At 40.5% G+C, this 245,812-nt stretch overlaps 7 protein-coding genes across 8 annotated transcripts; 4 read left to right on the forward strand and 3 right to left on the reverse strand.

Annotated features, from left to right (window-relative positions):
- Nucleotides 1–9,280: 9,280 nt before the first annotated feature.
- Nucleotides 9,281–16,111, forward strand: TTR (transthyretin). Its single transcript, XM_063130676.1, has 4 exons — nt 9,281–9,552; nt 10,827–10,966; nt 14,297–14,432; nt 15,833–16,111. The coding sequence occupies exons 1-4, from the start codon at nt 9,484–9,486 to the stop codon at nt 15,938–15,940; spliced, it is 453 nt and encodes a 150-aa protein (XP_062986746.1). The 5' UTR covers nt 9,281–9,483; the 3' UTR covers nt 15,941–16,111.
- A 1,113-nt stretch (nt 16,112–17,224) lies between these two features.
- On the reverse strand, nt 17,225–36,772 carry B4GALT6 (beta-1,4-galactosyltransferase 6). The gene is made up of 9 exons (XM_063130678.1): nt 36,058–36,772; nt 31,043–31,159; nt 30,731–30,844; nt 29,162–29,286; nt 27,125–27,241; nt 26,029–26,216; nt 23,623–23,745; nt 22,032–22,133; nt 17,225–20,014 (listed from the first exon to the last, which is right to left on the reverse strand). The coding sequence occupies exons 1-9, from the start codon at nt 36,170–36,172 to the stop codon at nt 19,867–19,869; spliced, it is 1,149 nt and encodes a 382-aa protein (XP_062986748.1). The 5' UTR covers nt 36,173–36,772; the 3' UTR covers nt 17,225–19,866.
- Nucleotides 36,773–77,940: 41,168 nt separating this feature from the next.
- LOC134401108 (opsin-5-like) lies at nt 77,941–98,854 on the reverse strand. The gene is made up of 5 exons (XM_063129830.1): nt 98,767–98,854; nt 97,357–97,519; nt 94,265–94,392; nt 90,529–90,863; nt 77,941–78,683 (listed from the first exon to the last, which is right to left on the reverse strand). Exons 1-5 carry the CDS (start codon nt 98,852–98,854, stop codon nt 78,072–78,074), a joined length of 1,326 nt encoding a protein of 441 aa, XP_062985900.1. The 3' UTR covers nt 77,941–78,071.
- A 13,883-nt stretch (nt 98,855–112,737) lies between these two features.
- Nucleotides 112,738–115,116, forward strand: LOC134401939 (cation channel sperm-associated auxiliary subunit delta-like). The gene has a single exon (XM_063131301.1). It carries the CDS (start codon nt 112,738–112,740, stop codon nt 115,114–115,116), a length of 2,379 nt encoding a protein of 792 aa, XP_062987371.1.
- An 8,334-nt stretch (nt 115,117–123,450) lies between these two features.
- LOC134401109 (cation channel sperm-associated auxiliary subunit delta-like) lies at nt 123,451–125,811 on the forward strand. Its single transcript, XM_063129832.1, has one exon. It carries the CDS (start codon nt 123,451–123,453, stop codon nt 125,809–125,811), a length of 2,361 nt encoding a protein of 786 aa, XP_062985902.1.
- Nucleotides 125,812–136,687: 10,876 nt separating this feature from the next.
- On the reverse strand, nt 136,688–199,972 carry TRAPPC8 (trafficking protein particle complex subunit 8). 2 transcript variants are annotated; one of them, XM_063130679.1, is made up of 31 exons: nt 199,609–199,972; nt 195,181–195,375; nt 193,622–193,705; nt 186,518–186,607; nt 184,969–185,143; nt 182,725–182,878; nt 181,513–181,603; nt 179,089–179,339; nt 173,836–173,951; nt 172,484–172,634; nt 169,900–170,000; nt 169,327–169,432; nt 167,085–167,216; nt 164,740–164,964; nt 163,222–163,330; nt 161,159–161,353; nt 160,850–160,980; nt 159,769–159,843; nt 159,098–159,224; nt 157,326–157,483; nt 156,392–156,831; nt 154,243–154,390; nt 152,828–152,924; nt 151,133–151,201; nt 150,998–151,038; nt 150,147–150,332; nt 145,965–146,066; nt 144,084–144,131; nt 142,285–142,430; nt 139,341–139,430; nt 136,688–137,697 (listed from the first exon to the last, which is right to left on the reverse strand). In XM_063130679.1, exons 1-31 carry the CDS (start codon nt 199,763–199,765, stop codon nt 137,463–137,465), a joined length of 4,425 nt encoding a protein of 1,474 aa, XP_062986749.1. In that variant the 5' UTR covers nt 199,766–199,972; the 3' UTR covers nt 136,688–137,462. The 2 variants fall into 2 exon arrangements, with proteins under 2 accessions (XP_062986749.1, XP_062986750.1); XM_063130680.1 differs by lacking the exon at nt 193,622–193,705.
- A 9,502-nt stretch (nt 199,973–209,474) lies between these two features.
- Nucleotides 209,475–228,175, forward strand: RNF125 (ring finger protein 125). The gene is made up of 5 exons (XM_063130681.1): nt 209,475–209,916; nt 216,821–216,974; nt 219,549–219,643; nt 220,895–220,985; nt 224,420–228,175. The coding sequence occupies exons 1-5, from the start codon at nt 209,738–209,740 to the stop codon at nt 224,510–224,512; spliced, it is 612 nt and encodes a 203-aa protein (XP_062986751.1). The 5' UTR covers nt 209,475–209,737; the 3' UTR covers nt 224,513–228,175.
- Nucleotides 228,176–245,812: the final 17,637 nt, after the last annotated feature.

Genomic DNA, 245,812 nt, shown 5'->3' on the forward strand with positions numbered 1-245,812 from the left:
AATCTCCCATCAATCCAGTTCATGAGATGACCGCATGTTCTAGTATTTTGAGAAAGGGAGAAAAATGTCTCCCTATTCACATTCTCCGCACCATGCATAAATTTGTACACCTCTATCATGTCTCCCCTTAGTCTCCTTTTTTCCAAGCTAAACAATCTCAGCTATTGTAACCTTCCCTCATAGAGAAGGTGCTCCAGCCCCTTAATTATTTTAGTTGCCCTTTTCTGCACTTTTTCCAGCTCTATAACCCTTTTTTAGGTGTAGTGACCAGAACTCTACACAGTATTCTAAGTGTGGTCACACCATTGATTTGTATAAAGGCAATATGATACTGGCAGTTTTATTCTCAATTCCTTTTCTTATAATGCCTAACACGGAGTTTGCCTTCTTTACAGCAGCTGCACACTGGGCTAACATTTTCATCGAGCTGTCCACCACAATCCCAAGATCTCTTTCTTGTTTGGTCACTGCCAGCTCAGATCAGGTTATACTTAAAGTAGTGTGTGTTTTTTGTCCCAACGTGCATCACCTTACACTTGCTTACATTGAACCGCATCTTCCTTTTGGATACCCGCTCTCCCACTTGCAGAAATCCCTTTGGAACTCTTCACAATCCCTTTAACAACATTAAATAATTTGGAGTCATCGGCAAACTTGGCCACTGTTCACTCCTAATTCCAGATCATTTATGAACAAGATGAAAAGAATTGGCCCCAATACCAATCCCTGTGGAACCCCACTATTTACTTCCCTCCATTAAGAGAATTGACCATTTATTCCTACTCTCTACTTTCTATTCTTTAACCAGTTACTGATCCATAAGAGGACCTCTCCTCTTATTCCGTGACTGCTAAGTTTGTTCAGGAGTCTTTGGTGAGGGACTTTATCAAAAGCCTTTTGGAAGTCCCTGGGCCCACACATGCAGGTTCTTGCTCTGAAGCCAGTTTTGTATGCCTGACCTGCCCAAGCAAACAGCTGTAAAGGTTTCCTTGCTTTGGTGAAGCGGCCAGTTAATGAACAGGTTGAGGAAGTCTGATCTATGGACATCCAATGTGTTCACAGCTGAGCAGAGACTCAAACCCATATCAGCTTGGGCATTCTTTGTGGATTCCACCACAAACAGTGAAGAACTCCAGGGGGAAGATGATGCTCCATCTCACACTCCTTGGGTTGGATGCAGATTTATGCTGGGTCAACTGTGCTGGTTAACATGGACTTTCCTGCCCCCTCCTTCCCACAGTGGTTCCTCAAGCTCCCTGAAAACGTTGTGCAAAGAGTCAGAAGATGCAGCTGTATGGGGTGGGCTGTGATGTGGAGGGAGGGGGGAGATTCCCCAAAACCAGGCAGAGAGACCTTCTGCAAGCAGAACTCTTCCTCTTGTGGAAGGCAAGTCATGGATCCAACCCAACATGCGTGACATCTGTGTTACAGAAATAAGTGTAGAAATAAGGCCCAAGGATGGCTCCTATGGAAATATATGAATAGCAACTGAGTAACAGGGATGGCTGTTGGGGTTTTAATGCAGTTGTTCCATATAACTCTTTCCATTCCTACTTTTTTATGCCATAAGGTTTACATCTCCCTGGGTTCTAAAACAAAAACACCAATCTCTTGCCTCCACCAATAGCTGTAATCCTTTTTTAATATCCGCAGGTTTGTTGCCTTCTGCAGCTGAGCTGGTTTGATCGCTTCTCAGAGGCTTAGTGTTTTCAAGCCAAATAAAAAGCGTTTAAGAAAAACAAGAAAGTACATGTGGAACCTGGCACAGGGGAAAAAACAGTAAGAAATGACATCCAGTCCAGGAGAGAGAGGGAAACCTGAAGTACAAAAGCAAGGAAGGGAGGATTTGAAATCCTCAAAAAAAAAAAACTTTCATGAATGAAGCATTGTTTTCCCATCTGGAAACATGGAAAGAGAAGAACATAAAAGGCAGGGTGTAGCCTCAGCAATAAATGAGCCATAGAAAGGGTAAATTAAGGCCAAACTAGGCCCTGGTCTTGACATCGCTGATGCTGTGTCGGGTGGCACAAGCTGCAGTGCAGCCGCATTGATGCTCCTTCCAACCCTCTACATCGGAAGAAGTGCAGCTGCGGGCCTTCCCACCACCGCTGCTACACCCACCCACTCGAACACTCATGCGGCTGGTCCCAGAGTGCCCGGGAGCATCGGTGGCCCCTCTTCTAAGTGTAGAGCTGTTGTTTGTTCCCTCTCTGGCGGGATTTCCAACCCTCCCTTTAAAAAATTCTTAACAAGGCTCCACAGAGGCACGGAGCCTGGCTCCAAGCTAAAAAAGTCAGGGTAAGTAACTAACTTTTTTTAGTGCGGAGCTTTGGGGCTTTGCCTCTGGATTGCTTCAGAGTGGCTGCTGCATCATGTAGATCACCTGCCGCCACTCCAAATCAATCCAGAGGCAAAGAACCCATGTAGACGAGCCCCTGATGAGATATTGGAGACCTGTAATTTGATATCCCAAGTCTTTAAAATGTGGGGAGGAATAAAGGGCCTTTTTGGTGGTGGCCCCCCCGACTGTGGAATGATCTCCCTGATGAGGCTCGCCTGGCACCAACACTGTTATCTTTCAGGTGCCAGGTCAAGACTTTTCTCTTCTCCCAGGCATTTAACAGCATTTAACAACGCTAAGTTTGCTTTTTAACAGACCCCAGAACTGTTGTTTTATAAATGGATACTGTTGTTTTCATGTTTCTGATGATTTTTAAATTTTGTATACTTTTTTTAATGTTTACCAACTTACTGCAGACGCTGACTACAGCCAGGAAATCAGAAGACGTTTACTTCTTGGGAGGAGAGCAATGACAAATCTTGATAAAATAGTTAAGAGCAGAGACACCACACTGACAACAAAGGTCCGCATAGTTAAAGCAATGGTATTCCCCGTAGTAACCTATGGCTGTGAGAGCTGGACCATGAAGAAAGTAGAGCGAAGGAAGATAGATGCTTTTGAACTGTGGTGTTGGAGGAAAATTCTGAGAATGCCTTGGACTGCAAGAAGATCAAACCAGTCCATACTCCAGGAAGTAAAGCCAGACTGCTCACTTGAGGGAATGGTATTAAAGGCAAAACTGAAGTACTTTGGCCACATAATGAGAAGACAGGATACCCTGGAGAAGAGGCTGATGCTAGGGAAAGTGGAAGGCAAAAGGAAGAGGGGCCAACCAAGGGCAAGATGGATGGATGATATTCTGGAGGTGACAGACTTGACCTTGGGGGAGCTAGGGGTGGAGACGGCCGACAGAAAGCTCTGGTGTGGGCTGGTCCATGAAGTCACGAAGAGTCGGAAACGACTGAACGAATAAACAACAACAAAACTTTTGTAAACCGCCCAGAGAGCTTCGGCTATGGGGCAGTATCTAAATGTAATAAATAAATAAACAAACAAACAAACATCAGGGAGGAGGGAGACAGATTCGGACAGACATGATGCTGGGGGTGAGGAAGGGCTGACACTTCGCCTCCAGGCCATTTTCCCAATGAAAATTATCCCCCTCTCTGCTATTTGTTCCATTACAGCATATAGCAGGGAGAGGTGATCTTCACTGGAAAATTAGCATGTGGGGAGGTTTAAGCGTCCCCTTCCTCCACACCACTCCCCCCCCCCGCCAGCAATTGCCTCCCCAATTTCTGTTTTTATTTTAAATTAAGAGATGGGAGGTGGGATGGCTCACCTCAGCTGTCTTATCTAGCTCGGTAGACTCAAATAACTAGGGGTAAACTAGGGGTAGATTCAGACCAACTCATCACATGAAAAAGAGCCACAGGCCTATTTTTGTATTTTATTGTTGTTATGTCATTAACCTTCTCTGAATGCTACACAAAGCAGGAATTTAGGAAGCTGCTTTATACTGAAGCAAACAATTGGTCCATATTGTCTACACCAGGGCAACCCAGGGGGGATCTACACTACTGCTTTAAAGCACTTTATAACAGTTTTGACAACTGTTGGGGCCCAGGACACACTGCATATACAGGTTTCAAAACGTTTTCAAAGCACTTTAAAAGCAGTAGTGTAGATCCCCCCCCCCCCCCGGAAGAGGCTCATAAACATCCTAACCTATGGGGAGGGGGGCTTCTTGTCCTCCAGATGTTATTTATTTATTTATTTATTTAACTTTTATACCGCCCAATAGCTGGAGCTCCCTGGGCGGTTCACAAAAATTAAAACCATTCAAAGTATAAAACAAACAGTATAAAAACATGATATAAAATACAATATAAAAGCACCACCAGGATAAAATCAGCAGCAGTGCAGAAATACGAATTTAAATTTAAAATACAAATTTAAAACAGAAAAGTTTAAATTAAATTAATAGACTGTTAAAATGCTGAGTGAATAAAAAGGTCTTTACCTGGTGTCTGAAAGAATATAGTGTAGATGCCAGGCGAACCTCCTTAGAGAGCTCATTTCACAGCCAGGGTGCCACAGCAGAGAAGGCCCTCCTCCTGGTAGCCACCTGCCTCACTTCCTTTGGCAAGACTCACAGAGAAGGACCAATCCTGGTCATTGGCCATGCTGGCTGGGACTGATGGGAGTTGCAGTCCAAACACCTGGAGTTTGCCTACAGCTGGTCTACACTGAATGGCAGCACCTCTCCGGGATTTCAGAGACGAGTCTCTTGTCGTCTGAATCAGCTCCTTGTGAGTCGCCACGCGTGTCAACAAAAGAAACACTCCAGAGGTGGTTTGAAAGAAACTTTACTTTAGGAATAAGTAACTTTCCATCCTAGGGTAAGCTGGCTCAGTTCAGCCATGTGGACAGCAACCCATGAGGCAGGGAACAACAAGAAGAAGGAAGTAGAGGGGAGGAGACAGGAAAGGGAAAAACAAACATCCCAGCAATCCCCTCCCACCTTGTTCAGGTACACATTAACCCTTTAGCTCCAGCTTCAGTGACCTGCAGCCTAAGTTCTGCTAACAGCCCAAGTTCTGCAAAGGTGCATTTTTGGAAAGTACTTTTCCCCTTAAACGTGTCTCCTGAATAGATCAGCTGCAGTGTGCCCCATGCCCCCGAATTAATTTCTGCATACTGGATATGCTTAGGGGCTTGTCTGTGACCTGGCCAAGGGATGAGGTTCTCCCTTTGTTTCCCCCCATTCCTCCCCCAGCCCCACCATTGGCAGTAGTGTGCTTTTTGGACACCAGGCTTCATTTTGCACTATTTCGCAGTTGCACTATTTCACAGTAGCACAATAGCCCAGCTCACCCGCCCCTTATTATTTATTTATTTATTTATTTATTTATTTATTTATTTATATAGCACCATCAATGTACATGGTGCTGTACAGAGTAAAACAGTAAATCGCAAGACCCTGCCGCATAGGCTTACAATCTAATTACACCCCTAAGGCCACCCACCCTGCACATTGAATCCAATGGAGCTGACTCCCAAATATGTGGAGATAGAATTGCAGCCTAAGCCTATTAGTCGGATTTTGCAGTACTCTTTGTGCCATCAAAAAAGACCTATATATAGAACACAGTCCTTATTGCCCATTCTAAACAAATCAAGCCAGTAGGATTTTAACAATAAGGTATGCAGGTAACAGAAATACAGGGATCTAAGATGAGGGCTGAGATAATTCGACTGACATAGCAAATTGATTTACATTTCCAGGTCATTTGTCTAGACAGAGTGAGCTAGCAGCCTGAATAATTATTAAAGTATGTTTGGCTTAATAGAATTATTGGGACTAGATAGGCAACAGGAGGAAAAGCAGTGTAACATCTCAAAAACAATCAATGATCATTTGCCACCAGTGACCTTCGAAGTGAAATTGTTCCTTTTCTTTGCATGAGAGTATGAGAGTGTAAAATCTATAGATTTGAACATCTCAGAGGCAAAACACATTCTGAAGGTCTTTTTTCTGAGCTGGAGTTCTGCTCAAGTATTCATTTACTTAAATGCATTGCCTGCTGTATCCACAGTCCCAGGGAGAGAGCAACAGCTATTGTTACTACTACAACATTGATTTATAAATATTATTTTTTTTGGATATTGTTTTTCAGTGTTTTTATCTTATGTGAACTGCCCAGAGAGCTTTGGCTATGGGGCGGTATACAAATGCAATAAATAAATTAAATAAATAGACTCATCATATACTTTCATATTGTATAAATATGAACAGAACATATTGGAGATGGTGCATTTCAATTTGCTTTCCTTCATTCTGATCCTAAACACACTTTGGCTGCAATCCTAAACCTGCTTACTAAACACACTTCCCATTGGACACAATGGGAATGACTTCTGATTAAATTTGCATAAGATTTACTCATGAGTCAATATTATGCTCAGCCGAGTCTACTTACATTACAGTGCAAACCTATGTATGTCTACTTAGAAGTACGTCCAACTGGTTTCAATGGAACTAACTCTCGATAACTGGATGTTGGATTGTTACCTTCTTCGTTTTTTGCCTTGAGGTCGAGTTAAATTGGTTTTTTAAACCACTATTTATGTGTAATAATGGAACAAAAGGTGATGATTGCTTCAGTTCCAAAAAGAGTTTCTTACAATCCAATCACATATAGGTCTATTGAAAAGTAAGTTTCACTACGTTCAGTGAACCTTGCTCCCAGGTAAATATGTATGACTGCAGTCGTAATGAAAGGAAATATTTTCTGATGTATATGTCAGATTCAAAATTGGTCATAGATACTCATCAACATACAAATTGCCTTCTTAGTAGATACACCTTATACAACTTTTAGGATATATTTGTGAATAGATCGATATCTTTCAGGATATATTTCTGTATATATATATTCATAATGTCATATAATCTGTTCCACATGTATGTGATGAGAGACCCAATCCCTGTTTATTACTGGAGCCGTACTATCGTGCATCTAGAAATTACTCAAACAAAATATCAACTTCAGAAACTAAATGCAGCAAGAAAGTAGCTGACAGGATTATATATGTTGCACTTGGAGATGAGTAAGAGAAGTGCATAGCAACTGGAAAACAACTTTGATGTTAAACCCAAAAGAATTCATTTCAAGAACAATACTGACTCCCAGGGAGGTGCTGTTATTAGAAATTGGTATTCTAACTAGCAGCGGGTGGACTTCAAATGCTTTGGAATCCAGATAATCCACTAGGTGTTTGAATATTTGTGGATTAGCCTATATTTCCATGAACATGCCTCCTGTCCTCTGTGACTCCCCACACACTAATCCTTAGCTCTCATCTGACTCCCAGCACACCACTATTTCCACCACAGTCATTAAGTGCACCAATTCTAACCACCTTTAAATCATGTGTTGCCTTAAATAATGAATGCCACCAAAGGACCATGAACTGATACTTCATTGGTGATCATCTAAGGCAGGATTGGACATAAAGTAGATCTCCAGATGTTTGGGACAGACCTAGCTTTGTATCATTGGGCTTACCTGTTGCCTTGTACTAAGTTTTGGTCTCCCTCTGCTCCCTCAGAACTGCCATCATGGTCAATTCTGGAAGCTTTGCATCTCTTCCCAAATGGATAGCACTCAGTTCTCGCCATATCAGAATAAGCAACCCCCCTCTTACAATTTTGGCTGCTAGAGAGACATGGCGTATAATATCACATCAATTACAGTTTGATCCATTCTCTCATGCAAAATTGACTATATGGGGAAACCCAGATTTAAGAACTGGAAAGAAAGCATTTTTGTGGAGGACATGGACGGATAAGATTATTTTTACTCTTGCATCAGCACCAAAGCAGCAAATAAAACCTATACATGGAAGCCCCAATCCAGATTGTGCTAATTTCATCTAGCTCCTGTTGAGATCAATGGGGTTTAAATTCATTACAACTAATTTGTTCCACTGTTTTCAACAGGATGTAGGTACAATCAACGTCCTCTGTGTCAGGTCCAATATATTATTCAGCCAGAAGTATGTTTCCAACTGAATATGTGTTACAAAAAGAGAGAGAGAAAGAGAGTTCTATTACCTGATTTTTAGAAAGGTATTTTAAAAATAAAAGAACTGAAGAATCAGTCTTAAGACATATATACATAGGGTGACCATATGAAAAGGAGGACAGGGCTCCTGTATCTTTAACAGTTGCATAGAAAAGGGAATTTCAATAGGTGTCATTTGTATATATGGAGAACCTGGTGAAATTCCCTCTTCATCACAGCAGTTAAAGCTGCAGGAGCTATACTAGAGTGACCAGATTTTATTACATGACATTGGAGAGGGATAGGAAAAGGAAAGGGAAAGGGTAAAATAATACCTTTTTCTCTATAGAGTCTTGCATCACTTCTGCAAGGGAAAGAATGTTGGTTGTCTAATGCTATAACCACAAATACATGTAGGTTATCTCTGATTCCAGTACAGGAGATTATGGGAGGATGTAGAACGAAGGCCTGTGACATAATTACGATATGCCTCCTCAGTCAGAAAGAGCAGTCTGGGGATGCTGGGAACAGTAGTCCAATATATCTGGAGGACAGGGTGAGGAAGGCTGATCTACAGATTCAACAGCTTGTGTTTTTATGGCAGGGAAATAACCATGATTACTTGCTTTAAAAAGGCACAGGAGCAAGGGGGAGTCTTAAAAGTTTCTAATTATATGGCAAGGGGGAGTCAGTTACTCATTGGGTGGAGATTCCCCTGAGCTATCACAATCAGTGGTACCACACCGAACCCCCAGTTGATAATTGCTTTTGCGGGGGTAACTCCCAGCTTCTGTAATGTAGACTATTTCCAATTATGAATTGGAAGGTACAAAACAGCCAAAATTAACCTTCCCCCAAGCACATGGTATGGATGGGCCCTGAAGAAAGTCCCAGAATGTTATTTATTTATTTATTATTACATTTCTATACCACCCAATAGCCAGAGCTCTCTGGGCTTTTATGTTTTGAAAGAATGTCAATCAAAAATCCTGATGGTCCACTGCAGTAAAGCCGGATCTGCCATGCCTGAAGTACCCATATCAGAGAATAGGGATAGAAGAATACAGGCAAGACTGATTCCAAATTGTTCGTTGCTACCCACAAGCAAGACAAGATTGTCTTTCAATATATGTCACTTCATATTCATATATATATATATATATATATATATATATATATATATATATATCAGCAAACACATTGTGGGCATTCCACGGCCAGTCAAATCGAAGCAAACAACAGTTGCTTAACATCTTCTTTTTCCACTTATGATGTCCTGACAGCCTAATCCCAATAGGCAAGGTTCATGTTTGTGTGAGTTACTGATTCTCTTACTCCCAGCACTTGTGTAGTCCTTCCTTCCACAGAGTATAATCCCATGGATTTCTGTGAGAGGCCAAGGGATGGAAGAACTGCACAGCTGGACGGCTTATTAAGTAAATAATCAGAATCAGCAGGTTTAGAGTCATATGGGCACCTGATAAGTAGCCTGTTTTGTTGAGCGATGGAGTATAAAAACCTGAACCCCACAGGCCTTTAGCTGCTGGCAGAGGCTCACCGACCACATACACAATGGCTTCCTCTTCTCTGCTTCTCATTTGCTTAGCTGCAACGGTGTATCTCACTGAAGCTGCACCACTGGTAAGTACTGCATTAGTGGTACAGTGGTTGATTAGGAGATGAAAGTGCAATATTTCCACAAATGTATTACAAAATCTGTACCATAGACAGATATGCTGATCCATAGTAAACATCCCGCCCCCCTCTTCAGATGGCTGCATTGTTAACCAAGGTCGTCTAGGTGAGGGTTCCTTTCCTGTTGCCAGTGCTTGGCTCGCTAGCAGACATGTTCCATTTGTGAAAATCACATGTATCAAACTTCCAACAACTGGTAATGAATCATGTTGGGAGAAAATTCAAAGTTTTAGTTTGAAATATTGGCATATGCCTGTCACAGTGTAACATGTTCTATCTGGTACGTAAAAGGATGCTGAGAGTTTCACCTCTCAAACAGATATCAGTTGTTTCAAAATTTTGCCCATAAATTTTAGTGTATAATGCAGAAAAATTATAATCTGAGAAATCTGACTTTTACAGATGGGCAAGTAGATACATTGCTTAAGTTTGTTTTCCGTTTTAAATTATAATAGCTCTGGTGTTTAATATATGCATATTTAAAGCACGTGTCACTGTGTACGTGTAATCATTACCCCTAAATCCTAAATCCTATTTTTTTGTAATAACTTTATTCAAAAGTTTTGAAGAAGTTAGCACTTAGGAAAATAGCTTATTTGCCTCTGATACATCAATGCAGTCTACCACAGTGCTGAATCTGTTCATTGTTTACAGATCATCTTCTAACTTGGACAATGAAAATGATTTTTTTACTTCTGCCTAAAAAGAGCAGTTTGGTTTTCTGTAATGTGTATCATTAACCAGATAATTGCAAATCTATAACACAATGCTCAAAAGTACTCTGTCGAAATCTAGAACATCGTTTGTGCCAAATGAATATTCATAGATAACTCAAGCCCCATTGAGGGACTGCCTTTAAATCAATGGACGAAGAGGAGAGGAACTGTGGAGAAGGCAGGGGGGAAGCTGGTGTTGTTTTGCGAGAAATATGAGTCAACAAAAACCTATTTATTAAGAGCAAAGCTTGAACTAACCTATCTTTTTCTTTTGTGACTGCTTTTAAATACCCTTAATAGGCAATTTCCGAGCTGCATACTGTGCCTATCTTTATCACTTGTACTAATCCCAAGCGGTAGCTAAATTCCACACCCCACATCCTCACAAATCTAGGAAGAATTCAGGCAGATGATTAATTTGCAACATGCTCCTTTGTGCCCATAAAGAAGGCTGTGGTCCACAGACACACATTGATAGATATTTTATTCTGCCTTATCATCAAGGTAACCCACGGCTCCATTGACTCCAAATGTCCTCTTATGGTGAAAGTCCTTGATGCTGTTCACGGAAGTGCAGCTACCAACCTAGTCGTAAGAGTGTCCAAACAGGCTGAAGATGGAACCTGGAAGGAGTTTGCTAATGGGTAAGTTGCACTGCATGCAAAGTGTCTTGAAGAGCAAGTTGGACATGTTGAGCCCAGTCTCTCAAATTGTACAAACTTGAACACAAGCCTGCCACCCACAAACCTTCACTTTCAAGCCTCATTATTATTTGTAAAGGCTTGCATAGATTATTGATATTTAGGGACAACTTTCCACCTTAGCACTGTGGGGACAGTGTATCAGTAAGTTGAAAATGGTAAAAATGTGATGGGGCTGTTTATCTATTGGTATGTGGCCAAGAGACTGACTTCTTAGCAATATTAAATTAAAAATAGTCACACATCTCTACTACTCGACATCTCCTAAGAATCTTGGGAACTGCATGTGGTCCAAGAAGGACTAGAAATTGCCCACATCCATTCCAGAACATACAGAGGTGTGTCAAGTTGCAGTGGGTGGGTAGGTAGTACAGTTGATTGTAAGTTATAGCTTCAGATAAGAAAGATTTTACTCAGTGTAATCTACAGAAAATATGTAAAATAGTCAAGGAATTTTAGACACAGAAGGAAAACGTTAGGGGAGGGTGTAGAGCTCATTTCCTATCCATAAATGTTATTGATGCTACATGTATTTTATTGCTCTCAGTTTAAAATCTTTCCATCACCTTTCTTTCCCTAACATACACATCTTTCCCTTATGTAAGCAATACCATACACATTTTTCACCAATTCAAACAAAACTCAGTCTTCATTATTTTAGAAGCAAATCTGCAAAAAATGCTTTGAATGCTAGTTTGAGAATGACACACAGAATTGCTTAATCCAGAAATATCTTAAAGCAGCTTTAAATGAGACATATTCTGCACATTTCTGAAAGGGAAAAATAGCTTTATTGAAAGGTAGACCCCTGGATTCATGTATAATATATATATATATATATATATATATATATATATATATATATTAATTACAGACCTTCAAACTGTGCATGCATCAATACGGGAAAACACCTGTCCTGATGAGCTATGAGGCTTTTGGTAGGCACTGAGGAATAAAGAAAGCCAAGCTCTGATGCTGTAAAACGATCTTTTTCTTTATTTTTTATTTAATGAGTTCTTCAATCTGCTCAACACGTTTTGGAAATTATCCTTCTTCAGGAGCTACATGTAAAACAAGTATATAACTACGAATTAGACAAGCAGCAATTTAAATATGAAACATTAAACAGTTTGATATTAAACGCTGAACAACACCCATATCAGATAATGACCTTTTCAAAATCCTTTGCTAACATAAAACACTATAACTAAACGTTTGCCCATTCACCTGAAAACACAACAAATGAATGCACAACAATTGGTAGGCACTACCTAATTTATCAACATCCCCTTTTCTATCAAGTCCTTTACATAACTTAGGTGAGTCACATTACTTTCAATTCAACAAATAGCCCATCTCCCAAGTCTTATCTAGCTGGGTGCCACAATTCATGGTACCAAAAGCCAACATAAGATCCCTGAGAATTAGTAGGGTTACATTTTCCAACTTCTCCCTTTCAGGCCCTCCAAGAAAGATTCTTTACTGAAACTAGAGTGAAATGGATTCAGATAATCAGTTTTGTCTTGGAGTTACATGGCAACCATCCATTCAAGCACCATGCCCAAGAAAGGGGTATTTGCCATCTGGGCGATAGTTATTTCAGGGTCCAAGGAGGGATTCCTCAGGAGTCGCCTTACAATTGCATCCTTCGGCTCTCTCTCATAGAGGCATTTATTACCTCCTGGACCCCCTTCTGTTAGATATAATAAAACAAGAAGGGAACAATCAAGTAAGCATGTGGTAGGGAGTTCTCCTCCAAACACCTTGCCCATATCCTGAGGCCTCACCTAAGTTCAGAAGCTTGTGCTCAATGCCATATATCTGGCCAATGGCAGGATCTACACTACTGCTTTAAAGCGCTTTATAACAGTTTTGACAACTGTTGGGGCCCAGGACACACTGCATATACAGGTTTCAAAACGTTTTCAAAGTGCTTTAAAGCGCTTTAAAAGCAGTAGTGTAGATCCCCTCAATGACAGCTGTTCAAACCAGCAACTAGCTCCTGCCTACTCCTGAGTGTTACAACTTAAGAAGATTTAAAAGAGCAGGCGGAATGTGATTCTGTTTACTTCCCTAAATGAAAGCAGCTAGTTCTGAAATAAATTAATTTCAGGGCAAACTTTGCATCCTCATTGAGTGCAATGGAATTTACTCCCAGGTACGAGGGTATGGATTGCAGCCTAAATCAACTTAAATCCAAGCATTGCTGCTTAATTAACATGTTGATTAAGATTTTTGATGATGATGATGATGAAAGATCAGCATTTCCCTATGTCTCTGATCCAGCACTTTATCAGCACTCCAGTAAGGACAAAGGACTAGTCCTCCATGCTTTGGTTTCACCATTCACTCCTACAGCGGGCAGCACTGCATGAAAGGATGTGCAATGAAATGCATGCAGGGAGAGAAAAAACTTCAGAGCTTCATGTATGAATCAAAAACCCCTACACATGGAATCCAAATCTAGAGTAGGCCCATTGAAATCAATGTGATTCAATCATAATTTAATTTGACTCCCTTAAGCATGACATTGGGCATGTTTAGACAGGCTTTTTTTTTCATGTGATCATCATGGTTTGGTTACTGGTTCCCACAGGCTTTACATGATGCTGTCACCATGCAGGTGTTCTCATATCTTCCCCCACTTTTCACATGTTATTTTGCTCAGGGGAAATGTATTTCTTGCAGTCATGTGATGAAACCCCATCATCTCCCCATGTAATCCTCCCATCATGCTATTTCCTGCTTTGTGTGGGCAGGTGTGGGCAGATGGACAATGAGGAGGGTGAGGGTGGTTGCAACGGCCGTGAGCACATGCAAACATTTCCATTTAATTCCCTCTCCCAGTGTATACTCAAATGAGAAAAGTATTACTGTTACTTTTACAGGGACAATACTGATTTGCATGTGGGGTTGGGGGAGGCGGACCTCTGAAGATGTGGACTTCTGAACTTGTGAGGAAGTGTTTCATTTCATGCCAAGAGAGGAGAGGGGCTACACCAGAGAGGTGGACAACCAATAAACATCCTGTCAGGCTCCATCCACCCTTGTAAATGGCTTATAGCATTATGCATTAAAAGAAAAACTGGCTGTATAAAGGCCCCATTTAAATCTCAAAGAATCTGGAATAGGAAAAAGTGGTAAATTGCAGGAGAAAGTGACCCATCTGAAGACGCCCTTACTTTGGATTCAACTGATGTATCAGAATAAATGTAAATACCATGTATTAAGAAAAGATATCATCCTTACTAATTTTATATATTTCTGTTATAGGAAAACAAATGAATTTGGGGAAATCCATGAGCTTACAACAGATGAACAATTTGTAGAAGGTCTGTACAAGGTGGAGTTTGACACCAGCACATACTGGAGGGCATTCGGTGTTTCCTCTTTTCATGAATATGCTGATGTAAGTATTTGGATATGGATGTATATAGTGTTATATAAACCAATAAAAGACGTTTTTATCCCTTATCACTAGTTCCCAAAGAAGCAGATATGACTGTGGAACAGCTTGCTATCAGCTATGCAAAAGTGTTGATGTAGGGAAAAGAGTGCAAGCTGAAGCACTCAGCATGTGTTGTGAGCATTGGCTATATTTCGGAAAGTGTCTGATCTCCTAAATAAATCTCATACTAATTTTCCCTTAAGTCTACTAGACGTTTACCATATTCAGAACCACTGAATCTATGCATCTGAATATACCCATTCAGCTGGACTACCTCTTGTAACCAAAAATGTCTTCACTAAATGAAAGGTGAAGACATGTTGTAAATTTGAAAGAAATAATGCACTTTATTTATTAAGGATGCAATCCTATGCAACTTTTGGCAGGAAAAAAGCATCCAACAACTTGCATTCCCCAGCTAGCATAACTGGCTGGTGAACGCAGGGAATTTTAAGACTTTTTTTCTGCCTAAATGTGTATATGATTGTGCCCTAAGCCAGCTTCTGTTGGTTAGTCATTACAAGCTTTCAAGTTTAACTTCTACATTTATTCAGACTTGCCAGTTCTTGGACTATGTAGGAAAAACAGGCCACGGTAGTGAATGGATTGTGCCAAAGAAATTTTGTTTTCCAAAGTGCAAAATGTTAGAAAATCCCCTGAGGCACACATTCACTTTATATTCTGCTTGATGGTTATCAAGCACTGTTATTTGTAATACCCCTTACATTTTGCATACAGCTTAAGACAGAAAGAAAAACGTTATAGTGGGACACTGCTGCATGCTTCTCAAAAATAATGTGGAGCCTTCCAATACGTTTTTATGTTGTGTAATAAGGAAAGTTGCTTTGATTTACTAACAGTGTGAAAACAAGGTATGTTTCTCACTGACCAATGACAATGGAGAGCACTACAGGACTTAATTCCTCAAAACGATATTTCTGCACTAAAAAGCCAATGGGAATTTTGCAACTGAATTTAGTTTACTTAAATAAATCCATAGTCTTCCTGTATTTTAAAGTTGTGTTAACTGAAATCTAAACATAGTTTCTCTATCAAACAATTTATTTTCCTGATAGAAATTCTGATGTGAACTCAATGTTTCCCCCACTTGCAAGAATATTTCTATTTATTGTAATGAAGAACCAATCTATATATTATTTTTGTGTATAAATAGATCTGTTTCTTCTATTGAAATTAATTTGGCAGTCCAACAATATAGACTTCCACATACAGATAGGACTAATTGGGTAATTTATAAGGCAACTGATTGTGGATCAATTTGTAATGTAAGAAAACTATCAAAATTCTTGTTTTACAATAAAAAAAGTACTGCATTCCAAAACTGTGTTTTCTTTTTACAGGTGGTTTTTACTGCTAACGATTCTGGTCATCGTCATTATACCATTGCTGCTCTTCTTAGTCCCTATTCTTATTCAACCACAGCTCTTGTCAGTGACCCAAAGGAATGAGACCATATGCTACTCCTACAAGGTTCTCTCTGCTGTTCCACTTGTGTAGAATTATTTTAAAGGAGGCAGTTAATTTGTATAACCAGTGGCTTGTTTACTATAGTAGCATCTAGCACTGACACCTTGGCTAAACTCTGTTTGAAATGCATCAATAAATATTTCTTCTCTAAACACTTTCTCTAAACACTTTTTGCATGTGCTATAAACAAGTCAATTCTATTCAAACAAACATGTGAAACACACAATACCCCTTCTCCATTATATCTCCTTCTCTAAGTTTGCTCTCATTTTCAACATTAAGAAGCCAACATACCCAATGCTAATCATTAAGATTCCATTGATCACAGGATCTCCTGTGACAGATCAAAAACAGGGTGTACTGAGGGCCTAGAGAGAAGCAATACACTGGAACAATGGGAGCCTTGCTGAAGAAAGAGGGAAAATCTATAGACACCATATGTATAGTGGAAGTTGGCAACATGTGGCTCACCAGATCTTTGGCCTGCAACTCTCAGAAGATGTAGCCAGCAAAGCTAAGGGGTGCTGGGAGTTGTAGGCCAAACCTCTGGAGGGCCACAACTCCCAGCAGCCTTCACCACTGGCTTTGCTGACTGAGACCGCTGGGAGTTGTAGGCCAAAACATCAGGAGGGCCAGAAGTTGCCCACCCTTGTCCTACAGGGATCTCCTCCATGCTATATTTATGCAAGAGAATGTCCTTAAAATCTTTCCTAAAGACCTGGAATATTACTTTGACCTGTCCCTTGTTAAATGTAGAACAATGAAATTCTTCCAATGCTAAAAATGCTACATACATTTCCTTGGACCCTATATTTTTGCTCCATGATTCAATGGAAAATTGTGCTCACAAACACACCTCTTTTGTGACCTCAACTCTCCTGTGAGCAGATCCAAACATAGGATACAAGTCATTATCTCCATTTGGTCTATGACCAATCTATCAACAGTAGTTGCAAAAAATCTGCAAAAATCTGTAGACATTTGAAGATAGTTAGGTATGTATATACAGAGGAACTTCATGTCTGATTAGCTGGGCTGTACCTTGAGTAATGAAGGGCAGGTTTCTAATACCAGGCAGCGTTAGTTACTGAACCAGAACTAAGACAATATTTTTAAAATTCTGAGGATTAAACCCTCTTATTTAAAATTTGCAGAATAAAATAATGTAGAACTTCCCTAAAACATTTTCCCTTTTTAAATAGAGAAATATACTGTGTATCAAAGTCCAACTCATTAACAAATGGTAGCTTACATTATATCAAAATAACTTCAGAACAAAATAGGCAGCTAAAAAGAACACTACACCATAGCCTTTAGAACACTGTATTTCAAAAGACAATGAATTAAAAAAGTACAAACATTGTAATGAGCAACATGATCAGTCATACATGATTCTATACAATTCCCAATATTTGTTTCAGTGCATTTAATAAGCATCTCAAACCTGGAAAAAGTAAAATAATGTTTAAGTACACTTCTTCTGATGTGCTGTAAGTACTTTTTATTCACAGTTTGCATAAAGAGAGCAATTTATTACAGATATTTTAACAGTATCTCATTTTAGCTTGGAATATAGAGAATGGATGATTGGGGAAAATCTAAAACAAATTATTATTATTCCAAATAGACTCCTTAATTACATGATTGCTATTGCTTCAGTTTAATTATACACTCTCTTTTTAAAGTTGAAAGCCTCATTCTAAGTTAGAGGGATTTTTAATTGCAAACTACAGGAAACTGGAGAGCAAATTCAGTTTGTCAATGGTTTCACAATGAAGTCCTGAACAAAAAATGGCTCCCAGCTTCATTTGTAAGCTACTTTAAAGGCACATGGCATGTTAAGATCTGCTATATTAAGATAAATTCAAGCAGAAAGGGGGTACATTATATTTTGGGCTTTTATTTTCTGGCAGGTTAAAAATAATTTTAAGCACAAAGGAGATTTTATATATATACACACACACACACCTTTATAAAAAGTTATGCATCAAATTGGCAATGTTTATTTACTCAAATAATATGACATATTAAATCAGGACAGTCCAAACATCTGTAAATGAATTGGGGAATGAGCGGAGAAGAGCACAAATCCATATTAAATTTAAATACTTTTTGCATGCTTGTGTCATGTCCTCTTAAATTGCAAGTTTATAGGCAGGATTTGTCCATTTTTATTTCTGTAAGATAACTGCTCTGTGTGTGTGTGTGAGAGAGAGAATGAGAATTATTTGGAATGCTAGATGTAGCTTTTTAACATCTAATAATGAGCAACCTGGAATAAAATATTATACTGAGGCTCTTAAAAGAAACAAGAACAGATGTAACATAATTGCTGAGGAACACTAAAAAAAGTTAGTGTTTTTATTTGGATTCTTTTAGTTCTTGATGCAAATGCTTATTGACACACTTTCCTTATTTTAAAGAGAAAAGAAGCAATTCTTTGGTTCTCCCATTGCTGAAACTTGGCAATATTCAGCAAAATAATAACATTCAGTATCTAAATGCCCATGTTTCAATCTACAACAGGAAGTGTGATTCATTTCACATGGTATTAACTGCACAAGAATTCAAAGATATTTATGAATAATGCTGATAAAAAGTATGCTGTAGGGCAATCTTCACCCATTACACAGAAACTGATGAACATACAAACCCCAGCTATATGAAAAACAGGAGATCAGAACAACTCCATGAAATGGTGAGAATGCTTCGCCCCTTCAAGCAGTCCTGAAGAGAAGAGTCTTAGCTTGTTGCAGAAAAAGCACAGAACTTTATTTTAAAAAGAGAGAAGGGATATTTTTGCACTAATGGCAAGTAGTGTGAGAGATACCTTCTAGACATCCCTCCTTGGGTTACACAGGTTCCATTGATTTTAATGAGAATGAAGCTCCACTAATGGAAAACGTTCCGAATATTCTACTCATATGTAATCTTTCCACCAACACTCCTTTCCCATTATCACTCATTAATCTTCTAATAAATATACTTTTTTTATTCTTTTTATTCTGGAAGAAATTCTGGTGTTTTGTTTCAGGGTGTTGTTGGGTGTTGTTATTTTTTAAAAAAGGCCTACAAAACAGCAAAACAAACTCTTAATTAATGGATTGATTACACATAAATCTGACACCAACATTATTGGAAAATGGTAAGGACCATAATGAAATGCAACATCCTTGATGGATTTGTATAATATACATGCAATATGCATAAATAATATTATTTCAAGCATTGCAGCATTGCTCTTATAATAAATAGGATAAAAATTAAAAGATTATTCCTAGAAAGATTAGTGGTATAGTCACATATATATTTGGAAGGCCTGCAGCTCAAAAGTAACTGTTTACAGTCTTCACTAGCAAACACTTATAAATTGGTTCCTCATTATAACCAATCAAAGAATTTTTTTTTGTTTAGAATCAATTGCTTATGTTTTACTCCATGTGTTATCTCATAAAGAAAATCTGGAGAAACCAAACACAAAAACTCTCAAGAACATGCAGAAGCCTTGAATGCTGCCCTATTCAAAAGCACATTAGTTTATAACTGATATTTACGTGGAAAATATTAAAACCTTAATTTTAATTACAGCTTGTTGAAAACACACTTACAGGGAGAAATATTTCTTCCTGGCTTCTAAACAAGCTACATATCTGTTTTCTACAGTTGAAATGTGTGGCTTCAGTTGAGAAAATGTGATCAAACAAGGCTTGAACACTGATTAGTTTCACGATGTAAACATTTTAAGTAGCAGCCACTGGGATTTATTTTCACCAAATGACACATACATCATTTGACCTCTTTTATTTCTTATGTCATCAGAAATACCTGATTTGAGGTCTTAAAAGTATCAAATTAGTATTTTCCAGTGTTACAAATTTTTGATCCAGTGCTTTATTCTGTTGTTTAATTAGTAGTCTTGAACAGGAGCTAGTTCTGGTACAAGGTTAACAGTTATATTTGTATACAATCCGCTGACAAGAACAGTTGGTGAATATAATAGATTATTCAACCCATCAATGTATTGACGCTCTCGGGAATATCTTAACAGTTTGTATCTGTGGGGGAAAGTATAGAGCATTGATAAATCAGGTTCAATTGGTTACAGAACAAGATACATTTCTAACCTCAAAAGGCACATAAATGATTATTCTGCAACAACTGTGAACATCTTTAACAAAAACCATTAGAGAAACACAAAAGTATATTTACAGCTTATACATTATACCAGCACAAGGACTTAACATTGCAATCCTAGATGTATCTAATCAGTAGAAAATCCCACTGAGTTCAGTTAAGGAAAGGGAAGTGGGGTACAGAACTGCATCCTAAGGCTGGGAATATGCCACCACAAAATGAGTCAATCTTAAGTGTTTGCAGAATCAAATGTAACCCCAAATCTGCCATTGTACTATTAGAGAAGCTACAACTTCACACCCCAGCATAGCTATGCCTCAACGCACCATTATAGTTTATTTTTTAATTACATTTTTATTAAGTGTTTCATTTAAATTACAAGCAGTATGTGAAATGCTCTTATGCACCTAAAAATTATAGCTGTTCACAAATAGCCTCTCAAAATTCTCCACCCTATTTGTGGGACCATTTCACCAAGAGGGAAAGAAATTCTCCAACAATTTCTCGGAGGTAGGTCTCACCCCTAGCATGGCTGTTGTGCGGCTTCTTTCTAAATAAGAGAGCTTCAGCTATTGGGCGGTATAAAAATGTAATAAATAAATAAATAAATAAATAAATATTTTAATTTTACATTTTAAAGGCTTCATACATTAAATAATGCTAAGTAGTTTTTGTTTTTCTTAAATGGCTCGCTTTGATAATATCCTGCAACAGAATGACCAATGTCTACATAGTAAGTCAGACTATTTTACAGATTGTGTACTAATCCACCCCCAAGATTCAAGCAATAGTTTCCAATATGACAGGCCCCAAGGGAGTTCTAAATAATGCTTACTCGTTTGGCAGAGCCTACAATACATGTGAAGCTTAAGAACAATATTAGAGCAATATTTTAATATTAGAGCCACAAATCCACTCAAGACTGTGTCTCCTTTCCCATAAAAAGAAAAAGCTTCTTGGAGGAGAAGCAGAGAAGGAGGAAATGTTACACTGCTCGTGCAGGTGGACCACTCACGTCAGCAGTTGTTTTGTTTTGGATGTTTTGCTGTTCAAGTGAAAACTTACTAATTCAAATCCAGAACAAAGCCATGGTTGACCATGAACATCAGTCAGTTCCAACTTAAAAACAACCACTCAGACAACTGTTCTACTTGCACAAGCAATGTAATGATGGTGTAGCAAAACGATGAGAGACTACCTCTTTAATGAAAAGAAATATCCTACACCTTGTGTGGTTCTGAGATTGCAATCCTCTTGCAAGTATATCAATTGCATGGATTTTTAAAACAAAACAAAACACACAAGGTGGGTGCTGCCATTATCAGAACCAATCAATTCAAACACTTGTTCAACCATTATTCTGACAATGTGTATAGAATTCAAGACACAGATTGGTTTTGGATTACATGCCATAGTTCAACATATATTATTTAACCCATGATGAGCTGCAGCACCCGTGGGTTCCAGGGTGCATTTACAATCCCTACTCAGGGGTTGTTGTGTCATGTGAACCCAGTGAGTGTGGGTTATTCGAGGGTTAAACAACACTCATGTAATCCTAAAAAAGGGAATGGATTAGGCAAAGGTTATTTACTCCTCACATAATCAATGCTCATTTGGTACGCAGGACAGTATAAACCCTGTGCAAGGGTTACATATGAAACTAGGCACCCACAAGTAACCCACATGTGCTGCAGCCTCACCACAGGTAGGATAATCCATGGTGGGCTGTCACATCATGTAGCCAGCTCCAGAGAGAGCGCTTCATCTGAAAACTGGGAATAACGGCATGGCCCAGAGGCCAAATATTAAGAAATATTTTGAATGTGAAAATCTTGCATATGAATAGATGCATCAGTTATGCCTTATTGCCAGGGGCACAATATATTAACAATGAGATCTTCTGTTAGGATTTTGATATTTAACCATTTTTCTTACCGTCCTAAGAACTGAACTTCTCCTCTGTGGTGATGAGGAATAGACTTATACTTCCCTAGCTCTCCTTCTGGTCTTGTTACATTGTAACCTACATTGTGAACCCTATAATTCAAATAATGAACATGTGAAAGAAGAAACCTTCAATTTAAAGTTTAATCCACATATAAACCCTATGGTTGCAGTCCTATAAAGCTACATGCACAAATTAGGAAAACCATGCACATGATGCAAGGTATCTTTGAAGATTTGGCCACAGCCACTTCCATGGCTGGACAGGCAAGATGCCTCATCTCTTCAGCTATGGAGGATGTGCAAGTTCCCTCCAGCATGGGCACTCAACTTTGTAGGATTGCAGCTGTATAGGATTGGGGTTTTATCAATATACCAGATGCATATAGTTATGTCTCAAGTTAGTTTGTTTTTTAAAAAAGCATTTTGCAGGGAGGATAAACGTTGGTTCATCTTTCCATCTGATGACAACAACATTCACTCTCAGACTACACTGGAATTCACATAAATATTTGTATCATATATCGAAGAAAGCAAAACAAAAACTCTGACAAGATTCTAAAAAGCTTCCTTTCATCACAGCAGTAGAGAAAAATGGGAAAACAATTAACTGGTCAGCAAGTATACTCAGAAGAATAAAGGAATTTCCCAACATGCTGGAACTGGTTACACTAGGTCAGGGGTGGGCAACTTTGGAGGCACTGGGGCCATTAATATCCCTAGACCTTCCCCCCCATGGGCTGCAGTTTGTGGGGCACCCCAAGCTAATAAAAAAAAACTTCAAGGAAAAAAAGAAGAAAATTTAGCACTACAGAGCCCATGGCACAAAGCACCAAAAAGAGTCAAATCTAGTTAATGTGCAAGCTAAATTTGGCCCTTTGGGCACTCTATAGTGCTATAGATCCCATTTTTCTCTAACATTTTAAAGCATTTTTTTTTCAGGATGCCCTGCAAATTTGGGAGGGCTGCATGTAGCCCCAGGCTGTATATTGTCCACCCTTGCATAAGAAGCACTTTTCAAAACAGGAGTAGGCAAGGATTTCTTTACATGTGTATAATCATTTATATACTACAGTTTAATAAAGGAAAAGTAATGTTTCTTCAAAATTTTCTAAAATACAAAATGGTCAATATCATTAACAGCACCATTTGCACTGCCTACTAGAACATTTTATATGCAGAGTGTTCAGAGATGCAAATGCTGTTAAAGTAAGAGGAATTAGCATTAGGCAGTTATCTTTAAGGATTGCTGGGTTCTAATACATTTGTCTTCAATAGACCCCTGCCCATCTAAGTAACCTTTTCAGACGACACGCAAAGCCACGGTGGTTATGCATTTTGAACTGAACATTATGGCTTAGAGTGTTGTGTGAACCATGACTTGGCATGTCATGTGAACCATTCCCAACCATGGTGGCTACATAACCACAGTTTAAACATGCTCACTAACCATTTAATGCAAAAGGCTTAGTGGCCTAACCACGGTTTAGCATGTTGTCTGAACTGGCCAAGAGCCAGGAATAGGAAACTTGCATGTCACTTCCATTTAGGAACAATTTCTACATATTCTTTGAACACTCACCTATTCCAGAGATCATCGTCTTCTCCACCCCATCCCCAGAAAGCATTTGGAAATCCATTGATTTTTTTGAATTGTTCAGCTGTTAATCCACTAACACCACCAAAGAATTCATTGTATGGAAGACTGAAAATGACAAACAGGCAAACTTCCTTCAGTACATTTAGGTTAGCATAACTATCACTTCCCGCAAGAGTTTCCACAACTAACTCAGCTGACTACACCATTTAAGATCAATGGTTTCAAAATGTTAACAGGCTATACAATAAATAGATGCCTAAAAGCCAAACATACTTTTGCAAGATGAAGTGTAGCTTTTGCTACAAACAAACCATTTCATATAGAAATATAATTGGAGAAAAGTGCTTACCATATGTTTGGATTTAAAAGGCTTAGAACTGTAAAAATAATGCTTTGGAAACATGCACTAGGATCCAAACAATGTCACAACTAATTCAATGTGCCCAAGAAGGTCTTTGAGTTGCATTTCCCAAACAGCTCCCATGCCACAAACTATTTTTGAAACTAAAGAGACTTTCAAAAGAAATTTGAGACATGGCATGGGAATCTACTGTTCATGGGTGGGGGAGCAAAAATCTCATTGGGCACATGCCTAAAGTTGGCTTTTTATTTTAAAAAATATGCATCCCTGCCAAAATATTTTAACAGTGGGTTTTTTTTCATAGATAAGAACAGTATATGGCTTCAAAAGGTAAAAGAAAACAAAGAAAAACGTGAAAACAAAGGGGTATGATTTAAAGAGGTAGAACAACAAGCATAAGCAAGTAGTAAGGGGAGACAATGACCTGGTTCCCATGACACAACAGCCTATCATGGGTTAATTTATCCCCAGGGGTTGTTGTGTCATTGCCTGGTGCCTCTGGGCACTATTTTTGAATAAGTCCCACAGGTGCCCAGCTTGCTGTGGATTGTCATATCGCGCAAACCCAGGCAGCAGGGGTTGTTTGAGGGTTAAACAAATAGCCCATTACTGAGGGCAGTAGGAATGCAAGACAACCATGGAGTAAATGAGTAGCTGAATGAGAAAGATTGGGAGCTTGAGAAGCTAAAAACCAAGCCTAAAGTAGTCATTGTAAGGTTAAACTTACGGTCATCAGGCAACAAAAATTGGAGACAACCAAGCTCGTTGAGAGAGGCATAGTGTGAAATTAGAGTATAGCAAATGTCATATGAGTGAACTTCTGCTTGCACAACAGGACTTCTCCATCCTCTTCCCCTCACTTCACACACTCATTTGCTCCCCAACTCTGTACCAGAAGTTGCCTCAACTTTTCAGAACAGATTTGGGAAGTGCAAGGGGAGAAGAAATATGCTCTGATAGCAGTATCCATTCTTCTGGAGGATGGACACTGTTTGATACAGTCCTGAGGGCCAACCTACATGTTCTACTAACTGCATCAGTATCCCTGACATTGCTATGGCAATGGTGATTCAGAGGAGTGTTTAAACTTTCCTCCCGCCCATTTCCTCCATTAAATTGTTATTCTTTCTTGTTTTTAAATCCCACCCACCCACCCCATGGCAGGGGAATTTGGGAGGAAGATGGATGGGTGGGGGAAGCTTTAACCTTTCTTTCCCAAGAAACCATGTCCCAATCCAGATTGGAAACTGACGAATTTACACAAAAGTAAAAAAAATAGCAGCATCTGCTTCACTGACATGATTAGTAGAATGTGGCCTGGTTCAGACAACACGCTAAACCATGCTGCTTAACCGCAAAATGGTTAAGGGAATACATTAAGGTTAATGCATTCCCTTAACCATCTTGTGGTTAAGCAGCATGGTTTAGCGTGCTGTCTGAACCAGGCCTGTTTGGCCCTCAATCTAGTAAGTATGTATTATTTATAAGGGTGCTCTGTTTGCCAAAGAATGCTTGGCATAGAATTTCCACCTATTTGCACAACTACATAACCAGCTATACCAATACAATAATATTAATAAAGGTTAACAAGGGAACTGCTTAGAAAGCCAAATTTTACAGAAATCGAACAGTCTTAGAAAAAGACTATAATGAATCTGTACATATATTTTCAGCCTTTAAATTTACAACCTAGTACTCAATTTTTATGATAAAAAAGAGATGTACCCCCAAAGCAGTGTACTACCCAGACAAAGCAGGTTCATTGCCCCATGTATACATACAATTATCTAATCTAATGTCAAGGATTAAAAGTTTTAGTTACATGGAATATGTATGCCTTTAAATTAGTAGTTTCATTCACACATTATTCCAAGGAATATCTCATAGTACCAATGAAGGGCTGATTTAAATGTTTATTTTCTAATATTATATACCTCCTAATTGCAAAACTTTGTCTAATTGTAAAAATATTAGACAATATTCAGAAATAACTTTCTACAAGTTAATGAACTGAATTTCTTACTTACATGTACATATATTTGTCCAGCTTTGTGGCAAAGTGACGCGGCATCTCACCACATCCATAATAATTTCGATCATTTTCAGGTAAGTGATCCACATCATGAAAAATTACACAGTCCCAATCATGATCCCTAATGGCTTCTTTGAAGCCAATGTTAAACAGCATTGCTCGGTTAAAAGGCTGTGTTCCAATCTTAAGAAAAAGGCAACAAGAGAATAAACTCGTGAATAGGAAGAACTAGCAGATAAAGATTAGAAACACACTAGCACAGTGTTAAAATGTTTTCCTGACAGGTATATAAATAGGGGAGGATCCATATTTTGTCAGACAGCACAGACCCACTGAAATCATTGGGACTTTACACATGGGTCACCTAAGTTGTATGGTTTTCAATGGGTCTACTCTGTATGACTAAAGACTTCTTCAGATGGGGTGGGGGAATTGCATTTCCTTCCCGACGATTTTCCTCATATTACTGTCCCACAATAAAGCAGCTTCCTCTTTCTTCACATGCTGAAGAGGAAGTAAACAAAGACCATGTGGCCCATTCAGTGAGCGTTTTTATTACACTGCTTTCCCTGCACACAGCAGGAAATGGCAGCACATTTCACTGAAGGGGGAAAAATGGATTTTCCAAGGTCTAAAGGGAAAATGACCAGAAGGAGCAGGAGGCACGTGGAAGGCAGAAGACATCGTGAAAAGGACCCGCAAAAAGAACCCACAAAAATCCATGAGTGCCCACTAACGAGCATGCTATAAAACACTCATCTGGTGATGCTCAAAGTCTAGATTCAACTAATAGTTTATTACATTCTTGCTGACAAAAGAGAAACAGAAATCTTCTTAAGATATCTGATGCAATCCACAAGTCCAGAATGACATAAGTATTAACAGTCTTCTAAACCAAAGGAATTAATTTTTATTATATCCAATTAAGGATTCAATACAAAGAAAGAGCCTTCTTAGGGATTTTTGTCCAGCACCACAAGAACAGTGGTTCTTGGAAACCATAATTTACAGTGATACACTACACACTAGTGAACTTTAATTATATGATACTACATCTGAATTTATGCTGAAACAAATATAAAGCCGCTCACCTGTTCAACAACATAAAAAGCAAATTCCAGCCTCTGTTTTTGTAACATCGGTATCAGGTGTCGGAAAAATATTGGAAGATGTTCATGGCGATTGCGAAAAGGGATGAGGATTGCAACCTTTAAAAACAGAAAGCCAACTGAAAACTATTATGCCAGCAGTACTGAATTACAAAAAATCCGCTCAAAATTTAAATTAACTGATTGGTTACTCTTTTATTGTACTATGTTACATTGTCCAGAAATGTCATGTATTGTGTTGATTGTTTTATTTTTGTATGCATGCTATATCTGAAGTTTCAGCTTGTTTTTAAAAAGAATCTCTCTCACTACCCATTTTTATATCAAAATAAGCAATGTAATAAGTAAAGAATTTGGACACTTATTTTTAATATTAAAACACCTCCAACTGACATCTGGATACAATTTTAAGTTATTACCTTTAAAAACCAAACAGATCATGACCAGCATACCTTAGGGAACACCTACTTCTGATCATATGATCTTCCTGGATTTTGAGATCCTCCTACTCTTGAGGAGTCTAGACATGCACTTTCTTGCCTAGTGGCACCCTTCTGGTGCCAGCACATTCTAGAGATAGGGAGATGCTCAGCCACCTCCTCAGATTTTATGGGGCATATACGGTCCAGGCTTCCTCAATGTTCACCAGTCCTGGAGGATCTGGTGTAGCTTCCCTAGAGTTACTAGGAGTACAGCATCAGGATGATGCACTGGGCTGTCAGACTCCATGGTCTCAGAATCATCATCCCAGCCTGAGTCAGGCATTGCACCAAGGAACCTGACAGATGGACTGGATGTGGGCAAAACAACTGAGACTCAATCGAGACAAAACGGAGGTCCTGCTGGTCAGCAGACATGCCAAGATAGGATTGGGAGTACAACTTGTTCTGGATGGGGTAGCACTTTCTCTAAAGGATCATGTACGCAGCTTAGGGGTGGATGGTCAGGTGGCGCAGTGACCAGGAGTGCCTTTCCCCAACTTCAATTGATGCACCAGGTGTGCCCCTTCCTAGGGAAGGTGCATCTGGCCACAGCAATCCATATCTTAATCAATTCATGCTTAGGTTATTGCAATGTGCTCTATGTGGGGCTGCCTTTGAAGAGTCTCTGGAAACTTCACCTAGTGCAAAACACAGCAGCCACACTTTGGTGTGCATTTTATAGACCACATAACAGCAGCCTTGAAACAGGTGCACTGGTTTTCAATTTGTTTCTGAGATCAATTCAAAGTACTGGTTATATCTATAAAGCCCTAAATTACTTGGGGGCCAAGCCTCCGCAAAATCTGAAGTCATCATCTGAGGCCCTGCTCCATGTCCCATAGAGATGAGATTGGTTGGTACTCATGACAGGGCTTTTGGTGTAGCAGCACTTCAGTTATGGAATATCCTGTGCAGTGAGGTTAGGTTAGCCTCCTCCTTAGAGTCCTTGAGATGGCTAGCAAAGACAATATTGTTCTGCTGAGCTTTTAATAATTAATCCTGCACTCTGTTTTTATCATTAATTCCCAATTTTAAAATATGTTTTAGGCTACTGTATTTTTGTCTTTGTATTTTTATTATACACCACCTCAAGCACTCATTGAGTAGAAGAGGCAATCCAAACATATTATAAATAAATAAATATCTAATTTGATCTAAAGTTAGAATTTTATTGCTGGCTGATTAATTGAAGAGAAGTACTGAGGTTGTTACTGAATTTTTAAAAAAGTTTTGTTGTTAATGTTGCTATTATCCTGTATCCATTATATGTATGACTTTGAAACTGTACTTAATTATGGGTCTCCTGTTTGGATGGAAAAGCAGAATACAAATGATGCATACATACATTCTAGTTATGTTCTATAATCTTTTGAAGATGTGTTCCAATATTACAAAGATAACCAGTTTTACACTTTGAGAAAATCATCTAACTTTATTAAATCACATGGCACATGGATTAAAATTTCAGAGAAGGATGATCACAATTTTTAAAATTAAGAAATTGCAAGCAGGTCAGCAGAAAACAAGTTCACCTCACCTTCCACCGTGGTTTGCAGTCTTTTGGCTTCCAATGACCACCTGGCTCAATGTCTAAATCTTTTGAAAACACCTCCTGAATTTCTTCCAAACTAATTTCACTCATATTGGCATTGATAAAGCCTCCTAGGTAGTGAGATGCATAAAAAATTAACTTTGATTCTGATTTTTTCACATAGTTAAAACTAATGGATATAAAATACATAAATACTCTTATTAGAGAGAAGCAATATTCTGCTGATAACTGATGCAGGGCTGAATCTAATCCTGCCTCTCTACTAGTGGAACAAAAACCACTGAAGGAATGGTTTTCTTTTCCCAGCTGTGTGACTCCCAAATCTGCTCTGGAAGGTTGGGAGATCTTCGGGAGCAGCTCTGGAAGATATGTGGGAGGTGCAGTGGTGAGGAGAGCAAGGGGAAGTCTGCCTGCATGATGCTGGATTCAAACCATTATCTTCCAACTGCTGCTTGCTGCAATACAGATTCAGAGAAGACACTGGCCCCGTTCAGAAGACACCTTAAACCACTGTGGGCTTTAACCACAGTGAAGGCTTTTTGCTTTATGCACCATGGTCAAAACCATGGTTTAAAGTGTCTTCTGAACACAGCCCAGCTTTCTGGCTTAACCACCGTAGTTAAAGCCATGGTTTAAGGTGTCTTCTGAATGGGGCCAATCTTCCACTTGTCAGATATAGAATTTCCAGTGTCTTATTTTTCTTTGGAAAAAAATTCCGTTTCATAAGTTCATTAGTAAAAATGAATGTATGCCAATTGTAAAAGCAATATTAGGCAAATCTGGCCATTTCAGAGTTGTAATTAATGTTTTTCAGGTGACATATGTAAGAAGATATACATCTGTCATTGAAATAGATGTCTCACTGTGAAATAGAACTAAGAAGTAGTGCCCCAACAATCATAGTGGAAGAGAGATGTACTCATTGAAATAGATGTGTGGTTATCGGTATATCATGCACAGTTCACCGAGTTGCTAAAATTAAATAGTGTGTCAACAGTTTTCAGTACCTTTGTTTTTTTTCTTAAATTTAAACAATGTAAGGGAAGTACATGCTATTATTGTTAATTTTTTACAAGTATCGCAATACATTTTTCTACATAATAAAACATTTAAATCACATTAAGTGTGCTTTAATGTTCCCCCACAAACATTTTAGGTCAAATACTTGTGTACTTCTTCTTTTTTTAGCTTTGTTGCTTACTTTATCCAAGTAAAATAAAAATACTAAATTAGATCTCTCTACACATCATACTATTTTCTGACCCAAACTGAACATTTTCTGATGTGAATGACCCTATGCAAATTAACACAGCCTCACTCCCTCTTTGCTGTCCTTTTGCCAGTAGCTTTATTCAAGAAGACCTTTTGACTGTAAGTGGGTCTGGTGGGTTGTGCTGTTTTCAATTCCCCCCCACCTGTAATTGTTTTGTTTTTATTGTATTTTAATTCTAGTTATATAAGTCATTATCACTGTTCATAAAGGAACTAATTTTAATAAGTGCAATAAGTCCTTTACTGAAGAACACTTTTATGTTAAAGTGAAGATAAACTTACTCATGTAAGGCAACTTTTCTGGACAAGGTTGGCAAGGAGAATAAGTGAAATTTTCTGGAAGATACATCACAGTTTGAGCAAGGTTATCACTTGTATTGTTGCTTTCTGGGTAATCTTAATGGGGGGAAAAACAAGAAGAAACCTTCAGCTATTCGACAATGTTTGCTAGGCAGTATTCCCAAATAATTCTAACATAACTGCATAAGATTTTCATGTACATCAACTCCTGCACATTACTTACCTGCTGCTGATCTTAAAATAATTTGTTGGGATAACATTACTACTTTAAAACTGAAAATGTTATGTTCTTACCTGTGCCATTTAATGTAGCATTTTTGTTAGTGTACAACCTGATCATATGTCCTATTGTTTTTACATTTTCTTTCAGCATTATACCTCGTGCTTGTACCATAAATAAATACGTGTTTGCTGTTGAAGAAAAAAAATCAAAATTAGTTTCCATTTCAAATGTAAAATTGAATATTTTAACTGTAATAAGAATGAATAATTTTAAGATGAACCATTACAGTTAAATCAAATTAAAGTACTGATAAAAATACAAAGTTGTGAGGTTCTCAAGAATAGTTTAGATGTGAAATTTACAACGATCAGTTTACAGTATAGAGCACCAGGCTTTTTCCTCAGTGCCCACGTTCAGACGTCACAATAATTCATGATGGATTAATAAGCTATGCACAGTAGCTTATTTTTGAAATAGCCCACAATCTCCTGCCACACAAATGGGCTAATAAGCTACTGCATATAATTTGACTAAACCCCCACACCACCCCCTGTCCTGCTGTAGTTCTCCCTCTTGAGCAAGAGTGCGGTTTCACCACTAAAGTACTGGATGTTTGCAGTCAGGAAGCACCTGATCCAACATCAAAACCCCGCAAACTACTCACCAAGGAGTGAAAATCCCAAGTGCACCAAAAAGGAGGTGATGGCTATAAAACCTTGGGGCTTTGTAGGATGGGGACAACACTTCACACACAGCCTCTACTAATTGGGAAGCACCTGATCCAACAATGGAACCTTGTGCAATTACAGCTAGAGGAGAAAAAATCCTGGGTGTACCAAAAAGGGGTGGCACTAATAAACCTTTGGAAGTTTGCAGGATTGGGACTATACTTCATAGGGTAGAGGCATCCAATCCACCTTCAAAATCCTGTGCAATTTCACTTGGGGGAAAGAATCCCAGGTGCAACAAATAGGGCACAAATAAATCTTTGGAAAATAAGCAAAGATAAAGAAAATGGCCAAAAAAATGTGCATTTCCCCCATAGCATAAAGTGCACAATTGCACAGGTACAGATTCACATAAATGCAGATTTGTGCAATTATGAATTTGTGCAAATTCGCATCCACAGGAAGTCGAATCTGTGCAATTGTGCAGTTTAGGCTATGGTGGGCAATGAACATATTTGGCTATTTTCATTAGTTTGCTTATTTTCCATAGGGCAAGAGTTCAGCACAAGTAAATATTAGGATCCTTACACAAAGGTTGATTTATTTTCCTAGTAAATGCTGAAAACCACCAAATTTGCTATTTTATTAAAATCCTTATATATCCTTGCCATTTTTATTCCCCTTTTTTGAGGAATGTTCATATAAAATCTATTTACAAATTTGCCACTTAGTTGTACCAAGAAGCATACGAAGCAAAACATTCTTGTTAAAGGCAGTTGTTCCAGAGTTTGATACAGTTCTCAAATACTAGAGGCTTACTAGCACTATGATGTCACCATGATGTCACAGCTGAGGTAATAATGACCATGCTCAGCAACCTCCTTTGGCAGAAAATAGTCATCTGAGGAAGATGGGAGCCCAAGTAATTCTGAACACAAAGAGAGGACTGCAAAGCAGCTCCAGCTCATATAAGAAGTTCTCTTCAGGTCAGCATCAACGCCCCCTCTGATTCTTCTCTCCCACCCCCTCTACTTGTCTATCCTAAGCCTCCTTCTCCTTTCAGTGATCTATACCAAGAGAATTTCTCTTTCTTCCTCCCACCTCCATCATCTAAGTCAAGTCTCATTAATTGCTTCTTTGTTCTGTTATATATTTTAAACCTTTCCCTCACACACACCTATTACCTTCCTGGGGCCTGCTTTCTATTCCTGCCCTGGCTTAAATTCAGCATCCTGCAAGCAGATTTCCCCTTGCTTGCCTCCTCCCTAGAGTCCTTCCAAACCTTCTCCAGAGGTGAGGGGACTGTTCAGAGCAGAACCAGAAAGCACGCAGTGGAGAAGGCAAAACAGCTCCACCAGTGATTTCTATTTTACTGGTGGATGGTAGGCATAGAACATAACCCCTCCACTTTCAACTGTCCAACTACTGTCACATACTTTCAGCTCCTTTTATGTGAAAATGGACTGTGCACATTGGTACGAGAATGAGAGAAAATAGGGTGAGGTGAGTGCTGTGTGTGTTTCTGAATCAGGTAAGCAATGTGGAGTAAGTGAACAGGTTCAGATGCAACATGCCTAAACCGTAACTGAGTCCTATGTGAATTAGGCTGGGCAAGCCTCAGGCTCACACATCAACTTCCAGTTTAAACTAACCATGGTTTGATGTTACATTCAACATTGACAAACTGTGGTTAGATGAATGCTCACACTATACTTTTCAATCTTGACTTTTTCAATAAACCATAGTTTAAACTAACTGCAGTTCTATGTTTAGGGAGTTTTTACATGAGACATATATCATGTGCTTGTGATTGTTCACTAACGGATGTTCACAGGTTCTTTGCATGACATCATGAGCCTCTCTTGTTTTTTAGGTTTATTCCACCATTTTTTAAATTTCTGAAAATGCAGTAACATTTAAAACCCACCAAAAATCACCATCAAAGAGATGGTGTAATTCAAGAATCACACAATATTTTAATTTTTTTGCAGCGCCATCTACTGGCTGTATAAATGAAACATATGGTACATGCCGACAAAGGGACTAAGAAAAACAAGAGGTGAATGTATGTATTGTGCCCATTATAAACCCCCAAAGGCTCCAGAAGATGAAGCCCTGGTAAGGCTGTGGGATTTTTCCTTAATGTGGAGAAGGCCCAAGTCATTAATGACAAACTGCACTTATTTTAAAACATGAAGTAAATGCTTCCAACCTTCTCCTTGTGGCGACAACAGAGGTAGAGAGAGGAGAGGAAGTACATGAGCTCAAGGTTCATCCAGGCTTGTTTACATAAAACTAAACACTAAACTTCAGTGTTATGTCCAAACCCAGTCAGTGCATATATGGGAAAAGAGAACGGGAGAATTGGATTCATTACCGAACAATGGAAGGCCTATCTGAAATATTCATATATTTCCACTTGCCTAATCTAAGACAATGTTACATATGATCATCAGACTCTTAGAAAAATATTGCTACTAGCTTAAATAAAACTGCAATACTAATTGCACTTATTTGCAGCAAGAACTGAGATCAATGTGACAGTCAAATTCTGCTGTAATATCTATTCTGCCCTTATTCTGCTCAGATAGTGGTTGAAACAAGTGCTGGGTAAAAATTTAGAGTGCTGGTTTTGGCCTTAAAAGACATAATTGTTTGGGACCAGATTATCTGAAGGATTATTTGCACTCATATGTGCCTAGCTAAGGTAGGATAACCATATGAAAAGGAGTCCCTGTTGTGATGAAGAGGGAATTTCACCAGGTGCTGTATGCATACAAATGACACTTGTTGAAATTCCCTTTTGTATATAATGTTAAAGATACAGGAGCCCTATTCTCCTTTCCATTTGGTCACCCTAAACTAAGCATTGAGATCAGTATGTGGGGCCTTTTCTCTGGCCTGCTGAGAACTTTTATAGCAGCAGTTACCAGGGCCTTTTCAGTGGTAGACCCACACCTCTGAAATTCCCTCCCCAGGGAATAAGTATGGCTTTGAAACTCCTGGTTTTTAAAACTCTGAATATTTTTATTCCCATCTGTTCAATCAATTAATGAGTTATACTTGAAGAATTTTAGCTGCTGATTTTAAATTAATGTTTTTAAATTAATGGTTTAATTGTAATTTTTATTATTGTTATGCATTTCCAAATTTTATGTAAGCTGCCTGGTGAGGGCAGTATGCCATAAAAGATAGGTTAGAAATTTTGGAATAAATAAATAGGCTATATTGAATAGTTTTCCTCATTGTATTAGACCAATCTCAAAAGAGCTAAAAACACATTCTCATTCCTGTGAATGTTCCAGTACACTGGGCAAACTTTTTCCTTTGGTGTGGCACCCAGAGATGTTACTAGAAACAGGCACATTTGTGTTTGCATCAAGGAAAACAAAAATGAGTTCTAGAGAGGGATAGTGACCATACTTCAAAGAGAAAAAATGTTGATTGATATGGTAAAGTGTAGCCACATTATTTTGGCAGGAAGAATTTGTTTCTAAACAACTATAGAACACTTCTGTGGAAAAACTTAAAAGCATTCACCAGTTAAATGAATGCATTTTAAAGCTGTCCAAATCAATGTTGGGGTGAGCTGTTCTAGTCAAAAATTATGTCACAGGTATTGTATTACACACTAACTTACAGAGTCATTTCACACATTCAAGTACCACCCCGCCCCGAAAAGTGGGTGTGATGTTGTCAGCAGCAACAATTTCCAATTGAAGTGCTGTTAAAACTGGTGTTTCCTCTTCCTTGAAGCCCCACTCCTACAGTAACGTTATAGACCAGTGTGCGTTTCTCACACCACAAGGTTATAACAATCCATGTTATAACCTACATATGCCTTCTGTATTTGGCTTACTCCTGGGCAAGCAGAGGTGTGGGGGGGGAGAGAGAGAGAGACAGATTATTATTATTATTATTATTATTATTATTATTATTATTATTATTATTATTATGCTTTGGCATATTGCAATGAAACGATGGCAATTTATGGGTTTATTTATTAACTTGTGATTTATTTATATAGCTAAATATAATAAAAATCTCTTCTTATGTAAGCCACCTTGGGTTCCTTGCAAGAGGAATAAAGGTGGGATATAAATGCAATAATAAATAAATATTTGTCACTTAATAGCTGCAACACCCGGTGATGACTTCCATGTATGAAAACAGCCACCACCACAAGGATCATATGCTACTCAGACTTTCATATCAACTCCCATAATTTTAAACTCAGTGTTTTCCAGTGGAGTACACAGATGCAGCTATAAATCATCGCATGAGGAGAAATCCATGACAACGTCTGCAAGGATGTATGAATCAGCCTCTAATGAATGTAGGGCTTGGGGTAAGTTTAGAGTAACATGTCTTTTAATCCCACCCACCGACCTTGAAAAAAGCGAAGAACCCCTTCTTACCTATTCCAGGAGCCACATATATGAAATAGAGGCAGGAGGAGGAGAAGGAAAAGAAGAAGATGAAGACGAAAATGGAGCGATTGGAGACTCGCAGCGCCTTCTTGAAGAGAGACATCCTCCTCTTCCCGGGCAGGGGCAACCCCTCCCTAACCCCAGTTGCTACTAGCGGCGGCGGGCGCTTCCCAGCCAGGAGGTGGCAAAAGCCGCCCACGGACTCGTTACTAAACCAAACCAGCTGTTAAGACAGCCGGAGCAGGCAAGGAAGGGGCCTCAGGACAGCAGGAAGCCTGAGCAGCAGGGATGGACGCGTAGACATGATCAGGGTGGCGAGGCCACCACAGGAGGGGACGGGAGGGGTGGGGTGGGGAATATCCCACGCAATACGGCACAACAAGGGAACGGGGAAGGCTTTGCGTTCAGATACTGGGGAGCAGGGCGGCTGTCGGCGGAGGGCTGAGCGGAAAGGGAAGAGCGCGCGGCGACGAGCGGGCAGAGAGGAGAGCCATGCTTCGCGACGCAGGTGAGAGTAGAGGGCCTGGACGGACTACGGACGGAGTTCGGGGTTTCAACGGAGCCCCGCCTCTCTCTGGCTCGAATTTGGTCCTCCAGAGGCGGCGGCGCTGCTCAGGGCCGAAGCGTGGGGTGGGGTCTAGCAGTGCCTGTTGAGGTGAGGCAGCTGCTGCCGATTGGCTCTGGGTCTCCTCCGTCCACCGGAGACCATCTCAGCCGCCCCTGCCGCCGCCGCCGCTGCCACCACCCTCATCCTCCTGGTGGCTGATAGCGTCAGCGGCGGCCGTAGCGACATCCCCACGGCACGCCGGCTCCTGCTCTTTCCACTCCCCAGGCCCTCCCTCGCGCCCACTTCTCGCAGGAGCCGGGTAGGCTCCAGTACTGCGGTGGCTGGGAAGTGGGGCGTGCGCGCGCGAGAGAGAGGGAGCTTCCCGGCATGACCGTGGACTGCAGAACTCCGCGCCGGGAAAGTACGCGCGGGCGCGCCGCTAACACAGGCTTTGGCTGCAAGTAGGCGCGCGAGCGGGTCGGTACTTCAAGAGACGAAGCGCGCGCCGGCCCGCGGGTTCTGGCGAACCAATGAGGTGCCGGCAAGAGAGAAATGCTGCTGTCTGCTGCATCTCTGGGATTTTCGCGGGGAAATCGAGGTGTGTAGGTCCTCTGCAGATGATGATTATATTTATATCCCTCCTTTTTCCTCTTGTAAGGAACCAAAGGCAGCTCAGATCGTACTTCTTTTCCCCGCCGCCCTGAGATCCCAGTGTTATGGAGCGGGATACAAATGTTCAAAGAAATAAATTTTATCCTCAACAATCCTGTGAGGTAGGTTCTCCTGAGAGTCAGTGAGTAGCCCAAACTCGTCCAGTGACCATTTGAAAAGGAGGGCAGGGATTCTGTGACTTTAACAGTTGTATAGAAAAGGGAATTTCAGCAGGGGTCATTTGTATGCATGCAGCACCTGGTAAAATCCCCTCTTCATCACAACAGTTAAAGATGCAGGAGCCCTGCCCTCTTGACCATACGACTGTCCTCCTTTTCATATGGTCACCCTATCCAGTGAGCTGGGACCAGAATCCACATCTCCCAAGGCCCAGTCCAACACTCTAACCACTAGACTTGCTCTCCTTGGTCCAATTAGTTTGGATGAAAACGCCCGGCAGTGGAATTGGCCAGGGAGATCAATGGTTTTAACATGGGGCTGTCTAAATGCTCAGAAAGCCTTGGGGTGGGTGCGCAGTGCCATGGTGTCAATGGTGCTACGATCATGCACCCATCCCAGGGCTTTCCGCCAAAGCTGTGGCGAAAAAAAGTCGGGGACTTATCCCGACTTTTTTTCTCCAGAGCAAGGCAAGCATCAAGACAACCTGGCAAGCATCACTCTGGAGTCGCAGCAGAGGTGTGGCCAGGTGGCACCTAGTGGAAGGCCATAGCCCCCACCCACCAGTCAGCCCATCCTCCACTCCGGTTTTCTTTCTGCCTGAATGGGAGCAGTGGCAGAGACTCCTGAGGCAGGCAGCCAGCTAAGCTTTCAGGCCTTAAACACAATTTTATTCTATTTTTTAAAATGTATATATCAATCAGTTGCTGCCTGGGGTGGAGAACTTGGCCAATGAGGGCACAGGAGTGCGCCATGTGCCTCCCAAAGTCAGTGCCTGATTGGTTCAGATTACAGCACTCAAAATGAAAGTTAAAAAAAAATCTTATAAAATGGGGCACTGTGGGGCCTGCAGGGTCAGCCATGGTACTTCCTTTCACCCAGAGAGGGCGAGGAGACAGCTGCGCCAAGTTCAGGGACAGGGAAGGGCTCTTCTGACCCTCTGGGCCCCCGGCAGCTGCCCGCCCATGCTGACCCTGCAAGTCTGGCCAATCTCCTTGATAGGTTATTGCTGGCACCCCTTGCTGATATATAGTACATTTATGTATAATAAGGATAAATGGTTAGAACATGACATATGGGATTTATTGTCCTTAGTTCTGCAATAGCAGTGACACATTTTCTCGCTGGCTGAGCAACATTTGCATGAAAAGGAATTGAACCCCTGGATTTTTGGTTCGGAGTGCATACCCCTAATGTACATCAGAAAATAATAAAGAGCTTTCCAATACAAAGTTTATCTATTTGATGACTTCCTCCCAAAAGGAGGCAACTATTGGGCATTTCCAAACATATGAATAAAAGAAGCACTAACTGTATGAAACCTCCAACAACTAGATGAGTTAGACAAACCATGGTTAAAGAGGCGTTGTGGTGTCCAATAGAACTGAACAAACAAAAAATTGCTAAATAAGATATAACTGGAGGTCCATAGACATATCGGATACCACTGCCAAAACAGCGGTCCATTGATGAGACAAAATAAGAGATCTGGGTTTTATCAAATATTGCAAATCCCAACCACATGTATGCTGATGGGACATGAGCTAGCAGTGACTGACCAAGAAAGAGTTATTTATTTATTTATTTATTACATTTTTATACCGCCCAATAGCCGAAGCTCTCTGGGCAGTTCACAAAAATTAAAACCACAATAAAACACCCAACAGGTTAAAAACACAATTACGAAATACAGTATAAAAAGCGCAACCAGGATAAAACCACACAGAAAAATTGATATAAGATTAAAATACAGAGTTAAAACAGTAAAATTTAAATTTAAGTTAAAATTAAGTGTTAAAATACTGAGTGAATAAAAAGGTCTTCAGCTGGCGACGAAAGCAGTACAGTGTAGGCGCCAGGCGGACCTCTCTGGGGAGCTCGTTCCACAACCGGGGTGCCACAGCGGAGAAAGCTCTATGGTGGACAGCTCAATCAAATGCCAACTCAATGCAGCTACTGTGAAAAAGGCAAATACCATACTAGGTATAATTAGAAAAGAAATTGAAAACAAAACTGTCAATACCATACTGCCCATATATAAATCTATGGTGTGACCACACTTGGAATACTGTATACAGTTCTGTTCAGCATACCTCAAACAGGATATTATAGAATTGGAAAGAGTGCAGAAAAGGACAACTAAAATGATTAAGGGGGTTGTAGCAACTCCTCTGCAAGGAAAGGTTACAACATCTAGGGCTGTTTAGCTTAGAAAAAAGGTGAGTAAGGGGAGATATGATAGAGGTGTACAAAAGTATGCATGGTGTGGAGAAAAGTGCAATTAGAACCCGTGTTCATCCTCTGGCAGTACTGTTCCTGTGCACTGTTATCTAATGGGATCTTAACATCCAATTTTACATTTTGCTGCCACTATACAATACAATGTATGATTGGGCTGTTTAGTATCTGGGTGGCAGAACCACATTGTAATTCTATTGGCCCTATATCAGTCATATCAGTTTCCCCCTTTACTAAAATAAGGAGTAAGATGTTTTAGTCATATTCCCAAAATACTGTATTTCCAGCACTTCAGGTAGTTGAATTTAGATAGCTGAACTTAGAAAGTACCTAGCCAAATGAATTCTGCATAGTCAAAAGAATTATATAATATACAATACCTTTGTATATCTGATTAGCTTAAGAACAATTCCAAGGTTGTTTAGATAACTGGCAAATAGAGGGAGAAAACGTGGAGGCAGTGACAGACTTTGTATTTCTGGGCGCAAAGATTACTGCAGACGCTGACTGCAGCCAGGAAATCAGAAGACGTTTACTACTTGGGAGGAGAGCAATGACAAATCTTTATAAAATAGTTAAGAGCAGAGACACCACACTGACAACAAAGGTCCGCATAGTTAAAGCAATGGCATTCCCCGTAGTAACCTATGGCTGCGAGAGCTGGACCATAAGGAAAGCTGAGCGAAGGAAGATAGATGCTTTTGAACTGTGGTGTTGGAGGAAAATTCTGAGAGTGCCTTGGACTGCAAGAAGATCAAACCAGTCCATACTCCAGGAAATCAAGCCAGACTGCTCATTTGAGGGAATGGTATTAAAGGCAAAACTGAAGTACTTTGGCCACATAATGAGAAGACAGGATACCCTGGAGAAGAGGCTGATGCTAGGGAAAGTGGAAGGCAAAAGGAAGAGGGGCCGACCAAGGGCAAGATGGATGGGTGATATTCTGGAGGTGACAGACTTGACCTTGGGGGAACTAGGGGTGGCGACAGCCGACAGAAAGCTCTGGCGTGGGCTGGTCCATGAAGTCACGAAGAGTCGGAAACGACTGAACGAATAAACAACAAAAAAGTGTAACAAAATATAATTAAATCTTTGTAGACGAACAAGCAAGTTGCACTTTATCTGCCAAGGACTAATTAAAATCCATTTATTTCTTAACAGCTGTTAGGGGTATAGTGCAGTTGATTTTGCCAAAGAAAGTCTTGACATGAAATTAATATGTGCATTATTATGGATCACTCATTCAATCATTATGGATCACTCATTCAATATTTTCAGATCTGTTAGAATATTTGTTACATTTACTATAAGAAATTCTGCTGTTTTCATTGTTTCAGTGTACATGTGACCTGTCTAGCCTCAGCTGCTCTTAAAATGATGGGATGGGAAATGACAGAACAGTGCTTCAGTTGTCATTGTGATCAATCTACCTTTTCTAATTAGAACTGGAGGGACAGGGAAGAACCAAGGCTATGATACCACAAAAACTCTGCAGCTACTAGTTTTAGGAGCATTGCTGTTACTTGCTACTTCCACTAGATGCCACCATTTTAATATCCAACTTTCCTCTGCAAATAACAACAGGTTTGTATTTAACATTTGAGGATATATCAAGTTTCCATTAATCCTTCTTGTACTTATCAATGCAGCACAATTCTCAGCACATACAAAAGAAGATAAGACCTTTAATATTTGTGAAAGATTTTAGGAACATACAGTCCTCCCTAAAAACGTAAGAAAAACCCATGCTGGATCAGACCCAAGGCCTATTTAGACCAGCATTCTGTTCCAATGTCCAACCAGATTCCTATTGGAAGGCCAAAAGTGAGACATGAGAGCAACAGCACCCCTCCTTATCAAGTTCCTCAGTAACTCATATTAAGAGTTATACCTCCTCTGATACTGGAATAATATTTATCCAACATGACTAGTAGCCATTGACAGCTTTATCCTCAAAGCATTTGTCTAATCTTTTTTTTAAAGCCCTCCAATTTAGTGGCCATCACTAAAACTTGTGGTACAGAATTCCATAGTGTAGAAGGAGCTGAAAGTATCAGATAGATACAGCAGGGGTGGGGGGTGGAGCAAGTTGCCGGGTAACGGAAAAAGAATGTTGACAGTTGATTTGATGGGAGGGGGAGTGAAAGAAGAGCATAGAATAGAAGGAGTCATGGCTGACAGAGAGACATTAAAGAAAGTCTTCAGAAATCGAGAATAAGCACAGGAGGCAGCAGAAGGCCAAGAGTAGCAGATATAACAAAAGAAAGAGAGCACTTACTGTGAACAAAAGGAGCATCTTCCTGAGAGAATGAAGGATCTCTGCTGTGCCAGGCCTGATTGAAGAATTAAACACGACTTTGGGGGTTATGTTTTCTGAAGGGACCTCTGGAGTTGGGGAAAGGTCGGACAGGACTGCAACAGATTTAATGTGTTACTGTTACTGTTTGTTGAAACTATTTGTTTAAATGCTGGAAGCGTTTCTTTATTCTCACACCACTGTTATAGGGTTTTGACTCCCCTTTCTTTATTACTTGAATTCTGTATTTGCCTTTCTTTTCTTTTATAAATTTGTGTTAATCTCACTCTGTTGTGGGATCTAATTATATATCTAGGTACCTGAGGTCTGTTACACTGAGTTGCAGAGTTCTCCTATGGGACACATCTCTAGCAGGGTCAGGTTAGATCAGGTTTCTCAAGGAAGCAAGTGAGGAAGAGAACATCATGGAAAAATGCAGGTTGCTTACCTGTAACTGTAGTTCTTCGAGTGGTCATCTATGCATTCACACATATGGGCTCTGCGCCTGCGCTGAGACCTAGATCGGAACCTCCAATAGCTAAGCGACACGCTTTTGGGCGGGAACCCCTCCCCCACGCCACTGCGCATGTACCGTGGGTTCCCGCCCTTATCTCAGTTCATAGGAGTCCGACATCGTGCTCCCATAAACATGAATATAATTAATCAGTTTCAGATGTATCATAACACATGTATACAGTGCTCTAATAAAGAATAACATATGCCACCAAGCGGGGTTGGTGGGTGGGTTGTGTGAATGCATAGATGACCACTCGAAGAACTACAGTTACAGGTAAGCAACCTGCATTTCTTCATCGTGGTCTCTATGCATCACACATATGGGCGAGTAGCAAGCTGACATACCTTTGGAGGTGGGTTGGTGCATCATGTCCCAGCCTCAGAGCTCTTTAGGTTAGCTGTCATCTCAGGACTTCCGAGAGCACTGCTCTCCCGAAGGTGCAGTCCTGACGGGCTCGAGTGTCCACGTTGTAGTGCCTGACAAACGTGGATGGAGTAGACCACGTTGCAGCCTTGCAGACATCTGTCAGGGAGACTCCCCTGCTGAATGCAACTGATGTTGCTACAGCTCTAGTGGAATGAGCCTTAACTGACTGTTGCAGTTCCAATTTTGACAGAGAGTAGGCAAGATTAATTGTCTCTACAATCCACCTTGATAGTCTCTGGCAAGAGACGGCCAAGCCCTTAGATGGCTCTCCATAACAAACAAATAACTGCTTAGTTTTCCTAAAACTTTCAGTCCTAGCTTTGTAGAAGGCTAGGGCTCTCCTTACATCGAGCGTATGGAGAGAAGTCTCGATTGCCGTCGTTGGGCTCGGGAAGAACGCTGGGAGAATAATGTCCTGGGAAGCATGAAAGTTCGACACCACCTTAGGTAGAAATGAAGGGTCAGTGCGTAAAACGACCTTGTCCCTATGAAACACTGTAAAAGGTGGGTCAATTCTGAGAGCTCTAAGCTCGCTTGCACGTCTCGCAGAGGTGATGGCTATCAGGAAAACTGTCTTAAATGATAAAAGTCTGAGGTCGGCTGTAGCCATGGGCTCGAAGGGTTTAGCAGTCAGTGACTGTAAGACCACAGATAAGCTCCATGAAGGTACGACGTTCTTGATGGTCGGTATCGTATTCTTTAACCCCTTCAAGAATGTTTTCGAGAGGGGGTGTGAGAAGGGCGAATACCCTTCGACACCGTCATGGAACGCTGCTATCGAAGCTAGGTGAACCCTGATCGAGGACAGTCTTAGACCTTGTCGGTAAAGCGACAGCAAATATTCTAGTATTGTAGAAATAGGACATGAAACTGCTGGCTGATTGCTCTTTGAAGCAAAAATTAGGAATCTTTGCCACTTCTTGGCGTAAGATTTCCTCGTTGACGGTTTCCTCGATGCCATCAATATTTGATCAACTGTTAAATTTACGGTACCGAGAGAGGCGTTGGGATTATCCTCCACGCCGTCATCCTCAGTGTGGATAAATTTGGATGCCGAACCTCGCCCTGGTGTCGAGACAAGAGGTTCGGTATCGACGGGAGCCTGATGTAAATTTGTCTCGATAGACGAAGAGCATGCGGAAACCAGGCCTGTCTTGGCCACCACGGTGTTACTAGGATGCAGTCCGAATTGTCCATCCTGATCTTCGCTAGGACCCTTGTTAGGAGAGGGAACGGAGGGAAGATGTATAGGAGATTTCCTTTCCACGTTCTTGTGAATGCGTCTCCTAGTGAATTTTCTCCTTTTCCAGCTCTGCTGCAGAACCTGGAGCAGGCTGCGTTTCCCTCGGTGGCGAAGACGTCGACGGCTGGATACCCCCAGCATCGAAAGAGGTGTTCCCTGGTATCGACGTCGAGCTCCCACTCGTGGTCGGTGTGGAAGGATCTGCTGAGTGAGTCTGCGATGACATTGTCCTTCCCTGCAACATGAACCGCCACAAGGTAAGTATCCCTCTTTATACACCAATTCCATATTCTGGTTGCAGATCGAGTCAACGGGTACGACCTGGTTCCACCCTGTCTGTTGATATAACAGACTACCGTGGTGTTGTCTGTGGCTATCAGGACATTTCTGCCCTCGATGATCCGGGCAAAAGTCTTTATCGCATACTCCACTGCCAAGAGTTCTAGGTGGTTGATATGCTCTTCCTTCAAGAAGGGGGGCCATCGCCCTTGTGCAGTAAGGTTGTTGCAATGGGCTCCCCAGCCTTCCATGGAGGCATCGGTAGCGATCGTTACCGAAGGCGATGGTCGTTGAAACGGAACGCCCTCCAACAAATTCCCCATCGAGCGCCACCATTTCAGCGATGCCCGTACTTGTTTCGGGATGGAGAGAAAAGTTCTGTGAGCGTTGAGGCGAAGGTCGAACGTTCTCAGGAACCATCCTTGTAAAACTCTCATGCGAAGCCTCGCAAACGTGATGACGGCCGTAGTGGCTGCCATCAAGCCCAGTAGCCTTTGAATTGTCCAGGCTGAGTGTCTTGTTCGCTTCTCGATATCGACGATGGAGTCGTGAAGCGTCTTTGCTCTGGCCAGAGGAAGGAAAGCTTTGCCATCCAGGGATGATAAGGTCACCCCTATAAAGTCTATCTTCCTTTGAGGCGTTAGAATGGACTTCTCTTCGTTGACCCAGAGGCCTAACGAGTTCAATAAATTGAGGGTCGTAGATATATTGTCTCGTAGCGTGGATTTGTTCTCCGCTACCAGCAGCCAGTCGTCCAGGTATGGATAGATGAAAATTTGTTTTTGTCTTAGGTGGGCGCAGACGACTGCCATCGTCTTCGTGAAGACCCTGGGCGCCGTCGAAAGTCCGAAAGGAAGAACGGAAAATTGGAATTGTTGAGTTCCAATGGCGAATCGCAGGTAAGGTTGATGTGATTCCCTGATCGCTATATGGAAATAAGCATCCCTCAAATCTACCACCGCGAACCAAAGGCCTGCGTGAAGGAGTTGGAGTACCGAAGAAACCGTTGTCATACGGAACTTCTTGGGGCTGATATAGTTGTTTAGATTTCTTAGGTCCATGATAGGTCGAAGACCGCCATCCTTCTTCGGGACCGTGAAGTAGCGGGAGAAGAATCCCTGGTTGATTTGATGTGGTGGCACCGGGGAGATAGCTCCCTTCGATAGTAGGGTTTGGACTTCTAGGAGAAGAGGTGCGGACGGTGCTGTTACTTTCGGTCCCGAAGGAGGAGGAAGGACATCGAATTCGATGGCGTAGCCCTGCTTGATGATAGTGAGCACCCAGGAGTCGGTTGTTATTAACTCCCACTGATGGAAATGGGGTGCTAGGCGGTTCAAAAATGGTGGTAGATTTGGGGCACAGGAGTCAAACCCGCTGTTTTTTGCTAAAGTCAGGTTGACGTTTATCCCCCTGGAATCGACTCTGGAAGGGCCTCTTCTTCTGCAACTGCTGTTGTTGTTGCCTAGGATGGGGCTGATAAAATGGCCTGTTTTGGTATTGTTGGGCAGGTGGTTTTGTCCAACGACGCGGTTTGTATTGTTGGGATGGTGCATTGAAACCCATCCTTCTAGCTGTCGTACGGGCCTTATAGATGGTATCTAGTGCCTCGTCCGTCTTGGAGTTGAAAAGTCCTTCCCCGTCAAAGGGTAGGCTTTCAATTCTGGTTTTAGTCTCCGTTGTTAAATTAGCAGATCTGAGCCAAGCGTGTCTTCTTAAGGCTACGGCGCCCATCATAGCCTTGGAATGGCAATCCGTCTGGTGTCTCGCTGTGGACAGTTGCTGCCTGGCTATGGCAGTAGCTTCAGATTGAAATACCCTGGCTAATTCCCTCTTATCTTCTGGAAGGTGATCACACAGTGACCCTATCTTCTGCCAAAGAAATAGTTGATACCGGGCCATTGTTGCCTCATAAGTGGCTGCTCTGATGCCAAGTGATGAGGAAGAATAGATTTTCCTCCCAGTTACATCGAGCTTCCTGCCCTCTTTGTCGGTAGGTGCCGAGTGGGTTCTTTGTGATCGGCCTTGTGCCGATTCCACAACTATGGAGTTGGGTTTTGGGTGTTGTAACAGAAAACCCGCGTCCTTGTCTTGAATTCTGTACATAGATTCTAATTTCCTAGAATTAGGCTGATTAGATGTAGGAGTCTTCCATGCTAGCTGGGCAGTTTGTATTAACGTTTGAGGCAATGGGATGGCTACCGGTGTATTATCTTCGGTATGGAAGACATCATAGATCTTGTCTTGCACCTGATCTTCTGGTTTTTGAATATCTAAACCTAGGGATTGAGCCATTCTTAGAACGTGTTCAGCAAATCTTCCAGAGTCATCAGACGGCGAAGCGGGGTCAGTTGAGTAGACCGCGTCTTCTGGTGATGGGATTGATGGAGCGATAGAGAGAGCAGATTCCGAATCCGAAGGGTAGTCATTGTCTGGTGAAGAGGGCGCCTCAATTTGCTGTTGAATAGGCTGCAGCGCTTGATCTTGTTGTGGTGCTGGTCGATGCGGAGACGCATTGGCTCGACGTCGAAGGGTTGATGCTGGCGATGAATGGTGAGACAACGGAGGAGCCACCGGCATTCGACAGACCCTTGTTGGAGGCGGCGGATAAGCAAAATATGCTTCCGGAGGGTATTGTAGCCTCCTTCCCTCGGGAAGGTAGTCGTGTGGCCGATAGCCTTCCCAGTCATAGTACCTATTTTCAGGTCTATAGTAAGCAACTTGGGAAGATCGATCCCAATCCGGCCTAGGAGACTGCTGCACTTCCACTGGAGCAGGTCTAGGGGTTCCAAGTCTAGGCACTTCGGCTGCCTCATCTGCTGTTGTGAGGCGTGCCGGGTCTCGTGTTGAGGCCGCTGAGGCCGAATCTCTGATTTCCCCCTCTGAAAGGCTCGGGGGCTCATGTTGTCTTTTCCTAGCGGGTGTCGATACCATAGACGGTATCGATGGCTGGTTCGGTACCGAAGAAGTTGCCGTCGCTGTCGGTAGCGAGGTCGGCACGGTACTGCTGGATTTTGATTTTCCAGAATGCCTCGGTGAGGACTTTTCCAGCCTTTTCTTCTTTTTCTTCTTCTTCTCCATTTCGGAGGATCTAGGAGTCCGGGCTTTTATTGAAAGTTTTTTAGCCGCGGAGCTCGCTAGCGACCGTCCTGGCGTGAGGGGTATCTCAGCCCTATAGTGCGCCACGGTCTCATCTCCTACTACGAACGAGGATATTTCAAGTTCAGTATCGGAGGTTTTTGTAGGTGGTTTGTCCATTTTGGCCTTCTTTGGCTCGGTAGCTCGAAGCGCCTTCTCCCACAAGATAGAGCGAAGTCTGTCTGCTCTATTTTTGCGCGTCTGCTTTGTGAACGCCATACAGTGGTGGCACGATTGAACTTTGTGGCTCTCTCCTAAGCAGAGTACACACAAAGAATGCCCGTCCGTAGGCGGGAGTTTAGCCCCACAGGACACGCATTTACGAAATGGGGCCTTCACTGCCATTCGCCTCAGCCGAAGCGTTGAAAGTTTGTACTATATCTACTAACTAAATTTTTTTTTTTTTTTTTTTAGGAGAAAAAGATAGAAGAAGAAAAGGTAAGTATAATAAAGTAATAAAGTATTAAGTAGAAGAGGTTGAAATAGTTCTTTTCTGGAGGTATAGAAACTAGCGTCTAGCACGATGGCGGACGGAAAAAAACTGAGATAAGGGCGGGAACCCACGGTACATGCGCAGTGGCGTGGGGGAGGGGTTCCCGCCCAAAAGCGTGTCGCTTAGCTATTGGAGGTTCCGATCTAGGTCTCAGCGCAGGCGCAGAGCCCATATGTGTGATGCATAGAGACCACGATGAAGAACTTCAAATGATGCTTGGACTGGAGGCCAGTCAGGATCCTCTGTATGTTCCTCCAACAAGGAGCAGATCAAGACTGAGCCTTAAGTTGCAGCACTACATTCTGAAATTGCCTCTCCTAGAAGGGCAGGGAACGCGGTAACAGTTGCCTCCAAGTCCTGTCCGTGCTGGGCAATTCAGGAAGATACCTTGGTTCGATGTTATTGAACCATGGTTCGATGTTATTGGAACCATGGTTCGATGTTATTGGAAGCCACACAAAGGTCCAGCACCCTCCCCCATCCTGTTCCTACTACTGATAATCCACCAAGGTTATCTCTGAGAAGTTTCTGAACCATAATCAGGGCAGAAGCCAGTTTGAAATGGACCCAGATAATTTGTCTCAACTAGAAACACCCTTATGAGTGTGTTTAGGTTCAAAGGCTTAATAAGCCAGACAGTGCTCACCGTAGCATCCTGTAATTGCCTGCATGTGAGTTGCCCCTGACAGAGAAGTGAGAGGCAGGGTAAAAATAACTTTTTCTACCAGGAACGCTGATAAATTATCCATGAGGGGGAAAGTAGGTCAAGGGTGCGCCTTGACGTAACAGGCTGTGAAGTCCATTCAGCAGCCACAGTCGCCACGTGCCTGCCTGAAACGTTCCTTCAGCAGGGTGCATGTTGCAAATAAAAATAACACAAAGCTTAGAAGACAGCCTGTTTATTCATGGGGTGATGGGACCACACAACCCTCCCTATCTTGAGAGAGACAAAGCCTTTCTTTGATGCAAAATTCATTCAGCTTTTCTGTTCTTCTGTTCGGAAGCAAGCTTTTTATTAATAACATGTTGAGCTGTTCAAAACATTAAAAGGCCGTGGTCTTGTTCAAACTACGTTAAATATCCAACACAGAAATTTCACCATTCACATGCTAATACTGCAAATTATGAAATAAATACGCATGCATTAGCCACACATGACAAATCTACACATGCAATTCAGATAATTACCTATGTAGAAGTACTTAATCTAGGGAATTAATCCCGTGACATGGCACAGAACACATTATTATTATTATTATTATTATTATTATTACTACTACTAGTAGTATTTATTTATTTATATATCACCATCAATGTACATGGTGCTGTACATAGTAAAACAATAAAACAGCAACACCCTGCCACATAGGCTTACATTCTAATAAAATCATAATAAAACAGGAGGGAAGGGAAGGGAATGCACCAAACAGGCACAGGGGACAATAAAATTAACAGTATAAAAGTAAGATCAAAATCAAGTTCTAAAAGCTTTAGAAAAAAAAGTTTAATTGAACTTGTGGTCCACAAATGCTCTGGAAGAAAATTCCAGGCATAAGGGGCAGCGAGAGAAAATGGACGAAGCCAAAAATGGACTTGTAGCTACCTCTTTGTCTCAACAAACAATAAGATAATCTTGCCAGGTTTAACGCCCAAATAATTACAAGTGTTTGTTCTTTTGGTTCCTTGCATCCAAATGGCACTGACTTAGCTTGATTTCACATCCTTTCTCACTGCATGAATAGTGGAACTGAAATAAATTTACATTTGTTTGTTTGTTTTCAGTTGCCCTCAAAACATATGTATGTTTTTATCTAAAGCGTTATAAATTGTTTTCCTATTTATCAGGGTCCTCAAAGCAATATACAGATATGGAGCGTCATCACATGGGCGAAAATGCATTTCCTTACCATTGCTTCTCTGCACTTCCTCATTCTTCCTCTAGAGGAAAGAGGAAGTAAACAAAGACCACGTGGCCCATTCAGAGGCTGTGTTTCCCACTGCTTTTCCTGCACATAGCAGGAGATCATGGCACATTCTGTTTGTTTGTTTTTAAGTCAGATTAAAGGGAGTCGATTTTGCAATGGAAAAGCAAGTGGAAGGAGCAGGAGGCATGCGGGAGGTGGACGTCATCTAAAAGACGCACAAACGTAAGTGGGCAGTAGCGAGCTTGTGATAAAACACTCATCTGATGAACGTCATGATGAATAATAAACACAATAACAAAAGAAAAACAGCAATGAAACCATCTCTGGCGTTACACCCCACAAGTCAGTTCCCAAATGTATATCTGCAGTTTGTAAGTCTGTGGGTTTTAGAATGTTGTCCTGAGTGGGTGGAGTTAGAATGTCTGGGGAGGGGGAGGAGTGATATATAAGGGAATGACTGAGGGGATTGTGAAGGGACTTGTTAGGTAGAGTCTTTAGCGCTCTCTGTGTTTAGGGTAGTTAAATTCTGAGAAATTTGAGGGTTAGTGTAAAGAGTAGTGTCTAGAGTGTAGTGTGCACATAGTTGATGTATATTAATCAATACTGATAATAAAGAAAGTTCAAGATTGATTGTAGAGAAAAAGGAAAGCGTGTATGTGTGTGAGTGAAAGGATTGTATGCCAGGTTTCAAAAAGGTTTTTAAATGGTTTATTTGAAACAAAGCTTGTGTACTTTTGAAAATAAATTTTGATTGTTTTGTTTTTAAACTACCACAAAAATCCCACATGTCTGTTTGGCATTTATCATTTGAAGTTTACACATTTAGCACCCACTCTGTCAATAATTCACCTCAGCACATATAACTCACAGTGTTTTATTTTATATCTTGAAATCCTTCTCCATTTTAACCCCTTCCTCCACATAGTTTGGAGGAAGGTGTGGCGTTACACCCCACAAGTCAGTTCCCAAATGTATGTCTGCAGTTTGTAAGTCTGTGGGTTTTAGAATGTTGGCCTGAGTGGGCGGAGTTAGAATGTCTTGGGAGAGGGGAGGAGTGATATATAAGGGAATGACTGAGGGGATTGAGGGGGACTTGTTAGGTACTCTTAGAGTCTTTAGTGCTCTCTGTGTTTAGAGTACTTAAGTTCTGGGAAATTTGAGGGTCAGTGTAGAGAGTGGTGTCTTTGGAGTGTGGTGTGCACGTAATTGATGTATATTAATCAATACTGATAATAAAGAAAGTTCAAGAGTGATTGTGTGAGAAAAAGGAAAGCACGTATGTGAATGAGTGAAAGGATTGTATGAAAGGTTTCAAAAAGGTTTTTAAATGGTTTATTTGAAACAAAGCTTGTGTACTTTTGAAAATAAATTTTGATTATTTTGTTTTTAAACTACCACAAAAATCCCACAAAAATCCCACGTGTCTGTTTGGCATTTATCATCTAAAGTTTACTCATTTAACACCCACTCTGACAATCATTCGCCTCAGCACATATAACTCACAGTGTTTTATTTTATATATTAAAATCCTTCTCCATTTAAACCCCTTTCTCCACATAGTTTGGAGGAAGGTGGTTTTTATCCCTTGCCTCAGGCGTATCAAGCGATGGTGCTTGGCTTGAGCAGGGAGTAGCTGCGGCCAGGTCTGTTGTTCAGAGCCTGTGTCGTGGCATAGTAAGTGGTGGCAGCATCGGGATCCGAAGTAGACTCTGTTCATTTATAGTGACAGAAGTCAAAAAGGATTTTATTTGTGAACAGGACAGAGGGTGGTTACTGTAAAGCACCTCTGAGGTCCTTAGCTGTGAAAGTTACATATTACCTAAGTCAGAGGTTGCGCTGATACAATTCTCTGACAGGATATTTTTGTCTGTGGTGAGATACATATTATATAATATCAAGTTTACCACTCCTGACCTCAAGTGAAAACTCCCAATACCATTTTATTTATTAAGGTTAAGTATCTGTCTAATAACGATGGAGATCTTAGGGTTGAAGAAAGATGTCCTGTCAGACAGATGTAAACATTTAAATTTGCCAACTGAAGGAAAGTCAGTTGATGAAATGAAATGGGCTCTTATAGAATATTACAGAGTTCATGCTGCAGTTGAAACTGAGGTAAATCCTCTGAGGCAAGTGCCTGTAGAAATGTCGCCTCAATACATGGACCTAGAAAGAGAGAAATTAAAACAGTATAGAGAACTTGAATTAGAAAAGATTAAACAACAGGAAAAACTTGAATTAGAAAGAATAAAACAAAGAGATAGAGAATTAAAACAGCAGGAGGCTGACAGAGAGTTGAAGAGAGCTGAGTTGGAACAACAAGAAAGGCTGAGGGGAAAAGATTGTGAGGCAGAAATAAGATTAAGAGAAAAAGATCGAGAGCTAGAGCTAGAATGAATTGCTTTGGAAAAGAGAAAATTTGAGCGGGAAGATCAGAGGAGAACTGAGGAAGGGGCTAGACCTCCCAAATTATCTCCTAAAGATTTTACCCCTTATGTTGAGGGGCAAGATCCCCAAATTTTCTTCAGTACCTTTGAAAAGGCAGTCATGATGTGGGAAGTAAAGCCACAAGATTACATGAAGTTTATCCCTAACTTGATCAAGGGAGACCTGGCTGAAATTTATAACAGTTTTCCTGTGGGGGAAGCTTTAGATTTTGCCTCATTTAAAACAGCAGTTTATAAAAGATTTTGCTATGGGCCTGAGTATTTCCAGAAGAAATTTAGAAGCCTTAATGCTGTGTCATCCAAATCTTTTGTGGAGTTGGGACACAAGTTAGCAGATCATTTTGAGAAATGGATCACTTGCGCTGAGGTGAAAACCAAACAAGATTTAGTTGATCTGATGATTAAAGATCAATTAATTTTTCAAATCCCTCCGGATATAAGATTGCTGGTGAGAGGTAGAGACCCAAAGACTTATAAAGATGCAGCTTCCCTAGCTGATCAATTTTCCTTAAATAGGGGCTATCATATGACCAGCAAGTCTACTAAAGAAAATAATATTAAACCAGGGTATAAAGCTAATGGGGGTAAAAAGGCAGCTGAGGTAAATAAAAATCAGTTGCCAACAGAAAAGGCGGGAAACACCAACAAACCTCTGTTTGGAAAAACAGACCTCACATGTCATCATTGTGGGTTGGTTGGGCATATTAGACCACAATGTCCCAGGCTGAGAGAAGAGAAAGAGAAAAGTACCTCAGTAAGGAGAGTAGATATAAATAAAGATGCTGAACATCTCCAAAGTTCCCAGTGTTACACATTGGTGTGGGGAGAAATGAAAAAATCAGATCAATCTTTGTGGGAAGATGTTCTCATAAATGGAAGGAGACATAAAGCTATTCTAGATACTGGAGCTCGTTTATCTCTAATTAGAGCAGATCTAGTAATGAGTGAGGAGATTATTCCTCACAGAAAAATTAACATCAAACCTGTGACTGGGCCCATAATTGAAATTCCTGTAGCCGAGATGGAAGTTACATGGAGGGGAGTCACAGGGAAATGTATTTTGGATGTTAATTCCTGTCAGGAAGAACCTCTAATCCTAGGTACTGATATCATGGGGTTAGAAGGTAGAAAAGTTTTTATTATTACACGCTCACAAGCAGCAGTGGAGGGCTTGTCAGACAATTGTAGCAAATCTGGAGATGCTGAAGGCATGCCTCTGCAGTTGCCTAGCAACCCAGCTGAAGGAACTGCTGAGCCAGGAAACGTCGTTGCAAAAACTGATATCATGTTTGCTTTACACACAGGAAATGATCCCTGCTTGGAAGTTTTAAGATCCAAAGCTGAAGCACAAAAAACCTCTTTTAGTGACACTCAGAAAGAGCAGGTTTTCTGGGATCAGGGACTCCTATACCGAAAGTGGTTGCCCAGGAAGAAACAAGGAAGTTGGGGGGCTGAAAAGCAGCTTGTGGTACCAATACCATATAGGGACCAGCTGCTGAAATTAGTTCACGACTCCTTTTTGGCAGGCCACATGGAGATAGGTAAAAACCCAGAAAAGGTTGATGGCTAATTATTACTGGACAAATATTTCTAGGGAAGTCACAGAGTTTTATAAGTCCTGTGAGAGTTGCCAGAGGGTGGGGAAAAGTAGGGACAAGGTCAAGGCTTTCCTAAATTCCCTACCACTTACCAACCAACCCTTTTTAAAAATAGGACTGGACCTGGTAGGACCTTTCCCTAGACCTACACAGATAAGAAAAATGTTTCAATTGACCATAATAGACTTTGCCTCAAGGTTCCCGAATGCTGAAGCCCTTCAAAATGTTGATGCCTTGTCAGTAGCAGAAGCCCTATTAAAAATCTTTTGTTGCTGGGTTTTTATCCATAAAATTTTGAGTGATCAAGGCTCAGTTTTTTTCTCTGATGAAATGAGAAGTTTGTGGAGGTGTTGCAGTGTCAAACATATAACATCTACTGCTTTCCATCCCCAAACAAATGGGCTAGTTGAAAAGTATAATGACACCATTAAGCCAATGATTGAGACCTATGTGGCAGACTATTTCTTTAATTGGGACAACAAATTACCCTACTTTCTTTTTGATTGTAATGAAGTTCCCCAGGACTCCACTGGATTCTATCCTTTAAAACTAATGCTGGGGAGAAATGTATGTGGTCCCCTAAGTATAATGAGGAAAAGCTGGGAGGAACCTGACATTATTCAAAATAAGACTGATCCCACTACTTATCAACTTGACGTGCCAGGGGTAGAAAAAATGTGCGTATTAAAAGGCTGAAACCTAATTATGAGTACACCATCCCAATTCATCAAATTTCATGCACCTCCCCAGATGAAACTTTAAATGAACCAGATTTATTGATGGAGAGTAGAGAGGAAGGTGGCCTTGAAAACATTAAGTGGGACAGCGACACCTCTCCAATGGTGAGGGAAGCCATTTGGGGAGTTTTAGAGCAATATTCCCACCTGTTCAGCTCCAAACCAGGGCGAACAGACATTATAAAACAAAAGATCAAGACTGGAGCCCATCCCCCTATTAAGTTGTCTACTTATAGAGTGAATGGAAGAGTACAAGAAGCAGTAAAAGAAGAGTTTATTCTGACCTCAGACACTTCGGGGGTCAGAATTGGAGCCATGCTGATGCAGACAGTAGACAATGTGAAACATCTCGTAGTCTGTTTCAGCATAAAATGGACAGAGAGAGAGAGAAGAACTGTTCTGCTGTCCAGAAAGATTGTCTGGCCATTGTTTGGGCTATGGACAGAGTCAAGGCATGCGTGGGGAGACGGCAGTTCATCATGTGAGCATATCATCGAGCGCTGTTGTGGCTGCAATCCATGGAAAGCCACAACCAACTTTTGCAGCAGTGGTCGTGGCGGATCCAGGACTTCAACGCGGGGATCCAGCATGTGGCAAGTCAAGAGAACATCAGCGCAGATGGATTGTCTCACCAGGAATCGTCCAATTCACCAATAATGTGAGACTCTGTTGTGGACATTGTGATGCTCCTGGACTTTAAAATTGGAGCCAAAAAGTGGACTAATAAAAATGTGGTTCATTTAACTTGTTTGATTTTCCAAGAGGTTTGTATGTATATATATTGTTAGTGTTATTGTTATGTATAAATGTTTAACCATTTTATTTCCCAAACCCTATGTACAGGTCCAGGTATTAAACCAGCCCCATACTCGGGTTTTTTTAAAAAGGGGGGGAATATGTGGCGTTACACCCCACAAGTCAGTTCCCAAATGTATGTCTGCAGTTTGTAAGTCTGTGGTTTTTAGAATGTTGGCCTGAGTGGGCGGAGTTAGAATGTCTTGGGAGGGGGAGGAGTGATATATAAGGGAATGACTGAGGGGATTGAGGGGGACTTGTTAGGTACTCTTAGAGTCTTTAGTGCTCTCTTTGTTTAGAGTACTTAAGTTCTGGGAAATTTGAGGGTCAGTGTAGAGAATGGTGTCTTTGGATTGTGGTGTGCACGTAGTTGATGTATATTAATCAATACTGATAATAAAGAAAGTTCAAGAGTGATTGTGTGAGAAAAAGGAAAGCGTGTATGTGAATGAGTGAAAGCTTGTGTCGTGGCAGAAGGTGGGTTTTTTTATCCCTTGCCTCAGGCGTATCAAGCAGTGGTGCTTGGCTTGAGCAGGGAGTAGCCTTGGCCAGGTCTGTTGTTCAGAGCCTGTGTCGTGGCACCATCTCTAAAAGAAACTAGAGAATATTAATATTCATCAAAATGTCAGTGAAACAGAGTGATTTTACTGCCCATCTTAAACCTCCTTGAGAGGCAGCTTCAAGGTTAGGGTACTGCTACAGAAAAGGCCCTGCCTTCTGTACATTCAACAGGGCCCCTGATAAAGTTCACAGGCTCAAATAGGAGGAGATGGTCTTTCAGATATCCTGGCCTCAAGTTGTTTAGGAATTTATAGGTCAAAACCAGCACCTTGAATTGGGCTCAGAAACAAATGGGAAACTAGTGTAGTTGGCACAACACTGGTATGTCTATAAAACATATGCCAGGCAATAGTCAGGCCACCACATTTGGCACTAGATGTCATTTCCAAACACTTTTCAAGACCAGCCTCACACAGTTACATTCAAAGTACTTTCCCAGGGCAGTTTACAATAAAGACACGTTACAAAAAACAGCAAGTGGTACCTGCAGCAAACTATTGCAGTGTGGAGTGCTTCTGTTTAGAATCCTAGTTTCTCCATCGTGCCCGCCTCCAAATTACTCCATTCCATTCCCCTGTGGCGTTACACCCCACAAGTCAATTCCAAATGTATGTCTGCGGTTTGTAAGTCTGTGGTTTTTAGAATGTTGGCCTGAGTGGGCGGAGTTAGAATGTCTTGGGAGGGGGGAGGAATGAGATATATAAGGGAATGACTGAGGGGATTGTGAGTTCTTGTTCTTGTTCTTTTCAGGAAAGCTTTTCAGGGAGACTTGTTAGGTACTCTTAGAGTCTGTAGTGCTCTCTGTATTTATGGTACTTAAGTTCTGGGAAATTTGAGAGTCAGTGTAGTGAGTGGTGTCTTTAGAGTGTGGTGTGCACGTAGTGGATGTATATTAATCAATACAGATAATAAAGAAAGTTCAAGAGTGATTGTGTGAGAGAAAGGAAAGCGCATATGTGAATGATTGACAGGATTGTATGAAAGGTTTCAAAAAGGTTTTTAAATGTTATTTGAAACAAAGCTTATGAACTTTCAAAAATAAATTTTGATTGTTTTGTTTTTATTCTATCACAAAAATCCCACGTGTCTGTTTGGCATTTATCATCTTAAGTTTACACATTTAACACCCACTCTGACAATCATTCACCTCAGCAGATATAACTCACAGCGCATTATTATATATATATTAAACTCCATTCTCCATTTTAAACCCCTTTCTCCACATAGTTTGGAGGAAGGTGGGCTTTATCCCTTGCCTCAGACGTACCAAGTGGTGGTGCTTGGCTTGAGCAGGGAGTAGCCTCGGCCGGGTCTGGTGTTCAGAGCCTGTGTCGCCCCATAATAAGTGGTGGCAGACGGGAGGTCTGGTGTTCAGAGCCTGTGTCGTGGCATCCCCCTCCCAGCAAGTGTTCCATTCTTTTCTCTATTAGTCAGTCAGTTTCCCATGGCCACTGAGCATGTTCAGTGTCATTGGGCTGTTTGAGGGGTTCCCCTCCCCAAGTTGGTTTTGTTTTTGTTTTTAATTAGGTTTTGTCCTGATCAACACACCCTGAACAACCCAAATACAAGCCATGAGTTCTTAAGGTGTCTCGTTCAAGAAAAATAAGTCACACTGCATGGTTAGCGATCCACCCTGCAGAAAATGTCCTTGAGTTCAAACAACACATTCATGGTTCAACAACAACCCACACTCAAGCACTGAATGTGGGTTCTCATGCTGTGTGAACCCAGTCAGAGACCACTACTCTGGGATGTATCTGTAACTCATGTTACTAATGTAATAGAAACATTGTTGCAATCCCAATGAGGTACCAAATTTCCAGTCCATTATTACAGCTTTGGGCTTCTTGTTATTATGGGGTTAGTGCATTCATCCATACTTCCCTGGGATTTGTATAGCTTCTTGTAATGTCATTTTACCAATATAAAGTATGGGGAAATTGCAGGTATTAAAAGTAATCACATGTTAGGAGCATATTATTTATTTATTTATTTATTTATTGCAATTTTTATACCGCCCAACAGCCAAAGCTCCCTGGGCGGTTCACATACAGTGTCCCTTTCCCACTAGGGATCTTGGGACTTGTATAAACAGTCCTCATTGGGAAAATATACTCCACCAGAGCCTTTCTCTTTGCCTGCACAAATATATGTTTCTTCACTTTCAGACAGGGGATGGCAGAGGCTTCAGTTTGCAGGATCGGGAAACATCACCATGGGATCTGGTGAAAAATCCTATTCTTTTCTGTATGAAGGGGAGGAGAAACACTAGATGCAAGACTGAGCAGCACTCACTTGAGTCCTTCATTAAATGGAATGAGACAGTGTGACAAGGACAACTTGCCAAATTTCCTTTTCATGCTATTAAAAAACTGCAAATTGACTGCTGATCTTCCCCCTTCAAACCTGCCTTCCTCAAGGAATTATGAAAATAGACAGATTCACATGGAGATGCTAGCAATTAAGGTATATATTTCAGTGATGTCCCAGAGTTTTCATGTTGTGCAGAACACCAGAGAAGTGATGTTATCATCTGGGACTGCCTTCACAGAACCAGTGGGGAAATGTCACCATATAATAGATGTACATCTCCAATATTATTCTCTGAATCAGCTCAAACACTCACATGCAAGGTGTTCAGAATGTGTAGTAACAGCCTGAACTTTGGTGAGTTACAAGCTGAAAACCTATTCTGCAAGTCATTCCAAGGCCACAGCTAGACCTAAGGTTTATCCTGGGACCATCCAGGGTTCGCCCCTGCCTGAGCACTGGATCCCCTGTGTGTCACCTAGATGAACAGGTTTGACCCCTGGACGATCCAGGGATAAACCTTAGGTCTAGCTATTGCCCAAAATTCTTCCCCCAAGTTAAAAGGCTACAAATAAACCTACAAATAAACCTATTCATCACCTGTCTTGAAGTTCTATCTTGATAGTGCTCAGACTTGGTCTTACTGTTAACTGTTTCTCTGCCAAGACTTTGAGCTTATCCTGTTTGTGACATCATACATTACATCAGAATGTCATGTTTGGATTCAATCTAAGTTGTCTCCATGCCAATGTCAGTGAACAGTAAATTACTGCAACTAAGTAATCATAAGGCTGACTGGCCAGTAATATAGATTGGGGTGGGGGGTTGTTGTCGCATAACCTCAGTCTGAAGAAGAGTTGTGTGTAGCTTGTAAGCTTACATCCAGTGTTCATTATTATTTTTAATTGAAAACACTATTTGGGCTAGTAAAACGTGACATCTATGAATTCACAACATTAAGTCTTCAAACAAAGACCTGATCTCCAAGTCAATAGGCTTTATTATGCAAAAAAGCCAGTCTATCAACAATTCAGATTCCAGTCGTAGCTTCTGCCAATCTGAATCTTTGATTAAGCTGCTACAACCCTAACTAGCCTAACTAATCTCCTTGAGAGATTTGCAGTATTAACATGTGAGTGGTGAAATAAACATATTTTCAAAAACCATATAGTTGTGGGATGAAAGGGAGTCATAACTTTTGAGAAGTTACTAAGAAGGCTACTGCGAAATTTCTAACTCACCTCCCTTAAAGCAATAAAAATGTCTTGTTATGAAATGCCAAGTGAAGAGCAACTGAAAAAGGTTTCTTAAATCATAATTAAGAATTTGGACAATAGAATAAGTAAGAAGTCCTGATTATATGAAAGGGAAGACACACAATGAAATAGGCAGGTTTACAATGAAGTCGTTCTTTAGCCCCAGTACTCAAAGGCATTGGCTCTACCAAGAGGAGGCTGTGGGACAGGCCATAGCTCAGTGATAGAGCCCCTGCTTTGCTTGCAGAAGTTCCCAGGTTCGATCCCTGACATCTCCAGGTAGGACAGGAAATAACCCTGCCTGAAACCCTGGAAAACCACTGCCAGTCAGTGTCAACAATACTGGGCTAGATGAACCCACTAAGGCCATTTCTACATCTGCCTTTTCCCCAGGATCATCCCAGGATCGTTCCTGTGCATCCAAATGACACACAGGGGATCCCGGGAGCAGGCAGGGACGATCCCTCCATTTTCCTGGGATAACCCTTAGGTGTAGAAAGGACCTAAGTTAGTTGGAGGAGGATACCAGAGAAAGAGGAAGCAGCAGCAACTACGTAAGGGGGAGAAGCTTGGAGACTAACCTGTGGATGAAAGGAGATGGAACCAACCAACCAAAGGCAGTCCCTGCCTTATATGGACAGTAGCTAGTTTTCATATAAAGAGAACAGGGAAGTAAAAAATAACTGCATTCATGAATAAGCCTTGCTTTAAGTTGACCTTTTCTTTAAATATCGGATAGGGGTATAGACAATTCTGACATACCCCTACCATCAAAGAGTGTCACACTCCTCTATACACATAGAGCTATGTGAAAGTGGCTCCACTTGCTGTGCATGTAAACGTTTTTGTTGGAACATGTCTCTACTGCATTCCTTTTATACAGCTTTTTTAAAACAACAGTGACTCTAACAACCACAAAATCAACACCATTTAAAGTAGGGTGACCATATGAAAAGGAGGACAGGGCTCCTGTATCTTTAACAGTTGTATTGAAAAGGCAATTTCTGCAGGTGTCATTTGTATATATGGAGAACCTGGTGAAATTCCCTCTTCATCACAACAGTTAAAGCTGCAGGAGCTATACTAGAGTGACTATTTTAAAAGAGGGCAGCGTACCTGCAGCTTTAACTGTTTTGATGAAGAGGAAATTTCACCAGGTTCTCCATATATACAAATGACACCTGCAGAAATTGCCTTTTCAATACAACTGTTAAAGATACAGGAGCCCTGTCCTCCTTTTCATATGGTCACCCTACTTTAAATGGTGTTGATTTTGTGGTTGTTAGAGTCACTGTTGTTTTAAAAAAGCTGATTATTTCTGTGTTTTCTGACAGCAGGATAAGGTGGGAGGAATAGCACAGGAGATGACATGGTGGTTGACAACATCATGTAATCAACCCACAAATGCCAGTCATGAGTGTGCTATAAATCGCTCGTTTAGGGAAGCTCTAAAAGATGTGCAAAATCAAACATTCACATCTGGTATAAATCAACACAACACTATAAATCTAGCAAGACTATAAAATCAACATGTAGCCAATCAGATTAGGTCCATCACAACAATCATGACTACTGGAATTTAGGAACAGGCAACTTTCCTTGCCTTTAGCACAATCTCAAGTAATTACAGCCTCTTTAACTGCCACAGTTAATTATGGCCATGTCTTTAAAGAGATAAATGCATGCCATATCTTATCTGGCTTCCATGGTCAGCTTCCCTGGCTCCTTAAATACGAATATGAATCTGCATATATAGCTTTCTGCAAACTTATCTCAGTTGACCATCTGGTTAACATTAGTAAGAAGTTCAAAATGAAGCCCGGCGAGGCCACACTTTCATACAGAGCGCATCTCTCCAAGAAAAGGAAGGCAAGAATAATAAACATCTTCTTGCTGGGAATGAATGTAGTCACGCTCCAACTGAATTCAATTTGCATGATCTCTGCTGTCCTTTACTAAAGTTAAACAAAAAATAGAGCAGCCTTGAGAACACAAGGCAGTTTTAAGCATGACAGTCATAAGACTTTTCCTGACTGAAAGGATCTCAGAAGTGTATATGATCGAAAGTTTACAGGAAACAGTGGAGCGTTTCGCATTGCCCTTTATCAAATTTGGATGATGCCCAATTTCATGTATCATCTTAGTTCTTAAGGAGCTGGGAAAGACGCCAAAGAATATTACAATATGGGGTGTTTTATTGTGGAAAGGTCTTAGAAACAGTAATTATTGTCCATCATGGATTTGTTCCAAAACCTATTTATCAAAAGTGCCCTATATAGACTTTAGACTATAAGACACATTTGTTTTTTAAAAAGGGGGGGAGCGCTAGTCTTTTTCATCCATAGGTGCCTCCAGATATCATTGTTAGGACCATTTGGAAAACTAGACTGAAGTCTAAATTTAATCAAACTAATATCCCAGTTCTCCAGTCTCATACAGTATGTACATGGAAAAGCATTTTATTGTTTTACTCTGTGCAGCACCATGTACACTGATGGTGCTAAATAAATAAATAATTGCAGGATAGCCTGACTCACGGTAGTGTCAAATGTACACCTACTTGATTAAACCAAACACTGATTCTTTAACCCAGTAGCCTCATCACTGGTACAAAGCAATGCTCTTGTATTGTCAACCCAAACCCCTCAGTATACATATAAAAACATGCTTCTGCACATCCTTGCTGGAACAAGGCAAGTGTGTGTGTGTGTGTGTGTGTGTGTGTGTGTAAGTGTAATCCCCATCAAACAACCAGGAATTGACCAGGTTCATCCTCCTAACCCCTATGATACACTTCCTGCCAGTTGTATCCTCCTGCCAGTTACCCAATTCCCTGGGCATAAGCGCCATTGAACTCAGTGGGATTTTTTTGTGAACCGCCCAGGGAGCTTCGGCTGTTGGGTGGTATAAAAATGCAAATTATTATTATTATTATTATTATTATTATTATTATTATTATTATCATCATCATCATCATCATCATCATCATCACTATTATTATTTCTCAGTGAACATAGGATTGCATATTATGTGACTGGATCCATCTTTCTACTATGATTACTAGCATAGTCCATAATTCTATCCTCTCATGCCAAATCAACAGAGATCTTATTTGGATTGCTATGAATGCAGGATATTAAGTCAAGGTGGCAATTTTGAACTTTTTAATTATAACATGCTTCTCATATCTGATAATAAGTATTCTATTATATTTTTGTTCAGGCATTTTAGAAAGATGATTGAAACCATATTGTTTCCTCATTTTCCTAAAAAAGGAAAGATATTTCCAATGTTGTAATTCAGGTTACATTTTATTAGGCATGACTAATATACATCATCATTATTTGGGATTCCAATTGCCTCATACTACCCAGCTTTTAGAACAACCATAATGAAAATTAACCAACTTTTTTGAGTTTTGTTCTGCTAAGTGTATATTTAAGGGAGAATGTGTATTTGCAAAGCTAATATCTATAACTGTGTCAGAGATCGATACATCTTGGTTTCCATTGCAATCTCTATGGTAATCAAACCAAGTAATCAAAAACAAAGGTTCTGGGGGGAGGAATCTACATAAATAGACACTTGCAGAGATTTAGTCCAATCTTGAAATCTTTGTTGGTGCCTCCCCACTACATGAGTCAAGGCCTATCAAATCCAAGGGTCAACCCATAGGTTCAAGTCTAAGTAGAGTACGTCCAAAATAAACCCACACACGCAGTGATTTTGATGACCATAGCTTCCACTTTAGTATCTATACACTACATAGGTCAAGGCATAGAAAAATCCAAGAGTCATGATTGGTTCTATCAAAGACGAAGATACACAATCCATAATAAACTAGAATTCAGGGTCTATGAAAAGTATAATAATACCTTCCAGGGCAGGGTCTTAATGACTCGCAGATCAAACAGACAATTCAGGTGAAACAGACTGAAGTCCAGGTGAGAAATGTTTCTCACAGCTCAGAGGGAGGAAAGACCCACAAGTGAAGGGTTACAGGCAGTATACAATGGACATTAAAAGATGGACATTTAAGAGGATGTTCCCACCAAAGTCTCCCATCCTGAGCATCTGTTTAAAACTAAGGGTGGGGCTACACTAACACACCGCCTAACGATCTAATTGACAGGGGGGAGCAGTTAGCCCATAAAAACAACCTATGAAAACAGGGTGTTTCTATTCTGCCCTTTGGAGTTGATGTCTCAACCTGTGTGACACCTCTAGAGAACTGCACACCTTCTGCCAGTTTCTCAGGGAATCCTGTTAGCTTTCTTAACTATAGGCATGACATTTGAGGTTGACCACTAGCAGCTGGATGGGAGAGACTCACTGCTCCTGCTTTCCTCTGAGAAAACTGGCAGAGATGAGTTTTCATAGAATCATACAATAACAGAGTTGGAAGGGGCCTACAAGGCCATCGAGTCCAACCCCCTGCTCAATGCAGGAATCCACCCTAAAGCATCCCTGACAGATGGTTGTCCAGCTGCCTCTTGAATGCCTCTAGTGTGGGAGAGCCCACAACCTCACCAGGCAACTGATTCCATTGTCGTACTGTTCTAACAGTCAGGAAGTTTTTCCTGATGTCCAGCCGGAATCTGGCTTCCTTTAACTTGAGCTCGTTATTCCGTGTCCTGCACTCTGGGAGGATCGAGAAGAGATCCTGGCCCTCCTCTGTGTGACAACCTTTTAAGTATTTGAAGAGTGCTATCATGTCTCCCCTCAATCTTCTCTTCTCCAGGCTAAACATGCCCAGTTCTTTCAGTCTCTCTTCATAGGGCTTTGTTTCTAGACCCCTGATCATCCTGGTTGCCCTCTTCTGAACACGCTCCAGCTTGTCTGCATCCTTCTTGAATTGTGGAGCCCAGAGCTGGACACAATACTCTAGATGAGGCCTAACCAGGGCCGAATAGAGAGGAACCAGTACCTCACGTGATTTGGAAGCTATACTTCTATTAATGCAGCCCAAAATAGCATTGGCCTTTCTTGCAGCCATATTGCACTGTTGGCTCATATTCAGCTTGTGATCTACAACAATTCCAAGATCTTTCTCGTTTGTAGTATTGCTGAGCCAAGTGTCCCCCATCTTGTAACTGTGCATTTGGTTTCTATTCCCTAAATGTAGGACTTGGCATTTATCCCTATTAAATTTCATTCTGTTGTTTTCAGCCCAGCACTCTAGCCTATCAAGATCACTTTGAAGTTTGTTTCTGTCTTCCAGGGTATTAGCTATCCCACCCAATTTGGTGTCATCTGCAAATTTGATCAGCGTTCCCTGCACCTCCTCGTCCAAATCATTAATAAAAATGTTGAAGAGCACTGGGCCCAGGACTGAGCCCTGCGGCACCCCACTTGTTGCCTCTCCCCAGTTTGAGAAGGTTCCATTGATAAGTACTCTTTGAGTCCGATTCTGTAGCCAACTGTGAATCCACCTAATAGTTGTTCCATCTAGCCCACTTTTAGCTAGTTTGTTAATCAGAATGTCATGTGGCACTTTGTCAAAAGCTTTGCTGAAGTCAAGATATATGACGTCCACAGCATTCCCACGGTCCACAAGGGAGGTTATCCTATCAAAAAATGAGATCAAATTAGTCTGACAGGATTTGTTCCTGACAAATCCATGTTGGCTTCTAGTAATCACTGCATTGCTTTCAAGGTGTTTACAGATTGACTTCTTTATAATCTGCTCCAGAATTTTCCCAGGGAATTTCTTTCATTTCTTGTGCCATTCCACAGGTTGATTGGCCCCAAACCAATACACACACACCCCTTCCTCTTTCCATTACTTGAATAACTGGGCCTTGCCCAACACTGTCTCTATGAATTTAAAAAATCTTCAAGATGCATTTAAAAAACCCACCTGCAATATGCCCATCCCAGTCCTTTCTGTAGAGTAGCTTTCCCCAACCTGATGCCTTCCATATATGGCAGACTGCAACTCCCATTGGCCATGCTGGCTGAGAATGATGGGAGTTGCAGTCCAAAATAACTGGAAGGCACCAGGCCGGAGGCGTCTAATACAGAGAATATATCTACAGAAAACTGTATCCCATTGATTATCTCCATTTCACCAGGTTTCTAGTATGCCTACCAGATATATGTTCTCATCTGGCACCAAGCACTCCAACTCTCCCTCACCCTTCATCTTGGCTTGAAGGTTTAAAGTATTAGTCTATAACAACTAATGGTTGTATATCTCTGCAAATGTCTCTAGCGTATGCATTTCCCCCTGTTGTTCTTTGGCCTCTTTGACCAGCTATACACTCCTTGCCAAATGCTCCCCTGCCCTATCCCAACTTGGATGATCTGGAACAATTACACCAGGGCTGGGAAACCAACTCCTTTTTTTTTTTAATGTTGAGGGGCCACTTTCCCCAGGGGAATCTTTCAGGAACCACATACAAGGGACAGCAGTGGGTGAGGTGAAGCCAAGGCTTGCAGTGGACCACCATTTTCTCTCAGCCAACCTCTCTCTCTCTCTCTCTCTCTCTCTCTCTCTCTCTCTTTCTTCCCTTCCCTTTACATGAATGGGCCTCCCTCCCCCAGCCTAATCTCAATACAGAGGAAATTGGTAGGGGCTGCACACTGCAGTTCCCCTTGAAAACCGTCCCCCACAGATATCTATTAGAAATAAAAGCTCTCATTTATAAGAATGGGAGGTATGTTTTTTATTTTATTTTTGTAAGCCTAATTGCTACACATGGGTGAGGAGGTGACCCTGCCTGCCAGATCCAAAAATCTAATGGCACCTCACCTCTGATTTGCACCTTCTTCTTTGAGGGATGAATTGCCCTGAACCAGATGCTCCACCACTCCTATCAGCTTTCCACCACAAGGTCAATTGAAAAGCTGCTGTGTGACCTAAGAGGCTAGTTTCACTGTCATTCAAATGGAGTCTACAGGTTAACCTTAAAGAATTTTTTTTTTTGCAACCCTATTTAAAGCAGCCTGAATGTCTACTGTGTGCATGTGCAGAATGGAAGTGGTGCCAGAAAAACTAGTTTGGAGAACAAAAGCAATGGCCGTTATTAAAGGAGCAAAGATTTCATGCTATATAGGGCCTTAATATACTGAGACAGAAAGCTGGGTCACAAAATGGGAGAAGCGGGAAATTTGGGAGATGGGAGGTTGAGCTCTACCCCTCACTTCCCCTAGGAGTCCTTCCTGGTGCAAAATCTCATTTTGCTTTCTGAGCCACAGAGAAGAACTTCTGGGGGAAGTGGAGCCCAGTTTATAATGCAGCTGGGCATTGTACATGTATACTGAAGGAGACTGGCATCATCTCTACTCATTCTTTGCAGAACTGTCTTTTTTGTGCCAACACTTGATCTTGGCTGATTTCACGTAACTTGAAACTGAAACAAAAGCAGAAAAGTCATCAGGTGTTCGCAACGGACAGAAAATAAAATGCTTATGTGAATCCTGTAGTGCCTTTCCAATCCTTCCTGCTTTGAGTGGACCAGAGTGTGCATTAGGCATCTGGTAGATAAATTGATTTAATTAGTTTTCCATCCAAACTACCTGCATCTCCAGGCGAGGGGCGGGGAGCATTTCCTCATGCTGGGCATTCCAAAATAATAATGAATCAATGATTAATGGTGAGGCAGCGTTCTCTAAAATATTTATATCTTCCATTACCTTTGTCATTTAAGAGATAATTTTCCATGACCTAGAAAAGGAGCGTGATCCAGACACAAAATGCAGAAGACAGGAACATGTGACTTTTAAAAGAACCCATCTCCACCAGCCTGCTGTCTGATCTTTCTTTAATGGATCATGGAATGGTGCAATGTCGGACTAACTTGTACAGCATCAATGCACAGCAACTGTTGTTGGGGCTCACTTGACGGATTGAAAGATTCAAGCGCTTCAGTGTAAGTAAGCTGGATCCCAACTGCCACGCCAGGAGTTCTGCACATGCAGTGGGCCATCTGAGGCTTACCTTTCCTATTGCAGGGCTCAACAAATGGCTCCCGACATTCAGGGAGGAGAAGTTTTAGATGCACTGTAAGCACCAAAACAAAATGATTCGTGCCAACTGTGTTTTCTTTTCGGTGCCTGATTCAAACATTTCTTTTTGCCCAAACATTTGAACACTTTAGAATTTTGCAGCTCAACATTGAATTGATTTTTGTGCTGAGTTTTTGTTTGGCTTGCTGGTTGAAATGTTGCTGTTTTAATTTGTCTTTTAATGTGTAATTGCATGATTTTGATATTGGATGTGTTTTTTTGTTTGTTTGTTTGTTTGTTTGTTTGTTTGTTTGTTTTAATGTTGTGTACAGCAGCCTGAGATTCCTTGTGGGTGAAATAAAATAAATAGATAAATAGATAAATAGATAGATAGATAAATAAATAAATAAGAGGGAACAGCTGATCTGCCTTGTGCTGTGCATGCTTGCTCAGAGGTAGGTTCCCATGAATACCGTGGCATTTGCCTCCTCGCAAGTGCATTGCAACCTAAATTTTTCTTTGTCTTCCAGCTAATGTTGGTCATTATGCTTTCACATCTTTGCAGAGAGCAAAGAATAAAAATGAGTAAATATGGGAGGTTGCAGTTGTGGAAGGCTCTGATCTGCTTATTCAATTCACATCAAATCCCCAGGTGTAACACCTTGTGCAGGAGTTCTTCAAGGTTACAGAAGCAGCAGGCTACTCCATACATTACTGTCAACTGCTATCTCAGAAAAGGCATGTTTTCAGAGCGTTTGAATGGTGATACGAGTGACTTTTCTACTCAAAGGGAGGCTACACTTTTCCAGAGGTTAATCTCTCTGATGGAAAAAGTGTGAAGTATCTCTGGAGTTGCCAAACTAACTGAAATGCTATCCATGCTGGGTCACAAGGACTGTCACAACCATCATTTCATTTATTCAGCCTTTTATCTATGTTTCGATTATCTCTTCAAGGCCACTGTCTAGTACAAAATCCACTGGCATAGCTTTGAGAAACAACATCTAGGTGACCTTGGAGTTGTAGAATGATAACCTTCTCTCTCAAAAGCGAAGGCAAGAGATTAGCAAACAAAAGAATTAACAACATTTTGCTGTTTTTTAAGGCAAGGGATGAGTGACAATAAGATCTGAGGCTATCTGGCATTCCAGATATGAAGCTTCTACCTGTCTACTCAGAAGTCAGATGGAGAAGACTCAAAAGTAAGCAGGACTGAATCACACAGCAGCTTCCTTCTGCACCTTGTCCTGCAGAGCCTTGTTCTGCTTACTTCTAAGCAGATGTGGTGGTGGTGGTTGAGGCATGCCCTGTTTACTTATGAGCCAACGTGCTGCTCATGCTTACTTATGAGTAGACATGATAATTACACACAATGTATGGGTTTCCCCCCCATTTTCATGATATATTTTCTGTTTTGTTTGTTGATATTCAAAATAAAAAAAGGTTAAAAATTAATGAGTAGATAAGCTTCCTACTGTAAATGGGTAATAATGGAATGGGGAAGTCAGACATTTCAGCCCAACCCACTTTGCCTGTAGTCCTGCCCACCATTGGAATGCAGCCCCTGAGAACTTCTCCAAAATGAAATCTAGCCTTTGGATCAAAAATGTTCCTCCTCCCTGAACTACAGACTCCACATTTGTTAGACAGGATGCTCTCACATGTAAGGTGTCCATGTGGAAAGCAGGGCAGGGCTCCTGCATCTTTAATGGTTGTATAGAAAAAGGAATTTCAGCAGGGGGCTGTCTATACTTGGGGAAAGCCCCAGGGTGGCTCCACGGTGGCGCTGTGTTGTTTATATGACACAGCAGCCATTGCAGAGCCATCCCAGGGTTTTCCCCCGAAGTTCCAAATTTTAAAAGTCAAGGACTTCCCCCAACTTTTTTTGGTGGAGAAAGGCATCGTCGGTGCATCTGCATTTGTTGCCTTGCTCCAAAGATGCAATAGAGGTGGGGCTGGGCCAATGGCAACCCTGATTGGTCGCCATTGGCCTAGGCAGGGGGGAGGGGGCGGGCCAGCAAGCTGAATAGCTGCTGGAACTCCTCCATTTCTGTTTCTTCTTCAGGCTTTAGGGCTTCTTGTGCTCTCCAGGGGTGGCCAGTGGGCAGCTGTGGCAATGCTCCCACCACCCCTGAGGGGATGCCAAAGAACAGGGGGATGGAAACGATGCCTCCTTACTCATGTCCAGCTCAGTCTACAGACTCGCTCTTGTGGTCGAAGAGGCTGCCGAGCCACTGGAAGCTGCCGTTCTCCATGGCTGAGCCACCTGCATCTTGATGGAAACGACCCTCTCCTGCCCACACTCATGAGGCAGCAGCCATGGCAGCAGCAACCACCCTCGGCGAGAGGTCCAGCTAGTACAACATTCTGTTTAAACAGTAGCCAACTAGCTACCTACAAGCATGGCATATAAGAGCAATACTACCCTCCTGCCCATGTTCCCAGGCAGCTGGTGAATATAGGGATACTGCTTCGGTAGCCATTGATAGCCTTCTCCTCCAGGAACATTTTTTGAAGGCAGCATGACCATGTAGAATGTGTTCCAGTAGTCCAAACAGGGTGTAACTAAGGCAGCATGACCATGGACAGATCAAACATGTCTAAATTTATTTATTTATTTATTTATTTATTTATTTATTTATTTATTTATTGCATTTTTTTATACCACCCAATAGCTGAAGCTCCCTAGGTGGTTCACAAAGGTTACTCATCTTTTTGTGGCAGTGCTCAGGACAGTTTCTCAAATTTCCAGTTGTGGCTACAGCCCAAAAAAGTTGCATAGCCCTAGTTTTGACCATTTTCTAAGAGTGAGAATAAACAACTTTGTAGAAATGCAACTCTGAAATTTTAAGAATGTGACTCTATTAAATAGTGACATGTATAGGCTACTATTATGACATGTGCAATAATAGTTCCACTTGCTCCTCATTTCTTAGGAAATGGAGTTCTAAACTTGCATGAACTTTCCTTATTATTTCAGTGATTGCCTAACAGAGCCATTAACAAAGACAGAAATATCTTCAGTAGCTCTTACAACAGCTTTCTCCTAGCAACCCTAGAGAATATGTCTACATTATGCTGCCCTCTGCCCCATGTTCCTTTGAAGAGCCAAACATTTTCACTTTGAGCATTGTCTTTTGAAGCAAGAGTCCTTCATCAGTTTACATACACACAAATGAATGTAATTATGCCGTTCACCTTCACCTGTGTGATCTGCAGACACATTACATGATATACCCATGATAACTACAATGGGGGGGATATTATCTACACTTTTCAAGCAATTGTCTGAAACAAAGAGTGGCAAACTGTGTTAAACCTATCACACACTTGCTATGATTTCACCTGATTGTATAAACTTGGAAAGCAAGAGTTAAATTTCACAGAGATGTGCGTAAAATGTATTTACATATGGGGAGGATGACGAAGAAAAAAACTTGTTCATTTCTAGTGCAAGCAGTTCTTATTTCTAGTGTTGTTAAACAGACTGCAGTATATATTGTAACTTCAAGATGTTGTCACAAGATCTGATATATTATAAGAAAAATAATCTCGAGGCATTAAATGGAACAAACTCAAAAGTGATAAGAACCACTATAAGAATGTACCACATCACAAATTTCTGTTGCTTTTTCCTGCACATATTAGGGTGCTTTGTTGAAAAGTGGTTCGGATATCATGCAAATTATCTAAAATGTTCGTATCTACTTTATTATACTGTAGTGGCTAACAGTATGAGCTCCAAGCCATGAAATGTCCACTGCAAATCTTCAATTTGCCTTGAAATAATTTAGTAGCCTTAGACAGCAATCCTAAACACACTTGCCTGGAAGTAAGCCCCATTGAACATAGTGTGGATTACTTCTGAGTAAGCATGCATAGGTTTGCACTGTTAAAACGTCACTCTTCTCTTAGCACCATCCTGGAGATTTGGAGATGATAATAATATAATACATGAAATAACATACCTGCTACACTTCACTTGAAAATCAATAAATAAATTTTGTTATTAATGTTGCATCTAGGGGCTCATCTACCCCAAGCAGGATATTCCACTATGAAAGCAGTATGAAAGTGGTATATAAAAGTCAGGGGCCACACTACTGCTTTATAGTGGTACTGAAGTGCACTGACAACTGTTGGAGCCCATTGACACATACCACATCCCACTTCCATAGTGCTATATCCTGCTTGGTATAGACGTGTCAAGGGTCCCAACTGTTGTCAGTGCACTTCAATACTGCTATAAAGCAGTAGTGTGACTCCTGCCTTTTATATACAGCTTTCATACCACTTTCATAGTGAAATATTCTGCTTGGTGTAGATGAGCCCTATATCTCCATGGTAACACATATGCAATGCATTCTCCAATTGCCTTTACTAAGGAGAGCTACTTGCAACACCCGAGTCTCTTCTTTGCAACTCATAGGCCTAGCGAAAAGCTTCCCGATCTGATACAAGAGGATATATTGCTTTTCATTTTTCTAAAATGCCCAAGGGTCCCAATGGTCACATTGAATTTAATGATGATGTGTTATGCATAAGAGATGAGAAACAACTGTAAATCTGCTGCTATAGTTATTTGGAGCCTTTGCTAAACTGGAGCCATGGCACAAACACACATCTTTCAGTAGAATTGGCAACCCACTGCTAAATATGTATTTATTTTAAAGCATTTATAGCCTATTTTTCACAAGTTCCCAGAGCAGTTTACATATTGATCTTCTAGACTTCTGTGTTATAAAGATTTTTCCATGTGATTGGCTCTCTGTTTTGCAGCCATGTTTATTTTTCTTTCTCTGGTCTTCAGATTTTCAAAATCACAGCTTTCGCTTGAGCAGAACCTGTGGCACCTGGTTGAAAGCTCTCTCTTGCAACTCAGAGATTTGTGTCAATCAGGGATGGGGAACATGTAGCACTCCAGATGTTGTTGGACTGCAACTCCCATGAGCCCTCACCACTGGCTATGCTGGCTGGGGCTGATGGGAGTTGGAAGGCCACATGTCTGTTCCGTCTCCCCCAATGAAAATGATGCACCATGTAATCCACTCAAGGGGGCTTATCTGTGACTCTTGCCTTTTTTACCCAAACTGTGATTATGTAGCTGGATCTCATAGTTAAAGAGAAGCAGTTTTATATGAATTGGCATTTATGTTAACTTAACCCAGATTTATTTATTTCAAACTAGTTAGGTTTTTAGCCACAATTTGGAAATGGTTTAGAAATAATACATGGAACATTGTTGGTCTCATTTAATATTTCTGCCAGAGAACAGCACAATATCTTAAGCATTATACACATATAATGGTGCTGTTTTGTGTCTTGCCAGAAGTCACATTGTGCTACACAGTCAATACTTCAGCAGAGGTTAACACAGAGTTCTGATTAAACTACTTCAGCAACATTGCCAGTTTGAACCGGGAAATTCTGGAGAGCCATTGGGTGCCATGCTTCACAACAGCATTTTTGCTGCCAGATGCTTGATGAGAATCAAAGAGTTGGTGTTTCTCACCACTGGAAAGACAACAATTTTATGTCAACTGGAGTTCATTAAGAACTTATTAAGAACTTTAAGAGACAAGATAAAATGGAATGACTGCTATTTTTACAATCAAACCATGTCCCAGCAAAGACTTATCTAGTATTTCTCACTCATAAAAGTGAGGAGGCAGATTCAGACTTTATCTTTTCCACATCAGGGAGATATGCAAATTTCTTACATATCTCTGTACCTGGATAAATGCAACATGAAAAATGGCAACACATTGATGCCATTTATGGCCAAATCAGTATATCTTAGAAGTCAATTTAGGACAGAATTAAAGAGTGAGTGAGATCCCTATGTTACCTCATTTAACATTTTCTCCTTATAGAAATGCATCCCAAATCAAGGACATTTAACTCCCATTTAAGTAATGCTCAACTCTCCCACTGAAATCAATAGTGCTTGTTGCTCAATTCTAAGTATGTTTACTCTGAATTACATCTCACTGTGTACACTGAGGTTCACTCCCAGGGATGTGCACATAGGATTGAAGCATTAGGGTGTGAAGTGCCATGCTATTCTGTTCTCTCCTGCAGCTGTCCATGCAGCCCAAAAACCTGCTGCAGAGGGTTTTCCAGGCTCCCACCGCACATTTTGAGGGTGGTGGAGGAATCATCAAGGGAGTCCCATTGCTCTAGCAGACATTTGCTAGCGTGACATTGGATTTAAGCCAAAATCTTGTTCTGTTGTATATGGTAGTAAAATGCAAAGCATTTTTATTCATCGGCATGATACTAATAAGCTGTTTGCCATTTGAAAGCACCAACCACCCCAATGAGAAATAAAGCCAGAGAAATAGTGACCAAATCCCTAAACATACAGTTCCAGAGTCTCTGCTTGTTCAAACTTTATGGATTTATTACTCTTCTTTGAATTTCTCTTCATATCAACCATGAAATACAATCATCAGCTAATTTTAAAGCACTAGCAGAAGAAAATTACAGTGGCTTAAGTTTTTTGAAAACAGGAGGAGCAATCCACAGCATTATAAAAATAGAGTTTTGTATAAAATCAAAACTTTACTAATGACTAGGAAAAAAATTAATGTTGCATTATAAGAAGTTATTTAGAATGTAATTGCAAATATTAGTCCTGCCAAAGCAAGCAGACTAGTGAATAAATGTTTCCAGGGTTTTGCAATGGCTGTTACAATAGAAATATATTTAAGCTATGGTTCAGAAACCTTTCCATGGCTGTGACTTGGGTGTCTCAACAGATTCCATCAAGTTTCAGAAGCACATCTGTTCATTCCAATACTTTGGCTAAGAGCACCCTGTGCCCATCATATCACATGTCTTTGAGGGTTCAAAATATCTTTCTGTTTTTTTGTTTGTTTTGTTAATCTTCTTTCTTCCATCTGAAGTAAAGCATGATACCACAACTGGCTGGATATAGGTTACATTACAAATACTAAGACCCACAGGAATGCAAACAAATTGGACATTCTTAGAGTTCAATGACACAAGATATAGAAGACCCACAATGGGATCTCCTTTTTAACTCCTTCCCTCCATGCCGTTTTCCCAGGCTAAACTGCTCTCCCTGAAGGTGCTGTTACCCCCACAGGAGGAAAAACGTTTTGTTACAGGGCTAACAGCAGCTTTCAGGGAGGGGGCACTTAAGGCTTTAGATTTATTTTAGACTCCCCTTTCCCCCAGCAATGCTACTATTATCAAATTCAAAGGTCCCTCATGGCTGCTTTAACAAAAAAGTGAAAATGTTAGGAGTTTTCATCACAGATCTCATGCAGTTTGAATGTCAGAATGAAAAAAGGAACCCATTGACTTGATTCACATGATACAATAGCCCACCATGGTTTTTACCCGTGGGGACTGTTGCATTATTCTGGGCATTCACCCAGCTTGCTGTGTCTTGTTCTTTTGTTCAGAGCCAGACAGCAGGGGGTTGTTTGCAGGTTGGATAACCCTCAAATAACCATGGGTTGTTTTAGGGTTGCCTAATCTTCAAACAATCCCTGCCACCCTCAAACAATGCCTGTTTGCATGACATGACAAGACACAGCATGCCAGGCGTCCACAGCTGCCATGCAAAAATGGCGCCCAGCACAATGGAACAACCCCCACAGGTAAATTAACCCATGGTGAGCTGTCATGACATGCAAACAGGCTCATTGGCTACTTCATCTGTATTTTTTGAAATGTAAAATATACTTGACATGCAAAACATTGGAACCTTTTTTTCGTTTTGACCAGTGTTTTATAGTTGTAAAATCCATGGTTAGTATCCAGTGTTAGTCCTACATAAAGTAGACCCATTGAAATGAATCATGACTAATCATCTAATCTTTTAGATTGTAAACCTGTGGGCAGGGACTGTCAAGAAATACTTTTGTAAGCCTCCGTGAGAGCCTTTTTTGGCTGGATGGTGGCATAAAAATGCATAAATAAATAAAATAATAATAATAAATAAATAAAAAAAGTCCCATTCATTTCAAAGGGTCTATTCTATGACTGGAAATCCAAAGGTGCAGTTGCACAAATGGAACCACTCATGCAAGGGGGTCTCTGAATTCCTCCTCTGCTGTAGCTTCCCATGAGGCATGCCAACCCTCACACGCTCAACCCTCAGAAGCAAATTAGGGGTGGGGGGCACAGGGGTCTCCATCAGAAACAGGGAGGCTGAAAAGTCCCAGTCTATGAACAGAAGTCTGTCTGGGGCTGTCTTCACAGTGCCAAGTTGGCGCTGCTCCACTACCAAACCCACGGTATCACTGGTGTGGGATGGCAGCAATTTGTACAGATGAAGGGAGGCAGCACAGACGTTTTAACAGCCTTTAAGCTCACAAGACTGTCCCCTACCCAGGTGGACAGCAACCAATCAGGGGTTACATTCTGCCTGGCCATGCTTCCACAGCTAGATAGTGGATACGCTATACTCACCTCACTTCCTGTTTTTTTTCCTCCCCAGCTTCGCTGGAAAGGCTCGGGGTGTGTGTGTGTGTGTGCAGTGGCTGCTGCATCATATAATTGACGCAGTGCCACCGCTCACCTACCCCAGGGCTTTCCATGCATTTAGGCAGCCCCCTAGTCATAAAACAGAAGTTAGGAAGTCACCATCATAGTTATGACTTCGATGCTACACTAGACAGTGAAACCCTTGATATTGTAGAGACTTCCAGACACTTAACCATATTCAGATATGTATCAGCACATAGGCACTTAGCAATAATATTTCTGGGAAATTTGTAAAAACCTATATTTAATCTGTTACAGTCCAATCCCAGTGGGTTCAATGGGATTTACTCCCAAATATGTGCGAATAGGATTTCAGCCTTAATTCCATTTTCCAATTGCATATTTTAAATCTACTTTTTAAGAAGGGTCTGCGGGCACCGTGTTAGGGACTCCTGTTCTAGGCCATCTCGGTCAAGCCCCTGCTCAATACAGGAAATCCAGAGCTAGAGCTTCCCCAGTAGGTGGCTGCTCAGCTTCTGCTTGAAGACCTCCAACAAGGGAGAGATCACCTTTTATTTTTAATAAAAAATAAAGTTTTTAATTATTCATTGCATTTTTATACCGCCCAATAGCCGAAGCTCTCTTCCATTGTTAAACTGCTCTTCCTGTTAAGAAGTTTCTCCTGATGTTCAACTGAGATCTACCCTTTGGTAACTTAAGGCCATTAGATCTAAACAGGCCCTCTGAGGCAGCAGACAAGGTCTTCACCTTCTGTTATGTGGTGGGCTTTCAGATATTTGAGTAAATTTGTTCATTTCTTAATTTAATCTTTGATTGATTTATATCCCACCTTTCCACCAAGAAAAATGGCATGTATCAATTCATGCCCCCCTCCCAAATCCCCCCTTTTCCAGGCTTAATGTTTCCACCTGGTATATTCTGCACCTAATCCCAAGTGCCTCTACTTGTGAGTTTTGTTGTGGGGGAAGTCAGCAGCTCATTGATGAGATAATAATGTTCTGCAAGGCTTCTTACACTGTAAACGCAGAAGTTCAGGAAGCATCTGTCCCTTCACAAGTTTGCTCTTGAAAGGACAGACTGGCCAGGTCTAATCTACACCAAGCAGGATATTGCACTATGAAAGCGGCATATAAAAGGCAGGGGCCACACTACTGCTTTATAGTGGTATTGAAGTGCACTAACAACTGTTGGGGCCCATTGACACATAACATATGCTGCTTTCATAGTGCAATATCCTGCTTGGTGTGGCTCCTGCCTTTTAGATACTGCTTTCATAGTGCAATATCTTGCTTGGTGTAGTTTAGGCCTGGGAGACTCACGCAACAGTAGAGCTGCCTGTAAGTGCGCCAAGAGCAACAAAGGGTTGCATCAGAAAAAGGAGCATTTCCCACTCCCTGTTCCAGAAAGAAATGTGCATGGGAGTTGAGATGTAAACACAGCCTAATCTATTGCACAGCTTCCTGGAGGGTTTTAACAACACATACCTCATGATGCCAGCATCAAGTCAATGGACATTATATTACCTGAACGTCTTTCCAAATGTCCAACCTAAATCAAGCTTTTGGCAGGAATATGCAGAATATAAAACACGTATACCAAGTATTCAAAGGATGTTTTATATCCAAAAAAAGAAAAAGAAAAAAAGGCCTCATCAGAGGTTTGCTTCTATGAAGTATAGTGGATAAGTTCTGAAACTCAAAACTCAGAAACAAATGAAATGCAGTAGTACACAATTTGTCCTAATTACACATAAGTATGTTACATGTGTGGTGTAAGTCAAATGCCCTTTTTAACAAATACATGCTGCATTTCTTCATTATCCCATGAACAATAAGGAAATAAAAATAACTGTATAAAATAAGATATTGGTTAGAAAATGTTTACATTCATTAAGTCTGGTGCAATCTAATTATTGCCCAGAGCATTTGATTAAGCATACCCTAAAGATTGGCAAATATAGCACCTGTGGGTATGTTTTCTAATGTAACTTCCAAGGCATCTGTTTCAGTGCTTCTTTGTCCTCGGATAACAACTGTTACATATTTTTCAGAAGCATATTTTGATTGAACTTTATTTTCTAGGGATATGCTTTCTTGAGGAGTGTGTTCCATAGTATTTAATCTCTCCTGACAGCACTTTGGATAGTTTTTAAAGCATTCGAAGGGATCATTGCACTTTTCACAAGGAAAATAAGAACAGCCTTCCACTGTCTGCACAGAGTTACTGCTGGACTCATTTCTTCCTTTACATGATTTCAAGGGGACCTCAAGAACTGACCTATACATGCAGTTCTGTACACATTTGAAGCAAAAGCAAGTTTTGATGCACAATTTTTGGAGAACTGTAAAATCTTTGGCAATGGCACTTCGAAAGTTGGGCTTCAGAACAAGGTACATAATGGGGTTATAGAGCGTTGAAGACTTAGCAAATACAGCTGGTACCGCAAAAGCTAATGGTGGAATCCTTTCAATTGATCCAAAGGCTGCCCACATGGCAATGACGGCATATGGACTCCAGGCAGCAAAAAATCCAATGCATACAGCAATGCTCAGCTGGAAATTTAAAAACAGAATTAGTGTTATTCAGAGAAAACAGAACAGAAACAATTGGTCAAATCAACTGTGGGCCACCTCCATCAGGAGCCTAGATTCGATACATCAAACGCAGGCCAGACATTTAGTTTTTCAACCAGTTTTATTTGCTTACCTATCTCCCTTTTAATAGAACAAAAACATTAAGTTTTGCAACTCTAACAATTTTGGTATCATCCATCATATAATGATTGCATTGGTTTTACTACTTTTAATGGATAATACATCCTTTTAATATTGTAAACTACTTCATAGTTAAAAAGTGGCATAAAATGTGGCAAATAAATTCAGGCTGTGTATACTTACCTAGGAGTAAGTACTATTGAAGTGAATGGGGTTAGTTCTGAGTAGATATGTACAGGATTGCATTGTCATTCATGATTTCTAATAGTCAGAGTTTTAGATCCAGCTTAAGTATATTCTTCCTGTCTTGACTAGCAATTAACCATTGATGGTGCTATATAAATAAATAATAATAATAAATAATAATAATAATTAACCAGGGCTCCATTTCCTAGAGCGGGAGTAGGGAAACTCAGGCCTGGGGGCTAAATTCCACCCCCCTGGACTCCAGATGGCCATGTCCTCTTCCCCTTGCCCCACCCTCCTTCCCCCCAACCATCCACCAGAACCACTAAGTAATGACCGATACTTCAGTTCACGAGGATTTGTGAATGACTACCAAGAGTGTATCATCTACATTAGGCATCAAAGATGGTAGACAAGCAAAAAAAGCTACAAGTGGATATGAATAGAACCAGTTACCTAGGGAGGTTGTGGGCTCTCCCACACTAGAGGCATTCAAGAGGCAGCTGGACAACCGTCTGTCAGGTGTGCTTTAATGTGGATTCCTGCATTGAGCAGGGGGTTGGACTTGATGGCCTTATAGGCCCCTTCCAACTCTAATATTCTAATAGGTAATACTCATAGAGGATTGCATTCCACCACAGACAAGGAAATCCAGTTGCATCCTCTAAGGCAAGGGCGGGCAACTTGTGGTTGTCCAGATGTTTTGGCTTACAATTCCCATCAGTTCTAGCCAGCACAACCAATGGTGAGGACTGATTGGAGTTATAGGTCAAAACATCTGGAGGGCTGTAAGTTGCCCACACTGACACAGAGATACCACTTGTGTGAATTGAGTAGCGCTGGCACCATCAGAAGAATCATGCCAGTTCATACAATGTTAGATTTACTTTCAGAAAAAGGAAAGATACAGCACCAATTCCAGAATCCATCAATTTCAAAATCCAACAAAGGTATATGAACCTTAAAAGGTGCTTTCAAAAAACCCACCAATTTAATGATATACTACAGAAGATGTTATGCTCTACCATGCACGGAATCACATAGCTGGCACTGAATCCTTGATATTTTCCATTTTTATATTTAAAGGCACATTTCTAAACCTTATGGTTTTGGAGAAACAGCTAGGAAATACCACTGTCTTGAAGAAGGAAGACCAATCAGTCAAGGCTGGATGTAGCCAGCAGGTGGGGAGGGGTGGCGGTTCAAAAGCATCATACCTCTCCATATCTTCCCAGAAGTCACTATTTCTTCTGAACTTATCTCCAGACTGCATTTTTTATTCCACCATTACTTTCTTCATAGCACTGTTACAAAGCAGTATAAAGGATTAATTTATACTTGCCAATTGTAAGAAATGTAAGAAAAGTGTGCACTTTCATGTTTGATGTGTGGCATGAGTGTTTATTTTATCATACATACATGGAATGGGTAGAAAGTTCATTGCAGCAAAATAAATGCTCACATCATACTTCACCTATGATAGATACTTTTCCTATTTGTAAATTTACCACTTGATACCTTGGCCACAGTGGTACAGGCATTAATAAGTTCAAGACATGGTTACTGCAATGTGCTCTGTGTGGGGCTACCCTTAAAGCTGGAAGCTGGAGCTATTACAGAATGCAGCACCTCAGCTGTTGTCAGGAACTGCCCCTTTTTAGCATGCAACTCCTTTGCCTAGGGAACTGCACTGGCTGACTGTTCACCACTGGGCAAGGTTTAAGGTTTTAGTACTAATGTACAAAGCCCTAAACAACTTGGAGCCAGGATACCTGAGAGAGAGCCTCCTCCCTTACCAACCTGCCCGGTCACTGAGGTCACCAGAGGGCTTGCTTCTGGTGGTTCTACATGGATCTATGGCCTGACTAGAGTCCACCCAGAGAAGAGCCTTCAGTGTGGTAGCCCCTTTTCTTTGGCAATCCCTGGCCATGGAGGTCAGGCAGGTTTCAGCACAGTGTTCCTTCCAGTGCTTACCTGACCTCCTGTGCACATTCTATATTCCTCATTCTCTATCACTTCAGTAGGGATGTGCAAATCAGCAAAGCTCACCAAGGTTCTCTGTATTCCACTTAGAGGCTTCTTTCAACTCAAGTTCATATCAGATTGTGAGCTTTGTTTTTGTTTTCTTTCCACATGAAAACCTATTTGAATTTTCATGTGTTTTTTTCTGAATGTACACACCAATCCTCCACATCTTGGAAATGTAAACATTCTTCTCTTGTTGATTAAGTGTATTTGTATGCGTGTGTTTTAGAAGTACGCATTTTTTTAATGTGCATTTTTCACCTGTACTCATGCTGTCAACACATTTCTTTTGGGTCCAAACACAATGCATGCTCGGAAATGGATGGACAGATTTCGTCCAAGTCTGCGATCGATCCAGAAAGTTTGAACTGGGTATACCCCAAACAAAAATGAACTGAAATGAATTTCTCATACATCCCTACACTTCAGTAATCTTACTTGACCCAAAGCCAGGGCTCCCTGCCTCTGAACTACATACTCTCTCCATGACAGCTTTCCCCAAACCCCTTCACAGCAACTCAGCCTTCCGTGCCAACACTGTGCCACCAATTTTCTTTGCCACCTGAAAGCTACAGCTTTCCCTCATGTGCCTTGGGGGACAAAGAGAAATAAATGTACTTGGATGAAATACAGCATGTAGAATTGCTTCGAAAGTAGGCAAATGGCTAACAAACGAGACATAAATAATTTTCAGTTATGAAAATGTCCTAGCCAGTAAATCACTACAGAGGGCCTTTTCAAGGACTTTAGAGTAAATAATGATGATGATAATATACATCAATTTGACTCTAATGCACTATGGGACGTTGTCCACAGAACTGTGTGCTGCAGACCAGTGACACAATTGCATGGAACACACCAGCAACTGCCAACATTCTGACCAGGGAACCTCCATATGTTTTTGTTTGTTTCTTTCTTTTAAATTAGTTTTACTGCGACTAGTTCCTTCCTAGTCCATAGGAGTCATATTAAAGCCCATCTTCCAGGGGACGGGGACTCCCTGAGGGCAGTTGCTGAAAGGTAGCACTGAAAGGAAACTATTTCAGTTAAACTCTGGGGTTCCAACACAGTGTTACCTCTCCTGCAATCACCCAGAATTCCCAGTTCACACACAAAGCTAAACAATCCAGGGATGGAGCATCCTTGGAGGTTTTAACCCCTCCTGATTGGAGTGGCAGTGGTTGGGCAACAGGTTGTTGCTCATTCAAAACAACCTAGGGTTTTAAAAAAAATCCCTCTGGATTTTCGTGACATGTGAACCACTGAGAACTTTTTAAAAATGTTTAACAGCCTTTTAGAGTATTGGAGTTTATAAATAACCATAGACCACAGCCAATATATGCCAAGTCAAAACAGAAAGGTCCACTCAACATAAGTAAACATCAATAGTATAGCTTACTGGACCGGTTTCAAACAACTTCGTGAGGGTCAATAAAGGTAAGAGCTAATAAAGATACAGCTATAAATGTGTTTAAAATATCTAGAAAGATGGCGTATCCACTCTGTTAATCTACTGCTGATCTCCACCATTTTAGGTAACCATTTTTCAAATGGACTATATGTTATATATATAAGCACTTACGAACATTGCTTGCAACTCTAAATTAAGGAAGGATATATAGTCATTTGTCTTGACAAGTCACAAATTGCCAATACATCTTCCTTAGGGCCAGCATCTTCTCTCTTTAGTAGAGCTGTAAACTCTCACTGATTAGTTGATTTTAAAAAAAGGTGGGGGGACTTCAATCACAGATGAGTTCCTCACAGTTAGCTGTCATGGACTAGATTGAAGAGCATGCTAGCATGCAGCCCATATCTATGGGAAGGCTCCCCCTCCCTGTGATAAAATGCATAAAGACATGTTAAAATATGACCATTCCCAGGAATGGGAATGACCACCCTAGTAATCAAAGGGAGTGGTGTATCAGCTACCATGAGACTGATGCCAGTGTAAAAGCTGATAAGCTAGTCACATGTTTTACATGTGACAGACATGACAATCAACAAGCATAGTTTCTGGTATCATGGTAAGAGTAATAGGAAGAATAGATTAGATTCTTTCTTAGGCAGAACAATAGATGCCTATGGCACTCCCAGTTCATGCTTAGAGGGCTCTTCTCATTCCTTTTTAACAACAGCTCCATTATGGGCAGCAATTCCCAGTTTAACTGTCCAGCAATGGTACAATAGAGCAGTAGACACATCCGAAAGAACTAATTAGGCTTGATCAAGGGTGACAAATCTTTTTCAGCATAAGGGCAGAGTTCCACTTCAGACAAGCTCTCAGGGCTGCATTTCAGTAGTGGATGGGGCCAAAGTCAGGGCTGAAAAAATTCACACACACTCCAAATTTCATTGTTACCAAACTATAGTATGAAGCATGTCTGCTCAGAAGTAAGCATGAGCAGGATGTCTACGCCTCAATAAGCAAAACATGACTCTGCAAGTCTATTCACAAATAAGAAGGACAAGCTTCTGCATGTCTACTCACAGGTAAGCAGGACAAGGCTCAGGAGGAAGCAGGGCTGAAAAACTCAGCTGCATTTTCAAACAGCATCTAAATATCAAACCTTGGAATATCTACTCAGAAGTAAGCTTGAGCATCATGTCTACTTAGAAATAAGCAGAATACACCTCTACAGGACAAGAATGAAAAGGATACAGGACTGAATCACTCTTACCATTGGATATAGGAGCTTTGCTCTCCATGGCAGAGAAGGAGAAGCTGCTATGCCAGATGCTACAGATTATGAGACAGCAAAAATGCTAAAAAAATCAGAGTCAGACAATAACGTTTTTAAACCAGCAACTCCAATCATAATGGGATTAAAAAGGACACAATTCACCTCATTGAAATCTATGGCAAAACATCACCTTAGTTTAATGGAGATGGATTGCAATGCTTTTTGTTGTTGTTTTTGCAATCACATTGGAGACCTCAGGCCTTTGAGGCATATCCCTACCAGCACACCACTTCAGTACCAGCTAAAAATAATCTCTGGTGCTCATCACATTTACCTGCCCATCATGGCTCATCATATTTACTTGAAGTTACTTGCTGAGTCCAGGAGAAAGTCAATGACATGGAATTTTCAGAAACATAGCCAGTATTGCTGCAACATGTGTGTATATTTGTTGTTGTTGTTGTTATTATTATTATTATTATTATTATTATTTATATAGCACCATCAATGTACATGGTGCTGTACAGAGTAAAACAGTAAATAGCAAGACCCTGCCGCATAGGCTTACATTCTAATAAAACCATAATAAAACAATAAGGAGGGGAAGAGAAAGCAAACAGGCACAGGGTAGGGTAAACAGGCACTGGGTAGGGTAAAACTAACAGTATAAAGTCAGAACAAAATCAAGTTTTAAAAGCTTTAGGAAAAAGAAAAGTTTTTAGCTGAGCTTTAAAAGCTGCAATTGAACTTGTGGATCTCAGATGTTGACTAACAAAGGCTACTTCACAATGCACACACCAAGAAAATCATTCCCATTGCCACCCTTTATGTCTGCAACAATTTACAAAAAAATAGATTCGTTGTCAGAAGTATGTGCACTCATGTAGCCCTTTAAAATAGGGAAAACTAATACAAGAGATTCTTTTAGGACTGAATACTAGACCAAAAGCTACTTGGCAATCTGGTCTAGTCAGTTTCACTATTCTGTCCCTCTATCTTGGATTGGACTAGAGGAACAGAGAGTAAATAGGCCATTCTTGGTAGCATGATTCCTTTCCTCCATCAATTAGTAGTTATCAATCTATTGATATTAAATCAGAGCTGGTACCATGATAACAGTAAGAGGGAACTTCCTTTCATAGCTCCACTGAAACAATAATCTCTAGGCAGCCTGCATTCCAATGAACAAGGTGATAGACTGCTGGCCGGAATCAATGTAGTCTCTGATTGTTTAGTCATTAATCAGAAACCCCTCAAGCATTAATAAACAGGAGAATGCATCCTGAATTTAAAACATGCTTTGATGATATATTGCACTCACACTGCTAACAAACAGGTTATGCTGCTATATACTGCAAGGAGCTACATTATCCCAAACACACAATAATTTATCAGCCATATAGACTGGAGTCATCTCAAATGAACTGCAGCTGGGCAAATGGTTTGTGAATTGTACTTAAGCAATTAGATTTACTTCCACCAAGGATTTAACTTGAGTATTTTTGCTATAAATACTGGCAGGATGGTTATCCATGTCTTTTTGTTTTCAAAAAGCAGATTTGTGCTTGCAAAATTTAGCATGAGCTGGAAGAAAGTTTAGGATAGATCTAAGCAGCAAAACATTGCCTTTTATTTGAGACAGTCCTTGCATGCCTTTAATTGACACGCTTTGGTTTTGACCCCCTGTTGAAATTCACTTGACTGTGAAGCAAAACAAGTCACAGAATTCTGGTATCTTTTTGCACTTAGCACCTACATACCACACTATTATATTACTATCCAATTACTGTGAAGGAGCCAGGGCTTGGGCAGAAGAGGGTTACGTTCCTTAATTATCAGTGACCAGGTGCACTAGCTAGATTTTTTTTTTTTACAGGTAAATGGCTTGGCTAATGGTTTGCAATAGCTAGGAAATAGCTGGAATTTCCTTAGGGGTCTGAACAGGGTCTAGACTTGAGCAGCTTCTGTACTCCAGAGAGAACTGCAGGTGTTGACTTGGACTGTGGGCTCAGATTCAGGACCATGGAGAGCAACCCCGCAACTATAGTAAACAACTACAAGTTCCCCCAGCACTGGCCTAGAGCACCTCATATAGCTTCATAGCCAGGCCTGAAGGGTCCTTCAAGGAACTCCATCTCTTCAAGTGCTGCAGCTATTTTTTAAAAGGGCCAGTGCTTTTTCCTGTAGTTGCTGGCTTCCTTCAGGTGGTGAAGGTCCAAGGATCTGATTGGGGAATGCTCCGGAGGGCCTCCCTACTCACTAGAGGAGTCAGAGGGCAATGGTGATTAGGTGAGCAGGGTGCAGGACCTGAGGTGGAAGCCCCCACTTGCAAGGTCTGGGAACTGGTTCTGACTTCTCCTCAGAGTCACTGCCACTGGAAACTTGAGTCTCTGCGGTTTCATGGACCTGAGCCATGACATTAGTGGCATACGTTCTCCCCACAGCCAATAATGTAATCTAGATCTCTGCGTGAATAGAAGCTATCATTTTGAGACAGACACAGAAGCAAAGAAAGAGTGCTAGCTTTCTGCTTTGAAAAATACCTTTTAGTTACTTGGATATCTTAGTACTTCATCTGAAGCTATAATCCACTTAGGATGCAATACTGGGAGTTGTAGGATTTTTTTCTGTCTAAACATGCATAGGATTGCACTCTTACTAGGTTAGCAGTAAGTGGATTATAGCTTCAAAAGACATACAGGCCATGACTATAGGACCCTTGCTAGTATTAGCTTGATCCTAAATTAGCATTTTAAATTGGCTCAGCCTTCCTATAAATTTGATTGGGCCAGCACGCCAAAACTCCTCCTTCCCTAGAGTGTCTTTAAAAAGGAAGTTTTTCTCCTTTGGGGAAACCCCCACACACACAGATATGTCCCATCAGGGCAATTTCTGTCCATCTGTCATCAGAAGATGAGTATATGTTAGCTTAGCTACCTTACATTTCAGAAGTTCATCAGCACAGTAACACCAACGTAGAGAAAGTTATAAAGAAAAACAGAAGGATACCACCATTTCTAATTTTTCAAAGTTTCCTGTTCAATTTGATGTTATTCTAATGCCTGTTTTCAATTAAAAAAAAACATTGCCTCCATATTCCAATGTTCTAGAGTGGTATAATACTGCAAGTTCAAACCACCTATGCCCCTAATTGTTCTGAAACACTATTGACCTTAGGAGGAGTTTGTAAATGGCAGGCTTGAAGAATCATCACCTAGAGTGTGGAGGTCCCAGGCTCTAGCTCCAAAATACCATCCTTAAACACCCCTTCAGGGCATCCTCTGCAAGAATGGGGAAAGGGAGAAGCTGAAGACCATTTATAGAAGGCAGTTGGCAGGTTATGAAATTTGCAAGTCTGATGGAATGCAAAAGACCCTGTTACTTTAATGGATCACTGTTTAGCAATATCAATTGCAGGCATGGTGGGGGGACTCAATCTAGATTGGGACCATAGTGCAGGATAAGGTTAAAATCTTACCCTCCACACTAGGATCTCACTTACTCTAGAGTAAAAAAGTTGTGACTGCTTGCTATGTCTTTAAAGTAACATCTGCTTTAGGTGCAGGTCTCAGCCCACAAGATTTCTGGTTCAAACATCAGAAAGCTTTACCATACACAGCTTTTGTTAAAAATAAATAAATATCAAACAACACACAGATTATCTACCCACTCAATGGGTTTTCAAGTGATGCCATATGGCTGCAGACAAGCCAAGTAGTTTCAGAGCCTCTCCATGGAAACAGAGAGATGGCATCCGCAATGTCTGATCTGCAATGATTTCAAGACCTCTGGGCAACAGCAATTGCATTAGTCCTTAAATAAATGTTTTGCAGTAGAAGAAAAAACAATAGGAGTAGCAGCAGAGTAACTACACTGTTATCGTGAAGCACACTGCATTCACTAAACTGAGATCTGGGTGCAGCAAAGACAGGAAATAAATTTTAGGAAAAGACATTAACAGCACAATCCTATGTGTGTCTATTCAAAAGTAAGCCCCACTGTGTTTAATAAGATTTACTACCAGGTAAGTATGCATAGGATTGCTGCTTAAGTAGGGTGACCATATGAAAATGGGGGCTGGGCTCCTGCATCTTTAACAGTTGTATAGAAAAAGGAATTTCAGCAGGTGTCATTTATATGCATGTAGCACCTGGTGAAATTCCCTCTTCATCACAACTGTTAAAGATACAGGAGCCCTCTCCTCCTTTTCATATGGTCACCCTACCTCAAGTCATGTAGAAGATAAACAGCTCAACTGAAAGATTTTCCTATACTTGTGTAACTGTGATAAATTGAATGGGAGTTTTGCAATTGACCTCTGAAACCAGATCGAAATAAAACTACAAAATATTAAAACTACAAATGAATGAGAAAGTGCTAAATAGCAAAGCCAACAACTTGAATCCAACATTAAAAAAGCAAAAACAACAATAACTAAACTTTATTTTAAAGAAATAGGGGCCAAGATGCATTGCCATTATGTTAAATTTTGAGGTAATAGGTTAAATAATGACTTTACATTCAGCATGCTTCAAAGTTGAGCAGGAACATGAAATATGTATACGCCACAAGTGACAAAACCTCCAGTTCTTTTGTTCATCATATTCAAAAAATGCAAAATGTTGTGATGCAAGTTTATAAATTTGAACCGGACGTAGAATCAACAGATGAGCATAAATTAAAATGTAGTCTCACAAAAAATATAAAACTGTTTTTGTTATATTGGATGTCACCATGTTTGCAAAATATGTAAACAGCCTGCATTGTTTCCCCTCATATTTCAATTGTAAGTCATGGGAATGTTCCCACATACCATTCCCATGACCCAAATTGCAGTGGGAGCAGGTCCTCTTGCCCGAGGGCCAATGGCAAGACACTTTCCCCTCTGGCAACCTCCCTCTCTTCAAATCATATGAGGAAAGTGTTAGGGCTTTGCTAGACGGAGGTTTCAGCCCAGGCTGACCCCAGGCTCATCTCTGTGCATCCAGATGATGCACAGGGGATCCCGGGGTCAGCCAGGGCTGAAACCTCCTTCAGCCCGGGCTAACTGGAACCTCTTTTGGCCTGGTATTACCTGCGGCCTCGGGCTGAGCCTGAGACTGCGGGTGTCTAGCTCGTTCCACTGCTTTTCCCGGCTACCGCGCTTACTCGCGAGTAGCCGGGACAAGCAGCGGAGCCCGGGGGAGGTGGGGGGGAAACGAAGCCTGAGGGAGAGGGGGGAGTTTGGAGCCCACGGGAGGTGAGGGGAAGATCGGAGGTAGGGGGGAAGGGGGCGGGCGGGCGGGCAACGGAGCTGGTGGGGATGGGGGGGAAACGAAGCCAGTGGGAGAGGGGGGGGAAGATCGGAGGCAGAGGGAGCTGGGGGGGAGATCGGAGGCAGGGGGGAAACGAAGCCAGTGGGAGAGGGGGGACTCATGGCCAAGAGGGGGGAGTGGGGAGAAGGTTTTGTTTTTTTAAAGGGCCTTACCTAAGCCCAAGACCGTTCCTGCATCCGGCACCTTAAAAAAAAAAATGGCGGACTCAACGGGGCTTTGCTTTCACCCATCACATCCACGTCTAGCAAGGTGCAACAGCCTGTGCTACTTGTAGCACGGGTTCGCCGCTCCTCCCGTCCGGATTAGGCAGTAGGTCTAGCAAAGCCCTAAGTCTCTCTTCATGACAGGAGAAAGACTTAGGGTGGAAAGGGGTGCAAAAATCTGTAATGTAATAATGGCTGCTATTCTGGACTCTTAAGTTGTGATGCAAGATGTACTACTAGAGAATAAGCCCCATTAAACTCAATGGGACTTGCTTTTGAGTAAACATACATCATTCAAGATGTTAGTAGGCAGACAGATGTGTGGGTGAGCAGAAAGTTCTGCTGGAAACATTAAACAAAGGCATGAGTTTAAATATTTCTGCCATCACATGCTTTGTTCCATTTCCCTGTAAAGCTCGACAGAATCTTAATAGCCATGTTTGCACATCACAACAACACTTAGGTTACAACTCTGGCTTGTTGAGGTAGACAAGCCAGAGTTCCTTATCCTGCTATCACAGTAACCAAACCAAGGATGGAGAGTCCCTAGCTTGTTTGGCAATTCCCGCTAGCAGGAAGAAACAAGCAGGAGCAATCAAGCCATGTGCACTAGTACACTGCTTGCTCACGGGAACCCAAGATTTAAAAATCTCTTGGATGTTGTGGACATGCAAACTGGGCCAGTGAATTATTTCCACAGCCAAGATCCCAACACTACATTCCTGGCTTTATAAACATCCTTACTCAAAACTAAATCCCAACAAAAGTTTTACAGGAACTTTGCAGCTGACAAGTGAATTCAGCCACACTCTGTGGACCTCTGAGTAGGAGTTAACAAACATATCTGGTTGGCAGGATGTAGTAAGATATGCTGAAGACTGGGAACCCCTTAGCATATAGCAAATGTGTATAACTCTTTCCACAGTATAACTGACCAAGTAAGGTGATTTAGTTTAACTTGTTTAGTTGACCTTCTTTATTTGCAGTGTGATGCAAACATTCTAATTCCAGGAGACTCTTCTCTATGTCATTCCATGAAAATTTAAATTTTCACTTTGGTTCACTTTCTTCCCCCACCCATCCAATCATGTGAACCAGGCTTATATCTTAAGAAACACATTGGCCATATCATTTTAAACTTTTTCTTTACTCCATAGCTGTGAGATTATTATTTTTTAAAAAAGGTTTTTTAAAAAATTAACTTTTAATTTTAAAAAAGTTTAAAAGTGGTTTTTTAAAAAAAGAAAAAAGGACACAAACTTTCAATTACCTTGGCTGTAATAGCCTGCACACTGCTCATCCTGGACCGTCCCAAGACATGTTGTTCCACCGCTCTTCTGGATTCTTTCACAGTCATCAGAATAAGAGTATAGGAGATAACAATTATTCCACAGGGGATAATGAAACAGAAGACGAAGAGGACAACCGTGTAAGACATGGCTGTCTTGTTTCTATTTGATAAGTGCCAGTCGATGCAACATGCTGTCCCATAAGGTTCGGCTCCATATTCACCCCAGTGAACAAGTGGGGAAAAGGCAAAAATGGCTGCATAGACCCAAGTGCAGGCGATCAAGATCCAACAATGTTCTCGCCTAAATCTATTCCCTGAAATACAAAATGTCCACATTTAAAAACATTAGGAAATTGCTGCTTGTACTGACTGATGAAATTGGTTTTAAATATACAAATCAAAAACACCGGTCTCTTTCTTAATTGCTTGCAGGACAAATTTTGTAATGAGCATATGGAAACAATTTACACTGTCTTCAGAAAGGGGTATACATCAAACTTTGATTTGCCCCTTAGGTGATTTGCACCTAGAGTTCGGCTGAACAGAGGTGCAAATCTGCCTCCAGAGCACCCTGCAGTCCTTGAACAATATGTTTTATATCTGGTTCTTCACTCCCTCATAAGTAGCTGAAAACAAATACATTATCTGCAGGTAATAATGAAGTGTGCAAAAGAGACAATATTGCCCAGTTTATCAGTGGAAATCTTCATGCCAGAGCCACACATTTTTCTATTTTTGAACAGAATACTTGTACTGGGATTGGTGGTGGTAAAAATAGTAGTAGTATTTTTATTCCAGTCACAAGACCAGCACAGGTGGTGGAGATAAATTTCATCTTTAAGCTGCTCCTACACCCCATCCTTTTTCTCTCATAGCAGCATCCTAAACCATTCCACCTCAAGAACGTTCCTTGGGGGAGCATGGCAACTTATCTCTGTCTGGTTTCAGGGCAGGACACAGCACTGAAACAGCCTTGGTGGCTCTGACTGACGACCTACTCCGGGTGAAAGACAGGGCGAGTGGTACCCTGTTGATCTTCCTGGATCTCTCAGTGGCTTTTGATACCATTGATCATGGTATCTTACTGGGTCAGCTCTGTGAGATGGCAGTAGGAGGCACTGTGTTACAGTGGTTCCGCTCCTACTTGCGGGACTGATCCCAGAGAGTGGTATTGGGGGATTCCTGTTCCACCCCATGGCAATTAAGCTGTGGGGTGCCACAGGGTTCTATTCTATCCCCCATGCTGTTCAACATCTATATGAAACCGTTGGGTGAGGTCATTAGGGGTTTGGGGGTTGGTTGCCATCAGTATGTTGATGATACTCAGCTCTACTTTTCCTTGTCATCAGAGTCAGCTGGGGCTGTGAATATGCTGGACCAGTGCCTGGAGGCTGTAATGGGCTGGATGAGGGCCAATAAACTGAATCCTGATAAGACGGAAGCTCTGTGGATTGGTGGTTCCTAAGTCTGGGAACTGGGTAAGCAACCTGTTCTGGATGAGGTGGCGCTCCCTCTGAAGGAGCAGGTATGTAGCTTGGGAGTACTCCTAGACCCATCATTGTCACTGGATGCCCAGGTAGACTCTGTGGCACAGAGTACTTGGGGTCAGCTTCAGCTGATAGGCCAGCTACAGCCTTTCCTGGACAGGGACAACCTAGCCACAGTAGTGCATGCACTGGTAACTTCCCGATTAGACTACTGCAATGCACTCTACGTTGGGCTGCCCTTGGAGACGATGAGGAAGTTGCAGATAGTGTAAAATACAGACTGCTGGTGGGTACATCTTATAGAGACCACATAACACTGGTCTTAAAGGAACTGCACTGGCTGCCTATATGCTTTTGGTCAGAATTCAAGGCGTTGGTAATGACGTTTAAAGCCCTAAATGGCTTGGGACCTCGATACTTGAGAGAGCGCCTCTCCTTATATATGCCTGCCCGAGACCTCAGATCTGTTGGAGGAGCCCTTCTCCACATCCCACTAATGCAACATATATGCTATGATGGGACAAGGGAGAGGGCTTTCTCTGTTGTGGCACCCCGACTGTGGAATGCCCTCCCCTTGGAGGCCTGATTGGCGCCAACATTGATTTCATTTCAACACCAAGTAAAAACATGGCTTTTTAACAAAGCCTTTGATGGTTAAACTCACTGGCACATTGTTTTAACTGTTTTAATGGCTTTTATTGCTTTTAAATTATATATTGTTTTAATTTGGATCATGGTTTAATTTGTTTTTAACTGTGTATATTTATTGTTTTATACTGTATGTTTTTATCTGTACGCCGCTCTGAGCTCTTAATATATAGGGCAGGATATAAACGTTTAAAATAAATAAATAAATAAATCTCCTCAGTCAGCAGTGACCCAAAATAAATCTGCTATTCCTCATATCCAACTTAACATAAAGGAATGTAGCGCTCTCTCTCTCTCTCTCTCTCTCTCTCTCGCTCTCTCTCACTCATACACACACACACACACACACACACACACTTTTCTGTAGTTTTCCAAAAAAATCCTTATCCTTTTTCACTTCACTTCCTCAACAGTGCTTCAAGAAAGAAGCACCAACAATGTATGTAGATAAACTAAGAGGAAAAGATGTTCTCCCCACTGCTGATATTACGATGCTGCTGCCCCTCTCAGTCTGGACTCTGTCTTCTGACTAAAGTCACATCTGCAAAGGCTAGATAGGATTTTTGTTGCTGAAGGCTTATGTGGTGGTAGAGTTGGGCCAAGCAAGGCAGAGGAGGTAGCTAAGACAGAAAGACAATAAAGAAGGAGGGATAAAAATTGATGATTTAAAACATCCCCCCAAAATCTATTTTTAAAATATTTAAATTGGATTTTTTCCCTGTCTAGTAACTATCAAACCTTGTTTTGACTTATCAGCCATGGGCATTTCATTTTTGTTTGCTGTTTTGTGAGGGCAAAGATGGCTCATGACAGACTGAAGCTGAAAGGAGCAACACTGGAAAGAAAAAGAGAATACAACATTGTCCAGTGTGCATCTTCTCTGTGTGCATTCACACAGAGAAGATGAAAGTAATCCCCACTGAACATAATGCAATTTATTTATGAGGAGAGAGGTATAGGTTTGTGCTGTTAACCTCAAACTGTCATAGATGCTGGTCATAAAGAAGCCTCTATATATATTTATATATTATTTAAAAAGCATTCCTTCGATAGGTAGAAAAGGAAAGCATGCAATATGTATTCAATGCAACAAAGAGATGCAAAGCCTGCTTGTAAGATTGAAGAAGTATAAATAATAGTCTATTTAGATGCAAATTAACATCTTACTGGTTAAATTTGCACCATTGTTTAGGAAACATATGAAAATGTTTCAAGGAGAAACTTGATTCAAATCCATGATTTATACTGCTTTGTTTTAAATCAATCCACTCTGCTTTCAAATGTTTAAAGCACTTCATATGCAGTATCTCGTTGTAATCCTCATAACTCTTGAAGGCAAGTCAGAAATATTATATCAGTATTACTCACTAGAAAGGAAAAATCACCTCCACTCTGTTCCAGTCATGCAGTACTCTTTTACACACACACACACACACACACACACACACACACGAACTTCTACTGCAGAAACAGTACCAGTACTACACTAAGAAAGTCTGAACAACACTCTCTGGGGTAAGTCTTTTCATTGTGTTCTCTGCTCATTATTTTTATCAGATGGAGTGGTGAAGTATATTTACCATAAGCTGGGAAACAAATTTTTAGGCAACACACAGTACTCAGTAATGTCAGCGTAGACAGACTGCAGATTCCAAAAAATACCCCGCAAAATGCATAGAACAAGCAAATGTGTTGACCAAATAACCACCTGTGGGGGGGGGGGAATAAAGAAACAGCAATTAGCATCCAAATACTATTTTCTCCACTTTTCAGTCATATATTGAAAAGCAACTTACAGCAGTCCCAATGAAATAGCAATACTGATTGTATTTCCTTATTTGTCTGACAAGATTTAAAGCAAATAAATGTTCATATCATGAAAGAAGTTATGTTGCGTCAAAATCAAGTGAGACAAATGCAGACATAACAGCCCTAAACTAATATATCTGGAAGAATTCTGGCTAAGATACTTGGCAAACTCTTAATGTAACAGGAACATGCTGAAAATAGTATAGCCATTACAGAAGTGATGTATCAACCTGTTAAAGATTTTAGTATCTTGAATACATTCTCTGGCAAGCAATATCTGCTTGGTACCATTCCACTTGAAAATTACCACTTGAAGGTGGGTGGAGAAAAAGTACATTTGGAAATCCAAGCCAAGCAGTCTGACAATGCAATCCTATATGTCTACTCAGAAGTAAGGCCCATTGAGTTCAATGAGGTTCACTGCTAGGTAAGCAGCTATATGATCGCTGCCTTAGTATTCTCTTGAATTAAGCTAGAAAAAAGGTCTACAGAACAAGGAAGAGAAATTAGCTCCAATCCAACACTGTCATATGATTTACAAATGCTACATATTGGCCTCATTATACATATATTCCCTATATCGCATACAGGCATTGAATTTACTCTAGCACAACTGAATATAGTTACCAGCATAATTTAGTATCTAAAGTTTTCCCTAAAAATGTTTTGAATTGATAGGGTTCATTAGATAGCTGTGATAGATGAAATAAGCACAATAACGTTCAACTACATCAGCTGTAATGGCCACTTAACAAACTAGAGAGTTGGTAAGATTACCTCCTTTCTTATTGGCATAAGTCAGCAAGAATTTTCCTCCTGCATCTGAAATAGTTTTAGATTTCATGAGACACTAATGTTAGTGTTATCTCCTTGGAGGTATTTCCCCAGTTCAATTCTCTCATATGACAGGTGATGACCTCAAGAATGGAGCTGGGATAGCAAAAACAATTTCATTTTGATTTCAGCTCTGTGACTGACATGAAGCCAGGATACATTGGTGCTGCAGATCCACCTGGCTTCCTGGCATCCTGCCATCAAAAGCTTTACTGCGCTCCTTCCCATTTTGTCAGCAGTGAGCAGAAGGACCACTTCTATTAATGAAAACACCTTTGTCACAGCCATGTAGCTACTTTGCACAAGCCCTTCAAACCCTGGGTCTCCAGGATAAGCCCTTAACTCCTGTTTACAAATATGATCAGGAAAACACAAAAGGGGGCGGGATTAAATTGCATCACAAGTCAGCAAACATTTACAGCAGTTTAAATCTAATTGACAATCTAATCCCTTATCAAAGTTGAATAAGCTCTCAACTATATAAGCCCAATTGAGCACCTTTGAGGCTAAAATGAAGTAAATGAAAATTAGATGAGGTTAAGAAGATAGCTCTTAAAACACAGTAATAATTTCCCTAGAGTAACTGTAGACATTGGCACTTGAGGAATCGTGTGGAGCCGGGTCATCCCTCCCTGATCCCAGGATCCCCTGTGCGTCATGTGGACACACAGGGACAATCCCAGGGTAAGGCCTTCTTCACAAGTAGCAGTTTGTATTGCTCCTGATAGATTTTTTTTTTTTTTTTGCATTAATGTCCAGCATGCCACAATAGTATTGAGCTATATTGATCCATTGCAACTTTACTGCCTTATTTTGCTGATCATTAGGGGTGGGGGAGGAATATTTACCCCCCAAATCCATTAATAGTACCTGTTCACTGCCATTACTCTCCAATCTGCTGTTGCTTGGCATCATTTTCCCCCTTAGGGCTTTTTCTCCTTCACAGAAAGTCAAGGATCAGTGAATCAAGGGCCCATAGAAAATCAAATCAGCCAGTCAAGGATCACATAGTGAATGTAGTAATATCATGGCATTATAGCCAATCAGATTAGGTGATGTGTTGACTTAGAAAGCTGTTTGGAGCGAGAGAAATGCTTCCAGGACTGCTCACATGGGTGATCCTTGCAAGTCAGCAATGCAAAGGCAAACAAAACCTATTCAAGACAACGATTCCTGAGGACATGACACTTTTGTTACTTTTACAGCAATTCCAGAAAATTTGCACAACACAGGCAATAGTTTGCTGCATTTGACACTGCTGAAACAGTTTGTGCAATTCACATTCCTTTGGGCTTAGTTCCAAGATATAATAATTAAATAACCCATTCAGGTTGTGCATGGTTGTGGCAGAGAAAAAAAGAGGTCTAACTGTATAGTGACAAACTCTGAGGATCTGGATAGGAATGAGCAGATTAGTAGAAACAGAACTGAGCAGTGGAGGCTGATGGCTCCTATTTAGGTGGGGCTACAAATCCACTCTGTGTTTCAGTCAGAACCAGTCAGAACTCTAAAAAGAGCTATCCAAGGTGCTGAATTCATTTTGGGGGTTGAGTTCAGCACTTTGGATAGCTCTTTTAGAGTTCTGACTGAAACACAGAGTGGATTCATGAGTGATCTAACTCATTTCGAATTACTGGAATGAAGCAGGATGAGCAATTGCACTAAGATTCCCATTCAATTACTTCCATGGTAATTCAATAAAAAAGCATGTTTAACTACTCAACAACAGTGGGATGTATAACTTTAAAAAGAAGTAGTTTCTTTGTCATTCATCACACAGAAGATTAGGATCAGTAGTTAGAGTAATTGTATTGAATAAACATTCCCTTTCCTAATAGGACATTCTTCTAACTTTAATAGTGTTGTTTAGATTAGAATGCTAATTACTGGTGTTACATAACATACTTTTCTCAATCCCTCTAATTAATTGTCAATGCCTTAAAATCAAGTATGGAAGAAGAGTGATTCATTTAGTGCTTCCTACTAGCAATGTGCTCCAGTGAGTGCAGCGGGTGTATATTGAACAAACCTGTGTGAAAGGCTGGATGTAACAGCTAGAGGGTACAAGGTCAGAGTCATACCAAGGTCACTGATGGCCAGGTTGATCATGAAGTATTCCGCTGGTTTCAATATGTTCTTTTTCTTGTAGGAAATATAGAGAAGAATACTGTTCCCACAAAAGGAGCATATGCCTATAGGACAAAATAACATAAGGATATTACTATTCTCAGTCTCATTATCATTTTTATTTTGCATATAAGTAGCATATTCCCATTGGCTCACATGACCTTCATGGGGAAAAACAATTTGGGGCTAAGCAAAATACTCATCCATTATTATTATCATCATCATTATCATCATCACAACAAAGATGTTTGATGTTAAGTCCTTGCAGAGTGATTTCCAATTTGTTCTCTGTCCTCCAGCCCAATAGCCAAAGCTCTCTGGGCAGTTCACAAAAATTAAAACCACAATAAAACAACCAACAGGTTAAAAGCACAATTACAAAATACAGTATAAAAAGCACAACCAGGATAAAACCACGCAGCAAAATTGATATAAGATTAAAATACAGAGTTAAAACAGTAAAATATAAATTTAAGTTAAAATTAAGTGTTAAAATACTGAGAGAATAAAAAGGTCTTCAGCTGGCAACGAAAGGAGTACAGTGTAGGCGCCAGGCGGAGAACTAAAGGTGCTAACATGCACCCAATTTAGATCAAGTTAAGCTGACCCAGACTGCAGACTGCTGCACAAAATGCCCACTCCATACTAGCCTCTTTATACACGTGAGCCAGCTTTTCATGATGACCAAGCTGACTGCATTGCTAAACTGAGTAATGCTGAATTTGTTCAAGGCACCAAGTGATCATACAGCAAAGACCAAAAATCCCACATCCATGACCAACCTCTACACCATAATGACCTTATTCTGCATACAGATCACCAATATCACTAAGGGCCAAACCACACGATGTTGTTGCTGCCTTACCCCCACCCACCTGAAAGGGTAATTCCAGCTTTAGTTTGAATGTCTTTTTATGAAAGTGAGTGTTTATTCAATTCAATTTATATTTGTGGTATTGCGGAATTACACAATTATATGAGGGGTCTATAATGTATTTCAGAAAAAATATCACACTTTCCTCCTTAGGAAAAAAACACATGATAATAGTTGCAAAGCATAGCAAAGGCCCCGGAGGATGATAGTATAAAAGGCCTGAAAGCATCGTGTAGAAAGGATCTAAAAGGGGTTGCTGATTTGCCCATGACCATTCCAGGCTTTCATGAACAGAATAATAAGAGAACTTCTTATCTAATTTGGCCCATAAGTTTTATTTCAGTTGAGAATGAGGTTTAAATGGTTAAAGCTTCTCTTCTCTAGAATGTGAAATATAATCAACTGCATATGTAGAGAATCTCCAACCGTCACACTTACCAAATATGATATAGAAGATGCCAACAATAATATCAGCTGCTTCTGTTATTTTGGAATGAAATGTTGCATTCACAAAGTAAGAGCTCATCTGGAAAAAGACTAAATGTTAGTGAGATTTAGGACTTTCAGTTTTCTTTTACAGTGTTTTCAGACACTTTGCTTACCATTAATACAACACTCCAGTGTAGAAGATTTTTTTTTCACCGTCACATTAATTTATAAAACAGTTTTATGTGATTTAGAGTAGTCCATGTGTTAGCCAATCTCTTCATTGGCTTCCAATTCACTCCAGAATCCAATATAAACTTCTCCTGCTGACCTTCAAAGCTCTTCACGGTCTACCTCCTGCCTATCTCTCCTCTCTCATCTCACACTATTGCCCCGCTCGTGCTCTCCGCTCCTCTGATGCCATGCTTCTCGCCTGCCCCAGAACCTCCACTTCCCTTACTCGGCTTCGTCCTTTTTCTTCTGCTGCCCCTTACGCCTGGAATGCTCTTCCAGAACACTTGAGAACTACAAACTCAATCACAGCTTTTAAAACTCAGCTAAAAACTTTTCTTTTCCCTATAGCTTTTAAATATTGAGTTTGTTCTAACTCTATACTGTTAGCTTCACCCTACCCAGTGCCTGGTTACACTTCCCTGTGCCTGTTTGCATTCTCCTTCCCTCTTTATTGTTTACTACAACTTTATTAGATTGTAAGCCTATGCGGCAGGGTCTTGCTATTTACTGTGTTATCTGTACAGCACCATGTACATTGATGGTGCTATATAAATAAATAAATTAATAATAATAATAATAATAATAATAATAATAATAATAATAATAATAGACATAAAATCTGCATCAAGACCCAAACTGCACTATCATTATCGGTTAACTAGACCCTGTGCAAATGTTGTGCCTCAGATCTTCCTAAGAAAGATACCCTGAGTAAGCCTGGCAAGCATGAGCCTACTCAACCACAGTGTGCAACTACTTTAGAGCTTTTTGCGAACCAACCTAAGATGGGTGGCAAAGCCATAATTCAGGACTGGACTTATGTGCAAAGCTTAGCTCCTTTGTGGCACTGCAAACATTTCTCTCAATTTTTCAACCATCAGCTATATAAATAGCAAAGTTTTCAAGCATTATCAAAAACGTCTCCTTCACACCTCATCACTCTAATATTATACACCAAAAGCTAAAAAGAAAGAGCTTATTTTTCAAGGCACAGGGAAAGTACAAATAGCAAAAAAGTTTTCTGCGTAACAACCTTTTACAATGTTCATAATTCAGATTTCACTGGGCTTCATTGTAACATTTGTATTATGTTACTATGGGAAAACAAACCAAATAAAAGTCAGTCTCAGGGAACCTTTTACAAGTTTTTTAAACATGGGTGAATAATATTTGACTGTTGAGAACAATTTCACAAAAACAGAGATCGTCATCATATATTTTAGGTCAGTGATTCTGAATAGTGGGTTGAGAACAATACAGGGCATCAAAGACCTTGGGCATGGCTAGACGAGTGTGGTTAAACCATGATTATGTAGCCACTATGGTTAGGAATTGTTCTCAAGACACACACAGTCCATGGCTAGACAAGGGGGTAGTAGGGTGACAATCTTGCGATTTTATGATTGTGAGATCGTCGCCCTGGTCTACACGTGGCGCCCGACATCGCAGCCGCCATTTTGGTTTGTTTTTTTAAAGGGAAATGAGCGCAGTAGCGCTCGAACGAGAGGTAAGTGTTTTTTTAAAAAATAACTCACCCTACCCCCAATGGGCACAGAGTGCCCCGTGCCTGGCTCCTGGCGGTTACTCGCGAGGAGCCAGGACAACCTGCGATGCCTGGCTACACATTCCGCGGTCTTGGGATCATCCCGAGACCACGGATTTGGGCGGGATTAAAGGGGAGGGTGAAATCCCGGACCAAGGGAGGGATCATCCCTCCCTGCTCCTGGAATCCCCTGTGCATCATGTGGACACACAGGGATGATCCCAGGATATAGGCCTGGTCTAGCCATGGCCTAAGTCATGGTTCACACAACATGCTAAGTCATAATGTTTAGATCAAAATCCTTAACCACCATGGCCTAGTGTGTCATCTGAAAATGATCATTGTGACCCTCCAGTTTTGCTTCTGTTTGAAAACAGCACTTTCAGCTAATTTATTTAGAGCAGGAATAATGCAGTTTTTCTAAAAGCACTATAAAATGCTTTTTCTAGTTGTGGACAGTATTGTTAGTGTTTACCAGGTTTAACATTTATTAAAGTTTTTAAAGATTAGATATCCTCAAAAATGACAAAATACATACTTTATCATAATGAACTCAGGTGACCTAAAAATGTTACCCTATTAGCTATATTATTTGGACACTGAGTTGTCAATTATTTTAATGGAAACAGAAGGTCAAACTAAGCCAAAAGAATCAGAACAGTGCTGCATTTTTTCATTGGAGAGACCTCATATGATGCAGTACTGAACAATTTTATTAATCCCTTATTGTTTTATATCTGGCTAGCACTAGCTACATCATTTTTGGCTTCCAGTCAAGAGTTATTTATAGCAAGACACAGACAGGATATGCCAAAAATATACCATTTTAAAATAAAAAGATGGTATCTTCACATTGATTAGGATAATGGGTGCCAGCTCAAGGTTATTAATAAGATATCAACCCTCCTCTCTATGATTCTATGTTCATAGCTTAACTATAGCATTGAGTGTATGCCTGTTTATCACTACCTCATAGAGGTAGCCACCCTTGTCATTATTTCAAGGAAACATTCATTTAGTCATACTAAATTCTAATATTAAATAAGGTACAGGATGCAAGCCTACTACCTTAGCACATCACATTTTCTTGTAACTCTCCACCCTGCAACCATTAGAAATTGTCCTTGTGGCTCTTTGTACAATTAATCCAAGGAAATATTAAGATGAGCTCCATTTCTCCAGTCACACCTATCCCATTTATTTGAAATATTTATATCCCATATTTCCAAAAGTTTCAAGTGGCTAACAAAGAAAAAACCCAAATGTGTATAGATAAAATACAACAACACACTTCGTGTGAAATCCAACATGCAGTCACACAATGGGGCTTCCTCTACCCAGTGTAGTCTCTTGCACTCCCCCAAAATCTGCTGCAGACAGTCCATCAACTCTCCAGAGCAAATTCTGAGGGCACAGAGGAGGACTAATCACCTGCTTCCTCATTCCATTGACAGAAGTCATTCCATTGGTGGAAAAGGTGGCTGCAGGGCCAAAGACTATCAAAGGGGTCCTCAAACATTTTGGCCAACTGATGCATGGCTTCAATTCATATACTCACCAGGTCCTGCTAACTTTAGAAGGTATTGGTAGCCCTCTGTTATTGTAGTCTCCAATTACCTAGCTCCAGCTAGAAACCTCAGGTTTTGTTTCTGTGCTTCTCCATCTCTCTCATTTTAGAACATGCAAGACTGCCCATTTCTCCCAAACCCATCTTATAGAGCACTCAGCACATTCAGGAAACATCCACAACCATTAAAGGAACATTAAAATTCTTTTATCAAACCTCACCAGGTGACATTTTAGGCAAAACCACACAATCATAAACTCATTCCTGAGAAAATGAACACCCAAACTCACAACGCTATATTGTTATATTTCTTAGGGTGCGATCCTATGCAAGTTTGAACAGAAAAAAAAGTCCTGCAGTTATCAGCATTCTTCAGCCAGCAATGATGGCTGGGAATGCTGTGAGTAATAGGACTTCTTTCTGTCTAAACATGCATAATGATTGTGCCATTAACCATTTAAGCTTGTTGAAGTCTTCTAGCTCAGAGTGTTTGTAGAAGCTCTTGACAGTTCAGGAGGCATAGCTTTTGTAACTGTGTACAAGTATTATTTTTAAAATATATAAATGGATGATCTCCTGCAATGGTTTTAATGAACATTTTACTTTTTAAAGTTATGCTACTGAAAAAGGGTTTGTATGATTACAAGCATTGGCACTGTAGATATTTTTGTAATTTAGGCTAGAATCCCATAATGTACTTACCTGGAAGTAAGTCCCATTGAACTCAATGGAACATATTTCTGTGTAGACACATATAGGATTACACTGTTAGTAAGTCTTCTGTGAACTTCCAATAGTCTGTATTTTTCAAAGGAGAAAAGAACTGCATTAAAAGAATTTCCAGAGGAACAGCTGTGCTGGTCCATTGCAGTAAAAAGAAAAGTTAAAAGAGCCTAGTGGCAGCTTCAAGACTAACAAATGGCAGAAGCTTTCATGGACTTGGGTCCACTAAGCACTCAGAAGGAAAGCAGGAAGGGAAGGCAAAAATATAGACTGTGGCAATTATGTAGGGTGACCATATGGAAAGGAGGACAGGGCTCCTGTATCTGTAACAGTTGTACGGAAAAGGGAATTTCAGCAGGAGTTATTTGTCTGCATGCAGCACCTGGTGAAATTCCCTCTTCATCACAACAGTTAAAGATGCAGGAGCCCTGCCATCTTTTGTATCTGGTCACTCTAGTATAGCTCCTGCAGCTTTAACTGTTGTGATGAAGAGGGAATTACACCAGGTGCTGCATGCATACAAGTAACTCCTGCTGAAATTCCCTTTTCTATACAACTGTTAAAGATACAGGAGCCCTGTCCTCCTTTATGGTCACATTACAATTATGCTTAAGATATAAATGTATGTAAAATAAGCACAGTACCAATGCATGTGACAGTCTGCTGAGAAATGCAAAAAGGGCTGCAGCTGTTCTCACAAGCAGCCAACTTTCACTGTCCACTGTTGTGCTATATTCAGAGTCTCCTTCCCCGTTCTCCCAGGAGCTTTGGCTTCAAGCTGTTGCCAAGGCAAGTCTGACCCTCCTGGCCAACAAAAATATGTTATACTGGGGCTAAACATTGTAATAGCCTAACAGCAGATCACCACTTTCCTGCAAAGTTAATGTTTATATTTGTGCTTTAAATGAACTAACCATCTGAAGGGCAGCCTATAAGGCTATTAACGCCCACTCTTTGTTTAATGTTAGAGATAATTGGATACCTAACTAATGGGATTTTGTCTTAAGCGGAGACCAAAAAGGGAGCTCATTTCTAATATGAGAATGAAATGGTTCTAAGCTTTTAGAGTATCAAAATCCTTCCAATGTTACTGTTATGTTGGGCAAATGCTTCAACTTAATGTTCAGCCTTTCTCAGAACACACATTTCAGTCACTACAAGACACTCATATGCATCTCTTCATCCAATTAAAGATCCTGATTTGCATTTCCATGCGCAGTATACTTGAGTATGTGGCAGTATGAATGCAGCACATGACTCCAGGGAGTCTCATTTTTCTTTCCACAGGACATCTTACTTCTAATTTCCTCTTTCTTCCACTGGGAAACAGGGATATCAAAAGGTTGGCAGACCACTTAGCAAAATCAGTTTGGCATGCCAAAAGGCATAAGCTTTCATGAACATTTGTGCATTATATAATATTTACCTAAGAAGTGTAAGAGCAGGAACAAATAAGTAACTTTAGCCAGATCTACACCAAGCAGGATATGACACTTTGAAAATACTTTGAAAACTGTATATGGAGTGTGTCCTGGGCCCCACTGTTGTCACTGTTATAAACCATTTAAAGTAGTAGTGTAGATACTGTGTCAGTTTTGGTAGCAAATATATTTTATAGCCTGGGTTTTCACTGACAGAAACTTTAGGAAGTTTTATTTTGATGTTATTGCTAGATCTGTAGCACATTGCGTACATGTGATTGTTACCCTACGCTATCTGAAAGTGCACAAACTGGGCAAATTTCCCCCTCTGCTGAGAAACCATGAGACAAGAGAAATGTTTGTTAAATGCAGCATCTGCCTATAATTTGTCTACAACTGTCATGTAAGAAGAAAGAATGCGGTCACATTTAACCACCAATAATAAAACCCGAACATTCCTGCATTCCTGTCTCACACACACCAATATCTATTGCTTGGGATTTATTCTGGATAAACCAATTCTTCTCTCCTAACACAAAGATAACAGTCCACCTGGTTTTACTCTACAAAAGTCCAAAGTGCAGTTTTATCTTTAACATGGGGAAAGGAAAGACTTGATTTCATTGCATGACCTAGGTTGGCACTGGAAATTTAAAAAAAAGATACAGTTTATATTTTTGTCAGTGCTAAAAGGGAGGGTCTAGCAGGTTTGAGTTGGATAATATAAATAATAATAAAAGCACCTGTAGCTGAGACACCACCACTCTCTTAAACACAGTGCAGAAATAGTTTAGTTAATAAATAACTAATACATTTTTAAAAAATATACATATAACATTTTTAAGCTGTAGGCTCTGTTTGCACATAATGTGACATTATGTCTCTAGATTAACTTTTGGATTGTTTAACCACAAACAGCCCAAAGTGTCTGGGTTCACATAGAATCATAGAGTTGGAAAGGGCCTTCAAGGCCATTGAGTCCAACCCCATGTTATGCAACAACCTCTGACCAGGCTGATCACAGGTTGATTATGCAAAATGGAAGCAGCTGTTAAAAGACACAGGAGGAGCCTTGGCAGAAAGCAAGTTATCAGAAAACTGTCATTGAATACTACCAGCGGACCTGGTAGTTTTCAATGCCAGTCAAGTTACTTGGCACCTGAAGCAGAATTTTCCACAAGCATCTCTCTCCTCTTCCTTGGAAGAAAAATACCCCACCATCATGATATGATAACACTCTTCAAATACTTAAAAGGTTGTCACACAGAGGAGGGCCAGGATCTCTTCTCGATCCTCCCAGAGTGCAGGACACGGAATAACGGGCTCAAGTTAAAGGAAGCCAGATTCCGGCTGGACATCAGGAAAAACTTCCTGACTGTTAGAGCAGTGCGACAATGGAATCAGCTACCTAGGGAGGTTGTGGGCTCTCCCACACTAGAGGCATTCAAGAGGCAGCTGGACAACCATCTGTCAGGGATGCTTTAGGGTGGATTCCTGCATTGAGCAGGGGGTTGGACTCGATGGCCTTGTAGGCCCCTTCCAACTCTGCTATTCTATGATTCTATGATCACAAATTAAAGAAGTAAGCATGTGTCACCCTTTCATTGTGACACCAAAAAGCAGCTGCTGGTGGCTGCTCCCTCACTCTCCCTAATGGTAGGGCCAGCATAGTGAGCAACGGATGCTGGTGGCTCCAATTTCGGTGGGGCTGTGAATCTCTTTTGGGTTTCAACCAGAACCAGCCAGAACTCTAAAGAAGCCATCCAAGGTGCTGAACCCTATCCCCAGAATGGTTTCAGCATCTTGGATAGTTCCTTTAGAGCTCTGGCTGGTTCTGATTGAAACCCATATTCACAGCCCCACTGAAATTGGAGCCACCAGCATCCGTTGCTCACTATGCTGGCCCTACCATTAGGGAGAGTGAGGTTCTGATTGAAACCCATATTCACAGCCCCACTGAAATGGGAGTCACCAGCCTCCACCACTACTTATGAGGCGTAAACGTCAGGGCCGGGGTAATCGGACTGGAAAGCGCTGCGAGGCTAGCCTCTGGGGGTCTCCCCTCCGCAACCGAATGCCCTCGTTGAACAGCAACACTGTCCCAACACACCTGGAGGCACCAGGTGGCGGAAGGCTGCACGTGGCGCTAATTTCCCGCTGTGTCGGCAGGCAGTTCCCACACGGGGTTTTGGGGCGGGCGCGCGGGCGCGAGCCACGCAGGCTTCCTTACCTCGACTAGAGCCCGCCGCGCGGGAAATTTGATGCGCCGGCTCTGACGCGCATTCTCCCCGGTGTGCGCCGCAGAAGTCTCGCGCCGAGCTCCAACAAGCTCTGGCGCAGGTCCCTAAGGAGGCGGCGGCCGAGCAAATGCTGTCGGCGGGTCGACTAGGCGAAGGAGCGGATTCGGGCGGGCTTCAGCCAGCGCTAAAGTGAAGGAAGCAATGCTGCTGGTGGTGACGGTGGTGACGGTCGCTGCCGCATCGGCATCTTTCTTCCTACACGCGCTAACGCCCCGGGCGCCTCATCTACTGAGGGAAGCCAGTAGCCCAGAACCTTTCCGGCTTTATCTCGCCGCCTTCCACCGCTTGCCCTGGCCATGACAAGGGTGTGATGGGGGAAGAGCCGCTCTCTGGGGCGTCTCTCGTCTTATAGCAGAGGGCGGGAGCTCGAGGGAGTTTCTCTTTGGTCTCTCCTCCCCCTGACTGCGACAGCCGCGAACGCGACAGGGGATTCCCTCCTTTTGAAAGACAGAAAGTTTGGGCTGGATGTGGACGCAAAACCCGCCCGAAGCATCTCTTCCAATGAGGAGAGGGGAAGGCTGCTCTCCGTTTCCTTTCATGCACAGATAAGGCCTCGCTGCAAAACTCTGCGCAGGTGAGTGACAGGTGATGTTATTCGTTGACCTGTTCGCGACTCTGGAGGACAAGGTCGAGCTGATACCGGGGCGCTCCTTGGGGAGACATCCCCGGAAGCCAGTACAGCTCCTCACCATCTGAATTGGAACCTAGTAAAACTATTTCTGTTTTGTCGTACTCTCTTAACGGTGTAACCCCTTCCCAAAGTGGTGCCTCCCCGTCCCCAGATGTGTCAAACTTCAACTCCCATAATTCCCAGGGCACCAGGTTGGAGAAGGGTGGCTGTGCATCCCTATATACAGGTTAGCTGGAAATAAAGCCCATTGTTCGGTGGATGAAGTAAGTGCAACCCAAAGCTGAAGTCCCTGGGATCCACTAAGAATATAAAAGCCATGCTGGATCATGCCAAGGGTCCATCTAGTCCAGCATTCTGTTCACACAATGGCCAAATCAGCTGCCCACCAGAAACCCACAAGCAGGACATGAGTGCAACAGAACTCTCCCCCCCCCATGTTCCCCAACAACAACGTATTGCCTCTGATACTGGAAGTAACATAAAACCATCAGGACTAGTAACCATTGATAGCCTTATCCTCCACAAATTTGTCTAACCCCCTTTTAAAGCTATCCAAATTGGTGGCCATCACTACATCTTGTGGCAATGAATTGCATAGTTTAACTATAGTCTATGTGAAGTACTTCCTTTTATCTGTCCTGAATCTCCTACCAATCAGCTTCAAAGTAAAAGTTGCAACTCTGAATAAAATTTGCAATTCTGTACACATTTGGGAATATGGGTCATTGAACTCAGCAGGAACTCAACACTAATCTGGATGGCTTCAAAAGGGGGTTGGATAAATTCCTCGAGGCAAAGGCTACTAGCCCTCATGGTTGTGTGCTATCTCCAGTATTCGAGGCAATAAGCCTGTGTGCACCAGTTGCTGGGGTACATGGGTGGGAGGGTACTGCTGCACCATGTCCTGCTTGTTCATCCCTGGCCGATGGCTGTTGGCCACTGTGTGAACAGAGTGCAGGTCTAGATGGACCTTTGGTCTGATCCAGCATGGCAGTTCTTATGTTCTTACCTTGGGGTAAGCATGCTTACGAAGTAAATTCGTTGGAAATCAATAGCTGCTGTTTCCCCAAAGAGCACATGATCTGCCCATTGAGCTTCGTAGGTGAGAAGCGGTTTGAATTAGGTCTCTTCAACACTCTCCACTAACTCCCCGGTCTTTCTTATGACGAGGATAGGATGCTAGAGATTTCCACACAACAAAAGGCATTTCTGCTCACAGAAAATGGCTTGCTACAGGAGCAAAGTACGTGCTATGGTTGGGGAAAGGGACTCATTCTCCTAACGACCTAAGAGTTCTGACTCCGATGCACAAGGACTCTTTCCGCCTCATCCAGAAAGTTGGCAAATAGCCGTCTTACTGCTGATGCTCTTTCCACTGCCCTAATTCTAGATGTTTTAGGCTAGTTATCATTTTTAGGGAAGGGAAAGGCACTGGTTTCTAAAACAAGTGTTCGTTTGTTTTTATGGCAATGTATATCCCGTCCTTCTAACGCATCAGTGAGGACGGCTAACAATTAAAGCCAACCCTAAAATACAACAACCTTCCTTCCCGCGCCCAAAAAGAATATAATAAAAAAGAGGCATGGGATAAAAACTTATCAATCGCATTAAACAAACGCCTGCTCAAAGGAAACGGGAGAAACGCCGCAAAAGAGCGGTGACTGTGTGGTTTGGCGCTTATTTACGCACCTCGGCTCAAATGAATGAAACCCTCCCAAGTCGGGCAGAGAGAGTGGAGCAGGGCCACAGCACCGTCCAGACGCCCAGCGCAGGGTGATCTGTGCATTGGAGAAGACTCTGTTGCAAACGTTCATTGATACTAGGGATGTGCTCCGCTTCTAATCGGACCGGAAAAGCAGGAGCAGAGTGGGGGGCTTCGCCTGCCCTTAAGGTGGAGGCGAAGAGGATTGGGGGGCCGGCGGAGCGTGGCGAAGAGGATCGAGGTGAAGGCGTATCCTTTGTCTCGATCCGGAGCTCCGCCGGAAAGGTAAGTGGGGTTTACCGGGCCCTGCCGCTGTCGCTGTCACCCATGCAGCGACGGCGGCAGGGCCTGGTAACCCCCCTCCCTGCCTTCCTCTCCCTTACCTGCCTCCGTCCGCGGTCCGTCAGCGTCTTCAATTGAGCCCGCGGTTCCACCAGGAAGCCTGGGCCGCTTGCGGCCCAGACTTCCTGGTGGAACCGCGGGCTCAATTGAAGATGGCGACGGACCACGGACGGAGGCAGGTAAGGCCCCCCTCTCCCTTGGTCCCTTACCGGGCTCTGACGCCATCGCCGCATGGGCGGCGACGGCGGCAGGGCCCTGTAACCCACCCACCCGCCCTCCTCTCCCTTACCTGCCTCCGTCCGCGGTCCGTCAGCGTCTTCAATTGAGCCCGCGGTTCCACTAGGAAGCCTGGGCCACAGGCTCAATTGAAGACGGCGACGGACCACGGACGGAGGCAGGTAAGGTCCCCCTCTCCCTTGGTCCTTTACCGGGCTCTGCCGCTGGGACTGCCTTGAGTCTTGGCATGCATATGTATCCCTGGACAAGCTATCATGGTGGCGAGTTTGAGGTTTCTAAAGTGCAAATTGACGGAGCTATGGAAAGGGGTGTGAATGGGGTGCCCGGTTTTCATAAATTCCCCAAAACTCAGGGGATGATGGGACTGCCTTGAGTCTCGGCGTGTGTGTGCACCACTGGATAAGCTTTCATGGTGGCGAGTTTGAGATTTTTACGTGCAAATTGACGGAGCTATGGAAAGGGCTGTGAATGGGGTGCCCGGTTTTCATAAATTCCCCAAAAATCAGGGGATGATGGGACTGCCTTGAATCTCGGCGTGCGTGTGCATGCCTGGATAAGCTATCATGGTGGTGAGTTTGAGATTTTTAACGTGCAAATTGACGGAGCTATGGAAAGGGGTGTGAATGGGGTGCCCGGTTTTCATAAATTCCCCAAAAATCAGGGGATGATGGGACTGCCTTGAATCTCGGCGTGCGTGTGCATGCCTGGATAAGCTATCATGGTGGTGAGTTTGAGATTTTTAACGTGCAAATTGACGGAGCTATGGAAAGGGGTGTGTATGGGGTGCCCGGTTTTCATAAATTCCCCAAAAATCAGGGGATGATGGGACTGCCTTGAGCGGGGGCGGGGCGGAGCGGCCCGATCCGCAAATCGCTGATCTGGAAGTGAAGCAGAGCGGGGGGTCTGTGCACACCCCTAATTGATACAAGGGAAAAAATCTTATGAGCTCGCTCGACCTGTCACAGACTACTTATGTCGACGTCGCCCTCTAGCGGATTATGTACAGACCGCACCTGACGAGCGCGTCGCCAAGCTAGGCCTTCTCCACGTGTGAGTGCAGCTCCCAAAGGCGTTTCCTGTTTGCTTTGGCCAGCAGCCGTTTCGTTGGGGGTGACAGGGTAGTTCATAATTCATCAAATTTAATCTCTATAGAAACCATGCTGGGTCGGGGAGTGAGGCTTACTGAGCTACTCTAACAAAGTCACAGGGAAGTACATAAAATTTGAACGCTTGGCCTAAAAGACGCATTTTTAGCATTTCCTAGCGTGGTTAGATTCTCCCCTCCTTCCCCCCCCCCCAAAAAATCCCTTGTCACATTACACTCCCCCAGTGCTTGTCTTTAAAAAGAATATAAAATAAAATTCATCACAGCCAACCACCCAAGGGTGATTTTTTTTCTTGCCTCTTCACCCTCCCCATATGCCCATATTCATAAGATGAACATAGTCACATACTTCTGTGAGATTTATTTGAGGGAAACTAATTTCTGTAATGTTCACCAGTGAGATAAGCATAAAATAATGGGAGGTGCGGAAAGAGGGGATTCTCCACCAGCTGGTGAATAATATAAACCTAAGGCTGACTTGTTTAATGATTATCTGAACAAACACAAATAATGGATGATAAAATAAAGTGGGTTGAGAAGTAGAAATGGCTATTAATATAAAACACTTCCCAGTGATTTTGGATGTGTCAAGGCAATTATAACAGAAGTATGACTTGTTTCAGTTATAAGCTGAAATGTAGCCTGTACATTACCAAGTAGGCAAACAGCATTCAGGTGCTGTTGAACTGTGAGGCTAGCAATTCTGTGAAAATGTAGTTTGACAGATAATTCTTGAATTAGGAAAACCTCTAATCTGGGGAACATTCTGATTCTGACTCATCAAGGTGCGATGTTGATAGCCCTGCCATTTGTTAAGAATGACACAAGTGTTGGAAAAGTGCCCTCTCTGAAGCAGAGTTGCTACGGTAGTTGCTAACGAATTGTTGCAAAATGTCTATGAGAAACCATTCCAAGGATAAGCAAAATCAAGTATTGTTTTCTTGAAGAACATTCAACACCTATCTCTTTGTATTGAGACTTGCCAAAAGAAAATGCAATGTATTCTCTTTTTCAGCTAGAAATTTCCTGTTTGGTGTCTACATATGTGACACCAGAGAAGATAGTATATAAAACCTAGCTGCGTCCCTAATTTAATTTATATACCACCCCAGAGCCAAAACTCTTTGGGCAGTTTACAAAAGTACACGTTCACAACTGCATAATAAAACATGGCTGAGAGTATTCTAGGATAGGGGTGCAAAACTATAATTGTGGGGAATTGCTCTCTTCTCCAAAATGAAGCAAACCTAGAATAGTAGAGTTGAAAGGGGCCTATAAGGTCATCGAGTCCAACCCCACCCACCCCGCTCGATGCAGGAATCCACCCTAAAGCATATCTAACAGATGGTTGTCCAGCTGCCTCTTGAATGCCTCTAGTGTGGGAGAGCCCACAACCTCCTTGGTAATTGGTTCCATTGTTGTACTGCTCTAACGGCCAGGAAGTTTTTTCTGATGTCCAGCCGGAATCTGGCTTCCTGTAACCTAGGTGGTTCTGCCCCTGGAACTCTCCAGGCAGGGAGGTGGAGAGCACATAAAAGAGTTATAATTTACATTACTGACTGCAAGTATGGAGCTGGTAGGGGAATTTATTCTAGGTTATGAGATATATGGGACACCTAATATTTCCTTGGCACTATATTAAGATTGAAAACCAAAACAGTCCCTGACTGGAGCATTTCAATCTAATAAACTACAAAAAGAAAACGGGGGTAGGTAGAGAACAAGAAAACAAGAAAATTCAGGGAGACTGTAGAGCAGCTAAATGGAGATGTACTCTGATCCAGGCTGATGGTATTGTGGGCTCTGCTGTCCCACCTCACCTTCAGCCAAGCGGAATGGCAATAAATAGATAACACAACAGTTTGGGGAGGCAGGGGGAGAAGGAGTAAGTGTGTGTGTTTGTGTATGGATAGGGTACCAGTATAAGTGTTTCCTTGCTAAAAGAATCTTATCCATCATCAGTTATACAAGAATGAGACAGCACAGGAGGCACACTGGGCATCATGGGGCAGATCTTTCAGTACCCCTCCCCCTTCTAACAGTCAACTGTCTCTCAGAACTCGCTGTCAGAACAGCAGTTAGAATCTAGAACAAAACAAAACTTTAAACGCAATACAGCTAACAAGGTTCACACAAGGCACATTTATCCACAAATGACGTTACCATTGGCTAAAGAGCATGATTCAAAAACCAGTTTTGTGGAAGTCACACATTTGTGTAGTTCATTTAGCGAAGGTTTTGCTGTTCCTGGCCAGGGTGAATGGTGCTTCCTGGCCATGTAGCGATGAGCGTCTGGCTTTTTCAAGCAATTCCTTTCATTTAAAAGTGGTTCGACATGGCACTGAACTTTCTTACAAAAATGTTGACCCTATTCTAATATATCACCCATGTGATACATATTATTTTGGGCAGAGGCCTCCAGCTGTATGTCTTGGAGAAAAGGTTTTCCTCAGCTTAGATGGATTTGAGAGTAGCCTTTTGCCGTTGACCATCCCTACTAGCATGGTGATGCCACCTGCTGTAGTCAGTAGTGCTGTCTTTGTGAAAAACTCTCGATTGCTTCTAGTAATAAATGAAAAAGTTTATATTTATTTCTATATAACATGGAACAGCTGGAAAAGGTCACATGGAATTGATAGTCCTGTTACTGACATCACCAACATAGACTGCTGCTTCTCTAAAACAGACACCATCTGTACAGAAATTGGTCATACTGTTATAGCTTATAAGCCAGGGGGCCCAGCTTCTTACAGCAACGTTTTCTTCTCAAAAGATGGAGGCTACTCATTTAGCAAAATATTTACTAATCAAGGCTACAACAGTGTGATTGGTGTCTACAACTTTATATCCTTGTCACAAATGGCAGTACTCCTCAACACGACAACAGATTATAAGGAATCTGCTTATTTCTCATATGGTGGTGCACGGTATATGCAGAACCGCAAGGGTTCATTATTTTGCCTAGAATCCTGTGGAAATGAGACTGTTGTAAGCTTAATTCCCCCTGGCTTGAGAGGTTTTATAATCCTTTGGACAAAAGATTCATTCATGTTCTCCTTCAACAATGGCCTGACTGTAGATCCCATCAAAGTGCATCCCACTGATAAATATGGTAATGAGTCACTCCCTTTGCATGGCAATGGCCTTTGTAATGTGGCTGTCAACAAAAACGAGATTGTAGCCATTACCAGCAACCTGAACCTTTTCTATGGAAGCCTGGACATAGTATCCACAAAGATGGTATACATTGGGGAGAAAAACAGCAACAAGACTGGTAACAAATGTGAGATGCTAATGTTTTTGAACAGAGGGGTGTTTATAATCTTCCATCCTGTTCGCAGCAATGTATCTGAATATTATAATTTTCAGAAATGCACCATCAATGTACAGGACACACTCATGACTTTGCAACCACCACTGGAGCCCTGTCCTGTAGAGCTCCTTAGTGGCAGTTTCCATAACAATATGTATTATATTGATATGAAGCAGGAGCTTCATTTTAATGTCACATTTGTGCCCAAACCTGGCACTGGGACCCAGCCATATGTAAGTGTGAGCAATCCTCATGTGCTGGCATTTCAGGCACACCTTTTAGAGGATGGCTACTCTAATGAAAACCCAAAATACAGATTGCAAATCAGGCTGCTACAACAGCAATTCTCAGGTATGGCTCATCATAACTTCTACAATGATATTTACCAAGGTAGTCTTTCTACTGTCACTGTGGACATCTACAATAAAGGCATATTCTGTATTGACATGCATCCATTGACAGCTCTTATTGCAGTAGACTGTCCACCTAAGAAACATATCAGAATTGTTAAGACTACAACAGCATGCAGCAAAGGCCTTTTTAAGAAAACCATTCTACAGAATAATTTCACGTATTTAATTGATCGGAATGTATATGACCCAATGTTCCATGGCAGAAAACATTTAGCACAGGAAGACCTTCATGTTACCTATAAATACGATGTTTGGGGATGTCCTCTTCTCATATATTATGACAGTCAGTGGCTTCCACTTCTTGAATTGTGGGACAATGATAAATTTGTGGAATATGTTTCTGCCGATTTTGTACTGTTTGAAATACATGGAATGCATAATTATGATTACCTTTTGAGTGAAGTAGAGGCTAACTGTATGTCACAGGCTCAGAACTGGACCACACAATTAAATGTTTCTAAACCAGAACTAGATAGTGCATGGAACAGATATAATTACAAAAGTTGCAAGGGTTCAAGAGGAAATAACTCTTTACCATCAGCTTCCTCAAAGTATCAAGTTCTGAACAAGAATGAAAAGAACAGAATATTATTTTCACAGTACAATGGCATTTATGTCTTCAAAGTCATTGTTGTAGATACATTATATAGCTACTGTGAACTAACAACAGTTTTCAGTGTATATGTGCATGGTGCCCTCCCAAAGTCTGATATCAATGCTGGTAAAACATTGGTTAGTTTTCTGGTACTCATATTTGGCTCAATTTTGATGGTATACTACTTTCCTAAATTGCTGAAGGAAAATGCAAGAATGAAATCAGTTTGGTCCTAATATTTAATCCTATGGTGCCACATTCAAAGAAATTGATATGGGAATCAGTTTAAAAGATTCATCTTAATGCAACAGTACTGAGAACAAATACGATTGTAAACTAATCTTTTTAGGATTAGGCTTGTTTTAATAAATATGAGTTTATTAGAGGCAAGTTATCAACCAGAACTGTTCTTATGCTAGTTATCTGGCATTTCACATATGAGCACATTTAACTATAACTTATTTTATAAAATCTTTGTCATATATATTATTGTTTTATATTGTTTAAATTCTTTTTTAATTCTGTAATGAATGAGTAAATCAAACTTTTTTATTATACTTTCTGTTATAAGACTTTTTTGACATTGTTTTCTGTTTCTATTCTCTAAACCTAGAACTTTAATTAATTTTATGAATTCTCATATTCTGATAATTACAGCTGTTTTTTCTGCTTATTCAGAATTCTATAAGTATATTTCTGGATTTTTCTCCTCCATTTCCAAGAGCAGAGGAATGAGTTACATCTTATTTTTCCTTTTTTAAATAAAAGCTTTTTAATGTAGTGTTTTTCCCATGTGACAGAAAACTAGTCACAGTCCTGAATCTTACCGTCTGGATATTTAGCACACACCACCTGTTTTACATGACAGCATGGAATACGTGATAGCCTATGTAAATGCTGTGGCCTGCCTCTCTATAATTCTGCACTCTTTTATTCTGTGATCCAAAAATGAAAAATATAAGTAATGTGTTGTATGATTAGTATTTATTGTGTTCCAACACTCCAATATGGAAACATGACTCACGATCTTGATCAGAATTGGAATCAGATGCCAAGTACAACCAGCCATAACACTACTACATTAGTACAACATTCTCAGATCCTTTTTGAACATTTTTTAGTAAAAAGAAGGCATGAACATAAACCTCTCACTACCTTTACTTAGACTGCTAGCTGCTACATGCATCATGGCACCTAATTGTCTAACAATTAGACAATTGCTCAAGTTTTAATAATTAAGTTAGGTACACCAATCATCTTTCTATACTTAAGGTTATATATAAAAACATAATTGTAAGAATTTTGTTTTAAAAAATATAGGGGAAAAACAACAGGTTCTTTAACCCACCACTTTGTAGAGCACCAGAAAAATTTGTAACTAACTAGAAATTAAAATTCTACCTCACTATTGTATAATAGTTGTTCAGTTATTTTTATATATTGTTGTCCCCTTATTTTGGCACATATAATCACCTCTTAGCTGCAGTTCTACATCTTTTGTAAGCACAATTCAAACATATTGAATATTGCAAAGGGTAGTATCCAATGGTACTCCTATACAGAGTAGACCCATTGAAGTGACCCATACCCAATGATACAAAACGTATATGTTGTTAGCTGAAAACCAATTGCATTCACTTTTTCTGTATCAGTAAAGATACTCAGTTTACAAAGAGGGGTTTTTTTCCACTTAAAATGCTTTTGTTCTATACACACCAGCCTCTTTAACTTATGTTTCTGGGTTGTTGGGTTTTATTTTGTTTTCTGCTTCTGGCATATTGGAAACTAGATACTATGAGATAATGGTAGGAGTTCCGATGAAGGAACTCTCTTCTGTTCTTGGAATAGTCTATAAGGATACAGTCCTATGCATGTTTAGACAGAAAAAAGTCCTACAATTCCCTGCATTCCACAGCCACCCATGGGAATTGTAGGACTTTTTTCTGCCTAATGATCCATCAGAGTACACCCAAAATCTCTTTAGCCATGAGCATTTGCATTTGCACTTCATGCATGAAACATGCCAAGAGTGAAAATGTTTAATGTAAAAATATATTATTATTTCATATTTGGAAGATACCTAATCAAAATTAGGAGGAATTTGAAGACATAGCGGGGCAAATACATGCTATCACTAGGTTGAATCCATTCTTAGAATAGAGCCATTAAAAGCCATGGGGCATTAGCTATTAATGACTAATAGATTTACTCTAAGTTAGGGTGACCATATTTTGGAAACCAAAAAGGAGGACAACATGGTCGCCCCCAAGGGGGCGTGTCCAGTACCAAGGGGGCATGCCCACCCGAACATAGCCTTGGTCACATGTCTGATTTTACAGCACACATTTAATAGGGTGACCATATTTGGGAAACCAAAAAAGAGGACACCGTGTGGGGGGGGGGGAAGCAGCTTTCTGAGTCCTGCAGAAAGTACGTTATTCCCCCGCCACCTTAAAAAACCCGATTGGAGTGGAGGAGCGGAAAGGATTTCGTTCTGCACCACCACCATCCACTCCAATTGGGGCCTTTTCTATAATGTCCACGAATGACCCACTTTTCCCTTTAAGACCTCAATTGGAGCTCAGGGTGGGGGAATGATGTGCCTCAAGAAAGCATGTCATTCCCTCCTGCCATGCTAATGGCAGCCTTAAAGGGGAAGGTGTGTCATTCCAGGACATTATTGAAAATTATAGAAAATCCCCCCTGACACCATGGAAAGAACAAAAACCAGGACAAATCCGGGGAAATCCTGACAGTTGGTCACCCTACTCTAAGTTTAAGTCTGGATCCAACCCAGTGTATTTGCCTAATATTGTCCTATAATTTTATTTACTACAGCACAAGTGTGGAAAATACTGTCCACGATGGATTACATCAGAGTTGTATAGAGCAGAACTTTAGAAGCTCGATGCTCCCCTAGGCAGAAGCACAAAAAGTGAATTTTGTTGTTTCCCCCTCCTCCCTGAAGGCCCACACACACACAAATTTCTTTCCTCCTGTGGGGGACCTCCAGAACAGGGTGTTGGATTTGCTGAGAGAATCAACAACTGGGTGGGATGAGCTTAACTCTATCCCCTGTTTTCCCTGCTCAAGATTGTTTTCACTCCCCTCTCCTCACTTTGGCTCCAAGACTAGTTGGGCCTTATGTTCGCTAGGGTAATGTGTAGTTCTGCTCCTAGAGATCATTTATCTTGTCCTTCCTCTAGGGGGCTGAGGGCAGTGTTTTATTTATTTATTTATTTATTTATTACATTTTTATACCGCCCAATAGCCGAAGCTCTCTGGGCGGTTCACAAAAATAATTCTTGAATACAGGATACAGGAGAATTGGTGGGGGCATAAGCACCCATTGGCCTAATTCTTGTTTTGTTCAGTCAAATGGTAACTTCCATTTTTGATATCAATGATCTAGCCAGCAAATCAGAAAATTGCTTAGTTGCTGGACCCACTTTCCTAATGACTGTAAACTTACATTTACAGTCCAGGTGGTTTGAGTCAGTCACCCCATTGTAAAAGAAAAGAAAAAGAGCTTTACATTTTGGATGCATTTTGGACTCTCTCTCTTAAACTCAGAAATCAAGCGCAGTAATTCACCAGCAGGGGATTTGGATGATGGCTCTGTGAATGACCATGGCAAAGAAATAGCTGTTGAGGTATCTGTCCACCTTCAATCAGAAGCACAAAGCATTGACACTCTTTCTCATGACATATCTTCTCTTCCACACCTTCTGAAGATGCTACATGTGCTGAATCTAAATAGAGCAGCAAAAGCATATAAGTTCCCTCAAAAGAAAGAGAAAAGCAAAAATGCAGCCATAGTCACAAATGCACAAAACCCAGTTGGTTTGCTGTTGTTTTAAACTTCTCTGGTGGCTTTAAGATGCCAAAAGAGCTGGCAAAGATATGGATTTTTGTTCTGTTCTGTAATATATATATCCGTGTTCACAAATCCATTTGGAAATCAGTTCGAAGCTGTTTTAAAATTCTCTTTAGCAGGAATTTTATTGCACATAAAATAGGTGTATTTTGCAGATAGGATACTTCATTTCAGTTTTTGGTGCTCTCCAGTCACAGTAGCAAAACACGAAGGAAAATACACTGACATGAGCTGTTTTTGTCATGTCCATTGGGAGGCATAAATTCCTGAATGTGCCCAGCACTAATTTAAACAGATATTGTCTGTTTTTGTTTGTATTTTATGCTTTTTATGGTTTTATATTTTGTATATTTGTTTTTTAATGTTCAATGTTCTGTAAAGTGCCCAGAGAGCTTTGGATATGGGGAGGTACATAAATAATAATAATAATAATAATAATAATAATAATAAAACAAAAAAGGAAGATAAGCCTGTGCAGGCACCCTGATAGGATGCCAACTGACCAGATGTTCTAGGGGGTAGTAATGACCAGCTTAGAAATAGGATGTTACTTAGCACAATAGCACTTGTTGCAATTGACCTTACTGCAAAATTGTTGATGTTTGCACCTGGCAGAAAACAGTTGCACATAGAGTAAGGTTAGCAAGGAAAGCTCTCTCACTCACTTTGATGCTGCACCTGGGGCTGCTATACTGAAGGCTGCAATCCTAAGCACACAACTCATTACACTCTCTTCTTCCCACATTTCTTTTAAATAGGGTGACCATATGAAAAGGAGGACAGGGCTCCTGTATATTTAATAGTTGTATTGAAAAGGAAATTTCAGCAGGTGTCATTTGTATGCATGCAGAACCTGGTGGAATTTCCTCCATCACAACTGTTAAAGCTGCAGGTGCCCTGCCCTCATTTAAATCTGGTCACTCTAGTATAGCTCCTGCACCTTTAACTGTTGTGAGGAAGAGGGAATTTCACCAGGTTCTCCATATATACAAATGACACCTGCTGAAATTCCCTTTTCTGTGCAACTGTTAAAGATACAGGAGTCTTGTCCTCCTTTTCATATGGTCACCCTGTTTTAAACAGCACAAGACTATCAATAATTTGAACATATGTGAAGAGAATAACACAAAGAGATAGAAAAGCACTCTCTGCCTGCCACCTCATGCGGGGTGGGGGGTTCCTCTTGGTTAAGAAGGGAAGCAGCCAGCCCGTTATTTTTCAACTTGCTGCTCCAATTGTTTTACTCGTTGTAGATATTCAGAGGAGCTGTTTGGGAGAGAGAAAGGAGGACTAGATGCAGCCTTCCCCCACCCCTGTTCCCCACCCACCACTCTACTCAGTGAATATGTGTGGTTCCAAGTTCGAGACAACCTGTTTGGGATTTCTAAAAAGTGTTTGATGTTTTGTTAGTAAGAGTTATTTCTTTGATGTATGGTGTTGCTTACAATTAAGGAGAATATGTAGTAACAAAATGTATATACCGAAGGGGTTTTTTTTGTTACCACTGAAAGAATAGGAGAATCATGAACTGAGAACCTTAATCAGAGCCAAACAAGATGAAAAAAAAAATTCCACCCCCCACCCCACCCCAAAACATTGGGTTTCTTCATATAGTGACTTGACTCAGCATAGTTGAAATAGAATTTTACTGGTACTCCATAGTTGTGTTTGGAGTCTAAGATGTCTTCTATTGTGCATTCTCAGCTATGCATTGATGAAATTGTATATGCACATGTGTACACACACACAACTTTTGTATTCATGTATGTTTTTATATCTTGAGTAAAGTTAACATATTGTATATGTATAATGGGTCTTCATTTTGGATGGATTCGTTTTGAAAAGACCCATATTGTATTTTGGAATGGGTTGCAGGCGACACACACAGAGGGAGGATGCAGGACCGAGAGAAAAGTGGTTCGATAATAAGCAAGCACATATAAAGGGAAGAGATGGAGAAAAGGACATGGACACACAAATGTGCATAAAGCCACACAAACTGAAATCTGATGTCAATTGGAGCATCTCACCTGAGAAGCAACTGGTACATTTGTGTAATCCAGTGATTAATCCAGTGATTAAGAGCCTGACTATTCATTTGGAAGTGATTCAATCACTTCCAAATTTAAAATTAGAGTGATTCCTTAGGGATGCATAAAATAGAGGTTTGTAAATTAAAATAAAATAAAATGTATGTGTGTTTTAAATGAAGCAAGCAGAGCCAGCCTTAGGGGTCAACAGGCTCGGTGCTTACTGGAGCACCCAGTTTTGCTGAGGAGGGCGCCAAGCTGAGCTCAGTGGCTGTGTTCTTTGAATGTCCCATCTGCAGTGAGCTAGGGTGGCCAAAAGCAAGGGTCTGTAACCTTTCTTTCAAGGTTCTACAGGTTGTTTGGGTGCTAACTACAAAAATGTCCATTCTTCAGCTTTAAAGTATGTTTCTTTTTCAATTTCCACTTTGATATCACTTGTGCTAGGTAAAAATCAGTGGAGCACAACTTTATGTTGAGGCACTGCTACTGAGCACTTAACACTTCAAATACTATAAACATAATAATAATAATAATAATAATAATAATAATAATAATAATACATAAGCTGTAAGAAGTCAATTGGATACCCGTTTTTATTTATAACTTTTCTTTATTATTTTTAAAGATAAAAATAATGGATATTCAGAAAAAGAGTAAGCTTACCAAAAAAACCTAGGAACTGCTAGAACCTGTATTATATTGTGACAGAGGGCTTGGCTTTGGCTGCTAGATCATCCTCCATCATCATCAAAGCGTGTGTGTGTGTGGACAGGGGGAAAGTGGTAATTCCTCCTTCAATTTTGTTTTGTTTTGTTGGAAAGCAATATCAGCTTGCACTGCTTCTCAACACCATATACCAAAGCCCCACTGAGTTCAATAGCATAACTCCAGGGTCTCTAAAGCTGCAGTATCTCAAAGCAAGCATTATTTTTAAAAGGTTGGGATTGTATTTCACACATCATCTGGTAAAACAGGAAAAGCATATTTGTTCCTTGAGCAAATGCACGAAGGGGAGGGACAAATGTGCCTTAGCACGTCCACCCAGCTGTTACATCCACTAGTATGAACAGAATATAGTAGGATGTACATATACATAAAAGGCTGTATCTGCGGTATAGAAAATCAGTTGCAATTTGATGTGTGGCTTTGGGTAAAAGAGCAATGACTGGGTAGAACTTAGACTACTAAGTACGTGGATGAGCACAGGATAAGGGTCTCTGACCATTTAAGGATGATGAGTATATTTGGAATCTTGGAAGAGTGTCGTGTGTGCTTTCACAAAATGGGGTGCCATCAGGCAATTGTACATATATAAAATGGCTACCAGGGTGGACATGGCCAGTGACAAAACACTCATTTCCCAGAAGGCAAACTGGAAGTCTAAAAGAAAACAAACTTGTCCAAAAACCTAGGTACCAGGCATAGGTTGGGTAGGATGACCATATGAAAAGGAGGACAGGGCTCCTGTATCTTTAACAGTTGCATAGAAAAGGGAATTTCAGCAGGTGTCATTTGTATATATGGAGAACCTGGTGAAATTCCCTCTTTATCACAGCAGTTAAAGCTGCAGGAGCTATACTAGAGTGACCAGATTTAAAAGAGGGCAGGGCACCTGCAACTTTAACTGTTGTGATGAAGAGGAAATTTCACCAGGTTCTCCATATATACAAATGACACCTGCAGAAATTCCCTTTTCAATACAGCTGTTAAAGATACAGGAGCCCTGTCCTCCTTTTCATATGGTCACCCAAAGATAGGGTCTGAATTCCAAAACCCAAAAGCACTCCTTTGAATTCAGATAAAGATGGCACTGGAGGGCAGGACTTCACTCTGCAGCATGCCAGCCTACCATTTTAAATAAGTAATCTTAAGACATAAAATAAAATTTAGAAGGGCTAGGAAGCTTGGCAGGCACCAGGAGAGCTGTCGGTGGGCACATTGATGCCCTGAGGCAGCACAGTGCATCCCCTTCCCCCACCCCGGAATAGGAATATAAATTCCCTGCTAGTTCAGACCAAAGGACAATCTAGTCTCAGTGGCCAGCCAGATGCTTCTTGGGAAGCTCACAAGTAGAATATGAGAGCAATCTCTCTCTTCCATTGATATCCCCCAGCAATTGGTATTCAGAGGCATACTGTCTCTTAGACTGGAGACAATATATACCCTTCATGATGAGAAGGCTTTGGTAGCCATAGCCTCAATAAATTCGTCTAACTTGAAATTTGCATTTACAAGTTACATTTTGAGGAATATAATATTTCCTTGTCAGAAGAACTTCAGCTGTCATCAGTTATATAGGAAACAAATGACACAAACTGGAGGATGTGTTCAAACCTACAAGTTCAAATAGAAGCACTTTGGTTCAACAATAACAGACTACATCTGTACTGTCTGCATTTTGACTTCTGGAGTAAACCAGTTCTGTTCCTCTCTGTTATCCATAGGCTGAGGGGGGAAATCTAATACCCAGCTACTGCTTGTCAGAATATCATATGACCGCATCCTTGGTACTCCTCCCTTTCATACTCTTAATGCAGCCAACTGCCTCTCGGAATCAGCTGCCACAACAGTTGGGAAGAGAACTCTGAGAGAACCATAGATAACACGCTGCAGTTATTCAGCCCCCATGCATTAGGTTACAATTGACCAAAGGGAATCAGATCATGTTATTGGCGAAGTCTGGTACCTTTCTGGCCCTATTACTGAATTTCTGGCTGTGCTCAGTTAAGGTGAAAGTTGGCTCCTGGCCATGCAGCCACGAGCAACTAGTTTTTTCAACCATATCTTTCTTTTCAGATGCAGTACCGACAGGTCTTTTAATAACTTTCATTAATACTGACCCTATCCTACTAAAGCACCCATGTCCAAATGTATTTGATGGAGGAATTTCACCAGCGATTTACCTTGGGAAGAACGTGTTTGTCAGTTTTGATAGATTTGAGAGTAGCCTTCTGCCAGTTTCCATCCCAAGTCACTTTACAACTTCACCTGCCAGGGCCAGCGCTGCCATCTTTGTGCAGACCAAGCGGATGGTGCTAGTGATAAATGGAGAAGTCTTTATTTATTACTATAGGAGATGGGACACATGGGCAAAAGCAATCGGGATTAATAATCCAGTTACTGAGCTTTCAAACTCTCATTGCTGCTATGCACCACAAGATCCTGTCTGCAATGAAATCAGTAATCTTGTTCTGGCATATGACACAGGCAGTTTGGCGAGTGAGAGTCAGATCTTTTACTCAAAAGATGGAGGATACACATTTCAGTCTTTTCTGAGCAGGCCATACAGGGATGGCCAACTGCTTGGTGTCTACAATTTTGCTTCCTCATCAGAAATTGGAATGTTCCTCAATCAGAGTGAAAATAGTTCTGTAACTTATTATTTCACGTATGGCAACTTAGAATATATGAGAGATGAAACAGGCACACCGTTTGAGATAGACATACATGAAAATGAAGAACTGCTAATGATACATCCCCCTGGCCTGAGAGGTTTTATCATGTTATCGACTGAGGACGTATTTGTGAGCTCCTCCAACAATGGACTAACAACAGAAGAGATCAAGGTACTTCCCAGAGACAGCTATCGGAACACGTCCCTCCCTGAACATGATGTTGGTGTTTGCTTTGTGGCTGCAACCAGTACTGAAGTTGCAGTCCTCACTAAAAATCAACTTTTTTATGGAAGTCTGCATATGACATTCAGCCAGCTGGTGCATCTTGGGGAAAATAATACCACAAGCCCTTGTGACGTGCTGATGTTTGAGAACACTGGAACAGTTAGCATAATCCGCCCTGTTCAAAGCAACACAACTGCATATTTTCGTTTTCAGAAATGCACCATCAACATACAGGCTAGGCTCATGACATTGCAACCACCACTGGAGCCCTGTCCTGTAGAGATACTTAGTGGCAATTTTCATAACAAAATGTATTATATTGATATGAAGCAGGAGCTTTATTTTAATGTCACATTTGTGCCCAAACCTGGCACTGGGGCCCATCCATATGTAACTGTGAGCAATCCTCATGTACTGGCATTCCAAGCACAAGTTGTCCAGGATGGCTATTCTAATGATGGAAACCCAAAATACAGTTTGCAAATTAAATTGATAGAGCAGCAGTTCTCAGGCATGTCTCATCAGGATTTTCAAAATAACTCTCGATACAGAAAGCTGTCTTCCATCACTGTGGACATCTACAATAAAGGCATATTCTGTATTGATATGCATCCATTGACAGCTCTTATTGCAATGGACTGTCCACCTAAGAAACATATCAGAATTGTTAGGACTACAACAGTATGCAGCAAAGGCCTCTTTGAGAAACGCTTACTGCAGAATTTCACATATTCAATTGATCGGAATGTATATGACCCTATGTTCCGTGGCAGAAAACGTTTAGCACAGGAAGACCTTCATGTTACCTATGAATACGATGTCTGGGGATGTCCCCTTCTCATATATTATGACAGTCCATGGCTTCCACTTCTTGAACTGTGGGACAATGATAAATTTGTGGAATACATTCCTGCTGATTTTGTATTGCTTGAAATAAATGGAATGCATAATTATGATTATCTCCTGACCGAAGTAGAAGCTAATTGTATGTCTCAGGCTCAGAACTGGATCACACAAATGAACAGTGATCGTGAACTGGACCTAAATACTACATGGACCAGAATTAATTATGAGAGTTGCAAGGTGCCGAGAGGAAATGACTCTTTACCATCAGCTTCCACAAAGTATCAAGTTCTAAACAAGAATGAAAAGAATAGAATTTTATTTCCCCAGTACAATGGTATTTATGTCTTTAAAGTCATTGTTGTAGACACATTATATAGCTATTGTGAACTAACAACAGTTTTCAGTGTATATGTGCATGGTGCCCTCCCAAAGTCTCACATCAATGCTGGTAAAACTCTGGTTAGTTTTCTGGTACTCATATTTGGCTCAATGTTGATGGTGTACTACTTCCCTAAATTGCTGAAGGAAAATGCAAGAATGAAATCAGTTTGGTCCTAATATTTTATCCTATAGTGCTACGTTCAATAGAGATTAATAGAGGTATAGATTTAGACATGTAACAATAAAAAATGATTTGGTTTCCTAACCTATTTCCTAACCTTTTTAGGGATAGTTTTAATAAATATGGGTTTTATTACAGTAAATGCCTACAGTAACCATTTTATTTGTTTTGAAGTACATTCAGTTGTATGTGTGCATATATTTAATGGCACCATTTCATCGTCTTATTTTCAACCCTTGCATTTACTGGCAATATGGACATCCAGCACCCTATTTTGTTATGCTAGCTTTTATTGTTTATATTTTTACATGCCAATTGTAGCTAGTTTTAAAATGTCCCCAAGCAAATTCACACTTTTTTCCAGACATTACAAACAGCACAAACATGTAACATGCTGCAGCACATTTACATATCCAGGCACATTCCTGGCAGTTGTCATTATGGTATTATATGTCACAAAGAAAAGAAACACATTCTCAGGATGCAAAATAGGTTTATTGACAAGAAGCCTGACGCGTTTCAGCCTGCTCTTCATTTTAAGGCCTTCTTCAGGGGGTAGAAGGAAGCGACTGCAGAATTTCTTCCAACAAATGGAAGAAATTCTGCAGGTACTTCCTTCTACCTGCTGAAGAAGGCCTTAAAATAAAAAAACAGGCCAAAACATGTCAGGCTTGTCAATAAATCTGTTTTGCATCCTTGAGAACATGTTTCTCTTCTTTGTGACCTGCTCTGGATGATCATCTTCTTCTGGTTTTTCATATGGTTTTATAGGCACATGCTTACTCTTCAAAATATTCCTAACAGACATTACTGCCCTAGTCCAACTAGCTTGTACAGAGAGAAGCAAACTTGTAAATATGCATCTGTAGCTAAGTGAGGGTCTCTATACAGATTTAGATGCCCTGGGTACAGTTCCCTCTACAATTGATCTGTTCGGACTGTGCACACATAGCCCTATTATTTATTTATTTATTGAATGTCAAAAACTATTACAACTATTCTCTACCTACCCAGATTGCTAGCAATTCTTCTACCTATCCTCTCTGGTTTCCCAAAGCAATGGATGCTTGAGTAAAAGGGGAAGATTTTTTGTTCTTCAATAGGGAGATTTCCACTGTGATACAATTGAACTAGATTTAGTTGTTTTCCTAGTGTGCACGGACCCCCCGCTCTGCTTCTCTTCCAGATCCGCGATTTGCAGATCAGGCCGCTTTGCTCCGCCCCCGCTCTGCCTATGTCCGCTCCGCTGCGGAGCTCCGGATCCGGATCGGAGCTCCGTTTTCTCCCCCCATCGGCTTGCATTGAAAGCTAAAAAAGTATACAACTTTTTTTCTGTTAAAGTTAGAAACCTCAAGTTTGGCACCATGACACCTCATGGAGGTATACACACGCATGCCAAGTTTCAAGCCAATCCCATCATCCCCTGATTTTTGGGGAATTTTTGAAAATCGGGCACCCCATTCACACCCCTTTCGATAGCTCCGTCAATTTGCACGTTAGAAACCTCAAACTTGGCACCATGATAGCTTATCCAGGGATACACATGCACGCCAAGACTCAAGGCAATCCCACCATCCCCTGATTTTCGGCGGGGCTCTAACCTCTAATGCACCACCCATAACCCCAATTCACACCCCTTTCGATAGCTCTGTCAATTTTCATGTTAGAAACCTCAAAATTGCTACCATGATAGCTTATCCATGTGTCCACATGGATGCCAGGTTTCAAGCCAATCCCATCATCCCCTGATTTTTGGGGAATTTTTGAAAATCGGGCACCCCATTCACACCCCTTTCGATAGCTCCGTCAATTTGCACGTTAGAAACCTCAAACTCAGCACCATGATAGCTTATCCAGGGATACACGTGCACACCAAGACTCAAGGCAATCCCATCATCCCCTGATTTTTGGCGGGGCTCTAACCTTTTAACTCACCCCAAATCAAGTCCCATTTTACAACTACGTCAATTTGCATGTCAGAAACCTCACCTTCAGTCCCATGACAGCTTACCCATGTGTCCACATGAACGCCAAGTTTCAAGCCAATCCCATCATCCTTGGATTTTTGGGGAATTTATGAAAGATGGACACCCCAGTATCTGCAGACAGCTCAATGGGCCCGTTTCAAAGGAAATCCCAACATTTTTATTTATTTATTTATTTAAGGATTTTTATGCCGCCATTCAGCCAAAAAAGGCTCTCATGGCGGCTTACAAAAGTATTTCTTGACAGTCCCTGCCCACAGGCTTACAATCTAAAAGACATGACACAAAAGGAAAGGGGATTGGGAGGGAGGAGGAGGAGGGGGAAAAGGAAAGCAAACTCAGGCACTACAATCTTAGTTGGAAAGTTCAGCAGTTACAGTTGGTAGCAGGAGGGAGGGGGCTCTGAGCTGGAGCTGGACCCAGGCACGGTGGAGAGGTGCCTGGCTGCTGCTTCCTCCCTCACTGGTGGCCTCTCTAGAGACAGTTGGTGGCAGGAGGGAGGGGGCTCTCAGCTGGAGCTGGACCCAGGCACATGCCATGAATTGGGGAGTAGAGATAAACCTAAATATGAATCTTCTTCCACACTTGAAAAATTGATTTGGAACTTGAGCACAGGAAGGACTTCTCCCCTGAGTCAAAGCAAGACACACAAAAACCATCCCTGCGAGGTGGGCAGGGGAGGAGGGAGGGAAGGAAGGCAGGCAGCAGACATTTCTGGGGGCACAAGGAAGTGAGCCAAGGATAGTTTCAAAGCCAGTAATGCATATAAAATGGAATAAATAAATAAATAAATAAATAAATAAATAAATAAAGGAGGGGTAGAATTAAAAGCAGCAGTGTTGCTGAATAAACAACAAGAAGAATTTTTTTTAAAAGGCTATATCTGTCTTTTACCAGTAAGAGGGGAGTGGATGTTCCCAAGGGGAGGGGGAATCATCTGCCAATTTGACTGGTCCTGTCTAGGTACCAGTCTTTCAGAAGCAAACGATCACTTCAACTCATGATAGGCATTCTCTCCAGTGATTTACCTTTGGAGGGCTCTGATGGCCCTCCAAAGACAGGAGAGTGCACTGGGCACGTCCACATGCCCTAGGGGAGCTCATCCCCTTGCACCACATCTATTCAGTTGTTCCCCAAAGTTAGGGTGGGTAGCAGTGCTGTGTTTTATATCTCTTATTATTGGCTTAGTATATGATTTCAGGTTGTGTTTGTGCATTTGGTGGGGCTGCTGTTTTAAAAAACACTGGGAAAAGTCCGTTCAGACTAAGAAAGAGAAGTTCCCAGAATCCCAAGTTACCCATTTTGCCTATCCCCTCTTCCAACTTTGGGATCATGTAATCATGACTGGAAGTTGACTCTGCCCCTCAGCCCTTCGAAAAAGGTACATTTTCCCGCTGTTTTACCCGATTTTTCCAAAAATTCTAGCAAGCGAACCGCAGCATGCAGAGAGCTGAGAATAGGCTCAAAATGACCCCCAGCCACGACTCTCTAAGCACAAGAAGTTTCAGAAAGATAGCTTTAAAAATAACACAGTTATCCCCTATTCTTTTCCGCAATGCAATCCTATGGGCAAAATTTTTCAAAATGGCGATCGGATCGGTCCGCGAAAAGAGAAGCGCTCCGCGTATGGGCGCTTCTCTTCGCTGTGCTTCTACGGGTCCCCGGTCTGCTTCTACTCCGCCTCTGAGCAAGGCGGAGCAGGCCAATTCGCTTCTGATTCTCCGCTTCTAATCGGAGTGGAGCACATCCCTAATTAGAACCATGACTATTTCCTAATCTATGTAAATGCAGTAGAATACCTCTATGCATTCTTTTCAACTTCCATCCATCTGAAGAGATCAGAATTCCTACAGTATCTCAGCAGCAACTTGAACCATTGTGGGGCAGCCACCATATGGGAAAAATTGCTTGGACACAGCTCCTATGTGCTGAGTGACATTAGAGGTTCCACTGATGTGATTAATATTGCTCTTATTTCTCTCGTCCAGAGATGCCTAGCTTTTTCCTTTAAACAGCAGCACTAAAGGAAGACACATAAAAGGCTTTTGACAGGAAGCAGCACACCTCTGCTTGCTTGTCATCAGCTTGTATCTCTGCTGAAAACTTTGTGGACTATCCCATATTGAGAAATATCCAAAGGAAATACTACAATCTTCACCCAGCCTAACACCTTCCATCTCCTCACAATTCCTTTTTATCTCTTAAAGGAAGGAGCACTTACACCAAGGGATTTGCTGGAGAAGGGAAAATGTCCTGTCAGACATTGTGCTCAAGGATATCCGATTATCATTGTGTTATTAAAAGAGTTAATTATCTTTCCTCTGTTGTGTTTCTGTACAACTGCATATAGATAAGCCGGCTAGTGATCTTATTCAAGTGAAGGCGTTTATGATCTTTAACAAACTCTATGTACTCCTTCCATAGCAGCATTAGATCTGGTCTGCATAGCTAGCACACATCAAGCAGTTTGATGCTTCGTATGTCTTCTCTACAGGTATGCCACCCCATTACAACAACGGATGGAATGGGCTCACGATGCAGGGAGGAGGAATGCAAGTTATGCATTACCCATGGATTGTCTCTTCAATCCAGTTAAGCATCTGAATGGGTTTCATTATTTATTAATAACTAGCTGTACCCTGCCACGCGTTGCTGTGGCTCAGTCTGGTTAAATTGAAAAGAAAGAAAAGACAAAGCGGATGTTTCTAATATGTTTAATTTCACAATGCTTGTGGATATACAATATTTTTAGTTGTTCCATTGTCTGTGTAGATATAGAGATTGTCTGGTTTGCCGACTCTAGAACACGCAACATATAATTGTCCATGTGAGAAGCAATCTGTGTCTAGATCTAAACCACACAATTCTAAAGATTGGCCCTGAGCTTTGTTGATGGTGATTGCAAACGCCAATCCCTTAAATTGCAATCCCTTAAATTGAAATGGCATATCTGTTGGAATCATAGGAATGCGAGGAATGAGGACATCTTCACCTTTGAAAGGTCCTGTCAAGATTGTTCCTTCTATGACGTTGCTCAGTAATTTTTTTACTGCAAGCCGCGTGCCATTGCAAAGTTTTGTGAGAGAACATGCAAATAGGAAAGGAGGCAGAGGCAGTGGATTGGCCTACTGTTTGGTTTTTAAAAAAGGATGTTTTTACGGTGAGGTTAGTGGAAACTCCTGGCAGTTACCTTTCTTCAGAACGTGTAACTGTCACAGGTGTGACATCTATATTCACTCAGCCAATTGTGAGAGAACATGCAAATAGAAGAGGAGGCAGAGGCAGTGGATTGGCCTACTGGTTGGCGATGTCACAATGACCTATAAGAGCAAATAGGAGAGAACGTGCAAATAGGAGAGAAGGCAGAGGCAGTGGATTGGCCTACTGGTTGGTGATGTCACAATGACTTATAAGAGCAAATAGGACAGAACATGCAAATAAGAGAGGAGGCAGAGGCAGTGGATTGGCCTACTGGTTGGCGATGTCACAATGATCAGCAGGACTGGTTTTGAGGAGGCCTATTTCTTCGATTTTAAGACAAACCTTTGACCCCATATAGAACATAGTTACATAACAACGCTCGCATATTCGAATGCAACGTTGTGTCAAAATTTCAGAGCAATTGGTGAAGAACTTTCGGAGATATAACGTCTGTTTCGAACGAACATTTACATTTTTATTTATATAGATGAATGGGTCAGAGTGAGGCCTTAGCTAGACCTAAGGATTATCCCAGGTAAATGGAGGGGTCGTCCCTGCTTGCTCCTGGTATCCCCTGTGTGTCATTTGGATGCACAGGGACGATCCCGGGACGATCCCAGGATATAGGCCTGGTCTAGCCATGGCCTGAGACTTGAACAGGACTCGGCAGGTCACACTCCAGCTATTTAAATAGCATCTTGACACTGTATTAATAGCTAGAGCTGTGCACTCCGCTCCGCAAATTCAAAGGTTCAATGGAGCTCTGTTGAAGCTTTGAATTTGCGGAGCAGGGATGGTTTAAAAATAGTTCAATACCTTTGAAGCAGAGCAGAGCTCTGTTGAAGCTTCAAATCACTTCGAAGGTATTCGACTTTTTTTAGACTTTGGGGGTTGTTTTTTTAAACAATGCTGCTGCACTTAATTGAAGACTTCTCCATATAAGGAAAACACTGAGGGGATGAAGGGTAGCTTTGAGATTAACATCTGTAGCTAACCAATGAGCCAATCACAGTGCTTGGTGGGGGTGGGGGTGCAAAATGATATATCAATTTGTCCTTGCCCAGGAAAAAGCCATTCCTTCTGCTAGCTCCTGCAGTGTCAGAAGGAGAGTGTGTGTGAGAGAGAGCTCCTTGCTTTTTGCAGTCTCCCTCAGTGGCCTTAGCTAGACCTACCTTTCATCACGCAACGGAGGAGGGAAAATCCCACGATGTAATTATCACAAGATCCCTCCTCCATTTACACGTGAGGCGTGACGACCTCAGGAGAAGCTTCATGCCCGCCATTTTTTTAAAAGCAACAGGAGCGCACGAGCGCCGAAAGTTAAGGGTTTTTTTAAAGTAATTTAATTTCCCCACACCCCTCACCCTACCCCCAATGGGCGCAGCACTTCTGAGGAGTACTATGCCCTGTACATGGAGCTGGGTCAACCCGCAGAACGGGCCACACATTCCGCGGTCTCGGGCTCAGCCCAAGACCGTGGAAAAACCGGGCCCAAAGTGTAGGGCTCTATCCCGGGGCAAGGGAGGGATGATCCCTGATCCCAGGATCCTGTGTGTCATGTGGATGCACAGGGACGATCCCGGGGTTCGCCCCGGGATAAAGCCTCGTCTAGCTAAGGCCAGTGTCTCTGCTTTTCCCCAGCTTGTTGTTCCTTTGTGCTAGTTTCTTGTTGTTACTCACTCTCTATCCAATTCCCCAAAATCCAAGTTCCAAGCACCTTTTATACCCACCCACACTTCCCCTTTGCTGCTATTGAGTGTTTTACTGTTGTTCCTATTTTTAAAAAAAATCTTTCCAGTGTACTTGTTCAATCTTCCCTTAAATCCTTTACCCTTGTCTTACCCTTACATTCCACCCCACACGCCAGTGCCCGTTGTTACTCTCTCTCTCTGTGTCTCTTTAAAGTCTAGTTCCACCTCCCCACTAAAAAATCTTTAAAAAATACCCCCCAAAATCCTCCATGAGTTCTGTGTTGTTGCATTCTACAGTTTGACTAGTGTCTTTTAGTTTGTGTGTTAGTTGTGCACCAGCACACAAAGTTGTTGCACAAGCAGCACACATTTTCATTGTCACACAAATTAATAAAGCTTGCCCCATACATCTAATTCCATATTGAGGAATGGAATGGGTGCTGCCGGTGGTTCTAGCCGTGAAGGGAGAGGGAGAGGTCTTCCTAGTTCCCACCACCACCAAAATTGCGCACTTCTACCTTGAGGTCAGGGATAAGGTGCCAGCTTATTACTTGGTCATGTCCAGTGACTCGTTTTAAAAACCAGCCGCCAGCCTCCTCTCCTCCCACACAACTGCTCAACTCTGATGCACTCTTAAAATGCTCTGGGTGGCAAGCCAGCCTCTCAGGGCCAGGCTACAAGTACATCTCAATTACCTTCAGTCTCTCTCTGCTTTATGCCAGCCAGCCAACTTCTCCAGCCTCCAACAATCTCCCTCTCTCTCTCTCTCTCTGCCGGTCTGCTGATGGTCCAGCCGGGCTGCACACTTGTACCCTGTGGCCGGGGTAGGGTAACAGCTTATAGCTTGGTCACGTCGGATGACTTGTTTTTAAAAAAACCTCTGCCACCAGCCTGCACCAACACTAGACTCTGAGACACACTTGAAAGGCTCTGTGTGGCACAACAGCCTCTCAGGGCTCAGCTACAGCTGTCTCTGAGTTGTGTCTTCATTCTAACCCAGTCTCTAAGAGATATGCCAGCCAGCCAAAGCTGCAAATTTATTTTTCTCTAACAAGCACTTCAAACATTCTGCATTGCATGCCAGCAGTGCAGACAGAACCTAGCTCGCAAGTAAACAAAGTGAAGTGGAAGGGAAGGGGTTGCCAAGCAAAGCAACGACATGCCAAGTTCCAACATCTGCAGCAACAGGACATCCGCAGAGATGAGTGCCCAGTCTTGACTGCCACCTCACTGCTGGTCATGAATGTTTCCTCGAAGGATGACCCCTCATCACCCATGATGTGGAACTCTGAGAAAAAGTCCTTTGGCCTCTTCTGCTTTGCCCTGTGTGCTGCTTCGACTGACCTCTCCTTTCCCACATTTTGGTCTGTGGATGCCTCACCTCTGCTGCGCTCCAGGTGCCTACCTTCCCACCAAATCTGCAACAGGAAAGGTGCCCTGCCTCCTAGCACTTCTTAACTAAAAACTGGAGATCTCCTTGATGTCAAGGGCTGAAACTGCTCAAGGTACAAGACCCCAAAGAGGAGGTTTGACAACCTGAGTGTGAAGGATATGGCTGCAGCAGTTTTAAAAAATAATAATTTTAAAACCTCAAACTTAATAAGATACCTAAAAAATCAATGGATGAACGTATCTGCTTCAAACTTGGCATGGCCTACTTAAGACCTTTCATGGTGCCAAATTTAATCTCTTTCTACCTTTAAAGCAGAAAGTATGTGTGTGTCATGTATGTCTGGAAATGTTTACCCACTTCCAGATGAGTCAGAAACTTGAAATTCGACACGGTGATAGGTCTGGCTGTACAATGTACCAGAAAAATCTAAAAACACGATTTCTGGAGTTTAAAGTATTTTTTAAAGAATTTAATAGAAACCTAGGATTACGCCTACAACTCCCAGTATGCCTTGGATGGAACTCCCAGCGTGCCTTGAGCGGGAGACCATACTTACTGTGATTACTAAGGTAAGTCTTGAGTAGTCAACCCAATTCCACATAAAAGGAAACAACCCATGTAAATGGGCTGCCTCCATTTGCGGTGCCCCCTCTTGCCCTCTACATGGTTTTAAAATCATAACTAGATACAACAGTGTGACTTTGAGGGACCAAAGCTACTCAAAGGCACTCCATCCTGATTCTGCTTTCTTAGAATCTAGGGGAGGCAAGCACACAGCCTTAACCCTTAAGAGGGTGGATGATGAGGAACTTTGCACATGCCCAGAATCAGACCTGACAAAGTGCGGGAAGTGCCTGGCCCAGCATCAATCCTTCAGTACAGGTTCCTGATGGAGCATTTGGTGGGTTAGAAGTACAGGACGAGGCAGTCCCAGCAGGATTGGCTGGAGCTCGTTGCGTCCACTGACAGCCACTTAAATCCCCTCCTCGGTGATGTTACTCCTCGATGCTTTATTGAGGAACAGCTTCGGCAACAACAGGATGTCTCAGAGAACGTGGGCAGGCTGCCAAAGGTATGCTGGGAGGTGTAGTACTGCCATGTGGAGTGGCTGATTTTAAATAAAGCATGAGTAAGTAAGCCAGGTCACTATCTCTCAATCCTAACTCACTGTCTTTGTTCTCCTTCTACCTGACTTTCTCCAACTCCCACTCACCCCACCCACCATTCCATTCTAGCCTGAGCTATCAGTCATCCCTCCATTCACTCTTGTGTTTCAATGGCATAATTGGGCTTTTACATAAAAATCATAAATTTTATTCAGCAATTCCTGCATCTGTCTTGGAATGTTGTGGTTTAGTTATGACCCGGGGGGGGGGGGGAACACAGCATAAAAAATCTCAAGTTAAAAGGCCTTGGAAATAAAAAATAATAAATTCACTTGGCACTGGAAAGTCATGAATGCAGTCACTAGGCCAGCCCGCCTGAGAAAGAGAAATCCATAAGCAGGATGCCACAACCAAGGCCTGCTATCCAGTTGTCTCCCACCATACCTCAGATGGTGTTCAAAGATTAACACATTATTCAGGAACTTAGGCTTGTACCTACAACTCCCAGCATGCCTTGGGCGGGAGAGAAGACTTATTGGGCTTTGGTAACCATGATCTGGTAGTGACTTGCCCTCCTGGGCCTGAAGGGAGAGCACTTTGGGCCAGCTGCCTTGGTCGCTAGGCTCCATTGGGAGCGGGAGGGAAAGAGGGCACAGCTCTGGGCCTATTGCTAATGGCAACAACTGAGCTCTCAGTCAGTCAGCCAGCTGGCTCCCTCACAGCCTACCTATGGGCAATGATTGCACAGTGCAATATGGACTAGCTAGGCTAGACTTCACTTCCCATGAGTCTCAGTGGCAGGACTCCCATTGGGCAAGTCAGGCACCACAGCAAAAGACATGCCAGGAGTTGCAATTTTTGTTTTCTAACAAGGAAAATCATGGAGGTAGCTTCCAGGCAGCCCTGGCCATACATCGGGGGTGAGAGAAACAAATTTAATTTGTTTTTAAGTTACGCCTAGCATCAGCCTACCTTGCAGGGTTATTGTGAGGGTGAGAGAGGAAAAAGAGAAACAAATATAATTCCATTAAAAGTTAACTCACAGGCCAAGCACTGGTCTACTACTTCAAGATGCTTACCTTGCAGACATATCTTAGGGGCTCTGAGCAAAGGCGGGTAAATCAGCTAATCTCTAAAATGACAGAGCGGTAAGCATTTTTATTAATTCCCACTGACTATAATGGAGCAATTATTTGAAAACGTAGTGAATCTTCGATAGAAGATTTGACAAAGCAGAGCAGCCCCTCAATGGAGCTTTGCTTCAAATTTCAAGGCAGAACTGCTCCGCATAGACCCATTAATGGCAAATGCTATTTTGGACTGAATGACAGTCTATGATAAAGATTAGAAAAGCACTCTGATCATCAGGAATGATAGCAATGAGTTACAGTAGTGCAACTAGCACCAGCACTATCCATTGACTGTTAACAGGCACCTATCTTATTCCCCCCCCCCTATTATTTCAGAAATATTATGAAATAAATCAATGCAGGATGTAGGGTGCACATTTTATTCTATTTACAGCACATTTGTTATAAATATAATACATTTCTTGAAAAGCTTAATTAACTGGTCATTTATCTTTTAAACAGATCAACTGAGTTGTTATAGTTACATAATAAAATGAATGAGTTTAAATGATAAACATTTCCTGGTTGTGAAATAGTGCATTTCGTACTGAGATGAATGAGAAAATAACCAAATTGTTTTCAAAAAATTTATATTATTAAAGTGGAATCATATGCAAGGAGGATTGGCTTTCAGTACATGAGGAAAATCTCAACTTCACTTTTTAAAAAGTGAAAATAACAAATGGGGAAGATTGGTATTTTTAGATCTTGTTGAACTTCACAGAATCAATGTAATTAACAACTGATTGCTTGACCAAGAAAAAAATAGCCAACAATGGCCTTTCTCCTAAATTGCCTCCTAATACAGCCACAAATATTAACACATGCTGTAAGGTTTTCACAGGAGAAAAGCTGCATTTTGACAGGGTCTAAGGTATATGAGGATTTCCCAATTTTGTTATGAGTTTTAAAAGTTGTATGGGTAATTCCATTTAACTTCTGAAATACTTTTTTAAAAATGGACATTCGGTCCAATTTGCCTGGCATTATGAAACAGAAGTAGATAGGTAATCATAGTATGTTGGTATTTTATCTACATATTTTTAACAGCTCATACGCCAATGTTGCAGGGTCAAAGAAATGCAGTAAATAACAGTACTTAGAATGTTCTCTATGGTTCTTAAAATAATCCTGTAGCAAGTCAGACATTGTTGATGATGATCAGTGCTGGCATGGAGTTCTGTTGACTTGTTTCAAACAAAGTAACCTGGTCCGAAAGCTTGGCAAATACACGTGGGGTTCCAAGATTATAAACTCCTGTATGAACGAAACAGGCCTTTAACTGCAGGCTAGACACTTCCTGGCTTTTCAGCTGAAGTTTGTGTTGTGTTTGCCCAAGCCAGGTAAATGAACCATGAATTTCAAGTGTTTCTGGACTGGAAAAGAGAAAGCACACACGTCACATGTCTTCTGCATATGTTGAAAGTGTTACCCAGTGAAAGTGACAATAACCCAGGAATGTCATCCAAATATATTGGGATAAGATAAGACCAGTTTCATTTACTAAATGTTTGGTCCTTTATTTATTTCGTAGAATCATAGAATAGTAGAGTTGGAAGGGGCCTATAAGGCCATCAAGTCTACCCCCCTGCTCAATGCACTACAAGGCATTTCAGTTTAACATGTTTTATAGTTAGTAGTCTTTTCATGCCTTTTGCTTACAGAATTCAGTTAATTGTACTTTAAAACCATGTGTTTTTGAGCACATTATTTTCTCTATAGATTATTAGTTTTGCAAGAGCACATATTTATAATTACTAAGTTCTGAAATGTTCAGATTCAGCAAAGGTGATCCATATGCCATGACAGCAGCCACTGTGAATATTCAAGCTGCAACAGACAGGCGCCATTGCTTATCATGACATGTGAACCCTGCATAGAGTTTTGGGTTGTTGCCAGGGTTAACAAATCATCCACAACCAAAAAACAGCCCATCACACATCATGCTGCAACTGCCCACTGCAGGTTGAATATTCACAGTGGCCACCAGCACATGGCACAATCCCCTCCAGCAATCATGCAAACCAGGCCATTTTCTTGTATGGATTACATTTTTGATCTAGAACTATGCTGATTAAAAAGTCCTGCTGGAGAGGCGTCATAAAGAGGACCATAGGAGCACACTTGATTTGAAATGGGGGCTGGGAAAGAGGGAGATTATCAAGGGAATATATCCAGACACCATCTCCCCTAACAGAGAATCAGTGCTGTCAGAGTCAACAGGACTGATTATTGGTTCTCTCCATGAGCATTTCTGGATTGGTTCTAACAGGGAATGCTCTTTAAATAGCCCCACTGGAGGTAAAGGAAAATTATGAATAGCAGAACAAATGCTTCCTTATTCATTTCATTTACTAAATTATTATCCATGTTTCCTCAGGGTAACATACATAGTTCCCCACCCCTTTTATCCTAATCAGTCTGTTCAGTCATTTAAACTGAAAGTTACTAGCTGGACCAAAGCCACCCAAGAAGCTGGGATTTGAACCCAGGTTTCTCCAGTCTAAGTCTAACATTCCAGTTACTAGAATACTGAAGATCTTTGTTGCAACTGCTTCCTTGCAAGTGGAATGTATTATAAGCAACTTTTGACGCTTACTTAAAATAGCAGTCCCATCCTAAATGCATTAACACCACTGTGATCCAAATAGCGGTATTTAGAATAGTAGCTTCAGGCTGCAATCCTCCACACATACGTAGAATTAACTTCCACTGAAATCAATAGCACTTATTTCTGAGTAGACATACACAAGATTGAATTGCACAACCATGAACATTTGTTAAACATTAAATGAAGTGCATTTGTTAAAAATGTTAAATGACATTTTTGGCAAACTTCACTGCTGACTTGAAATTTACATAAAATTTCTTCTTAGTCTGTGGCTTTTTCACTAACTTCAACGAACCTTCCCAAGAGTAAGTGGTTTGTGGACTATAGCTATGTGTTTAAACACAGAAGGCTTCTGCTTTAGATGAGATATTGTTGCTCCAGCATTAAACTTCAGCATTAGAAAATTACCTTGTTGTTTTATGTCGTAGATCAATGATAACATCAACGTCAGCCTGAGAGCAATTTGATAGAAGAAGAGTGACTGGAACTATACAAAGGCTGCAAAAGAAAAGTCTAATTAGCATCTTTGTCTTGATACTGGAACAACTGCAAAGCATGACATCTATCTTTTGTGAAAATTATGAAAGAATTTCTATCGTTCAAGAGCATATGCATCCGAAAACAAGTCAAACGTACTTCATTAGATAATATTTATATGTTCTTTCTGGGATAAATAATATGAGGAATGATAATCATATTAAGTCTTTTCCTTGGTCAAGTCTATGTCAACCTACCCAAATTCTAACTGTAAATCTAACCAGTAAACCAATTTGCACAGCTCCACTGAACAACATGGTGGGTTCTGTCCAAAAATACCCTTCTGATGAGCAGAAGGGCATTTTCTGTTCCAGGGTGCTGGTGGCTTGGATCCAGTTGAGGGTTCCTGCTGGGGGAAGGGGGCTAGGCAATTATTTTCACAGATTTCCTCTTCAGCCCCCAGCACCAACTCCTATGTTGTTTGAAGAGTCTCCTCAATCCTCCGGAGCAGCTTTTTAGGAAGCACAGGGCTGCCGCAGGAAGGAGGTAACAGCAAGGATTGCCACCCTGCCCTTCCTCCAACACTAATGGAACTCTGCTGAGTGCAAGCTTAGATCCAACCTACTGACTACAAGTAAATCCAAGGAGTTACTAGCATCTTATTCTATTTTGTTTGCCTTGCTTTTTTACTCTTCCACCTGAGGAGAGTTAAAGGAGTGTTTCATTAACTAAAATGGGGATGAGCAGTGGGAAAGAACACCAATTAATTAAGGAACAATGAATCTCAACGTCCATGAGACTCTCAAAGTAATATCAGAACTTATCAGGAGTCAGCTTGAAGCAAGTACATTAGGCCTTTTCAGAAACTGACCTAAAGTCTAAGACAACTGCAATATTCTGGGAAACAAATTTTCCTGCCAAGTTTTCTCTCTTTCCTTTCAAAGAGCAATTGGTTTAGGACTGGTGTTATGCCACAAAAGCAAATTTTGCTTCTTGCAGAGAAGGGATGTCTCCCTCTGAATTTTCCACCTAAAATCAGCACAGGCCTAACACTATCTAAGGGACTGCCTATCTCAGTATGAACTTGCTCAGTTATAAAAATCAACAGGAGATACCCTTTTAAGAACACCCTTGTTTGTAGAGTTCCACTTGTCAGAGATATAAAAAAGAACTTTCTCTTGTTGTGTACCCAAACACTGGAATGTCCTCCCTTTGAAGCTGTGACTAGTCCCCACTCTTTCTGCAGTTAGGAAAGGAATTAAGTAACATATTTTTAACTTGGCTTTTTAAACGTGTTATGGTTATTATGGCTTTTAAGGTTATTATGGCTTTTAAAGTTGTGTTTAATGTTTTATTATGTTTTATTTAATTAAGGTTTTTCTGTTCTGAAATTTTTGTAAACTGCTTTGGTTGGTTTCAGAAAGGCAATAAAAATACAATAAATAATCCTCAAGGAAATCCCCACATAAGCAAATGTAACTGCATTTGCTCCCACTCATCTTTTTTTACCTTTAGATTGGAGTAGGGATTGCCCATTGATGGCACTATACAAATAGTACATCACGTTCTTAAAGTAGAATGTTGAGTCATGCAATCAAGTATGTGAGCTATTTCCTTGGGCTACTTTACACCTACAGCACTTTTGCAATGGAAGAGAGCTGCTTCCAAATTTTCATGCTTCCGTGATCGGTGCTGACGGAGCACACGCAATTGATCTTTACTGCAATTACTGGAGTGCTGTTGCGGGAGCACGAGTGCCCTGTTACGGCACTTGCGTATGTATATCAGTAGAAGTGGGTGGGGCTTGGGAGATGGGTATGGGGCAGAGCTGTTTTTAATGATTCATGAGGAATATGGACGAGCACAAATGCACAGTAACACATGGGGGGGGGAGGAATATCAACTGTGCTGAATATGCGCTCCCACGCAGAGATATGCTTGTATTAAAAAAAAAACACCAAGCACACTAGGAGGTAAAACATGCTGATACTGATCCAAAACGTGGCAAAAATGGTGGGCAGGTCCACTCGCACACACCCCTCACAGCTGACTGGCTGTTCACTGAATCTGGAACTCACAGCAAACAGCGATGACCTTGCAAAAGGGGGGCACACTGCAAATGTTCTTCAGAATGGACATGAGAGAACCGTAAAAACCACAAAAAAAGCAGTCAGGGATATTCTGGAAAAACTGGGAGGTGGAGCCGAGATCACCGCAGAAGCAGGTGAATGTCATCTGGCCCATTAGTGATGACTGCGATACAGTCCTGCAATAAACGGCTGGTGTAGACTCCCCCCTTGTCTCATTCACAATTTTGAATGAAGAAATGGTGCATTCTCCTCTACTTGGTTGAGGGATGGTGGCAAGGCTACTCTGCAATAGACCTCTATTCTCCCTTCTGGCCTCAAATGCAAGCTGACAACATGAAGCTGGAAACCATGTATTGAACTAAGGAGAATGCAGCACTATGGAACTGAAACTGTTTCTCAAGTGATACATGAACAGAAACACATTCCCTCTGCCTTCACTCCCCAAAAGTGTGTCTCAAAACAAGAGAGAGTCACATTTTGAAGGTTGACAGAAGTCTTAAAAAACAGCTTGTGTTCCTTTCATCTCTTGCATTTATTCAATATTTTAAAGTACATATACTTTGCTGAATCCTCTTGAACTGCTAAAATTTGATTTTTGCTGCAGTATTTAGGAGGAATGTAAAATAGCTGTAGCTGTGTAAAATTTAGATACATTTTAAATTAGTAATTCCTTTTTATTCTTTGTAATGTAGTGTTGCACTGCATTGTTATTCCACTGGAAAAGTATCTGAAGCACATTCAACAGTATCTAAAGCCTTTACAACTAAAACAAGAAACACTCAAACCTTTTCCGATGAAATGCATGGTTAAAGGTTTCTGGATAATGAAGACTAGTTTTAATAAGGTTGGAAAACTGATCCGTAGATGGCTTGGCAGGTAGTGATGTAGTTTCTGGTCGAAAAAAATTTGAGACCCCTATCTCTGGTGACTCCTGGAACATAAAAAGTGTTTAGGCAACATCATTAGAAATGAAGAAGTATTTGTCATTTAGCAACAAGAAGCACTCAGAATCCTACAAGTGAGAAACAGATTTTATTCAAATAAATATATGAAAAGAAGTATGGTTCTTTCTATGAACTGAACATCAAAGATATGAAATATGAAAGAAATGTATATGTGGTTTGTGGTTTGGTTCTTTCTAGTTGTACCACTTCAGACTGCAGGTAGAGACTCACAGGATTAAAAGCTTCTCCCTATAAAAGAAGTCCCTGAACACTTCTTTAATTTTCTAAAATTCATATCCTGCCTTACTGCTGAAACCTCAAGGCAGTTCAGAGCACCTAATATAAAAATAAAAAACAAAAACCCTCTGAAAACTACACACAGAAGAAAAAAAACAATAAAAGGAGCCCAAAAGACCAACACCTTGAAATCAAATGCAATTAAAAGTGCACAATAGGACAAATTTAACCAGGTGCCTAAACAAACTAGAAGTTTTCTAACTCCCAGAGGAGCAGCAATATTAGTCTATTACAGCAAAATGAAAAAATTCTATAGCACCTTAAAGACTAACAAATTCATTATGGCGTATGCTTTATGGACTAGATTCCACTTGAAATGGCAGATTTATTTAGAAAGAAAAAATGTAAAACAGTATGATCAAATGGTAAACTGCAATGTTTTATAAAGTTTTTTCTTCTTCTTCTATACCCTATAAACCTGCCAACTGAAGATAACCATTCCTGCATCTGATGAAGTTGGATTCTATTCCATAAAACCTTATTTATGCCATAATAAATCTGTTACTCTTCAAGGTGCTACAGGACTGTTTCAGATGTTTCCTATACTTCTCACTGACATACTAGTTTTCAGTGTGAAGGGAGTTCCATCATACAAGTCCCTACTTGCCATCTGAAGTAGTACAGTCAAGATGCAGGTTTAACAACTTGGTGAGAACTAGACTGTAAATGCAAGCTGCATTGCAGTAGGTTGGCACACATGTTCTATAATGTGTGTGTGTATCACTATTCAATTATGTCTTCTAAAAATAAAAAAAAACAAGACATATGAGTAGTTAAATTTTCTCATTCGCTTACATAAACATATAGAGTCCTAGTACCATGTCACATTATCTCCAGCAAATCTTGCTTACCTCAGAATTGACATTTCCCTTCATTACAAAAAGAAATTCGTAAGCCTTGTAAAAAATACTAAAGTCACTAGAGATAAATGCAAAAACAGCCAATCCACAAGTACACTTTGTCATGATAATGTCATTCTTATCAATGTGATATAGGGTGGCTTTTTATACATCACTTTCTCCCCACGTGGAAATAAACAAGAATAAATATATTTTCCTACAAGGAGACTAACACACGAGTTAGTGTGTGTTTATATTGTGTAGGAAGTACATGGACTGAGAAGCCAACCCCCCCGCCCAACATTATAACTACTCAAAGGAAAGGAAGTCACAATGGTGAACAAGCCACTCATGGTGACACCCAACTTGTTAGGGGGCAAAAAGCTAGAAATTCGCCAAGAATTATATGAAGCCTCCCTTTTTCTTTATTATTCCACTTAAACAGACAACAGAACTCAATGAGATACAAAACTACAGAAATGTATCTCCCCTAGATTCAAGTACCTGCTCCAAGTCTTCCCAGTCAGAATTCCCAAGTATTTTTTTAAAACCCTATAAAAATAAACAAAATGGAATGAGGATAAGAGGCATCAGTGTGTAGAACACATTCTAATACAAATGAATATGTCAATTAAGGGTTATTATACATCAACCCATTGTTAGCTGTGGCTATGCTGGAGTGAGCAAGCTGCCTCCCATGCTTTTGATCTGCAAACAATGTGCAAAGCCAACATTCTGGGATGTTTAACAAATCATGGCTTAAAACTCTGAGTTGTTTAACCCTAAACAGCCCAGAGTGCCAGGTCTGAACGTCATGACAATAACCCAAGAACATGACATTTTTGGGTTGTTTAGCAAAACAGAAGGGGGCAAGCAGGTGGGAGTCCGCATGCTTGCTCAGTCCCGAAGGAAATCCTGGCTAGCTTTAATCATGGTTAATATCTGTGCCAATGAAGTGCTTCACTGTAATTTGGGAGGAGAGGAGATTTTCCAGGCAGGAAGTACCCTTTTTAGAGGCTGACATGAATTAGTATCTGTAGTTAGAAGGAAATCATAATTATGTGTACACCAGACAAAAGAAAAAAGGTAAGATATATAGCAGGAAAAATGTATACACAAAGGGTTATCTTCTCATTTTCCTTCAATGCAACATCCCAACTCATCACGAAAACTGGAAAATGTTTCTTGAACATTTGTGGGTGATTTGTGACTTTTCACTATCACGTGCTGATCTTTCACTGATCTTTCTTGCTAATTATTAGCAAATTTCAACAAAATCCTATGCATATTTCCTCAGAAGTCAATCCCAATTCGGTCATTAGGATTTAATTCCAAGTAAGCATATGCTATATATTACATCTGTAACTCCAAAGGAAGCATGAACAACATGTCTACCCATAAGTAATCAGGGCAAATTTCTGCAAGACTACTTTGAAGTAAGCAGAACAAGCATTGGCAAGAAGCAAGACTTAATCACTCAGCTGCTTCCTGCCCTGACTCTGCTCCCTCTTATCTCCAATAAGAAGTTGATCAGAGTTAAGTGGAGTCTTTTTCAGTGCTAAAACAGGGGAAAGCACATATTTCCAATCAGCTGCTGATCAGAGATAAGAGCTTTTACATCTGTAGTAGAGGGGCCAGGGCAAGAAGCTTCCTGGCTAGATAGGCCAGAGTGTCTCCAAGCCTGCCCTAAGGTTTGGTGAGTAGTTACATGGAATGGAAAGTTCTTTGTGATGGCACCAAGACGATGGAACTCATTCACTAAGATTATGGAACTTGCTGACCTTCAGGAATATATTTATGACAATTTTTTCAGAATTTGTATCAGTGCTGCTGGGTTTGTTTATTTTGGGGTGTTTTACTTTTTATGGTTTGTTTTTAATGAGAAAACACACGTAATATACTTGATACTATTTTTCATCATTGTGATTTTAATGTTTGTTGATTGTGTGCTTGCAGCTCTGTAGGATGAAAAAGTGGAACAGAAATATTTAATGAAGTTAAAGTCAATCAAACCAGATCCGAATGAGGATTTGGAAGCTTTATGAACATGTTTAAAACAATGGTTTCAGCATGTTTATTTACTACAGTCTATAACAGACTGATTTTTCGCAGGGGTATAACAAAGTTTTCAATTTTCAGCTTCCACACCTACAAGTATACTTCATGTGGTTAATTTTATTCATATAACCCAATAGATAAAATATAAACATATAAATATTCTACATTAGAGGTTGCCTAAAAGCAATTTGAAATAAAATAAATAATACAAATAAGCTTTATGCTGGTGTAACGGAGCATGACAAAATACAACTGAGAAATAATTATTTGAAAAGCATACTTCTTGCTTTAATTTAAAAAAAGTGGGGGGAGTGAACTCTTCCATACCTGCTTTTGAGGGAATGAAAAAGCCTCTTTCCCTACTGTATGAAGTACAACATGATGCTGGCCTTCCAAAATGAGTTGCTTGTTATCTTCTACAACATATGCCTGATTGAAGACAAAAGTGAAATAGATCAGAACATGCTGAACAATGCTTCTAGGGATAACTGTTGTAATCCACCCAGAGAGCTTCAGCTATGGGGCGGTATATAAATGTAATAAATAAATAAATAAATATAAATAAATAAAGTATTACATTGTAACAGGGTTATTTTTCCAGATACTTGCTGGTGGCTTAAAAATTTACAAAAATATGGTTACCAACCTATGTAGAAGACATTGTGAAGCGGCATTAGTACAGGGTCGCCATCCTAAGACTATCAGGTTATTAAAAAAAACATCCTTCAGGTTAACCTGAAGGATGGGGTTGCACTCCCCCTGAAGGAGCAGGTTCGTAGCTTAGGGGTTCTCCTAGAACTATCTCTGTCACTTGAGGGACAGGCGGCCTCGGTGGCATGGAGTGCCTTCTACCAACTCCGTTTGGGGGCCCAGCTATGCCCCTATCTGGACAGGGATAATCTAGCTTCAGTCGTCCATGCTCTGGTAATCTCAAAATTAGATTACTGCAATGCCCTCTACATTAGGCAGCCTTTGAAGACAGTTCGGAAGCTGCAGCTTGTGCAAAATGCAGCGGCCAGATTGATAAATGGAATCAGAAGGTTCAAACATATAACACCGATTCTGGCCCTCTTGCATTGGCTGCCAATATGTTTCCGAGCGCAATTCAAGGTGCTGGTTTTAACCTATAAAACCTTACACGGCTTGGGACCACAATACCTGACGGAACGCCTCTCCCGACATGAACCTACCCATACACTGCGCTCAACATCCTAGGTCCTCCTCCAAGGGCCTACTCCGAGAGGGCCTTTTCAGTGGTGCCCCCCCCATTATGGAATGATCTCCCCAATAAGGCTTGCGTGGCATCAACATTGTTATCTTTTCAGCACCATGTCAAGACTTTTCTCTTTTCCCAGGCATTTAACAGCATTTATCAACATATATGCAGGTTGCTTACCTGTAACTGTAGTTCTTCGAGTGGTCATCTATGCATTCACACATATGGGCTTTGCGCCTGCGCAGAGACCGAACCGGAACCTACTATAGCTGAGTGAAACGTTAATGGCGGGAACCCCTCCACCACGCTACCGCGCATGTCCATGGGGTTCCCGCCATTTCGGCCTGACTTGGTTTTGAAATTGTGGTGTCTGTGGCTCTGAGAGCCTTTTCCCACAGAATAGCGCGCAAACGGTCTGTTCTGTTTTTTCTCGTTTGCTTAGTAAAGGCCATACAATGATGGCAAGATTCCACCTTGTGGCTTTTGCCTAAGCAGATAACACACAAAGAGTGTCCGTCGGTAGAGGGGAGTTTTGCCCCACACCTAACACACTTTCGGAAAGGCGCCTTCACTGCCATGCGGCTTAGGCCGCTGCGACTGAACGTCACCGAGGAAACTACTAACAACTACAAAATGTTTTGTTTTTTTGTTTTTTTTTAGGAGAAGAAGATAATAAGAAGATAAGAGGAGAATATAGTTGAAATAGAAAAGATTTGAAGGATTTTAAGAGAAGGTAATAGGAAAAAAACGCTAGAGGTTGGTTCTACAGGTCTAGGCACAATGGCGGACGACGAAGAACTGAGGTAAGGGCGGGAACCCCATGGACATGTGCGGTAGCGTGGGGGAGGGGTTCCCGCCAAAAACGTTCCACTCAGCTATAGTAGGTTCCGGTTCGGTCTCTGCGCAGGCGCAAAGCCCATATGTGTGATGCATAGAGACCACGATGAAGAAGCTAAGTTTGTTTGTTTTTTAATGGACCCCAGAACGTTGTTTAAATGGATACTGTTGTTTTATACTGTTGTTTTTATATTCTTGATGGTTTTAAATTTTGTATACTTTTTAATGTTCACTGTTTTTAACTTTTGTAAACCGCCCAGAGAGTTTTGGCTATGGTGAGGTATATAAATTTAATAAATAAATAAATTTATAGAAATGTCATTTAAATTTTTTTTCCTGAGAGCAAGCAGGCACCAATTAAAGTCCAAATTTCATAGAATCATTATTATCAGCAAAGGCTGAACTTATACAGACCTTATAATGATGGCTTAGAATCATTGTATTTGTTGCTGTTGTGTATTATGTTAGTTGTTGTTTGAATGCAGTGTTATGTTAGTTTTAATTATTATTTTATTCCTACTATAAGCCACCTTAAATTGTTGAGGAAAAATTGAGATATACATTTCTTTAAAAGAAATGATGAAACCAAATATTTAAAATCAAAAGTGAAATCAGAGTTAGCTCAAGTTATTTCGCTGTAAAATAGAAGAGTGCTAGAGTGGTGAAGCATTTCTACATTGTTCATATATCTGCCATGTCATGTATTCTTTTTGGCCTCTGGCTTATAGCTAGTGGAACACTTTTTAAATAACATCCTCAGATATGAAGGGACAGAATTGCTAGAGACTTTCCCTGGTATTTTTTGAAAAGTACATTGTACTTTCTGTCCAGTTTGGGGATTGAAACTGCCTTGTTGCTCTTGGTTAATCACTTTTGCCAAGACGGCAAGGTGTACATAATCCTATTGATCCCCAGAGTGTTCAGGGACTTTCAAAACCACCAATGAGGTAGAAACTGGATGCACCGTAGTCTGGTGGGTAGATCCCAAAAGATGGCGCTACTGAACTACTGTTCCAGGTTTCTGCAGGTTCTCTAACCCTTATCCTATTTAGTAGCTGCATGAAAACACAGGGAGAGTCTCATCAGCAATAGATGGATGACACCCAACTCTACGGCTGCATTTGCATGATCAGATCTCTGCTTAATAAGCCAAGATATGCATGAGCTTCATCCACTTGCATGCAGCAATTTTGCTCCCTTTAATTCCTCTCTTCACAAGAACAAGCCAGGAAGCTGCACAGCTTCACCATTAAGTCTGAACTATGGTTAGTGGCTTCCAAACAAGCCAGAATATGAAGTCATGGTTTAAAGTTAGCTTCCATAACTTGGTTGGTTTGAAAGCCATTAACTATAGTTTTCTAGTAAGGGTGCAATAGGATGCTATGGTTAACTACAGCTCCTGGTTTCTTTCATCACTTGTGCAAAAGGAAGAGCAACGACCCTGCATGAGGCCTGTACTTTGCATACCTTGGATTAATAAGCCAAGATTTGATCACGTGAGTAAGGTCTATTTCTCCTTTTCCTATAATAAAGGTGTGATTCTGAACAGGTTCTTATACAGTGATGTGATAGATATGAGTTTATAAATATATACCAATCGATAGATACAAGCGGTAAATGATTCAGGTGATCATGGAGGCGACATTCAACGATTTCTGAAAGGAAATGCAATCTCAAATATTAGGTTTACATCTTGGGTTGCTATTAAAATTAGCCTTGCTTATGGATGCACAACTGCCATATGCTAGCTGATTTCCCTCCTGGTTTATTCGATTATTACAATGTGTTATGCGTAGGGCTTATTTTTAAAAAAGAATGGAATCATTTAACTGATTCAGAACACAGCAACTAGGACGAGATCTATACCTTATGTCAAATTATTACAATCCCATAATGCTATATCCCTCTCATTTATGTCTCGTAAGACACACAATGACCATTGTTGCAGTATTTTTTGATAATGTGGAATAAAAAGCAGGAAATAACACTATGAAAGTGGAATGTGTCCCAACAGTTATCAATTCACTTCAATACCACTAAAGCAGTAGTATAGATCTAGGTTACTCATTGGGATCCTGTAGTGAATGCATTTCAACAGATACTTAGGCATCTTCACTGATTGCCAATTTGTTTCTGGGCACAATTCAAGGTACTGGTTTATACTTCTAAAATCCTAAAATTGTCTGGGACCAAGATATTTAAAGTACTGCCTTCTCTGACATGAATATGCCTAGCTGCTGAGGTAATCATCAGAAACTCATCTGATTCACGTTCCTCTGCCTTCAAAAGTTGCCAATTATTGGAAACAGGTTTTTCTCTGTGGTGGGTGTCACAAGTGTGGAACTTCAACTTCAGACACATTCACCAGGGGCTGACATTGTTATCCTTTAGGAACCATGCTAAAATTATCCCATTATTTTAGTTACCTGTGGTAGTATTTATATTGTTACACATACCTTCCAAAGTACAATAATATTCAAATCCACCTCACTACATTTCTGTATCAATCTGACAGCATTGTCAAGGGACTGTTTGGCAGGTCCTTGCGAAGTGTGCACGTTTTGCTGTGTCTGAGTTCTTTTTAAATCAGAATACAAACTTCGGAAAAAGAAATCTGCACATGGACTCGTTGAACTGATTATCTATTTAAAAACAACAACAACAATACATTTACTTGGAAAATATCCCCAAAAATATGAACACACAATATAAATTGTAATTTAGAAAGTGATGTGCATTCCCATATCTTTGCCTCTTAGATGGTGGCTTCCACAGATCCAAAAGTTGTTCACATTCCTCAAATTCAAATAACAGTTATAGGGTTTAATGCAACAACTCTATATGTTGTTTTCTCCCCCACCCCAAGAATTCCACACTTTAAAAATTCTTGCACCACAACCCCAAATTTGTTTTTGAATTTAGGAGCAGTTAAGTTCTATAGAGTCACCCAAGAGACAAACTCCAAAAAAGATCTAGATGTGAAAAGGCTGTGACCCTATTATGCGTACATCTACAGCTGGGTGAACAATACAGAAGAGGACACAAGTGTATTTGCATAATTATCAGTGTTTTTAAAATACTGCTATGCTCACTGGGTTTTCTGAACTTAGTGGATAACTAAATCTAATAGATCTATAAGTGGATCTTTGTTCAGTGCACAGGTGCTTGCACCTTCAGTTTTGCTGTATGTTTTTCCCTACAGAGATTTAGCAAGGATTCTCCACACCAGCCAAGCTCATACATAGGAGTAAATGCTTTTTCCTGTACATCACTACATACAACACATACAAAATTATGACATGCATACCTGTTCACTTCCAAAAACGATATCTGCAAATGTATAAGTTTCTAAGGAATGAAGAAGGTAGAAAAGTGTCAATTCCTCCAAATGATGTATCAACATTTAATTGTAGAAGTAATGAACTAAAAACAGAACACTTACCTAATGAATGTTTGCATCTTACTGCTTTCAAGCACAACTTTCCTTTCTCTCTGTTAGCCAACTTAATGTCTGGTAGAAGGAATGATTAAATATGGATTACTTCTCATATCATAAATGTTTATATGGTCACACCACCAATACATGTAAGTGGAGACGTCTTGCCCCCACCTCACCCTCTTAAAATAAAGGCCTTGGTTTATTCATTAGCAAGTTCATTAAACGAGTACTCTCCTACAATTTGCTGTGTCATTAAGTAATAGAATACTGCACCACAATGGGATAAAACATTATGTCAATAATAGATACAGATGCATCACCACAATGCATTTATGTTGCAGATAAAAATGGAAGAGTGGTATGTGAATCAGTATGTAAAAATATAGTCATAATATCTGGTACCAGAGAATATACTATGGTTCAACACTAATGAAATGATGCTTTTGTGGATACTTCATTGCCCATAATGTACAGAAGAATAATCATGGTTGGGGGAAAACTGTTACAGTATGTAAGTTCTTGCAACCATAACTGTAGATGTAATTTGGTTGCCAACCACTGATATGTTAACAAAATTCTTCAACATTTGGCAATGTGCTTGAAAGCTCAGGTTTCAACCCTCCTGCATTAGGAAGGGATTCAAAAGCCTGTTCCCATATTATGACTGCCACATGTTGGCTGCTTTTGCTCCACATACCAGTTTTATCACATGGTGAAACACTGATATACAGGCACAGATAAAGCTGGGGGTGGGTGCATCAATGTTGTGATGAAAATGGATGGATCAATCTATTTAGATGCTGCACACAAAGAGGTCATCATGCTGTAATAGCTGCAACAGGATGACCTCCTCAAGGTGGCTTAGTCTGCAAAATGCTCTTATAGCTGCCAAAACAGTTGAAGAAAAATAGTGCCTAAAGATTATGGCAGGAACGAAAGACAGTTAATTTAGGTTAGATTAAGGGCTTGCACACTCCCATTGGGATATTTGATATTTTCCTCCTTTGAATTGCAGATCCCTGTGCCATGTCACAAACTGTTTGCAGAATACTTGCAACATGATGCAGAGGACTGCTATTTAATAGGAGTGCAAAGCATGTTGGTTGCACAAACTAGTTGTGAGCTTCTTTGGATCCTTGCCAAGGATTTTAAAAGTCTTAAAATAAAGGCCTTGGTTTATTCATTAGCAAGTTCATCATATTGTTGTTTTAAATAGTAAGCCTGCAGATAGGTTAACAGCCCTTAATTTTTGCATGACACATAATATAATGCTAAGCATAGTATAAGTAACAACAGACTAAATGAACACATTATTCAAACTACTAAAGCCCAAAACACATACAGCCAGATTTTCTTTTTACTAAAGTATAACAGCCAATTAGGTATATAACAGGATAAGAGTATTCTCCTTCTGACAATTAAATAAAATCTTTCCTTAGCTATAGATCTTTTTACTCTGACTTGTTAACAGAATTTGCTGACACAGAACATTCCTGTCAATTGTCAAGACCCTGCACTGCATTTAGTGCTGTTCTACATTGGCTTTTTTGGAAAAGAAAGAGCTGTGGCTGAAAGGAGGCAGGAAAGCCCATTCAGTAAGTAGAACTCAGCTTATGGCTCTTAGGATCAAACCTAATCACCTAAACATTTGTACAAACAAAATTTGAACAGTTATATCCAATTCTAATAGTCACAAACCTTTGTCTTCAGACAGATTTATGGATTCCTGTAGCTTCCAGTTTTTACTGTTACTAGACACTTGTACTATATGAAATTCTTTTACACCAGCTTCACTCTAATAAGCAAGCACCAAAGAAAGAGAAATAAGAGATGCAATTCATTGGTCTCAAGTGTAAAGTTTTCATTTAAAAAACTAGGTAAGTGGGGGGGGGTTTCAGTAGTGGGGTTAAAGAATAATCAATGACTTGATGTTTTTCTATACATTTGGTATTTTTACTCATGCTTCTTTTTAAAAAGGTCAGAGAAACCCAATTCACAAGCCAGCTATATAAGAGTATACCAGTCTAAGCATAGCCAATGATCCCTAATTCAATTAGTGCTACATTTGTGCAATGCCTAAATGTACTGCAAGAGCAAGTAACTGATTAACTGCTTTCATATGAAATTTTGGATGTGGGCAGATTTTTGTGGCATCTTAAACTACTCCAAATTTCATTATTCATGGCCTTTACATCTATTTTAAACTGGCAAATTTAGTAAAATAAAACGAATGTGCATACTGCAAAAAATCAAAGAACAAAGCCTAGTTCAATTAGATTGGTTTGCATCCAGGAAAAACACAGGGGGAAAAGGGCTGATGGAAAGTGCCTCCATCTAATTTTCAGGGGAATCCCCCTTGCCCTTCAGGCCACTCCATTCACCAGGGTTCACCAACCCTTAGGAAAGGTGTTTTGAGGGGCTGCCAAGGGGAAGAGAAAATAGGAAAATCACCTTCTACCCTTATGTGTTCCTCTGGATCCAACCCATTATTCCACCCATTTCCCCCTCAGGATGAGCTTGTACACTGTTTCCTCTGATCCCCTCACTGTGAAGAGAAACACAACTGAACAAGAAAATCAGCTTCTATTTTAATGTGGGGATCTCCCCTTAGAGACATGGAAATACTAGTGTCTGAAGCCCACTCCAATCTCTCCACAGGTACAAGTCAACGTAGAAAATGATTATGAACAAGTTCCGAATAAGTTGTTGAAGAATGATTTTAATATGCACAATGAAGCTGAATGCTACAAAGTGACACAGTTAAGTGTATCCATCTCTAGATACTGTTCAGAATTAACCATCTGTCCCCAATGCTTCAACAAAACCACATTACTTGAAAAGAAAAATGTAATTACAGCACAAGTAAGAGTGACAATTTCCATAAGGTAAGGGCTTGGAAGTTATACTAGAATTACTTTGTCTTGAGCTCTCAATCAAGTGAAATTCTATTTGCAAATTACTAAGAAGCTGAATAAGTCAGAAGCTGAAGTTTGAAGAGGCTAGCTCTCTATATAAATATTTTAAAAAATCACATGCAGGCATTTGCTTTGAAGACAGAAAGCTTCAGTTTAAAAAATACAGCCAATGTTATCCCCAGTTCTGAGAAGACTTACAGTATTGATATTTTCCACATCCACAAACACTAGCATATTGTCACCTTCACCTTTTTCATCCTCAAGAGCATTGCTTCGATAAACAGTAGCTCGCACTGTCAGCGATCGGCTGGTACAAATAACTGCAGTGTGTCTTAATATTCTGTGACTGGAAAAAGGAAATATTTTATACTTCACTGCCTATGAACCAGATTTCCTTCACATATAATTCAGCAGCTGTCATACAAGTTGTCACTAACAATTAAGGCAACTGCCATTAAAACCATTCACGCTATTGCATCTACATAGCCACTGAAAGTTGCTTTGCATTCTCATTTTGTAAACCACCCAGAAAGCTTCACTTATGGGATGGCACAGAAATAAATAAATAGTAATAATAATACAAATATTTAGGATACCAACAAAACACGAAAATCAACCACTCTACAATAAAAATTCAACTAAGTATGAAATATAATGCCCGCCTATCACAAATCCTAACATCCAAACTCAACTCTAAAAAGATTTCCAAAGCAGATCAATACTTATGCAATACCCATCCTCACATATTCATTCGGAATCATACACTGGTCACACACTGAACTCGAAGAAATAAACAGACTCAATTGCACCGAACTCACGAAACACTGCATGCTCCATCCCAATTCATGCATTGAAAGACTAACAATCAGCAGGAAAGAAGAAGAGATCTGCTGGACATTAACACAATTTGTGCTAAACAGATGAAATCACTCAGATAATTCTTCCAAACTAAAAACACCCCCATTCATAAAGCCATAGTAAAAGCAAATAAAAATTACACCCCACTCAATGTAGCACTACAAAACAAAGACCAAACACGACCACTCACACTTGCAGGGAAAAAAGAAAAATGGACATGGGAAGCACTACAACATAATACAGAACCCACAAAGAACAATCGTACGAATGGCTGAGGAAGGGTGAGCTATTTCCAGAAACAGAAAGATTCCTAATAGCAGTACAGGACCAAGTTATAGCAACCAAGAACTACCAAAAATACATCATAAAAGATAACAGTGGAACAACAGATTTATGTAGGAAACGCCATCAATTCCAAGAAACAATAGACCATGTAACAGGAGGATGTAAAATTCTGGCAGGAATGGACTATACGGATGGACAAAATACAGCTGCAAAAATAATTCACCAACTGGCCATCAAATTCAACATCAAACAACCTACACCATACTATACATATTCACCTGAAACAGTCTTGGAAGATGCAGATCATAAAATATTCTGGGACAGAACAATTCATAAGGATAAGACAATACCTTGCAACTGACCAGATGTAACAGTCATCGACAAAAGAGAAAAAAACACCTCATTGACATAGCAATACTTAATGACAAAAATGGTGCAGAAAAGGAAGAGAAAAAGAGAGAAAAATATACACCACTGGCCATGGAAGTCAAAGAACTATGGCAACAGGAAAGGTCACAATTATCCCCTTAGCCTCATCAGTCACCAGCATAGCATCAGAAAACTATAAAGAAAACCTTCAGAACCTGGGCCCAGCAAAATACATCCAAACCAACATGAAGAAAGCAGACATACTTAAAACATGCTCAATTGTCAGGAAATCCCTGAATCAGTAAAAGATAGCATGACTTGGCAAAGACTGCCACCTCTGTCCAAAAAAACTGGCAGGAGCAAAAAAAGAGACAACAACAACAATATGTTACTCCAAGAAGCTCCATACATTTGATACAACATGCAAATTGTGCATATGCACATAAATTTCTATAGATGTACCACCAAGGTCATGCAGTCCTCTCTACTCAAAGTCGTATTTCCATGAGGAAAGATGACATCACATTAGGCATACATGCCATTTGGACCTTACATCAAACTCCTTGATTCCACTGCCCCCATCATAGTTTTGCCAACAGAAATTAAAAAGTTTACAGTACTGCTGATTGTGTATTTGAGGTCCTAAGCTACATTCACAAAATACTTTCCAATACCTGCAGCAACTTCCTACTGCATTATCCATTTTCTACTGCATTTTTTAAGCTAGACATTTTTTAAGCTGCATTTTTTAAGCTCATCCTCAAAGATCTTTTGGCTGACGTCGAAATTTATTTAACTCATAGAAGCACACAAGCCAGTTAAAAACAAAACTTACCACATTTTTGAGTGTTTTCTAATATTTTCATAGTAAAACAAAAATTTTATTTCATGAACACCTTCTTCATCTGGTCCACGTAACCACATGGGAAGCTGTACTGAAGCTCCAGGGAGAAGAATAGAGTCAGGAAGTGGGACATCTATTACTTCAGGTTGACTTCCTATTCCAACCCCAAAGTCTGAAGCAGCAGCTGAGGACATCAGTGAACATACAGAGGTAGAATGGGTTACAACAGTCTTGTAAGCACTGCAGTGTTCAGATGCTGATGGGCTTTGTGGTGTCAGAATGGCATTGCTGCCACCAAAGGTGAAAAACTCGGGCCGTTTAGAGACAACTTTCACTCCAGTCAGAGGACATTTGCTTACGTTCATAAATTCTACGTAAGTCTTTCGGATTTCTCCACAAAGCAGCTCTGTAGGAAAATTTATAAAGAATACCTGCATTGGAAGAGAAATACATAAATATATATTTGACAATCTGCTAAAGTTGATGAAGGCAGCTCTCTCCAATTTGTCCACTTTTATCAATATAAATAAACCTCAACGAATTAAGTTCAAATAAAGGTGTTTTCCAAATTGTATTTTCACTTTTACTATCTTTAGTAGAAACAGTATAGAAAGGGTACCATTTCATAAAAAATAAACGCCCAGTAAGTGACAAGAAATTAAAATAGATGACATTCTAGAAAGCTCTATTTTCAGCCAACTTTAGCAAGAAATCCAACCCCCCCACAACACACACAAAGGGTAGAATGATTCATCACTCTATTTGACACTTACATTCACAACAATGATTTGAAACTTCAACTCTGCACTCAGGTATAACTAAAGTTTTTGAAGTGCAGTAGCATAGATAAGAACACCAAAAATGAAAAGGTCATCAATATATTTCAAAAGCAACAATTAAAATATTTGTCAGTGATCAGCTGTACCTCTAGCAAAGGCATTTCCTCTGTAATAATGGGATCTAAACGTCTATCAGGACCATATTTAATAGATGTTTTCTCTTCTTTTGTATTATTCAAGCGAGGGCCCTGGATTTCCAAATCTTGTCGCCCTCGTACTGATATTACATTAGAGTTATATTTTCCTGAAAAGAAACAAAGTAGTATCTTGAAATACAACAAATCAGTTGATAATCAAAACTGTAACTACAGTTTTAACACGCTCTATGTGGGGCTGCCTTTAAAGAGTGTTCAGAAATTCCAGCTGGTTCAAAGAGGTGCAGCCAGATTGTTGACCAGGCATACAACTCCCCTGTTAAAACAGCTCCACTGGCTTTCAGTCTGTTTCTGGGCACAATTCAAAGTGCTGGTTATGACCTATAAAGCCCTATATGGCTTGGGTACAGGTTATCTAAAAGACCATATTCTCCCTTATGAGCCTGCTCATGCTTTGAGATCTTCTGGGGAAGCCCTTCTTTCAGTCCCACCATCTTTACAGGCGCGCCTGGTGGGAACATAGGAGAGGGCCTTCTCGGTGGCTGCTCCAGTGCTCTGGAAGTCTCTTCCCAGGGAAGTTAGACTGGCTTCCTCCTTGATGTGCTTTCGGAAGCAGGCAAAACCTTTGTTCCAGCAGGCCTTTGGTGAATAATCTGGGCCTGCGTCTATGTTAAGGACTTGTAAAATTGTCATGTATTTTAAATGTTTAATGTTTTAATATTGTAATATATTTCATTTTTTAAAAAAAAATTTATATTTCTTTTCATAGGTTTTAAAATGAATATGTTTTCAATATTGTAAGGCCGCCTTGAGGCCCAGTATTGGGCAAAAAGTGGGATACAAATAAATATAATAATAATAATATAATAAGGAGCATTTAACACTGAAAGTCAGAACAAAAATTTATTTACATAATTTTTATCCTGCTCTTCTGCCGAAAAAGGTTCCCAGAGCAGGTTAAGACAATCCTGCCCCTCAGGCTTACAGTCTAAATTATACAACACCCACCCACCCCCTCAAAAAGGGACCGGGATGGGGGAGGAAAAAAGCCAAAAATCAGGCACTACTTCTGTCAGGAAAGGGTTAAAAAAAGCTCCCTGCAACTGATCCTTCTCTGGGCAATGTATGGGCTAAGTTGGTCTCCCCCTTGCCACGATGTTCTTCCTGTGAGGCCAGGAGTTCAGCCTCCCAATGACCCTTGTTATTTTAGCCGATGGACAAGGCCAGAGTCGGCAGTTCCAGAGAACTATCAATTGGAGCAGTGTGTTACTTCTAACAGGGAGGAGTGAAGCGAGCCATTCGTAATGGCTTTGGAACAAGTGAGCTTCAAACCATGGATCATCCAAATGCAGCCACTAACTATGTATGTATACTAGTAGTTTTATGCTAGTATATTTGTTTATCCTATTTTAATTTTATTGTCTTTTCATTGTTGTTATCCTTTTTCAATGAGTGAAAAGGCAGGATATATTTAATTTAAAACTTTGTAAGAAACATGACAAATTTTACAATCTAGTCATAAGAATTTTTCATGAGCAACAATACATATATGTATTTGGAGAGTACAATACGCTGCAGGAACCAGCTCTATGAATCACATGCCACGTATTAGTAACTGCTGCATCAGTCACCCAAGTCCCTCTTTCTTATTCTACTGGCAGCTGTTCCTTCAAGTCCAACAGCTTACCTATCAGAATCTAGCAACATGCTACACTCTTGTAACAAAACCTCTGTCAGTGTTGTGGTAAACACAACAGGCTTACCTGTTTGCAATCCAACAGAAGGATCTATCCCATCCAGCACTGTAGTGCCCTGAATAGTGCCAAGATTGTAAAGGACTCCCAGAATATGTAGCTCCCCTGTTTGATGGGGAAAGAGCTTTAGTCTTGCCTGTGGAGATACGTTAAATTTTTGTTGTTGCTAGTGTAGAGTTATTTTACATGTATACACCATTTGAGTTACAAAACAGCAAGCATCTACATTTACCATTGTAAGAAGCTATCTATGATTTAAATAAAACTTCAATATTTCAGAAAATAATGGCAACATTTCACTTATAGCATAGGCAACCATTTTGCCATTGCTTTCCTTGAAATTCAGGATTTGAAGTTGTGCTTAGTCTAGACTTTTTCCACGTACAATAAAATGGTTGCCCAGATGAGGTTCACAAGGGAAAAAAAAGTCTCGTCTGCAGTAATTCTTTGAGTACACTCAACCTCTAATACCAAGTACCACCTTGAATAAAGTATTTAATTCTAGTAAATTATTTAGAATTATCTAAAGTAAATTATCTGTAGAAAGTACGGTACAGAAATTAAACTTTTCTATGACTAGTGTATTGCTAAGAATAGACATTTTATGTTTAACTCGTTTTGTGAACAAACATGGAAAATTTATATTTTTGAAATGGGATAAAAGTAGTTGAACTACCTACCATTTTAGTTTCTTCACTATTAATCAAAAATTCTGATATCACTTTAGCTCCAATCATATCTTTTCCACATGTTTCCTAAAAAGTGATTTGAAAAATAATTTCCAATAAACATACAAATGTTTCTCAGCATTAAATTGTTATTTATGTATTATTTAATTACATTTATATCCCGCCTTTTTTTCTCCAAGGAACCCAAGATGGCATACATAATCCTCCTCATCCTCTCCATTTATCCTCACAACAACAATCCTGTGAGGTAGGTTAAGCTGAGAGTCTGTGACTAGGCCCAAAGTCACCCAATGGGTTTCCATGGCCGAGTGGGGACTAGAACCTGGATCTCCTGACTCCCAGTCCAACACTTTAGCCACTACACCACACTGGCTTAGTGTTTTGAGAAGTGCTAATGGCAACAGTAGCACTTCTCAAAACACTGGGCTTTAATATATTCCAGACTTGACATTTGTGCAAATAGAAACCTGACATAGCTGTGAGGCTGGTTTGAAGGTAACTATAATGCAGCACTAAAAGAATGCTAAACCATAATTTAGCACTCAAAGAAAGCAACTAGCTTCTTCCCAGGCTTGAACACTATTCCTTCCCTCTCCAGCACACCCACAAGGAGCAGTCTGAAAGCTTTTCTTCTGTTTTAGATTAATGACAGCTTGCAATGTCATCCAAACGCAGATAAACTGTGGTTAATTTTAACTAGTCTTGATTGAAATAAGCCAACTTCAAACCACAAACCAGAGTCTATACAGTTGGTGTGTTTCCACTAACTATAGTTAAGGTAAGGGTTCAGGGTTTAATTATGCTTAACCACAGTTAACTAAAATAGAGGTGGAAGTTTCTCATCTTCTATTCACAACTACACTGGAGACAGAAAAGGCTAAGGGGAGTGTGTCTGTCCAGCAGTAAGCTAGGCTTGGTCTTGTAAAACTAAACTATGGTTTAGCTTTATGTCTGAATGCAGTCATTATCTCTAATAATTAGAAAAGAAATCAACATGTGAAGCTGTTCACTAGTATCATACATATTTTTACTAGAACTTTACAAAGTTCTACAACATTTGTTAATCACTTACCAGTTCCTTTGCTTCTCCATTATTCTTTGAATTGAAATCCTTTGGCTGGAATTTCCAAAGTAGTGACAAGTCGGTTAATGATAGTGGAACTTTCAATGGATTTCTAAAAGCTACTTCCACAGTTATTGGTTCTATTGAAAAGAAAAGTTATTATATGTATTTTAGGAAGGCCATTCTTACAAGACATGAATGACTTAGCTTATCCTCACAATTTAAAACTTTGTGACTGCATACATGCAACACCTTTGTTCAAATAAATGTTACGTTTATGCCATATATTGTTTTTCCAGATGTGCACACACACATTACCTTCTACTACACCAAGTGGAAACCTAGAGTTATCCGAAAATCTGTTCAGACAATACTGCGTTGGTTGGAAGTTAGGAAGTGTTGCGCCTTTGTTAACAGTAGACACAACTTGCTCTTCAAGCTCCCTCCATTGATGTGAAAATTCAAATTCAAATTCCTGATCAAGGCTTATGTGTGTTGCTGCCTGTTTTTCACCTAGTTGTGAATACATTAAAAAAAAGACAATCACTTCAGTATGTCAGAGAACACAAAATTTAAAAAAACAGTCCAATTTTTTATGCCCTTGCTTATATCATGTTATCAGTACAAATGGTAACGTGATGTTTGACTGGAAGATCATACAATTTTCTCAGATGCATATTTTGTACATGCTCTTTTCAAGAGAGGTATGCATGTTGGCAGGAAAGCAGCAGAAATCCAAAGGAGTTTGGGAGACAGTGAAATTGGGAATGAGAGAATTAGGTGCGTATGGAGGCCAATGAGCCAGTGGGAGGGAGCAGAGTTTCTTATATTAAACTAGACAGCCAAAACTTTAGTCATGAATTTATTTTTATCTCTAGTCAAGAATTTATTTTTTCAATTTAAATACTGCTTTTTCAAACTACAGCTCTTCAAAGCAGCTACCAATATGTTTAAAACAAAGACTGGGAATAAGAGAAGCATGTATATACACATACACAGGTGCATGTGGCTGATATTTCCTTCAAATACAAGTCCCTCATGTCTCAGAATGCTGTGCTAACGGGTCTGATGCAATTCAAGCTTTGCATGCGTGGCTGGCCATGCTGAACCCAGTCCGCATACGCCCAGCCCTGCTGGGATTTGTGCTCATTTCAGGGCTTCCCACCGGAAGTGCTACATCACAATCAGGGCCTGGAGGGGTTGGCAGTGTTTACAAGGCCCCAATTGGATCCACCTCTCTGTGCCCCCATCTAGTTAAATTGCAGAGTAGGAGGTGCAGTGCACATCCCACTCTGCTGTAAAAACTCATAAGCCTCAGAGGCTTATGAGTATCAAGGGCGGACCCAATAGGATTGTGCCCTTAAGGGAATTCAAAGATATTTGGAGAGAGATGAGTAAAATATGCTTCGTTATTAAGAAAATTTTAAAAAGCAATATTTAAAACCACAGGATAGTACATCTACCAGAGGACATATCTTGGATTGTGCCCAATTCTTTGCACGATTAGAAGAACTTTGGTGCACACAGTCTCAAGCTTATTCCAGATAATTGCAAATCCCAGTGCCAGTAGAACTTTTTACAAGCCACAGGTGTACTGGATCAGGCTGCCTGAAACTTGTACATGACAAAGGAGCTACTTCCATTTTTGTGCTCACTGTTTCTAGTCTAAACACTCTAAGGGGATTGGCATGGTCAGGACAGCAATACTAGCAGTGGGAGAACAAAATGCCCACTCACTATGTCTTGTTTGGTGATACCGTTGCTAAAGCAGCTTACACCCAAAAACATCCTAACTGACCATGGCTAAAGAACATTCAGGTTTCTTGAACTCATGACTGTTAGAAGAGTGCTCCTGTGATTCTTTTAAGCTAATTTTAAAAAAGTCACAGGAGCACTCTTCTGTGGAGGAGACATTCCGAAGTATACTGTTTCTATATTTAGAATGATACAGAATTAGACCTAGTCTATATATATTGAAAGAATGAGATGGTATGATGTTGACATAGATTCGGCTATTGAACGGTATAAAAATGCAAATAATAATAATAATAATAATAATAATAATAATAATAATAATAGAGTGGACTGCACCATTTCAAACTGCAGGTGGTGAAATAACACTTTATTGCCTTTTAAGGTTAAAAAATATTTTTAAAATCCATGAAAACAGAAAATCACCACAAGAGGAAAAGCCTGAATATGAACTTTTTTCCCTAATGTGCTTGTTTTCCATTTATAGGAAGTTTTTTGACATAGAGGCGTGTTCAAAAGCAACATTCCCCATTCTACTATCTCATTCTGCTGCATGTGCAGACCAACCATATATTATGCTTATCACATGTGCTCATAAAGTTTAAGAAAAAATCCAGATATGTGTTAACCTTTTGCTGGCTGTCTGTCATGTCCAAAGAACACTCTTGTTGCAGAGCTATTAATATAAGGTAAAGGAAGCTGAGGTAAAGGTCCATCAGGTGAGAGTTGACTCACATTCTGCAAGAAACGAAAACAGAAATTGAGCAACATTTGTCAAGTAAAAACTGCACATTTTCTGAATGAAAAACTTGTCTTGGGAATAAAGACATAAGAAATGGGATAAAACACGGAACACTTAAGAAGGAACGCACAAAAGAATAACTTGAAATGCCCCCAGGGTATAATGTAAGAATAATCAACACACATAATTTATTTATCTGTGCCTCATTATATAACTATAATCACAGCTTTCACCCAACACTATGGGGTTTTTTTGGGGGAGGGGGGTTGATGTGAGGATAAAACAAACATACAATTTTCAACAAAGTCACTAGAAGAACACTTTTACTGTATTCAGCTAATATTTCATTTAACATAGATAGTCAACATCAGGGATTATAAAAACAACAGAACAATCTACTGTAATTTTAATTTAATTAGTTTAACTTTAGCAATTGTTTTGAACAGAAAGGAGAAATAAAATTTGGATAGGCCTGGCATAAGTAAAAATAAAGATTCTAGGCTTCAATGCAACTAGGTTAGAAAGCCACCAAAACTGTTTCTCAAAGGAGTGATAAAAGTTGTTGAATGCCACAAAAAAATCTCTTAATGAAGACTAGGATTTAAAGAGTTTCCTTTGACCAATGCAAGAATTTGGCGATGCCTGGCAGGACCTGAGGGTGATTTTTCCTTTGAGCATATAAGCATCCTCCCTGGTACAACATAATTTGAAATTCCCCCGCAGTTTCAAAAAATGTTTGCCAAATGACGCAGGAAGCTATCTGAAGAGCCAAAATCCGCTTGGACCCATGGAATTAGTCATGTGGCTCTTTGGACCCAGGTTCAGAGTTAAAAACTATTTACAAACATGGATTCTGCAAATTTTGAGCAATAGTGTGGAATTTAAAACTTCACACTGGGATCATAGTATCATGGCCACTGTTACTATAAGAAACATCCAGCATGAACGAAAACTTGTCTAATGGGTATCAGGGAAATACTAGTTACATGCAATATAATTGGAGGTAACCCTACATGATGAGGTAACCCTATTTGTTTACCTTGAGCAGTATATTTGGTGCCCTAAATAGAGTAAGAGACAGACAGGTCTCATCCATGAAGAATAATCCACGTACACCTTTTCCTTTACAAGCCTCACTGGAATGAATCAGGCTTGCACAAAAGAACCAGCTCCATATTATTAAGTGCAAGGAAGTGCCATTTGGATTTTCTGTCTCAGGCACCAAAACGCCTTGAGCTGGACCAGAATATATCATTTTCAACAAGTGCTCCGGGCATTAGATGCATGATGCAAAGGGAAGTGTATTATTTGTATCAAGCAAGAAAAACTTCAAATACTATTGCAGAATACTTGCAAATTAATATACAAGTTAAAATTCCACTGAGGATAAAATCTGGCATTTTACCTTATAAACATAAAGATATTCTCGGAGGAAGGCCCCTTGCTGAGCAGCAGTTTGCTTGCTATCATTGATCAAAATATGCCTGAAGGCAGATACAGCATTGTCAAGTTGTCGAAGCGTAAAAGATTGGCGGCCAATAGTGAAATTTATATGATCTTCGGCAAGTGACCACCCTTTCCCTTTATAAACTTGCATGGCTTGACAATAACATCGTAATGCATGTTTCTTCTGGAAGATAAAATTTAAATACACCAAATACAATTCTACATGCGAACATGTTTAGAGCTTATGACTAAAAAAGGCAGTAAGTACAAAAAAGTCTTTCGTATTAATATGACACCATTAATTAATTAGGTTTCAGAAATTATTAAATACTGGGGATCAGCAAAAGCTAACAGTACAATAGTTTTAATCTAAAGATTTATTTTTTCTTATATGTTCTATAACAATGTTTGTAGTTGTAATTGCAATAAGTGAAACAGGACATGCTAATGATCCAGAAACAAGCAGGTGGTGGAAGTACATATTTCTAAAACAAAAATATCCAGAGATAAAGTTTAAAGAACATTTCGCAGTTAGGTTAAACAGCATGAGGCAATTAACTGGATGGTTTTCTTCATTTATTTTTCATTCATAATAGCTGAATCATCACAAATGAAAATTGAGATAATAACCAGATTCGGACAACACATCATGGCTTGTCGTGGGTTATTTAAACCACAGCGAGCAGCAAGGACCACGGGCAACAACTTGCATAGGCAACCCCCACTCCCAAATTGTTGTGTTGTGCAAATTCACTGACAACACAACATGACAACTTTCAAGTGAAGGGTTGAATATTCAAAGTGGTAGCTGCACGCACCACAGTCTCACCATTGGTTAAATAACAGCGGATAGCGCCATTCTGTATAGCCAAAAGAGGCTCTATTACTAAAACAAATAAAGTAAATCTTTAGTTTTCAACAGAAAGTAGTTTAGGGCAAAGAAGATACAGCTCATGCCCTATAATGATCCACAAAAGGTTTTCCAGCCCATTTAGCATTTTTCCTAATAAAGAATTGCAGGGATTCATAGTTTTGCTTTTGGGAAACACAAATATTTCTTTATTTATATATATAAAAAAGATTACCCTCTGCCTTAAGCAAAAATACTCTTAAAATCAATCAATAACTATAAATTAAAAACAGGATGGGTGATGTCTTTGGTTATCTTAATCCATTGGCAGGTACATGTGGGAAAAGATGATTCTTCAGGAACTCTGATCCCAAGCTGCAGACTTTTAAAAGGTAAATACCAGTACTTTGAATTATGGAATGGCTCTGCAGGCAGCAAAACTGTTTCAAAACTGTTTTCTGTGAGCACTCTCTAAAATTAAACCACCACCTCGGTAATCAGATAGACATTTTGACTGATAATTACTTGAATCAAGCTTTAAGTAATTATGTACTGTAATAGTAATACTGGCAGAAACAGTCTTGTGAGCAAGATGCAACCACAGCTCAGACTAACTGTAATGTGTCCTTCCCTACCTCCCAAAAATCTTACACCAGTACTAGACACAATACCTTGTTGGCAAATTAAACATTGCAATAAAATTACTCTCCTGAAATATGAAGATTCAAACACTGTCAGTATAAGAGCTTTACAATTAACAGTCCATATTAACATGCCTGGATCTTAAAGTCATCTGCCAATGTCCTAGTTCAGGTCCATCAGTGGAGCTGAAGCAGGTGACAAGCAGGGAGAAGGCGTTTACTGCATTGGTACCCCACTGACAGAACTCCCTCCCAACAGACTTGCCTGATGTGCACCTCCTAATTCACCTAGGCCTTTCAGAGATTTTAGATCTCAGTCTGCTGTTTTAATTAATGAGTTTTCTATGCTTCTTTTATAGTGGTTTATACTGTATGCTTTCATCTGTACGCCGCCCTGAGATCTTAATGATATAGGGCAGGATACAAATGTTTTGAATAAATAAATAAATAATATTTAAGTTTTAATTTAATTTTTTACACTGGATTTTTTTAATGAAGGTTGGTACATATATTCCTTAAATGAATAAAAGCATTCTCTAAAATAACAAGACACCTTGGTCTTAATTCAGTTCACTGCTCAATGCCAAGTAGCCAGGTCATTTTAAGAAACAAATAGTTATTTACCTTTCTATAGATGAAACAATTTAACATTTACCTTTCTGAGCATCCCCTTTAAAATATGGGAATACTAAATTTCATTCAACTGGAGCAGCATTAGGCATAATATTCATCAAATATTAAGAGGTGCTGAAACAATCAAACCACTTGGAAAATTATAGAATCAATATTTCTTTCCTAATATCAAAATCTTACCTGTCCTGCTTTACTATACCTATGGCCAGCCAGTATCATATGAAAAGCAAATTTTCTAACCATAGGATTTTTCATGTTTATAAAACAGTGTGCTGCTTGCTCCAGCAACAGTGCACTCCGAAGATCTGAACTCTATTGAAAACAATGAGTGATAAGACAAAAGTTACAATTAACCAGTGAAGCATAAACTTAAAAATATCATCAGAAATCCAAACTATGGAAAGACTGGCTATATTACTGATGCAGTGAAAGTCCACCTATTCTATACATCTTCATTCAGTGAATAAATTATATCCAAATACCACTGCAAATATCTATAATGGACTCATATCCACACTCTAAGGGTGTTTCCAGATGAGGCTTTTGTCACACCAACATCCTGCCTTGTTCACAGAAGTTCCAATAACGTCTTCCAGACATAACCCTCCTATTTTTCCCCACTACTTCTTCTGTCTTTTTTCTTACTGCAGAAAATCCATTGAAGAAAAAAAAGACAGAACTGTGCAATGCCTTGGAGTGTTAGTGCTAGGACCCTTCTGTCTGGAAGCACCCAAACTCAACAGACATGGACGTATCATTTCTGTGCCTGAACAAAACTACACATCAGAGAGGCACAAAATACAGTTGAGACTTTTGCATAAAGTAAACTCTTTTTACTAAATTTAGAAGGAATAGATATGATTTAGATCTGCTAAATCGTAGAAGCTTTCTTATCGTATCAATAAAGACACTGGGCATTTTGCTTTGTTGTTAAAATGTAATGGTATATTCACTTCTTATCTTTATAGTTTATTTCTACATTGTTCAGCTTTGTGTGTTTTTAAAAACAACTTTCCATTTTGATTTTTTTAATCATACAGATGAATTCTCAAGAATCACACAAAAATATTCAGTATTGCATTTGACAAATCAGAGTGAGCATGCTAGAATCACCTGCATTTCTGATTAATTTAAAAAATAAAGTAATATTGTAGGTTTAAAAAGGAAGCATATTATGATCCTTATCTTTGCTTCAGGACTGGTGACAGCATACAATAGCAATGGATACATCCTCTATAAAATTCTTATAGAATATAAAACTCATTCAAGGCAAAAAATGAAACTGCCTTCCATAGAGATGTTCTTCTCCTGTGTTTAGATATTATTATATATTCTTAATGGTCACAAACTGTAATTTTCCTTCTGAGTGTCATTTACCAATAGTTCAGCACAGTAATGCTTTGATACAGATGCTCATGTCCAGAACCACACAAATTCACCAACATGAATACTTTTACATTGATATTTTGAGTAATAGATATTGCAATAGATTGAGATGAGTGACAACGTATTTAACACACTGCCTAACCCTCTAGCTACTCCAGCTGACATTTCTAACACTCACCATTCCCATCCAAACGCTCTGCTGCCATTTTTCCACAGAAAAATTAAAAAACAAGAATGTAAGTTTTAATATGTTTCAATTAAACAAAAAGCAAACGAGATAGGGAACAAGTACTGGATATTATAAGCTATATCTGAGCTATAAGTCCTGAACAATCAAGAAAAATGTGATCAGCATCATCTACATTACCTCACTCATGCGTCCCGGATGACACAGAACAACTAATTCCTTCTAATCCTGTTACCTATGCAAAGCAAGCTTACACAATTCGAAAAGCTCCCTGCCTTGAAATCATTGCAATCACTATTTCTACTTCTAACCTTACGCCTGCTAGACATACGAAGTATCTTTATACTGCTCCTTGTTTTTTGTACTTCTTTTTGGGCCACTCTGCTACTGGTTGCATTTTAAGAGCCATGAGAATCTATGAAGAATTCAAACTTTCATCTTAAGGTTTCTCCAGCACCTATCTCATTATCCCATTTTGCAGCTTGTATTTTCCCCTTTCCAAGTAATAAAATGCATAAACATAGTACTGTAGCTTACTAATTACACTTCTAATGTCCCAACAAATTTCTTTGAAGGCCAATAGGATGTTCTAAATGTGGCTAATTAATAACTACAAGAGCTTATTTTGTGGTTGTGATAGATGTTTCATGATTTTCCCATAAATTAATAAATACAGAATAGATTACACTCAAAGCAGAAGCATTACTTGATATTCTATAAACATTTCCTCCAGGCACTATTCTACTTGCCTAGAAAGTTGCATTCTAAAAATAAATAAATTAAAAAGCATTTTTTTAAAAGCACATTTCATTTAAATACACAAGAACAGCTAATAACATTCTTCCATACCTCACTGGTTAAACGTATCAGGAGAGCAGCTGCCTCTGAGTATTTGCTTTGGCTTTTTAATATTTCAGCACTAAGCAGCACACATCTCTCTGCCAGCATCATGTTCCTAAAAAAACCAAGAAATGTAAATCCAGTTATGTATGTCTTGCAATGCTTGTTTCATAAGTGGCACCTGACAGATTAGTATATGAATTTGTCACATTTTAATTAAATAGAATAGCTACAGCACTTTTATTAAAAGTAGTCTCATGGGTTGAGTACAAGTTAGTGAACAAGGCTAACCAGCAATGTTATATACAAATTCACCTGTTCTATTGCTATATGGAATGTCTGCACAGATTTTAACTTGGCTTCATCTTTGGTAAAACAGTGATACAATTCAAAAGTTGCTATATAATTTAATATTCTAAAGTGCCATGTGTTTATTTGCCTTTGCCTTTGAATAGGCCAGAAGTAACATTGATGCTGGACTTAAAACTACATCTCCTGATACCCTATACTTCTGATGTCACATGGAGTAATCACACATTACTATTGAGCAATGAAAAAGACAGAAGATAAATAACCACCTACTTGCAGATATCCCTGTAGGTTTGAATGGCAGTATCCATATAATGAGCAGGGTATGGCCTTGGTGCTCCCGGCTGAAGAAAAGCAGATACTGCTGCCATTTCCTGTGAAATACAAATAGTTATTTAACAAGTGTTTTTGCTACAAAATTTAAATCACAAGGTAAGCTATGTGCAAGTAAATTTCACATACACAATTATTGGTCAACTACATTGTTTTTAGGGAAGGGGATTTGTGTTTCAGGGGGCACAAGACTGAAATGATTCACTCTCACACTTCTGACAAAATCAAATCTAATTCGATTAAAAACAAACTAACATGGGTTTATTTTAACCTGGGTTGGCAACAGTCACCTGGAAGAAATAGCATTTTTCTTCAAATAAAAAATGTATGATGTGAAATACTAACTGTGTTCAGACAACACGATAACCAACAGTGGTTTAAATAGTCAACGGTTGGTTATTTAACCACCGTGAGTTATTGTGTAGAGGGAGTTTTTTAACCAATTTGGCCAAAATACCCAACAAAAATAATCAATGCTGTGCAGAGTTGGTGATTTGAACCTTCATTGGTTAGCATGTTGTGTGGAGGGCACCATTGGTTATTTCCTCAGCCACCATCGTTTATTTCCTCAACCAGAGAGCTGCAAGGCAAGGGCAGTCAAAATAGTGGCTGCCACTCTAGTCCAGCCAGCAGGATAGATTTTTGGCAGAGATGGCTGATGGGATACTAGCGGGAGGACAGAGGTGGGGAGAGAGGACGGAGGATGAGTGAGTCAACTCAGCATGGACTAATAGCCAACTCAACACTGATCCTAATCCACACCACGGTGGATTATTAACATGTGGGGAGTACCCCATAGATAAACAACTGTTAGGTTGCTTATTACCCCACTACTGTGTTGTCTGACTTGTCCCTGTTTGAGAAGATTATAATATGTGAGACAAAGCTTCCTACTGTCCCTGAATCTAACTGTTCTGTTCGTTTTCTTTTTCCCCTGGACCCACATCTGTGGTAAGCACATGAGGAGTAGTCTCTGCACATCAAAAGAGTTGGATCAAGCACTATCTGGTTTAATAACACTTATGACTAACAAATTAAAATTCAAGAATCTAGTACATTAAGGCACAACAAATAGCTGGCAATTCCTTTACAATTTTTACTTCACCTATTGTTCGAATATAAACTTTCGTTTTCATTATAAAGTACTCACACTCTTTTGAAATGAATATTTATATCACATAAACATTTATATATCCTTTTTTGTTCTAGAACACTTTAAAAGGTCCAACCACAAGCACGTTTAGTCAGAGACCAGCCAAGTTGGTTGGGGAATGCTGGGAGCTATATGACATTTTTCAATCTAAACAAGTATAGGATTGCACCGTAAAAAGGCTTTTAAAAGTCCACTGGGCAATGTAAGGAAAGCTTAGAGCTTTTAAATCTCTCATAGAGATCAGTGGAATTTAAGCAGTCAAGATTGCTTTTGCCTCATTTAAAATTAGTCCAGAAACTTACTAACAATTTCAAAAACGAAGTTTCTTAGTTCACTTTTAGGTTGTTGTTAGTTAGCTTAAAACCCTAACATGAAAAAATGAATAATTTCTCCTCAGAACATTCCCTACATTTTTAATTTAAGGACTCGGCGTAGCCATAAAATATATCTAAAATCCAAGGACAGTATCCAATGCTGCCTGTGCACTTCTGCTGATGTTGCACCACTGAGACCCACTGCTGGCACAACAGGAAGCTAGCACTCCCTAGGGCAACCTCAGTAATGCACCAAAATGCTTGTTTCCAGAACAGCGGAGGTGAGCAGAGCTCCCTTCCGCAAGCTCTGCTGACCTGTGCCATTCCAAAAATGAGTGTTTCGGCTTGTTTCTGGTTGCTTCAGAAAGCATTAGCTCCAGATTGTGTCCATGGTCAGTCCCACTGGCACATAGGGAGCATTGGACACTGCCTCTCGTTATTTATTTTCACATGTTTTCACTTCTCTTATTGCATAAAAATAGAGAAGACCAAAGGTCCATCTAGTCCAAGAGTGGGCAACTTTTGTCTCTACAGTTATTTTGGCCTACAACTCCCATCAGTCCTAGTCAGCACAGCCAATGTTGAGGGATGATGGGAGTTGTGGGCGAAAACATCTGGAGACACAAGTTGCCCACTCCTGATCTAGTCTTTTCCAAGAAGCCCACAAGCAGGACATGAAGGTAACAGCCCTCCCCTATTACTGGTCTCCAGCATTTGGCCTTCAGAGGCATACTGCCAATAAACAGGAAGGCTCCATTTATCAATCATGGTTAATAGCCACTGATAGATGTATACAAATGTGTAATGCCCTTTACGCAAGCAGCCATCACCACATGATCTTGTGCAGCAACTTCCATCGTCTTGGAATAATAATTAGTTTATTCCTAGGTGCGCAGAATAGGGGTATGCTGACATGGATTACATGAAATAATATGAACTGATTAGGAAGCGCATATAACTAATGTTCAACTAAAGAGAGACTACTCCAAACCAGGTATTTAGAAGGAAAAAAGACAACTGTATACATTTTTCAAAACAGTCATACTAATGCACCAACCAGTGCTCCTGCTGCGTAAAGCATTGCTTGATCATTCAAAAAGTCTTTCTTTGCCGTATGATAGCAACTATATGCTAGATCATAGTGTTGCACCAAGAAACATAAATCCGCCATTTTCCTGATTTGAAGTTCTGGTGCTTCCGGAGGGTACCTAAAAACAAAAACAGTGTGAAAAATACAATTCAAGGAAAACAACACATACCACATTCATAAGAACAGAAGAATCAAACAAAGGTACAACTATTCAATATTCTGCTTCTCAGCATTACTAACCTATTGTCTACAGATGCTCAAAAGAAGAGTTTAACAGTGACAGCCATCCCCAATCTGTCCCAAGTATCTATTAATCAGAGGTATACTGCTTCTCTACATAGTTCTATATCATGGCTAACATTCAATGATAGATCTCTTCTCGATTCAGCTTAAGACTTGTTTTCTAACACACATTGGCATAGAGCTAAAGTTTTCAGTCCATGAACAAAAAAAGAGTTCCACTCATGGTGCTTCATGAGCAGACATTTCTTCCAATCATGGAGAAAAACGTTGGATCCAATCCACTAACTAAATGCAAATAGCATCTTTAAAAAAGAAAGGAAAAAAATACCACTTCTAATATCAATGATACCCTGGAAGGTTTTCTTTCAATGTACATCCATTCCTATTACACCCACAATGGAGCCATTGCCATCTTAACCAGTTGTAAAAGCTGAATCAATAAATTCATGCAGCTGAACCAAATACAGTGCCAAGGATTTTATTTAACTAGTGTATAATTACTACCATTTAAGACAAAGATTGCTGAAGTGATTGTTTAAACAAACTAGCATACAGATTCAATGGCCTGGTTCAGAGGGTCCCATACAGAATTAATAAGTTGGAATGTTTCTGAGCCTTTTTCAGACCCTTCTCTCCCCCTTTCTTGGTGCACAACAATTAAATCAGCAAGTTTTCAATGAATCATAATTTCCCATTATGTCCAAGCCTGGAGGCTATGGTTACCAGGTTTGTAACAAGTCAAGATCTTAAACTAACCTCAACCTCGTGTTTTAAGATTTTGGCTTATTCTGTACTGGGTATATGCAGCTTCCAGGCTTAGACATAATGGTAAACTATGGCTAACTGAAGACTTCCTGTTTTAATTGTGGTGACCTGAAAAGGAAGGACGGAAGAGGCTGGGAATAGGAGCAAAAGGCTTGTACATATCTCAGCTTATTAACTGAAAATGTCATTGACTGCATTCGGCAATCTGTTTGTCAATGACAAGAGAAACAAGGAAACATATGGAAATCAGTCAAGCAAAACCTAATAAAAGCCAAATACTCTAAATTTTTATGATGAGTAAATCTACTCACAACAAACCAGAAGTGCTTTTCAGCTCATTTACACTTTTCTCTGGAACTTTACTGCCACTAAACCATTTTTTGGTTGCAGTAAACAGTGATCGACTCAAGCCTTTCCTGGATATCAACTGAAAATAAGATGGAAATGTTATACTATTAATTACTTGTAAACTCAGTGTATTATTTAAAGTTAAGAGTAAAGAAATGTTCTCATAGAGATTCATACCCATTTACAGATACTACCATTGCAAAATCAAGACCTGAAATGCTCAATGTGTTTGTCATGTAGCCTTCCGAATAGGAAAAGTATTGAAAATAAAGTTGCCAATAGACTGTTATCATACAAATCTATGGTACAACCACATTTGGGATACTATGCACAGTTCTGGCTGACACACTTCAAAAAGTATATAGCAGAGTTGGAGAAGGTGCAGGAAAAGGCAACTAAAATGATCAAGGGACTGGAGCAATGTCCCCATTGGGAAAGGTTATAATGTTTGGAGCTTTTTAGCTTAGAAAAAAGGCAAGTAAAGGGGGACATAATAGAGGTGTATACAATTATTTGTGGTGTGGAGAAAATGGATGAGAATTTTCTTCTCTCTCATACAGTAGTAGAACCTGGGGTTATCCAATAAAGTTAACTGGTTGGAGATTCAGGACAGAATTTACTTCCACAAGTTGTAGTGATGGCAACCCAACTTGGAAGGCTTTAGGAGGGATTAGACAAATTCATGGAGGATAAGACTATCAATAGGCCCGTTCACACTTATTGGCAACAAATCGTGGGTTAATTCATTCACCTTTTATGTGCAAATTGAGTCAATAGCTACTAGACACTATAGCTACGATATGTCTCTGAATGCCAGTTATTGGGAAACACTAGTAAGCAGGTGCTATTGTGCTGATGTCCTACTTGCGAGCTTTGCATAAGCATATGGCTGGCCACAGTGGGAAAAGAATGCTGGACTACAGTAGATAGACCTTTCATCTGATCCAGCAGGGCTCGCCTCATGTTCTTTATAGTTTTAAATTTTATGTGTAGTTCTATATGAAAATCTGGTGCAAGCATAATCTTTAACTATAGAGAAAATATCAGGAGCTTGCTAAATGATCCCATAGTCCCGGTCCCTCTTACATGCAAATTCTTCCCAACCTTCCTTTGAGGGCCTTAGAGGTTCCACCTGCACCAGCCTTAATCATGGTAGCCCTTAACTTGGGTTCAGACTGTCAGGAGAAGAGTAGGAAGAATTTCCAGAGGAGATGGGAAGGCTGGGGAAGCGAGTGGTAAGATTATGTAAGATTCTCCTGATCTCTTAACCTAGGTTAAGAGACCAGAAAATGAAGCATTCTAGATTAGCTTGGAATGTCATACTCTATTCTATGGTTAAGGATAAGTCTGCAACTGTGAACACAACTCTGAACACATTTTGCACATGCACTGCAATGAAGCTTTAGTGGCACAACCAAGTGTTATTTTTGAAATGTAGAACCTAACCAAGTCAAAGAATTAAAAACACAACCCAACACTAGAAAATAAACACACACAGTGCGGGTTCAAACATTTTGTATTATGTGTGTCTTACCTTTCCTCCAAGGGAACAAGATGATGATTTTTCTTTTGAATTTGATAAGATTAATGAACATTTTCCCTTGAATATAAAAATGTTGAAATGGATAGATCTAATAAAGCTGTGTTTCTTGCCATGTTTAAAGCTGTATGCACTGGCTGATTGTCTCATGATCTTAGTGCTATTTAGAAGTCATTGATGGTCAGTTGTAAAAAGAAAGCAGGTTTTGCACAGTTAGCCCTATGGAGTGCTTAAATTTCATGAAGGTGAGAGTAAAGTATGTTCAGAGCAATATCTATCGGTGGGAACACAAAGGGCAGTATCCTACAAAATCATCCCATTAACACAAATTATGCTGTGCTATAAGGGACCTCTAGCACAACACCAATAGCATTTGCTTGTGCAATGGGATTCCCTCAAAAACGCATTGTGGAAACAAACACTACTGATATTGCCTTAGAGGTCCCTTATGCTAGTGTAATGTAATTTGCATGAGCAGAATTGGTTATTGCATTAAACCCAACTGTACTGGATACTGCACAAAGTGTCATACCTTTCAAGTGAAGCAGGTCTTTACCTAAATGTAACATAATTCCTAGAGAAAAGGTGAGATGATCAAAGGTCATCTATGCCTGCAGCAAGATACAGGAACTTTTCTTCTCCCCTACCAGAAGATGGACATTGTACAGTAACACTACAAAAACCTATAATACTGCAGAATTTAGGATCAGATGTAATTAGTGGATAAACAGTTAACAGCAGGATAATTAAAAACTACCTGAATTTGTCTAAATGGAACAAACCAGCAACAACCAGATTGGGAAACAGTGTAGAGCAGACTCCATTTATATAGCCCAATCCACATTCTTAACTCAGCAACAGAATACCAGAATCTATCAAAATTAGGACAGAGATCTGTGAAAACCTTACCCCAACTGAAAACCCAACCCCAAAATGTATCAGAGAGAATGGACCAGAGAGAATCACCACCACAACAATTCTTAAGTAATTTTATATTCGTTTTCTCTAAGATAGATATAAAAGGATTCAGGATTAGAAATGCAAAATTTCCAGAAATTTTGAGGCCATGAAAAAATCATTTTTCTATCTTTTTTTAAAAAAACCGGATTTTCGCCAAAAAACTGAAAAAATAAGTAATACTTTTTTTTAGTGCTCTTTACAAGATCGAGTCACTTCATTGCTTTAAGACAGCCTTCCCCAACCTGATACCCTCCAGAAAATTTGGACTTCAGCTTCCATCAATTTCAGGCAGCACGGTCAATGGTGGGCACTGTAGTCCAAAACATCCAGAGGGCACCAAGTCGGGGAGGGCTGCTCTAGGAACATAAAACAGCCTTTCTGTTCCTAAAGTTATTTTATGTATGACTTAGCTTGCTTATAAAATTATCACTATACTTTAAAAATAAACTTTTAAACTCAGTGAATTTGTAATTATTGTCTGAATAGATTAGAACTACATTAAGTGAAAGCTACAGCATCAGAAATACAGATCTCTATAAAAACAAAACCCATACTCAGAAGAATGTATATTTACTGTCAAGAATGCACTCTATTCACATGTTGGGAAACTGTCTATTAATAAGAATGAAAGGAATATCTATGCTAGGAATCCTACAGAGAGGATAAAAAAAAACCCTACCTCCCACCAAAGTTTCATTATTTCCAGATATTTTACAACTCTAGTCTTTCTGTAAAAGTGTTATTATACAGTTTTTAGAAATTATTTTGTGGGGAATAAAGTTTGGGTAATAATATATGAATATTTTTGTCTTAAATTCTAAAAGAAAATATTTCACAATCCAACATTGTTCAATTTGTGGGGGGACAGGACATGATCCTCAGAAAAAAATGGGAAAAGCACATTTTTTTCCTAATTTTTCCAGTTATTTTCTGGACCTTCACATCTCTATTCAGGATTATGAAGTAATAACGAGATAGATCCAATGGTGCTTTTCGCAGAAGGAATGCTTTGTTAATGCTATGAGGTCGCAGAAACTATTTAGACATTATTTCAAAATCCTCTTCACATAAAAGAATCCTTCCTCAACCAGCAGAGGCTCCTGCAAATGGAAGTGCAGGGGGAGGGGCAGAGAAGAGTGACTGTTGCCTATTCACTTCCCTTTGCAACCTCCCACACCACCTTCCACACTGTTCTTGAGGATCTCCCACCCCCCTGCAACCCGCTGGAGCAAATATTGAGGAGGCTGCTGTGGGTAAAAGCAGTAATTAAAAATCATCTCCCAACCCTCTGCTTCCATTAGCATGAGCCTCCTCTGGATTGAAGGTTTGTCTACCAACAGAACCTTAAGCCAAGAACCTCTGATATAATTAGCTTGCTACAACAACAGGATTTATGATATTATTGGGACTGACATAACTGTCAGAGTTTCTGGGCAGTATCCAATGGCTGTCCTATGCAAAGTTGACCAACTGAAATGAATGAAACTTGTAAATCACAACAACTCCCATTAATTTCACTGGGTATACTCTATGTAGACCTAACATTGCATACTACCCTCTACCAGGAAAACTGTCATTCATTCATATCACACTGAACAACTCAAGTTGTTAAAATTAAGTGGGAACTTGCTTCATTGTACAACAGAGAGCTTAATTAGTTTCTGTCATGATAACTGAAGAAAATGTGTTATGCTGAAAAATGCCGAGATTATTGTAAGCAGCCATTTTATATAATTACTCAGCACAATGTCTATTCTTCTTGACTAATATGTGTTGGAGTTTCCCTTGTAATTTCAAGATGCTTCATTAATGTTGTGAGGCACATAAACTTATTTAAAACCCTTTTCTTTGTAATTAATGGACAATGCAATTTCACTTAAAACTGAAATACCAGAAAATTAACTGTGTATATGGCATTTCAATACCAGAAGGCTATTTTAAAACAAAGAATTTTAAACAAGGAATGTTCATTATTGTTTGATCATGGCTTGTATAAGAAGGACTAACAGGGCTCTCTTCTCATCAGTGAGGGGGCAAACACAGACAATGGCTAGGTTTTCAAAGAAGACAATAAACTCATACTAAGAAAGCCAGCATGGTGGACTGATTAAGAGTGTTGGACTAGGATGGAAGTTCAAATCCCCACTTGGCCATAAAGCTCTCTGAGTGACCTTAGACCAGTTGCTAACAGGCTTGTTGTGAGGATAAATTGGGGAGAGGACTCTGTATGCCACCCTGAGCTCCTTGGAAGAAAGGTAAGATATAAATGAAATACTTAAACAAATGGTGTTCCCATTTTCTTCCTAGCTGCAATCACTTGTGCCATGCTGAATGCTGTTCTGACCTTCAGAAGCCACTGAGGGCACAAGGAAGAGGGCAGCCCCAGTGCACACTTTGCATAGCTGTTAAGACCCCAGCCAATTATGCCAACATCAATATCATAGGTCTTGATAATATATGGATCCTCCATTAGATTAACCACATATTTGAAAGGACAAGGCATTCATACTAAATTCTAAAGGCATTAGTAAGTTGTAATGCTGTGCACTTTACTTGAAAATAAACCCCATGAGTTTAGCAGGATTTATACCCAATTTATAAGCACAGGATTTTGCTGAGCCCGTTACAGATAATTCAGGTAACAAGGTATGCACCTGAATCTATTTTGAGCTTATCATGTAGGGGAAAAAGCTATTTTAGAGGAAGAATGACTTACCTGGTCATTAAGTTGCCTGATAGTTTTCTCGATGTGTGGCAAAAGTCCTCTAAAAGTGAATTCCTGTATGAACTGCCGAATTCGATCATGATCTGTGAGTGTCAAACAGGTGCCATGAGGTGTCCATGTATTTGACTTCTTCGATTCAAGCATGGATGCGTTTGGTTTTGCATAATCAGTGCCATCAAAACAACTGTCGCTAGTGTGATCCAATTGGAGTGGATGAATCTTAAAGTTATTTGATAAACCATCTAGTGAAAAACATGTAAACAATTACTCATTAAACTGAACTCTGATTACAGGATTACAGTGTATTAATTGATATCATACCTTTCTACAAAGTACTGAAAGTTATTATATTAAAATGTTCAGTTCTCTATACTGAATGAGTTGGATCCAGAGTTGTATGGAGCAGAACTCAATGAACTTGATCTCCAATGGGTGGGAGAAGTGATTTTTGCTGATGCCCTATCCCCCACTGCAGCCTTTGAAAATCTACTCCAGAGGGTTGGTGGACCAACCAGAACAGCATAGGAAGTAGCACTGAGGACTGCAGGAGGAAAGAGGAATTGATGAAAAATTGTCATCCTACCCCAACCTCCAGCAGGGAGTCTCCAATGGATTCTGGTTTCCTCAAAATCAACAGATACATAGGTTTAGATAGAAACCAGTATACTGTTACTGTTACTCCCTTCCAAATTATGTTAGTTTATATTATTCAAATAATACCAGTGTGCAAATATTTTTTAAAAATGCTTGATTATATATAGGCCTATTTTAGATTTCCACATTCTGCATGAATACCATTTTGGGGTATTTTTACTGCAGCTATGGCTAACAAATTAAAGTACAGAATATATAGATTTGCAAAGAAATATCCTGCTAAATTGCCAGGAGAGAAGTCACAAAAACTTACAAAAGCGAAGGAGGAACTGGTAAATCCAGGTGACTGCTACCTGTCATTCGGCCAGCCTCCCTAGCTATGGGCTGATGTATTATGTTTCACCGAAAATCAGAGCTGTCATGGCTCTGGCTTCAGTTTATCTAAATAAGCATATGCAAATTCTATGCACACCATTTGAAGAAAATGTGGAGATTCCAAAGTGAAGGATTAAGTATAAAGTTAGAATTCTGACAACTAAGAATGTCAACTGGAGAGAGACTGAAGCTAACTCTCAGCAGGGCCTAGTGAGAAAAATCTGAGTAAAGCACCAAATTAAGCATTAACTAAAAGGAATATGTTTTTTAAGCCCCCATACAAGGTTGCAATCTGTGAAGTAATCAGCTATTGAGCTATTTGAGAGAAATTAGGCAAAACTTAGCAGACATTTACCAATATAACAGCCTACAAAAGTAATACCACCATTTAGATAGGGCAGTCACATTTCCTCTCCAATATGAGGGAATTCATATGAGATCAGAATTCACCTCTCCAAGAAGAAAAAACAAATCTAATATTTAAACCAGTGACTATATAAGTAGATAAAAACATGTTCAGTCCCACAAAATAACCTGAAGCAAACAAGTAGCATACATGCCTATGATATGTTATTATTTAGACAAATGCCAACACAAGACATTTAGAAGAAAAGCACGTTCAAGGCTGTGTTAAAATCTGAGAGGCTTATAGTACATAGCGGTAAATATCATTCACTATTTGTATAATTTTAAAAATGCAATATACCTGAAGTTTTTCTAATTTCATGAGTAATTTCTCAAAGTGCCAGTACTTTCTTGTTTATTTCTATGAATGGCTTACAGCACACCACAACTATAATATCACCTTGTGCTTTGGTTACTTTTCTGCTGAGAAGTCCACAAATGCACTCACCAGGTCACCGGTAGCAACTATCTTTTAATCTGATGAGTGCAGCTCAGAAGGGCAGAGACCACACCCAATAGGGTGGCACTGAACTTCAGAAATCCTTGGAAAGCAAGTTTCTTTTTAAAGGCATACAACCCCGTTTTAGAACTCACTTATAAGAGGGCAATCATGACAAAAGACCAGAGTCATACTAGAAGTCTGACCTGAGCAGTTCTAGGACTTCTGGGGAAAGCAATGAACAGCTATACCGTGATATAATGGATCCCTCTGTTGAATGATCACCAATGTTTCAGCAGAAGCTCTTGAATAATTCATTAGGGAGCCAGCAGCATCCCTGCCCAGCACTTGATACTCTTCTGAAAGCTCTAAGTATTTCTTACAAAAACTGTCATAGTAGACTAGTTTTATTCTCATGTTTCAAATCGGGGCTGAGCCCAAAATATAGCAGATTGCAGAAGAGCATTTTATGAGCTCATAGCAGAACTGAGATTTGAACCCAAGAAGTTCAGCTCATAGTACATACTCTTAAATGACAGTTACACCATTATAGATCACTGGGTGTGTGTTTTTTAAGTAAATTGTTATAAAAAGAAATATACCTTTGGAATCATTATCTAACCCATCCACTGGTATAAAGTGATCGGAATTCTTATTTGAAATTACTGTATATGGACCATCTTCATAAGGTTCCTGCCAGGATAGAACATACAAGGAACAGTTTCAACGTTTTAAGACAACAACATCCTGGAATCTTTTAGAAATCATTCATTTCTTTCCCAAACAATTTTGCTTCGACACTACATTTTAAAGTTTTATAACTTTATTTAAATATACTCTCTGAAGACAGACATAACAGGATTTCATTAATTTCCAGATCAATATTTGGACAGCAATCTTGCAAGGGTTTTACACTGTGTACATACTCAAGCACAAAGAAGATAGAGGGATAAGAGGACTATATACAATATTTAGCTACAGATCTCTTTTGGACAGAGTGCCCTAGGCCACACTTTTTAAATCTCCATAAAATCATCTGAAAGAGTGAAACCAACACAACCTAAGTCTTTCTAGCTAACTTTAAAAAGTAATAGAGGGAGAACAACATTTAGTAAGCTGGTTATCTCTAAGGGGGCAATTACAATGACAATAAAGTGAAATATTCATTGAACAAAATTCCTCTACCTCAACAAACAACTTCATAAATAAAAATGTTTTATTTTATTTTGTACTCCTACACATCTACTAAGTGCAAAATACATGTGTCCCACTCGTCAAAATATACTATAATAGGAACCAAAATTGATTAGCTGCCCCTAGCCCTGCATAAAACAGACCACATTTAGACATCATCTACCTCTAAGAGTAATGCATGAAAGAACAAGTAATGCATGAAAGAACAAGTATACTCCTGTTTGTCCCATTATCTGATATTCAGAGATCTATTGACTCTGAACTTGGAAATTCCATTTACCATCGCTGATAGGAGGGGTTTTCATGGACAGAGCTGGGGTGGACGTTTAGTAGGAGCTTTGGGTAGGTGGCACAGAGGAAAGATATGGTAGGGGCAGTGATTTTTAGCACCCCAATTTTCTGGAAGCACCAGCTGCACTGAGTATATTATATATGAAAATCAATCAAAGGAAGCTAAAGCTTGACTTCGATTGGTATGTAGAACTGCTTTCCCAATTAAGTTTTTAAAAGCTAAAAGAATCTAGCTAGCAGGAATGGAGCAGGAGGAATGGCTAAATAATTTATGAGAGGAAATAAGGACAGACACATTGTTGCAGTAGATATTTTAAATAAAAATATACCTGGGTTTGGATACTGTTTTTCTGGAGGTATTGGCTCCAGGGGTCAGGAATCTGTTCATCAGCTACTCGATTAGACCCACGAGAATTTATCTTAAGTAAGTAGCATCCCTGAGTCCCATATCTCTGCTTCATTTCTTCATATACTGAATCAGCCCTGAAAAAGTGTTAAATATGGCAGATATATTTTCATTGCAATCCTACTGGTAGGAGATTCAGATTCATCTTTATACTTACAATATCTTAATACCGATATATACTGCACTCTGAATTAACAAAATAGCTACAAAGTATAACCTCACCAAGTTTTCAGGGGGGAAAGCACTTCTCCTGGGAACTTCAGAAACTGAGCTGAACAGTATCCAGTGCAATACAGAATTACTCACACATCAAGGCTGATGTCAGTTTTGCATAGTTTAACCATTTTTTATTAGAACCCCATAGGCAACCAGTGTGTTTCAAGTTATAAAGCAAGGTATCCTAAATATGCAGCTACAGCATAACTAATATATGTTAAATGACCGTTAATTGAAAAACATAGTAAATGCCTCTCTAGATTCAGACCAAGATCAAAGCTAGCCCAGCATTCTTTTGAAAAATTGCAGCACTCAGGAGCCATCAGGTAGTCTATCAAAAGCTGCCCATCCTTCCCTACCATGTCTATATGGGGAAAGAAGTAATAATAAAGCAGAAGAAAACGGAAGGAACAGGAAAAAAAATACTGAAGTGCCTACAGGCAGGAAGAGAACTGAGAATATAGAAATATATAACATTGATAAAAAATCATTTCACAAGTTATTGCAGTCATATTAATTTAGATGCAACACAGGCCAAACAGAACTATGAGAAAGTTTATCAGAAAAAAACGGAGAAAAAATATTTCATTAAAACAGGCTGTACACAGGGAGAGGGAGAAGAGAAGCAGAGCCACTTGCCCTGTTGAAAGACTTCCCCCCCATGAAGGCTTTTCATCCCTTAGCTGTCACCACCAGCAGCCATTTCAGTAGGGTGTACATAGGAAGAGGAGAGGCGAAGCAGGCCCATTCCATCAGCCCTCCTCTTCCCTTCCCATCCCCTTTTCCTTGTGAGCCATGTCTTTTTAGATTGTAAGCCAGCAGGCAGGCAGCATCTTGCTTTACTGATTGTTCCAGAATACTATTTGGCTGAGGAGCAGGATAAAAATACTTAAAATAAATAAATATATTCATACATAAAACCAGAAAGGAGAGGCCAGATAACCATCTAAGAAAAGAGCACTTCACGTAGGGCAAAGGGGTAGAGATAGGAGACATATGAGGCTCTGTAAGATTAGTAAAAGAACAGAAAAAACAAGGAGGAGCTTAATAGAGAATACAAAAGTATTCTACAACTGCAAAAAAAAAGATTGAACAAGCCAGTCAAACTAGTTCCAAGTTCAACCAGTCTGTTCTAACCTAGTGGTATTCAGGCACATTAATACGTTCTGATAGAATAGCCTTGTTCACTTTAGCAGACATTGATGTTAGCCTCACTTCATCATGAAGAAGAGCAACTGGAGTGTTAAAAGGGAAGGCTAGAATGCCTTAGAAATTTATTCTGTATAGCCTCCAAATATTCTATTTTAACCAGCCCCCAATTTCTACACCATAGACTCTGTGGGCTAAAATTGTCTCCTCAAACAGTTTCAGTGATGGCCTCCATTAGTTTTAAAGAAGGTATAACATGTTTTTGCCAATCTAGAAGCAGCCAGGGTTAATAGTCTGTTTATTAAAATTTCAGGATAGATCCTCTGAGAAAAGTATATCCAAATACTTATATGATGCATTGTGCAATACAATGATTATCCAGGGATCATTTATGTCTCTGGGGTCTTTTGAAAACATCATAATTTTAGTTTTATCATAATTAATTTTAAGAAATTCAATTCTACAGTAAATTCCCAGCTTTCTCAAAAATCTATGCATCCCTATCTGTGTAAGGGATAGCAAGACCGTATTGTCTGCATATAAGAGGATAAATGTGAACCGCCCAGAAATTTTTGTGAACCGCCCAGAGAGCTCCGGCTATTGGGCGGTATAGAAATGTAATAAATAAATAAATAAATAAATAAATAAATAAAATAAGAGTAATTATGTAAATTATGGTTGCACATGCAAGGGAGGTGGGAAAGAAGCAGCAAGGGTTCTTTCACTCCAATGATTCTCTGAACCCAGTCAGGTATTACCAAGTTTAAAATCAGCATTGACCCACTTATACAACCCTACTCACCTTTGTTCCTCTCCTGCAGTCACATCATGCAACAACACATAATATTTTAGTGTGTTTGGAATAAACCATTTTGGATAAGAATATTCATTGCTATGTTGAATCCGATGTTGTTCTTGTGAGAGTTTAAGAAACTGTTCCACAGGTTCTGGTTCACTAGATGAAACCACAAGCATACCTGAATTGACATTAAGGATGAGTCACAAAAGTACAAGTTAGCTAACAGCTAGTGTGCACATTGAACATCTTGGGTGCATTGAATTCAGCTGAATCCCAAGCTGAATCAGGCCCCTTCTGACCATTTCTGTTGCTTCTGAAGGCAAAGCAAGATTCCCTCTGAAGCAATGGAAACTGAACTCATACAAAGCTTCATTACCAACTCGGTCTTCAAAGATACAGACATTCACTCTCTTCTCCAAACAGTATCATTTGGTTTTGTTTCTCTAAACCAAGTATGAGCCACTTGTGTCCCTCCAGTTGTTTTGGCCTACAATTCCCATCGGCCCTAGAAAACATAGCCAATAGTGAGGGATCATGGGAACTATAGGCCAAAACATCTGGAGGGTCACAAGTTGCCTACCCCTGCTCTAACACTGACTATGAGCAACGAAAAAAGTGAGTCGGGTTGAGTAATTGACAGGTCCACCTTCTAATCTGAGGGCATGTTTTACCAGGGGCTCTCCAATCACTATGCTTTGGGGGTGGTCAAGGATGGGACGCAAGTTGGCCATTTGTTCAGTGCCACTGGGCTTCACTATAAAAAAAGCCTTAAACTGGTTTTCAGTCATCACAACTCCCTAGCCTCTCAGCCTATTCTTTTGAAACTTTATTGTTTTTTTGCCTAGAGACAACTCCATGATATTTGCTATTTTCATACAAAATGACCAAAAAAAATTACAGGGGGAGGGAAGGGGAAGCTAATCACTCATCCCTCCCCCAAATATGAGGACTCCCACTTAAAGTGCTGCACCTATCCTTCTGAAATATTGCAGGTTTTTTACTTAAAGTCCAAGCTGAATAATTCAAGGTCAGAGTTGGATCCTGGGGGGTAGTGAACACCTCTAATAAATATTATTAAAACATTGTGATAAGCTGCTAACAATACTGGCTCTCAGAGTTTTTAGTCTCTCTCAGTTCTTTGAGAAAGTTAATTATGTTTCCAGCTAGGTACTTAACCAGAGATAACTGGCTCACCATAGAGATTAAATGTTTTCTCACAGGTATTCCCCATTCCAACAGAAAACTTGCCTGTATGTTGTCTGGTTTCAGTCAGAGGACTCCTTGGCATCTCCTCCTTTCTCCATTCCTCTGTTATATCTTGCCTACTGTTGCTTTGCCTCATTAGCTGCACTATGCAGCCAGTTCCTATCTCCTGTGGAAGTGTTGTAATTTGTTTCAGGTGGGGTAGCAAGGCTAACCAAACTTTCACCCCTACATGGCTTCTCACAAACTTAAATTTGTATACTCTATAAACCTATATTACAGGCTTTTTTATGCTACTACTAAAGTTTATACAAGGTCCCACATCATGTCTTACTGTTTCAAAGGATACAGGCAACGTAGTGGTTTAGGAATTCATGGTCCGATGCTGGCATACACTGAAGAAAGTTTTCTCGATAAGCCTCAAACCATGGAGTGGTAGCTGAAATAAATTACAGAGATTATAGAAACCTTTAAGACAAAGAAAACAGGCCAAATTGTTGTAAAAATGTTTTTACTGCTTAACTACCTGGAAGAGAAATTTTAGAAAAAGATACCTAGCTGAATAGTAGTATCAACTGGTTACTGAGTATTTTTGTAGTATGATTAAAACTAAAAGGAACTTTCTTTTCAAGACTACAGAGGAAACTGCTGCAGATTTCACCCATGTGGTTCTCACCATATTCCAATACTGTGCAACATAAGAAAGCTTTGGGACCATCTGCTAGTCCCATACAATCTGGCTTGCAATGCATTGACTTTCCATCTATGTCTTATGTACAGTATAATCAGGAGCATTTTTCACCTATTTCTATGGAAACAGAATTCAGATAGATCACAAATTCAAATATGACTTCAGAGTATCTGAGAATTATTCTGACAGTGCAATCCTATGTATGCCTACTCAGAAGTCAGTCCCATTATGTTTGATAAGAATTACTCCCAGAAAAGTGTATACAGGACTGAAGCCTCAGTTTGTAAATCCTCTAAAATATAGTAATCATTTTTTATAATTCCAAATTATATAGGAACCATTTTTAAGATAAATGAACTGATGTTGAAATTTTTCTGAACCAAATTCAAGGTAAGAGGCATGCCGAATCTAACAGATACCTTGGCAGCTTTTCTAAAAGTTATATATAACATCCTTTAAGCAGCTAAACTTTCTTGCACACAAATTTTTCTTGCACACATTTAACATGATTAAAATCATATGTTCCATCATAATGAAACTGGCTACACATAAAACAAAATTCTAAATTTGTATGATACAATGCATGATTATGTTTTATAATGCAATCATATTGAATTCTTACCACTACACACAAATCAAGACTGCTATGCCTTTATGGTGATTCCTTCACATTAATAAACTAGTTTTTGAAGACAATAAATGCATAGTTTCAGAATGCATACAATTGAAAGCTCCTAGGTACCTCAGATTCATATAAAGAACCAATACACCACTGGCATTAAATGTCACATCCCTGGATCAAATCTAGCCCTCTAGATTTCCCCAAATGGACACACTTCCTTTCCCTTGACTGCCGATTGTTTGACAGTTTCTCTGCTTTTGCGCAGTTTCTTTCCCACTCTAAAAGGTTGAAATCTCTCTCCTAAAGCTTAATTACTGACAGCAAGCACTTTAAATTGAGTATGTTGGTATTTTTTTGGTCTGCCTTTTTTCCTTTGGCCCCACCCCTTTTGCCTTCGGCTCCACCCACCACAGCTCCAGAAGGCTTCTCCAAAATTAAATTTGGCCCTGCAATATACTACTGAAGTGTAATCTAGAATTTTAGTATTCTGGCAGTGAAATGCCAATTTTGTAAGCATTCAAACCATCACCACATTTTAGATCCCTATAGGATCCCTATGCAATATCTGCTTTCTCATTGAAAGTGCTTATCCTTATGCACCAAAGGCTTAGAATATAAAATATCAGAAGCAACAGAAAGAAGTCCTTCTATTTAGTAATTAGGCATATCACTAATTACTAAAAAAAAACATACTCCACCTCACTTTAAACAAATATGGTCAATTATCATCTCAGGAAAGGTTTATTTCAATTTATTTCGGCTAAGTGCATGTTAGTTGTGTAAATGTACCAGGTCAACATTTTAACTCTTCCCATGTAACTAGCACCTATCTGATCAAACCTCATTTGTCTGTTTTCACTGCAACATCACATTTAATTGCTTCAGATAACTTATTTAAATAAACCAAACTTATTTAAACATTGTCATAAATATTGTCATAAATTTGGCTGCCAGTCACCTTGAAGCATCATTTTGCCACTAGTCAAGTTGCTGCTATGCTACAGAATATTTATGTTCAGTAAAGCTGCTGAGTATGAACCAGAACGTTACAGATTACTCTTGCAAGAGTTCTGAACTGATTGTATTCAGAGGGCTTCTAAAATTGGGCTGAGGACAGCATGAAATAGGGTGAGGGCTATATGTAACCCAAGGACTGTAGGTTACCTACCCCTGGTATGGGCAAAAAGGAATTAAGGTGGGGACCGTATTTCACACATTAAATATAACTGACTGAAAATTTGGTTACTTATTCCTAGTTACATGTTGCCAAGGTCAACAATGCCCTTGGCCTTCTGACAAGAAAGATGTCCAGCAACCTCACACATAGTCCCACTTGTACTATGGTTCAGAGAAGCTAAGAAACAGAAGGAATCTTGCCCACCATTTTTCTCACATCCAAAGAAGTGAGAGAAGACTCCACCTTTCAAATGAACTCTCTGACAAGGTAGAAAGCTTGGGAGGAAGATGGAATCTTCTCTCACATGTGCTGATGTTTGAAGATAAAAAATAGTGCAAATGAAACAAATCTCTGCCTCTCGCCAAAGACCTTGGGAGACAGGATGGAGTTGGTGGTAATAAAAAAATAAAGTAAGAGGATAGCTACCACTCAGCACAGCGCTTCCATGTGGTCCAGAGTCAATTGGTTCTGAACCAATAGAAGATCTGACAAACACTTAATATCATTCTGCGACATATTTGTTAAATGTTTTCAGGACAAAATTAATCACATTAGTCACAAATTGGACTCCACAATTGATACAGTTGAATATGTGGAGGTATCTAGGGCACCATCTCGACAGGTATTTTTTAAGTCTGAGGATGAGGACAAGGTGCTTGGTGAGGTTCAGCCAACCTCTTGTATGCTCAACCATTGCCCCCAATGGCTGATTCATCTAATAGAGAGGGATGAATGACTGGGTGTGGAAAATTATACTTGACAAAAGGAATTGGTTCCAGCCTCTTCAAAGGAAGCAACAATGCAAGCACACCTTTAAAAAAAAAAGGTAGACCCAGAGGTCTTTGACAACCATAAGCCCATAGCTCTTCCTGGGCAAGGTGCTGAAATGTGTGATGGCCAGGCAAATCCAAGCTCTCTTAGATGAAACTGCTTTTTTCAATCCATTTCAGATGGAGCTTAGGCCTGTTTTTTGCACTGAAATTGCTGCAGTTATGCTGCATGAGAGTTCGGGGGACTGCAATTCTGCTGATTCTCCTGGACTTCTAAGCAGCTTTCAGTATCATCAAACCATGGCGTCCTTCTGGAAAGGTTTTCTAAATTAGGAGTGGAGAGGACAGTGTTGCAGTGATTCTGCACCTATTTCAGAAGGTGGAGTTGGAGGATTTCTGTTTGAACCTTGGCATTTGTGCTTAAGTCCCATAAGGAATCAATTTGTTCCCCATGCTATTTAACAGCTACATGAAACTGCCATGTTAGGTCATCCAAAAATTTGAAGTGCTGTCATCAGCGCTGATGACACACACCTCACTCTCTTTATAATCTCATCCAGGTGATAGGGTGGAACTGCTAAACCAGTGTCTGATTGCAATAATGGACTGCATGAAGGACAATAAACTGAAGCGCAATACAGACAAAACTGGTGACAAGCAGTTCTCCTATAGAGGTTAGTGGTGTTCATCTTGCTCTGCAGTGGGCTGCACTCTCCTTAAAGGTGCTCATTTAACCATCTATGTCATTAGAGATAGAATTATCCTGTACAGCACAGAGTGCCTTTTATTAGTTTAGGATGGTACACCAATCACCTGAATGGTGATAGCCTAGCTTGAATGCCAGGTAACCTCCCATTTAAATTACTGCAATGTATTTTAAGTGGAGCTGCCTTTGACAGTATAAAAATATTGTGACAAGAGTATGGACTGAAATAGGGGTTACAATCGTGTGTTGTACCCTTTACTAGCTCCTGGTATGTTTCAGCTCTCAATTCAAAGTGCTATTTTTGACATATAAAGCACTTCACAGCTTGAAGCCACAATCTGAAAGTCCATTGTCTCACATATGTACCTACCCATGTCCTGAGGTCATGAAAGGCCCTGCTTTGAGTAGCCCACATACTGAGATTTGCCAAGTGGCTACTTATGAGAGGGTCTTTTCAATAGTGGGCTCCCAATTGTGGAATGCTCTCTCTGACATCTTCCTTGCTGGTCTTTCAATGTCAGGCAAAGCCCTTTTTATTCTCTTGGATATTTTAACTTGATACGTTTTTAGAGCCTAGTTATTGTTAATATTTTACACTCTGAAGTTATGTTTGAACTGTTTAACTTCATGACTGCTTTAAGTGTATCTTCTGTGAAGTTCCTCTCCCCCACCCTTTTGATTACAGAGTTAACAGCAGAAATTTTCCTCTCCTTCGCACACACATCTCAGGATCAAAGATGTGCTTACTATTCCTGTGGAATCAGAAATAACTTTGACTTCAGTTGATCTCATGAGCAGCAGTAATTTGTAGGGAGCCTAAAAGAATGGTTCTCCTCGGTTCTAATATAGACAGTGGATTGAATCCAGCATTTTATTCCACCAGCTGAGCATCCCAAGTAGGATCCAACCCAGTTGCTGGACAAAGTTTTAATGCACTATGAGGATATACCTGTTACACTTCAACAAATGCTTTAGATACATGAACAATTGTTGCCCTCTCATCCATCCACTAAAGCAATACTTCAAAGCTTTGGTATAGGTTTTATATAGTTGTTGGAGGATTAACATTTAAAGGTGGTTTGATATTCTCTGCAATGCAGTTACCTAATTTTGTAGCTAATAATAGCTATATATTTTTTGCAAGACAGCAAAGCAACTTAAAATGAAGGAAGTCATAAATGCGTATTCCTAGCAGGGCAGCATTGGAGGAGATGGCCTACTGTCCCAGGGACCACTCCAGATTGGCTGGCACTTCAATCTAATTGCCAAATTATTGTTCAGACTGTTAGCAGATCATTCCACCCAATCTTTCAAAATGTTATTTAAAATGCACAATAAAAGTGGGATGTGTTTTAAATGGCTCTCCAGATTACAGTTAGCAATTTTTGCCACTACTTTTCTCAAACAAATACCTTTTGTGCTCCTATAGGCAGCACAACTGCAAGAGGTGGCTACATAGATATTTTACTGAAATTGAATAGAGCAAAGCAATATAATTTAATAGTTACATTAGTCAGCAATTTAAACATGCTTTAAAATTAACCATTAACTTTAATAGCATAAATGAGGAGGCATGAAGTAGTTCTGTGTGGCATGAAGGAGCAGCCTACAGGCACTGAAAAAAATGTAAAATATCTAGACAACTTGGGGGAAATCTACACAAAGTGGAAATATTGTATTAGTAAAGAACTGGCTGCCAGGTGCAAGATTGCTGGTAGAATCCATCCCCCACAGGGGAAAAAAACTGGAAAAAGGAATTTTAAAAACATCAGTTTGCTATAGAAGTACCTAGTACATTTTGACGAACTGCAGTCATTAAGGCTCAAACAGGTCTAGTACACGCAAAGATTCTCCCGCCACCCCACCTCCCCTTGAGTTGCTGGACATTTTCTGAGACATCTAGGCTATGAAAAAAGGAGCAAAAGATGCTTTGATTTTGGACTTACAACTTCCAGCATTACCCAGCCAGGATTGCATAGGATTGCACCCTAAGCCGCTAGTTGTTATCATTTCATAAACCAGTATGTATCACTGCTCTGCTGCCAAGGGGAAACTCAGAGCCTTAACCCCACTATTTTGTGGAGGAAAGGATACTGTTATAATGAGCCTCCTAAAAAGAAGCTACACAGCTGGTATGAGTCTGTGCAGACACTCCATTCTAAGTTATAATTACTGCTTTCATGATATCCTTTATACAAGAACCACACATATACGTTTTAGGAACACTAATAATCACAACTTGTGCAGATGGATTCATATACTTATGCTCAGAGTATGAGTAAGCCTTTGTAAAAGAGTCCTGCAAGCTACATACAGCTCAAAGGCAACAGCACAATTTCTAGTTTACTCATAATGGCCTGTTTCACACATCACAGTAAGCAAGAATTTGAAAGAATTCTTATTATTAATGAGCCTGCTTAGCTCCACCTGCATATGGGAGTGGCAAAACAAACCACAGACTTTCAATCTGTGTTTTGTTTATTGTGATGTGCAAGCTAGGAATTCCGGCTTGTCTCACTAGAGTTCCCAATTCATACATCATGATAAACAAAGGATTCTTTAGATTAACATTTGGATGAGGCCAACGTTTTAGAAGAGCCTTGCTGTAGAAGTGAGCAGATAGAACAAGAAGACAATACATAAGGTAGAAACACAGCAAGGTTTTTTAAAGTTTTGGTTTTTAAAAAATAAAAAGTTCTTCAGACTTCTGCTGGCTGCTGAGATGAAAAGTGAAAGTACATTTGCAGGGTGACTTCAGACCTCTCAGTGTCCATGTTTTCCCCATGCAAGACCCTTTTTTTGCATGCTAAGAGTTATATCAAGGGAGAAAATAGTTAATGATGCCTCAAGCACAATCCAATAAGTTTCTGTTCTAATCATACAATCATATTCAAGACAAATCACAACAGTCCTGTTAGCAAGGGAAAGTGTTGCATTTTCCCAGCAACAATGTGCTGGGAGAACACAATTTATGCCAAACAGAAATGCTCTCTTGGTGAAAGACATCTGAATTACATGCAAGAAATGAGCAACTGTATGCTTGTACCCTAAAAACAAATACCCTAAATGAAAACATGTTTTAACAACCCAGCTTGGGGGGAGGGGGAAAATTTACACATATCCCAACAACACAATATTTGTAACACTATTTATCACAGTTATTTAAGGAAAACGAGAAACGCATACCTGAGAAATTAAACAATGTCAAAAACAGCATGCTCAATCAAATAAATCACCTCAAGTAGAGAATGATTTTCTCTTTGATTCATGAAATGATTACAATTGTTTTAAACTAGTGCAAAAGTGTACGTATGAACAAGAAAAGATGAGTCATACAGCCACCACCAATATTTCAGTGGGAGGAGGGAATTCTATTCCAATGAAAGAGCTATATTCTAGTAGGATTGTAAGGAAAAATAGATGGGTTACATAATAAAGGGATAGAAACAGGGTGATTTAGGAAACCCACACCAGCCACACAAAATACCTGAATAAAATGTGGATGTGTTCAGTCCCATCAGTGTGTCTTTCCAACTACTGTACCAAGGAACACTAGCTTTAAATGACCGATCTGACAGAGAAAACATGGAATTATTAAACTAAGCAGATAAAATGTATCTGCCCCAGCTACCTCTCTGCACTCACAAAACAGAGCATGGAGATGGGGAAAAGGAGGAGTTCCCAGGGGGGTGGGGGGAGGAGAATGAGGATGTAGAGCTACGGGGTATCCCCAGCCTCCTTCCATCTCCCTCCCTGAAGCCTCTGCTAGATGGGAAAAATTGCTCATCTAACTAAAATGCAGAGCAGGAGGCACCACCTGCTCTGCATTGGATACACGTAAGCCTCCAAGTTTGAGGACTGCACCCACACATACATAAACTGGATTTCATTATAATAGTACAGATACATAAAAATATCTATAGAACATTAAGAGCAATAGATGGCTACTTCAATACTAAGTAAATTAAATAAAATTAAAGCTCATATATTAATTTGCACAGATTTCACTACCTTAAAAAAAATCATCTACATACATTTACTTATTGCAAATAGTTTGAATACGAAGTTACATCTCTAAAAATATACTTACATTTTACATATTAAAAGCTTTTAATCCAGGCAATATTTGAGAATGTAAAAATAATTTTAAGTCTCATTAGCATAAAATAGAAGATTTTTTAAAATATCTAATATTCCTATAGAAAAATACAGCTCTCAATGCTTTTTGCTATAACTGCATCTTACAGCAGAAATGTATGCTACCTTGATGTTCTCCTCACCCCATCCCTGTTAACATACAGCAAAATTTGTGCATTTACATCAGTGCCTTTTGAACTTCCCTGCCTGTACCAGTGATGAGCTGGGGAATCAAATTACACAACATATCAGGATACACATTGCTGATGCTGGATTTTGGAGGAGAGCCTCAAAATCTAAGGAGTGAAGTCTACTATAGTACCAAAACTCAGGGCAAACTGGCTACTCCTCACTTATCCACTCCCTTTGGGCAATAATATTGATTGGGCCTCTGAACTCTCTCAGCCAGAGGAGACAGTCAAGCAGGCAGCAATGGTGAAGAGCAGCAAAGAGAAAATGCCAACTGCTGATGCCATTCCTAAGAATGTGGGTACCTTTAACTACATGTTATAGGAAGGGTGGGATGAAGTTCAACATGAATTGCTATTTCTAACAATATCAATGTCTGTTATAACATGTAGCTCTGTCCTCAGAAGAAAAGAAGCTAGGATGAACATTCTCAACACTGAGAAAAGGCCGTGCTACTGAAAGCTTACTGAAATATATGCAAGTATTTATGACAAGAACTCTTCCTAGTGGCGGTTTTTAAAAATAGAGTTTATATGTACAAAATTAACAAAGCAGTAACCAACAAAACTGAGAAAAATCAAGTAGCATTCAAATATTGCAACATTCAAGCATTCAAAACTGGAAACATTTACACTTATGAACAAAATCTAAACATATGTGGAGCACCCATTTTAAATGAAGTATAACATGTTTAACACATTTCAGTGTCCTGTTACATACCACTAATGTTGAGATCATAATCTCCTGCAGTAATCACATTAGCTACTAATCCTTCAGCAGGCTGACTAACAGTCACAACATCATTCAGAAGCTTCCGAATGGCTCCTGGTTGAGGTGGTTGAGTAATAATGTTGTTGACAGCAATTTTCAAGTTTTTGATTATGTGTAGTTGGTTGTTGGGATCTCTCATGTGCACTAAAATGAGAAAACAGCTGTGTTAGATTAGTACATTCTAAAGCAACATTCACAACTCAATTCATTACATTTGTAAAATATACCTATTGAGCATTTTCAAAAAACATTGAAAAAGACAATCAAGAACTCCCCTCACTAATGTTCAAAATGAAAATAAGATTGACTTAGACTTCAATTTGAAACTCACTTACTAGGGAGTAAGTCCCACTGGACTTAGTGGGACTTACTTATGATTAAAAATGCATAGGACTGTCCTATTAGCAACTGAAACTCAGACATTTTTAAGCTAGAACCAAAGACAGCACATACAGATATCAAAAACAATATCACATATAGATGCAAATTCACTTGCTGTTTTCAGCACATTTCTCTTGCTTAAAGAGCCAAGACTAGTGGGTTACCATTTTAATAGTAAGAATTGCTGCAGCAAAGCGTTCCTTTTTTAATCCCTCCATAAAAATAAACGATATACCTGGTTTAATTCCACTTGCCCATATAAATCAAATTTAGCATTTTTACAGTGACATGCAGGTTACAGCTCGTCAGAGAATTGGTCCAATAAGTAAATTTTCCTGAAAGAATCAGGATCATCTCTGGGATTTTCTGAACTTGAAAGCATCACCCACAATTCAGTTGCATGAAGTGGAGATAGCTAGCACAGAAGCCTGGTAGAACCTGGCCTCATGCTAGACCCATTGAGCAAAGTGGGTCAAATACAGTATAGCAATTCAAGTCTAGCAGAGGCCTTCTTGCAGCTTTTATCTTGGAGAATTCAGCAGCCCGTTCTTCCCAGGTTCCCACAGTGCACACACCACCCTTTGAGAAACAGAGTTATACACCAGGGTTTGAAAAGCAATAAGCTGCTGGATACTCCTAGGTAAGGTATGGGAAGGCTTCTACTCAAGGTGAACTGCCTAGCAGCATCAGGGCATCTTAAGCAGAGTAGCAGTAACTTAGCAGGCCCTTAGAGGATTATAAAAGATATGTATAGGTGTTGTTCCACACCCTGTACTTCACACATTACAGCTATAGGGAGGGTTGGGAATCACTCCAGACCCATTTGTTACATACATGACTATTTCATGGTCTCTGAAATACCTCACTTGAAAAAAATTCAAATACCAGCTCTATACAGAGGAACTAAAGTCTACTTGATTGTTCTAGACTCACCTCATCTGTTTAGATAAAAAATGTATAATTTCTTTCCTAAGTGCTTTGAGAATACCCAGCCGTAAGCTGATCATCACTGAAGCTTTTTACTTGGTTTCCAACCCATCCTACATTACCTTTTTTCACTTCATAGACTGCCACTACAGTCTCTCATTCTGGCCCATCAACTATGTGGCATCTGATCAGCTTTCTCAAGATCCCCTATAGACACTGAGCTGGCTTGGATGTCATGATAAATCATGGTTTAATCATGACAAAAAGAAGACACGGCAAGCCCTAGGCTCACACAATTCATCCCCACACCCTCTTCACCTCCGGTAGGGTTACAAGATTCAGGCTTTCACGTCTGCTTTAGAACTATGAGTTATGAAGCTAGCTTGTTTTAACAAACAATAGTTAAGATTAACCACAATTTAAGATTTAGATATAATGCTGAACAGAAATCAATTAAAAAATGGAAGTGAAAGCTTCTGGTCTCTTCTACACGGCTGCACTGGAATAAGAGGGGAGCATGCAAGCCCAAGGTTCACTGCAGTTCATTTCCATCACAATATCTGTAACAATAATTCCCCCAAGAAATTCTATCATCTCTTTCCCAGATTACACATGATGCTTTTGATCATTTTAGTATAGGATTGCATTTTGGATGCACTGTTTAGCATATATCTTATAAATAGATTATCTTTTGCATCTATTTATTATTTTATAATCACTATATCTAGGCACTTCTATAGTTTTTACCTGCCCTGAACCATGATAGACAGATGAGTTATATATCTGCAGTAAAATTGCCAAGTTCATATTCTTAGAGAGCAAAACAAAAAGTCTTACAGCTCCCAGCATTCCCCAGCCTGCAGTTACAGGATTTTTTCTGTCTAAAAAATAGGATTACACAGAGGATTAAACTGATAGCTTGTCACTTTGAATACATGATCCTTCTCTCCTTAGTCTTCTATGACATCAAACAAACTGCTCTAACTGTTAGATACTTTTCCTATTTGTTAGGTTTTCAAATAAACACATTTGTTAACTGGAGGAACTCCCTGGAGATCCCCATTTGAAAATTTACCTGTCCTACCTGCAATCTTTCCTAATTTCAAACATCAAAAGCGGGGTCTAAAGGAACAAAAGAATCCAGATCGCTGAGTTGTTTAGATACTAAACCACAAACCGTGGGTTAACTGCTGGGTTGTTTAGCCCCTAAACAACCCATCATTCCATATTCAAACGTCATGTTCACAACCTCTTATCACAGTGATCAGAGGTTGTACATCCATGCCCCTCACAGCCGGCATTGACAGAACTGCACTAGTGACCTTGAAGGAGGGGTAAAGGGGCACGCTGGGAGTGGGGAGGGGACAGCAGAAGCCAGGATACAACATATCCTGAGGGCTCCTCAGGCTCCTTCCCTCACACTCCACCACGCCCCAGCTAAACAGGCAAAAAAGCCCAGCTAGCCAAAATCCAGAGCTGCAGGAGCACAAAGGTGAAGGTTCCCTCCAGCACTCCTCCCATTTTTCATAGGATGTCCATAACTTCAGAGGCTTGTGGGCATTGCCATAGTATTGTGCCACAAAGCAACACTGAATTCCCTGGCAGTCTCGTATCCAAGCATGCGTCAGACCTAGACCAGCTTAGCTACACCAAGCTCTTTGCTTCATGCATCTTCAGACCATGCCCTGCTTACCTGGAGTAACACATTTAGGAGGGGGGGGAACAGTTCTGAATATCAATGTTCACAGAAGTCTGGAAGAAGTCCTTATTTTATAATAGCAGTAAAGTTGCATACTTAATAAAAATAAGTGGGCAAACAAAATAAAATCTAGCAAAACTGACTATAGCTGTTTTGTGTTTAGTTAGTATAATGAACATACAGCAATAATCTATAAATCACAACCAGAAAATGTTCATAATTTTTCAGTAAGCGAAGGTGAGCATGTCGCTAAGTGTGCTTTCCAAGGGTGCAGCAACTAGATTAAAGTAATGTATAGATCCTTCAAACATCATCTATATAAACATTAGTCTACTTTAATTGCTTTTAAGATTTGAGATATTCCTTTTGCAAATTATAATTATTTTTGCAAAACAGCTTACATCACATAATGGGTTCATCTGCAAGTTACCATTCACACACATCCATTAACAGTAATAACCATTTGGCTCACTACAACTCCTGCAGCCCTTCCCTTTTTAGAATTCTTATTTCTCTTTGCTGGTTGTTACATACTGCTTCTAGCCTGTATTGTTTTTATTGTTGTTGTTAAACTGTTTTTAAATCTGTATGTGGACTAGAGTACTTTGCACGTAAATTGAATTAATAAATAACATTGTTTAATTTCAGCCAATTTCCAGAGGATAGTTGTGTAAGTCTATGGCAGCAAAAAAAAACCAAAGAAACTTGCAGAACTTTTACCAGAACTTTTTTTACGTTAAGATTCTACAAGATTCTTTTTTTAATTTGAGCCAGTGCTTGCAGAGCATTCCATGTCATCTTTTACCCTTTAAGTGTGCTGATCGGGGAGGACAACACTTCTAAGCACTTCGTATTCTAAGACTTGCTAAAGATGTATTTTGTGTTCAACAGAAACGTCCGTCAATCCGAAAGGATCGGCAGAGTTTAATGCTGCCCACATATCTTACTCTATACTAGTGCCCCTAGGGAACCGGGGTCATTACTTTAGTTCAGAGACATCTATTCTGGTCTGGGACATTTTTATATATTAAGAAAACTTAAGCGAAAAAGATGCAATACCCCCTCAGAAGTAAACAAGACCTCGCCTCCCTCGTGAGCGTGCGCTTTCCAGAAGGTGGGACTTGGCAGACAAGCTGGATGGGCAGCAGCTGCCTTATTCCGCCATCCGAGCTTCAGCGAATGGTGAAGTAAACATAGCAAAGGGGCTCCTCATGCATCGCCTGCCTCAAAGGGGTCGGGAAATGTACTGCCTCCTTCCCGACCCGCCTCCAATACACCCACCCGTTGGGGGGGGGGGGGTGCCCATGGCTTAGACTCCCTTCCCTTCCCCTGTAAACAACCCAGTTCCGCTCCCGCCGAGTGACACCGACCTTCCGAAGTGAGGCGACAGAAGGGCTTTACCAGCTCACAGAAGCCCAAGTTGTTCTTGCGGGTGACTCTCTCTGCCTCCTCGCTACACAGCGCGGCCACCAAGGGCACGAACGAGTCCTGAAGGAACTCCTGCACCGACTGCACTCGCTGGGCCATAGCTCGCTCGCTCCGACCCACCCAGGCGAAGGGCCTGCCGGCCGGCCGGCCCACCTAACTGACTGGCCGGCTTGGCCCGCTCTCTTCTCTCGCCGCCTCTCTGAGTCGGAGCCGAACAACCCCCGCCCCGCCGGCCAACGCGCGCTGAAGCCCGCAGCACTGACAGCCGCTGCCTCAACTGCCGCCCCACCACCGGCCCCTCAGTGACCGCCCAGAACCGCCATATTGAATCTGAAGAACCCAGACAACCGGGTAAAGCTGATCCCGGCGGCCTTCGCGGCAGGTCACGTGACAGCGGAGTGGGCGGGGAGAGGCGAGGCTCCCGGAATCGAGGCGGCAGCGGTGGCAGAAAGGGAAGCGAACACACGGGACGGGGCGGAGCTAGAGGGTTTGTCACGTGCGTGTGCCGAAACAAAAGTAGAAGCGAGCGGTGAGAAGATCCATGTTATCTGGCCACGGCGGCCCTTCCCTCAGGTTGAGGTGAGGGCGAGAAGAAGGGAAGCAGGGGGGGGGGGCTCCCTCCGTCAGCGGTCCGTCCATCCGTCCGTCAACTGTCAAGTGGCAGCGGCCCTTCCCTCAGGCTGAAGGGAAGCAGGCGCACTCTGTCAGCTGGCGTGGGAGAACCGTTTGCCTTTTGATTAAGAACTAGCGAAGAGGTTGTGTTTTTCCTCCTTCCCTCCCCCGGGCTCTTTTCCTTTTGTGTTCCGCCTCTTACATGGTAAGTCTGAGGGCAAGATGCTGACTTATTATTCGTCTTTGTAAGACCCACTGGGAGCCTTTTTCTGTTGAAGATCAGGTTCAGAATGCCTCAAATAAATAGATAATACTTATTATTAACAATAATAAATAAGAATCGCCACTTTAGACCTGCTGATATGGCACAGTTGCATGTATTTTTAGTCAGGAGTGGGTGTCACTGTTTGCAATGGAGCTTGCTTCCAAGGAAGTGTGCAACCACAGAAAACTGTTCCCAGAGACCAATGCAGCACTTCTGCATACTTGCCTGAATGCAGTGAAGAGGGAAAGTACAGCTGGGTATCTTCTGTATACATAAGCACCCAACCCAAACCTCAAGATGACCACACTTGGTGGTTTCCTGGAGATGCTAAATAACATGGGAGACAAGATGAAACTCTGCAGGAGCTTATAGTATAAAACGAAGGGGCTGTGGCTCAGCCTAGCCTTCTCCCTGGCTTGTTGTTCTGTGTGTAAGATCTCCCCTCCCCAAGTAGGGAATCAGTCATGCAACACACCATCACATGCAGCTTTAAAAGGTTGAGTCCTTCTCCATGAGCCCCTGCCAAAGGAAGTGAGGCAGGTGGCTACTAGGAGGGGGGCTTTCTCTGCTGTGGCACCCCGGCTGTGGAACGAGCACCCCAGAGAGGTTTGGCTGGCGCCTACACTGTGTTCCTTCCGTCGCCAGCTGAAGACTTTTTTATTTTCTCAGTATTTTAACACCTATTAACTTAAATTTTAAACTTTGCTGTTTTAATTCCATACTTTAACCTATATCAATTTTTGCTGTTTGGTTTTATCCTGGTTGTGCTTTTTATATTGCATTTTGTAATTGTGTTTTTAGATTGTTGGTTGTTTTTATGCTCTTCATGATTTTAATTTTTGTAAACCGCCCAAAGAGCTTCGGCTATTGGGCGGTATAAAAATGTAATAAATAAATAAGTAAAACTTTCTCTCTGGATTCTGAGCACTAAAGACATTTGTCTGGAAGACAGCTGGTTTAGAAGCTACGCATAGCTTTATCCAAACCTTACTTTTTTGGCATTACAAATACACTTCACAAGTGTATACTTATTGTTTAGCGCACTCTTAGTTTGAGTTTTTTAAACTGTTTCAGGTTACCCCAATAAACTACATTATTTTCTTCCTGAATTTCTGTTCTCCCAGATTTGCTTGTAGTTGTGGCCAGTGGTTCCATTAAGCGGTGTTTGAAGAAAAAGCAGAAGAGACAAACTCCAAAAGAGTATAACTGCCAGTGTAGAATCAGCAGAGCCAAACATCTGTGAGAACTAGGAAAGTGTTTCTGCTTTCCTTCACATTTGCTTTTAAGCTACTGCACAATTGATGACATTTTACTGACATCCTGGTGTTTCCTTTGTTCTTGGTTAGGCGGATAGTTTGGGAACTTATCACAGTTTACAAAAGAAGTCAGTGCCAGGCAAACTTGTCATTGCTTCACACACTAAGGCCATAACTAGACCTAAGGTTTATCCCACGATCATCCCGGGTTCATCCCTGCCTGAGCACTGGATGCCCTGTGTAGCACTTAGATGAACAGGTTTGACCCCAGGACAATCCTGGGATAAACCTTAGGTCTAGCTATGGCCTAAAAAGGCCCAGCCTACACATACTTTCTTTCACACATCTGTATAGCAAAGAACAGTAGCCACTCTCAGCTCCCAAGATCATAGAGATGTATCAGTCACATGTTAAAGATACATTTGTCATGTGCACAGATTACTTTTTAAATGTCATTTTGTGCAGATTTTTTGCATGTATGTGTACAATGCTTTACCTCTGTGTTAAAATAAAATGTGTGATGCAATCTTGTGTAAACATATTGAAGTATGCGAATAAAGGCATTTTATTCTGCATTTCTGCTTTAGCACAAAACCTGGAGAAAATAGGAGTCAGCATCCAGATCATTAAGATAAATAGACTGCATGGAATATGGGGAGGTTCTCCTCTGTATGTTCTCAACCCCTAAAATTGACACTGAATGTCTTCCATAAGTTCACCCTATTGTGCAGACTATGGGAATCAATGGGTATGATACACTGATGCTGTGTGGCTTGCCTGGACCTATTCAGAGCTCATAAGAACCTACCTAGCACCTTGATCATAAATGCAGCATCACATGGTGGGGCATAAGAGTAGAACACCACGCAATGTGATATTTATCCATTTATTTAGGGTTGGAGGGGTTGTCTTTTTCCTCATAGAGGCTCTGAGAAGATACATATTTAAAAATATGGACTGGTAGCTGCTGGTGTTACAAAGACACTATTCTCTCCTTAAAGCAATGTTATTTCTCTGTAACGTTCCTAGGAGGGAAAGGAGATTTAGGGGGTTCTCTCCCAGGTTAAAGATTGAAACTTTCAGGTTTCTCAACTCAGTCCATTAATTCTTTTCAACTTTCAGGTAATATCACTACTGCCCATAGCAGCAAAGTAGTTCAAAAGAAGACAGACAAACTCAGAAGCATAGGTGACTTTATTATAGAAGATATATAACAGCATTCATTACTTGTCTCTTTCATTCCTTCCTCTCTATGCTTACTCCAGCTGCCCAAACCTGACACTTCTTATACAGTTCAGAGAAAATCAGTGACATCACAACTTTGATGAGCCAGACACTGCTCATAGGCACTGGAAATGATGCTATTTGCTATCAGAGGAAGACTGAGCTGGCCTTCCATCCCTTATGGCTATACTTGCTGGAAAGAAAAAATCTACTTACTCTTATTCTTTTAACAAAATATGATTTTACATGCTAATGACTGCCTTAAAGGTATCCAGGCTGGAGTTCAACAGTAGGTACATATTGCAGGAGGATGACTAGGTATTGTAGCTATTGTTTTGCTCAATTTTACCCCACCTTTGCCTTTGGGGAATCCATTTTAGGAGGTCTATTAGAAACTGAATTGCTTGATCTAATCTTATGTGATTGCTGTGAGCCCCATTCCAGCGCCTTTCTCCTATCTTTGTTGAAGGTACTACTTAACATTACTCTGTAAAGTGGCATATATCTGCATGGCACATAATTGTTATTAACTCCTCCAAAATGCTGGGAAGGGAGGTTTGGATCAGAGCACAAGTTTTGCCTTCAGAAGGTCCTAGGTTCAACACCTAGCATCTCCAGTTAAAAGGATCTCTCCAGTTCAGCAGAAAAAGGCCTCTGGAATGTTGCTGCTAATCTGTATAAATTGTACTGAGCTACATGTAGCCAAAGGTTTGGCTTATTATAATGCTGTTTCTACTCAGGGGGTTGGACTCAATGGCCTTATAGGCCCCTTCCAATTCTACTATTATTCTATGCTACTGGCATATGTTGACATAACATAAGTATAATTAATTTTCTATTAATAAATGTAGACAGAAGATCACTGCTGTTCTATAACCAATTAACAACAGTAAAAGCTTTCTGCTGTTTGGGGTGTGTGTGTGTTTTAAAAAATGTTAAATGTACCTGATCCAAGTGACACAGAAAAAATACATAATTCTCCATAAGAGGGCATTCAAAAAGCTTCCATCAAAAAAAGGAGGTAATTTTAACTAACAAAGAGTCCTGTAGCTAGCATATTAAAAACTAACACGTTTATTTTGGCATGAGTTTTTGTGGTCTGCTGCACACTTCTTCAGGCTCTTATTCTTAGTTGGCAACTAAACATGGGGTGGGACTGTTGACAATAGTGGAGCCAAACCTGTGTGTGAGCATATATAGTTGGATGTATGTAATATGTATAGTCAGGCAGAAGTCTCAAATCCTAAGGTTTTAAAAGTCAAGGGTTAAAATATTTGTGTATGCGTTGTATTGATAACATGGCGGGGAGGGCAGAAACAAAATCTAAGGGAGTATTTTGGTCCTATAATTTTAAATGGAAATAGGAACAAGTAGAGTAACCATCTCTCTTGAGCGGGTGGGGGAAATCATCACATTGCTTTTTTTGCATATTTTAAAGGGTTTTCCCCCCTTTCGAAGGGCAATATGACTGAATTGAAAAGGGAGGGGAACAAAACTTGGCAGTAAACAAATAAATCCAATTACCTGGATTCTTTTCAGAGTGTGGATTTCAAGGAGGTGAATGAAGCTGCTGGAGAAGTGGGGGCTAGCACTTGTCTGCTTGACCCTTATTCATCCAGGCTAATTAAATCAGGACTAGCAACATGGCTAAACAAAAGTGATTGATGACTCATTGTGGAAGGGGCATGTTCCAAAAGGTGATGGCCTCACAACTCCAGACACAATTAGATGATACTGATTATCTGGACCCATTTCAACTGGGCTTTCAGCTGGGATATGGGACTGAGACTGCTTTAGTTGTCTTGGTGGATGTCCTATGCTGGGTGGCAGGAGTGTGGCTCTATTAGTTCTGGACCTGTCAGTGGTTTTCAATACCATCAGCCACAGTATACTTCTGGACCGCCTGGTGAGGCTTGTCTTTAGAGGCACTATATTCCAGTAGTTCTGCACCTTCCTTACAGGTCATGTCCCAAAGGTGACGTTAGGCGACTACTGCTTGGCACCATGGCCATTGATCTATGGTGTCCCACAGGGCTCTGTTCCATTCCCTGTTATTTAATATCTACATGAAACCATTGGGAGATCATCTGGCATTTAGGAGTGAGGTGCCATCAATATCCTGATGGCACGTCAGCTCTATTGCTCTTTGTTACCTGATTTCAAGGAAGCAGTTGACATCTCTGAACATTGCTTAGATATGATAATGGACTGGATGAGGATGACCAGGCCAAGATTAAATCCAGAAAAGACAGAAGTGAGTCAATCTGAGGTGGTAACAGTAATCCATGCCTTGGTTACATGGTGGTTAGATTATTGCAATATGCTCTTTGTTGGCCTATCCTTGAAGAACTTCCAGAAGCTTCAATAGGTGCAAGATGCAGCAGCTAGGCTGGTGACCAGTGCATGGTATTGTGTTCACGTCCCCCCAATATTGAAAGATCTGCACTTGTTTTCTGGGCTCAGTTCAAAGTGCTGGTTTTAACCCTTAAAGCTCTAAACAATTTAGGGCCAGATTATCTGAGGGAACACCTGTCTCGACATGAACCTGCTAGGTTATTATAATCAGCAGGAGAGGCCCTTTCGAAGACACCCTTCCTTGTAGAGGTCTATTTGTTAGGCATACAGGAAAGGAGTTTCTCCTATGTTTTTCCCAAACTCTGGAACACATTCTCTTTGGAGCTGTGACTGGTTCTCACTCTCTGAATTCAGGAAGGGGGTCAAGCCACAACTATTTAACTTGGCTTTTGACATTGTTACCCTTTGTAAGGTTGTTTTTAATGTTTCATTATGTTTTTATTTGATTATGCTTTCTATTTTTTGAACTTTTTGTAAACCACCTTGTTGGCTTCAGAAATGTGATATAAAAACAAAATAAATAAATCCCTAGAAGTGATGTGGGGCAGAATATTTACCATTTCATATGTTTGTTAGTAACAATAAATGGATGCTGATTGCAAATAAAATATGCAAGCTTGGCAAAGTTGTAATTCATGTTTTAGGTGATTATCCATAGCAAGTATGAGGGAATATATATGACATTGAAATCCATATAAGTTTCACTGTGAAATGAAAGTAATAAGCAGTGACAGTGAAACTGAAGGTACCAGAACAACCTCAGTGGAAGAGAGTTGAACTCTCTTGATATAGGTGAATGATTGTCAGCATATCATGCACAGTTCTCTGAGTTGCTAAAATTAATTTGTGCAGTCTTCCTCAACCTGGTGCCTCCAGATGTGTTGGACTACAATTCCCAGCATTTCCAATGAGTTATGTTGTCTGGAGGATGCTAGGAGTTGTAGTCCAAAACATGGAGGGCACCAACTTGGGATGGCTAAACTAGTGTGTCAACAGTTTTCAGTACTTTTTTGGGTGTGTGCTTTTTTTTTTACATTTTAAAAAGGACACTGTTTGCATGTAATGGTTTAGTTTAACCCAGGGATTGTGATGGCCAAGCAGGAGTAAGTGACCATGCTGCCTCACACATGCTCATTGCTTCTGCTTTAAGTCGCCAACCCATGAATGCTCTGGGTGTTAATGTGATGACCAAACCCAGGAACTCTATGTTGTTTAAGGGTTAAACAACCCAAAGTTAACCCATCAATTGTTCATGGTTTGTTGTTGGTTGTTTCATCCCTAAAGAACTCCGAGTTCCAGGGCTCAGATGACATAATAACAACCCAGGAATAGGGCATTCCTCAGTTCTTCACTGAAAGCAGAAGCAACAAACACAGTCATGGTGATTCCTGGGTTAAACAACTCAGGAAATGCTGTTACATGTGAATTGAGGGAATATATGCTATTGTCTTTACATTTTATAAGTATGCTAATAAATATAACATTTAAATCACATTAAGTGTGCTTTGTTTTTCCTCAGACATTTCAAGACAAATACTTGTGTATTGGGACAAAAATTAACATGTAGTAATTTGTTTTTAGCTTTATTATTTACTAAATACAAGTAAAATAAACATGCTAAATTAGATTACTCTCTAGGACATCAGAACCTTTTCCAATACAAATGTCCCTTTGCATAGGGTTTTTTTCTGGAAAACCCACATCACTATTTAGTATCCAGATGTCAACAGTAGGATACAATTTGAAAGCATCATTAAACTATAAAGACTACTGTGGTGTGGGTTTCCTTCCTTTGCTGGTAGTATGGTGGTCACATGTGCTTCCATAGTAATTTTACTTTTGTTATCTTGCCGATTAAACATTCCACAAGGACTGAGGTCACAGGACAGTGATCTTTTACAGTAAACAATGTAAAAGTTAAAGATTACACCTGCATTCCAGGGAATTTGGGAGGGACTTGCTCTGAGGCAACCAGTGTTGACTTCAGGTTCAAAAGATTTAGAGATGCAAATTGCTGCAACTTCTTTTGAATTCTTTTCTTCTTTGAGTAAAACATTTTCCTAAATTTTTCCTCATAGTGACAACCTTGTTTTTAAAAATGCAAAGAATTGGTTAAGTAACATTACAGAAAAGGAGTTCCAAATTCAAATCAAAAGCAATCCATGCCTTTGCAGAAAGGCCAACACCTTGTTTGTACTGGGGGTTGGGAGAAGTGGATGAAGAAAATGATCTGAGGAAATCCCTATGTGTATTCTTAGCCTTTTATGTTGTGGGGTAGCTGGGAACAAGACAGAGTGGCACCACCGAATGTCCTGTGTCAGTTTTGTCAGCAATTGTTGCTTGAATCCTTGTTGATACATAGATTACAATGTTACTCCTAAAAACAACTTGATTAAAAATACTGGTGGCGAGTGTTAACGCAGGGGAACTAGTCCAAGAGCAAAAACAAAAATCTAGGGACTTCTGATTATTCTATTCACTGTAAGGATAATTATACGGCAACTACTTAATTGGAAACTGTTTATCTGATCACTTCAATAAGTAATCCCACAAGATTCAAGCATTCTATCAGAATGGTTCTTAGACCTAAATTTCCACATACTCATATTTTTTAATTTAAATTCAATCCCTCAAAAGATTCAGTAGACTCATCTCTTGTTTTATATTCTTATGTAATTCTTCTTATTCTTACATTCTTATTTTGTTTGCTTGTTTATTTGTCTGTTAGTCATAAGTCTGCATGATAGGCCATGAACTTTATCAAACCTCTCTTCTGAAAGCCTTGCACTCCCCTCTGTTTGCCCTGGTTCTTTATATGGACTGTTAGGCTAAATCACACATACATTTTAAAGCACTTTAATGATCACTTGGGAAGCTTCTCTAGCTTCAGTTAATGCTGGAGTTCACCCTATACAGGACACTGTGAGGTTCCATTCTGCCTTGTGCCTAACTAGTAAGTGTTCACAAGTTGTGCATTTTCCACTTCAAAAGTAAGTCCAACTAAATTAAATACTTTTGAGTAGACAAATGCACGATTACTCTGCAAATCTAATTAAACTTAAAATGCATTTATTTTCAATCTAGTCACTGATGAACAATTTAAAATGTAGCCATATTGATGACAAAGTTGCAATTTATACTCCATCAATGTGTCAAAACAACACCATCCATACAAGGAGTTATCAATAGGCTTGGGGAAACCCCAAGGGTGCATAAGTACAAAAAAATCTTTAAGGGGGATACCCTGGGGGTGGGAAAACAAGTATCATAGAAAAGAGGAGAATTGTCATCTGGAACCTGAACAGGAGCACACAAGTTGCAACATTTTGTCACTGGTCCCAATTGTAGCATCCTTAGGGTACAATTCCATGGCTGGCTAGGGAATACCGGGAATGCAGGTTTTTCTTTCTTTCTAAGCATTCTTAGGATTGCACCCCTAAAACTCAATAAATGCGCAGAGCCATCCAAGGATTGTATCCAATGTTAGTCTAACTTAAGTCCCATTCATTTTAATGGGTATACTCTAAGTAGGACTAACACTGGCTGCAACCAAAGCGTCAAACAAAAGCATGCACACGCGATACATGCGAACCCTTTTAAGTCATGTGTGGGATCTTTGTGATTTTCTTTTCTCTTTCCCGATTTGTAGACATAATAAATAAAACCCGTGACGTATAGACGCACAGCAAAGTGTGATCTCAGACGCAATCCTATGCATGTTTAGACGGGGGAGGGGGAATCCTTCAGTGTCCAGTTTCAATGCTGTGTGTAGGGGCTTCCCACCCCCACCCACCCCGTTCTGAACATGCATAGGATTGTGCCTTTAGACTGCAGTCCTAAACGCGCTTCCCAGGGAGTAAGCCCCGGGTTGAACACAGTGGGAATTCTTTCAGAGCAAACATGCAAAAGGGTTGTGCTTGCTAATCAGGGTCAAAGAAACAAAACATTGTCCCAGCCAGCCAGTAAACGAGACCAGGGACTGGAGGGCTTCCTCCCCCACCCCCACCCCCACCCTGCTTGGGCTGCTGACGGTGTCAGGTTTCACCGCGCCGCTTTGGGCTGGCCCTTCCCGCCTGCCACTAACCATACTTCTGCACGGGTTTCGACCCTGCAGCCGCGACAGACGGTCCTAACCGCAGCTCCGAGAGTTCTTCCATCCGAGAAGACGAGGAAAGATTTGCGGCCCTCGCCTCCCTCCCCACCCCCCGGCGACTTCTCCCTTTGCTTCCAACACCCCCGCACCGTCCCGGCAAACTGCTCAAATTCTGGCTGCAGAGCAGCGAAGCTCGGCAACAGCAGCCCCAGACAGCGCCAAGGAAAGTGCATCGCGCGCTCTCGCAGGAGTGCTCCATTGAGAAGATGGGATCCATGTTAAGCGGCGACGGGCGGGAGGCGGCGAGCGGCCCCCAAGGCGGCAGCCTGTTCACTCTACACTGGGGGAGAGCAAGGGAGGAGAAACGGCAGCGGGTCCTTTCTTTTGACTGCTCCATCTGCTTGGAGGTGCTGCACCAGCCCGTAAGGACGCGATGTGGCCACGTGTAAGTACAATACCCCTCCCCGTCTTGGCTCGAGGGAGAGAGGAGAAGAGATCGTGAACCCTACGCTGCACAATGCGAGAAAACGAATCTCTACCCAAGACTAAGGCCGTAGCTAGACCTAAGGTTTATCCCAGGATTGTCCTGGGGTCAAACCTGTTCATCTAAGTGCCACGCAGGGCATCCAGCGCTCAGGCAGGGACGAACCCGGGATGATCCTGGGATAAACCTTAGGTCTAGCTATGGCCTTAGTACACTCTCCCCTGTCATTTTTAAAATGGTGCTGTTTTTAGGGCTGCGATTCTTCGCACGCTTCATGGAAGAAAGCCCCACCATGGTGCCAATGTCCCGGTTAAAAAATAAAAAGCTTCCCTTTTCCTTTGGTTGGATCTTCGCATGGGAATATGCTACATGTTTTGACTTGGTTTCTTAAGTTAGTGCACTAGGGTTGCAGTTACTCATGGAGGATAAGGCTTATCAGTGGCTACTAGTCCTGATGGCTACATGCTATCTCCAGTATCAGTATGCCTTTGTACACCAGTTGCTGAGGTACTTGGGCGGAAGGCTGCTGTTGCACTCATGTCCCACTTGTGGGTCTTCTGTGGGCAGCTGCTTGGCGACTGTGTTTACATAATACTAGACTAGATGGACCCTTGGTCTGAGCCAGCATGCTTCTCTTACGTTCTTATGTGCTCCCTGTTTTGGACCAAGCAAACTCGGTTTGGTTTGTTTTTTTCAAAGGGAGGAAATTGCTCCCAATTTGGGATTTGAAAACAAAAAGTACCTTTTTGTTAGTACGGCCAAAGAAATGAGCAAAGGAAGAAAGGAGATGTTTCCTGCCCGCCACCTTCTTCTTTAAAGCTAGCTTAAAAGAACAAAGCTCAAGCCATTTAACTTGAGGTTTACAGACAGAGATGTCGCAGATCACTTTGATTTAAGCGATTGTGCTAAAGTTTTTTCGTTAAGATTTCATTGCTCTTCTACTTCATTCTCTTTAGTACCTTGGTAGAAACAAAGAGCTCATCTACACCAAGTAAGACATTCCACTATGAAAGCGGTATATAAAAGGCAGGAGCCACACTACTGCTTTATAGCGGTATTGAAGTGCACTGACAACTGTTGGGGCCCATTGGCACATACTATACTGCTTTCATACCACTTTCATAGTGTTATATCCTGCTTGGTGTAGATATGTCATGGGTCCCAGCAGTTGTCAATGCACTTCAGTACCACTATAAAGCAGTGGTGTGGCTCCTGCTTTTTATATACTGCTTTCATAGTGGAATATCCTGCTTGGTGTAGATGAGCCCAAAGTTTAAAGAATGATCTGGGTTTGTTTATAAGTTGGTGTAGTGCAGTGGCTAAGGCCTTAGCTAGACCTAAGGTTTATCCCAGGATTGTCCCGGGGTCATCCCTGCCTGCTCCCGGGACATCCTGTGTGTTATTTACATGAACAGGGATGACCCCAGGACGATCCCAGGATAAACCTTAAGTCTAGCTAGGGACTAAGTGGCAATACAGACATTACTGATCTACACTACACTACAATCAAGAGTTATAGGGAAAGTATGGATGATAACTACTTTACAGCTTGTATGAACTGCACCAAGATGATGTATGTGATCTGCTTTGAACACTTGAAAACAATATGCAAGCAAGATTAATATGTTAGGATTTCTATTGACACTCTATGCTTGTTTTAATTTCCCACTAATGAAGTTGTTTACAATCTGTTTTATCAATGAATAGAGGATACATTTTAACTGCATTGTCCTCAGTCTATTCATATTCCTAAAATAGAAATAAATATGCATGTGTATGATGTTTGTAAATAAAGGTTTTGTAGTTGGAAGGGGAAGTATTGCTAGGTTTTGGAAGAATCTTATAAATTTTAATTAAATGAAATTAAACCACCTTCCCTACTAAAAAATATTTTTTAAATTTTTTTTGCTAAAAATCCTTTAAAAATCAGCAATATTCCAAATTTGGGGATCGGTAAACCCTACAATTTGGGGAAGTCTTTCCTTAGATTTGTATTCACTGATGTTGATCTTATAATGTAAAAACTGGTGCAAATCTGTTAAATGCAAATCTTCCAAAATATTGGAGTGGGCAGTTGTCCCACGCAGAATTAAAAATTCAAGAGTTCTCTGATTGATTTTTTCTATAGCTAAATGTGGACAAACTGGAGATGAGTTGGTTTTCATTTTCCTTGCTTGACTACGAATAGCTCTATATAGGTATGAAGCAGCTATGTATGGGACGCCTCTTTCCATAGCAAAAAGAAAAAAGTGTAGCAGTTAGCAGCCTCAATGACATTGGTTTGGACTGAAGTCCTGTACTCACCTAGAAGTGAGCCCCATTGAACTCCATGGGACTTATTTCTGAACAGGCACATACAGGATTGCACTGTTGGCCTTGTAGCTGTACTAGAATAGCCGAATCAAGTCCATGTTATTAAGTCTGTCTATATGAAATACCTTCAGGCAAGGCTCAAAAAGCCTCTTTAAATTAATCTTAAGTAAAACTGAGCCTTTTTATATACTGCAGCTACATGATAACTCACCTCACAAGGAGTAGAAATCCAAAAGAACCATATGGCCCCTCGATAGGGAGGGGCCATTGCTCAGTGGTGGAGCATCCGCTTTGTATGCAGAAGGTCCCAGGTTTGATCCTCAGCACCTTCATTCAGGGCAGGAAAGATTCCTGACTGAAACCCTGGCGAGCTGCTGCCAATCAGTGCTGACAATATTGGACTAGATGGATCAAGGGTCTGACCCAGTATAAAGCGGCTTCCTATGTTCCTATATTCTAGGCAAAACATAAAGCTAGCATGTATGATGTTTGCATTCCACCCTGGTTCAGACATTAGAGGAAACCCAAGGTTTGGCTGCTATGAATGAGCTTTATATTCACTAGTTCTAGTTTCCTCCTTCAATTTCTGATTTAGTCAACCACAAATCATAGACTGCCCAGTTTGGATGTAATGGCAAATTATAGTTTGTGTGAACTCAGGAGGTGTGGTAAAGGAGAGCATACATGTACAAAGGGAGTAGAGTATGCATCATACAAAGTAGATGTGCTTGTATTACTTTATGTTAAAAAATGTTTTTCCCCCATGAGATAATACATTGGATGATCATGCAAACAAGCTGCACTTGTGGGATTCGATATCTGGCAGGCTCCACCAAAAGGTGGAAAATGGCTCCAACCTTTTGGTGGAGCCATTTTCACATGTGAATAGGTTTTCTATATAAATAAAATGGAATATTTGTTGTTTTTTCAAATAGTGCTTCCTCGATCTGTAATCTTACTATAAACCCTGCATTAACTAGAGCATACATTTCTGTAGCACCTGAAAAACAAAGAGATGTTTAATACTGAAAATCTGCATATTAGCAGGCTGGGCTCCAAAAGTCAGGCAGCTGCCCAGGGCACCATTATTCAAGGGGACTTGCTGTGTCAATAGCAGTGCACAAATGTGGGATCTTGTGCTCCTTCTGGCATGATGACTTCACTGTGCAAACTAAGGGCATAATCCTATGCATGTTTAGACAGAAAAAAGTCCTAAGACTCGCAGAATCCTTCCATGGTGGCTGGGGCATGCTGCAAATTGTTGAACTTTTTCCTGTCTAAACATGTAAAGAATTATTTAATTTATTATTTATTTATTGCATTTATATCCTGCCTTTTTTTCTTCCAAGGAATCCAAGGTGGCATGCATAATCCTCCTCTCCTCCATTTTATCCTTACAACAACAACCCTGTGAGGTAGGTTGGGCTGAGAGTCTGTGACTGGCCCAGTGGGTTTCCATGGCTGAGTGGGGACTAGAACCCAGATCTCCTGACTCTCAGTCCAACACTCTTGCCACCATACCACACTGGCTTGTGCCTTAAGAGACAATTACAGAATCCAGTGCTTCAAGGAGTTCTAAGGTGCAGTGGTATTTACTGTGGGGACACTGTCATCTCATGCTGCTTGAGGCAGCAAAAATCTTAAACCAGTCTTGCCTACTAATAAAGTCCCAAAATCTGATACCAAGCCAATTCTATCAGCTGTGTGACTACGGTTGAATAACATGTTTCAGTGTTAAGTTAAAAAAAATCAGTGCAGACTAGCAACAGGCACATAAAGTGCAGTTTATATGAATTACAGTTCCACTGGTTGCACAAACTATGTAAATACCATTTGCAACTAGATAAAATGAGAGAAGGTGGAATTTTGATTGTATAACCCTCTCTAACACATATGTACTTTGCCAAACTTTAATAGTTCATTGTCTAAAATCATGCACATATTTGGAAAACACAATGAAAGTGTTTTCCTTTAATGAGATGTAGCTGATGATCTGCACTTCATTGGAAAAGCGGTGGTCCAACAGCCATTGGATAATGCCCATTAAGGGCTGCACAACCAATACAGAAGCTGCTGGTTCTGAAGCCCCTGGTGCCAAAAGTGCCTGCAAATCCTGAGTTGCCTGCCCCTCATTTTTATTTTTATTTGGTTCACCATTAACCATTTGAATTTCAGCCAATTGGTCTTTTCCAGACTGAAAGACTGCCCTGAACATGGGGTGGGTGGTAGGGAGAAATATTAGACACCCAAGATTGCCAGAACTGACCCTGGATGGTGCATGGCTATTCTTGACTTTTGCTTTTCTCATCATCCGTAGTGCTAGATGATTTTGGACATTCTGGTACGCATCAAAAGTAACATTTATGTTCACCCTTTGAGCCTGGCTATTTTATTTCCATTGAGAAAAAGCAGACAAATCATTTAAAGACAGGTTTTGAAAGTAAAGCCAGCTCTTATTCTATCCTGAAACATATCCAAATCAATTGAGTAGGTCACTGGTCAGTAACAAGCTATTATATGCATATAATTGAAGTCAGTTGGCCTTATAATTTATGTCTGAAGAAATCCAAAGATATTTCTTGGGACTTAAGCCTGCTCAGACTGTGTTCCTCCCATTTGTCTTCCCATTGCAACAGATCCTCCTTTACACTTGTTGTTTCCATAGGTAAGATACAACCTTTGTAAAGGGACACCTGTGACATACCTTGTGACCTTTAAGGAAAGAGGTCCTTACAAATCCTTTACGTGCTAGAATCAGAAGATTTTCTAAGAAAATTAATTTTATTTCTTTGAACAACACTTAAAATCATGTACAAAAGAATAAGACAATAATTCTTAAAACACAATTGCAAAATGGGATAGTGGCCAAACTACAGCTAAAGCACATTTCCTGTAGAGGAATAAAAATTGTATCTGACTTATCTGTCCCTTATATTTTAAGTCTTTTTTACAGTGCACTAAATTATCACATATTAAAATTCATGATAGCATTATGAGCATCCAATTTGGGAGTTAATAACGTTACTATTAATTTTAAAATGTGACTATTTAGTGGTTTGCTTTTATGCATTTGATGTTACGCATGGGCTTTAAATTTACTATGCATATTTCAAGGATGCTTATGTGATACTAACTCAGGCCATTTCTTAATGAAAAAAAGTATTTCCCAGAACTGTGTATTGGTTCAGCACTACTAAGAGCTGCTCAGTTCATTGATGCTGTAACACTTCCCAGATCAAAGCGACAGATTTGAGGAGCTGCTCCTATTACTCCCTATGCAATATTCAAGCCATTTTTGTGCACTTTGGAACATAGAAAGCTGCCTTATACTGACTCAGACCATTGGTCCATCTAGCCCAATATTGTTGACATTGACTGGCAGTGGCTTTTGAGGGTTTCAGGCATGATTCTTTTTTCATCCTACCTGGAGAAGCCGGAGATCAAACCTGGGACCTTCCGCGTGCCTAGCATGTGCTTTATCACACTGAGTTATAGCCCACTCCTGTTGCATTTTAAGCTGGCAATGGGGGTGGGGTAGACCATGAAAAAACCATCAAGCTCTGGTTTGTTGCTTCAGTTTTCATTACAGCAAGCTTAGACACAACATCAATAAAAGCTTTCATAATGCTCCCAGTATTATCTCCAAAACCATGCGGCTATTACTCTGGCCATCTGCCATTAGTCAAGCATATCCATAGAGACATCTGGCATTTCAGCTTTTGTGCACTTGGTGTCAGAAGCATCACACCACAATGTGGCGATATCCACAAGATCTGATTTCATCCTGTCATGTGTGATAAGTTCACAAATAAGATGGGCTTCATTTCCATTGTCTGTTCTAGGACTTCATTTACTTGCATCCTTCTCTTTGATTGATTCTGGGAATAATCACTGGAAGTGTATTTGAAGACAACACAATATTGCATTTTCTTTAGGATGGGCTATTCTACTCACAATGAAGTTATGCCTGTGAATTATTACTTATTTGTATAAAAGAAGCAGGTTAACAAAACAAAAACTTGCACTTTGTGACAATTACTTGCAATTATATAGGTATAGGCTACAATCCAACCTATAAACTTCAATCCAGCCAGAGTGAAGCACTTCTGAATTTCATTGATAAAAGTGGAGGAATAAAACATATTCTTGACTCTCCCCCAGTAAAATCATTAGAACATAAAAGTGCAGTACCCTTGGCTGGAGCATGCCTTATGTTGTGCTTACCTCTTCCATAGTGCTTTATTAATACATAGTAGAGTTTGCAATTCACTGGTAGGTGTAGGTACTTTTATGCTAATGAGTAACTTCAGCTAATGCACAGATAACCCCATAATAAAACACACTATCTTCTCTAACCTCACTTTATCAGTGGCTCGATATACTGGGATGCTCAAGTAAACAAAATGAGTAACAGGCCAGAACTGGAGTAGGAACCAGTCTTTTTGGAAGGTCATGACTGTTAGTGATCATAACTGTGTTACATTTCAAAATGCTTTCTTTACGTTGGAGTTTTGTGGGGAAACATGGTGTTTATTTTTACCCATCTTGTCAGATTTTGTCAGTCTTGTATTGCTACAAGTTTAAGGAATAACACGTGGACATGTCCTTATTGCCGGGGCTATCTTCCTTCAGAAGGGATTCCAGCAACTGATATTACCAAGATGATGAAAGATATATACCAAAACTGTACAGAATGCGAAACACAGGTAAATAACCACTAATATTCCATAATTTCTATATCCAATGGAGACTTTTCTATACTTATGTACACTGACTTGGGAGCAATTCCCATGGAATTCAATGGACACATTATGCCCAATCTAACAAGATTCGGTCCTATGTTACATTTGCAACCTTACTGTCACAAAAACTAGTAACCATGATTTTCTCTTCAATTATTAACCTTTAAATGTTGAATTTTAACATTTTGAATTCACCACTTAATATACTTTAGGCTGAAATATGAGATGGGCCTATATGCAAGTAACTTTCATTAATTACATTCACAATGGGGGTGTTACTAAGGAGTCTGCAGTGATACAACCACACCAGTTCTAAATGCTTTACCTAAAAATGACTCATTGAAATCTGTTCTAAATAATAAGCAGTATCCAGTCAAAATAAAACATTTAAGTGCCTTTGCTTTCAACAGAAAAGGTAAATAAGTGTTTATGGCTGCAATCCTATACCCACTTAACTGGGAGTAAAACTCAATGGGGTTTGCATCGGAGTAGATGGATATAGAAGCTCATTAACTGAAAATCACTTACATTGTAACAACTGGACTTAGAATTGCTGAATCATTTCTGCTGACTCATTCGTGGTGAGTTTTGGCTCAAGTAAGTCTTCTCCTAAAGTTTCCTGATTTTGCTCCCTGGGCTATTACAAACAAATCTGAACGCTTGTACGGACAATAGGACCTGCAGCAAAATGTTGCCATATGGATTTTCCATTCTGCCTGGTTTTCATTTCTCTTTTCCCTGGAACAGAGTGATACTCAGTATTTCATGATTACTAAACATGCTCAGCTCTCATTAGGGTGCTGATACCTCTCCCTTGACTCTCAGTTTGCAATATTTTGGCTACATAACCATTAGCATTCAGCATTTGAGTTCACTATTAGAAGGAGAATTGCTGATCTAACTCTGGGAAGGAGTGCAGATTAAGGCCACAGCTAGACCTAAGGTTTATTTATTTATTTATTTATTTAAGTATTTTTTTTATGCCGCCATTCAGCCAAAAAAGGCTCTCACGGCGGCTTACAAAAGTATTTCTTATCCTGGGATCATCCAGGGTTCGCCCCTGCCTGAGCACTGTATCCCCTGTGTGTCACCTAGATGAACAGGTTTGACCCCTGGATGATCCAGGGATAAACCTTAGGTCTAGCTATGGCCTAAGAATCCATTCCTTTCATTACTTTTTTAAAAATTAAACTACCGTAGCCTGTCTTAAGTGGAATTCAACCATCTTGATCAGAACAGGCAAGGAAGCTTTTTGCTGTATTTCCACTATTCTCTTTGCATCCCTGCTCTCAACCAAAACTAGACTTCCACTTGCCACAGCAGGCAAGGAAGGAGGGTGGGGAATGGATTCACCAAGGAGTAGGCTGAGAGGTGCAACAGCTGAATCTTCCTACCCTGCTTGAACTTCTGACTGAGACCTCATAACCCCCAGTTCCCAATAATGTCTGGGAATCCATTTTTATGTTGCAAAAGCTACAAATAAGGCAGTGGGACTTCTAGGTCTGCCAGTTACTACCAGTCTCTTTTGATTGGACTGCTGCAGTGTACCTAGTGCACTTGGCCAATGCAGCATATGCTGTTTTCTAGTGACAGGTCCAGGTCTGTATAGTGTTCTAACTTATGCCATTCCCCGCCCCCGCCCCCACCCCCACCCCCATTTTTTATTTTTGTAGAGAACTCTGGAATGTATGCAGACCATTCTTGCTATAGTGCTGCCATGTTTTGTGCACCTTTGTAGTTCCCTTGGTGTAGTAGTTGTTAAAAGTTGTGAGCTGGGAAGACTTTTGTTCAAACCTCCCCACAGCCATGAACTCACCAAATAGTTTTAAGCAAGCCACTACCTCTCCACCCCGTCCTACCCACCACACATCTTGTAACATAGACATAAAAGCACTGTCCTCTCTTACAAGGCTGTTGTGAGGATTATTGAGCTTGGATACATGAAGCACTTTGAATATTCAGTAAGCACTTATGTAAATTCTAAGCATTTGGGAGGGGAGGGTACCATGCAGATTGTAGTTACAGTGTACTAGAAATAAACAGGCTTCTTTAGTGAGAACAATTACCAGAGTGACAGTAGCCATAAACTAGGGTTGCAGTTCTGCACAGGCTTACTTGGGAATTACCCCCATTGTAACTCAGTGGGGTTTACTTTCATGTAAACATCCAAATGATTGTGCTGCATAACTAAGCATCATTCACATCAATACAACTTACTTCTGAGTAGTAAACTTGTTTTAGAATCACTTAGGCCATGGCTAGACTAGGCCTATATCCCAGGATCATCCCTGTGCATCCAAATGACACACAGGGGATCCCGAGAGCAGGCAGGGATGACCCCTCCATTTGCCTGGGATAATCCTTAGGTCTAGCTAAGGCCTTTGTTAGTGAACAAGATCTTCTTATAGCGTGTAACTAACAATTCAATCATAAACATGTCTACTCAGAAGTAAGCCCCAGTGAGTTGAAAGGGACATGTAGGCAAGTGGATTACAGCCTAAGTAACAGACTAATGAACCATTTCTTCACATGTTCTAGGTGTGCCTCAGTGAGATGAGAGCTCATTTGAGGACTTGTGGCCAATATATAGAGAAATATGGCCCCTTGCAAGAGGTTGTATATCCAGAAACAAGGTAAAGTACATCTTAATAAAAAAAAGGTAACATAAATCTACTATCAGCCTGATTTATATATTTATTTATTCACTATTATAACCTGTCATATCCCAGTGACTGAGTTGTATAAAGACAGATTAAAACTAAGCTCACTAATACTCACAACTTAAAACACCCAAGTCTAGAACATTAACAGTGTAATCCTAGTGGTGACTACTCAGACGTAAGTCCTGCTGATTTCAACTGGACTGCTGCCTAGGTACATTTGTGTAGGATTGCAGCTGAGTGGATAGTTATCCACTTTAATTCCAGTGACTGAAGCCAGTTCAAACAAAAAGGATTTACAAAACATCTGTATGATTCTTAGGCCTTTGCTAGACCTACCTGGAAATCTGGGCGGGAGGAGGGGCAAGCCTGCGATACAACTATCGCGAGCTGTCGCCCTAGTCTTCACGTCAGATGTGACGGGCTAAAGGAAAGCCCTGTTGCGTCCGCCATTTTTTTAAAAAAAATTAAAGGGCCAGGTGCGCAGGAGCGCATGAACAAGAAAAGGTAAGGTTTTTTTTAAAAAAAATTATTTCTCCACTCCCCCCACCCTGCCCCCAATGGGCGCAGCGCTCCTGGGGAGTGCTGCCGACCACACGCCGCTTCTCCTGGCTCTTCACGAGTAATCGCTGAAGCCGGGAGAAGCCACGGAATGGGCCACATGCTCCAAGACTGCGGGAAATGTCGGGCTACCAGTGGTGCCTGTTATCCCGGGGTAAGGGAGGGTTCATCCCTGCCTGAGACCAGGATCCCCTGTGCGTCCAAATGAAGAAGCTGTAGACATCCTCTGAAGAAGCTCTGAAGAAGCTGTAGACATCCTCTGTTTGTACAGTCTGGCCTGGTTCAGACAACACACTAAACCATGCTGCTTAACCACAAAATGGTTAAGGGAATGCATAATGCATTCCCTTAATCATTTTGTGGTTAAGCAGCGTGGTTTAGCGTGTTGTCTGAACCAGGCCTATCTGTTAGACCAGCATGGGTAAAGGGAGAGCATCCTGTAGAGCATAATCTCAGTAATCTGTATTCACAATCTCTAACCCTTTCTTTATGCCTACATTCCTGCTTCCATGACATACATACCGAGAGCAACTTGATGCAGAACCCTATTTATCGGGAACAGGTTGGCTCACCATCCAATTTAGCTGTCAACTGTAGAATGTATTGAATAGCTAACTCTGAAAAATGCAACTAGTATCTATAAATAATATCTTTTGTTTTCAGATATCCTTGTCCTTTCTGTCAGTACGAACTGGATGAAAATGATCTCCTGGACCATTTTCTCACTTATCACAGATCCGAAAGGAGAGCAGTGGTAAATGTCTTACATTTGGGTTTATGTCCACGTGCATGCATCATTGGGTTTATCTTTTGTAATTAACTGACTGTTTGACAGAAGTGGTATAAATGGAAACATGCATATTATGCACATCATAGGTTCTGGTGTACTAGTTTAACACAGTCCATCTGCTGAAAAACCATTTCTGCCGTCTTTTGCCTGAACTGTGCCTATGAAATGGAGAAATGAAAGGCTCCAGAACCAGCATTTTCCAGCATTTTCAGGGTGAAATTGTGATACCTTATCAGTAGTGTTAAAGACAAAATTATCAAATATACTAACAGCAATTTCACTTCTCTCGAGTGCACCACTGATGAACAAGAGGGAACACAAAGTTTTTGCAAAAGTTCAAAAAAAACTTTAGAAAAACCCCGAGGATGTAGAAAAAAACACGAACTGCCCACTGAGAATGTGATGGAGCATCTGAGATCTTGAACAAAAGCGCTCCACATTGCAACATTTTGTTGCCGGTCCCACTTATAATGCTTTCATTAATGGCAGCTCTCTCTCCCTGCAACTCCAAAACAAATAATCTTAAATCATTGATCCTAGAAGATAGCCTGATACTTTTCTTGAGAATTAACTCATATTTGCCACTTTTGCTTCACACCTGTTTAAACTTTAGCCCCAGTCTTGAAATGTTTGTGTGCTCATATGCACATACTAGTCTATTGTGCACAGAGGTGTCATTCACTTCAGTGGAAGTTGTCGGTTTGCACAAACAAAGAAAAAGACGTCCCTCTTGGAAGAGAAGCTCTGTGCTTGCACTGGAGTGCCTTTGCCTGAAATGGATCTTTGGAACAACTGGCTACAATTCTGCAGATTGGATATTTGTACTCTTGTAGGGCTATGGACGGGGGTGGGGGGAAAGCATTCATGGAGAAAAAGAACGTGCATCCTAGTAAAAAAGTATTCCGATGTCCCCCATTCATGCAAAAAAATAGCGACCCATATGCATAAGATATGGGTAAACAAGGCATCCCCAGGTTGTATATAAAACAAAACAGTATACTTGGGATAAGCCGAATTTACTGTTAGACAGAGAGTGCATTGTATATTCAGGTCACTCAAATAATGCCCTTAGTTACAATTGCCCCAGATATTTCACATTTCTCTCTTTAGCAATAATTATTATTTATTTTGCTACATCTTAATAGCGAACACACTCATTTGGCATATTTACTTCCCCCCCTTAAATTACTTATAGTACTGTTCAATTTGTTGTTTGCTATGTGATAGTGGTCCACATTATTACAGCAGGCATTTTATAAAGCACCTTCAGCTCAGACATATATTCTGTTACAAAGGCCATATAGTGAGTAAATTGTATAGTTATTTTTCCTAAACCACTGCTAAGACTCCTTTATCTGCAACTCCCTTCATAACTCCTGTAGTTGACAAGTCATTTGAGGGCATTCATAGATTGCAAGAATGTTATGCCTGAAGAATTAGAAAGGTTACAAAGACTTTGAGACTCCAGTGGAGAAATGTGTAATTCCGCCAAGATGCTACACTGGTGCGGGGAATCCTAACGTTGCTTGAACACCAATCCAAAAATAAGTGAAGGAGTTGTTCTATTCTCTCTCACTGATCTACTCACTATTTGAGTATGGTTTTGAAATCACTGGAGCAAATTTTCAAGTAAATTAGTGGAAAAGGTGGAGGGAGGAGGGCAAGCAAGTGGGACGCTTTGTTCTGAATATTTAGGGCAAACATCACTTTCTTTTTTCAAATAAAAAGCCAGAAGGCTTGAAGCAGGGGTGCAGAACCCCTTTCAGCCCATGGGCCAAATTCAGCTTTGGAGAAGCTCTGGGCAGGGTGCATTGCAGTGGTGTGTAGGACCAGTAGCAAAAGGGGTTAAGCCCAAAATATCAGAATAAAGCTCTTACTGCCAGTTACTAAGCCTTAGAAGAGACATTTCAACGTTTTAGAATGAGGAAAAAATATTTCTCCCACAAAAGAGTACATGCTTTTTAAATAATAAGAACCAAAATGTTACTTGTATTGTTGCTATTTTTTGCAAAGCTAGTAACCAAATTGAAAGGAAATTGATCATCTTAAAATTAAACATTCAAAACATCCCTTCTAATGCTGATTCATGTTTTCCCATGCTCACTCAAATGCAGCCTAAACCACACCACCCATACACAAGAGGGAGGGATAAGCAGACCCAGAGAAACCCCAAGGTTAGCAGGGATACAAACATATTAAATGGGGGGGGGGGAGGACCTAAGGGTGAAACCTTCAAAACAGTCCAGTGATAACTCAGTGACACAGAAGGTAGATAGATAGATAGATAGATAGATAGATAGATAGATAGATAGAAGAAAATAACTGGATGGGGAATTGTTTGGAAGGTCATTTCCTGAGTCATACTGAGAAACTATTTTTAAATGTCCCCAAGGACAGAAGTGATAACGTCCGATGGAAATCAATGGTGAAATCCAAGACTTAACTGTATCTGGAATTGGGCACAAAACACACACACACACACACACACACACACACCCCTACCTCAATGCCCATTGTATGCTGACTGACGGTTGGTGAGAGAACAAAAGGAAAACTAGGTGGTGGTTGAGTGGAGTAGCTGGAACCCTAAACAGAAGCACTCCACACTGCAAGATTTTGTTGCAAAGCCCCATTTATATCTTTCTGTTATCAATTCTATATTAGTCATAATATCCTAAATGAAAAGGGTTAACAGTACATGGAACATTATTTTTTAATGTTTTCTTTCTGATTTACATGAATGCATTAATATGGTTACACTGCCTATTAATTGAAACTTTTCTATTTTAATTGGTGCACAGATATACACAGCTAAGGCTCCTATAATTGGATACCCAAGCCAACACTGTATTTTTTATAGTTCAATACACAGAAACCTTTAAGATGGCACAAGCCACAGTCAGGTCCTTTTCGATCTTGTCATAGGATCACTGTTAGCCTCGTATAACCACTGAAGACATCTCTGAATATCTTGCTGCTTTCCTTGTGGATTTGTCCATATGGTATAAAGCTCTTAATGGGAGGGTAGAAATCTTGGAATCCCCCGGGACAGTCATCCTTACGTGTGCTCTGTAGTCACCTGAAAGAACATGCACTCATGTAAGAGTATGCATATCCCTGGCATCTTGCTGTTCCTTAGTGATTGGATATTGCATCCAAATATAGATTCCTTTTCCTTGGAAATGCCAGTGCAGGGAAACCAAAATGTGGGTGTTGGTTAAGAATCAAGTGTGCTTAATCTTAAATATATAAGATTGATTGTGGTTGTGGTGGCGGTCCAACTATAGCTAATAGGACTTCTATCACTGCCTAATAAGAAGACTATTTTACTGCTTAGCTAGATGGTGTTTGCTTCTTTGTTTACTTGCATATCTGATTATCTTTCCTTCTTATTTCAGGATATAAATATTGTAGAAGAAGTTCTCATTGAAAGAGTCCTAGACCGGTCATTTTTAGAGTATGTGCATGTGAATAATCCAAATACTGCATAATCCTATCAAAAGGATTGGAAGAAATACCAAATAGATTACATTGTTAATTAAAATGTGGGTTAACTTTTTTTAAGACTATAGTTCAACATTCTAAAAGCAAATTATATTTAGGTTTGTAAGAATTCATATTTTCTTATACCGTATAGGCATCGTAGAGGTAATCTTGATGGGTTCTGACCCATTGGGGCTAAATGTACTCAAGGATCCTTCTTGCAGTGGGCACTGATAAGAAACAACAGTAGCCCTCTTTCAAAAGAAAAGCTGAATGGCATTATTTCTGAGTTCCTTCCCTGCCATCAGGATGTTGCTGCATCATGGTTTCCCAGGTGTGCATAGCCACGAGAGACTGCAACTGATTTCTACCAGCATTCAGTCATTTCATTTGGAAAACATTTGTTGTTAAAATCCTCCGAATGGATTTTTATTTGGGTCCGGCCAGTGTTCCCACATAATGACCTGGTTCAGATGACATGCTGGCAAGTTGTTTAACCCAGGAATTGTGTGGACATACAAACCCAGAAACTCTGGGTTGTTTATGGGCTAAACAACCCAGAGTTATCCCAATAGCAATCCATGGGCAATTGTTTGTACATCATGTGGCATCCCTGGGCTATTGATTAAAAATGGAAACAGCAAATACACAGCTTGCATGGTCCACTTCTCCCTGAAATTCCTGAGTTAAATAACCAGGAATTGCCAACGTGATATCTGAACTCGGCAACTATCTAACAAAGGCAAATAACTGAACAGATCCTTAGTGAGCATCAATTATATGAATTTGTGTGCCATCAATTCATTATAAAGATAAGAGAAATTAATGCTGAATAAAGTGCATTTACAGGACAGTATTCAATGCAACATTGCCGCTAACATAAATTACACTGCGCTAACATAAATTACATTGCACTAGCATAAATGATCCCTACCACAATGCCAATAGCCTAGAAAAACTCACCTCACCAGCAAGCATTACTTGTGTTGTGGTAGAGATTGTTTGCACTAGTACAGTATAATTTATGTTAGTGATAGTGTTGCATTGGATACTGTCCACACTTCTGTTTCTGCTACAGATGTAATATTTACTCAAAATACATTTTTGTGTGATGGTGCTTTAGTGGGTTATTAATGTTACATTTTACAGATTACCTCTACTGTTACTATATAATTCGAATCAACTCCCTAATTTTGAAGAATATTAAAGTCTAAGAAAGACTTATTTTTCAAATTAGGCATGAAAAAGATTTATATTCAAGGAACTTTCAAATTAGCAATCAAAATTAAATGTTAATTTTGTCTCACATAATATATTGTTGTTTTAAGAGCTATATTACTTGACTTCATTGAGAAAAATATTTGTTCAGAATATGAATTGCTACTGAATTTGTCTATAGCAAAAGTTACTAACAGTTTTAAATATATTGACCAAAACTGAAAGCATCTTGTTACTGCATTCCATGAGCAGTCCAGAGTATTCATGATTATGAAAATACTGCAATTCCAATGGCAGAGAGAAAACAACTATGTCCTTTTTGAAAAAAAAGTTACCGTATATCACTTATCAGAGATCAAAAAGAAAAGCTACAACTATGTTTGATAGACAGCACTACATCATTGTCCTGGTGACTTTAGGAATAGTATTAATGATATCATGTGTACATTTATAGCTGCTGGAATATCAAGTGCATAGTATTAGTAAGGAAAAGCCATAATTGAATCTGTTAAAATAATACCCAAAGGGCAACTGCTAAGATTGAATGTGTCTTCTCATCTTGTTCAATGCTCTACTAAAAGTGTCCATCTTTGTAGCAAGACAGTAAGACTAATATGACTTTTATATATTATTATTTAATACAGAAGCTTTCAGTGATACAGTTGTCTGTAAATGTTTGTAAGAATTTGTGTGCATTTATTTGTACACAGATTTCTGAAATGGTGAAAAGAGTTCAAAGAAAATGTATTCTTAAACTATCTATGTGTAAAATGTTCATTCTACAAATTCATTCACTCATGGAGGTACAATTATTATGAACTTGCATATGACTGTAAATGTGATATATATTTTGTCCATGCTTCTTAAATATTACCTTTGCCATGAAGGAGCTACTTTTCTATGAATGGCTCCTGCCTGGCTAAGATAATTATTAATGGACAATCCTATGCATGTTTAGATAGAAAAAGAAGTCCTACAGCTCCCAGCATTCCCCAGCCAGCCAGTTGTAGGACTTTTTTTCTGACTAAGCATGCATAGGATTGCACCCTAAGTGTTCCAGCAATAAGGATAGGGGCTGGCCACATGGATCCTAAATACAGATTCCTCGGGCAATGCTGATTCTGTGGGGAAGATCCACACAGTTGAGTTATTAAACATATATTGTGAATCACCGGGGGATTTTATTATATTCAGCAGTATATAAATGCAACAAATAAATAAAAACATAAACATTACCTCAGCCTGCACAGGAACTACTCACAGAAAATCAGCCCCCACATAGCTTTAGGGTAATGTCTGACGGACTCCTGGAATACCCCACTTACTAGAAGTATCTGAACAGTTCTGTACTTTACAGAGTGTACCCTCAAATAGTAAAGATACTTCTAGGTCAGCTAAATGGCTAGTATTTGGGACATGTCTAGTCCACAAAACTCCAGTTGCCAGGGAAATCTTGATGGAGGACATTTTTAAATCTCTCCAAAGAACAGGGGACAAGAAGTGAATTCTTGACATGGTTAATGTACTTCCAGATCACTCAGAATACTGAAATGTAGTTACATGCATAGGTGAAGGCACACTGATTATTAGAAAGGCATGAAAATGACACATTTTTGCACTCACAACTCAGAATATGGGGTATGAGGTTTACCTCACATTAGAGGACAGAATTCCAGTACCAAACAAGTCATGCTGAACATAAGATGGAATGTATGGGTAGGGGAGTGTGTATAGATAGATACTGAGCCAGTCATTTGTAAGGGAACATGGCAGATAATCAGATCCTGGCTAATGTGTCATAGAGTTGAACCCAATGGACTGAAGTAATAGCAGTCCTATGCTGCAAGGAGGCACATGATTAATTTGACAGTAATCATCCCACACATATAATAAAAGGGAATGCTTTGGAAGACTTGTCAGCCAATAGCTTACACTATGCAATTCACACACAAAAACATCTATAGGGCTAAATCACTGTAGTTGACAAGTTGCAGTAAGTACCACTACTATACATGTAATACTAAAGTAAAATATCAGAATATATGAGCAAAAAGTCTGATCCTATTTCTGTCATATCTTGCCCCTTGTAATTCCTTTGTGCAATTCAGCAGTGCCATGCAAGAGCTTGAGGAGAAGTGACGCTATCCCTGTAGCACCAATGGTTGTTACTGTTCCAGGTCCCAAGTGTAAAATATGCTTCTGTATCCTGGACAGGATTAGTAAGGTTTCAGCAGTGGGAAATAACCTGAAAGGCATCAATATTCAAGCAAATCTTTATCATGGAGATCATGGCTCATTTCAGATTAAACAGCACAAACATCTTATATAAATTCTGTGTTTTACTGATTAAGACTTTAGTGAAAATCATATTTATTATGAGAATTTTTTAAAATGTCAAGGTCATTTTTTTAACTGAATGACTGATTTTTTTAAAATAAACGTTCATAGCTTTTTGCTGTCTCGTTTTTCTTTTGCATGTTGCCTATTTCAAAGGATAAAAACTGCAAGATTCATAATTTCAGTTGTACCATATTAGCTATAAAATCAACTATAGTAATTCCACGTTACTCCAATCTGCCCCTAGCATTAATTGAAATGGGTGTTAAGTAGAGAACGGAACATTAAAAAAAACAGCAGTCTGTATTAGCAAAGCTAGGTGTTTCACTCAGTAAACAATGAAACCAATTTGGTAGATGAACTTCTACAGATGGCTAAATTTGGTATCCGTCATGATACATAAAAACTGTAAGTCTCCGTATTGGTCCATTAGAAAACAAACATGAACAGCATGTTATTATGATCAACTACCTGTGCAATCCTATACATGTCTGCTCAGTTCCTGTAAGTGGATATAGGATTGCAGCCTGTATGTCACATGAAGTAGTGAGCAATGTTTTGAGTTCCTCCAGAATTCTTAAGGCTAGATGTTCAGCAAAATCAAAAGTGGAAAGGAAGAAAAAAAGAAAGGTGTGCATGAGGCTTGACGCCCCCAAATCTGCAGGTTGTAACAGTCTTACTGTGTATATGGCCATTAAACATTAATCAAGAATAAGTGAGCAGAGACCAACAATTTCTCCCCTGGAAAAATAACAAATGGCTTTATATTCTAGTAAATACGTGTATTCTGCAAGTCTAGATACATTCCTCACTGCCATCCTATGCATGCATGCCTGCTCAGAAGTAGACCCCAGGTAAGTATGTATATACACTATAGCATTGCAGCCTTAATCCTGCTTTTGGGGACGGTGTAAAAGCCGGAACGGAACAGGCCGGAACAGCCCCATTATATTAAAAAACCATACCAAAAACAGTGGCATGTGTTAGCAACACTTGAGAACAATATTTTAGGACTAAAACCATACCAATATTATATCACTATTAACCCCAGAACTCCCAAAACGATGTCCGGAACAGAATGGGATGGCCGGAACGGCCACTAGGGAACGAGCGATATCAACCAAACTCACCAGTCATGCATAACTAAATGGCAGGGATGCAATAAGCCACAAAAGGTGCAAAGAAACTGCGTTCCGATAACCGTTCCGCGCACAGCGCATATTGCGCAAAACGGACAGGGACAGCAGCTTCCAAGTGAAGTATGTTAATCAAACTCACCAGACACACATTACTAGGTGAGCCTGATGTAATAAGCGCCCAATTAGGTAAGTCAACCAAACTCATCAGATGCACATAACTAGGTGGAACAAATATAGAAAGCTCCAAAAGTTGCCCCGAAACTACGTTCAGATACCCGTTCCGGGCAAAAACGCGTATTGCGCAAAATGGGCCGTAACAGCAGCTTCCCAATGACATAAGTGAACCAAACTCACCAGATGCACATAACTAGGTGGGACAAATATAGAAAGCTCCAAAAGTTGCCCTGAAACCACGTTCAGATACCCGTTCCGGGCAAAAACGCGTATTGCGCTAAATGGGCCGTAACAGCAGCTTTCCAATGACATAAGTGAACCAAACTCACCAAATGCACATAACTAGGTGGGACAAATATAGAAAGCTCCAAAAGTTGCCCCGAAACCACGTTCAGATACCCGTTCCGGGCAAAAACGCGTATTGCGCAAAATGGGCCGTAACAGCAGCTTCCCAATGACATAAGTGAACCAAACTCACCAGATGCACATGACAAGGTTGGAAAAATATAGAAAGCTCCAAAAGTTGCCCCAAAACCACGTTCAGATACCCGTTCCGGGCAAAAGTCTGTGTTGCGCAAAATGGGCCGTAACAGCAGCTTCCCAATGAGGAAAGTCAACCAAACTCACCAGATGCACATAACTAGGTGGGACAAATATAGAAAGCTCCAAAAGTTGCCCTGAAACCACGTTCAGATACCCGTTCCGGGCAAAAAGCTCCAAAAATTGCAGTGTTTTTGCCCGGAATGGGTATCTGATACGTGGTTTCGGGGCAACTTTTGGAGCTTATTACATCAGGCTCACCTAGTAATGTGTGGTGAGTTTGGTTGACTCACCTCATTGGGAAGTTGCCGTTACGGCCCTTTTGCGCAATATATGTTTTTGCCCGGAACGGGTTCCAGAACGTGGTTTCAGGGCAACTTTTGGAGATTTTTATATTTGTCCCACCCTGTCATGTGCATCTGGTGAGTTTGGTTGACTTTCCACATTGGGAAGCTGCCGTTACGGCCTGTTTTGCGCAATACGCAGTTTTGCCCGGAACGGGTATCTGAACATGGTTTCGGGGCAACTTTTGGAGCTTATTATGTCAGGCTCACCTAGTAATGTGTGTCTGGTGAGTTTGGTTGACTCACCCACTGGGAAGTTGCCGTTACGGCCCTTTTCCGCAATACACGTTTTTGCCCGGAAAGGGTACCTGAACGTGGTTTCGGGGCAACCTTTGGAGCTTATTACATCAGGCTCACCTAGTAATGTGTGTCTGGTGAATTTGGAGTTATGCATGACTGGTGAGTTTGGTTGATATCACTTGTTCAGTAGTGGCCGTTCCGGCCATCCCATTCTGTTCCGGACGTTGTTTTGGGAGTTCTGGGGTTAATAGTGATATAATATTGGCATGGTTTTAGTCCTAAAATATTGTTCCCAAGTGTTGCTAACACATGCCACTGTTTTTGGTATGGTTTTTTAATATAATGGGGTCGTTCTGGCCTGTTCCGTTCCGTTCCGGCTTTTGTGTTTTTCGTAATTTTCTGTATTTCGTAATTGTGTTTTTAAACTGTTGGATGTTTTTTGTGGTTTTAATTTTTGTGAACCGCCCAGAGAGCTTCGGCTATTGGGTGGTATAAAAATGTAATAAATAAATAAATAAATAAATTACACCGTCCCTTATTATTGAATCAAGCTTTGCAGAGACTTGCTGTGACAGCAACAACAACAACAACAACAAAGTTCTGAAATGTTATTCCAGTCTGTTTATTTCCCCCCTAAAATTCTAGTGATACATATGAGCATAATTTACTGCTTATATGTCAAGAAAATACTTCTTCAGGTTATTTACATCACTGCTACATGAAGCAGGCAATGGTAAATATGGCTTTTAGCGTGAGAACAGCACCCTGATCCTAAATAGGATACATGCTTCTGCATACCATTTGCTGGGGAGCAACAGCAGAAGAGGACTATTGTATTATCATGCCCTGTTTGGGGTCTTCCTGAAGTCATTTGGTAAGGTTGGCCTCTGTGAGGAGCAAGATGCTGGGGCTCAGCAAATTGCTTAAGGAGCAGCCATGAGACTAGCTCTGTGTCACTTCTCCCACAAAAACGACTTCCCCATCCGCATGACATTAAAGCTGAGATGACATTTGTCCCATTAGAACCAGCCTTTGCTCCTTGTCCAATGTTTTTAAATGCCAGAACCAGCTAAATGGAGGAGTGCCTTTTATGTGCATTCCTCAGATGCTGGAATGCAGTTTCCTTTCATGTTGACGGGCTTGCTTGACTGAGGGAAAATGTGCCCTGGGGACATACTAAAATGAAGGACATTGAGTGGTCATTGAAACACTTTGGTTCATTCCAAATGGTCTTAGGAAATCCTTTTAGGGACCATCTTCAAATCAACAGGCTCATAGCCCAAAGTAGGAATACATTGAAATCATGGTATATGAAATTATAGCACGTAGCTATGACAGAAAAAAAATGCCATAAAATTAGCCAAAGTCAAAATACCTGACTTTTATAAAACATGACAGGATTTTATTTTATATACTGAGCAGGATCATGCACAGTAGTATATGCCAAACCCTTTCCTCAGATTATGGAAAAGAGACTAAATATTAGTTTGATATAGAGAAGAATGATAAAAGGAAACTTCTAAGCAGCCCATGAACTCCTCATATAGTTTGGTCTGTAATGCTAAGTGAAAAATATGAATAGAGGTTAAATTTATTTATTTGTTTATTTATTTATTTATTACATTTTTATACTGCCCATCAGCTGAAGCTCTCTGAGCAATGCACAATTAAAAAACATAAACTATAACAAGTATAAATTTAAATCATTAAGAAGTTAAAAAAGGCAGTATAAAACTAGCTACATTAAAAAAACAGGGAAAGCCTGTGTAAAAAAGGCATGTCTTCAGGAGGCGTTTAAAAGATGTTATGTACTACCCTCTGTGGATAATTTTATTTAAATTCAATATATTCCCCTTTTTTATTTACTTCTTTTCTTTTTCATACTTCTGGTTGACTTTCTTTTGGAAAATTATATATATATATATATATATATATATATATATATATATATTCGGTCAAAAGCCTGTTATAGTAATTATTTATTGATGTTCTGAAGTGGGGGAAGAGAGAAACAAATAATTTGAATATTTCTGGGTGGGGCTTGGATCAGGTAAATTCAGTTCTGATTGGCTGGGCGTTCCCATGAGGTGGGAAAGAGCGGGAAAAGACATTTGGTGTCAGTCAGTCTGAGATTAGACAGCGAGAGGGAAGGGGTGTTCTTTGGTAGGTGAAGTTTCAGAAAGAAAACTGAGGAGAAACTCAACAGCTGAGGCTTGAATATGAAACTAAGGGTTCTGTTGAATATTCCCCTCGAATATTAAGCTATTCCTGTGGGATAACCATGGGTAGTTAGTGAAGGTCAGGTGTAGGGTGGCTGTATTATGCCAGAAAGCTGCCCTAAAAGAAGCTTATACAAGCAGGCAGAGGCAAACACCCAGATAAATGGCTCAAGCAGCCAGAAATACAATAGGAGAAGCTTTGGGATTCAGAAGAATCTTGTTATGGAGTGTATTTGGCTAAAGGTTTAGGGGGTGGTTTTTTCCTGTGGTAAAAGAAGGTTATACAAGCAGGCAGCAGCAAACGCCCATATAAATGGCATGAGCAGCCAGAAATACAATAGGAGAAGCTTTGGGATTCAGAAGAAGACTGTTATGGGGTGTATTTGGCTAAAGGTTTAGGGGTGTTTTTTCCTGAGGTAAAAGGTTATACACGCAGGCAGCAGCAAACACCCAGATAAATGGTCCAAGCCGCCAGAAATACAATATGAGAAGTTTTGAGATTCAGAAGAAGACTACTACGGGTATATTGGGCTAGAGTAAAGGTTTAGGGATTTTTTTCCTGAGGTAAACATAGTCTTTAAGAGGCTTATAATAGGGACAGTGTCCTTAAGAATTATCACTGGGAGTTTTATGACTTTTTTCTTCTTTTTTTTGGCTAAACATGCATAGGATTGTTTAATAGTTCGTCATGGCTCTAGTTTTGGAGACTCTCTTATGCCAAAGCCTCTTATAACAGGAAATTCTGAAGAGATTTGGTGACGGGGGGTGGGGGAAGGGTCCACTTGTAGAACTTGGAGTTACAGTGGCAGAGAGTTCCTTAGGCCCTGAGATCTTGCCAGAAGAGGGTTAAACAAGCAGGCAGCAAAACCTCAAATAAATTGTCCAAGCAGCCAGAAATACAACAGGAGGTGCTTTGGGAGTCAAAAGAAGACTATCCAAGAGCTAGAGCTAGATGTGGGTGTATATCTAAGGTGAAGGTTTGGGAATAAGTCCTGAGGTAAAATGAGTCATTAAGGCTTATAGTTAATAGCAACAGTGTCTCTATTCCTTAAGAATTAATACCGTCTTTTGAAAACCCCAAAGTAAATAGTAGTATTCTCTGATGCACTAAAAATCCCTTTAATCAGGAAGAAACAAAGGCTGGTAGCTGAATTTTTTTTTAAATAGGAAAGTTATAACAATATAGGAAGAGGGGATATGGGTTTTTCTTATCTTGTATTCTATTATCAAGCTGTCAAATTAGCCTTACTAAATTATTGATAAATTGTTGGAAGCAAAGAAAAATAACTTAAGAGATTTTTTTTAAAGTTTAATATAGTATTAGAAAAAGCATGAGAATATATATGATTATAACTCTTTCCGCTTTAGATATGTGATATAAGATTTAAACTTTTGTTGTTGCTCTGGGTTATTACCATGAAGTTTTAAAATGAAGAATTAACGTATTTCTAGTTTAACAAGTTATGTATTATTATTAAGACAATATAATGAGCACATATTGGTATATTGTCAAGATATTTTAACTGGTGGTTGAGCTGTGAGGTATAAAACCTCCAATGTCTGAAAATGGAGCTGAATGTTTTGACACTGCTGTATTGAATTATGTGTTTACATACGTATATTTGCTTTTTTCTTCTTGCAGGGAAAACAAGGTGGCTTGTATCATTGTCATTCTCCTCTTCATCTTACCTACATGGATTGAATGGAAAATCAATGCAGCTCCCAAAGAAGGGCTGCCTGGAAGTTTTGATATAACAATGTGAGAGGAAAGCACTGCCTTCAAAGGGAGGGGACCCCTTATTTCGGTGTTACTGGCCAGACTCCCTTTTAAGGGGAGAGCAACACTTATTGCTGGCCTTAACACTTATTTCCAGCCAGACTCCCCTTTAAGGAGAGAGAAGTGCTTATTCCTGGACTTCACACTTTACTGGATCCAACTCTCTAAGCAATACATTACACTGGCTTTGATTGCACTTGTTTTTGTGTTCTGTTTCCTTCTCATTTGTTGATTAATGGTTTTTAATCCTTTATGTGTGTATGTTCTGTGTTTTAGAATTCTAAATTTTGTATACTCGTTTTTATCTTAATTTTAGAATTTGTGTAAACCGCCCAGAAAGCCCTAGCTATGGGAGCGGTATAGAAGTGCAATAAAAAAAAAATTGTAGATTTTCACTTCTCTGTCCCAGGATGATAGTCTACTGCACCTCTGAAATCAAGGACCAAGACTTCCCTGGCCATTTCTCTGCTGTCCACTTGCTGGACGGATTGACTAGAAAGTGAATGCAGGTGCCGAAGAAAAGATGCCTGGAAGTTTTGCTGTAAAGACGTAAGAGGAAAGCGCTGCCTTCAGAGGGAGGGGACCACTTATTGCGACCATTCACACTTTAGTAGCCAGTCTTCCCTTCAAAGGGAGAGAATTGCTTATTGCAGGCCACCACACCTTACTAGCCAGTCTTCCCTTCAAGGGGAGAGAAGTGCTTGTTTCAGGACACCACACTTTACTAGCCAGTATTCCCTTCATGGGAAGAGAAGTGCTTATTGCAGGACACCACACTTTACTAGCCAGTCTTCCCTTCAAGGGGAGAGAAATGCTTATTGCAGGGCACCACACTTTACTAGCCAGTCTTCCCTTCAAGGGGAGAGAAATGCTTATTCGAGGACACTACACTTTACTAGCCAATCTTCCCTTCAAGGGGAGAGAAATGCTTATTGCAGAACACCACACTTTACTAGCCAGTCTTCCCTTCAAGGGGAGAGAAGTGCTTATTGCATGACACCACACTTTACTAGCCAGTCTTTCCATCAAGGGAAGAGAAATTCTTATTGCAGGACACCACACTTTACTAGCCAGTCTTCCCTTCAAGGGGAGAGAAATGCTTATTGCAGGACACCACACTTTACTAGCCAATCTTCCCTTCAAGGGGAGAGAAATGCTTATTGCAGGACACCACACTTTACTAGCCAGTCTTCCCTTCAAGGGGAGAGTAATGCTTATTGCATGACACCACACTTTACTAGCCAGTCTTCCCTTCAAGGGGAGAGAAATGCTTATTGCAGGACACCACACTTTACTAGCCAATCTTCCCTTCAAGTGGAGAGAAATGCTTATTGCAGGACACCACACTTTACTAGCCAGTCTTCCCTTTAAGGGGAGAGAAGTGCTTACTGCAGGACACCACACTTTACTAGCCAGGCTTCCCTTCAAGGGGAGAGAAATGCTTATTTGAGGACACCACACTTTACTAGCCAATCTTCCCTTCAAGGGGAGAGGAATGCTTACTGCATGACACCACAATTTACTAGCCAGTCTTCCCTTCAAGGGGAGAGAAGTGCTTATTGCAGGATACCACACTTTACTAGCCAGTCTTCCCTTCAAGGGGAGAGAAATACTTACTGTAGGACACCACACTTTACTAGCCAGTCTTCCCTTCAAGGGGAGAGAAATTCTTATTGCAGGACACCACACTTTACTAGCCAGTCTTCCCTTCAAGGGGAGAGAAGTGCTTATTGCAGGACACCACACTTTACTAGCCAGTCTTCCCTTCAAGGGGAGAGAAATGCTTGTTACAGGACACCACACTTTACTAGCCAGTCTTCCCTTCAAGGGGAGAGAAATGCTTATTGCAGGGCACCACACTTTACTAGCCAGTCTTCCCTTCAAGGGGAGAGAAATGCTTACTGCAGGACACCACACTTTACTAGCCAGTCTTCCCTTCAAGGGGAGAGAAATGCTTATTGCAGGAAACCACACTTTACTAGCCAGTCTTCCCTTCAAGGGGAGAGAAATGCTTATTGCATGACACCACACTTTACTAGCCAGTCTTCCCTTCAAGGGGAGAGAAGTGCTTATTGCAGGACACCACACTTTACTAGCCAGTCTTCCCTTCAAGGGGAGAGAAATGCTTGTTACAGGACACCACACTTTACTAGCCAGTCTTCCCTTCAAGGGGAGAGAAATGCTTATTGCAGGGCACCACACTTTACTAGCCAGTCTTCCCTTCAAGGGGAGAGAAATGCTTACTGCAGGACACCACACTTTACTAGCCAGTCTTCCCTTCAAGGGGAGAGAAATGCTTATTGCAGGAAACCACACTTTACTAGCCAGTCTTCCCTTCAAGGGGAGAGAAATGCTTATTGCATGACACCACACTTTACTAGCCAGTCTTCCCTTCAAGGGGAGAGAAGTGCTTATTGCAGGACACCACACTTTACTAGCCAGTCTTCCCTTCAAGGGGAGAGAAATGCTTATTGCAGGACACCACACTTTACTAGCCAGTCTTCCCTTCAAGGGGAGAGAAATGCTTATTGCAGGACACCACACTTTACTAGCCAGTCTTCCCTTCAAGGGGAGAGAAATGCTTACTGAAGGATACCACACTTTACTAGCCAGCCTTCCCTTCAAGGGGAGAGAAATGCTTATTGCAGGACACCACACTTTACTAGCCAGTCTTCCCTTCAAGGGGAGAGAAATGCTTACTGCAGGACACCACACTTTACGCCAATCTTCCCTTCAAGAGGAGAGAAATGCTTATTGCAGGACACCACACTTTACTAGCCAGTCTTCCCTTCAGGGGGAGAGAAATGCTTATTGCAGGACACCACACTTTACTAGCCAGTCTTCCCTTCAAGGGGAGAGAAATGCTTATTGCAGGACACCACACTTTACTAGCCAGTCTTCCCTTCAAGGGGAGAGAAGTGCTTATTGCAGGACAACACACTTTACCAGCCAGTCTTCTATTCAGGGGAGAGAAGTGCTTATTTCAGGCCACCACTCTACTGGCCAGTGTCCCCTCTCACTCCCCTTCATGGGGTAGGCTTTGCTTTTTAACTCTTCCAAAGAAAGCGAGGCATCTTACATCGTCGTCTTCGTCTCCATCTTATCCTCAAAAATAATCCTACGAGGTAAGTCAGTCCAACTCTCTAATCAATATATTACACTGGCTTTGATTGCACTTGTTTTTGTGCTTTTTCCCCTTTCATTTGTGGATTTACAGTTTTTAATTCTTTATGTGGGTATGTTCTGTGTTTTAGAATTTAAATTTTGTATATTCGTTTTTACCTTAATTTTAGAATTTCTGTAAACCGCCCAGAGAGCCCTTGCTATGGGAGCGGTATAGAAGTGCAATAAATTAAAAAATAAAATGTAGATTTTCACTCCTCTGTCCCAGGATGATGGTGTGCTGCACCTCTGAAATCAAGGACCAAGACTTCCCTGGCCATTTCTCTGCAGTCCACTAGCTGGATGGATTGAATAGAAAGTGAATGCAGGTGTCAAAGAAGGGATGCCTGGAAGTTCTGCTGTAAAGACGAAAGATGAAAGCACTGCCTTAAGAGGGAGGGGACCTATTATTGCCAGCCTTCACACTTTACTGGCCAGTCTTCCCTTCAAGGGGAGAGAAATGCTTATTGCAGGACACCACACTTTACTAGCCAGTCTTCCCTTCAAGGGGAGAGAAGTGCTTATTGCAGGACACCACACTTTACTAGCCAGTCTTCCCTTCAAGGGGAGAGAAGTGCTTATTGCATGACACCACACTTTACTGGCCAGTCTTCCCTTCAAGGGGAGAGAAATGCTTATTGCAGGACACCACACTTTACTAGCCAATCTTCCCTTCAAGGGGAGAGAAATGCTTATTGCAGGACACCACACTTTACTAGCCAGTCTTCCCTTCAAGGGGAGAGAAATGCTTATTGCAGGACACCACACTTTACTAGCCAATCTTCCCTTCAAGGGGAGAGAAATGCTTATTGCAGGACACCACACTTTACTAGCCAGTCTTCCCTTCAAGGGGAGAGAAATGCTTACTGCAGGACACCACACTTTACTAGCCAGTCTTCCCTTCAAGGGGAGAGAAATGCTTATTTGAGGACACCACACTTTACTAGCCAATCTTCCCTTCAAGGGAAGAGAAATGCTTATTGCAGGACAACACACTTTACTAGCCAGTCTTCCCTTCAAGGGGAGAGAAATACTTACTGTAGGACACCACACTTTACTAGCCAGTCTTCCCTTCAAGGGGAGAGAAATGCTTATTGCAGGACACCATACTTTACTAGCCAATCTTCCCTTCAAGGGGAGAGAAATACTTATTGCAGGACACCACACTTTACTAGCCAGTCTTCCCTTCAAGGGGAGAGAAATGCTTATTGCAGGACACCACACTTTACTAGCCAGTCTTCCCTTCAAGGGGAGAGAAATGCTTACTGCAAGACACCACACTTTACTAGCCAGTCTTCCCTTCAAGGGGAGAGAAATGCTTACTGCAGGACACCACACTTTACTAGCCAGTCTTCCCTTCAAGGGGAGAGAAATGCTTATTGCAGGACACCACACTTTACTAGCCAATCTTCCCTTCAAGGGGAGAGAAATGCTTATTTGCGGACACCACACTTTACTAGCCAGTCTTCCCTTCAAGGGGAGAGAAATGCTTACTGTAGGACACCACACTTTACTAGCCAGTCTTCCCTTCAAGGGGAGAGAAGTGCTTATTGCATGACACCACACTTTACTAGCCAGTCTTCCCTTCAAGGGGAGAGAAGTGCTTATTGCAGGACACCACACTTTACTAGCCAGTCTTCCCTTCAAGGGGAGAGAAGTGCTTATTGCATGACACCACACTTTACTAGCCAGTCTTCCCTTCAAGGGGAGAGAAGTGCTTATTGCAGGACAACACACTTTACTAGCCAGTCTTCCCTTCAAGGGGAGAGAAATGCTTATTGCAGGACACCACACTTTACTAGCCAGTCTTCCCTTCAAGGGGAGAGAAATGCTTACTGCAGGACACCACACTTTACTAGCCAATCTTCCCTTCAAGGGGAGAGAAATGCTTATTGCAGGACACCACACTTTACTAGCCAGTCTTCCCTTCAAGGGGAGAGAAATGCTTATTTGAGGACACCACACTTTACTAGCCAGTCTTCCCTTCAAGGGGAGAGAAATGCTTATTGCAGGACACCACACTTTACTAGCCAGTCTTCCCTTCAAGGGGAGAGAAATGCTTACTGCAGGACACCACACTTTACTAGCCAGTCTTCCCTTCAAGGGGAGAGAAATGCTTATTTGAGGACACCACACTTTACTAGCCAATCTTCCCTTCAAGGGAAGAGAAATGCTTATTGCAGGACAACACACTTTACTAGCCAGTCTTCCCTTCAAGGGGAGAGAAATACTTACTGTAGGACACCACACTTTACTAGCCAATCTTCCCTTCAAGGGGAGAGAAATGCTTATTGCAGGACACCATACTTTACTAGCCAATCTTCCCTTCAAGGGGAGAGAAATACTTATTGCAGGACACCACACTTTACTAGCCAGTCTTCCCTTCAAGAGGAGAGAAATGCTTATTGCAGGACACCACACTTTACTAGCCAGGCTTCCCTTCAAGGGGAGAGAAATGCTTACTGCAAGACACCACACTTTACTAGCCAGTCTTCCCTTCAAGGGGAGAGAAATGCTTACTGCAGGACACCACACTTTACTAGCCAGTCTTCCCTTCAAGGGGAGAGAAATGCTTATTGCAGGACACCACACTTTACTAGCCAATCTTCCCTTCAAGGGGAGAGAAATGCTTATTTGCGGACACCACACTTTACTAGCCAGTCTTCCCTTCAAGGGGAGAGAAATGCTTACTGTAGGACACCACACTTTACTAGCCAGTCTTCCCTTCAAGGGGAGAGAAGTGCTTATTGCATGACACCACACTTTACTAGCCAGTCTTCCCTTCAAGGGGAGAGAAGTGCTTATTGCTGGACACCACACTTTACTAGCCAGTCTTCCCTTCAAGGGGAGAGAAGTGCTTATTGCAGGACACCACACTTTACTAGCCTGTCTTTCCTTTAAGGGAAGAGAAATTCTTATTGCAGGACACCACACTTTACTAGCCAGTCTTCCCTTCAAGGGGAGAGAAGTGCTTATTGCAGGACAACACACTTTACTAGCCAGTCTTCCCTTCATGGGGAGAGAAATGCTTATTGCAGGACACCACACTTTACTAGCCAGTCTTCCCTTCAAGGGGAGAGAAATGCTTACTGCAGGACACCACACTTTACTAGCCAATCTTCCCTTCAAGGGGAGAGAAATGCTTATTGCAGGACACCACACTTTACTAGCCAGTCTTCCCTTCAAGGGGAGAGAAATGCTTATTTGAGGACACCACACTTTACTAGCCAGTCTTCCCTTCAAGGGGAGAGAAATGCTTATTGCAGGACACCACACTTTACTAGCCAGTCTTCCCTTCAAGGGGAGAGAAATGCTTATTGCAGGACAACACACTTTACCAGCCAGTCTTCTATTCAAGGGGAGAGAAGTGCTTATTTCAGGCCACCACTCTTTACTGGCCAGTGTCCCCCCCTCACTCCCCTTCATGGGGTGGGCTTTGCTTTTCAACGCTTCCAAGGAAAGCGAGGCATCGTACATCGTCGTCTTCGTCTCCATCTGATCCTCAAAAAAAATCCTTCGAGTTAAGTCAGTCCAACTCTCTAAGCAATATATTACACTGGCTTTGATTGCACTTGTTTTTGTGCTTTTTCCCCTTTCATTTGTGGATTTACAGTTTTTAATTCTTTATGTGGGTATGTTCTGTGTTTTAGAATTTAAATTTTGTATATTCGTTTTTACCTTAATTTTAGAATTTCTGTAAACCTCCCAGAGAGCCCTTGATATGGGAGCGGTATAGAAGTGCAATAAATTAAAAAATAAAATGTAGATTTTCACTCCTCTGTCCCAGGATGATGGTGTGCAGCACCTCTGAAATCAAGGACCAAGACTTCCATGGCCATTTCTCTGCAGTCCACTTGCTGGACGGATTGAATAGAAAGTGAATGCAGGTGTCGAAGAAGGGATGCCTGGAAGTTCTGCTGTAAAGACGAAAGGAAAGCACTGCCTTCAGAGGGAGGGGACCTATTATTGCCAGCCTTCACACTTTACTGGCCAGTCTTCCCTTCAAGGGGAGAGAAATGCTTATTGCAGGACACCACACTTTACTAGCCAGTCTTCCCTTCAAGGGGAGAGAAACGCTTATTGCAGGACACCACACTTTACTAGCCAGTCTTCCCTTCAAGGGGAGAGAAATGCTTATTGCAGGACACCACACTTTACTAGCCAGTCTTCCCTTCAAGGGGAGAGAAATGCTTACTGCAGGACACCACACTTTACTAGCCAGTCTTCCCTTCAGGGGGAGAGAAATGCTTATTTGAGGACACCACACTTTACTAGCCAGTCTTCCCTTCAAGGGGAGAGAAATACTTACTGTAGGACACCACACTTTACTAGCCAGTCTTCCCTTCAAGGGGAGAGAAATGCTTATTGCAGAACACCACACTTTACTAGCCAATCTTCCCTTCAAGGGGAGAGAAATGCTTATTGCAGGACACCACACTTTACTAGCCAGTCTTCCCTTCAAGGGGAGAGTAATGCATATTGCAGGACACCACACTTTACTAGCCAGTCTTCCCTTCAAGGGGAGAGAAACGCTTATTGCAGGACACCACACTTTACTAGCCAGTCTTCCCTTCAAGGGGAGAGAAATGCTTATTGCAGGACACCACACTTTACTAGCCAGTCTTCCCTTCAAGGGGAGAGAAATGCTTATTTGAGGACACCACACTTTACTAGCCAGTCTTCCCTTCAAGGGGAGAGAAATACTTATTGTAGGACACCACACTTTACTAGCCAGTCTTCCCTTCAAGGGGAGAGAAATGTTTATTGCAGGACACCACACTTTACTAGCCAATCTTCCCTTCAAGGGGAGAGAAATGCTTATTGCAGGACACCACACTTTACTAGCCAGTCTTCCCTTCAAGGGGAGAGTAATGCTTATTGCAGGACACCACACTTTACTAGCCAGTCTTCCCTTCAAGGGGAGAGAAACGCTTATTGCAGGACACCACACTTTACTATCCAGTCTTCCCTTCAAGGGGAGAGAAATGCTTATTGCAGGACACCACACTTTACTAGCCAATCTTCCCTTCAAGGGGAGAGAAATGCTTATTTGAGGACACCACACTTTACTAGCCAGTCTTCCCTTCAAGGGGAGAGAAATGTTTATTGCAGGACACCACACTTTACTAGCCAATCTTCCCTTCAAGGGGAGAGAAATGCTTATTGCAGGACACCACACTTTACTAGCCAGTCTTCCCTTCAAGGGGAGAGTAATGCTTATTGCAGGACACCACACTTTACTAGCCAGTCTTCCCTTCAAGGGGAGAGAAACGCTTATTGCAGGACACCACACTTTACTAGCCAGTATTCCCTTCAAGGGGAGAGAAATGCTTATTGCAGGACACCACACTTTACTAGCCAATCTTCCCTTCAAGGGGAGAGAAATGCTTATTGCAGGACACCACACTTTACTAGCCAATCTTCCCTTCAAGGGGAGAGAAATGCTTATTTGCGGACACCACACTTTACTAGCCAGTCTTCCCTTCAAGGGGAGAGAAATGCTTACTGTAGGACACCACACTTTACTAGCCAGTCTTCCCTTCAAGGGGAGAGAAGTGCTTATTGCATGACACCACACTTTACTAGCCAGTCTTCCCTTCAAGGGGAGAGAAGTGCTTATTGCAGGACACCACACTTTACTAGCCAGTCTTCCCTTCAAGGGGAGAGAAGTGCTTATTGCATGACACCACACTTTACTAGCCTGTCTTTCCTTCAAGGGAAGAGAAATTCTTATTGCAGGACACCACACTTTACTAGCCAGTCTTCCCTTCAAGGGGAGAGAAGTGCTTATTGCAGGACAACACACTTTACTAGCCAGTCTTCCCTTCAAGGGGAGAGAAATGCTTATTGCAGGACACCACACTTTACTAGCCAGTCTTCCCTTCAAGGGGAGAGAAGTGCTTATTGCAGGACAACACACTTTACTAGCCAATCTTCCTTTCAAGGGGAGAGAAATGCTTATTGCAGGACACCACACTTTACTAGCCAGTCTTCCCTTCAAGGGGAGAGAAATGCTTATTTGAGGACACCACACTTTACTAGCCAGTCTTCCCTTCAAGGGGAGAGAAATGCTTATTGCAGGACACCACACTTTACTAGCCAGTCTTCCCTTCAAGGGGAGAGAAATGCTTACTGCAGGACACCACACTTTACTAGCCAGTCTTCCCTTCAAGGGGAGAGAAATGCTTATTTGAGGACACCACACTTTACTAGCCAATCTTCCCTTCAAGGGAAGAGAAATGCTTATTGCAGGACAACACACTTTACTAGCCAGTCTTCCCTTCAAGGGGAGAGAAATACTTACTGTAGGACACCACACTTTACTAGCCAATCTTCCCTTCAAGGGGAGAGAAATGCTTATTGCAGGACACCATACGTTACTAGCCAATCTTCCCTTCAAGGGGAGAGAAATACTTATTGCAGGACACCACACTTTACTAGCCAGTCTTCCCTTCAAGAGGAGAGAAATGCTTATTGCAGGACACCACACTTTACTAGCCAGTCTTCCCTTCAAGGGGAGAGAAATGCTTACTGCAAGACACCACACTTTACTAGCCAGTCTTCCCTTCAAGGGGAGAGAAATGCTTACTGCAGGACACCACACTTTACTAGCCAGTCTTCCCTTCAAGGGGAGAGAAATGCTTATTGCAGGACACCACACTTTACTAGCCAATCTTCCCTTCAAGGGGAGAGAAATGCTTATTTGCGGAAACCACACTTTACTAGCCAGTCTTCCCTTCAAGGGGAGAGAAATGCTTACTGTAGGACACCACACTTTACTAGCCAGTCTTCCCTTCAAGGGGAGAGAAGTGCTTATTGCATGACACCACACTTTACTAGCCAGTCTTCCCTTCAAGGGGAGAGAAGTGCTTATTGCAGGACACCACACTTTACTAGCCAGTCTTCCCTTCAAGAGGAGAGAAGTGCTTATTGCATGACACCACACTTTACTAGCCCGTCTTTCCTTCAAGGGAAGAGAAATTCTTATTGCAGGACACCACACTTTACTAGCCAGTCTTCCCTTCAAGGGGAGAGAAGTGCTTATTGCAGGACAACACACTTTACTAGCCAGTCTTCCCTTCATGGGGAGAGAAATGCTTATTGCAGGACACCACACTTTACTAGCCAGTCTTCCCTTCAAGGGGAGAGAAATGCTTACTGCAGGACACCACACTTTACTAGCCAATCTTCCCTTCAAGGGGAGAGAAATGCTTATTGCAGGACACCACACTTTACTAGCCAGTCTTCCCTTCAAGGGGAGAGAAATGCTTATTTGAGGACACCACACTTTACTAGCCAGTCTTCCCTTCAAGGGGAGAGAAATGCTTATTGCAGGACACCACACTTTACTAGCCAGTCTTCCCTTCAAGGGGAGAGAAATGCTTATTGCAGGACAACACACTTTACCAGCCAGTCTTCTATTCAAGGGGAGAGAAGTGCTTATTTCAGGCCACCACTCTTTACTGGCCAGTGTCCCCCCCTCACTCCCCTTCATGGGGTGGGCTTTGCTTTTTAACGCTTCCAAGGAAAGCGAGGCATTGTACATCGTCGTCTTCGTCTCCATCTGATCCTCAAAAAAAATCCTTCGAGTTAAGTCAGTCCAACTCTCTAAGCAATATATTACACTGGCTTTGATTGCACTTGTTTTTGTGCTTTTTCCCCTTTCATTTGTGGATTTACAGTTTTTAATTCTTTATGTGGGTATGTTCTGTGTTTTAGAATTTAAATTTTGTATATTCGTTTTTACCTTAATTTTAGAATTTCTGTAAACCTCCCAGAGAGCCCTTGATATGGGAGCGGTATAGAAGTGCAATAAATTAAAAAATAAAATGTAGATTTTCACTCCTCTGTCCCAGGATGATGGTGTGCTGCACCTCTGAAATCAAGGACCAAGACTTCCCTGGCCATTTCTCTGTAGTCCACTTTCTGGACGGATTGAATAGAAAGTGAATGCAGGTGTCGAAGAAGGGATGCCTGGAAGTTCTGCTGTAAAGACGAAAGGAAAGCACTGCCTTCAGAGGGAGGGGACCTATTATTGCCAGCCTTCACACTTTACTGGCCAGTCTTCCCTTCAAGGGGAGAGAAATGCTTATTGCAGGACACCACACTTTACTAGCCAGTCTTCCCTTCAAGGGGAGAGAAACGCTTATTGCAGGAC

Source organism: Elgaria multicarinata, chromosome 7 (genome assembly GCF_023053635.1).
Source record: "Elgaria multicarinata webbii isolate HBS135686 ecotype San Diego chromosome 7, rElgMul1.1.pri, whole genome shotgun sequence".
Lineage (NCBI taxonomy): Eukaryota > Metazoa > Chordata > Lepidosauria > Squamata > Anguidae > Elgaria > Elgaria multicarinata.

What these genes read in the sequence shown, in the direction of transcription:
- TTR (XM_063130676.1), top strand. Translation starts at nt 9,484, where the DNA reads ATGGCTTCCTCTTCTCTGCTTCTCATTTGCTTAGCTGCAACGGTGTAT. An exon ending in TCACTGAAGCTGCACCACTG is followed by an intron (nt 9,553 to 10,826) that starts GTAAGTACTGCA and finishes CTTATCATCAAG; the next exon opens with GTAACCCACGGCTCCATTGA. An exon ending in TGGAAGGAGTTTGCTAATGG is followed by an intron (nt 10,967 to 14,296) that starts GTAAGTTGCACT and finishes TTTCTGTTATAG; the next exon opens with GAAAACAAATGAATTTGGGG.
- LOC134401939 (XM_063131301.1), top strand. Translation starts at nt 112,738, where the DNA reads ATGATTCAAAAACCAGTTTTGTGGAAGTCACACATTTGTGTAGTTCAT.
- B4GALT6 (XM_063130678.1), bottom strand. Translation starts at nt 36,172, where the DNA reads ATGTCTCTCTTCAAGAAGGCGCTGCGAGTCTCCAATCGCTCCATTTTC. An exon ending in ATATGTGGCTCCTGGAATAG is followed by an intron (nt 31,160 to 36,057) that starts GTAAGAAGGGGT and finishes TTTCTTCAACAG; the next exon opens with CAAACACGTATTTATTTATG. An exon ending in ACTGCAAACCACGGTGGAAG is followed by an intron (nt 27,242 to 29,161) that starts GTGAGGTGAACT and finishes CTGTTTTTAAAG; the next exon opens with GTTGCAATCCTCATCCCTTT.
- TRAPPC8 (XM_063130679.1), bottom strand. Translation starts at nt 199,765, where the DNA reads ATGGCCCAGCGAGTGCAGTCGGTGCAGGAGTTCCTTCAGGACTCGTTC. An exon ending in AATATCTTTATGTTTATAAG is followed by an intron (nt 163,331 to 164,739) that starts GTAAAATGCCAG and finishes CGTTTCTTGCAG; the next exon opens with AATGTGAGTCAACTCTCACC. An exon ending in AGGAAATGCCTTTGCTAGAG is followed by an intron (nt 156,832 to 157,325) that starts GTACAGCTGATC and finishes CTTCCAATGCAG; the next exon opens with GTATTCTTTATAAATTTTCC.
- LOC134401109 (XM_063129832.1), top strand. Translation starts at nt 123,451, where the DNA reads ATGTTATTGGCGAAGTCTGGTACCTTTCTGGCCCTATTACTGAATTTC.
- LOC134401108 (XM_063129830.1), bottom strand. Translation starts at nt 98,854, where the DNA reads ATGAGCTCTTACTTTGTGAATGCAACATTTCATTCCAAAATAACAGAA. An exon ending in CATCTTCTATATCATATTTG is followed by an intron (nt 97,520 to 98,766) that starts GTAAGTGTGACG and finishes TTTGTCCTATAG; the next exon opens with GCATATGCTCCTTTTGTGGG. An exon ending in AATTTGTTTCCCAGCTTATG is followed by an intron (nt 90,864 to 94,264) that starts GTAAATATACTT and finishes TTTGTATTTCAG; the next exon opens with GGAATAGATTTAGGCGAGAA.
- RNF125 (XM_063130681.1), top strand. Translation starts at nt 209,738, where the DNA reads ATGGGATCCATGTTAAGCGGCGACGGGCGGGAGGCGGCGAGCGGCCCC. An exon ending in AGGACGCGATGTGGCCACGT is followed by an intron (nt 209,917 to 216,820) that starts GTAAGTACAATA and finishes CCATCTTGTCAG; the next exon opens with ATTTTGTCAGTCTTGTATTG. An exon ending in GTTGTATATCCAGAAACAAG is followed by an intron (nt 219,644 to 220,894) that starts GTAAAGTACATC and finishes TTTTGTTTTCAG; the next exon opens with ATATCCTTGTCCTTTCTGTC.